At 43.6% G+C, this 288,358-nt stretch overlaps 1 protein-coding gene across 7 annotated transcripts; it reads right to left on the reverse strand.

Annotated features, from left to right (window-relative positions):
• Positions 1-86,274: 86,274 nt before the first annotated feature.
• ZNF462 (zinc finger protein 462) lies at positions 86,275-231,952 on the reverse strand. 7 transcript variants are annotated; one of them, XR_010749189.1, is made up of 14 exons: positions 228,745-229,336; positions 173,025-173,273; positions 166,465-172,067; positions 165,491-165,655; positions 163,598-163,884; positions 160,786-160,904; positions 156,506-156,697; positions 122,388-122,655; positions 119,991-120,127; positions 108,904-109,127; positions 94,677-94,809; positions 90,256-90,379; positions 88,063-89,105; positions 86,275-86,985 (listed from the first exon to the last, which is right to left on the reverse strand). XR_010749189.1 is itself a non-coding variant. In XM_066367503.1 (13 exons), exons 2-13 carry the CDS (start codon positions 173,242-173,244, stop codon positions 88,898-88,900), a joined length of 7,680 nt encoding a protein of 2,559 aa, XP_066223600.1. In that variant the 5' UTR covers positions 173,245-173,273; positions 231,886-231,952; the 3' UTR covers positions 86,275-88,897. The 7 variants fall into 7 exon arrangements, 6 of the variants coding, with proteins under 6 accessions (XP_066223600.1, XP_066223599.1, XP_066223604.1 ...); XM_066367503.1 differs by lacking the exon at positions 228,745-229,336 and adding an exon at positions 231,886-231,952 and having other exon boundaries at positions 86,275-89,105; XM_066367502.1 differs by having other exon boundaries at positions 86,275-89,105.
• Positions 231,953-288,358: the final 56,406 nt, after the last annotated feature.

Below are 288,358 nucleotides of genomic sequence, written 5' to 3' on the forward strand. Positions count from 1 at the left end.
ACTGAGTCCACAGAATGAGGAAGTGTAATCTTCTTGGGGAGGGGCAACTCCTTTGGGTGAGCAGTCAATCAGTTTACCATGAGATATTGACCTCTTAGCCACAGGGTGGGTAGACAGAGGCTGGGAGGTCAAACCCCTCTAGAGGTCATCTTTGGCCCACGTAGCTTTCCTCTCTACCCAGATGTGATGTACAAATATTATCTTTTTCTGTTCTATGGAGTAAAAACACTTGGGAATCTTGACTTTGTGTCAATTCTCATAAGAATTAGGGCGCTAAGGCACTAGTAATTCAAACCGAGTCAGTACTATCAAGGCAGAACTGGAATTCAGGGTTTTAGTCTTCAAACCCAAGGTTGTGTCGACTCCAATAAGGGCCACTGAGTAGGTCAGCAGGATCTGTGACCTAAAAAGCCGGAGCCCAGGCCTTCAGCGCGTTGACATCTGTCCTCCTCTTCCCTTGGCTTGCACTGGCTCGCTGACAGGGGCAGCGGTGACCACACAGGCTCAGGCAGAGCCAGGGAGGGTGTTGAGCACATATACGCTACACGCTGTATTTTTCCTTCTTATTAAGGCTCTGGAGACAAGAACATGACAACATTTTGGCAGCTGGGACTGTAGCCATGTGTGAGGAGAAAGTGATTTGCATGAGCAATGCAAAACCACCTGGTTTATTGCAACTGACTCTGAACAAGTTAAGTGAATCAAATTCCCAGTTGGATACCAGAAGCAGCTAACTTACGCGTGTGCACATGCATGCGTGTGCACGCACACACACACGCACACGCACACACACACACACACACACACAGCTTCTGCAAAAAAAAAAAAAAAAAGAAATAAAGAAAAAGAAAAGGGAAAAAAGGAAGCCTAATGCTGCATTCTGTACAAATAAAAATAAGGAGCCCTTGCCCTCTCGCCCTCTTGCTGTCACTCCTGGGCCTTAGATTTCCTGCTGTTTTCTGACTCCTCTTACCCTGGCCCTTGTGCCTGGCTTCCTCCCCCCTCCATGGACACTCTCCAGAAGGATGTGCAAAAGTTTTGATCCAGTCTACTGTTGTTACTCCTTACTGTGTGATGAAGGCAAGGGTCTCTTCGTCACTCACAGGCGTGTTCCTGAAGGACTGGCTGACAGTTTCTACTAACTGGCCTGGTCTGCAACTTGCAATGTCGTTCATGGAACGGTAAAGAGATAAACTTCTAACTGGTCGAAACCATGCTATTTGGGAGGGGGTGTCTCTTGACTGTAGTAGCTCAGTTGGTCCTCTCCTGGTACGTGGACCCAGCCTCATCATGTGGGGTCTCTTAGAGGCCATGATTTGGGGTCAGCCTGTTATTCTCACAGCAGTGGGAGAGTCATTAGCAGATTTTAAAAAGCAAAGCGAAATGATCTCACTTGTTCTTTAAAAAGTTCCCTCTGGTTATTCCGTGAGTCTATATTCTCTAAGTCTCAGGTTTCTAATTTGTAAAACAGAAGTCTGAGAGAGAATTTTCCACCCTGCTTATCCCTGCAAAAGGCTCTCCTTCCAGGCTAAACATTCCGGGTCCTTTCACCATCCTTCATGCAGCGTGCTGTCTTCACAAGCTTGGCTAGTCTCTGTGGAATTTGCATGTGGTCAGGGCCCCTGGAATCGGGGTACCTCTCAGACTTAGCCATACACACTCTCTCCACATTCCATCCCACTGGGGGTGGAATGGGGTTGCCAGTCCTCTTGTGAGATCATTTTTGACATAAGTTAGCAGTCATGGTTTCACTGCAGAATCTCCTTGCTGCTATCCCTGAAGGTGAATTGTATGAAATCTTTTTTTTTTTTTTTTTTTGCTACTTGAGAGCTGTCCCCCCCCCCAGCCCCTCCCATCATACTCTACCATTCACAACACCAGAACGGAAGAGACCAAGGGTCCTCACCAGACATCTCCTCTAAGATGGTCTTGTGACAAGAGATGGCCTAATTGGGATTTCAGGTGGCATCTCTGCAAGACGGGCATGTCCCTTTGAAAAGTGGCTACAACCTTTGCATTCAAAACATCGAGGACTTGAGTCTTAGCTCCAAAGAGAATCATCTGAGAAAGGTGCTACCGCAGATGGGCCTGCAGCCTCATGGGGAGTGCTCACACCAATGATCTGCTCTGTCTGGAGTTCAGAGAAAAGATCACACCAGCTATTTTAGATAGGAATGATAACTTTCCAACTGGGGTAACAGATAAGTGCTTCCAGAAACAGCTTCTTTGGGCAATGAAGCCACAGATGGCTGCCTTCAAAGGGAAGGGGTGGGGGGAAATTGTGGAAGACAGAGAAGAATTTAGGTCAGCCAGAATGCACCCCCCCCCCCACAAAAAAAGTCAAGTTCAGAAATAATTGAACAGATAGGGATTCAAAGAATATGTGGTTTGCCTGACAAATGACATTCACTTTGAAAGTGAAAATGAAATTGGAGAAAGCAAAATTGCCGCATATATTGGGTCCCGGAGATTAGAGAGGAATGATGCCAGGAGAGAAAGGAGCTGCAAAGCCTTCCTAGTTAAGCACAGCATTGGAATGAATGAATTTTGGTCCATCAAGGGTCAGGTGAAGATCGCACAGTTAATGGCTCTATCCCAAGCAGCTCCAAATGATGTTCATTAGCGGAGGATCTCAAGCCCTGACAGGCGTGCCTGACCAGACTCACGCTGCCCTCTCTCAAAACTGCTCGTTCTGGGTGGAACTCTTTAACAGAACAGGACCACTTAATTTAACAGGGAAGCCAAGGAAAGATGGAAAAAGACTTTCACCTTGAGTGCCGAAGGGCCCGAAAGAGCTGGGTGGTGTGTGGGGGAAGGGAAGGATGATGAAGGCTGACACCGGAGACACACTGTGGGGCTGGCAGAATCCCACCCTTGCAAATAATGATCCTTGGCCACCAAGCCAAAGGCCCATGGACGTCTGCCTAGGGACATCTGGGCTTTATTCCTGGTCTAATGAATGGACTCTCTGTGAGATTGCTAGGTCAGACACTTCATCTCTGTGAGACTCGTTCTATCCACTCCTGGGACAAGGATAATCGTACCTACCAAGCTCTTTCGACCTCACAGAAATAGAAGTTCACAGAGTGCTTCCATCAGCACTGACTGCTCATTGAACCCTTGCAATAATTCTACGAAGGGTGTGATTGGATCCATTTTATGGATGAGGGAACTGAGTCCCAGGAGTGTTAAATGACTTGCCCGAGGGACAGGCATAAGTGGAAGAATCAAGACCAGAATAACAAATCAGTTTTAAATATGAGGCTCTTTCTGTGACCCCATCGCCATCTGTTACACAAGAGGGAAAATTATGAGTGCTTCTTCCAGTGTGTAGTATATCGTAGTATATGCCTGGGTGTTGGAATAAGTCAACTTGGGTTCAAACTCCAGTTTTGTCATTTTCTAGCGCCTTAGCATTCTTGATTATAATATGGGAAGCAAAATGGTGCCTCAGCTATGAGATTATTGTGGATTCAACATCCACAGGGTATTCGATGTGTCACAAAGCAAGTGCTCAGTGACCGGAAACTCAGCCACAGGAGTGTTCCCAGAGAGTTTGACGGGAAAGTGATTAGGAGGGACGGCTCTGAAGTCAGAAACATGTGGGTTTAAATTCTGACTCAGCTGTTCGTTAGATGAGTGAGCTTAGGAAAATTATTTACCCCATTCTAAGCCTTAGTTTCCTAGCCTACAAAATGGGATAAATAATGGTACATGTCTCCTTTTGTGGTTGTGAGAATTCAGTGAGATACTTAAAGAATGCCTGGCACATTGTGAGTGCACCAGCATTAGTCTCCATTACCATCCTATTGTATCATGGCTATTGTTAATGAGCCAGGAAGCAGGGCAGATAGAGCCTTGTAAAAGTGAACAGTCCCAAGAAAACCAGCACCCACATCCCCATAAAGCGAATCTAGGGTGCAACATGGGGTTATCGGGACCTGAAGAGGGTTCCTTCTCTCTGTCATGCTTGGCACTGACTCCCATCTCTGCCTCCTCACTCTCGGTAAAGGCTGCTTGGGATTCTTGCCATAACCTATGGGTTTTCATTTTCAACTCAGTTCATTAGTTTTTTGACTCGTTCCCTTCCGCTCCTCCTCCATTTATTCACTTACTCATTTATCTGTTTATCCTACTATCCTGCAAGCGTTTCTTGCGTATTCCCTTGGTGTCAGGCCTTATTTATTGGGAGTTTAGCAATGAATCAGACATGGTCATGCCACTCCAGAGCCTACAGTGTACTGAAGGAGATGACACTTATATAAAGCCCAAAGTACAAGGGTCACTAGACAAAGGATGGTTAAGTTGAAGAGACATGTAGAGGCTGAGCTCACAGCTGTTTAGAAGGGGAATCATGAAGGCGGGACATTGAGCGGATGTGGGTGGTGAGAGAAGGATGGTACCAGGACAGCTAAGAGATTTACGAAGCTCAGAGGACATATGTTTCTGGGCCTCACTTGGTGGAAGGCTGGCTGCCCGAGCTCAGAGCCTTGCTGTGGGCAGCCCTGCTGAGAGAAAGAAGGGAGTAAGGAGGCAGGGAATGTAAGGAATAGAGAATGCAGAAGTCAGACAGGTAGAGGATCACATCCCAGCTTTACCTCACACTAGCTAGATGGCTTTACTGCTTGGAGCCTCAGTCTTTCCGTCAGTAATATGGGATAATTCAGACTTTCTCATGGGCGAGCTATGGGAACTAAGGCAAAATGATACAGATGGAAAAAATCCTCCTATAACACAGTTCTTGCATCTGAATGGAAGCCAGGACATCACTTGTATTGCCAACGTACACTTCTACAGGACCAGTGGGAGCAGCCCCCAGTGATGCTGCTGAAGAGCTGGCCCCCAAAGGGTCTCATCTTCCTTGTCTTGTGGATCGCTGGCCCGTCACAGCGAGTGCACACAATGGAAACTCTAAATGGTGACGTAGCTTTAGAGGTACAGTTTGATATTTTTCTTCTGTGTGTTCTCTTCTTTCCCTTCATTTAGGACAGGAGGAAGCTCTGTGCTTCCTGGCCTCAAAGGGCTTTGTGAAGGGCTAGAAAGCAGTAGTGGCCTCCAAGAGACTTCCTTTTCTGGCTTTTGTTTTCAAAAGTCTAAACCAGGGGTCCCCAAACTTTTTACACAGGGGGCCAGTTCACTGTCCCTCAGACCGTTGGAGGGCCGCCACATACAGTGCTCCTCTCACTGACCACCCATGAAAGAGGTGCCCCTTCCGGAAGTGCGGCGGGGTCCGGATAAATGGCCTCAGGGGGCCGCATGCGGCCTGCGAGCCTGTAGTTTGGGGATGCCTGGTAAACCCACAGAGGGGATTGATTATGCTTGGTGTGCTTAAGGGAGGGAGCAGAGAGATCTGTTGTCAAGGGAAACCTTGAAAGAGAGACCAAAACAGGGACCTGTGGAAGTCAGGGAGAGAGAGGTCGGAGGCCTCCGTGAGAATGGGCAGCAGCATCCTGATCCCGGTCGGCCTCAGGGAATGGCTTTGTGGTTTCCAGATTTGAAGATTACTTTGCCCCAAAGCAGCAGACCTGAAGGGACCATGTGCATTTGGACAGTGAGTGTCTCAGGCTAACAGTATAAACTGGTAAGGATTTCAGGCAGGGGAGGCTCCCACATTGAGTGGCACTGCATAAAATCCCAGTACCCGGCCCTATAGGAGAAAGCCCCAGCACACCGAGGTTGAATTCTTGGCAGCTGAGTGGGAATGAGGTAGTAAGCTGTTGATTAAAAGAAAAATTTTAAATGTGATATTGTTTATAGTCTTACACGTGTAAAACGAGAGTCATACCTCCTCTACTATCATACATACAGGTCCACACATGTTGTTCAAAGATGCACTTGGGAATATTATTTTATTTGTATAATCTATTCAACTGGATATTTGCTTAAAGCAAAGCAGAAAGTGTGTGCTCTTTTCCCCATATAGCTCTCCTACCATGACATCACAGCAGAAGTAGTCAGTCACTGCAGCCTGTGCTCTGGTCAATATGTGTCCCTGTCAGACATCCAGGTCACTTGGGCCATCAGGAAACTCAACCAATCAGATCTTCCAGAATTTAGTCACCACCCAGAGGGTGCTCTCAGAGTTCTCAACCTGGCCTGCCTTGGGAGTCGATGTGGCACTTTATATGCAACACTGGCCACTTGAAGAAGTGAATTGCCTGTGACTAGGGGGGATACTCAAACAATAATGCTATCTTCATCACTAAAATAATAATGCCATGTCAGTACTGCTCTATCTTTTACAGAAAGATCTACAATAGGACAAAGGCAGACAGTTTAGCCAGCTTTTCAAGGAGACAGAAGTGAAAACTGTAAGATTGAATTTTCTGTAGGTCTTCTTGACTCTAGTTACTTTTGATCTCCATTTACAAACATAAAGTTCTCTTAGCTTTTCACAAGTCATATCTGGTAAGTGGACAGGATTGGCGGGAGGGCGTGGAGAAGTGGACCAGGATTTGCTCTTTCCTAACCCATCCCAGAGCTCAATATACAGGCACTCAAAGTGTTTTTCCCAACTGGATAGACCCTCTTGAAAGAATGGCCTTTGATGGTGCTGGTCAATTACCTGAGCCTCCTGCTGGTTAAATGCCAGGGATCACGTCTCAACTTTTATTTCCTTCTCTCTTTAAGAACCCAAAGGTCCCTGCCTCCTAGTCAGTTTCTTAGTAACAACCCTCCCTTCTATCCCTGCCGAAAGTACCTTCTTGTTCTGGTTAAAGCTCTTTGACTCCTGAGGGTCAGCTACTTTATAGATAACTGTTACAGTAAATCCCGAGATGGACCCAGCCATTTCTCACCCAATCTCAGCGAGAGAGGAAAAAACACTAGACCAGATCGTGGCCTAGTCAATCACATGTCAGAGTCTTAGCTAGATGGATGGTGGGGCGACTAGATGAGATAGAGAATACAGGAACAGAGTCAATATGCCGGGGAAGAGACCGCACAGAGTCTTAGGTGTATGGAGGTCCTGATAAACATCCAGGTGCAGGTTTCTAGGTATAGCTAGTTGTATAGATGGGTGGGTCTGAAGCTCAAGGGAGAGGTTTGGGAGGAGAAACTGATTAGGGACTCATGATAGGAGCACAGATACAGTCAAAGCCATGTGAGTGGGCACATGACCCAAGAAGAGGATACAGAATGGGAAGAGAGGGGGCTCCAGGACACAGTCCCCAGGAACATCAGACTTTAAAGAGCGAGCAGAGGTCGAGGGAAAGCTGCCAGTGAAGGAGAGCGTAGAAGGAAGGGGAAGACCCACGTGGAGCGCTGGTTCAGAAGAAAAAGAAGAGTGTCTTAGAGGAAGGATGTGGTCAACCTTGTCAAATGCTTCGCATCAGTCAACTAAGGTAGAGAGCGAATCTTCCCTGGGTTTGACAAACAGGAAATAACTGTAGAGGTGGGGCGATAGGAGAGACAGGTTGCCGAAATGTTCACTATACATTTCAAGAAGATGATGATAGCATGCAAGAGTAGAGGGAGCATTTCTAAAAAGAAGCTTTCCTCTGTAAGGGGCCACAGGAGAGGAAATAATCATAGATAAATCTATATTCAATCTTCGAGGTGAATGGGAAGGATTCTGGGAGGTTGTGTGGTGACCTTTACTATGTGTAGGAACAGGTGACTGGGGTGAGGGGCGAAGACTTGGAGTACAGGGCTTGAGAGGAGGGCTGACGATTTGGATCAAGTTCCTGAAGAATGTGAGAGGCAAAAGGAATAAGAAATTGAGGTCAGAGTGGTGATTTTTTTTGAAATGGTCAAGATTTTCGAGGTAAATGTGGAGGGCATAGATGTGGAATGGAAGAGAAGGTGACAGAAAGAGGTTAAGCTAGACTCTGGAAGCTGAGATCCTGGAAGAAGCCTTCAACAGATCTTGAGGGCATATGAGATGGCAGCGGGGGTTGGAGGTGAAGAGTGAGGCTGTGAACCAATGCCAACATTCAGCAACTGCTGAGTATCTACTTCATGCCAGGCACTGGATGCCGTGGTAAACACAGGGGATGAGTTGGAACATAGTCAGAGTGCCAGAGGGGTGGGAGTCGGAGGCAATGGTATAGCTGGATATAATGACTCATTGAGATGAGAAGGTCTTTAAATCACTTGGGAATGGGAATTTTTATAAACAGTGGTGGCGGACTGGAAGAATACTAAGCTTCTGGTTGTGGGGCATGTGCTTTCAGGGTGTGATGGTGAGGATTGTGGGCAAGAGCAGTCTCCCCTGGGGAAGGCTGCAGAGAAGCAGATTCATTAGGGGCACACCATGTGCCTAGCCATGTGTTAACTGCTTGAATAGTGCCAGGATTTGGCCCTGCTCTGAGGATCCCTGGAACCTTTTTTGAGCATCCATCTGTGCCACCAGGCCTTGATGGGTTTACAGTTTCTCTCGGCTTTGTTGGCTAAGCCCTACTCACACAGGGATAATGAAGGTCTCATTTGCCTCCAACAATATGGTGCCTTTCTGCGTAATGTGCATGTTTCCTTCAAGGCTCAGATGCTAAGTAATGAGGTAACAGTTCTGGTGCTGGGTCTTGCTCTTGATCCGTGGAAAGCCAGGCTGTGTACCTCTAGTCTTCCGTATCTCCCAGCACACATCTGTAGTCTAGAAGGCGTCTCTCTGGCCTGGTCGTGGAATGCACCTGCGAAGGACAGAACTCGAGCTTCTCTGGAAGACTGGCTGCATCTAAGCACTAGCTCTGTGTCACTGTCACCTCCGGAAAGTCAGCTGCAGCCAGTAGGCTTATAAATATTTCTCTAAGATTGGATTCTGTTTCCACTTTGCAAGAACATTAATGACCACTTCTTGAGCACTTACTTACATGTGTCAGCCACTGTACTAAGGATTTACATGAACTTTTTTAAAAAAAGCTGTACAGCAACCAGTGAAGTAGGTGCTGTTTTTCTGTCTTTTTCTTTTTAAAGGAGGTAACTGGGGCTCAGGGCGAATCAGTGGTTCATGGACACAGCTCCTGATGGAGACGGACTCACCCCGCAGCCGCCCTCTGAGCTGCTGCCACCCCCCCCCCCCCAGGTCTTCTCTCCCCTCCCTCTCTCGGCGTCAGTGCAGGCATAGTGCCTTGGGTCTCGCACGTTCGTTCACCTGGTAGTCTCTCACTGAGCGCCAAATCTGCTCTAGCCCCCGTGGGAGGGGACCTCTGGGAGGGCAGAGTTGCTGGCGAGTAAAATAAGGCAAAGAACAGAGGTCTCTGATGCTACACATGGGGACAGGACCTGTCTCACACAGGGCTCCGTTGGCCACATCCAGGAGTTTGGACCTCATCCCACAGGTGAAGGGGAGACATTTGAGGATTTCGAGTAGTGAAGCAGACATTATGCAAGCATATATTCACTGCCCACCTCCTGGGCGTCAGATGTCCAGGAGGGCGACGATGGAGGGAATGGGGTGTGAGCCACGGCGGGTACCTAGACCTCTCAGAGCAGGTGCCTCCTCAAATTTTGTTCTCTAGCTGTCCGCCTGGCTTCACCCTGGAGGGGGCTGTGGTGGGGTGAATGGTGAGTACAACTTGGATCTCCACCCTTAAAGTGTGATGAACGATGAGGAGGAAGAGAGTGGACAGAGTTACAGTTAACCTGTAGTGCGGGGCCCAGAATGAAGGAGTGAGACTAGGAGTAGTTGACATGATCAATGTTTGTATAGAATATGAGAACCTAGCTACACCCTTGTCTTACTGAATTCATTCTCAACTGCATTCAGCATCATAGGTTCCGAACAGCAGTTTGCAAGTCTTCTCAAGTGAGTGGTGGGCTTTAATTAATTCCATTTGTTTTTTCCTGTCGACTGGGTAGCAGCCTCTGGTGCCCTAGACCTGGAAGCTGGTTGTGGAAATTCCTGCAACATAGATCCCTTTTGGGTCAGCAAGATCCATTAGGATACAAAGTCAAGCCAGCTGAGAGCTCGGCTGCATGGGATGGGAGTGGGATGCCGCGCAGCTCCTAGATGTTTCCAAGCCTTGGAGTCCAAGACTGGGGATCCTTCACACCTTCTCATTCTCTGGATTCTGACTCTGTGAGTCCAAAATCTAGTTCATCACTCTTTGTGAATGACAGTCACCTCTGCCCTAAAGAAAGAGCATCTGGCATGCCAGGCTACTTCTCCCTTCACATCTTCAGCTCCAGCTCTTCCTGATGCTCTGGCTGGCCTTGTGTTATTAATGTCTAGAGGCGATTGAATGGCTAAAGAACTCCATTAAGTTCTTAGAGGCGAGGAGACGCTGTTGGCACAACACAGGAAATGACTGTAGAGTAAAATGTGAACTACAGTCCATGCAGACCCTGCTATGTAAAGGCCGAGGCAGAGAGATGGGGAATGTTCTGCAGGTGCGAACCCCGAGAGCAGCCAAGGACCCATTCACTAGGGACTCTAGGAGAATGCAGACCCACACCAGGACCACAGATGCAGCGGGGTTGGGACTCCCGGTTTGATTGTTAACTAGATGAGGGAAAGCAGCACTGTCCAAGGGAAAGGGCATTCATCTGGGAGATGAGAGACTTGGTGCAACTCTAGCTCTGCTACCATCCCAGGACAAATAACTTGGCTTCTCTGAATTTTTCTCTACTTCACGATGGTAGATTATGCATGCTGCTTCCAGCACAGAGACTTCCCATTCTATGAATGCCCAGGAATAGAGAAAACATCCCCCTCTCTGGCTCCCACCTAGAGGATGAATGGTGGGAGGTGGTAGGGACAGATGGTAGGCAGGTGTCTGTTTCCATATTTGGGATGATGTAAGAGAAGGAGTGAAAGAAAAACAATGATATCTGAGTCAACCTATTCAGGCAGGCTGGCTTCTCACCCGGCTTCCTCACCCACTTTTCCATTTGTGTGATTTGCAATGGGACCCCTCAGCGTCTGGGGCCTGACCCAACCTCCTCAATTCCACGGGCTGTTTCCAGGATTAGTCCCCAGGGAAGGCTACATGTTTGGGGAGTCTCTGCTTTTGATGATGTTTTCAACTGTTGCTCTCACAGTTCTCAGTCCTAGAGGTCTTCATTGAAGCCAACCAAGCGTGCAACACTTCAAAAGAAATGTTGCCACATGTAAGATATTTAACACTGAACATCCCCTCTCTGAGCACAGCTTCTGGCTTTGCGAGCTTGTAGTGTGAAGTGATAAAAAGAGCAGGGCTTTGGAGTACAGTGGAGACGCGGGACCCTGGGCCGTGGCCTGGACAAGGTAACAGCATACGCCTGGACACTGGATGATAGAATTAAAAGAGAAGTCTGAGAAACACCCAAAGTCTTAGAGAGGGCATGTGGTCGCTTTCCTTTCTCCTTGTGGTGGCCACTTAGCTGAGTCCCCAACCTCTCTCTCATCCCAGGTAAGTCACTCATGGGAATTCCTGTCTTCTGCTGTGTTTGGTTTAGGCATGGGCTGATGAGACACGAGAGGAAGTCTGTGGGGGCCTCTTTCTTTTCTCCTAATAAGAGACACAAGAAAACAACAGTCCCTGTTTCCCTCTGGATAACGTGCTGCCTGAAGGTGACCTCTGTAATTCCTGTCATAGCCATTTTGCTACTGGCCAGAGGATGAAGCCAATATATAGAGACAGTCACAGCCCTCTCAGCCCTCATTTGGGGATACCTGACCTATGAACTTTTTGTTAGGTGGGTAAACTCACAAATTTTCTTGTTATTTAAACTAGCTTCTGATTTAGGGTTGATTGTCTGTTCCTTTCAGCTGAAGGCATCCAAATTGCTAAACCTCCCATTAGGGCCCCTACTCTAAATTATCAATCCTTAATGTTCTCATTGTCCATCCCAATTTCTCTCTGCTATTTCCCTTGTTTTATAATCCACTGGGGCTCCAGAGCCAGCTGTTCCAATAGTAGGACACTTCCTGACAACCCTTATGCATTGACATTTGGCCCTTTCTGCTAAACAAATCCTGCTGTTGTTCTTTTTGCCCCGGGACCCCATCTCCAGGGCTACAAAGTATTGCTGAAGAAGTGAAAAATTACGCCCGGTGGCCGTATTATACGTCCATGCTTTCTTCCTCCCTGGGCCTTGCCGCTGCTCCAGCCAATCCAGGCTCTTTTCTATTTCTACCTCCACACAATTATTCATGCTGTTCCCGCCAGCTGGTGTGCCCTCTCTCTCCCCTTCAGCTTTCTTTCCCATCCTTCCAGAACAATCCCAAATTCCCATGGTGTGATGCAAATGCCACCTCCTCAGAACCGCTATAACACCATCTTTCTCCTCCAACCCAGGCCACCCTCCTAATACAGAGGTTTGTCCATGTCTTCTCTCTTCCCTAGTAGATCCTGGTCTCCTGAGACATAACTCTGTTAAATATGAAGAGGCACACAGATACAAATTCAGAAAGAAGCACAGGATAAAGGTCAAGGGCGCAGGTTTTAAATCAGCCAGACTTGAGTTCAAAGATGGCTGCGCCATTTAATAGCTAAGGGAAATGGGGAACATTATCAAATTCTGTGCCACAATTTTTTATTTGAGGATGGAACTAATATTACCTACCTAAGGCAATTGGGAGGATTATATGAGATAATTACATAAACATGCCAGGCACATAGTAGGCCCTCAATATTACTTTTTGCCTTTCTTGTCACTGTAAGTTTAAGACGATGTGTCCTTACTTCTGTTACTCCAATCTGTGTGTGTGAGTGTGCGTGTGTATGCACACAAATTCCTTTCCCATGGACATCAAGTAACCTGGAGTATTATCAAACTAAATTCATTTTGGCGACATTCAGGCAAAAATAAAATGCTTCTATCCCCTTTGCCCATCGCATGGAGGTTGACAGAAACTCAACATTCAGGGCACACCTGTCAGCCAGCCCTGTGCTACAGGAAGTGATACATAGATCAGCTGAGCAGGGAACTAAGATTCCTCATCATGACTCCTGACCACGTGGGGCACTCACAGATAGTAAATGCTGCCACGTGGTGGACTGCCTCACACGGACGTTACACCCTCTCCCCAGCAGAGACCAGAGGGGACTGCGTCGTTTCAGGAGTTCTTCCTGTCCCGGTGCCTGCGTGGTTCTTAAACTGTATGGGAGAAAGAATGAGTTGGGGGCTTTCTGTATGAACAGATTCCTAACCACCCCCCACAGCCCCCCCCACACCCTCCCCCACACCCCCCCACACCCCACACCCTCCCCCACCCCCCCCCACCCTACACCCCCCCACACCCCCACCCCCGCCTTGGAGAGTCTGATTGGGTCTGAGTCTTTAACTAGCATCCAATCTGATCCGGACTTAGGGAGAAAGACTGAGTGCTGGGTTTTGAACAGCAGCAGGGGAGCTGCTTCTCACGGGCGTGAGCACCCTGTGATATCCCAAGCTGGCCTGGCGGACAGCTCAGAAGAGTCACTGGATCTCAGCAAACGGAGCTCAGTATGCTGCAAATAACAGGGCCACCGGGGATCTTATGCCCGCAGGAGCATTCCTGGGGAATACAAGTTTCAAGGGGAATGGGTTGAGATTAATAAGGAGAAACTTTGGCATTGGTCTAAGAAACAGGCTAAACAATCTCTGAATCTATTCTGGAGATAAGAGTGGCTGAGGAACTATCTAGAAGCGAGATGGGCAGGTAGAGCCTGGAGCCATCAAGACCTTGGACTACGGAAACCTGACAGTTTTCTCCTTCAAATAAACATTTATTTGTTCATTTCCCCTTTGATCTCCCTTAATATTTTGTATCATTCCTGCTGAAATTTTCAACTCAGTTTGGGGGAAAGATGTCAGTTACTGGACAGGTGGGAAATGAGTAATGGCCACCATTCATTTTATTGAGTGCTTCATGGGCTGGGTACTTTATACATTAATTTTCACAAGCACTTGATAAAGTAGGTGGTAATGGTCTTTGGGTTTTTTTGGATGATGTTTGGAAGTTTCAGAGAGGTTAAGTAATTTGTGTAGGACCACACAGCAGAGAAGATGAATGCCTTTGTACTCGAGGCTCTGTTGGTGCCTTCTCACGCTCAAGCACGGGAGGGCTTTATCCTTCAGGAAAGACCTCCTAGGACTCATCGATCCAGCTTTATTAGCTACCTGGCAGAGAAAGTGATTTCTGAAGCAGGAGAAAACCCAGGAAGATTGCTCAGTTCCTGTGCGTGCTGCTTCCCAGCTGGGGATGACAGCTAATCTTGAAAATCAATTCAGGGCTGGCTCTCGCTGCCGACACTCCCTGGGGCAGGCCACGGCTCCTCTCGCTGCTGTTAAACAGCGCAGAGAGTGGCTGCCAGCAGGAGGAGGTCAGAGACAACCGTGTCCTGGGCCTGGGTCATCCGTAGAGCACTTGCTGTGGGGCTCAGAGGTGGCCCCTTCAGCCTCAGGGTCAGACAGGGGATGAGTAGACGAGAAATGATTCTGGCCACTTCCTCCTGAGACGGAGCAGAGTCAGCTCACATGGGCAACGTCGGTCTCTCTCTGACAGTCGTAGCACGGGCACCTTCGGCGTGGCGGCACGGCCCTCCTGCTCTGGACACTTTCTGGACTATGACCCTGGGCCTTGTGTGGCCTCTCCCAAACAGGACAAGGCTGACCCATGGGTGATGACCCAACAGGGGCCCAGGGCCCTCTGTGTGCAGCCGAGAGGCTCCTGACATCTCAGATTCATGTCTTCAAGGCCACTGCTCCAACACTAGTGGCCTAATGCAGATGGTGTTAGTACCTACTCCCAAATTCTGAGAGGCAGGCAGGGGGCACCACTTTCCAACGAAGTCACTCTACTTTCTGAACAGGTGAGATGGAAAGCTATTGGCATCCCTAATGGGATAAGTTGCAATATTTCCTTACAGCACTGTGTGTTCATCTACAACAGGGGTCCCCAAACTTTCTACACAGGGGGCCAGTTCACTGTCCCTCAGACCATTGGAGGGCCGGACTATAAAAAAAACTATGAACAAATCCCTATGCACACTGCACATATTTTAAAGTAAAAAACAAACAAACAAAAAACAAAAAAACCGGGAACAAATACAGTATTTAAAATAAAGAACAAGTAAATTTAAATCAACAAACTGACCAGTATTTCAATGGGAACTATGGGCCTGCTTTTGGATAATGAGATGGTCAATGTGCTCTCACTGACCACCAGTGAAAGAGGTGCCCCTTCTGCAAGTGCGGCGGGGGCCAGATAAATGGCCTCCGGGGGCCGCATGTGGCCCGCGGGCCATAGTTTGGGGACCCCTGATCTACAAGGTCACAGTTCTGGGAGAAACTATTATCCTCATTTTATGGAAGAAGGAACTGATGTCCTGAGACTTGAACAACTCTCTGCACTGAACCCAGTAGAAGGCAAATCCAAACAGAGATTTTCTAATTATGAATATCTTCTTTTCACAATTACCCCCACTACATGATTATGTTTATCTGAGACTGAGTCCCTTCTCTTGGGAGGATATTGTTGGCGTGAGGTAGGGGTCATTATGATTTTGGTAACGCGTGTATCAGAGGCCTGTGAGGAGTCATGGAGACAATAGACATGAAATGGATTGTAAAGCAAAGTGCCACATGAGGGAATGCAATATTAATGTTATTCAAATTTCTGCCCTTCATCTTCTCTTCCCCTTCAAATTTACCCTAAGCCTGAAAAAGGAACCCTAATTCACTGTTGGTGGGAATGTAAATTAGTAAAACCATTATGGAAGAAAGTATGATGGTTCCTCAAAAAATTAAGAATAGAACTACCATATGACCCAGCAATCCCTCTACTAAGTATATACCCCCCAAAACAAAAACATGGGTATCTAAAGACAGATACACCCCCGTGTTCATTGCAGCATTGTTCATGGTGGCCAGGACATGGAAAAAGCCGAAATGCCCTTCAATAGAGGATTGGATAAAGAAAATGTGGTACATATATACAATGGAATACTACTCAACCATAAGAAATGATTACATAGTATCATTTATGACAACATGGATAGACCTTGATAACATTATACTGAGTGAAATAAGTAAACCAGGAAAAGCTAAGAACTGTATGATTCCATACATAGGTGGGCCACAAAATTGAGACTAATGGACATAGTTAAGAGTGCAGTGGTTGGGGGGGGGAAGGAGAAGAGGGAGGTGGGGGGAGAGGGAGGGGCTTAAAGAGAAACAAAATATAGGGTGACAGAAGATGATTTGACTTTGGGTGATGGGTATACAACATAATCAACTGTCCAAATGATGTGGAGATGTTTTCTCTAAATCTATGTACTCTGGTTGACCAATATCACCCTATTAAATTTAATAGTCTAAAAAAAAAATTACCCTCAGCTGTGCTTTTCCTTCCTGTCTCTTCCCTCCCCAACTCTATCTATCACTGGAGTGAACAGAGGGAGAACCGACACTGGGGACCATGCAATGGGGATTACTATCTCTATTTTACAGATGTGTAAACTGAGGCCCAGGGAAATGACTTTGCCACTGTGTGCAGAACCAGAGCTCTATCTGCCGCCTGCTGTGACCCAGGACAGCAGCTGAGGAAACCTGGGCTCTGGAGCACAGGGGTCGTCCCCCACGTGACCCCCACTCACTGCTCCATTTCACCTCTTTGTACTGGTGACCGCGGGGCCTCTCACATCCTTGATGTGCTAGAGAGAGTCCCGTGCACACCTGAAGTGCAGTCACACCGCACTTCTACACGCCGACGTCGCCCCAGTGGCTCTATGACAAGGAGAGCGGAGATATTCCGACCATCTAAGGCCCAGAAAGAGGGCTCTATGAGGTTGAAAGCATTCTCACAACAGAAAGGAGACTGGGTGTTCCTCATCGGGTCAGAATTTCTCTCACAAGAAACCAGTATACACAGTGTCAAAGCCCTTTCTCTCTCTTTTGATTGCTACAGCCACCCTCCAGAACAGGTATTACTAGAAGCCCTTCCACAGAGGGGGAGGCAGGCTCAGAATGATATGGTACTGCAGACTCAGGAGGTGGCGGACCTGGGATGTGAGTCTGTCTTTTGGTGACAAGTCCCTCTTTTCTTCTGGATGTACTTCCCTGGCCCCCTAACGCGAGCCTGACTGCACCATGCTGGCCTCTGCCACCACCTTGTGAAAGGTGCTTCTCTCCGTCCCTGTTATTCCAACTTTCTCCCTTATCTCCAGTGTACTCCTCTCGCTCTTTCTCTCTTCCACCTCCCCACCTCTGCTCACACCCCAACATTGGAAGCTTCATATCCAATAACCGCAGAGTAGAGGTGCCCACCGCCACAGCCATGGGGTCCATCCCTCGTGGGGGGAGCTGTAGGAGCTGCTTTGCTGCTGCCCTTCGTTGGGGGCCAGAATGACTCTGGAAGCCCTACTCCACCACGCTCTCAAACTTTTGATGAGATTTTCTCTCTTTCTTCTTTTCTATTAATTGTTTTTATTTTCATTTACACTCTTCCATGGTCCACCAACAATTTAAAGGGGCTCAGGTTTGGAGATGTTTCCCCCTAAAACCGAAGCTGACATGTCCCCCTGGGACAGCACCTCCCCGGGAAGCTGAGCCCCAGAGCAATGTGAAAGACCCCAGAGGGCCCCCCACACTCAGAGTGCTGCTTCTGCTTGAATGTGCCACCCTCTCTGTCCCAATTATGCTTTTAGCAAAAGTATCCATTTTTGAAATTATACCCCCATTATGGGCTACTTACATAGGGTAGACCAAAGTGTCCATAATGCTTGTCCATAAGGCGAGCACCTTTTTATTTCTGACGACACTTAAAGGTTACCACCTGTTTTCTGATTTGAGCTAATTCGCCATCCATTTTTATTACAGGCTGCTACTCTGCTCTCGGACCGTTACCTGCTTTCTTGGGTGGCACTGGCCTCTATTAGTTTTCTAGGTGTAGCTGGGTCACAGTCTCTCCTATGAATTCTAATTCATCAGGTTACTAAAACAGGTGAGCAAGCATGTTCTCTCATATACACACATAGAGTTTGCTCAACCTTTCACAGTCTCTGATTTGGGTGTGTTCTTATGGATTCTTCTTGCCTTTAAAAGAGAAGTCAAAATGTTGTTCTTGCTCTGGCCACATCAGCGTCTGACTAAGAAGCCCTTGGTTTCCATGGACATCAGGGCTTCTGTCTTGCATCAAAGAAACTAGAATGGAACTTGATGTGCCCTCCTCCCATTCTACAAGCACTGTTCTGTAAACCTTTCAGCTATTCAGAAATGGCCTCCAAAGGGTCCCTGTTCTTTCTCTCTCTCTCTCTCTCTCTCTCTCTCTTTTGTGTGTGTGTGTGTGTGTGTGTGTGTGTGTGTGTGTGTGTGTGTTCAGATGCACCTCTTTGGAGTCATGTTCCTTCTCAACTGTCTTCCACCTTGATCATCTTATTATATTACTCTGTTGCCCAGGGTCTTTTTTCAGGACATACCTCATAGTCCTTCATGATTCTTTTCACTTATCCCTTTCTTTGAGGGCCATAGTGCAAGGAAAAGCCAGTGTGAGGCTCTGATGGCAGGGACTTGGTGGGCATGGGTCTTTCCATCCCAGTAGCCTGATGATATGCAAAATTATAGTAAGATATTGACATTATATAGTCAAGATGTGGAATATGGCCCTGGCCAGTTGGCTCAGTGGTAGAGTGTCAGCCCGGCCTGTGGATGTCTTTGGTTTGATTTCAGGTGAGGGCATACAGGAGAAACGGCCATCTGCTTCTCCCCCCACCTCCCTCCCCACCCCCTCTCTTTCTCCTTCTCTTCTCCTCCTGCTGCCATGGCTCGATTGTTGCAAGCTCATTGGCCCCGGGTGCTGAGGATGGCTTAAAAATAGCTTGGTTGCAAGCATGTCCCCAGATGGGCAGAGCATTGGCCTCAGATGGGGGTTGCCGGGTGGATGCTTGCCAGGGCACATACAGGAGTCTGTCTTCTGTCTCCCCACCTCTCACTTGGAAGAGAAGAAAAAAAATAAGAAGTGGAATATTTCCACCACCACGTGGATCTCTTATGTTGTCTTTTATAGATACAACATACCTCCCTCTATCATCCCTGACTCCTAGAAACCACTAATCTATTCTCTGTCTCTATAATTTTGTTATTTTAAGAATGTTATATAAGTGGAATCATACCATATGTAACTTTTTAAGTTGGCTTTTTTTTTCACTTAGTATAATTGTCTGGAGACTCATTCAGGTTGTAGCATGTATCAATAGTTTGTTGTTTTAAAACAAATTTCCAAACAGTATTCTATGGTAGGAATAGACCACAATTTATTTAACCATTCACCCATTGAAGGGTGTCTGTGTTATTTCTAGTTTATAGCTTTTATGAATAAAGCTGCTATAAACATTCATGTTCAGCTTTTGTGTCAATATAAGTCTTCATTTCTCTGGGATAAATGCCCGAGAGCATAATTGCTGGATCACGTGCTAGTTGCAGGTTTCCTTGTTTTAAGGAACTGCCAAAGTTATCCACTGCGGCTCTACCACTGTCGATCCCACCAGCAATGTAGATTTCTCCACATCCTTGCCAGCATTTGGTGTTGACACTGCTTTCCTTTTTAATCATTGTGGTAGATGTGTAGTCATATTTCATTGTAGTTTTTATTTATATTTACCTAATGGCTAATGATCTGAACATTTTTTTCATGTGCTTATGTTTCAACTGTCTATCCTCTTCAGTGAAAAGTCTCTTTATGTATCTTGCAATTTTTCTAATATGATTGTTTGTTTTTCTGTTGAGTTCTGAGTATTCTTCTAGATACTAAGCTTTGGTCAAATTTGTGGTTTGCAAATATTTTTTTCACACGTCATAGCTTGTTGTTGTTGTTGTTTTTTAAAATCCTAACAGGATCTTTCACGGAGCAAATTTTTAGTTGTAATAGAATTCAACTTCTCTATATTTCCTCTTACAGAGTGTACTTCTGGCGCCGTGTCTAAGAACTTTGCTTAGCCCTAGATCAGTGATTTTGATTAAATCTCATAACACACATAAACTAATTAGTAAAATTCTGTAGCACACTAAAAATATATATACTATATATTTTTGTTGATCTGACAAAAAAATAGGTATAATTTTAATTCATTCACACCAGATGGCTACTGTTGTGTTGACTGCTACTGTTATTTACTTATGTTTTATTTGACAGTCTAAGGGAAAAGAGGTCAGTTCCCCTGACTAAATAATCTGGTATTGTGTGTTTTAAAAATACTTGCAGCATACCTGCTGAAAATTGCTGCCCTAAATCAGAAAGATTATCTTTTATTGTTTTTCTGTTTTATATATCCAAAAATCATTCCAAGGCCAAAGGCCAATGTCAAGGACTTTTTTTTTTTTTTAGCAAGTGAGAGAGATAGAGAGATAGAGAGACAGACAGACAGGAAGGGAGAGAGATGAGAAGCATCAACTCTTTGTTGCAGTACATTAGTTGTTCATTGATTGCTTTCTCATATGTGCCTTGACTGGTGAGCTACAGCCAAGCCAGTGACACCTTGCTCAAGCCTGTGACCTTGGGCTTCAAGCCAGTGATAATGAGGTCACATCTATGATTCCATGCTCAAGCTGGCAACCTCCCCTCACCTGCTCAAGCTGGTGAGCCCCTGCTCAAGCCGGTGACCTCAGGGTTTCAAACCTGGGTCCTCAGCATCCTAGGCCAACACTCTATCCACTATGCTACCACCTGGTCAGGCAAGGAGTTTATATTTTCTTCAAACATTTTTACAATTTTGGGTCTTACATTTAAATCATTAATTCATTTCATGTTAATTTTTGTGAGTGGTGTAATATAAGGGCCCAATTTTATTCTTCTGCATGTGATTATACAGTTTTTTCAAAATCATTTATTGAAAAGACTGTCACCCCCTCACCCAAATGAGTATTCTTGGTTCCCTTGTCAAATACAGGATGGGGCAAAAGTATGTTTACAGTTGTTCATATAGAAAATAATACAATAATTAATAAGAATGCAAGAATAAACTGTGTTTTACATACTCACAACTGTAAACCTCCTTTTGCCCCACCCTGTATTAGTTGATCATATATAAAAATGTTTATTTGTTGACTCTTAAGTCTATTCCATTGGCTTATGTGTCTATTTTTATGCTAGCACCATACTGTTTTAATTACTGTAGCTTTGTAGTATCGTTTGAAACCAGAAAGTGTGATGCCCCTGGTTTTGTTCTTTGGCTACTTGATGTCTTTAGTTATTCTATACAAATTGTAGGATTTTATTTTTCTATTTCTGTGAAAAATGCCTGATATTTTGATAGAGATTGCATTGAATCTATAGATGCCTTTGGGTAGTATAGATATTTTTACAATATTAATTCTTCTAATCCATGAACACAAGATATCTTTCTATTTATTTGTGTCTTTTGCAATTTCTTTTGCCAAAGTCTTACAGTTTTCAGTGTACATATCTTTTATCTCCTTGGTAAAATTTATTTCTAAATATTTTATTGTTTTTTATGCTTTTTTGTATGGAAGTCTTTTCTTTATTTCTTTTTCAGATATTTTATTGTTAATGTATAGAAACAAAACTGATTTCTATATGTAGATTTTGTATCCTGAAACTTTATTGAATTGATAATTCTAACACTTTGGTGGAGTTTTTAGAATTTTCTGTATATAAGGTCATATCATGTGCCAACAAATTTTACTTTTCCTTTCCTATGTGAATGCTATTTATTTATTTATTTATGCCTAGTTGTTCTGGCTGAGACTTTCAGTACTATGTTGAATGGGAGTGCTACAAGTGACCTTCTTGTCTTGTCCTAATCTTAGAAGAAAAGCTTTAAATTGTCACCTTTGTGGCCCTGGCCGGTTGGCTCAGTGGTAGAGCATCAGCCTGGCATGCAGGGAACCCGGGTTCGATTCCCGGCCAGGGCACCTAGGAGAAGCACCCATTTGCTTCTCCACCCCCCCCCTTCCTCTCTGTCTCTCTCTTCCCCTCCCGCAGCCGGGGCTCCATTGGAGCAAAGATGGCCCGGGCGCTGGGGATGGCTCCTTGGCCTTTGCCCCAGGCACTAGAGTGGTTCTGGTCGCGGCAGAGCGATGCCCCGGAGGGGCAGAGCATCGCCCCCTGGTGGGCAGAGCGTCACCCTGGTGGGCGTGCCGGGTGGATCCCGGTCAGGCGCATGCGGGAGTCTGTCGGACTGTCTCTCCCTGTTTCCAGCTTCAGAAAAATACAAAAAAAAAAAAAAATTGTCACCTTTGTGTACGATGTTAACTGTGGGCTTGTCATATATGGGCTTTATTAGGTTGAGGTATATTCCTTCTATACCAAATTTGTTGAGGGTTTTTATATGGAAGAATGTAGTATTTTATCAAATGCTTTTTCTGCATCTATTGAGATGATCATGTGATTTTTATCTTTTATTCTATTCATATGGTATATCACATTTATTGATTTGCTTACATTGAACCATCTTTGCATCCCAGAGATAAATCCCACTTGATCATCATGAATAAATATTTTGATGTGATATTGAATTTCGTTTGTAATATAATGTTGAGAATTTTTGCATCTGTATTCATTGGGGATATCAGTACATGTATGCAGGTTTGGCCTGTTGTGTTTCCACTTTCATTTGTTTTAAGATATTTCTTGATTTCCCTTTTGATTTCCTTTTTGACCCATTGTTTGTTTTTGGAGTATGTTGTTTAATTTTATTGATTTCTAGTTTCATGCCATCGTGTTTGGAAAGGATACTTGTATGATTTCAGTCTTCTTGAATTTGCAAAGACTTGTTTTGTGACCTATCATATGACCCTTCCTGGAGAATATGCAATTAAGAAGAATATGTATTCTACTGCTGTTGAATGGATTGTTCTATATATGTATGTTACTTTATTTGGTCTAAAGTAAATACAGTTCAAATACAACATTCCCTTATGTTTTTCTATCTGGATGATCTAGTCATTATTGAAAGTGGGATATTAATTAAGACCTATTTTTGAAGGTTGCAAAGCCAGCAAGTGGCAGATTTTGGCATTGTAGGTAGGAAGGGATGCAATTATTCTTTTGCAAGGTTAAGCCATTAATACAAGTTAAGTAAACACAAGAACAATAATCTTTTTTCTCTTACTTCTTCTCATCCTTAAAAATTGAGAAAAGTAACAAACTACTCTTGAAAGAATCAAACATTTCATCTCCAGATGACTCAGATTTGTATGGTCACAGGAGCAAGGGTTGGTTATACATTTGGCGGAACCTGAACTTGACCTTCGCCCGCAGCACTCAGCTGCCTCTTCCCCTTCTGTGTGCCTGTCAGCCACCACTCATTGAAAATAACACTCTTTCCACTGAGCATGGTCAGAAGTTAACAATTCTCTACACAGCATTTCAGGGAGCGATGGCACACTATTTCCAGTGGCGTCAACATAACAGATAAACTCGATTAGCTATCCCTGCTGGAGACTCTGAGAGGATCACACGAAGCCGCCAATTCTTAGAGTAGAGCCATTCTTGCGGTTCTCTGGTTACAAAGTCACTTCGCAGACTCCTATTAGCCCTCGCAAAGCTGCATCCCCTTCTGTTTTACACGTTTCTGGCACAGGCAGTCAGGGATGGATGGCTCTGTAAAACCTTAGAGCCATTATTTGCTAACTTTTAATAAGAACAGGAGCGCCACCAGGGAAATGCAACAATGTTCATCTGCAAAGGACATCAACCCCTGAGGACAACTGCAGCTCACAGAGGCTCGTTCTTATTTTGAAACTGATGTTTTGCTAAAATAGTATCAGCCTCGCCTTTCTGTTGTACCAGGAAAAGACAATAATAAGGACCTAAGTTTGGCATGGCAAAGCTGGGAAGGGGCCTCAGCACAGTGTTTGCCAATAAGGAAGTTGCTCATATTATGGCTCCATTTTCTAGCAAATCTTTATTTTCTTCTTGGCAACTGCTATGGTAACAGGATGGACTCAGTGCTCCTTAGCCTAGTGTGTAAGGCCCTTGGTGATCTTGTTGCAGAACTGCAGATGGTTCATGCTGGAAGGCCCAGAACTGGCACACAGGCCTTTTAGATTGCCTGATGCCCAAGAGTTCTACTGCCAATTACACGCTGAGCTAGAAAAATATCCACATCTCTACAAAGGCGGGTGCAAGGAACTGCAGACAATTAAAGGCTCAGCATTCACTCTTTCAGTCAGCCAGTCAACCAATCATTTTTTATGTTTCCTGTGTTCCTAAGGCTCCTGGGGTTACAAAGTATTGCAACTTAAGCTACTTGCAGGAATGCAAGTTCAGTGAAAAGATACAGGTGACCAAGAGAGATGTGAAGCTCATGGAAAACCATGAAAATGGTCTGGAAGCTCACTGAGAATTCAAGGTTGCAAGGATCATTGCTGTCATTCTCTACCTGGCTGAGTACACTGGGGGCAACTGATTCTCTCAGCAACTCTGTTACTCCCTGCTCTGCATGCCTCCCTCTACCATTCATTTGTTCTACTCATACCTTTGTCATATTCTCAATACCTAGGACTTCTTTCTTTAGAACATTTTAGCTTTGACAATTGGTTGACTGTCTGCATATGCTGGTTTGAACTTTTTGGACTTTGATTGGCCACTTCGTCCCTATTTTGATAGTTCTTTCAGCAACCAGTTTAACTCATAAATTGTTGACATGGAGTGGCTTCTCTCGGGTCAAGTGCTTAGAAAGAGAGGATCATAGAGGCACGAGGAAGATGATCTCTCTCTGCAACGTGAGGACAGAGCAATAACACAAGCATCTGAAAACCAGGAAGAGGGTTCTCACCAGGAACTGAGGCAGCCAGCACCTTGATCTCAGACTTCCCAGCCTTCAGAACAATGAGGAATACACTTCTCTAGTTTAAGAGAGAGAAGGGAGAGGGAGAGAGGAAGAGAGAGCACACCGGTGTGATAACATGGCTGCTTAAGGCTGAGTCCTTAGCAGGGAGGTTCAGGAACCATAAGGAGGGACTCAAGGATGTGACTGCTACTGTACTTTTCTTGTCCAGTATATCTGCTAAGCCCTGGAAATAGAGACCAACGATCCCCCAACATTAGGGAGCATAGAGTCTAGAAGATGTGGGACACTAGATCAGAATTAAGCTAGGAGAATGTTCGTGTAACTATTGCAAACCAGCTGTTTTTAATCAAGGCAAGAACATAAAAAGGCTTAGCAGAAAATTGTCCAGAGTAATTAGAAGTGGGCTGTTTATTGGAAACTAGATTAGAAACTTAAATATTAGTTGGATCAAATTGTATCTAATTGGAGAAAGTGGAGGCAATTCAAAAAAATTGCAAAGGTATGCAAAGGAAAGAGGGTAGTAAAACTGGGCTATGGTGTAGCATTAAGAACAAGGACTTCAGAGTCAGACAGCTTTGGATTCTGGTTTCATCACGAGCTAATTCAGTGACTTCGAACAAATTACTTAGGTTTCGTGAGCCTTGATTTCTTCGTCAGAAAATGGACTGATAATATTTACTTTGAGGTTTATTATGAGAATTAAATGTAATAATGTGTATAGATAGCACAGAGCTCAGAACACAGATAACAATACATATTAGCTATTATATTAGTATTATGTTAGTGATCATAAAGATACATTTATGTCCTCAAAGGCGTCCATGGTTTACAATGCCTGAGAAGTCTAGAAAAAGTCAATGTGGTTAGCCAAGAAAGAAAATTAACCTGAGCTGGTGTCCACTATGGAGACTTGTTTAGGTATGGAGAGGTGGACCATTCACTAAAGATGCTTTAAATACTTGAAGCTTTGAAGTCATATCAGGAATTTTCCCCAGACACGGACACGGAGTACCCCAAGCCACAGATGTACATAACAGCAGGAGCTCAGCCAGTGATTAGTGAGTCAGTAAGTCACACAAATCTGAGACTTGAATGAAAAAGAGATGTGCTCCTCTCCATCAGGGGAGGTGATCCCTTTCAGTCGTGACATCTGCTGAATGTATTTTTCAGGAAAGACTCTTCTGGTGGATTGGAGTGGGTGTAAAGTAAAGAGAGGAGAAGGTGCTGGCATGAGACACACTCTTTTCTCTTTTAAGTCTCCTATAGGAGTTCTCATATTTGGGATTCCTTGAGACTCTAGATTTAATTTCAGGGAAGTCATTTGCCTGCACTATTGCTGAGGACTCTTAAGAGTGTTTCACTGGTAGACTTCTTTATGTTTTCTTTTCTTTTGGCAGCAGTAATTTACATCTTAGTGACTGTTGTCACATGTCACAGACATTATCAGTAAACCCCAGAGTTTGCACAGAGCCTGGCGTATAGTAGGCACTAAGGATGTATTGGTCGAATGAATGAACAAATGAAGTGCCTTAGAGATCTGGTTCAACTTTCCTATTTTATAGGTGGGGAAACTGAGGCTTGGAGAAGAAAAATAAGTCACATAAGTTTATCAGTGAAGAGCAGGTCTACAAGCCCACTGTTTCCCCAAGAGCAGAAATTATTATAAAGCCCAAGATTTGAATACCTAAGGAGATGTAATTGTGTACCGAAGAAATTCTAATCCTGAGTAGAAAATGGCCCCTGGAAGGCGCCGGCAAACTTTCTATATAAAGGACTATATTTTAGGCACTATGGTCCATACAGTGTTTGTCATATCTCCTCAACTCTAACATCAGAGCACTAAAACAGCCATAGGCAATATGTAAATAAGTGAGCGTGGCTCTGTTCGCTCTGTTCTAACTTTGGAAACTATGTGAAGTGAAAACACTTTTATTTATAGGCATTGAAATTTGAATTTTTTATAATTTACATGCATCACAAAATATTCCTTTTCTTTTGATTCTTTTCGGCCATTTGAAAACGTAAAAAATGACTCTTAGCTCCCAGGCTAAGAAAAACAAATTGGCTGACCCCTGGTCTATGGAATTGAAAAGAAGAGAATTTTTCCGAAGTTTTGGCAGCTGCGGAGATTCCCTGAGCCCTCCTCCCGCATACGCTGCAATTAGAAAGTGTGTCATGAGCCGGGAAGGAGGGAGTTCCAAAGTTTACTTCGATCATAACGTGTTCTTTCCACTTATTTAAGGGCTGTCTTTTCAATTCAGGCTAATTTCTTTCAAAGTGGTTCTGCAGGTTTGCACAGTACTGAAAACACCAAAAGAATAAAAAATGTGGATTGGTAAAATAACTATTTCTATACCTGTACAACATAATAATAACCAGTCAAAAAAAAATGGTGATGTTGATATCTGTTGATATGGAGGAAACTGCTATTGTTTAAACTGCTATTGTTAGTGAGGAAAGGCAAGTTTTTAAGCATGATTTCTAGTTTAATCCCATCAGTGTAAATGTAATGCTATGTAATGCATAGTAAAAGTTTTAAGCAAATATACCATGTAAGTAAATATAATATAACATGTTAAGCAAATATAACATGTTTTATTCATGTTTTCTTCTTCTCTCTCTAGTCTTATTTTTCTATAATTTGTAATGGTGAATGTGTGAAAATTTAAAAATTACATGCCACAGAACCTTAAAAGAAGAAAAAAGACTGTGGTTCTAGATGAAATCTCTAGCTGTTGATCTTGAAGCCAATGGCACAAGTGACCAGATTCCACTTAATTAATGGCACTGGATGACCCAGAATCCTTTCTGCTCTATGTGATTTTCCACATATCAACCCCATTCAGAGAGGGCAGATGCAGTCGTGCACAACCATTTCTCCACTTGTGTCCTCCTCTTCTCCCTCCTCCTCTCTTTTTTCCTCCTCCTCGCCTACCTTCTCTTCTCCCTTCTTCTTGTTTATAATCTACGAACCTTTCCATTTTATAAATAAGCCTCACTTGGAGGGAAAAGCACTAATAAAGCTGTAAATGGATAAATCTATTTCAGCAGCCAAGAGAAGAACATGATTTGTCATTAGAACAAACCTTCACACCACATTGGGGGGAATTTCTATAATCTTTCCAAGCATTAGATGCAATTACTAAAAACGTTCCAGTGATATTATCTCTTTTGCTAACATATGTTCTTAAATTGGATGTGGAGGCAAAAAGGAGAGTGGCAAAGAAATGGGTATTTGTGGAGTGCCCACGAGATGCTGAGCACTTCACCTGTCTTCTCATTTCCTTCTCACAACAACCCTGTGAAGAGGTTAATCATTCCTCTTTACCAGCGAGGGATGCAAAGCTCAGAGAAGTGAGGTCATCTGCTTGGCGTGACCCAGTATGGAGAAGAGCAGGATTCAAAGTGCAATCTTACAGGGCCTCAAAGACCATGTGCTTTCAATGACACAGAGGTTATCACAAATGTAAACAGGGGCTGCATTCTGAATTAGCTCACTGACTTTGCTTTCAGGAAAAAGTTAGGGAACAGATCAGTTAGTGACCTTAAGTCTCAAAAACAAGTCAAAATTAATATTGATTAAATGTCTAAGAAACAACTTTATGTCAAATGAAAGCATGAATCCCAGGGAGTGTAACACGCGATCTGAACACTGTCCCATATCCAGAGATGTTCAGAGACAGGCGAGACCGTGGTGAGTCTGTAGTCCAACGACTTGACTTTACAGATGAGAACACTGAGGCTCCATGAGGACAAATGGCTTGTCGAGGTCCCTAGCAATCAGTCGACAGGCAACCTGGGGCTAGAACCCAGATCTCCCATCCCGTTTCCTTCCACTTGGTCACAGGGTTCCATGTTTTCTCAGTTCAGCACATTGATCAACTAGGCTCTGTGTGAAATATCCAGGAGGTTTTGAGAGTTAAAATTGGGAGAGGAGCCTGACCAGGCGGTGGCGCAGTGGATAGAGCATTAGACTGGGACACGGAGGACTCAGATTCAAAACCCCAAGGTCACCGGCTTGAGTGTGGGCTCATCTGGTTTGAGCACAGCTCAACAGCTTGAGCTTAAGGTCACTGGCTTGAGCAAGGGGTCACTCACTCTGCTGTAGCCCCCTGGTCAAGGCACATATGAGAAAGCAATCAATGAACAACTAATGTGCTGGAACGAAGAATTGATGCTTCTCATCTCTCTCCCTCCTGTCTGTCTGTTGCTATCTGTCCCTCTCTCTCTGTCTCTGTCTCTGTCACACACACACACACACACACACACACACACACACACACACACCAAAAAAAAAAATTGGGTAAGGAATCAAAGATGAGTAAGGAAAGTTCCCTGGTCTGAAAGCGCCAATAGTCTACTGCAGGAACGTCCCCGGATGTGGACAGCATGTCCAATGTTGTAATAGAAGAAGGCAGAGCTTGATAAGGAGCAGATGTCCCTGGGGACATTTGGTTCATGCCGAAGGTACTTGATATGGTCCTGTCCATTCATGCAAAGGAAACATCTCTAGGTTCCAACAGCTCGTAATGTTCATTTCTACTTTTGATTTACAGGATTAATACATAAAAAATACTATCATGTTTTATTGGCTCGATAATTGTATTGTGTCTGTGTTACCAATAACAATAACAATAGCTCAGTAGCCTAGCTGGCCATGGCCCATGGGGTTAGGTAGACGGGTCAGGGTTCGAATCTTGCAGAAGAGTAGGATTTATAGTAACTATGCACATTTTGGACAGGATCAAATTTCATGAACTTATGTTATAGGCCAAATGTCTTTAGATAAGATGTTTTAGGTAGGACCAAGTGTCTGCTAATCATGTGTCTGTGTATTTCTTAGGTGCTCTTTGAAATTCTGAATTAAATTCTGTTTTGAATAACAAAAATAAAATGTTAAGAATGTCCCAAAAATTTACTCCTTGAGATACAAAAGTTGCATTAACAGCCAGTAAGGTCTTTAGAGCTTTTGTTGAGTTCTTAGAGCAGAGGTCCCCAAACTATGGCCTGCTGGCCACATGCAGTCCCCTGAGGCCATTTATCTGGCCCCCACCGCACTTCCGGAAGGGGCACCTCTTTCACTGGCGGTCAGTGAGAGGAGCACAGGATGCAAAGTGCAGCATCACTCACGTACAGTACTACTTCTGGTGACGTGGGACGCACGTGTCACAGCTTCAGAAGCGCATCATATCACTTGTTACGGCTAGCAGTGACAAATATGGAACCGGACATTGACCATCTCATTAGCCAAAGGCAGGCCCATAGTTCCCATTGAAATATTGGTCAGTTTGTTGATTTAAATTTACTTGTTCTTTATTTTAAATATTGTATTTGTTTCCATTTTGTTTTTTTACTTTAAAATAAGATATGTGCAGTGTGCATAGGGATTTGTTCATAGTTTTTTTTTATAGTCCGGCCCTCCAATGGTCTGAGGGACAGTGAACTGGCCCCCTGTGTAAAAAGTTTGGGGACCCCTGTCCTAGAGCCTGAAGAAGCAACTTGAGTTCTTGGTGAGGGTGGGGGTCGGAGCAGACGGTTTACAGCAAAGCATTCCTCAAGCAAAATGCAAGTGTTGAGCATCGCTCTGGCTAGCCAAAGTTCTGGCAAGCGAGGAGGTTGTCAACCTGCTTGGGTCCTTGCCAGAAGCCTCCACTGCGCTGCTCCCAGCTCCGGGAGCTTAGTAAAGCCTCTCAAGGCGGAACCTGCGGGTGCCTCTCGGTGCTCCCCTCTGACAGCGTCTGAAGGTCTTTCCAAAAAAGCAGTCTTGAAACAAGGAACTGGCCTCTGCTGTGTACTTGCTGTGTAATCTTGATTATTATTTTTTCTTCTCTGGATTTTAGCGTTTCTCTCTCTAAAAGTAAAGTATAAGACTATCTCAGGGACCGCGAGTCCATGTCATTTATACCAGTGGTGTGCTGGAATGGGCTTGTACCAGCTCATGAGAGCTGTTTATTAAACTTCCAGGAATTCAGTGAACCTCTTCACAACTTATTGATTGCTTGAAATCTGCCATAGTGGGAATGCTTACACCACGTACACTGGTAAATGTGACAAATCAGGACACCACCTCCCACCCCCAGCGCCAACTCTAATAACTGGTTATTAAACATTTACCAGAACACCACAGCCTTTATGATGCTTGTATGGTGTTTTACACTCATGGCAGACATTGCTAATCAATCACAAAATTCTGGTTCAACCCAGCCTAGATATGACTTAACAGTCTTCCTTCCTTTCTTCTTTCCTTCTCCTTCCTTCCTTCCCCTTCCTCCCTCCCTTCCTTCCCCTTCCTCCCTCCCTTCCTTCTCCTTCCTCCCTCCCTCTTTCCCTCCCTTCCTTCCTTCCTTCCTTCCTTCCTTCCTTCCTTCCTTCCTTCCTTCCTTCCTTCCTTCCTTCCTTCCTTCCTTCCTTCCTTCCTTCCTTCCTTCCTTCCCTCCTTCCTCCCTTCCTTCCTTCCTTCTTTCCTTCCTTCCTTCCTTCCTTCCCTCCCTTCCTCCCTTCCTTCCTTCCAATCTGATCTTTTTATACAGCAAATAATCTGACTGCCTTCATGTGCCAGGCAGTGGGGATGGAGTAATGAACAAAATCTATAAAACTCATCTGCTCGTGAAATTTACTTTCCAGTGGAGAGAAACAGATATTAATCAAGTAAAAAAAATGAATGAAAATAATTTCATGTGGTATAAATGCTCTAAAGGAAATAAATCCAGGTGGTATGATAGTGCCTGAGGGGAAACTAGTTTAAATAGGATTATTAGATCAGATTCTGAGGATGTGGCATAGCGCTGAGACCGGAATGATAAAAAAAAAACAAACGACGGTCCTGCTCAAAGCCAGTGGAAGGGCATTCTGGGGAGCGGGAACAGCAAGTGTCAAGGCCCTGAAGGGGAAACAAACTTGCTGTATTTAAGGATCCGAAGGCTGTGTGTCTAGTGAGCGAAGTAGGCAGATCCAGATTTGAAGGATCTTATAACATGGTATTGGATTTGAAATTTGTTGCAAAAGAAATAAGAAGTTTTTGGAAGAGGAGACTTCAACTACTATTAAGTGACAGGATTTTCTAATATTTTAATTGAGGTGAAATTCATACAACATAAAATCAACCATTTTAAAGTAAGCAATCCAATAGCAACTCACTGGCACTCAGTACAACCAGCACCCCTGCTGGTTCCCAAAGATTGTTATCCCAAAGGAAACCTACTAAACTCTAAAGGACCCACCAGGGCATGAAGGCCTGAGCATCATCCTCCCTTCTCATGATTCGGAGCCAGGATTCTGAACCTCATAGCTTCTGGGTTCTTGACCTGATAACTCTGAATAAACTCATTTATGACTTCATAATTCTGGAATAATTTTTCAAACTCTCCTCCACTGCCACTGAACTTCAAGAGGATCTTTAAATTTCTGTAATTGAAGGGGTAGGGTCAATTGGCTAATATATTACTTTTGACACAATACTCAACATCAGCTACTGAGATCAAATGGAACCGATAATTATCAAAGAGCAATGTTAGGTATACTTTCCTTCTAAAGTTCAATACCTCCAGTAGCACATTTCACTGAGTTCTTACCAGAAACAAGCACATCATCTGAATTAATCGGTTCTTTCAAGTAATTCATATCCTGCTGGCTTTTTTTCTTTCAACACTAAAAAGTAATAGATGTCAAACTGATAAAATCCCACAGGCTATATAAAGACATTTTCCCCCCTCTCTGTTCTTATTAGCTACAGGTAGTTGCTAAAATTCATAGTCAAATAAAGGACCAAAAATTACCCACTCACTAGGAGACAGGTATGATAATTCTGGTTTTGGAGTATGGATATTGACCTGTTTTATTTTTCCTGTGTACCTGTTCTTGGAATGGTAGTCTATGCACATCACCCTCCTGCCCAATTTCTGATCCATGATTGCAACAGAGCATGAGGATCAGAGATTGTGCCATTCATCTTTAACGTATCTCTGAATTTCAGACAGCTTTGATTTATGTTGCTCTCTCTGCCATGTCTCATTGATGGAAAGAGAAAAACATGGAGGGATGTTAGTGCAATTTACCAAGACGAAACACCATATACACACCCACATATACTCACACATGCATACCACAGCATGGGATGGAGAGAAGATTTGGAAGTGGAAGACAGGTCACTTTTAGATATACTCAAGGAATATGCTAGTAGAACATCAATGGGAGAATGTCTGAGGACAATTAGATCTGACATTCTAAGGTTGAGGAATGAAGTCTGTGTTGATCATTTAAATGTTTGAGCCATCAGATTATATATGATCACTAAAGCCATAGCATTATAGGAGATGGTTTAGGGAGACAGTGTAAAGTGGCAATAAAAGGCAGAATATCAACCGTAAGAGTAGGCAGAGAAGGAGAAGAGACAATGTGTTGAAGAGCTTCCTGGAAAAGTATATACTATGTTGTTCTGGGCAATATACTTTTCCGAATTAGTACAACTATTCCTCAGTCTAAGAAGCTGCAGAAGCTCCAGATGTCTCTTGGAGAGGCAATATCCACCCGATGTCCTTGGCCACTCCCTGCCAACACAGAGCTCCCCTGAACTTTAGATCTTAATTTTCTGGTGCTTCCTTGATGCCCACAAGCACCCTATCTTTCCTTGCAAAGCTGATCCCCACTGAAAATATTGAAAATGTAGAATTTCAGGGAGCATGCCTGACCTGGCAGTGGTGCAGTGGATAGAATGTCGGCTTGGGATATTGAGGACCCAGGTTCAAAAGCCTGAGGTCACCAGCTTGAACGCTGGCTCATTTGGCTTGAGTGCAGGCTCACCAGCTTGAGTGCAGGGTTGCTGGCTTGAGCATGAAATCATAGACATGACCCTATGATTGCTGGCTTGAGCCCAAAGGTCGCTGGCTTGAAGCCCAAGGTTGCTGGCTTCAGCAAGGGGTCACTAGCTCGGCTGGAGCCTCCCAGTCAAAGCATGTATGAGAAAGCAATCAATGAACAACTAAGGTGCTGCAACTATGAGTGGATACTTCTCATCTTCTCATCTCTCGCCCTTCCTGTCTGCCTGTCCCTCTCTGATGCTCACTTAACAAAAAAGAATACCAGGGATCAGGGACTGACTAAATGAAGGAGTAAAGCAGAGTAAGTTGCTGACCAATGGAAGATTATACTATAATCATTATAGCATCCTTTAAAAATATTTTTAAGGATAGAAAAGCTGTAAGTAAAAAAAGAAAAGAAAAATACCAGCTATGACCTGGTGAATATCTGTTTGTGCTATGGATTTGCACTCCTCAGAGCTGGGAATGCAGTATTTGTGTCCCAGCGGTTAGAGTAGTGTCTGGCACAGATGAGAGTTATGAACAAATATTTGTAGTGTTGCTTTGAATGCATCTTTAAATGGAGCCAGTAGCACCTTCCCATGAGGATTTATCACAAACCTCCCCAATGGGGTTTTTCCTAAGCAATAATTTCACAGTCAAATGAGGGAATCAGGTCACATTCTGGGACAGGAAGTATAAAACTCTTCTCAGTTCCACCAGGCTAGTTTATTATACTTATGTATAACAAAGACTTTATCACTGGCACCATTGCTTTCACTTTTAATTAATGTGTATAAAATAAAATCAAAAGCTTGGTAGAGCAATGCAATTTAATTACTGGTCATTTGTGATAGGCTCTGTATTGAAAAGAGCCATCATGGGGTAGGGTAATGGAGAATTAGGTTTAATGGGTGCAGAGTTTTAGTTTTTCAAGATGAAAAAAAATATATATATATAATATAAATTTTATTTTGGTTTCTGCCTAAGATTTTTTGCATTGAATTTATTGGAGTGACACTGGTTAATAAAACCGCACAGGTTTCAAGTGTACAACTCAATAACACATCATCTCCACACTGTGTCATGTGCTCAACCTCCTTCACCTACTTCAACCTCTCCCACACCCCTCACCCTCTGGCAATCACCATAGTGTTGTCTATGTTTACGTGTCTGGTTTTTTTAAATCCCTTCACCTTTTCACCCAGTTCCCCAACCCCCATTCTCTCTGACAGCTGCCAGTCTGTTCTATGTATCTATGAGTCTGTTTTTATTTTGTTTGTTTGATTATTTTGTTCATTAAATTCCACATGTCTGTGAAATCGTATGGTATTTGTCTTTCTCTGACTGCCATACTTAGTACACTACATCTTTCACTTAGCATACATACTACTTCATTCATGCTGTCTCAAAAGGTAAGATTTCCTTCTTTATTTATTTTTTAACCATTGAGTAATATTTTGTTGTGTAAATGTACTACAGCTTTTTATCCACTCATCTACTGATAGGCACTTGGGCTGCTTCCAAATATTGACCGTTGTAAATAACACTGCAATGACCATTGGGGGGCATACATCCTTTTGAATTAGTGTATCGGGCTTCTTCAGGTAGAGCCCCAGAGGTGGAATCACTGGGTCATAGGCAGTTCCATTTTTAATATTTTGAAGAAACATCATCCTGCTTTCTGGAGTGCCTGCACCAATCTGCATTCTCACCAACAATGCATGAGGGTTCCCTTTTCTCCACATCCTTGCCAGTGCTTTGTTGTCTGTTGATTTATTGATAAAAAGCTATTCTGAGAGGCATGGAGTGATATCTCACTGTGGTTTTAACTTACGTTTCTATGATGATCCGTGACGTTGAGCATCTTTTAACATGTCTATTGGTCATCTGCATGTCCTCTTTAGGGAAGCAGAAGTCAGCCAGCCTGAGGAAGTCCTATTCAGGTCTTCTGTCCATTTTTTAATTGAATTGTTTGTTTTCTTGGTGTTGCATTGTGTAAGTTCTTTATAAATTTTGAAAATTAATCCCTTAGATGTAACATTGATGATGGGTTGTCTTTTGATTTTTATTGATGCTTTCCTTTGCTGTGCAAAAGCTTTTCAGTTTGATGTAGTTCCATTTGTTTATTTTTTCTTTCGTTTCCCTTGCCTGAGGAGATATATAGAAAAAAATATTGCTACAAGAAAGTTTTGACATTTTATTGCCTATGTTGTCTTCTAGGATTTTTATGGTTTCATGAGTTACATTTAAGTCTTTATATATATATGGTGTATATTAACATTTTTTAAGAATTATAGAAATATGAAGAAAAAATGTTAAATCCTTGCACTTTTTACTAAGACATTACAAAGTATTTTTAAAACCCCTCTATGAATTATAATGTGCAAGAAAGATGAGAGATTTTTGTTATGCAGGTAAATAACTGCACTTCAGGCTGTAATTGCTTTTGAATTTATGTTATTTCCCTTCTAAAAAGAAAACAGCGCCTAACTGAGTGATGGCGCAGTGGATAGAGTCGAACTGTGATGCAGAGGACCCAGGTTCGAGACCCCGAGGTTGCCAGCTTGAGCGCAGGCTCATCTGGTTTGAACAAAGCTCACTAGCTTGGACCCAAGGTCGCTGGCTTGAGCAAGGGGTTACTCAGTCTGCTGAAGGCCCGCAGTCAAGGCACATGTGAGAAAGCAATCAATGAACAACTAAGGTGTCACAATGGAAAACTGATGATTGATACTTCTCATCTCTCTTTGTTCCTGTCTGTCTGTCCCTATCTGTCTCTCTCTCTGACTCTCTCTCTCTGTCTCTGTAAAAAAAAGAAAAAAAAGGAAAAGGAAAAAGGAAGTAGTGAATCCTGTGAAACTAACAAGACATCCCAAGCACTTTCAAACGATTCCTTTTCACAAACAACTTCTGAGAAACACACTGGTGTGTGGGTGGGTGAGTCTTTCCTTCAGTCCTCTTCTTCATCTGGCCGACTGGGCAAAGTGAGCAAGAGAGGGGAAGGGCTTTCCTGAATGGGGAGGCATGCATCGTCTCTGATGAGAGCTGTCTCTGTACTTTTCTCCTCGTTGCCAAATTAGCTGAACTCTGTACATAATTTTTACAATAAGAAGACTTATCATAAAAATTAAAAATACAGAAAAGAATTGTTGCAACCTCATTTTTCTGCCACACTAAAATGGAGCAGTAAGTAGCTCTCAAAGTAAATCAAACTTCTTTGAACAATCTATGCAGGGTCTGTGTGGTTCTTCTCACATACTAATGACAAAGTTCGAAGACCTGCCAATGATCACATCACACAATATCTGCCTTTTTGTGTTTGTCTCTGTGTATTAAGTAGACATGCTATGACTCCCAAACTGGTTATGATGGCTTTATCATGTGGGTGTCTTGTGGGGCTCAGGGGTGTAGTCTTTCAGATCACCTGAGCTAGGTGCTCCAGGAATGTTTCTTGTGTGGGTTCTGTGGGCCCTCCTGTTGTAGTTCAGTCTTGAATGTAGTTGGCCCATTCATGGGTGGAGTTAACCCTCAGGCTGGCTGACTCTAAAAGTAGACCTCAATCACCATGTATGAATGACCATGCCGGGGCTGCCTCCCAAGGTGGAGTTGTTTCCTGCAGGGTCCGGTGCCTGCTGAAACCTCCCTTTGGGTATGCCACTTGTGTGGCTGGTTGGGTCAAACTCTGGTGTGGTCTGAAGTCCATTACTGGTCGTGCTGGTTTTGAGTTCACTTAGGCAGGGTTCTGGTGCAGGTCAATGTTGGATACTGTGAGTAACCAGCTTGGGCATCCTGTCTGGATCTACACACTACTAACTGTTTGTGGCTGCATTTACTGGGTCTAGGTATATATGGGAGGGGCCAAGCTCTGTACAAGGCTCAGCTTCTTGCTGCTCTGAGCTGGGGGACAGATCAATAAAAGGTCTAAGTCTCCCTGAGGTCAGTGTTCACCTGCCAGCTACTCCTCCACCCCTGTGGTTGGTCGGACTTCCTCCAGAGCCTCGAAGAAAAACTATGGAGTGGGTCCAAGCTGGTTCTGACCCACAGACTTCCACAAAGCACAAGCTAGGTAGGATGAGGTGACCAGGGTCAGAAGGATGGGGCTACTGGGCTCCCTACTTTGGGGCAGGATGGTCAGACACTGAATGGGGAGAAAGTTCCCCTACTCCAGAGCACACCACTCAGTCTCTGCTAGTTCCCAACTCTAGCTCTCCCACAGGTGCACACCCCCGGTTCAGGCTGGGTGCAGCCAGCCAGCCACACTGTAGGAGCAAGCTTAACAGGGCAGAGCCACCGGGACTCAGAAGGGCAGTTCAAAAGAGTCGCCGATTGGGTGTGCTGCTGGTCAAGCCTACAGGAGGGTTGGGGACTGACTTCCACCAGCTCCGCAGCTGCTCCCATTGGCCTGTCGCCCATCAGCGAGAGATGCACTCCGAAGTTCCCAGCTCCAAGCAGCACTCCTTCCACTCTCCAGAACTGAGCTCAGCAGGGCAGGGCCATGGGGACTTGGGAGAACAGATCAAAACAGTTTCCTACTGGGGGTGGTGCCCGCTGAGCCTGCAGGTGGAGGGCAAGTCTGGCCTGTGTTCCAAAGCCACACAGCTCCATGACTGAGTGCCGGCCTAGAGCTTCTCCAGAAAAAGAGTGTACCAAAGGTCCCTGTTGTGTGCATCTACAGACATTTCTGCAGGACGCAAGCTCAGCAGGGTGATGTCACCAGTAGTTAGAGACCCAGGCTGGTGCACACCCCAAGCTGGTGCTGTAAGGCATGCTCGACCATGGGAAGATGTCAATATTCTTGACGGTGGTGTGAGATATTGACACAGAACCAGGACCTCTGTAGCAGACCCTTTGAATCTCTCTTTGGTCCCATGCCACCCAGATCTTCTCATCATGACTCCCATATGCCCTGTGTCCCCTTCTCTCTACCAGAGCCCCAGGTGAGTGCATGGGAGTAAGATCCTGTGCATTGTCCCTTTAAGAGAGCACCTGGGTTTCCAGCAGACTGCCTCCTCTTTCAAGCAGAGTCCCCACTGATTTTCACTGCCATACGCTATGCAGGCACCTATTGCTGGCTCGGGAGCTCTGGGGTGGGGATCCTGGCATGGAGTCCCCGTGCTCCTTGGGGGGACTTTTGCAGTCAAGATACGTCTCTGGCTTCTTGGCCACCACCCGTGGGTGCAGGGGCCAGCCCTCTCCACATGTCTGCCCCTCCTACCAGTCGCTGTGTGGCTTCTGCTGTAAATCCTTGGTTATAATATTCTTGTTCAGTTGGTTATTCAGGTTGATTGCTCTAAAATTAAGCTGTAAATCCGGTTTGGCTCCAGGAGAAGGTGAGTGTAGCTTCCACCTACTCTGCAGCCATCTTGGAAAGTCTGTTTTTAATATGCCTGTGCAGTCTTTCTGAATCCAAAAGGGTGAAGAAGAATCACTGCCACCAAGAAATCTGGGCATCAAGGAGAACTTCACTGGGGAGGCAATGCTGGGTTGGTCCCAGGAAGATCAGCAGCTTCTTGCCAGCTAGACATTCAAGGGAGACCTAAAAAAAGTTCTGAAAATGGATGGCGGTGATGGTTGCATTACAAAGTGAATGTACTTAATGCCTCTGAACTGTACACTTAAAAGTAGTTAAGATGGTAAATTTTATGTTATATCTATTTTACTACAATTCAAACTAGTAATTAAAAGAATCATAGCTCAGTTGTTGTTTTTTAATGTTTCTTCTTCAAGAATTTGGGTCTTACTGTTGTCTTTGTGTTAGAGGGTAGATAGGAGGTTTAAGCTTATCTGCAGCGCCATGAACGGTGGCGCTACTCAAGTCTCTGTGAGCAGGAAGCTGTACAGGAAGGGTTTTGGATGCTATTATGGGTTGAACTGTGTACTCCTGAAATACCTGTCCAAGTTCTAACCCCCAATATTGTGACTGCAATCTTACTTGGAAATAGGGTCTTTGCAGACATAATCAAGTTAAGATGATTGACTTTAATCCAATATGACCAGTGTCATAAAAGAGAAGAGACAGGAAGAAGCTTTACAAGGAGAGCACCATGTGCAATGAAGGGTTGGAGTGATGCATCAACAAGCCAAGGAACATGAAGGCTTGCTGACAACCACCAGAAGCTATGAGGAGGCGAGGATGGATTCCTCCATAGCCTTCAGACAGAGCATGTAGACACTTCGAACTTCTGGCCCCTGAACTATGAGAAAACACATTTCTGCTGTTTTATGCCACCCAGTTTGTGGTCATTTGTCACAGGAGCCGGAGAAAATGATGAACACAGATGCCAAGGTTCTAAGGGGATCCCTCTGGTCCTCTGGATCGCAAGGCATTTGCTGGGCTGAGGGGGATGGGCTGAGGCAGAGGATCTTTACTGAGAATTCTCATCCTGCACTAGCCTCACTAAGGGTAGGGGAGTGGAGAAGGGAGAGGTCTTACCATAGTGACCCACAATCATTCTTTAAGAGGTGGCAGGAGACAGGATTAAAGGCTACCTCTATGTTAAAAAGCAGTGACAGCACCAATTCAATGCCTTCCAGTTCAAGGAGCCACTCTCCCATCAAGTGGTTTAGCTGTCCTTCCGAAGGAGAGAAGCAGGCCGGAGCAGTGGAAAGAATCTGTGTAGGTTTGCAGTCGAATGAATGAGATTTGGTTACATGTTTTTGGAAGCTTGTAGTTTTGGAAGGGTGATAAGATACAAATAATTAAATCCATTAAAAGGCAGAATGGTTCCGTATCAATCTGGGGTAGAAAATCCACCAAGAGAAGATATGATTATAGGTCTATAAGAAGCTTTCCAGAAAAGCAAGGCACTGCAGTACATTCTGGGATGTGGGGGTGGGAGCAGAGAGGCACATTTGGTTAGGGGGAAGAGAAGAAACACGAGGAAAAGAAAAGTCTAGGATTTATTCAGGGCCTCATGAAGTTTAAGGGAAACATTTATTCTGTGATGACAGGAAGCATTAAAGGCCATACCAAACACCTCCGGTCGGCTTTTCCAGGTATTAGGAAGACTTCATAGGTTTCTGAGCAGCAGAGTAATATGGTCAGAGCTAGGGTTTGGGTAGAATATCATGGTGGCTGCGTTTCATTTGAGTTGGAAAAGGAAAAGTATGGAAGCAGGGAGAGCAATTGGAAATGTACTGTTAGATCAATGATATTTTCTAGAGCGGCAACTTGCTGATTGTCATTCAATTCCCTGAAGATTTAATTATATATGAAATTCAGAATCTATAAAGAAAGCTCACATTACAAAGAAGAGTCTTCAAAACTGGAATTAGGCCTGACCTGTGGTGGCGCAGTGGATAAAGCGTCAACCTGGAATGCTGAGGTCGCCGGTTCAAAACCCTGGGCTTGCCTGGTCAAGGCACATATAGGAGTTGATGTTTCCTGCTCCTCCCCCTGTTCTCTCTCTATCTCTCCTACTCTCTCTGTCTCTAATAAAAATGAATAAATAAAATCTTAAAAAGTAAATAAATAAAAAAATTAAAAACAAACAAACAAACAAAAAAACTGGAATTAGAACAAAGAAGCAAGTCCCTTCCCATTGCCTCCATTACCTCTCTTTCTGGCACCCTAAATTATAATCAATAAATATCAGGGATGCTGGTGATTTATTTGTTTTATTATTATCCCACGGTTAACAAAATGTACGAAGCACAATTATTCCAAGGGATTTTGTTATAAGGCTCTGATTTCTAGCTAAAATATGGAATTACTAAACACTAAATGGCATTTATTGGCTACATACTACCTGCACATTCACTTTGATAAACTTTAGTCATTTTCACCATACATTAAACGAGATTGGGCTTGAAATCCCAAGTTCAGACTTCTCCCTCTTCTTCAGTTCCTGTTCTATTGCCCAACCACAAGGGGTCCTTCTTTTCTCTCCTTTTACATCAATGGAAAGGTCACCATTATTTCCCTTTCCCACAGTCCAGCTCCCCCCAGAATGCTACCTCCAGAGCACCTGAGGGTGCCCAGTGAAAGGCAAGCTGGCCAGTGAACAGACCCACCACCTTTGAAGGCAAGTGAGGAGCTCCTTGTTGCACTTGAGCTTGCCTTTTGGACTCTTGCTTCCACATAGGTAGCTTTCGCAGCATTTCCGCACCGATTCTAGCAATGCTCTATGGAAGAGAATGCCTATTTCCTACCGGGTATGGGCATGACATGTGAGTAAGACGATGGTGCTCCTCATACATCATGGATGGAAACGCACAGTGAATGCTCCAAGGGGAAGAAGGACCTGTGGAGCCATGGAGTGCAGGTTTGTGTTCTTGTCCAGGCTCAAGGTTGACTGTTTAATTAAGACCATTCATACTGGTTCATTCAGCAGCAGCTAACACAAGGAAATACTTAAAGGACTGGTTTTCTGATATTAAATATGACTCTTGAAATCCAACTTATTCTTACTATTAAGCCCGAGATCAAAGGAGAACTTAATTTGCTTTCGGAATAGAGCTGTAACCAGAAGAGGCGCTGGTGAACAAGCATGTTATCCTTCCTTGCAGATCAGCTTACACATTGTGCCTCTCTTCGTGGAGGTGGAGAAATGTAACGTATGTGGGGAGAAATATTAGCCCAATGCTCTCCAGGGAATTTGCCGATCATGCATATACATTTACATATGAAAACACATCTTTTATAACAGTTACATTACATTTCCTATTGCTTAGTCATCATTTTGAAGCCCATCTTCAATATTTTTTTCTAAGAGTCTTTTTCTCACCACCAAACATTCAAATAAATGTTCTGAAGGATCCCTTTGTAAATGAATACTGCTATATTAAGACTCTTAAATCCTTTAATAATTCTTTGGATAATTCCTAAATTACACTAAGAACTGTATCCTTGGCAATTAATCCTAAGAACAAAATGAACGTGGTTTTGTTGGAAGGGCCAGCTGAAGAAAATAGGCATCTTGAAATGCGGCAGAAAAGGGGCAAAAAGCTTTTTAGACAACCATTAGCTATCCTCACGGAGGAATAGATTAAAATGTCTAAAAGAAATAGAAATGTTAAATGCTCTAATTTTGCATCAAGTCTGTAATTTCTTTTTTTTTGTTTTGTTTTATATCCAACTGGTTGGAACCTACAAAATAATACAGCACAGATTTCTTTTTGTTGGTCCTATAATACTTCCCCTGGAACAATTATGCATGCCATTCGGGGACTGTCACAGCCAAACTGATGTCTTCCCTTGGGACCACGGGGAACAATTGCCCTTCCCCATGGGGCAGCTCTAAAAGTGGAGTCTAAAAGCTGAGCCCGTTGGCTGAATGGCAGCCACTCTCTGGAGTGCGCCACCCTTTGTGGGTGAGGCCCAGAGGCTGCACAGTTGAGTCAAAACACTTTCTCCCAAATGGTCAACTGCAAATTGTGTGGGACTGCCGCAGAGCCCTGCAGTAACCAAAGAAGAGAAATCGTGACAATTTTTTTTTTAATTAGAAAAAAAAATGTACAGGGTTATTGTTTTTTTAATCCCCTAAGGGTCTTGTCTTTTGTTTATTTTATTTTTTAGTTGTTCTGGTTTGTTTCAATCCTTTTCTAGGCTTACGTTTTGTTAAATGAACAATGCATAAACATTTTACTTGCAAAACAAGTAACACATATTTGTAAGTTCCAAACCCCGCATGATGTAATTTTAGAGTCATAACTCATGTAAAAATTAAATATTTCATTAGTTGAATTGTTCCCTAAATATCCATGTTTCTCTCCCTTCTGAATTACTGTTCCACCTCCCCCCTTTCTCTCTCTCATCCTTATAGGTTTCAGAACTTCTGGAAAAAGATCCTACTGAGTGTTGTATGAAGAAAGTATAGACCAGGGTTCCCCAAACTACGGCCCACGGGCCACATGCGGCCCCCTGAGGCCATTTATCCGGCCCCTGCCACAATTCTGGAAGGGGCACCTCTTTCATTGGTAGTCAGTGAGAGGAGCACATTGACCATCTCATTAGCCAAAAGCAGGCCCATAGTTCCCATTGAAATACTGGTCAGTTTGTTGATTTAAATTTACTTGTTCTTTATTTTAAATATTGTATTTGTTTCCGTTTTGTTTTTTTACTTTAAAATAAGATATGTGCAGTGTGCATAGGGATTTGTTCATAGTTTTTTTTATAGTCTGGCCCTCCAATGGTCTGAGGGACAGTGAACTGGCCCCCTGTGTAAAAAGTTTGGGGACCCCTGGTATAGACCTTAGAAGCAGGGGTTGAAGTCCCTGCTTGCATACTCACTGTGATTTTTGGAGAAATAATCTCTCTGAAACTCAATTTTTTATCTCTACAATGAGGCTAGTAAAGCTCTCGAGGAGCTGGGAGAATTCAATGGTGGAATGTGAAACACCGTCCTAAGCCGGCCTGTGTGGCGGAGTGACGGGCATAGGAGTCAGCAGCCTGGGTTTGACCCGCCCCTGGACCCCTTCCTCCCTGGACTAAATCCCTTCACTTCTCTGTGCCTCCGTTTCTTATATAAAATAAGACTGGAAACAGTACTGACCTTGTCTGACGGTTGGGAGGCTTAAATGACTTCAGCATATATGCAAAGTGCTTAGATGATGTCTACTGCACAGTAAACCCTTGGCAAACACTCACCATTATGGTAAATCAAGAGAACGTCCCTGCTCTCCACCTGCCTTGTCGTGTTAATGATGTGTCAGTGGTATGATCACCCCCTCCACCCCAACCAAGCTCAGGGGCACTCTCGTGAACCTGTCCAGTTCCAAAGTTCCGCTTCTTTCCTACACTAGGAGACTATGCCGTGTCCCTTGGCATTGATGCTTGTGTGAGGGTGTAGCTGGGACATACCCTCAGACAGTGACTAGATTTTTGTCTTGCAAGGTCTGGAATCACAGCTTGGTGTTGATGCAGTCATTCACAAGGAATGCAAAAATTGCAGAGCTAAGTGATGACCCCACCCAGAGAGCGGCCCCGTCTGCCTGGGCCAGTCTGTGGGGCTGTGGTCATTGCCTTCGTCCAGCAGAGCTTGTGGTTATGCCTCTTATTCATGTTATGATCCCAAGCTGAGTCACCAAGAGACACCTGACGGGGACCCAACGCTGCTCAGAGTTTGGGGTTGCACAGAGAGAGGGCACAAAAGAGCTGACCACCGAGGATGACTTTCTTACTGGGCCAAGAGAGACTCAGGCCCCTGACTGAGTTCAAAGTACGGGAGGTGAGTGGCCCAGGGAAGTCACGGTGACCCGAAGAAATAATTGATTGTTCAGAGATCTGGTTAGGAGAACTGCCCCCAGGTAGCCCAACATGGTTGAGTCTGCCCAGCAGAAGCTAAGAGCCAGTCCACAGGAGGGATCTGAGACTTTGGACACCTGCTTTGTCTGGGGATGAGAAAGATTCATGCACAGTCTCTGCTTTGGAGTTTTATTGGACTTCTACACTCTCACTTGGGCCTTCTCACAGTAAATTAGTTTCAGAATTTCCCCCTCAGTTGCTGAATTCTGGTGGAGAACCCACACACCAAACACAGCTTCTCTTCTGTAACCTAGGTGATTTTTGATGGCGGGCTAAGCCTCACATAGGGAAGCCATTGCCACCATGTACCTCCTAGTTGTTGCTCCTTGCTTCTCCCAGCCAGTGGATATGTAGGCAGGACGCTGTCAGCTCTCCCTTTGATGTGTAAACCAACACTGGTTCCCACTTTGAATCACCATGTCCAGTGACCCTCTGCACTTATTCCCCAAACTTGCAAATGATTGCTAATTTGAAGGCTGGGAACTCTGATTTGTGAGTTGGGTCTCTGGTCTCTCATACACATAGGCCTCTTCTTTCTTAGAAGGTGATGAAGGTAGAACTCTGATGAAGGGAGTCCAGGGCTCCCTTCGCCAATTATGAAAAGGTCTGGGAGGCAGGCAGTGGCGTGGGGAGATGTCTGGGTCATTGTCATTTCTGGAGCTTTCTCTGCTTAGATAGTAACCTAGTTTTAACTGGAAACCTCAAAATAGGTCACTAAGTGCTTTACAATCCAGAAATAATCCTTTACATATGTCCTCTGATACCTCCATACACCAGATCCCCGTGGTTCAGGGGAAGACTCCCCAGCTAACGTCACCTGCCACCCAAGGTCTTCGTCTTAAAGATGGGCAGGGCTCTTGGCTGCAGCAGAAAATAAATTCTCTGCAAGTTGCCAAACTAGCCAAGGGTTTGATGGGTTAAAGTGCTATAGTCTCAGTATTTTACACAGATTCCATTTTATTCCAACTCTCAATCACAACCCCCACCCCAAGATACCCATTGAAAAGTTTGATGATAGATGTTAAAATATGAGGGTCTGGACTATAAGATGCTTAGAGACCTGACTTCTTGTGACCTTTCATCTGACACAATCTGGCCATCAGAATATTAGGCAGGTTATTCTGGAGGAATTGTAGGTACTTCTCATGCTGGCTTTCTAAGGTAATTGGAAAGCTTTGGAAGTTGCCCAACCTCAAGTTCTTGGATCCATATTAGCTCAATTCCAGAAAGAATTCATAAAACCAAAAGCTCTTGCAGTAACCTCGGTCAAGTCTGACATCTGTCCTGCCTTGGTGATCCTAAGGACACCACTTACCTGAGTCAAGTACAGAGGCCTGGGAGGGGCAGAGCTGATACAGCAAAAACTCAGCATTGGAATGACTCATTTGGTCCCATTGTAGCCTAGAGCTAAGGGATTGGATCTCACACCAGCACTGAACACATTTCCTCTTCAAGGAAATTGAGTAGGAAGGTAAAACCAGAAAGACAATAGCGAGCTCGCTTGCCACCTCTCAGCTGGTCAGCAGTGTGGTTCAAGGTTGCTTTCACGGAAGGAAGTGTGTAGAGGACACAGTTAATATAGGCAGTTCTGGTGGCCTGTGTTAAGTTCATCATTCTGGAGGTGGCCTCACTGAGTCAAAACAGGCATCCAAAGGCAGGTGCCCATTTAACTCGTGTGCCAATTTGTAATATCCAGTAATTGTCCCGTCTGATTCAGCTACTAAGACCTACCCCCACCCTTGGAAAGCCTTCTGACTCAGTTGCCTCTCTTCTCCATGATCATTATGATCTTAACTTGGGCCGGTTCCTGAAGAAGATGCCAACATCTTGCTTTCATTGTCTGAGGGTGTTTTCATTAGATCTTACCCTGTCTTTGTTTTGCTGTGTGTAGAGTGTGCTGGAACACAGACCTGGCCAAGGTTACTTCCTCTTTTAGCCTGGCTTGGCTTGGCTTCTGAGTGATTTAAGACCTGTTTTGGAACTAAGTATGGGAGCTGGACTGATGTGAAAGTCAAGGTCAGATAAATAACCATTGTCATGAGGAAACCCAGGCAGAAATGGGCCTGTAGAGCCACAGGGAATGATCTTTGTGGGTCCTGCCCCATTGGTTCTAAATGACCTAATCCGTTGTCCTTGGAAGGGATGAGAAAAGTTGTCCCCTAGAAATGTTTTTCCAAACCCAAGGCCCCTACTTCATGCAAGAAGATATAAAAGATTATAGTCTTGGGGGCTATCTGGTCCAAGAATTCCTCACTTGGAAATAGAGATGGTATCAGGATCCATCTGCAATGCTTGCTTGCTGGAATCCGGAGATGGTAACTGGGAGGGTGTAGTTTTGTTTACCCAGATGAATAGAGTCCCTTCTCCATGACAACCAGCTGAGTCTATAAAACACAGCTCCTATCCACTCACTCCCATGCCTAAACCCTGGGATGGCTCACCGCTGTTAATGGAATAAAGTCCTAGACCTTCCACCTGCCATATTAGCTCTCCATGACCAGGCAACTGCTTACCCCTCCAGCCTATGCCCTCACTGTGGCCATGGTCAACTCATCATTTGTGGCAAGGGTTGGCAAACTACAACCTGGGGGCCAAATCAGGCCCTTACAGATCAGACCACAAGCTAAGAATGGTTTTTATATTTGTGAATGGTCACATATTAAATTATTATACAAGTACGAACACAATGTCTTCAGTGTTGCCCCTAGGATGCAAATCCTAAAATGTTTACTATGTTTACTATCTGGCCCTTCACAGGAGAAGTTGACCATCCGCTGCTCTCCATTATCATGATACCTTTTGCCAGACAGTATCCCCAAATACACTACAGTTGCACACCATCATGTCTTTGCACAAACTCTTCCTGCTGCCTGAAACACCTCGCTTCTGCAATTGTGAAATAGCTTCCAGGTGCCAGTGCTTGGTGTACAAAGAAAATAAGCCCCTCTGTTCCAACCTCCTACATTCTAGGAGCTCACAGCTTAGTGAGAAAGATGTGCAACTATACCAATGAGTACAGAACTGTGTGGTAAGGGCTCATTTGAGTTAAACAGTCTGTGCATGGAGATATTAGCATCAGTCTGGGGCATCAGGGAAGGCTTCCTGGAAGAGGTGGGCATCAAAGCTGAGTTTTGAAGAAAGAGCAGGCATTTGTAATATTTTTTTTTTTAAAAAAGGTCCTGGCCATTTGACTCAGTGGTAGAGCATTAGCCCAGCATGTGGAAGTCCTGGGTTCCATTCCCGGCCAGGGCACGCAGGAGAAGCGCCCATCTGCTTCTCCACCTCTTCCCCTCTCCTTTCTCTCTATCTCTCTCTTCCCCTCCCACAACAAAGGCTCCTTTGGAGCAAACTTGGCCCAGGCACTGAGGATGGCTCCATGGCCTCTGCCTCAGGTGCTAGAATGGCTCTGGTTGGAATGGAGCAACACCCCAGATGGGCAGAGCATCACCCTCTGGTGGGCATGCTGGGTGGATCCTGGTCAGGCACATGCGGGAGTTTGTCTCTCTGCCTCCCCGCTTCTCACTTCAGAAAACTACAATAAAGAAAGAAAGAAAGAAAGAAAGAAAGAAAGAAAGAAAGAAAGAAAGAAAGAAAGAAAGAAAGAAAGAAAGAAAGAAAGATAAAAAGGATTCAATTAGGGGCTTTCCAGGCAGATGAGCAGTATCTGAAGCCATAGAAGTGTCAAGACCTTTGTATCAGGAGAAAGCTGTGTGGGGTCACTATGGACTTTTTAATAAGAAATGGCAGTCATAGTTGCCCTGTATAAAGATGGTACAGGTAGAAAGGAGAGGGTGGGTCAAAATTGGGGGCAGAGAACCAGATAGGAGGTGATTTTGCTCATTCAGTTAACAACGCATGACAACTAAGGCATTGATGGAGGTGGGGGGGTGAGAGAGATTGATGAATCCTCGGTGACAGAGGGGTTGTGGGCAGCATGCAGGAAGAGGAAAGCCTTGCTCCGGCCCCCTCTTAGACGTGTCCCGCTGCAGTCACTGGGTGGACGAAGGAGACAGTACCCGGGCTAGGGAAGGTCCGGTGGGGGTGTGCGGGGAGAACAGGGCAGTGGATCTCCTGTTCACTGCCTCCTCCAGGAAGTTGTCAGGTGGAGCCAGGGTCCTCCATAGTACCCTGATGGCATCGTGCAGTTCTCTTAGGACATCTACTGAGGGACACTGAACTGATCTGGACTTTTCTGTTATTTTCCACTTTAAGTGGGATGAACTCATGGAAGGTTGGTGTAGTGTGGAATTAAGTTTTGTATCACTGGGGCCCAGCACAGTGTCCAGAGGCTAAATACACACTTACTGAGCTGAAGTGAATCAAGGTAGGGCTCTTCAAGAGAGGGTCCCATGTGGTGTGGCTGACAGAGCACAACTTTGTCCTCAAAGAGATTTGGGTTGGAATCTTTTCATTTTCTAGCTTTGTGAGCTTTGCTGTCACTTCATCTTTGTACATATATATATTTATAGAAAACACTTTTCCTGCCTCTCCTCCAGGCACTGTGAGGATCGAACGAGGCAGCGGGTAAGGAGCATGGAAGGAGCCCAGGGCAGGGGAGGTCAGAAGTCCAGGGCCCCGGTCCTGCCTCTGCGATGACTATACGACTTGAATACATTATTCCCACTCTCTGGGCCTCCGTTTCTCCACTTAGAAAAGGGAGTTGGATTAGATCATATTCCTTTCCCTTCTACCCTTTTACTGTGTTTTATGAATTGGACAAAAGATGTAGAAGGGCCGTGCAAATGATCAATCCAAACGCAACGATAAAGAAGAACCGCTTCTTAAAGTCCCAAAAAGGCTTCGGCAGTAGACCTTGTGTGCTTGAAGGGTGGCACCATCATGGCTGCTGTGATGTGCCACTCAGGTCCCTCTTCAGAACTGAGGCCTCACTGCCCAGCTCCTGGGAGTGTGACTGTCGTCTGCCAACTGTCCTGAGTGGAGGGAGCTGCCCGTCCCAGGCAGCTCCTCCTGGGGACAGCCGCCATCCAGTCCCTGGTCCAAGTGGGATGCAAAGGCCCAACCCTGTCATCTCAGTCCTGAACGTCTCTGAAGAGTCGCCTCAGCTTCAGCCCTCCCTGAGGTCCTTGGGAACTGCACCGCGGGCCAGCACCCCCGTCCCCAGCATCTGTCCAGGCCGCTACCTTCACCTCCTTCCCCAGGAAACGTCTGCACACCTTTGCAGAGTGTCTCAGGAGGACTTTCCCTTCCTGTCCTCTGGGGACTTGGATCGGACCCCCCAGCGTCCCCCATCAAAAGCCCAGGGGGAAGGCCCTGGCTCCCCTATGCTCCTACTCGATAATCAGAGAAACACAAGTTGGGACCTTGTGCTCTAGCGGTGACATCTGCTGTCTGTCCCCCTGGCCTTCAAACGGCAAACATGGTTTCTTCTCCCAGGGACACTATTCTAACATCCCAAGTCAGGGAAGATAGTCAGAGGAGGACTGGGTTCGTAAATCACCCCAAATGGCAAAAAATCAAAATAAAAAGCCTCCAGGAAAATAAAAAAATCACACTAATGCTCTATATAAATCCACACCCAGAAGAATACACCTTATTTTTCACTGGTTTTTACCCCAGCAATCTGAGACTCACAACTGGTCGAGTTTGACTCCTGACCTCTTAAAGTCTGGAACGACGAGGCCAGGGCTTCCTTCTGTTGCCCAAGTTCAGTCTCCTGCAAAGAAGCAAAGAAATGCAATGAAAAGACAGGAGAGATAAATGATTAGTTGTAACTTTGAATAACTAGATAAATATTGACTAAGAGCGCCGATGAGACAGAAGCGTTCGGATCTGCCTGGATAAACAAGCTTCCCTCCCTCCCCCCAGCTGCTCAGCAGCTCAGCAGCTCCACGCGAGACTCAGGCTCCGTTACCGTCTCTGTGGGAGCTGCCTTGGCCATGAGGCGGCGCTGAGCCTTTCCAGCGGGAGCCCCTGCCTCGGGGTGGCCCACCAGCCCTGGGAGAGTTGAGGTCTCATTTAATCTAAGTCAGAAATTTCCCAACTTGTTTCGAAGTGAAACAGATCAGTAAAAATAACAATAATAATTGTTTGACAGTGCCACTACCGCTCCCCGATCGAAAATCTAACCTTTAGAGTAGAAATTCATCCTTCTCCTTTTCCCAACAAAACTAACTTTCCACATCTCCGGTGGGCATTGCCAGCCTGAGCTGAAACATTCGCCAGCTTAGAGAGGCTTAATAGAAGTGAGCGAAAAAGGTAAGCAGCAGAATGATTTGTTTCTTTGACTTTTGGGTCCTTCTGATATAGTCACATATTGGCCATTTATATACATTTTTATAAGAGGAGTTTTATCTTTTTCATACTTTATGCCTTTAAAAATAATGGTGTCTATAACACAAACCTCCTCATTGGAGAGAAATGGTTGATACTTATCTATGTAATTTATATCATTTTTAAAAAATAGCCCTCGTGAGCTTTTATTCCATTTCTTTCATGAATCAGAGTATAATTTACACAGAGTGGAATGCACCCATCCCAAACCAGTGCTCGTTGTCTCCCTCAGCTCATGGTCTGTTGGGTCAGCTGTCCTTCCCTACCTTCTTTAATTCCCACTGAGACCAGCTCTGGCTCACTTGCCAGCCGTTCTTCCCTTGCTCCCCTGCACTGGGCCCTGGGAGACCCCCTGTCCTCCAGGGTTTCCTGGCGTGTGCCCTCCCCACTTCACCTAACCCCAGACCTGGGTGCGCCTGACCCCACTGCCTCCTGCATAACCCTCTCCCACCTCCACCTCGGGACCACCAGTGGGCTTGGGGGCCTCCCCTTCCCCCACTCACCCGTCCAGGATATTGTCTCTGTCCTTCTGGGTCCCCTCCTTCTTTAAGGCAATCCCACTATCCTTTTCCAAACCCCAGGGATATGACTCCCCAACCTGTGTGCCCCTTCCCTTCCCCCAGAGAGGAGTTCCTACCCATTCACTGACCTTCTCTCCTCCTGCGTGTCTGCCATCTTCCTCAAAGACTTAGACCAGGGGTCCCCAAACTACGGCCCGCGGGCCACATGCGGCCCCCTGAGGCCATTTATCAGGCCCCCACCGCACTTCTGGAAGGGGCACCTCTTTCATTGGTGGTCAGTGAGAGGAGCATAGTTCCCATTGAAATACTGGTCAGTTTGTTGATTTAAATTTACTTGTTCTTTATTTTAAATGTTATATTTGTTCCTGTTTTGTTTTTTTACTTTAAAATAAGATATGTGCAGTGTGCATAGGGATTTGTTCATAGTTTTTTTTATAGTCCGGCCCTCCAATGGTCTGAGGGACAGTGAACTGGCCCCCTGTGTAAAAAGTTTGGGGACCCCTGACTTTAGACGATGCCAAGATGAGCTCTTCAGCCACTTCCTTCCTTGATCCCTCCGCTTGTCCCACTGTCTGTGTGACTGTGTCCTCAATGGTTCTCTCTACCCAGAACTGTCAGCATGTGGTGTTTCCCCGCTGTCCCGGGTCTCAGAGACCTCAGCACTGAGTCCAGCTCACCAGCTGAGCAGGTGCCCGCAGGGAGCATTCCCAGCTACCAACCCATCTCCCCGCCGCCCGTGTCTCCACGGACTCGCGGCTGGTTTAACCCACACCCGAAAGTGCCGCTGCTCTTCGTCCGAAACCTCAGCTCTGTAACTCTCTTAACGCCACATTCTCACACAATGTTTCAGAATTTGGATCTTGCCGACCCAAATCATGGCAACTGACTAGCTGTTCTTTAAACTTATGGACTCTTGCTCCTGGTGCTATAGCAAAATCGTGTGTCTGGCCTTCCTCGGAGTTGCGGGGAGCACGTGACTGCACTCCAGTCCAAGGGATGTGAGTGGGGTGAGCTATGTCCACAATCGTCTCACACCTAATCCTTCATGCTAGTCTCCCTCGATGAAGAAAATGTTGATGCCCAAGGTGACCTTGAAAGTCACCTGATAGAGGAGGCAGAGCCTGTCATCTTGAGTCCCCAAATGAAACATGAGCCCCTCTGTCTTACCTGTCAGTTTAGGCTGCTATAACAAAAATACCATAGACCATTGGCTTAATCAGCAGACATTTATTTCTTACCTTTCTGGAGGCTAAGACGTCCAAGATCAAGGTGCCAATGGATTTGGTTCCTGCTAGGGGTTCACCTATTGGCTGGCAGATGGATGCCTGTGTACTGGGTCCTCACACGTTGGAGAGAGATATCTGGTGCCTCTTTTATAAGTGCACTAATCCCATTCCTGAGGGCTCCACTCTTACGACCCAATTACCTCCCAAAGACCCATCCCCTAATATCATCTCTGGGGATCAGAGCTTCAGCATGTGACTTTAGGGTGAGGGGTATGAACACTGAGTCCAATGGCACCCTCTCCCCTGTCTCCCTAACTGAAGAAAAACACACATTGCCATCCCTAAAAAAACAACAACAATCTTTCTACAGAATTAAGCCTTTGGAGTTTGTTTGTTACAGCAGTTGGCTTCATCCTAACTAATGCAAATGTATAAGAAGGAATTCTGAAATGGATCACGTTCAAATACAGTCATCGGGGACAGAAAACTGGGTTACTGTGAAGGTGGCACGCTCTGCGTGAGAGGAACACGGAGCAGGGAAGTTCTCGCTTCTTTGTGGATCCTGTCCTCTACCGTCCCACCCGCCTGGGCCCTCTCCGGAGTGCTTTGTCCATGAGACTGGAGTGTGCCCTGTGTCTGTGTGACACCAGGTAGGAATGGCGGGATGATCCAGGGAGGAGGCACTGCGCGGGGTGAGGAGTGAGTTTGACTCTCCTCACAGTGCAGCCCAGCCCTCCCACCGCCCTGGAGGTGGGCACAGGGTGCATGCTCTTCCCTGGGGTGCACTCAGGAGGGACCTGTGGCCTCAGTACACAGCTCGCTGGGAATTCAGAATTCTGCTTCCCGGTCCTCCAATGCCCTGTGCCACCCAGCACTCTGAATTAAGTTGAAAGTGGGACCGAGAGGGGTTCGAGGTGAAAGTTCGGGACCCGCCTGGGAGCCAGGCCGTGGAGCCTGGGCAGCCCGGCTGTGGGCCTGGTACGTGGCTCGGTGTGTACAAGGGTGGGTTTTCCTGGGGAAGGAGGCCACACAGGCCTGAGGTCTGGACCTACGTCCCCTAGTTGGCAAAGCGGCATTTCTTTGTGTTTACATCACAAACGGTTCTACTGTGTGCAGACGAGGGGAGTGACTTAGAGCACTCTGTCTAGCGCTCCTGCACCCCGACCTAGCGCTCCTGCACCCCGACCTAGCGCTCCTGCACCCCGACCTAGCACTCCTGCACCCCGACCTAGCGCTCCTGCACCCCGACCTAGCATTCCTGCACCCCGACCTAGCATTCCTGCACCCCGACCTAGCGCTCCTGCACCCCGACCTAGCATTCCTGCACCCCGACCTAGCATTCCTGCACCCCGACCTAGCGCTCCTGCACCCCGACCTAGCATTCCTGCACCCCGACCTAGCGCTCCTGCACCCCGACCTAGCGCTCCTGCACCCCGACCTAGCGCTCCTGCACCCCGACCTAGCGCTCCTGCACCCCGACCTAGCGTTCTTGCACCCCGACCTAGCGCTCCTGCACCCCGACCTAGCGCTCCTGCACCCCGACCTAGCATTCCTGCACCCCGACCTAGCGCTCCTGCAACCCGACCTAGCATTCCTGCACCCCGACCTAGCGCTCCTGCACCCCGACCTAGCATTCCTGCACCCCGACCTAGCGCTCCTGCACCCCGACCTAGCGCTCCTGCACCCCGACCTAGCGCTCCTGCACCCTGACCTAGCGCTCCTGCACCCCGACCTAGCACTCCTGCACCCCGACCTAGCGCTCCTGCACCCTGACCTAGCGCTCCTGCACCCCGACCTAGCGCTCCTGCACCCCGACCTAGCGCTCCTGCACCCTGACCTAGCGCTCCTGCACCCCGACCTAGCGCTCCTGCACCTGACCTAGCGCTCCTGCACCCCGACCTAGCGCTCCTGCACCCCGACCTAGCGCTCCTGCACCTGACCTAGCGCTCCTGCACCCCGACCTAGCACTCCTGCACCCGACCTAGCATTCCTGCACCCGGACCTAGCGCTCCTGCACCCCGACCTAGCGCTCCTGCACCCCGACCTAGCGCTCCTGCACCCGACCTAGCGCTCCTTCATCCCGACCTAGCGTTCCTGCACCCCGATCTAGCACTCCTGCACCCCGACCTCAGGCCCCGAGCAGGAGCTGCAGCACACTGCCTCCGGGCGAGCAGAGTGCTTTACGGATATCATCTCATCACCCCCCTCCACCTTTCCCCTCACCACCCTCTCCTGCCAGCTCACCATCCCTGCTTCTTGGGCACCAGATTCTGAATAACAAATATTGTGATTTATTGCAAGTCGTTTGGAAGGAACCGTAAATGGACCGTCGACGTCTCCGTCCATCTGAAAGACTCCATCGTAACGCATGTTCAGGAGAGATAATGACTGTGCTGACACCCACTTACCTGGGATGCCAATGATGTATGGCTATTGGGCGTGGATTCCCAGATGCCCTTTATTCCCATTGGACAAACAAGTCTCAGAATCCTTCTTCTTTCCTCGGATGTTGACATTCCTTACCTTTCCATTCCTATCACTATTCCACTGGTACACCAAGAAGCTGGCAATATTTGCTGCTCTCTAAATGTACCACTTTTCTCTTGGTCTTTCGAAGCTTTGAACAATCTGTTTCCTGGGCAGAATACTGCCCTTTGCCCCCCGATGTTGTGATCTCCTGCTCATCCTTACAAACCAGCTCAAGTCTCATCTCCTCTTTCAGACCTTCTCTGACTTTTACAGGATGAGTTCATTGCTCTCTCCTGTGATCTAATTTGCAGTTATGATTCAGAACTTCAGTTTTAGACCCTCAAATCTAACAAGTATTTATTGGGCACATACTACGTGGCAGGCTCTGAGATAGGTCCAGGGCTGGGACAGGAATAGATACGTGAATTCATGCATTCGCATGTATATGTACATGTATATATGAATAAGACATAGCCTCTGCTCTTGAGAAAGTCATCACCTAATAAGGGAGAAGTCAGATAAATCGATACATTGCATATAGGGTCATGTCTGCTATAACAGAGGTAGCCTGGACTCCAAAGCGGAGGGTGGTATACTTACTAGAGAACTCAGATAGGACTCCAGAAGGAGGAACTATTTGAGCGGAGCCTCAAAGGATGATGAATCTTTCTGAAGGTATTTCAGACAAAGGGAGCAGCATGTACAAAGGCACTGGGGCACAGGACAGGACCACAGGAAATTGCATAGTCAGGAAATTACAGGAAGCTTGCTATGGTTTCGGCATCCGAAATGAGGCAGCAGGTGCGGAATCTGAACTTGGAAAGGTAGCCCAAGATGCTCCCTATCACCTGGGAAAAGCTTATTTAGTCTGCAGCTTGTAGGCCCTGCTCAGTGCTCAGTGGAGAGTGTGGGGAGAATCTGGTGCAAATAAAGGCTCTGGCAGAGGAAGGCAAACCAGATACAGAGGTTCTCTGGGTGCCACAGATGCTTTCGGGGTCCATTGTCTTTGAAGGGAAAGTTCTACATCTACATATATATACCCACGAACACACCTGGGCCGAGGGGAGCTGGACTCCCTGTCTGTCCCCTCCCATGGTAAGATACTAAGAGAGGCGTCCTGCTCAGCTGGGGGGCCTGACAGACAGATGTGGCTGGCGGGGGTGGGGGTGGGGTGCCTTGTCCTGCAGCCGGAGTCCAGGAGCAGATGCAGACACACAGCTGCTGGGTCTTCCCCCTCATGTTAAGCTGGAACATTGTACACTTTTCTCCTCCAACCCTTTCAAAGCAAGTCATTTTCCTCCTCTGGAAGGATTCTCATTGTTCATTTGACATTAAAGATAGGTCTTCACTGTTTTCTCTTAAGGCTGCAATTGGGGAAGTGAAGCTGTATTGTGTGGACTTGTCAGAGGGTACAACATTATACAAAGGAACGATGTGAAACAAAAATTGCTCTCTCCCGCCTGCCCAGCCTCTCCCGCACACACACCGCAAGCCACTTTCTGCCCTGGTGTGTCCCTGGCAGGGCTTGGGATTGGGGTGACTGGAGAGGGAGTGGTGGGGTGTGTGGTTCTTGGCCTCCAGTCCTTCCAGCCAGGCACGGTGGGCAGGTGACAGGATGGGGCGGAGCCACGTTCGAGACCCTAAAGAGGTCAACCTTTTTCTCTTGTTAGAGATGTGGTAACTTCAGACCCTCAGACTTTGTGGGGTGGCTGGCTAGTTCTAAAGAGCTAATAATGGTCTTCTCTTCCCCAGGGTGAATTTAGAATTCATTTCACAGCGACTTTTCCTCAGAATTACACAGTTAATACTGTGACCTGAATGTGGTCCTCTATGAATTCTGAACAGAAGCTTTGGTCACTCTGCCTCCTAAAGTCACAATTCCATTATTCATTCAAGTGAGCAGGGGGCTCTGGTCTCTGCTTTGTCACTGACTAAACATGTGACCTTGGACAAGTTACTTAACATCTCCATGCCCCAATTTCCTCCTCTGTGAAATGGGAATAAGAATTAGTTACCGTCTAGGGTGATTGTGTAGTTTGAATGATACAAGGCACATACTTAGCACAGTGCCTGGCTGTCTAAGTCCTCAATAAATGTTTAGTGCATTTTGTTATTTTTATCATTATTAGTCCACAGATATTTATTAAATGCCACTGGTACCATCCTGGACCCTTGAGAGAGGAAGGTGAAGGAGACTGCATGTTCCCTGCGGGCTGGCAGGACAGACAGACCAGGCTGGGATAGTCCAGGGTTGGTGACAGGGCTTGGAAAGAGGGAAGCATGGAGTGCCATGGCGGGCGAGGGAGGGACACCTGCCCAGAGTCAGTGGTGAGAGACACTTCTGGAGGCCTTGCCACCTAGGGAGACTTGGAGGATCAACATAGAGAACAGAACGAGCAGTCTTTCTGCCAGAGAGAACAGCATGGGCAAAGATATCAGAACACTCACTATTTTCTCAGAACCGAACACAGGCCCAAGAGTGTGAGCCTTGATAGGGCTGTTTGGTGAGGAGTCTCAGGAGATGTGCCTGGACCCTCACGAAGTGCTTTGGGCAGGAGATAAAGGCTTGGGCTTTGTGCTTGAAGGTATTAAGATAAGCCTAATGCTGACCTGTGGTGGCGCAGTGGATAAAGCGTCAACCTGGAAACACTGAGGTTGCCGGTTCGAAACCCTGGGCTTGCCTGGTCAAGGCACATATGGGAGTTGATGCTTCCTGCTCCTCCCCCCTTCTCTCTCTCTCTCTCTCCTCTCTATAATGAATAAATAAAAAAATCTAAAAAAATCTTAAAAAAAAAAAAAAAAAAAAGATAAGCCTAATGGTTGTAAGTAAGGAAGCTGCATGGCCTGACTGATCAGCTTCTGGGTAGAGAGGGGATTGGGTGGGGAGAGCCCGGCCAGGAAGACACAGGAGGACGCACCAGGGCACAGAGGGAGAAAGAGCTGGGACACTGTCCCCAGAGAGGGAGAGTGCCCCCAGAGAGGGGGAGTGCCCCCCGGAGAGGGAGAGTGCCCCCCAGAGAGAGAGTGCCCCCTGGTGGGAGAGTGCCCCCAGGAGGGAGAGTGTCCCCAGAGAGGGGGAGTGCCCCCAGAGGGAGAGTGCCCCCTGGAGAGGGAGAGTGCCCCCAGAGAGGGGAGTGCCCCCAGAGAGGGGGAGTGCCCCCAGAAAGAGGAGTGCCCCCTGGTGGGAGAGTGCCCCCAGAGAGGGAGAGTGCCCCCCCAGAGGGGAGTGCCCCCCGGAGAGGGAGAGTGCCCCCAGAGAGGGGAGTGCCCCCCGGAGAGGGAGAGTGCCCCCCAGAGGGGAGTGCCCCCCCGGAGAGGGAGAGTGCCCCCAGAAAGAGGAGTTCCCCCAGAAAGCAGAGTGCCCCCAGAGGGAGAGTGCCCCCAGAGGGAGAGTGTCCCCTGGTGGGAGAGTGCCCCTAGAAAGCAAAGTGCCCCTAGAGGGAGAGTGTCCCCGGAGGGAGAGTGTCCCCAGAGAGGAGAGACCTGGGTGCTTCTGGGAGGTTTGGTAGCTGAAATCCCTCCAAATTTGGTACTAGCAGGACACCAGAGGAGCTAAGGACATAGCCCCGCCTCGCACTCCACCAGGTTTCTGCCCTGAGCGACCACGAGTGGTCCCCGCAGAGATGAGTGCCAGGGAAGCAGGTGTGGTCTAGTAAGGACGGCTGCCCTGTCTGTGGTGTCCACGGGACAGTCAGGTAGACGTGATCAGGAGGTGCCCACCACCATGTGGGGCTCTGGAGGAGCTCTGGGCAGGCGATGTGCATCATCAACCCAAGGGTGGTAACTGAGTCTGTGGGGCGGATGAGCTCATCCAGGGAGAGGAACTTGGCAAAAGCAGATGATTGAGCAAAGAATTCTGAGAATGGCAAGATTAAAGGGATAGACACCAACTGAAAGGCAAGAGCAAGAGGCCAGAGTGATGGGAGGAAAACCATGGGAAAAAAGGAGGTCATGGAGAGAGTTTCATGAAGGAGAAGTTGTCACCGGTGCTGGTTGCCACTGAGAGGTCCATCCAGGTGAGCCTAAAAGTGTCCCCTGAATTTACAATGAAGGGAAGTTGTTGGTGATGGAGGCACGGACAGCTTCAACTGTGGTGAGGATAGAAGTCGAGCATGAAAGATTGAGACCAAGGTCTTGCCAGTAGAGACCTTGACAACTACGGCTGAGGCAGAATCTTTGGGGGTGGAGGCTGAGAACCTAGTCTAGTCTGACAAAACCCCGGGGTGATGCTGCAGGAGGAATTTCCCCTGTGGGAAGCTGGAATTAGCATCACACGCTGAATTCAGCGGGCGCCCGGCAGCCCCAAGCGGGCTCTGGGTTTGACTCTAGATCTACCACTCATTATCTGTGGGACTGCCCAGGGCGTTCGCTGTTTCCTTCCCAGCCTTCCCATCTGTAAGAACCACCCAGGGTTGTTATGAGGTCCTGGTGAGCAGCCGCACATAAAAGGTTCGGCTTATTAAACGCCTTAATTGTTGCTATTACTAATGCTCTCGTTGGCTGCCTGACCTTGGACAAATTTCACAACCTTTCTGGCTTCTGGTTTTCTCATTTGTAAAACAAGAGGAGTTGTTTCTAACTCAGCAGGTACTGGAGGACCAATCTGACTATGCTCGGGGAAGTCCCTGACACACAGTAGTTGCTCAGTGAATATTCATTGTGTGCTTTGTGCTGGTCACTCTGTAGGAAGGCTATCTGCACCACCCCAGTCTGGGGCCCTCCGAGGTGGCTGGGCTGGCTGTTACCCCTTCCAGGATCCAGGGAAACCTCTGGTTTTATGGGAGACAGGTAGACCACAGGCAGGGTCCTAAATCCCTGGGGAAAAGCTGAGAGTTGAGATAGTCACACGGGCTGTAAAGAACTGGTCAAATGCCCAGGGGACAGAGGGTGCAGGACCCGCTGCCTGCTTCTGCTGCTCTGGTGACCCACAGTCACCTGGTGGCCATTCCTGGGCTGTTCTATTTACAGCTGAAGTCAGAAGGTGGGGCCCATTTGGGATCCAAGCCACGGATAAGAAAATATGACAAAAAGCAGTATTTGGTCAGCACTTTCTAGTTTGCAAAGCACTTCCCCCTCCTTGACTGGATCATTAGCTCCCTATAACCGCACAAGGCAGGGGGCTAGCAGGTGTTATGAGCCTCACTTCCTAGAGGAAAATAGTGGCTTTGAGAGATCGGCCTAAGCCTGTGTGGCAGGGTCTAGAGCCAAGTCTAAGAACCGCTGGCTCCAAAGCCAGCACCCCTTCCAGTGGCCCAGGAGTCGCTTTAAGAATGGTTGCCCTGGCGCTGGCCTGTTAGCTCAGTCGGTTAGAGTGTCGTCTGGAAATACCAAGGTTGTGGGTTCGAGCCCCGGTCAGGGCATGTATGAGAAGCAACCACGTAGTTGTTCACAACTAAGTAGAACAACAAATGACTCCTTCTCTATCTTTCTCTTTCTCTCCCTTCCTCTCTCTGTCCCTCTAAAATCAAGCAAAAAAATTAAATTTAATTTAAAAAATAAAGGTAGCCCTGGACCAAGATGCAGAGAGCTGGCCCTTTCCACAATATGGCCACTGCCTTGCTCTGTGGCCCTAGACAAGTCACTTTACTTCTCTGACAAAGTCAGAGGTTGCAATAGAACACCCGGAAGACCCCTTTCAACTGGACCAGCTGGCCGGCTTCATGCCGGAGGCACTCTAAGACACCAGATGTGCCAGAGTTAACTTAGGAGGGCTGAGTTATAGCCCTGGACCTTGGGCTCCAATCAGAAATCCAGGGAAATCAATCTGGCCAGAGAGCCCTTCACTCTTGCCTGAAAGCCCTGATGAGCTGTCTGTGAAGAAAGGAGTCTGACTTACAGGGGGGGAAATCCATAGACCTGACTGTCACCAGCAGGGCGGCTCCACCTCTCCCCAGTGCTTGCCTCTGGGCCCAGCTGCTCCCCCCACAACCCCCAGGCACTACTCCCTGGACCCTTCCTCTGTAATATCTACAGAATGTTTTAGATGGAATAGACCTCCCTTCTCCCTCTGGTTCTGGTTTGCTTGTGTGTCCCCAGGGACAGTACCAAAGCGCACACACAGTGGGAGCGCAGCGCTGTTTGTGGGATGAATCAGAAACAGAATTATTCATCTCTCTGTGGCCTTTGTGTCCACCAGGGCTCTGCTGAGTGGGGTCATCGCTTCCCAGAGGGACCCATTCTTTTCCTCCCGGCATCATTTTTTTCCCCTTGGAAAGCTAACTTTGGTTTCTGCAGTTTATAATCACAGAAAACTCAAAAGAACTTTTTTTTTTTTATTTTTTAAAGAAAAGAATAAAACCTTCCTACTCTAGAGGTCACCTGTGTACATCAGGCTCTTGGCTAGGAGGAAGGACAGAGGGAGGCTCAGGCTGACACCCTGCACTCAGGGAGAGCATGCCCGACTTCAGGCGGGGATGGGGGTCTTCCCAGCTCTGCCGAGTAGAAGGAGGCCAGGCTCCCCTGCGGTTCATACCTTGACCTAGAGATCACTTTCTTTAGTTTCTTTTGATTCCTTTGACTTTTTGGCTCAACATGCAGATGAAGGAGAGGGGCCTAGGGAACGCGGTCTCTTCAGCTGTCGCTTGGATTGTTCTGGAATGAGGCCGCTGCTGTCAATTTTATTTGGTGATCCCAGTTGGGTCTCCAAATTATACCTATAATTTGGTGCACTTCATGTACTATATTGTCTGTCAGAGAAATCCTATAATTATTTTTTTATGTGACAAAGTTTTAAGGAATAGCTAAATAAATGTAGCTAAATTTAGAACACTGTCTCTTTACAGTGAAATGTGGCAGGAGGTAGAGACATGATCAGTGGCTGGTGGAAGGAGAATTTTGTTACTATCCAAAAGGTGGCAGCAAAAATTACCTCAATTAACTTAACAAGCAGCCTGTCCTCCCGTGCCAGCCTGCCCAGGAGCCCGGGCACACAGCCTGTCCCCTGTCTGCCAACACTCCCTGCCTTCCTCACCAGGCTGTCCCCAACTCCATCTGCTGCTCCCGGCTGAGGCTGCGGCCTGTGCCCCGGTCATGTCCTGCCTTCTCCCTAGAGCCCCTGCTCCGCTCGGCATTCCAGAAGGAACAGGGTCAAGAGTTCATACCTCCAAGAGATCTCAGCACAGACCCACGCTTAACAGGGATGCCAGGGAGGGAGGCAAGGGCCTGCTCTGCCCTGTACAAAGTCTGCGGAAGGGGAGAGAGCTTTTCTACACACCCCCACAAGTAAGATGCGCAGAGAGACTCAATACGTACCTCACCTCTTTCTTTACCTGAGCCTTTTATTTTTGAGAACCTACTCTACTCTGGGCTGGGGGTCTGTGAATGACTGAGATGAATGAATGGATTGACTAAATATTTGTTTGACTCTAACTATGTAGGTGCTTCAAAGCCTTCCAGGTTCTGGGTTTGCAGCCATGAACAAAGCCGAGGTCCTTGCCTGCCTGGAGCAGGCGTGCTAATGGAGGTCGGATGGTAAACAGACAAATGGGGGAAAGCTGTGCTTGATCAGACGGTGGTGCATGCTAGGGGGAGAGATGAAATGGGATAAGTGGGTACGGGGTGACAGAGGCGCTGTCACAGTTTTCACTAGGGGCTTAGGAAGGTGAGGAAGCATCCCTGATGTCACACGGGGAGCACACATCCCAGGCAGAGGGAATGACGGGTGAAAGGGCCCCCAGGTGGGCGAGGTGGAGAGTGCTGGTGGAGAACAAGATAGATATTATGGACCCCCATCTGACAGAGTCAGGTGGTATTTGAGAAGAGAGACATTTCTGAAAAACAATTACTGTTAAAAATCCATTGTCGTATGTAGGCCAGGGGTCAGCAAACCACGTTTCTGTACAGCACGTGAGCTGAGACTGGTTGTATGTTTTTACATGGTTGGGGGAACATTTTCAAAAAGTATATTTTGTAGGCTCTGGCCAATTGGATCAGCGGTAGAGCATCGGCCCAGCATATGGAAGCCACAGGTTTGGTTCCCAGTCAGGGCACAGAGGAGAAGCACCCATCTGCTTCTCCACCCTTCGCCCTCTCCTTCCTCTCTGTCTCTCTCTTCCCCTCCTGCAGCCAAGGCTCCATTGGAGCAAAGTTGGCCACGGCACTGAGAACAGCTCCATGGCCTCCGCCTCAGGTGCTAGAATGGCTCTGGTTGTAATGGAGCAACACCCCAGATGGAAAGAGCATTGTCCCCTGGTGGGCATGCTGGGTGGATCCTGGTCAGATGTCTGGCTGCCACTCTGCTGCTAACTTCGAAAAAATACCAAAAACAAACAAACAAACAAAATAAACCCAATAAAGAGTATACTTTGTGACACATGGAAACTACATGAAATTCAAAATCAGGAGTCCATAAACAAAGCTTTAGTGCAGGCATCCCCACTACGGCCCACAGGCCGCATGCGGCCCCCTGAGGCTATTTATCCAGCCCCCTGCCACACTTCTGGAAGGGGCACCTCTTTCATTGGTGGTCAGTGAGAGGAGCACTGTATGTGGAGGCCCTTCAACGGTCTGAGGGGCAGTGAACTGGCCCCCTGTGTAAAAAGTTTGGGGACCCCTGGTTTAGTGGAACCCAACCTTGTCCAGTCACTTATGTGTGATCTGTGGCTGGCTGCTTTGACATAAATGGTGGAGCTGAACAGTTATGACAGAGAACATATGTCTGCTGAAGCCTAAAGTATTGTCTACCTGGCCCTGTACAGAAAACATGGGCCAGTCCCTGGTCTATGGAACACGGAGACTGGGTAAACCCTGGCGGTGAGGTCTGCAGTCCCTGGTTCCAGGCTTGGCACCACCACTTGGTGGTTACACCACTTTGGGCAAATGACCTACCACTTGGAAACTGTTTCCTCATTTCTAAGGTGAAGACCAAGATCCTACCCTCTTCGGATAGTTTTGAATGACATGAAATAAAGAATATAAATTCCATGGCAAGTACTCAATATTCATAATAGATACAGTGATTATTTATAATCAAGTGTGAAGGCAAAATAGAGGGATATTTTGGGTTGAATGTTTCTGTCTCCCCAGATTCATATGTTGAAGCCCTGACCCAAATGTGATGGTAGCTGTCAGTAGAGCCTTGGGAGGTGATCACGGTTAGGTGAGGTCATGAGGTTGGGGCTTCCATGATGGGATGAGTGCCCTTATAAGAAGAGACACGCAGAGAGCTTGCCCTCTCCCCGCCATGTGAGGACACGGGAAAAGGCAGGCTGCCCTCGACAAGCCAGGAAGGAAGTCCTCACCGGAGCTCGACCGTGTCGCACCTCAATCTTGAACTTCCCAGCCTCCAGAACTATGAGGACTAAATACCGGTTGTTTAAGGCCCCTCCCCCCAGTCTGTGGTATTATCCCTGGGCAGTCTGAGCTGACTAAGACAGGGAGGAGCAACTGCCTTCACCTGGGGGAGCCTGTGAGGGTGGGGAGCATTCCTGTAGGTGCAGGAGGGGGGAAGAGGCCTTCTTGGCAGGGAACAATGTGCAAAAGCAACAGCAGGATGACGGGGCGTGCAGCGTGGGGGGTGGAGAAAGTTCCTGTCCCCGGAGCCCAGACGACAGAGTGATGGAGGTGGGAGATGAAGGTAGGGTCTGGAAAGGCTGAGGCTAGAAGAGCCCGTTGGGATGGCCTGTGTCCCATTCTCAGGGTAGGCTCCGTTGTTATGTTTTCCTCATTTGATTTTTGAAGCCTTCCTCTCCCCATGCCTGACGTCATGTTGGAATAGGGCACGAAAAGCCGGCTCCCAGGAACACCTTCTATTTGTTTCCTTGTGGCTGCAGGTCAGCAGGTAGCTCCTCGCTCCTCCTCTGTGGCTGGCAGCCTGATGATCCTGGGCTGAGCCAGTGGTGAGCAAGAAAGACATGCCCTGACACCAAGGCCTATGGAGGGTTCTGAGAAATGAGGAATTATTTTAAAGAAAAAGGGAGAAAAAGTACAAGGTGCTAAGGAAAAAGCACAATCCGGTGGAACATGGTCAGCTCAGATTTTTTCCCCTGAGGACGTTGGAGAGGTTTTGAAGGGCTCCACATACAGGAGTAATGTTATCAGACTTGCATTTTAAAAAGACGGTTCTGCTCTTGTGGCCTGGAGGGAGCTCGAATGGCAGAGGGTGCTGCTGTCGTCCATGGAAGAAAAAGTGGTAGCTCGGGCCAAGGAAGTAAACATGGATTTGAGGGTGTGGCACCAATCAGAAAAAATAGTGTAGAACAGCCCTGGCTGGGTAGCTCTGTTGGTTACAGCCTCGTCCTGATAACACCAAGGTTGTGGGTTTGATCCTCGATTAGGGTACATACAGGAAGCAATCAATGAATGCATAGATAATGGAGTAACAAATCGATGTTTCTCTCTCCTCTCACTTTTTTTTCTCTTTCTCTCTCACCTTTCCTCTCTCTCTAAAATCAATCAATAATTTTTTTTGAGAGAGATAAAAAGAGAAGCATCAACTTGTTCTACTTGGTTGTGTACCCATTGATTGCTTCTCATACATGCCCTCACCAGGGCTCAAGCTGGTGACCTTGGAGTCCAGCCGGCATGCCCAGAATACAGCCGATGACCTTGATGTTCCAGGACTATGCTCTATCCACTGTGCCACTGGCCAGGGCAATACATAATTTTTTTTTTTTAATGTAGAAAGAGGAATCCATGGGGTTTGGTGATTGGGTACAGAGCATGACAGAAAGGAAGGACATGTGGACGAGCAGAGCTGGTACAACTCTGTGTGGGTGGGGATGCCGTTTGCTGAAATGAGTAACGGAAAAGGATGCAGGTGTCAGGGCAGTGAGGATACGGTGGGGATGGTAACTTCAGTGTTGCAGGTGTTGACTTAAGAGATGCCTGCAGGATATTCCGAGTGACGTCAGTGGGCTATCTCAGAGCGTTTGGCTATCTCATTCTCAAATTCCTGAGAGACGGGGCTGGAGCAAGAAATCAGGGAGTCATTAATAAATGGGTGGTAACTGAGGCCCTACCACCTGAGGCCACTGAAGGGAGACCTCTCTGCTGGGTACTGCCCCCTGTCTGGTGGAATCTCACCCAGCCTTGGGATTAAACCCTGTGTTCTATTGCCTTTTGAAAACAAACATACATACATACACACACACAAACAAACAAACAAATGCTTCAGTTCCTGATGACTCAAGTGGCATGTGTCTGGCCCTGATTATGCAGACAGTTTTACAGGAAGTTGCCAACACAATGAACCATCTGAAGTCTCTAATGAAGCAATTATAGTATGTGGAATGAACAATCAATCAACTGTGAACTCAGTGGTGAGAATTTTACAGAGATCGAGGGTAGATAACGGACTTGGTGTGGTTACATCGAAGAGGAACATGATCCCTTATTGGGGACAATATGGGAACCTTTGCCTCTTCCCTCAGCACACAGGAAGGGAAAAGTCCCTGTCCAAAGACTCCCACCACCTACCAATCAGCGCTGCTCTCAAAGTGTTGTCCAGGAATCACCAAGAAAACTGCATTTTTTAAAATTGTGGTTAATAAAATTTTTTTACCCTGGTGGGATCTCTCCAGGTAATACATCCCCCATTTGATTCTTGAACCTACAACAGCTGTGCTGAGGGAGATGTCCACGTTATGGTGATAATTATAGTGTTATATTTTCCCGTGGCTCCATGGCGGTTCTGAACACGGATTACCTCTAATTCTTACAATAAGCCTGCAGAATAGGTATTCTTAGGCTTAATTTTTAATGGGGGAGAGGAAGACTGAAAGCTTACATAATCAGATGTGGCAGAGCTGGGGGCCTGTCTGAGACCAGGGTCCCCCCACTGCCCCAGGGCCACCACCTCCCATTTGTGTCCAAACATCTCGAGTTACCTCCCGTCTGGTCAGCCCATTCTCCTGAGTGTGGGGTTAGAAGATTCTTACTGAGACCTCCATCATCATCCTTGGGCTCAATTCTTAAAGATACTCAGGTGAGAGACGTAGACTGTCTGAGGAGAGTAACCACGTCCGTCCTGTGAGTCTCCCTCCTGGAGTAAGTGCCTCCAGTTCCTACAGTCTTGACCCACGTGACACAGAGAGGCAGCCGCTGCTGACCACCTTCTAAACAGTCATTCCCCTCTTCCTCGACCGTTCTGCCGGGAGTTCACTTCCCAGTGTGGAAGTGGAAAGGGTCGAAAGGCACTCCCGCGGAGGTGAACTCTGAGAGCGGGATTAGGAGAGGGGACTGGGGGAATTGGAGAGGCAGAGAGGTAAACGTGGCGGATAGGAAGCAGCTGGACTCCTATCCAGAGGGCTCATCATTTAAATGCTCTGGGGCCTCAGTTTCCTCTTCTTTAAAATGGGGATGACCATACTTATCACAGCGGGGTTCTGAAAACAACACTGGATCCAGCATATAAGCACCCAGCATAGAGCTGGACACACAGAAGTTATATAATAAGTGCATGTTATTGTTATCACTATTATTGCCACAGGGCTGCTATTCTTCATTGAGTCTTATTTACTTTAAGGCATGAGGTTCACACATGCTTTAGGCAAAGGGCATTAATCATCATCATCATGACAGTATAAAATGCTACCCTCACAAAAAAAAACCCCCAAACTGTAATACTTGTGTATGTAGATGACTTATTCGCCGACTTCACTGGTTGGGGTCTGGGGAAAACATCATCCCAACCACAGGTGCCAGCATTTGTCTCAGGAAAGGAAGTCCCTTCTTTTAGTGAGAATTAGGAGAGCCTGCTCAGTGGTGGTAGTGTGTGTAGAGCATCGACCTGTAATGCTGAAGTCACCAGTTTGAAACCCTGGGCTTGCCTGATCAAGGCACATATGACAAGAACAACTGAAGTGAAGCAACTATGAGTTGATACTTATATCAATACTTCTCTCCCCCAACTCTCCTCTCTCTATAAAATCAATAAATAAAATCTTGAGGGGGGGGGAAGAATTATGAGATACATGAATTGTTTACCCTTTTTTTAGGAAACTTATAGTCACTGTAAAAGCCAAAATATAAGATTAAATTTTTACATTTAACAGGGTCAGTGTGATGGGTAACAGGTATGAAGGTTTTGTGATATCTGTTTTAATAAAGGAACAAAGTTGAGAGACTCTTGAGATATAAATAGTTGGGTATTTTAAGACATTTTAAAATGTACTTTTCCATTGCAGTTGACATACATATTGTATATGTTTCAGGCATACAACATAGTGATTAGACATTTATATACCTCAGGGGTCCCCAAACTACGGCCTGCAGGCCGCATGCGGCCCCAGGAGGCCATTTATCCGGCCCCCGCCGCACTTCCGGAAGGGGCACCTCTTTCATTGGTGGTCAGTGAGAGGAGCATAGTTCCCATTGAAATACTGGTCAGTTTGTTGATTTAAATTTACTTGTTCTTTATTTTAAATATTGTATTTGTTCCATTTTGTTTTTTTACTTTAAAATAAGATACGTGTAGTGTGCACAGGGATTTGTTCATAGTTTTTTTTATATTCCGGCCCTCCAATGATCTGAGGAACAGCGAACTGGCACCCTGTGTAAAAAGTTTGGGGACCCCTGATATACCTTATGAAGTGATCCCCTGATAAGTCTAGTGTCCATCTGACAAGTTAGATATTCTTTAAAGCAGAGGATCTCGACCTTGCGCATGTTTAGAATCATCTGGACTGTGTGATAAACTGCATTTTGTACCAGATGTCTCAATATCTCCAAGGCATGTGCCATTCTCTGTCTGGAGCACCCAGCCCTCCTTTAGGTGAGAAACCGAAACTCAAATGTGACTCTGTCTGAAGGACCTTATGTGACTCCTGCATTAGTTGGGACTCATTGAGCTGTATACGCCTGAAACCAAAAGCAAAACTAGCTTGGACTACAGGGAATTGCTGGACCTCAATGATGGGGGAGAGGCGGTGTTCAAACACAGTGAGGAAGGAGGGACAGGAAATACAAGGGACAGTGACTGCAATCCCTGGACATCAATGCATAGCAGGAGGCCCCCCCCCCCATTTCTCCAGAATTCTTTGAATATGCCTCTGTTATATTTTTTGCTACATTATGTTGTCTTTGTTCTCATGTTCCCCTCTCCCCACATCCCACCAAAGACAGTGGATTTCCTGACTTCAGAAACAACATCATCTCTGCCTTGGTGTCCCCAGGACCCAACAACACAGGACTTGGCCCCTTCACGGGAACTCAGTAACTGTGGAGTGACTAAACAAAGGAAAAAGGAGATTCAAGGCAAGACAGGGCCAGGATAAAGAAACAAAATTCATTTCGTCTGCCACTGGGAGATCAAACATCAAATAGTGTGGAATATATTGACATAAAACCTTGCAGGCTAGAAAAAAGAGAAAAAGAAAAAAAAAGTTTAATTCTCATTCTCTGCAGAATTCCCTTCAACAAATGCAACCAAACACCTGGGACCCAGAGACCTGCCCCTGCATCGTCCATTTGATTTCAAGGTGGAAGCACTAGACAGGCTCCCTCGCCTGTCGTCATCCAGGCGGAGCACAGACAAGTTAATATCCACAACTCATCTTGATGCCGACACTGTCCCCAGAACCCAGAGAGAGGTATTCTTCCCTTTAATCCTCTGTGGCAGGACAGATGGCACTTACAACCCAACCTGGCATCTGGGAGATGTTTTTCACGCTACCAATTAAGATGCGTTTCCTCCACTGCGTCCATCACTTGCACCTGTAGGACGACCAGGAGCCTCGCCAGGATCGTAGTCCACCTGACCGTTCCCTTGTCCTCTGGGGCATTTTGCTACAGTTCGAAAAGGGTTGCAGAGAAAGCAGGGAGCATTGCACCCGAGCTGGAAACTTCCTGATACCCTCATGGAGGTCCCAGCAAAGTTTGTGTATATTTTTTTCACGCACTTGACAATGACAGTGAACCCACTCTGTACCGTCAGAGGGAAAATGAAAGATCAGTCAGGCTCAGCCCTTGGGGAGCTCATAGTTGAGTGGGATAGATAGATTAGTCAACGATGAATTAAAATTCATTGTGAAAGTGCTTGAAGTTAGAGACAGTCCGAGGTTCTGACGAGCAGCGAAGAAGAAAGGCTCACTCAATTTTGAGAAAGGGCCAAAGTAAGGCCTCAATTATAGAGAAGCTGTGTGTGTGTGTTAGTCCACATTTACATACAAATAGAAATTCACAATGTTATAGGGCCATATGGTTTTCAAAGCATTTCTACCTAGTTAGCTCATTTTATTCCCTGCTACCATTATGTGGAAACTACTCTTCTTTCTTTGTTACAGTTTAAAAAATTAAGGCTCAGATAGGCTAAGAGATTTGCTCAGAATGACCCAAAAGCGGAAGAACAGAACTGCAGACTAGGTTTTTTGACTTCAGAGTTTATTTTGAACTTATTCTGACTGAACCAGCATTCTTAGCTATGAGCAAAACCTAATAAAACAACAAAAACAAACAAACCAAACACTCCTCTGGCACCAGGCTCGGAGGCTCTGGAGGCAGAAATCCCATCCCCACCAGGCCCAGCACTGGCCTGCCGTGGGTATTAGATACCGTAGCTCGCACACCTGGAACCACCAACATGCTTTGTGAGACATCTCTTGAACGGCTGCCCCGGGCACTTCTAGAGACTCAATGGAATTGTCCCACCCACTGTTTGGCTGATTTTCATAATCCTTAGGTTCGTAACTTCTGGTGGAGTCTGAAGCTACTGTGCTGATGGTCAAAGTCTCCACCAGGTCCCCTAAATACAGGAAAGTCCAGGAGAGGCCAGTGCCTGGCATTTTTAGTTTTGTTTGTGGCAATCGGACTCAATTTCACAAGCTTGGTAAACAGCAAGTATGACAAGAAGGTTTGGAAGCCAGGCGGCAACACTTCACAGTCCCTCACCTTCCAGGAGGGTTGATTTTCCTGCTTTAAAAACAATCATTATTCAGACTGGTCCTTTTTCTAACTCCCCGAAGTCCTTGTGAACCCAGCCTACACAAGGAAAACGTTCCTAACTGCCTCCTACGTCATGTAGTATGAACATGGCTTCATCACTCCAGAAACAGCTCTCCTGCTTATCGATCGAACCCATTCGTTTAGGTGTGTGGTTACACCCTCTTTCCTGGACAACTGGCCAAGCCGATTCTAGGCTTTCATCACTAAGGGCCAGTGACTTTCACTTCTGAGAAGTGATTGGGAAAGAAGGAACAAGGGTCCCTCTAATCTGTGAGCTGACTGTGCTCAGAAAAGGGGCTGTGTGCGGAGCAACGCGCTGGTCACTGGTCGTGTCTGTCGTTTCTTGAGGTCAGTGACTCTCAAGGGCAGTCTCCTGGACAGAAGCAGCACCTGGACACTTGTCAGACATGGACAAATTTGGGTCCCACCAAGAACTACTGAGTCAAAAGTTCTGGGGTTGGGCTGCAGCCACTGATGTTGTACAAGCCTTTCAGGGGATTCTGAAGCAGGCTAAAACTTGAGAACCACTGCTTTCTTTTATTTTCTTTTTTTAATAAATCAGGATACATATATTCAAATATAACAAGTCCAGGTTATCTTGTCGTTCAATTATGTTGCATACCCATCACCCAAAGTCAGATTGTCCTCTGTCACCTTCTATCTAGTTTTCTTTGTGCCCCTCCCCCTCCCCCCTTTCCCTCTCCCTTTCCCCCCTCCCCCTGTAACCACCACACTCTTATCAATGTCTCTTAGTTTCATTTTTATGTCCCACCTACATATGGAATAATGCAATTCCTGGTTTTTTCTGATTTACTTATTTCACTTCGTATAATGTTATCAAGATCCCACCATTTTGCTGTAAATGATCTGATGTCATCATTTCTTATGGCTGAGTAGTATTCCATAGTGTATATGTGCCACATCTTCTTTATCCAGTCATCTATTGACGGGCTTTTTGGTTGTTTCCATGTCCTGGCCACTGTGAACAATGCTGCAATGAACATGGGGCTGCATGTGTCTTTACGTATCAATGTTTCTGAGTTTTGGGGGTATATACCCAGTAGAGGGATTGCTGGGTCATAAGGTAGTTCTATTTTCAGTTTTTTGAGGAACCACCATACTTTCTTCCATAATGGTTGTACTACTTTACATTCCCACCAACAGTGTATGAGGGTTCCTTTTTCTCCACAGCCTCTCCAACATTTGCTATTACCTGTCTTGTTAATAATAGCTAATCGAACAGGTGTGAGGTGGTATCTCATTGCAGTTTTGATTTGCATTTCTCTAATAGCTAAAGAAGATGAGCATCTTTTCATATATCTGTTGGCCATTTGTATTTCTTCCTGGGAGAAGTGTCTGTTCATGTCCTCTTCCCATTTTTTTTATTGGATTGTTTGTTTGTTTGTTGTTGAGTTTTATGAGTTCTTTGTATATTTTGGATATTAGGCCCTTATCTGAGCTGCTGTTTGAAAATATCAGAGAACCACTGCTTTCGCCCCAGGAGCTGCTCCTGACTGAGTACCGTGCTTCTGTTCCCTCCTGGACGCAAGCATCTTTCTGTTTGCTCCCTGGATCTGCACGGGAACTGGAGGCATTGAAAGCAGTAAGCCTATCTCTGGTCATCCTTTTAGGGAAGCCTCCTCTTAGGGAAGATCCGCCTCAAGGAAACCTGTGATAGTCGGGCACTTCAGCAGTAGTTATGACTAACCCTTGCACTACTTCATATCCGTGATCTCATTCTGCCTACGCTAGTCCTCCAAGGGACTTTGTTTTCAAGATGAGGGAAAGACTCAGGACAGTTCATTTACTTGCCCAAGGTCACATGCTAAAGAAATGTGTCTCTTTGACTTGGTGAAATTCTCAAGAATTGTTCTTCCTTAAGGAATCTCTCTCTATAAATAGTTTCATACAAATCTCCCGTTAGCTCCGTGGCTTTGTGACAGAAATGACGTAACAGACAAGTGTGCCAGCTAAACAGTCCACCCCCGGAGGGAAAGGCCCGAAGTGTCAAAGCAGCTACCCACCCAGCTGTGTCAGATTTAGACACAAATGGAACCATTAAACCTTCAGGAGTTCTTGTGGCACGAGAGGCCGTTTTTAAGGCACTCCTCAGCCCTCTCTTTAATTTTTTTTTTTTTTTTGTATTTTTTGTATTTTTCTGAAGCTAGAAACGGGGAGAGACAGTCAGACAGACTCCCGCATGCGCCCAACCGGGATCCACCCGGCACGCCCACCAGGGGGCGACGCTCTGCCCACCAGGGGGCGACGCTCTGCCCCTCCTGGGCATCGCTTTTGCCGCGACCAGAGCCACTCTAGCGCCTGGGGCAGAGGCCAAGGAGCCATCCCCAGCGCCCGGGCCATCTTTGCTCCAATGGAGCCTCGGCTGCGGCTGCGGGAGGGGAAGAGAGAGACAGAGAGGAAGGAGAGGGGGGGGGTGGAGAAGCAGATGGGTGCCTCTCCTGTGTGCCCTGGCCGGGAATCGAACCCGGGACTTCTGCACGCCAGGCCGACGCTCTACCACTGAGCCAACCGGCCAGGGCCGCCCTCTCTTTAATTTGATCCCCGTATTTGTGGTCATCTAAATTTCCCCTCCCATTAAATCCCATCTTCTTTTTGCTCCTTTACTAACCTAGCCTGGGCATGGACTGTATTCCAACTACAGTCGACCCCCTCCTCCTCTCCACTCCCCAACACACACATACACTGCTCTCTTACTTGGGATAGATTCGCTGCTCTTTTCTTTGCTGCTGCTCCTGACCTATTGGTTGCTCCTGAACTATTGATGGCTCCCAAATTAAAGTGCTTACCCATGCTCTGGAGTGGCTTTGGTTCAGATCTGTGCATTCGCCTGCAACCAAGGCTCTCCAGCCTTCCTGCCGAGGCTCCCTTGCCTCCTCCTCCCCTTGACCCGTTCCAAAACTTTGTTCCTTTTCTCTGGCCTCCAGCTTCTCCCAATGCCACTCACTCACCATCAATAGATGGGCTCGCATGCTCAGTCACATTAATAATGGCCGCTAAATAGGAACTTCTTCAACTACCCTCCCCTCTAGCACCTGACTGGTCTAAGTCTTTACTCATTGTTATGGATGGAATGTGTCTCCCCCAAACTCGTATATTCAAGCTCTACCCCCACCCCCACCTCAGTGTGGTTGTATTTAGAGACAGGGCAATGAGGAAGTGAGTGAAGTAAATGAGGTCGCAGGGTCGGGCATCGATCCATTAGGATTTGTGTCCTTGTTCTCCTCCTCAGCTCGAACACACTGAGCAAAGACCACGTGAGGACATAGGGAGGGGTGAGCCCCTGCAAGGCAGGAAGAGAGCTCGTCACAATCTCCTCCTCGTGCCTTCTTTCCCTTCAATCAGAACTGCAAGGCAGGGCAGGGCCCTATGGGGGGATCGTGGGTGGGCAGGAAGGTGCTGGGTGAGCCTGGGCTTAGCACAGAGGCAATAAGGTGAATCGAATATTTTATGGCATGAATTAAGATGTCTGATGAATTTATTTCATAATTCAGAAGGCCTGCCCTGAAGACTTGAAGTCTATAAGCTACAACTTCCTTGTAGTTAACTAAATATTTTGCATTAACACAAGCATTTTCCATACTCTGCACAAACATACCTCCACACCTGTAACAGACCATGGGAACCTTCTGTCATTCAGACCCAGCTAGGGCAATCTAAGCTCATTGCCTCCGGGAAGGCAGGCCACAGCCAAAGAAAAGGGAAAAAAACATCAATTCTCAACCTTGAGTTTCAAAAGAGTCTCTTCAAAGTCATGGCCAAAAAAGAAAAAACCCCAAGTTGATAGAAAAGCATGGCTTTTCTTGTGCCCGAAGCCGAGTGCTATACTATTTACAGTAGCTTCGGGGAGATCGCATGGTGATGTAGTAAAAGTATATCAAATATAAAGACTTATATAAAATTCCAGAATATATTAAGATAATTTAAAGTGAACAGTCTAGTTCTGTTGAGATTTCAGCAGCTGAGCTGAGAGGCTGGAGGCAGGGTCTCGGAGAAGGGGGTGAGAGAGTTGCAGTGAGCATTCCTCAGAAGGGACCCTGAACGTGGCTGGGTGCTAGGTAAGTAGACTCTCAGAACGCAAAACGCTGATGTGGAACGAACACCTTAGGAAGAAAGGGAAAGAAAGCAAAATTGGGCAGAGGGAGGAGTAGAGTTGGGATGCAAGCCTGACAAAGCCTTGGCCAGTAGGAAATGCTGGAATAACTGTTACTCACCAAAGCTGTTCTACGTTGGGTGAATGGCTGAGCCTTCAATCCACCTTAGTCGTTGGATACACACTGCTCTGGGAAGGGCAAGGTGGCTTTCTGCATCTGGGGGAGCTGGCAGCTGGAGCCCACCTGCTGACCGCACTCGCTCCCTGCAGCTGGGCAGCAGAGCCGCGCATCTGAAGAGGGCTCTGGCATGGCTCCATGCCTCCCTGCCTTCCTCCAGGAGCTGAATCCCGGGCCAGGAGGTGATAGCACTGGGATGGTTTTGGAAAGCCTGCCGAAAGGACCTGTGCAGAACTTCCCAAGTGCAACCCAGGAGCGGCAGGACGGCGGGCCAGAAGTAGAGAAGAAATGGCAGCAGGGCCCACAGAGAGCCGAAGATAGACCTTTCTGTCTTGCACGGCCCCAGGCTGTCATGGAGGAGGGTCTGGAACCTTCCTGTGGCTCCAAACGTGTCCAGCAGTGGGGGTGGATCACTTGGACCAGTTGACAAGGGGAACTGATGGTGGGAAGGGGGGGTCTATCTCACTTGATAAAAGTGGGAGTAACCAAAGATTAATTACATAAAACATGAAGTTCTTAGTAGGTTTTCCTTGTAAACCAGAGCCTGTAAAGCCTTCCCCCACCCCACTACCTCCAAAGAGCAACCCAGGTCATAAGCAGAAGGAAGGGACACGGAAAATCCATACTGACCGCGTTTAAACTTGAGGAGACAGAAAAAAAAACCCTAAGTGATTGGGTGTATCCAGAATTCGATAGATTGAATTTTCTGCCACCAGACAGTATGGTGGTTCTGGACAAGTGCAAAGTTTTATTATGAGAAAAAAAATAATTTTAAAAGTTACACTTTTGATTCCCATGTGTCATGGGTTGAACATTCTTACTGCTATATAAATATGAAATGATTCGAGGGGTAGTCATTGCTTCATTCAGTAGCAGAGGTGGAAAGCTGAATGAAGAGATCCCAGCATGCTCTTGGTCAAGAGCGTGGTACAACTGGGGGTGCTAGGTGAAAACCCGGACACTCAGACCCTGCTGGTCTAATTGATGATAGAAGCTGATTTCTGAAACTCTCCTTGAATATATTGTTTTCACAATCCAAGTTTTAGGTCTCAATCTTAAGAAAACAACTCTATCATCCTGACTCCTGTACAGAGGACAGAGAAAGCAGGGACATGGGGCTAGGGGACTGGTCTTACAAAATTCTAAGCAACAAATATTGGCCTCTTGTGCTTGGGTGATGGCCGTAGAGGATGGAAGATGTGTAGAGAATTGGGATGTCTTTTGAAGGCAGAGTTAAGATTGGCTGATGAACAAAATGTGTGTGAAGGTTAGGGTCTGCCTTCTAGTTTTTGGCTTAAGCAACTGGGTATTGTGGTGACATTTAATAAAAGGGGAAAGACCAGAGGAGAAAATGGTTTTGCGGGGAGAGGGTGGAAAGCAAGAGATTTATTGTGGCCAAATTGAGTTTCCGATGCTATTAAGTATCCACAAGACTCTGTCTCTTGACATCTAGTCGGGAGCGGGGTGAAGAGGATGGGGCCAGAGATATTAATCTGAGAATCCTGAGCACAAAGACAGCATTTAAAGCCACAGGACTGGATGAGATCATTTACTGAGTGAGCGACTGAACGTAGAAAGAGCGAGCCCAATGGGCAACAGGACCGAGCGTGTGACAAGATCATTACAGATTTCTATTCTCCTTCTTTATTGTTTTCTATGTTTTCCACTGTGTTCGCAAGGAAAAATATATTACTTTTAAAATCAAGAAACAAGTCAAGTCCTAATATATCTGCTGGTGCCACTTGAAAACCCACATACACAACTTGCATGCTTTTTTTTGTTTCCTCAGAAAAAGCATGTCACCTAGGATGGACTTTAAAAATATTAATGTATTCATTTAATTGTGAATTTCAGCGACAGCGTGTGCCTGAAAATCAAACATCCCCACCTCTTCGGCAGTGCAAATGAGCCACTCATCCGCGGAGCTCTCTCCCAACCTGCCTCTCGCTCCTGATTGAACCTGTGCCTAATTACGTGTCGCTCCTTGAGCTCTGGAGTGTGTAATAGCAATGTTTATTTGCCAAGGTTGACAGTGATGACTAAGTCATTTTCCCCGTCCTTCCACTAACACGGCGAGTCTAGGGGGTTGTCTCTGGTTAGTGAGAGCCGGGGCAGAAATCCAGGCATCTCAGGGTATTTGTCAGAAGTCCTAGTGGGAGAGAGTTGCCATAAGTCATTCGGAATGGTTTTCAGGCAATGGTAAAACAGCGCCTTGGCCTGAACATTTATTCATTCGATTAACATTCCCTCTGTCTGCTCAGTGCTCCTGGCCCTACTGTGAGCGGAGGCAGAGGTAAATACAGCCCTCTGTGGGCGCTCGAGGAATGCGGAGTCTGGAATTCCGCTGGAGTTCTGTCGGCCAAGACCCGTGGTGAGGGAAGTGTGGCGCAGTGTGGGGAGTGCGGTTCGGGGTCAGGGCTGCCTGGAAAGGACGGTGAGAGCTAACGCTGATCAAACAGCCAGGCTTCCCATGGCTTCACTCATTCATTCCTCCAACAACCAATGAGGTAAGGACCATTGCTGTGCTCATTCTATGGGCTAAAAAACTGAGGCACAGAGAGGTTACATCTGAGCTGAATATTGAAGGACAAAGAGGAGCTAGCTGGGTTGGGGGGAGGGAAATGTTCGCAGCACTTGGGAAGCACGTGGAAAGGAACGGAGAAGCAGCGGTAGTCAACCTTTTTATACCTAACGCCCACTTTTGTATCTGTTAGTAGTAAAATTTTCTAACCGCCCACCGGTTCCATAGTAATGGTGATTTATAAAGTAGGGAAGTAACTTTACTTTATAAAATGTATAAAGCAGAGTTACAGAAAGTTAAAGCATATAATAATAATTACTTCCAAGTACTTTATGTCGGATTTTCGCTAAGTTTGGCAGGATAAATCTTTATAAAACAACTTACTGTAGTTAAATCTATCTTTTTATTTATACTTTGGTTGCTTCGCTACTGCCCACCATGAAAGCGGGAACGCCCACTAGTGGGCGGTAGGGACCAGGTTGACCAGCACTGCAATAGAGCATCATTGATGAAGAATAATTGGGGAGCTGCAGAGTGTGCTTCACGGCAGGAGGAGGTTTGAGGTGGGGGTCTGGGCAGATGGAGTTAGAGGGTCCAAAAGGTTTTAAGAAAAGGGGGCAACAGAATCAGATTTGCCTCCATCCTGGCTGCCTCATGTGATCTGGCTGGGCTGGAGGAAACCAGATAGGAAGTGGCTGTGGAGGTCTCGATGAGTAATGAAGGCTAAGGTATAGCACCTGGGTGAGTATGAACAGAGGCAGCCGGGTTCATGGGTGTTAGGAGCGGACCAGTGGACCTAGGGACTGGTTGAAGGTGAGGGGCCGGTGTGAGGAAGCAGTCAGCGCCTGTGCCCAGGTCTCTCCTTGGCTGACTGGGTGGTTGGCAATGTTGCCCTGAGACTGGGAGCCCCAGGGGAGGAGCAGGCTAGTGTAGACAGATGGTGCACAGGATTTGCTCTGTGAGGTGCCCTGAGCCTGGGTCTCTGGAGAGCAGGAGAAAACAATGCCCCAGCAAACGAACAGAAAGACAAGGACAATGTAGATGGGGACTTGAACCGGAGAGCAAACAGACCAACCCACAAACTCTGGTTTCTCTCCCTCTGACCGACAGTCTGAATTTTCAGCATTTCCCTTTAAACTGAAGGGAGCAGAGATGTTGAAATATTCTTACAAGCCAGAGATGGTAAATAGAAATTTGTTGGCTAGCACTTGCTATTAGTGTTTTAACATGTGTTAAATGGCACTGACATTTTGTGTCTTTTTTTTTGTTTTACTCTATTTTAGGAAAAATGGAAAATATATATTCATGAGACCTCTCACAGGTTTTCTACTGATGTTGCCTCGTCCTTCCCCCAATTTCTCTATAAGGTCTTAATTTCCCAAAATCCAAATTCTCCTACTCTGGCAGCTATCCAAAGCCCCTTCTTTGAGGAAAGGAAGACAGTGCTTTATTTATGAACATGCTGTTTCAGAGACAAAGAAGACTCAGTGAGGGTGAGTGATTTTTCTGTCCTACTGAGAGTCACTAGTGGGGCTGGTGTTGTAAGACAGACCCATCAGTTCCCAAAGGCCCGTCGTACCATCTGCCCTCACCACCTCCCTGGGAAGTGAGGCGGGTTCATTAGAGGATACAGGCTTGGGAGGAAGGGCCCTAATTCTTTAACTGTCTCCAATGAGAGACTCTGGTTCTTGAAAATGAATGAGCGCAGACGAGACTGGGTCAGAAGGCAGACAAGAGCAGTAGGTCTGCTAAGCACCTCTCTGCAGTCAAGGAGGTTTCTGAGCTGGGGAGACAGACACTGCCTGCAAAACTCTTGAGACGCTTGTACGCGGCTGGAGAAGATTACCATCCTCCTTTCTGAGCAAGAGGACTGCCGAGGTCAGAAGCAGCAGGTTGGAAAGGACCCAGTTGTGTCCAGGTCTGTGAGAGGCTCCTGAGGCCAAGGACCTTTTAGTGTCAGGAGAGCCATCCCAGGAGACCCAGTCCCAACCCCCCTCCCATTTTATTGGCAGACTTCCCTATTGGAACAACTCCTAGGAGCGCCGGGCCACACACTCGCTTTTATTATATCATTCACCGAATAATTATTCAGCACCTACATCAGGGGTTTTGCTGGTTGTGTAGCCAACATCTAGCCTCTATTTCCTTCTTCCTAATTCAACCCAGATTTCTCCCCATCCCATTCCTAGTCCAGATGGAAATCATGATTAGTCTAAGACACTCAGATGATGGTGATCACCTGGCAGAGGTCCAGGGCTGTATGTGTGGGCCAACCTACGTTGACCCAATCGGATTACAAGGAAGGTTTCACGGACTCACTTTAGGGGAAAGGGTTCTTCTGCTTCTCTTCTAGATGGAACAATGAAGCACTGGGCATGGAGGCACCGAAACAGGTCAAGCACTGAGCCCAGTGCCTCTCCCGTGGTTTGTGCTCAACGGATATTAGCTGGCATCGTCGTCCTCATCGCTGCAGTTCTTTAAATTCTTCAAATCATCGTTTTGGTTCATTTAATACTTTAATGACTTGGAAACTTGGTTTCAGAGATCCTCTAACCATGATGCCAAAGCCAATTAGGGTCTTCCCGCATCTTTGCCAATCATAAGCAAGAGTCCTGTAGTGCTTATGTTTAAACCAGGGCAGTGACTATATTCCTGTTTCTGGCCAAACTTAATAGAATAATTAATAGAAACAAGACGTCTGTTCCTGCTGCTTCCGCCAAAGCAGAGCCATCTATGGCGTGGGAGGGGGGCGGGATCGAGGGTGACTGGCTGGAACTTTAAAAGGTGCTTCCTGAATCCCTGCAGAGACACTTTTTGCAGAGCAATACTTTTGATTCTAGAAAATAATTGTACTAAAAAAAAATCGTAAGTAAAGACTCATCTACCAGTGATACCTGCTCATCTGCTACTGAGGGCTGTGAGTATGTGAGCATCAACTTGACCCAGCAAGCTACTGGGCCACGCCTCCTTTCAGAAATTGACACCTTTGCGCTGTTGTGTGCCTGCCTCACCTCCCAGCCAGCCAGTCAGGCTGCAGATACTCGCTGTGCACCGTACTAGGCATGCTCATAGGTGTAGGGGCCGTCAGGGGAAGCCCCAGTCTTCAAGCAGTATTCGTTTCACACTCTGTGGCCCTCCTCTGGGCCAATTTCTGCTTTATGTCTTCTCATTTTCACAGTAGATACGATTATTCTCCATTTTATAAAGAAAGCCAAGGCAGAGAAAAATAAATAAATAGCCTGTCCAAGGTTTTAAAGTGGATGGGAAGAGGACTGGACGCTCAAACTGAGTTCTCCTTGAGCCCAGAACCCACCCTGTGAGCTAAATATCTTCTGTTGCTGCACATTTTATCTGAAGAAACCACACCCTTTATATTTTTGCAGGGTCCAGCAAGAGAAAAATCAGTAGGTGTAGATTCAGTGGCCACATATCAAGTACCTACGATGGTCCAAACACGTCACATGCTCTCTAATCTATTTTCATCCGAAGCCACCTTAAGAGAAAGCCCCCACTGTCTCTTCTCCACAGATGGGAAACAAAGGTTCCAAGTCCTTAAAGAGTTAACTGCCATGAGAGGATGACCTTGGACTCTATCAGCCGGGCACAGACTATGAGAGAGGCACTGTGCTAAGCTCTTTACATATTTAATCCTCATAACATGCATGACTAGGCACTTTTATCCTCGGTGACACAGATGGGAAAACTGAGATGTAGGAAGGTTATGTTAATTGCCCAAGGCCACACAGTCCGTGGAGGAGTCAGGATTCGAACTGAGGCAGCTTGGCTGCAGACTCCACTCGTAACCAGCTGCGCTGCATCTATGTGCCATCTGCACTTAGGTAATGAAGTGGAAATTCAGTCTTGTTATTCAAATTCCAAGTTCCATGACCTTCCTCCTGCCCCACAATGCCTCAGACATTTTTGGCATCTCAGTTGGCATCAGAAAGCCCATTGGGGTACAGTCTCTTCCCTGACCCAAACCTGAAAAGGCAGTAAGTGACCATAGACCTGGATCCACATGATTTCCATAAGGTTTTCCTCTTTTGCCCTTTGATGTCCCCTTCTCCCTCTTTTGGTCTCGATGACCATTCCTCAAGCAGTATCTGTCTCCCCTTCCAAAATGCCCAGCAGCCTTCAGGCTGGTGCCCTGTCAGGGACAGAAGGACACTCAGAGGCAGGGCCACCCAGCGCCAGAGTCCCAGGAATGGGGACGGGCCCAGGCCTGCAGCTGCAGTCTTCTGGGAGTCGGGCCTCTCAGCTTCAGGGAAAGGTCAGAATTGCAATCCCGTGTTTTCACACATCTTAAATGGATTTCGGAGGCGCTGGGCTGCCCCTGCTCCTCTCTTTAAACAATGTGGTTAAGCTGCTGTAGCATAGCTGGAGGCTGCATTCCTCCCGCATTGTGATGTGGTTTCTGGAAGCCATGCGTGCAGTTGGCTGAACCAAACTGAGCTGCTTCATTAATGGGAGCAAACTCGGGAGAGGAGCTGTGAATAGAAACAAGGCAAGTTTGCTTTCCATCCCTGATTCCAAAGGCCAGATAATTAAGTAGGCGGTGAGAGGAAGTGTCCCTTCTGATTCTAAGAGCTGACTTTTTCTTTCCATTTTCTCCTCTTTTATTAGGCGGTGTCAGAGTGTGTGTGTGTGTGTGTGCGCGGGGCGGGGCTGGGGGGTTATGAGGGAGGGTATTGGAGGGAAGTCCTAGCAGAGGATTATTGAATCAGTTATTATGTCATATGGAGACCATAATGCTTACTGATTGCTCTCAGCTCTGCTCAGGTTCCCTGTGTCCTCCAGTCTCCTTCTACAGGGCCTGCAGCAGCAGCTCCAAGTCTTACCCTCTACGGACTCTTCCCCGCCTCTCACTTTGGATTTCACCTCAAAGGTAAGCTTCACCTGCAAGAACTCCAATCACCCCAGGCATCCTCCACCTGGAAATACTCAGGGATAGCACGTTCCCTTTCCCCCTCCCCTGGGGGGAAAGGTGGAGGAGAAAGGGGCTCTCCACATCTGCACCGCCCATTGCTCTGTTGTGCCCTGGGTCCCAGTATGAGTTTGCTTGTCGGTTGCCCTGCTGCTGCCCACGGGAGGCTCCTTTCCTCCCGTGTAACAAACGTGTCCAAATCACTCCATGCTCAGTCTTTCCCTCCACCCTCCCTCTCAACCTACCATCCCCCACTCTTTGCCTGCTTGGTTCTGCCTCTTGCCACAGGCATCACACCCAGCTCGTCACAGCCACACATCTCCACCTCCATCATGGCCAATTCTGGCTTCTGCTCCCCCCACTCTGCAGCTGGTCACCGCTGAGGTCCAGCGTTAAGACCCAGTGGCCCTCCCTATCCATTTCCTAGTCACCTCTAAGCAAGAGAGGAGGAGGGTGGCCAAAGTGACCTCTTGAGGGGGAGTGGTGGCGTTCAGTTCTCTGACATTTCTTCAGAGACAGCCTCGAGTTTCAAAGACATTTTTCATCTACCCAGCTGCATCTTTTTACTTAGATACTTAAAAAAGCAATCTCAAGCTCCCAAAGAAAATGTAGCACTGATGCCAAATCAGATCACTAACACTTGGTATCAACAGGAATATATTTGAATTTAAAAAGGCTAAGCTGCATCTGATGGCAATGTGTCTCAGCTACTTCAAGTCTGAGCAGGACTGGGGGAGGGGAAGAGGAGTTTTCAGTAAATGTTTATGCAGACAGGGCACCGGTGATAAGTCAGTAACCATCCCTGTCATGTGAAAGGAAGTCAGGGAAGGAAGGCTTCACATTAAAGTTCTATTGAGGCTGAGTCTTCAAGGGCAGGTAACTTGCAGTGAAGAAGAAATTCAAGACCGAGGCAGAGGGAATAACATGTGCAGGGAAGGGCGTTTGGAAAAGAACAGACATTTATAGGAAATGTGAGCACGCTACTTTGGAACGTCTTATGGTTTCCTATGATCAAGTGCTGTCCCCTTGCACACCCCTGGCCCTGAACTATGGGCAGCTTCAAGGAGAGGAGCATATCTTAGAGTCATTTCTGTTAAGCTAAGGGCTAAAGGCTCACCCTGTGTTTGAGGAACCAATTTCTCACATGCCTCCCTAGTTCAAATGTGTGCTTTCAGATGGGCAGAAAAAAATGTGTTCACAATCAAGGTCACCTCTCTCCAGGGTTGTCAGCACTGGCACAGAGGTGGGGGCAGAGCCTCACATCGGGAAGCCAAGGGTCCAGCCAGTCCCAGCATCTCCAGGGGTCATCATTTCTCCCAGGGTGCATCTCTATCCTCACTATTCGTCAGCTGTCGAAGCCAAGTCCCAAGTCTCATTTGTTGTTATAGAGTGGTAAGCACCAAATAGTTGCTCAGAAATATTGGTTAAACATCATCCCATTAGGCCAAGGTTGTGAGTTCAATACCCGGTCTAGTCACATACAAGAATCAATCAGTGAATGCATAAATAAGTGGATCAACAAACCGATGTTTCTCTTTCTCTCTCTAAAATCAGTAAATTAAAAATTAAAAATATATATTGGTTAAGTACACAGGTAATGGGACCAGCATCTTCTATTTTCTGAAGAACAGAGGATTTCTATCTCCCCTACTGTTTCCAAAGGAATATTTCTGTAAGTTCCTGATTCTGGTAGATGTTGCCAGTTCATGTGTTCTTTCCCGGGCACATTGGTAGTAAGACCACACACTTTCCAGCCCTCTTGTGGGTAGATGCTGCTGTGACCAGGTCTAACCCAGGATGCAAGACTCAGGTGATGTGCTACTTCCTAGGTGAGGCATTTGAGTGGGCAGACCACCTCCAAGATTATGGCAATGACCCTGGGATTCATTTGTTGAGATGGTAGCATCTTTGGATAGATGGAGGAGCTTGGATCCCTGAATCACCAGATGAAAGAACACCCCCCCCCCCCACTGACCCTCACTGTGAATAGATGAGAATTAAGCATCTATCTGAGGCGATGCTTTCTTGCAGCCCTACCATGACTAATATATCAGTAAATTCCACGTCCTCTCCATAAGACAGTGTGGGAGTGTGGATTAGACATGACCTTAATAACAACGTTGCTTATTAAATATTTGATGGAGGCCTTGAGAGAATAGCTATGCTTTACAATAGATAAGTCCGTTATGTTGCGTTCTCTTCTTTAGAAAAATATACAGAACTTCTCAACCTGCAGTTCCAGAAAAGGTGGGTGTATCTTTTGAGCATTTGATAATAAAGCTACTAACATTGTGATTCACAATTGATATCTTGCTGTGCTAACCAGGAAGCTCAGAGGCAAATACGGCCTCATGGAAGGCATTCTGCCAATCCCCTATTATTATTACTTAGTGCTACTCAGTCCTCATTTTCTCTTGGGTCCCGATTTATCTTGCTTTTTCTGATTGTATTTTATGTACTTTTGTAAACAGGACCTTCCTTTGTGAAGGGGATAAAGGAGAGGAAGGCTGAGAACCAAATCTTTAGAATGAGCTCAGAACAAGGGATCCATGAGCCAGTCAACTAACACCAGAGGCAGGCAGTGTCATTCAGCTGAGGCCAACAATTGATGCTGTTGATTTTGAATTACATACTCTTCTCCTGGGTTTCATGACTATTAATTTTTCCTTTGCTTTATAACATAGTAGCTCAAAGAGTAAATTAATGATGATAATTACTGGTGCAGGATGCACAGGAAGGTGGTTTATGGCAGTGGCTGTAACTTGCAGTTAGTTTTAAAATAACTGTGCTCATGGATTCAGGGTCCCTAAATGATATCGATCACCAGCACTTCCTTCTTCTGAACTTTCCTATACCACTTTGAGTCACTTTTTTTTTTTTTTTTTTTACAGAGACAGTCAGAGAGAGGGACAGACAGACAGGAACGGAGAGAGATGAGAAGCATCAATCACCAGTTTTTCGTTGTGACACCTTAGCTGTTCATTGATTGCTTTCTCATATGTGCCTTGACCATGGGCCTTCAGCAGACTGAGTAACCCCTTGCTCAAGCCAGTGACCTTGGGTCCAAGCTGGTGAGCTTTGCTCAAACCAGATGAGCCTGCGCTCAAGCTGGCGACCTCGGGGTCTCAAACCTGGGTCCTCTGCATCCCAGTCCAACGCTCTATCCACTGTGCCACCGCCTGGTCAGGCTGATTCACATTTTTTGATGGAAAACATTCCCTCCATAAAATTCCCCCAGTTGGTGATAAATACCTGATGCAGAAATAAGAACATTTTAAAATCCCAGCTCACACCTTCCTTTAATTTTACCTTTGCTTTCCATACCGGTACAGATCCTGTGGCTTGAAATACCTCCCGTGTCCGTGCCTTGAAAGGCAATGCTGCATTACTTCTGCATTGATCTATAGTTATAGCTACAAATGATCTACAACAGATGCACATAGACAGATGTGAAAAAAATTCTTTATTAATTTCTCACATTTTATTACAAAATGTATGTTGCAAACAACTTGAATAACCTACTTGTGTGTTTCTTTCTTTCTTTTTTTTTTTTAAACCCTTGGCTTCAAGAACTCAGGTTTTCCCTATCTTTTATCAAGTATTGGGAAACGCTGATTATTGGAGTCAACAGGTTATCATTTTGCTATTTATTTTCTTCTCTCAAGCTCTGAAAAAAAATGTCCTCTGTATAAATTAAACAAACAAAAAAATGTTGTAAATTCTATGTCATTACAGTCAACAGAATTATAATAATGCATCCAAAATGTGCGGCAACAAAATATCAGGTATATGTTTGAAAAAAGAAAAAAAATGACATTCTAGCCTTGTTAAAAGGATAATGGTCCCATATTTTTATTAACAGGTTAGCAAAACAAAACCCAATGGATTACAATATTTACATGTTATTTGAAAAATAAAGTAGTGATAAAAGCATGTCACAATTATTTTCTTTTTTTTTTTTCCTTTTTCTTTCTTTCCTTTTTTTTTTTTCCTTTTTCTCTTTTTGTTTGTTTTTGGTAACCATTATAAACACCCAATCCAGGTATGAAACTGTTTAAATACATTTGAAATGAGGCCAATTAAAAACAAATATGGACACAAAATGAATCTCTGTTTAGATAGTTCACACTTTCCCCATTTGTCTGGTTTCCACATGATGGCCCTCATCCCTAAAAAAAAAAAAGATTAAATTAAAATAAATGCCCTACAAATAAAAAGTTTGTAACAGCAAGAAAATAAAAGAAGAACATGCTTTTCAAGTAAGCACTTATTCCACAAATGCGGTATCTTTCCATGGATTTTATTTGAAGCTATGTGGGACACTGTCATCTCAGCAATCCCCCTTCCCACTCTCCCTCCCCCTCCCCTGACCCTTCCAAGTAAAAAACAAAAACAAAAACAAAAACAAAACAAAACATGAAAGCCAAAAGACTCACACCCCCACACACACCCACACACGAGGACACACACATCCAAGCGCTGCAAGCACACAGGCTTCTAAAACCTAGGCTTCAAGGAAAGTTCTTGTCTACTTTTTGGAACGAAAACTCTCTGTTCACAATCAGAACATAGTATAAATGTAGACTTAAGATCAGTCTAAGCTGCTCCCTCCTGAAAAAGCTAAGATGGGGAAACAGAGCAGCTGGCAGCTAGATTTAAACAAACAAAAAAGTAGTTCTCCAGGCTCCTCGTAGGATGTAAGTATTTCTTGTCCCTTCTCACCAAAGGGATGGGATCCCCTTATCCCCAAATTAAATGAGAATCCCCCCCAAAACACAATGCAAACAAAAATAAAACACAGATTTTAAATCACACACAAAAGCCAGCCCATCCGAACAGAAATTATTTGTGTGAGACGGATAATGTGTTATTTTGACAAGCAACAAAAGGGTGAAGAGGACTTCCTCGTCTGGCCCGCAAGCTGCATAGCTGTGCCGAAAAATTTGGTTCTTTAGTTAAATTAAAAAAAAAAAAAGTTAACTTCTTTGTTATTTCCATGTTTAAAATAAAAACATTCCTATTCACAAAAAACCCCCTAAATCTCCCCTGCCCCCAAATTAGAACAATAACAACACACACGCAAAAAAAGAACAATTTATATGAAAAACTGAATTGTGCTGTGTTTGTAACACTCAAATTGATAGAAAATGAACATGTGGCAAACAAAACTCCACAGTCACCTTAAAATTAGCTCATATGAATCTACCAAATTCTAAATTATAGTTGAACACTAATAAACAGCTTACCTGGAATAAAGGATGACAATTCACAAACAGTTATCTAATAATTAAAGTCTGTTTCTTTTTTTTGTTTTGTTTTTTACTAAAATAATTAAAAAAATCACAGTATTTTAAGAAATAAAACCCACGTGGGGATTTTAAGCACAATTTGTGTTCCTTTCTTTAAAACTCTTTTTTTTTCTCCATTCACCATCTTGCCCAGCAGTTCTCTCTACATTTAACCACAGCGACGACGACGACAGGTAGTACTGACAAATGCAGAGATTTCCCTTGGTTAAGTTTGAGGTACTAGGAAACAGGTGACTGTTTTATTATGCAAAGCAGTTTTCTTTTGTTTTCTGTTTTTGATTTTTTTTTTTTTTAATGTTTTTTTTTTTCCCAAAGCGGCTGCAGTTAGGTCTTGAAAAAGCTTAAGGTATTAAAACTAGAAAAACGCACTGAAAGTTGTGCGTCAAAAAGTTGTTCCCCTAAGAAGTCTTCTACGGGTCATGGAGCTTGTTCCACATACTGTCCAAGACCACCCCAGGGCGCACCGTGTGCGTGGGAGGTGCCTCCACGGTCCGCAACAAACGAAACTTCCATGATGAAGATCCGGAAGAAAAGATGTAGTGATGGAAAAGGAGCCACATATTCCAACCATTTAAATAACTTTAATTTACATACTCACTCACACAGGTACCAGTGCTTTGAAAATAGATTGTTCAGTCCTAAAAAGCAGCTTTGTTCTGTCTTCTCTTTTCTGTCTCCCACCCCGCCCCTCCCCCACTTCTCAGCCCAAGCTGGCCCTCCCACTTTTTCATCATGGTTCAAGTAAGGTGTGATTAAGAATTTCACCAAACGCTTATTCCTTTTTGGCCTCTGCGTTCTCCAGGAGAGATTTATCGGCAGCTACTACACAGATGGCTACTGTCTCATTCTTTAGGGAAAAGTCTATCCCGATTGCCTCATCATCTTCCTTTTCTTCTATAGAGGGCATCTTAATACTGTCCTGCACACTCTCCTTTAGGTGGATTTCTTCTTTGCTCACCTGCTTGGTGTCATTCAATGCCCTGGAGAAACAGGGATAGTAGAGAAAGATGAGTATGTACTTTTTTTCTAATTAAACAAACAAACAAAGACATCCTCATTTCCCTGGTCCTAAAACATCCTTGGGGTTTCCTTGGAACAAATGCCATGAATGTGTGACTAAATTTGGAGTGATTTGTTCTTGCTACATGTTTTGCATAGGTCAGTATTTCTAGTATCCGAACTTACAAAAATACCCATTATTATACAATGTTTTGACTACATCGTGCTTTGTTTCTGGATTGATTGTTTTATGTTCCCTCCTATAGTGGGAACAGTGTGAAGTTGTAAGTGGTAAAAGCAAGTATTGTTTATGCTCAAACTCATCAGAGGAGCCCAGAAGCTAGGAGATTGGCTACGTTTATTAAGACTAAAAGAGCAACCCCAGTATTAAAAATTTCATAGACAGGTCCAGAAACAAATCATTAAAATAAACAAAAAGCAAACACCTGAAGCTGGAACACATGCCTCGGGAAAATAAGTTATATTTTCTGAAATTTAGACGCTTCAAATTTCAGGGCTATTTTCTGCTAAAAAGACCAACATGTATGCTTGTGCCTAGCGCTTAAGAGTGTCTTATGCAAAAGATCAAGGATTTTACGTTCAAGGATCTTATAAGTGTTTTACAGGTACGCTCCCACCTACCTGGGAGGCAGGCAGAAGCTGGCTCTGTCCCCGAGGCAGAGCACTGAAGGCACCAAGAGGTGCGTGGGAATGTTCAAGGCCACTCAGGGAATGAGTCATCAGAGGCAGGAACAGAAGCCAGATCTTTGACCCCGGTCCACGCTCTATCAGAGAATGTCATGCTAATGAAAGCTGAAGGGACACTGGCTGGAGAAGGCATAAAACTTCTACGCGAGGGCTTGAGCGGGATTTGTCCCTGCTCAAGGGATGATTTTTTCATTTGACTTGTGTCTGGGTGATCATTTTAAAAACCAACAGAAAAGGGACAGCCTAGTTCCTGACATCTGTCTCTCCTCCCATGCCCAGAAATGTGACAACAGGGGTCTGGGTGTCATCAGGGGAACCAAACAACAACAACAACGACAACAAAAGGTAAAGAAGATAAAAGAACCCAGTCTCACTACTACCTCACACTCTGGGCAAAGGCATTCTCGGGATGGTTCAACTTACATGCCGTGTCTCAGCACGTGCCGTTCCCATTCAGAGCCCTGTGAAAACGCCCGTCCGCAAAATTCACACGGAAAACGCTTCTGAGTGTTAATAGCAGCCCCGTGGTCCGAGAATCGCATCAGGTCTATAAAGAGAAAGGGGAACCGATATTACCATGTGCAGTGGGCAGAGGCGGGAGACATAAGCCAACATTTACAAGGAAACCTCCTCTCCTTCCTTCTTTTGTAAAGCCATTTGTGAAAGCGATTTCCAGATTCCTTATCCTTTCTCCTGCCTGGCTGTTCACCTACGGTGTTTCTAGAACAGCTCTCCAGAACTGCTCCTGGTGCCCAGGCCCCAGACGCCTCCTTGCCTCACCTCTCCACCTCTGCTTCTCTCACGAATAACCTGGCTCATCCCAAGGGCATCATCTCAGCATCCTCCCCTCCCCGCCCAACAAGTCTCTGCTTTCTGTGATGGTGTCACAGTTTAGCACCTATTCATTTTCTATTTGACACAAGTGTATCCTTGCTCGCTAAAAAGAATATAGGCTCCTGAAAGCACCAGACCAGGTTATGCGTGGACTGCAAGGCGTTTGACCGCTTCCAAGTGAGAATTCCTTCCCGACTCATGACTTGCGGTCATCTGCCATGGATATCATAATCAACGCCTCACAGGGCGGCTACGAGCGCCCTGGATGAGTGTGGCGAGCAGAGAAACGAGCACAGACGTGAATCCCGGACAACAGGGAGGCCAGTGTGCAAGAGAAAGTGCATGCTTGGCTAACGAGGGGTCCTGGCCAGCTGCCCGCTGTCTCTTCCTCAGTTGGTGAAATCCACGAAGGTGGGGGTATACAGACATTTCCAGACAGGTCTGCTGTAAACATCAACCATGGACTGTCATCATTTCGGTCTCCTCCACGGCGCTGGGCACTTATTAGAGGTCTGATAAACGTGGGTTGGGTGGCTAATTGATGAGAGCTTTATATGGCCTTTGTGTGATCCTGAGCCCCAAGCCCATATGTCTTTCATTACACCGCAGCGGGCCGAATTTTCCCGTGCGTTATAAACCGCAGGACCTAGACAGTTCTGTGGCCACGCTGCAGTGCGAGGGCAGTGCGCAGGGCAAGGGTGATCATCTGCCTGTATTTGATCACTCCGTGCTGTACATACAAGATGTTACAGGAAGATGTCTCCTGGATGAAATCCTCCAGCTAAAAACATCAGGATGACGCGAACGGGACAGGTATCTCCGTGCCGCCTTCATCTTTGGCACAAAAAAGCTCCGTGAATGGGGCCAGTTTTAACAAAAGATGAAACATTTTTCTCACAAATTAAGAAGATCACCACACCAGCCATTAAAAATAATTGCACAGACTATCTTCCTTGGTTCTTTTCATTGGAAATGAGACAGCACCATCTGCTCTGTGCATTAATTTCTTAGCAGGGATTATCTTGGGCAAGAAATCAACAGAATGCCTTCCTGACTCCTCCCCACTGCATAATGAGAGGGGGTGGGGGAGAGCGCGCTTGGGTTAATTTTGATTTCCTCATGCCTGGTTTCTTCTCTTTCAAATTCCCTCCGAGCTTTCTAGGCAGCACCTGCAGTGTGGCCAGGCCGTCCTCTCTTCAGTGCCAGTGTTGGAAAGGACGCTGGGAATGGGGTAACTACAAGGACACGAGCCCCTGAACTGAGTGTGCCACACTGATGACAGTCTACCCTGCCAACGAGGGGCATGCTCCTGGCACATGGCTCCTTACCCTTAGGAAACATGAACCCAGCCATCTATTCTTTCCAATGGCTCATGCTGTTTCCGCCTCAGAGGAGGGGGCCAGTCATTACCTGTCACACATCAAATAGCTCTCCATCAGCCCCCAGAGATGCACTAAGCCACCTCCCACTCTCTGCTCCTAGAAGACAGACTGGCTGGCAAAAACACCCCGAGGCTATTGTGTGTCGTTTGTTTCTTCTGGTTGGCAAGAATCTACCTAGATGGTAGAAAATGGATTCAAAGGCGATGAGACAAAGAGGGCTGTTCTTTCAAGGATGGGGAGGGGACGGGATGGTTGAGGCTGATGATTCCCATTAACGTTACTAGGAGTTACTCATGTGAATCCTCCACCCAGTGAGAGAGAAATGCATGCTTCTCCACCCTGAGATTTCTTCTTCCCGTGTGATTAAGGCTCATGAACGTAAGGCCACCTTCCAGCGAGAAGTGGTCCGATGTGACGAGGCTCTTTCGCAGCAAACCGCGCAGGCCTGCAGCCACGGTGCTCATGTGGACGGGGCAGCCAGGACGGGCAAGCGAGGAAATTTGCCTGGTGCCCCACGCAGCTCACTGCCATCATTTTTTTCTCCTAGTTTTCGGTGCTTCTATTTTGGAGTCACACGGGAGGACTGGCTAAAAGGAGTTCTTACCTCTGCATACTTATAACCTTTAAAATCATGGATGTTTAGTTCAAAGACCCCAAAGCCAAGGGTCCAAAGAGGAGTCATTGATTTCCAGAAGAGGAATGGCGGGGCACTGGGCGCCAGGGAGCAAGAGGAGCCTCCTACCCTCTGTCAAAGGGACCCCCCTTCCGAGAACTCCGGTAACGGTGCACAGATGCTAAAGAACTCACCACCAAGAACATAATTGGGGAATGTTAAAATAAAAAAGAAAAGCCACGCTTCTCAGATCATAGCCATTTTCCATGTCAGAAATGAGGAGTATGGCCCCTACTGATAAACGCTGTAACTTTACAAAGGCAATCAGCCTACACGGTGAAGCTGTTTCCTTTGTCCACTTATTGTTTTCAGGTTGACCATGGACATGCTGGCATGTTTGGCTGGCAGTGCCTGCTGTCATCTTAGCAGGAGATTCTAGGGCCAAAGTGGACCCCCACCTTGCAAATCTTTGGATTTCTGCTGTGGCATTGGGGTAGGGGTGAGAGAAGGAGCAGTTCAGGAGAAAGAATGGGGAGAACCTTGGAGGGAAATGGTCACCACATACATACTCTTTCTTAGGTTTGCAGACTGACTAAGGAGGAAAATGAAGCTATTTTGCAAACGTGAACGTTAGAGCAAGCGCCGACATGCCCCAGAACTGACAGAATTCAGGATCAAGCTCCCTTCAATGAGTACTCCACTGTGCACAGGGTTGAGAAGATGCTATGCAGTGTAAAAGGGATCTTGCCTTTGAAGCCAAAAGGCTAAATTCAACCTCTAGTGTTTTGTTTTGTTTTTAAAACTTTGAACGAGCTCTTAAACTTTCTGGGCCTTTATTTCCCCATTTGTAAAATGCCAGTCATGCCACCTACACTGCAGGGTTATTATTAGTTGGGGACTGTGTTTCAGGAATGGGTTTATGTCTTGTGTGTTATCTCATTTAAACTGTATACAACTACAGGAGGTAGGTGATATCATTACTACTGATGATGAATGCACAGGGAGTTAAAAGAATTTATCCAAAGTCATCAAAATAGCAGCCGAACCGTGAGCCAAATGCAGGCAGGCCAACTGTAGAGCCCTCTCCATTACATAAGATTAATGGAAAAAAGGCATAGAAACCACCAACCCTGGCCTGGCCCATAAGGATGCTCAACAGTGGTAACTAATGCCATTCTTCCCATCACTGGATGACATCTATAATGTTGAGTTCTCATGCTTATGCTATCCGTGTGCTTTTGATAATCTGCAGTAACTAAGGTAACATATTTCAACCTGTATGCGTATATGCACTATCTTGAGATTTCCACCATATTCTGTATTGAACAACCTAAAGAACCAACTCTTGATCACACACATGTGTGTCTATAGCTACACATACTTTTGAAGAACTTCATTTTGAAGATAATTATAGATGAAAAGGAAGTGGGAAAAACAATACCAAAATTCCATGACATCTTCCCCTGTGTCTCCTATAAATGCAGATTAAATGAAAGGTATTGGTTTCCTTATCCCTCTTCACAAAGCAAAATCAGCAACAGGGAGGTGAAGGACAGGGCCATGCTGAGGACGCAGAGAGAGGGCTCAGGATTCCAGTCCCCCGCGGCCTCCCCCATGACCTCAGCAACGCATATCTTACTTCAGTGTGCCACTGGAAGTTCATTTACATTCCTTTATAGCGCTACAGTGTCATCTGTCTTGTCGTCCGCCAGTTCTCATTCTAAAGATTCCCAAGACACCAGTTTTCCTTATTAAAAACCAATCGCCGCTATGTATTTTTAATAAACAAACAGACTACAGTGAGAGAGAAAATGCCTGCTTCCCTGAGAGTTTCTCTAGCTGGTAACAGTTTGCAAGAACATGGCCCCTGACATGTTTCCGAAGACAGTCTCTGCTACTTAACGAAGAAGGATTGCTCCTTCTGTTGTTCCTACAACAACCTCTGGCTCCCTTCTGTCTCCCCCGTGGACGTGCTGGCTGCCATCTGGGACTCGGAGGGCAGGGCTGAGACTAACCTCTGTCGTCAGCCTTGCTGTTCATCTCTTCTTCCTTGTCCTCGTCGTCGCTGCTGGAGCTCTCCAGCTTCTCCTTCATCTGCTCCAGCTGGTCCAAGTTCACCCGCCCAACCAGCTCAAAGTTGCGGCTCACCTGAAACAGGCCCAAACAAAGGATGGAAGCATGAACCACAGACTGAATGGGGCTCGCTCTGGGGGAGCGATCGTTCCAACGTCCCTTTCCCGTCACTGTTCCGAACCAGGACCCAACAACACCAGTGCCCAACAAGTCCCTGTCGTCACTCGAACGTGGTTTGAGGTGGATGCTCTGACACTCCACCCTAGTCACCAGGACTGTCAGCCCCGGACCTTCCTCACCAAATTTAGTAAGAAACGTGAGCTCCCGTCAGCCAGAAATCAAAAGTTGCATGAAGCTTGGGGAGTAGAAGAGGTGTCTAATAAACAGTTTCTGAGTTGAATTCAAAGAAGTAACTTCTGTAAACTGCCCAAGTTTCAAATACTTGCGGAGGCAAAGAGGCTCTGTAAGTACCCTGGAAACTGGCAGGAAGAGTCCCAGCCTTTCCCACCGTGATCTTATCGGCCTGGAGGGCTGTGGGCGGTCCCAGTGTAGCCCAGATGACATCAGTTCAATTCCAGACTCCAGTTCGAATGGAAGACAGTGTTGTTACTGTTAGTGTTACTGCTGTTTTTGAAGCTGACCACAGCCTTATTTGTCAAGGCTGAAATTACCTGAGAAAAATCTAGATGAGCAAACCCTAAAAATTCATTCAAGTGTTCACTAGGGCTGATTTGGGTTTATATAAAATGTAGTTAGAATAATATGGAAACCCAGACTTTCTTCAAAATATCATCCAAGGAAGATAAAGATCCACATTAAGAAAACTCAGTAGTGATGTTCTGTTTGGGGTTCTCCTAATCAATGGGAGCACAAAAATTTACCTCCCCCCCGAGTCTGCTCTCAGAACCTCTTCGGTGCCATGCAAACAATTACCGGGAATGACAGGTGAGCAAAGGACTCAAGTCAACAAAATGACACACAGGGATGGGCGCCCCCTCTGTGGTAGGCGCCGTGCTCCCCCTGTGGAGGGAGGGACAGGGGAGGGACCCACAAAGATGAATGAGAACCGGTTCAGGCCTCTGGAGGCTCACAGTATGGTTGAGGAGAGAAGACAGACATCACTAATTAGATTCCAAGACAGATTCCTATAGCTACTACTGGTAGAGATAGAGTGTAATGAGGGCACAGGAGAGGAAAGGGAGAATTTACAAGACAATTCGAAAATATTCTCTGGGACCAGACTGGAACAAAGATTTGCTGAGCACCACCGACTCCATATGCCTGGCAGATGGGAACATCACTATCAACTGTGACAAATGTTAGAGACTCAGAGTATCAGGGCCAACAGACAGTCCTCCAAAAAGGCTTAATATTGTCCCAACCGCATCACGGAAGAGGTAGCATTTCATAGGAGGAATAAAACTCAGGATAAAAGCTCCCTTAAAACAAGAGAAACAAAACACTGATCTAACTATAATAATGAAACCCAGGAAACCAAGTTACTTTGAAAACAACACAACATGAGGGTGGGAGAGATGTCTGTGTCAATCTCAACGCTAAACACTCAGGAACAGAGAGTTCTTCTGCTCATTAGAAACAAGTTGTAAAAATGAATAGACTAAAGTGAGAAGGAGGAGGAGGAAGTCGGGTTCAGAATCTTCATTTTTCTCTCCAGTCCTTTTAGAGTAACAGTCCCCAGAGCACTTCTGTTCATAGCACCTTCCTAACCAGAGATTTATCGACTCTGCCTCACTAACAGACCTAGATGCATTAGTTCTTCCTCATTTTTATAACACCAGGTAAAAAAGGGCAACGGGTAACACGAGGAGCGAGAGCTCTGAAGTCAGACCTACATTCAAGCTCGGGGTAGGCCGATACCCCGACTCTGAGCAAGTTATTCCACATAATGTCCTCATTTGAAAGAGGGGGGCTCAGCCCAGGACCTGAAACACAACAGTCCCCCCTCCAAATGTCGTTGCCTTCCTCTTTCTGGGAATGTGGCCTTTTCCGATTCTGGCTTTTAGAAAGGCGCATGATAAGCATTGAAAATGTATATTTATGAAGTTATGTTCAGCCACAAAGCCTATAGTTTAACCAAATAGCATTAATGACAAATATTTGAATAAAAGTTTTCTGGGTGGCCAAGTTTTTAAGGAAAAGGGGGCAAGATTCTCATTTGCCTAATTTTGAAATCTGTATAAAGAAGCATCTTTTAAATGACCAGTACTTAGAAGGCAGCCTTTTCTGGCCACCGCCTCCCATGGCACCTGCAGGTGCGTGTAAGGGGCATCCGGAGTGGGCAGATGCCAGGAAACAGAAATAATGAAACCAAGAATGTCATAAAAGGAATCCCCACATTGCTTCCTCCGGTTAAATTTTCGTTCATTCATTCATTCAACAAGGAATTCCTGAGGACCTACTACTGTGTGTCAGACCCTGGGCTAAGCATTAGAGTCCCCTGCTTCTCATGGAGCTGATGGTGACAGAAGACCTATCTATCACCAAACTAATTTTTTTTTTCCTTCCTTCCTTTCTCTTTCCATCAATGGAAAAGTGTTACCATTTTGGTTTCTGCACAATGTAAAAAAAGTACAAGACATTTTCATAGTCTGATGAATTCATCTGAGGCTGACCCAGGATTTAGCTATCTTGAAGATTTTTAAAATCTTTGCTATGCAATTAAAAGATTAAAAACAAAAACAAAAACAAACAACTAACACTTTTGCTATGTAATTAGAAGATTTTCAAATAAAAACTACAGTGCTGGGTGCTGGGTTCTTGCTCTACTTTGAATCCCAGATCAGCAATCCAGTATCAATCTTAATCCAGTATCAATCTTAATACAAAAGACTCCGTGCTGCTCTTCTGAGCCAGCGTCTCCTCCCTGGATCACGCACCTCCTCTCCTTGCTGGTTCCCGTCCTGTCAGTCTCTGCCTGCCCTGAGGATAACTCCTCACTGCTTGCTGAGGTTCACATGGCCAGCGATCACCCTGGCCCCCCCTTCTCCGGACAGACTCCCCTTTGCTCCCACCACACTGCCTTTTCTGAGCTTCCTGGAGCCTGTCACACTGTCGACTTTGTGCTTCTCTCTGTACACAGGCGGATTCCTCTGAATTCTTTCAAGCCTGCCTCCTTCACGCGGTGACTTCTGTCTCCCAGCCTCGCTCCAATGTCACAGGGGGGGCTTTCTCTAAACGCCTCTGTAGCTAAATATCCTCGCTCTGTGCTTCCACGACACCTTCCACTCCCCTTTTGTAACTCATCCTACTCAGTAATTAACTGTATATGACCTGCATGCCTCTGTCCCTCCCAAACTGCAAAGTCCAGGCAGACACTTGCATCTGATTCCCAGTTGGGTCCCCACTGGGTGCAGACCAGTGTGGGTGCTGTTCTCCTGGCTACTGCATGTCTTCTTTGTCATTCAATATATTTTTCTTTCCCATAAACTTTCACTTGGCAAACAAACAAAAACACAAATTTAAAATCCAACAACATACACATAATAACAAGTTATTGTAGTTCTGCCTGCCTGTTTTCTATGCATAGATTATTGACATTGATATAATTATATTAAGACATATGCGAGTGTTTCCTGGTTTTTCTATGCCTGGTATGGCATAAATATTCTCTGTACCAGTGTCATTTTTAATCGCTATATAATGTTTCACCACAGGGATATATTACAGGTTACTGTTTCCGTATGAGTTTACCTTTCGGCTATTTCTGGCTTTTCACTATTAAAAATGCAGTAATACACCTTAGTGCATATAATCCTTTCTTTCGTGTTTAATTTTAATTTTATAGGCTAAATTTGCAGATGTGAAATTAGAGTCAAAAATCGAATAGTACGGACTTTACTGAAATTTCAGTATATTCCTAATTGGTTTCCGGAAAGATCTGAATAGCACCTTTCTGGACCTAGCGATTGGTGGGTATCTGACCAACTTTTTAATGGTGCAAAGGACAAATGAAGGGAAATTCACCTTTTCCTCTGGAGATAAGAAGTAATTTATTACCTTGTTTCCCAAAAGGCCATGAATGAGGGAGGAAAAATAAGTGGAAGAAGCTTAAGAGTTAGAACCTGGCTCCTTAAAGCTTTCTGAAGACAGAAAAAGCAACATGCATAGTGTTGAACGGTGGATTATTCAAATACTCTAAAGCTATATGCAGATCCCCTATATTCTGTAAAAATTCTTTATGAATGTCCAGCACCCCAAGGTGTCCTGTGAAGACTAACAACTCAGAGTGGTGGGGACGTCTGCTGTCCAATAGGAATGGAAATCAAGAGCCGTTGACCAGCAAATGCTTTACCCTAAGGTTAACCTTGAAGCGATGACCCTGTTGACCTGTGCTCACACTTAATGTTCAAGCTTCAAACTTACATGTGTCTTTTTTGTTGTTTGTTTTTAGCTATTCAGCAGATGGTTCAGATCTGGCCCTAACATATGAAAGAATTTGTTCTTGAGGCTTAATTCTTAGGGAGAAGCGTTATATAATGTATAAATATTACCAAGTTCAACATTCACACTCATATTGTCCTAGACGGGCAAACCCAATCTTACAGGAAAGATTGATTGCTTATGGATGAAAAAACTACGATTGGATACCTTGGTCTTCGGATTACTTAGCAGACGTTAAGTGGGAGAGACAGCGATGAGGAAAAATCCACTTCATATTTCCAGAATTCCTCCTCCTATTTAATGTAACATTTGTACCTTCAAAAAGGGACACCCAATCAAGATGTTCACATTACCTAACATTCCATGTCTGTGTTAAAAAGGCCAAAGTGAACTTTTTATTTCTAGAAAAGGTGACACCAGAGAACATGGGGAAACTGCCTCTTACATCAGAAATGTTCATTTCGGTCACAAATTGAGAATGTGTCACGCAGCGAAGATTTTAAAGGTCTACAGAACAGACTGGCCAAGTTTTTCAGTAAAGGGCTAGGTGGGCACATATTTTAGGTTTTCTGGACCCTCCAATCTCTGTCACAACTACCCAACTCCCATGACAGCTTGGAAGTAGCTACAGACAATATAGATATGGATGAGTTGGGCTGTGTCTTAAGGAAACCATATTCGCCCAAAATATAAATTCTTATATATATAAAATTCAAATTTTATACATATAGCTCCCCAAAATTAAGTGATATTTTAGTACTTCATATTCATTTTGAAATATCCCCTAATTTTTGTGAGCAGTGTAATTTTATATGTCACAAAATATTACTTTTCTGATTTTTTTCAGCCATTTAAACATGTTAAAACTATTCTTAGTTGGCGGACCACATAAAAACAGGTGGTAGGTATAGGATTGTCCACAGTGGCCAAGACATGGAAACAACAAAAGCATCCTTCAGAGGATTGGATAAAGAAGATGTGGTACATATATACAATGAAATACTACTCAGCCATAAGAAATGATGACATATTGCCATTTACAACAACATGGATGGGTCTTAAGAACATTATGCTAAGAGAAAAAAGTAAATTGGAAAAAGCTAAGAACTATATGATCTCACACATAGGTGGGATTCAAAACTGAGCCCCATGGACAGAGACAAAAGTGAAGTGGTTACCAAAAGGAGGGGTTGGGGGAATGGAGTAAAGAGAGACAGATATATGGTGATGGAAAATGATTTGACTTTGGGTGATGGGCACACAACGCAATCAACAGTTCAAATGCTATAGAGATGTTTACCTGAAACCTATATAATCTTATTGACCAATGTCATCCCACGAAATTTAATTTCTAAATAAAAATAAATAAATAAATAAAATGCTTAATTAAAAAAAAAAGTGGTCGGCTGAATTTGGTCCATGGGTCACAGCTTGCCAACTGCTGACTTACCACAACCAGTGGCTGACCCAGAAGGTCTTCTTTGCTTGTCCTTGAAAGACAGAATGGGAACAAGGGAAAGAATGCAGTGGGAGAAAGCTTCAGCAAGGCAGTGCCTCTACAGTTTCTTACAAGAAGATGGTCAAAGGGGCAGGTCAAAATCTTAACTTCTCAGATAAGAATACTATTTCAGTCAGTGTTCTTGTCAAGGCTTCAAGAAAGGCTATTCAGCTAAGTGTGTTAAAGTTCTATGCAAGAAGAGCTGTGACACCATGTTTGCTCTGTTTTCTTCAGTCCCCCTATTTTATAGATACACTTAACATGCTGGGCTGTGGTTCTTTGTTTAAGCTTGTCTTGACTACTTTCTTATCAACTCCTCCAGGGCAGCAACCATTTCTTAATTTACCTTTACATGCTCAGTGCAGAGTACAAAGTCAGTCATGTTGACACACCATAAAGGTTACTTGGATTTACCAGTCACATAAAAATTCATGGTAGCCCTGCCATGGCTGGTTGGCTCAGTGGTAGAGCATCAGCCCAGTGTATAGATGTCCTGGGTTCGATTCCCAGTCAGAGCACACAGGAGAAGCAACCATCTACTTCTTCATCCCTCCCCCTTCTCTTCTTTTCCTCCCACAGCCATGGCTTAATTGGTTTGAGCATTTCGGTCCTAGATGCTGAGGATAGTTCTGTGGAGCCTCCACCTCAGGTGCTAAAAGTAGCTTGGTTGCAAGCATGACCCCAGATGAGCAGAGCATCAGCCTCAGACAGGGTTTGTTGAGTGGATCCCAGTCTGGGAACATGTGAGCGTCTGTCCCTCTATCTCCCCTCCTCTCACTTGGAAAAGAAGAAAGAAGAAAAAAACACGGTTGATTAGAAAATAAAAAGAAAACCATAATATTCTGTTTAGATTTGCATCCCATGCTTTAAATTTGCTTGCTAATGAGAGAATAAAATCAGACATTTCCTGAAAGATTTTGATTCAGCCCTGGCCAGAGAGCTCAGTTGGTTATAGCATCTCTCCGAAGCGCAGAGGTTGCTGGTTTGATTGTCGTCAGGGCACATACAGGAGCAAGCCAATGTTCCTGTCTCTCTCTCTCCCCCTTTCTCTCTCTCTAAAATAAATAAACAAAAATTAAAAAATAAAAATATTTTGATTCAATTCCTACCAAACATCTATTGTATACTAAAAGTTACTCCAGTATTTTTTCTGTGTATCGTTGAACTCTCATAACCCCATTTTGCAAGGTATGCTTTGTCTTCCATATTTGTAGATGAAGAAAACTGAACACCAGTTAAGTAAGTACTATGGCCAGGTAAGAACTCACAGGTTCAGGTGACATAGCTCCTGGTTCCCCCATTATAATGCAAATCATCTGCAGCAATGTGAAATTATTTACCAGCTAGTAAACATGACCTGTGGTATTGGCTGAATACAAGAAGGAAGAAAAAAGAATTGTGACAATAATATTCTGTTGCCAAACTGGATGGGATAGAGAAAGACAATCTTTTGAGAATTTTTCTTCAGAAGACAAAACTTTCTAAGAACAGTAAGAGTAAAATATCGTGAAGCTTCCGGAAGGGTATATGGCGCACAAAAGTCAAGAAGGGCAATAGTTTTCTTTTGCAATCACTGGGTCTGAATAAGAAAAAATGTTTTCCTTCCAGACCTATCTTGGCAAAACTGACATCAACTCACTCTGAGAATAACTCAGCATAACTCCAGTCACAAGTACTCAAGAAAGCCAAGTGCAAGGCATCACTAAGATAGTCAGAGAACTTTGTCCTTGGCCAGTTGAGCCATTGCCAGTCTCCTGGCCTGGAAGTCCAGAGGCAAAGATGCTGCTGCCATATTTTGCTTATTTGAACAAACAGGATACTTAGAATTTCCTGCTTGAAGAGTGATTTCATTTATTGATTTACTTAACCAACAGCTCCTGGAGGCTTTATTGTATGCAGGGCCCTAGATCAGATTTTGGAAGAAAAGAGAGGTAAACAACGTGGTTTCCGTTTAAGAACAGTGCATCCAATGGCAAGCCGGGGACTCATTACAAGTTAAGTGCAAGTTCAGGGAGTATGAACTGAGTGACTTTACAGAGGAAGAAGGAAAGTCTTAAGGAAGTCTGAGCAGAAGCCAGTAGTTTTGACCAGAGAGTTTAGTGGACAGTTTCAAAGGTGACCAGCCCAGAGCATGTTCAAGTGTCTATTTGGGAAATCAGCTCAGGTTCTGCCAGGAAGGTCGCTCTAAAAGAGGGTCACACCTCTTGTTCATCTACCTTTGATTTCTGTCTTCCAGATGGCACGAAGAAACAGGTCTGTGGTTGACAAATCAAAAGCAAGATTCACATGAGGAAAAACAAAGTTGAAATGACATAATTTTCTAGAGAAACCTTCAGCTTGCAGAAATCCTTGGAGTTGATCAAGCTAACGCTACTAGTCATCCAAAAAAGAATGTGACCAAAGGCGTGTTTTTGATCTGGTGTAGGGGAAGGTTCTTCTTTTGTTTTGTTTCTTCTCATTTCCTTTGCTGGAAGGAAATGTTCTATGTGACTTCTTTTTTCCCCCTACTGTGGATTTCCCTAGTCCAGAAAGCTGAACAATTTTATTGGAATAACTAAAATGTTGGTGATTCCTCCTGAGCTTAATGTTCCGCTGCTTTCCCCAAACTGGCGAAAAGAAACAGACACAAGTTCTTTAGAGTTCAGCCGCCAGAGGCTCCATTTGTATAAAAAAATTAAACGCATTTCAAAGTAAATCAAATTAGTGAATGTGTATCGCCTGAATAGACTATCCTTCTAAATTTAATATACCGAACATGACAATTTTACGAGCAAACTAAGTTAGAGATAATATATTTTTATGTTCCTTAAACTAGCAAAGAGACTTCAGGACCATAAAGAACACTAACAAGGTATTGAATATATTTAAACTTTCTTTTAAAAACATGTGTGTGTGTGTGTTTTTTAAATGTGAGTGCAAGGTTTGTTTGTATTTTTTTCTCATAACTTCAAGGTTCCTAGAAATGTTAAGTCGTAACTTTCCCCAGTATTGCTAATAAATAGCACTATGGATGTATAATTTTGTTGTGTGTGTGTGTGTGTGGGGGGAGGGTATATAGAAGGAGGGAGAATGGTGGGATTGAAATAATATAAGAAGTCCTCGGGTTACAACAGTGTTGACATATGTCATTATCCCTGTACTATGGACAATGTGGGAGAACTAGTTTGGTTGTGCACGACAGAAGAATATGCAATACAGGGCATGCTATATTATATTTCTGTCCTTTTCCTTTTTCTGTGGCTTACTTGTGTTTTTATGTTCTAGATTGTGATTTTACAACTGTGTTAGGATAGGTAAGTGAGTTAGCCTAGGGTATGTTTTGACTTACACCAAAATTTGGGTTACGTCATTGTCGTAGGAAGAGAACTGTGTTGTAACCTGAGGACCCTTTGTAGTGTATCTTTTAGAAAATCTAGTGAGATCAAAAAATGACAGGAAGTGGAAGGATGAAAAAGGCTTTTTTAAAGAACCTGCACTGTTTAGATTCCAGGAGATTACAAGAGTTTCTTTGTCCACCAGCACAAAGATCAGGGTCCTGGAAGACACGATTCTATGTCTGCTAAAGAGGAGAGTGCTGCCTGTCATCTCTTTTCTACTTCACCTTGGTTTCTGAGGATAAACATGACTGTGTAAATCCAGCGCATTGAGAATTGGATTCTTAAAAGAAATGCTATATTTGACGCCAAGAACCCTTCCTGCTGTTACCAGTATTTGGTTCCATAAATGAGATCATCTTGACATCTTTAGAGACATTCCTGAGTGCATAAGCATTGCGGACAGAATTGAAAAGTCCAGTTTTCAAGGTCCTGTTCTGTTTAATAAAATCCTTTGACTGAAAATACATCCCTTTAGTTTCTTCTATAGATTCTTTCAATCACACAAAAATCAACGAAATCGATTCATGGAAGAATGTAATAAATGAGCAAAGCATTCAGCACAGAGTGTGGGGGGGGGGGGAGTAAACCTTAACTCAGAACCAGTTGCTAAGTCTAGCACACATTTTATTTTTGGCAGTTTGTCCATTCCTCAAGATCTCGAGCATCTTGTGGATCTATCAGTTCCCAGCATCAACTTTATTAAAAGACTGCAGGAAATTAACATTTATTGAAGATCTATTATATGTCAGGTCCTGGGAAACTTGCATCTTTCAGGTCTTCCTTTCTATAAAGTGAATCTATTTCATTTTTAATTTTTAAAATAATGTATCTATTTTAAGTGAACAGTCCAATGAGTTTTAGTAAGTTTAGCCTTTGTGCAGCCTTCAACACAATCTGGTTTCAGAACCCTTCTCTCGGGAAGTTCCCTCAGACCCTCTGCAATCAAGCCCTGCTCCCAGTCTCCAGCCCCAGCCACCCTGATCTGCTTGGCTCCACAGTTTTGCCTTTCCTAGGGATTTCATCTAAGTGGGATCATACACTCTGTAATCTTTTGCATCTGGCTTCTGTCTACTTCACATGATGTTTTTAAGATATATCTATGTTGTTACATGTATCAGTAGCTCATTTCTTTTTATTGATAGTCAGTAAATTCCACTGTAGGGCTATATATAGCACATCGTGTTTATTAGTCAACTTTATGTGGGAGTAGGCTTGCGGATCAGATGGTAAGTGCATGTTTAACTTTTAAACAAATGACTAAAATGCTCCAAGGAGGATATGCCATTTTATATTCCAACCAGCACTGTGCAAGATTGTCTTTGCCTTTTGTACAGGCATGGGTAAAGTGTCTATTTAAATCTTTTTTATCATCTTAATTGAATTGTTTACCTTCTTATTATTGAGTTGTAAAGGTTCTTTATATATTTTAAAGTCCTTTGTTAGGTAATTACCCTGCAAATATTTGCTTCCCATCTGTTGTTTGCCTTTTCATTTTCTTAATGGTGCCTTCTGAAGAGCAAAAAATTAATTCTGATGACATTTAATTTATTGATTTTTTTTTCCTTTTATTGCCCATAGCTTTCATATTGCATCTAAGAAAAATTTCCCTGACCTGAGGTAAATTTTCTACTATTTTTCCAAATGTTTTACGCTTTTAGTTCATCCATTGAAGTTTACATTCCATTTGGACTTAATTTTTTTGTTGGGAGTGACAGAAGGGTCCATGCTCATTGTTTTGTATATGGAAGTCCAATTGTTGCAGCACTATTTGTTGAAAAACTATCCTTCCCGTATTGCCTCAGCACCTGTGATGAAAATCAACTGACCACATAGCTGGGGGTTTATTCCTGAACTTTTTCTTTTACACCACTGATCCAGGCACCTATTCTTATACCAATACCACATGCTTTTGATAAGTGTAGCTTTATTCAAAATGGTAAGTTTTGAAATCAGTACAAGTGAATCCTCCGATTCTGTTCTTTTCCACACTGTTTAGGCTATTCTAAGTCCTTCGCATTTCCACATACATGTAGTATCAGCTTGTCAATGTCTACCAAAGGACAGAGATGACATTGAATCTGTAGATCAATTTGGGAAGGATTACCAATACCGAGTCCAATCCATGTCTATGGTATCCATTGTATTAACTTGCTTCTTTCCCTTCTCGTAACAATATTTTGTAGCTTTCACACCTCTTGTGTTAAAATCTATTCTTTTTGATATATTATAAATGAAACTGACCTATTTAAAATTTTATTTTCAGATTTTCCATACAGAAATATATTTAATTTTTTTATATTGACCTTATCTCTTGCAACTTTGCTAAACTCACTAATATTCTAGTGGCTTTCCCAGTAGATTACTTATGATTTTCTAACTACAATGTTCACATCATGAACAAAAACCATTTCATTTCTTTCTTTCCAATTTTTAATGCCTTTAATTTCTTGTTCTTGTCTTACGGTCCCTGACTTTTGTATTTGAATTATGAACAAACTTCTCTTCATTACATTGTATGTAGAGATTCCTACACCCCTTTCATGAAGGCTGAAATTTTCTATAGCCTTCACGTTGATGATTTCACCATTTTTAATAGTACATACTGTCTCTTCCTGGCAGTCAAAATTTCAGTTTCAGCAGCACTGCTATCTTTGTTTATAAATTAGTGCTTGGATAAGTACTTCAAAAATTTAACTGCATTGTGTACTCATTTAGAAAACAAGGAATAGAAATGGGAAAAAGATAGTGCTGTTATCAGTGATAAGCACGAGTCTCAAACTTAACCACAATCGAGACAAAGATAAAAATTGTTAGCCATGTGAAAGTGGCAATTCCACAGCCTTAATTAGGTGCTCATCGGACCTAATAAGCTGGCCAACCATGAGGAGTGCAATTAAAGAACAACTTGACAGTGAAAATATAACATCAAAGACGTGTCCAAAATGCAAGGTGTAATTAGTGACTTTATAATATTTTTGGTTTTCGGGAACGGAACTGCTTTAGATAGGTACAACTGTTGTTATCTGTGACTGAACACAAATCAATCCACAAATGGACTTGAGGAGCACAGTGGATCTCAAAATGTGGGATATACCAGGACTTCATCTAATCTTCTAAGACTTCTGAGAAAGAGGTAACGATACCCATTTAGAAATCAGAAAACAGACACAGAAGTGTAAGTAACTCGCTGAAGTTGTTTAGTCAATAGTAGAGACAAGATTCGAATGCAGGTCTGTTAGGCTCCAAAAGCTCTAAGTTGGGCCCCTGTTTTACTGAGTAAACCAGTTCCCCCGACACATATCCCCCAGCCTCAGCCTTGCATGCTTGCTCAGGAAACCTCTGGATCCACATCCCTCCTGGCTTCTAACCTCCTCTGGACTTCCCCGGTGACTCACAGGCTACCCTGTAACAACTGGAGAAGAATTTATCTTCCTGGTTTGCTCTGTCCCAAAATTACCAGCCTGAAGGTCTGAACAGGATAATAAATACCAAGATCTGAGATGGTTACATAAATAGGATACATGTACATATATTTGCGATCTTGGTTTGAAATACATGAGAGATTTTTCCATTGAGTTTAGAGGCAGAAATGCCCAGGAAGTTTGAATAAGAAAGAACCTAAAATGTTTCAGTGAGGTAATTCAGGCTTCCCTTCTCTGCTTTCATTTTTCGGCAGACACACTTAGAAATGAATGTGTTCCAAAGCGGAAAGTTACCATAAAATCATTAAATTGAGGATGGGTGATAGAGTTCAGCCTGCTCTCTCACCACCCCGCCAGAAGAATTCTAACCCTTGGGTGCAGGTGTTTCAAATTAAAATCCTTATTATAACCTAGTTTTGAAAAGGGGTCCTGGCCTGTATTTCCACTGTGAGGACAGAGAGCAAGGAAAAAGGAAGCAATATCACAAGAGAGTCTCACTGGGCTCTAAGTGAACGCTCACTAGACGGTTAGATTTCACGGTTAAGTATTTCAGTAGGCTCTTTTCATGAAACAAATATAAATCCCAGCACCCCCTGCACTTGGCAATGCAAGAAACCAGGAAACAATCGTCTCTATTCCTGATGTGACAAAAATATGCCCTATGAGAAATGAGGAAGCTGATCACCCTCTGATCAGCAACCCTTTTAAAATATATATGTGTCTTGCCACAAAACTTCTATTTTACTTTCTGTATGAACTTGTTCTTCAATCCCACTACCCAAATAAAACACATATTTTAAGGTCGGTCAAGTGTTTAAACGTGAATAGTGATGCCTTAGAAAATCTTCTTAGTTAGCAAAATAGTAGAAACAACCTACACAATTGAGGCACACGGTGGCATGACCATGAGGCAGAATAGGAGCCGGCAACTATGGGTCCACAGCCTGTCGCCTGTTTGTAAATAAAGTTTTATTAGAACACAACTACACCCATTCATTTATGTCTTGTCTACGGTAGCTTTCTTGCTACAAGGGCAGAGCTGAGCAGGTGCCATTGCTACCGAGACTATACATTTGGCCCACACAGTCTAAAATATTTACTATCTGATCCTTTACAGAAAAAGTTGGTCAACCCTTGTGATAATACATTTAAAATAATATAAGGAAATAGTAAAAAAAAAGGGGGGGGGAGGGGAGATTTACTATGTAAACCAAAGGAAAGTGGGCATAAAATGTTAAAAGGTCAAATTAGGGTGGTGCTGTTATGGGCAATTTTTCTTATCCCTATCTATATATTCCAATTTTCTAAAATGACCTTATATTTCTTTAATAATAGAAAAAAAATGAACCTCATGTTAAACATTTCAGTTCATGTCTGTCTTGGACATGACTAAATTTCGCTCTCCTGCCCTGTTCGGGTCCTTTCCACAGGTGTGCTGGGGGAGGCGGGGCAGGAAGTCTCAGGCAAGTACCTTATGCTCGTCCCGCAGGTGGCTGTCCAGTTCCTCCGTGTGCTTGGTCTCATAGTAGCAGAGCTGGCACTTGTAAGGTTTCAGTTCATTGTGCTTTTCTATGTGTTGCTGGAGGCTCTCATCACTGGAGCAGGTGAAGGTACACTTATCACAGCGGAAAACTACTCCCTGCAAGTATTTTGACAGTTTGGAACGGCACACTTCAATGGGGACAACTCGCTCTTCTGTGGAGACAATTGAATGGAAAGATGGGAATTTTTACTGATGGCAAGCAGACGTTCTTGCTTTGGAATATAAGAAGAAACTCACCCATTCAATTTTGCTACTTCTTATGAGTTTGGGTCCATGAACTGCACACCCACACAATACCCTCCTTCCATCCTCCAAAATAACACATTCTTCCAAACAAGTAGGTGGTTTTAACCCTTTGAGCAGTACGAAAGTTCATGTACACCCTCATGCCTCCTGACCATCCAGAGTATGATTGATTTATTTTAAAAATGTGTAAGGCAACATTAAAAAAAAGGCAAATGTATGTTCTTCTTGTTTCCATAAATTGGTTATCAAACAAACATGATTTTAAGTTAATAAAACTGGAACTGGAACTAATTTCATTTTTTGAAAAAAAAAACCAAAAAAACAAAAACAACAACTCACTCCCAGGGGTCAACGAGCATGAAAAAAAACTCACTACTTGAAGGGTTAATACCAAAAGCTCTTTGTGTAATTAATACCCAGAATGATCTGTAAGTGGGGGTGGGGGGGGCTGAAAGGCTTATCCGGCCCCCACCACACTTCCAGAAGGGGCACCTCTTTCATTGGTCGTCAGTGAGAGGAGCATAGTTCCCATTGAAATATTGGTCAGTTTGTTGATTTAAATTTACTTGTTCTTTATTTTAAATATTGTATTTGTTCCCATTTTGTTTTTTTTTACTTTAAAATAAGATATGTGCAGTGTGCATAGGAATTTGTTCATAGTTTTTTTTATAGTCCGGCCCTCCAATGGTGTGAGAGACAGTGAACTGGCCCCCTGTGTAAAAAGTTTGGGGACCCCTGTTCTAAGGAGGCGGCAGCAAAATGACACTCCCCGAGCACCTACGCTGCGCCACCACTGTGCGCCTTCCTAGCAGCTCGTGGAGGCCGGAGTTGTCCCCCTTCTTTACAGATTAGTAAAGTGAGGAACAGAGAGCTCCTAAGAAACACTTCAAAACTCTGAGACATTGACCCTGGCCACACAGAGGTCTGTATCCCTCATTTGTCGAACTACAAATCCACGGTGTCCCATCGTTCCCATGTCCCTTCCTGTTCCCCCTTCCAGGATGTTCTCACGGAGGCAGCATTCCCTTTCCTGAAACCAAGGGGATCGCCTGTCCGATTCTGCAAACAAGGACAGCCGGGGCACTTGCATTCACTCCAACTCCAACCCAAACTGTGAAGAGCTCACACCTGAAATGGCTGCAGGTAACCTTCAGGGGGCGCTGGGGGTGGTGTGAGCGATATGGAGGACTTGTGCCTTCGCAGTCCTTAATCTGATTGTCACAAGGGGAAAAAAACAAATAAAAGAGGGAGGCTTTGGGTGCTTTCCCGGTGAACACACCACGCGCTGCAGGGCTGGAAATGCGCGTGTGCCTGTTTATTTTGCACTCTCTCACCCTCGTGTTTAACTGCTCAAATTAAATTTCACACCAGTCTGCCCAGAGTATCGGCGCATGCGCCAGATACCCATAACTGGGATAAAATTAAAATCTGTGCTATTTATGCAAGGACCCAATATAGCGTGTGTTTTCACGCTGTGTCTGGATTTCAGAGGACTCTCTGGAAGTTTACAAATGGACGCACACAACATACACTTATACTATTGAGGAGCAGCAATGTATGATTAATTCAGGCAAGCGTGATTTATTCGCAGAATCCCTGAGTGGCAACGTTCCTCGAGCCGTCGGTATTCTGCACGCTGGCAGGACTCACCGGGCGAACCCGCCCTTGGTTGTCGGCCTGTGTTGGGCCCTTGGGGAAGGTTACCCACCCAATGTCATGCCTGAGTCTCAACCATCACATTCTCACTGCAGGGCGACCACTGCCTTGGGAGTCCTTGAATGCAGTGATTAATTGGCCCACAAAAAAAAAACTGGGCAGAGAAAGCGTGGAAGGTGGTGTCTGCAGCCCACTCCCTGAAGCTCTAATGCATATGTTATTTTCCCTATACAAAAAGCCAGTCGCTTATTTAGAAATATAAATATTTTTAAACCGAAGTATAGCAGACAGCTATAAGAAACACATGATTATAATGTGATCCACACATTTTCTTAGAATAGCACACGTTTAATAGTCATCTAAACATTCAGTTCCAGGTCTGGTGCAGAGGATGGAGAAAATGCTTTGGCGTAAACCAGCGAGCCTTAAGCAAGCCCATCCTACGATATCTGCTCCACTAACCCAGGCTGGGTTTCTCAAGAGAAGCACTACTGACATTTGTGGCCAGATAATTTCTTGTTGTAGGATGCTGTCCTGTGCATCACAGGATGCTTATCAGCGGTTCCTGGCCTCAACTCTAACAGTAGCACCCCGAACCTCCCCAATTATGACACCAAAAATCCCTCCAGACAAATGCTCCCCCAGGAAGCAAATGGACCCTGGTTGAGAACCACTGCTCTAAGCACAGTGCCAAGCTTTAACTCCAGCTGCTCTGGGTAAGACACGTGGGAACCTGAACCACGAGCAAGCTGGAGCCCACAGCCAGACACGGGGGTACAGGCTGAGCCAGGGGCACCGGCACACTGAAGGTCTGCTTTTCCACTGAGGGTCACGGGAAATGTTGGCATGGACTTTCCTGGCACCTTCCTCGGGATTGCACCCCCTTGCACTCTCCATGTTTGTTCCTAACTTATATTTTATCCCTTCTCCCACTTTTATTCTTTGGCTCTGGCCTGTGCCATGTGCCCTGGTTCCGTCAGCCTCAGTGGCCATGGAGAACAGCTGGGTATAATTTCCCGTCTACCGATGACTCCAACACACTGAAGACAGTCGTTCGAGCACCCTCCAGTCTTCACTTCTCCCCCGTAATTAACAAGTTCTTTCAAACTTATCTTAGGTAGGTCCCCTTTTCAATTCTTCTACTACTTTGGTTAGTTTTCTTTGCAGTTTCTTATTTCCCTATTTGTGTCTATACGCAGCTCTGAGCACTCAGAATAATGCCTTGGAGTTTAAATAACCATAATTACCGGGAACAGCTGCCACAACTTATTAAGTGCTCACTCCATTTCGAGCGCTCTCAGGTGCTCTACCCTCACAGCTCCTTCTTAGTCCCCTAACACTCTGCAAAGTCAGTTTAGTTATCGCTGGTTTATTAATGTGGAAACTCAGCACTGATCTGTTCAGCTACTTCCTCCAAGTCCCTTCCCTGGTTCAGCACAGAGTGTTGACCTGGAAGCACAAGGTCTCTTGCCCTTGGTGGGCACCGCCTCCTTCACCCCGGAGAAGAACAGGGAACATCCGTTCTGCGTGCAGCGTCCTGATAAGCCCTTCATGTCTCATCATTCAGAAAGGCAAAAGCCGTAGCTGTCTAAGGCAACTACTTCTACTTAAATTTTTCAACTGTCCTCTGGATATAATTGAAGGTAATTTCCCCTGCTTATTTACTCTGAAATGTAAGACTTCCCATTTCCAAACTAAGGCATTACCAACAACCCAAGTCGCTTAGTTATAAGGATTTTTACTAATATTAATTTTAGAAAAATGGTCACTTTCTCTTTCTAAAAACATAGTTAACACGACCAAGATTTTTTTTAAAAAAAAAAGAAAAAAGAAAAAACAAGACAGACTTTGAAAGACGGGCAAATGACCGACAGTGTTTTCTGAATGAGGTTATTCATTACCGAGGCAAGCGAAGGGCATAAAGCTAGAGACTGGAACGTTTCCAGGTATGGACTGAGCCCCGTCTTGGCTGCAGAAGCTCAGGGCTCAGGGCTTTTTTCAACGGGGGCAGCGACAACTGTGGGTCTTTCTTGATTTCACACCTCTCCAAATTACCTTGGGTAAGAAATCAGGGCTTGAATCACACTCATTGTGACTCAGCTTCCAGCACTGGCTGCAAAAATATTATGACTTCAGCAGTTCAACTACAAGATAGATGTGTCTTGCATCTCCTACTCAAAAGATGCTTGGTGCTGCAGCTGGACCCAAAACCCAAGAGCTGGGCGTCGTAGCGCCACCACGCTGAAGCGCGTGGGAGGTAAGGCGCGGCGAGAGCTGAGCAGTGCGCGCTGTCAAGCTCCCGCGGTGCCCTGTGGAAAAATCGGCACCACTGCACCTACCACTTGGGGCCGCTGTGCTCACCACAGCGCGCTGTGCGAAAGCCACATTCCTGTGGGGTCTAGCATCACCACGGAAAAATTCTTCCTGAAAGGCAGACCACAACACGCATGGGCTCCCTCCTATAATGTGCCAAGTCCAGATGAAGCAGGGAGAGACTGGGAAATCGTTCACCCTAACAAACTTTATATACAAATGATCACGTTAGAGCACCCAGCCCCGCTTCGGGCCAAACCAAAGACCTCTCCCATTTCCCACCTCAATCGTTAAACAAGTGACAAGAAGTAAGCACCAGAAAACCATTAAGAATTTAACAACATAATCAACAGTTCAAATGCTATAGAAGAGATTACCTGAAATCTATGTACTCCTGTTGACCAACATCACCCTATTAAATTTAATTTCTACATATAAAAAGAAAAATAAATAAAAGGCAAAAAAAGGATATGAAAAAGGGAAAAAAACTATAACAATAGTTTCTTTAAAAAAAATTCCCAAACACAGCCATAATGAGACACTGATACACATAAGCACAACAGCTCCTGGGAAGAAGTTACTGAGTTTTGATGTGAGCCAGGTTACCACCCTCAAGCCAGAGAGCGCTGGGAACCGCACCTCTAACTCAAACAGACAAACATATTTGATGGGGATGGAACGGAACGTGTAATCTCTGAATAAAATGTAAAGATTGGCCATCTCACTGTAGGTTCTTTTTTCCCCCTCAAGAAAAATGATAGCTATCAGATAAATTAGGGGAGGTTAGTTCTGGTCCTAAAAGGCACCCACATGCAGGTTTCAGTTAAAGCTGGTGTTTGTCTAAGTGTTGGGGTTACAGGCTGGGAAACAAACTTTACGTTCTGATGCCAACTGGATTCCAGGATCAGTGAATTACACAGCTTCATAATTGTAATGTAAATATTTGGCAAAACTGCGTTTCATCCTGTAATTCAATCTGTAACCGATTTTTCAGGTTCACCACAGATGCCCAAGGTACATATAGGCAAAGCTGTGCCTGAGATATCCTGCTTCCAGTGGCAATACAGTCAACTGAAATAGACGCATGCAACCATTCCTTTGTTCTCTGTCGCTCTTCCCATTCAAGTTCAAGTTCCTTCTGTGCACAAACCTTGCCTGACTCCGTTAGCTTTTCCCTAAGGGCTTAAAACAATGCAGGCACACAATGGGTGTTCAATAAACCTTTGTTGCTGAATGAAAACCCACCAAGGTCCTACTACCAACTCTTTCCTTGAAACAAAAGCCTCCGGAGCTTGATATTTCCCCTTCAGGGCTAACCTTGTCAAAGTGTTGATCTGACCTAAGTTCACAGTTCCTCAGAGATGGGTCCACCAATCTCCTGCTCCAGTCTTTGCTAAACTAGCATTCAGCACGTGTCTCATCAGTCCCCTGCCTTCCTTCCCATCTGCCTACCGAGTCCAGCGCAGACGCCCATGTTGGTACCCAAGCCCTCCATCATTTGGCCAGAACATACTTCCCCAGCCTTGCCTCTTATTCCCTTCAGGCCACACTCAGAGCAGTCGAATACCCTTCTGTAAACTCCTCTTGCTTCCACTCACCTGAGTGGTTCGTTAAATAAATTCTTCCTTCCCCCTATGTAGTGAGTCGAATACTGTCGCTCAGAAATGTATGTCCACACGGAACCTCAGAACAGGACCTCATTGGGATGTAGGGTCTCTACAGAGGTGATTAGTCAAGATGACGTCACACTGAATTAGGGTAGGCTTTCCGTCCAATGATGAATGTCCATTTTTTTCTTTTTCCAATTCCAATTTATTTTCAACATTATTTTTGTATTGGTTTCAGGTGCACAGCAGAGTGGTTAGACAATCATAAACTCTATAAAGTGGGCTCCCCTCCCCCCGGTATTTCAAGTTCCCATCTGGCACTGTAGCTAGTTATTACAACACTACTGACTGTATTCCCTAAGTTGTGCTTTACATCCCCATGACTATTCTGTAACTACCATTTTGTACTTCTTAATCCTTTAACCTGTTCACCCAGCTCCCCAACCCCTCTCCCCCTGGCAACCATCAGTCTGATCTCTGTGTCTATGAGTCTGTTTCTACTTTGTTTGTTTATTTTGCTCTTTAGGTTCCACATGTAAGTGAAACTATATGGTATCTGTCTTTACCTGACCTATTTCACTAGCATAATACCCTCTAGGTCCACTCATGGGGTCACAAATGGTAAGATTTCAGTCTTTGTTATGGGCCAAGTAGTATTCCATTATATATTTGGGTTTCTTCAGATATATTCCCAGAAGTGGAATTGCTGGGTCATAAGGCTGTTCCATTTTCTAATTTTTTGAGGGCATACTCTATACTGTTTACCGTAGTGGCTGCACCAGTCTGTATTCCCACCAACAGTGCACAAGGGTTCCCTTTTCTCCACATCCTCACCAGCACCTGTTTGTTGATTTATTGACGACAGTTATCTGACAGGTGTGAGGCGACATCTCCTTGTGGTTTTAATGTGCATTTCTCTGATGATTAGTGACAATGAGCATCTTTTAATATGACTAGCGGCCATCTGTGTGTCCTCTTTGGAGAAGTGAATGCCCGGTGTTCTCGTTGGAAGAGGAGAGGACGGAGAGACCCACACTGGGTAGAGGGCCTGGGCAGACAGAGGCAGAGACCGCACTGATGCAGCCATAAGGCACAAGTGCCAGGAGCCACCAGGAGCCAGATAGAGCCAAGGAAGAATTCTTCTGTAGAGCCTTCTGGGAGAGCACAGCCCTGAACCTCGATTTCAGATTTCTAAGCTCCAGAATGGTGAGAGAATATATCTTTCTTGTTTTAAGCCACCCAGAAAACTAACGTACCTCACCATATGTCTTCTTTGCCTGTGGAAATGTTAACACACCTCTTTGAAAGCCACCCCCCCTCCACCTTTCTTGGTCCCGAACAGAAGTATATCTGCCGCCGTGAATCTCTTAGGATACTTGTCACTCACTCTCTTATAATACTTATGCATCCTTCGTCTAGAGGAAAGTAGGTACCGGCTCTTCCATACCCCGTCTTACCCAGCACAGCATGGCGTGCAATGCAACAAGCACGAATGCGAAATGCATGAATGAGCAGTAAGCTCTCCTCTGCCATGGCCAGCATGAATCTGTAGGTATTTCTCTCTCATTCAGATTTCCCATGAGTGAAACAGATTCTCTTTGCCTTTTCTCCCCATTTACATTCATCCATTTGTTGGGACAAAAAGCAAGAGACTCTATCCTGGCAAGCAGCAGTTCAGTCTTGGGACCAGTTCAGTCGTTTTTCTTGCCTTTCATCGCAAGTATCATAATTAACTAAGGCCTCAGAAAGACGTCTTGCTACAGGCCCTAGAGACTGGAGATGTTTATTCATCCACAGAGCAAGGAGGGCACAGGTGCAGAGAGAGCCACAGCTTGTTCCTTGGAAATCAGCCCCAACTCGAAATTGTAAGGCCGAGGCTTACCCCTGTCTCTTGACTTGTCTAGACCAGCTTCCCATGGAGCTGCCCTTCTGAGCTGGGACGGACCCCAAAGCCAGGCCAGGACACCGATGGCAGACACGGCTGTCCTAGAGCACCCTGCCATCTGCGGTTCAGTGGGCCTTGTCCCTGACCAGTGGGCCTTGTCCCTGACCTCCAGCCCCACAGACAACCCCATCCCCAGGCCCAGCTGCCCCAGACACTAGCCGGCTCGACAGAGGAACACCAACCACCTTCCCAAGGGAGAGAAAGAGGTGGCTGGTGGTTAAAGGCAAGGGCTGTGGGTCAGACAAGCTTGGCTTCAGATCCTGTCAATTTATTAGCCTTTTCATCTGAAGATGTTCGGTCTTTCTGAACCTGGTTTTACCCTCGTTAGCAGGGGCAACCATAATACCCACCACATAGGGCAACGTGAGAATTCCATAGAGTAACATTTGGAGAGCACTTGGTAAAGCACCTGCTACATACTCAGCACTCAGTAACAGTAACCATCGTCATTATTGTTAATGTTGCCATTTTTTACTACCCATCCTCCAATTCTCGTGTTCATTCCAGATTGTGCGCTTTCTAGCCCCCAAAAGGACGATATTTACACACTCAGCTACCTGTTTTAACATACATTATCTATACAAATAAACAGTGACAGGCAACATGATGGATGGGTCAGGGGGTCATAGGATGGAGGTTGATTCATAGCTTCTTGCTTACAGGCTGGGTGCCTTGGGTTGAACCTTCTCAGCTGTCATGGACCTGATGGGAATTACCACTGCACTTATGGAGGGGACGACACGCACTGTATCATACATACACGGCCCCCTTCAGGAGAATCCACTGGAGAAACTCCTTTCCCTTGTTGGTATCTACGATTCCAAAGTTTCCTGAACAAAAAGTCTAACCACGTCTAAATCCAACTGATTCTGTTTTCTTCTCTCCCACAGTAGGCAGGAATCTCTGGGCCAAATCCGCAGCCCATTGTGAACAAGTGCCCAGCTCTCCCGGCACACACTGAGCGCCCGAACTTCAGGGGAGCCGTCTGCTGGCTTCTCCTCAGTCTGCAGTAGCCCCAACTTCCTCATTTGTTATTAATCCTATAGTTCTGCAGGAATATCTTAAAGATGCCTTAAACCCTTTGTGCAATGACAGCAAATAAGTACACGAAATTAAAGAACAAGTCGTCTTTCTCAGAGCCTCAAGTTGCCCACATGTCAAACAGGATGATATATGTCACAGTACTGTCCTCTACGTGTTGTTGGAAGATGAAGTGACACCGTGTGTATAAGAAGCACTTTGTCAAGTGTCACGCGGTAAGGGCGAGTTCATGGCCATTAGCATTTCATCTCCCTTTGCCTCCCTTCCCCGTCTTCAATCCTCAGCTCAGGGAAGGAGAGTCATAGAGCTCATTAGGCATCAAAGCTCTGATCCTGTCAGGCAGCAATATGGGGAAAGAGGGGGATCAGCCACAGAAGTGAGGTCTCACTGTTTGTTTGCTCAGCAGCACTACTCACAGCCCTTCATGAAGCTCTGTTGGGGCACAGAGCCACCACGACACATGGGCCCGGGGACCAGAAGCCAGGTGACTGAGGCAGAACACCGGGTGGGACCACTTAGACCAAGAATTCCTGCCTAAATGTTCCTACGCTGCTTATCCCCACTTCCAGGTGGTGGACTTCCTAGTCCAGGGGTCTCAAACTCAACTCAGCATGTAGGCCGTAGAGCAAGATCACAGCCATTCGGCGGGCCGCACTAGGTCTACAAAAGGCAACTGTTACGCAACACTTTTCTCACTGCAGTTGAAAACAAAAAAAAATCAGTACAACAAGCACAATCGTACATGCAGTTTACTCAGTGTCACAAACGACCAGAAACTGTAGTTTGCATCACAACTGCTGTTAACTAAGCTAATATCTAGCTAGGATGCTAGAGAAATGAAAAATACAAGTAGGCCCCTAGGCTTACTTAATTTTATCCAAAATATTTTGAACTTCGTGGATTAGTCTACGGGCCGCACAAAATTGTTCGGCGGGCCGCGAGTTTGAGACCCTTGTCCTAGTCAGCAACTATCTCCCATCATTAGAGTGCGGTGGGGCGGAGGGACATCTGAGAATGCTAAGGGTCAGCCTTCCACGGGGTTTGCTGCAGAGATGGGTCAAATGTCACAAAAAAGTGCAGGTCAAAGTCAGTCAATGGCTCTGGAAAAATACCAGAAGCTTTAGAAGTACCCCAAAATAGCTACCAATTCCTGGTGAGCAACATCTCAGCAGGTCAATGGAAGACAACTGTTGCTTTTGAGGTGGATTGGTGAAGGCCGAGCGGCTTTCCAAGGTCAGAGGCAAAGGGAAGAAGATGGGAGGAAGAGGGAAAAGGTGGGAGGGAAGGAACAGAAGGTGGACGGGAAGATCCGTCGGTGGAAACAGCACGAGAGACAGGCCACGGGCGATCTGGTCACCTTTCCCAGCCACCGCCAGCTTGCGTCTTTTCAGGACAAAGTGGTTTTTAGACAAGCACGTTTTTCCTTCCAATGCAGAAGAAGCCTGATGTTTAACGGTGTCTTAATTGGCCAAGAGTCAACTCAACTCAAAGAAAAACCCAAGAGAAGTTAAAAGACAGGGCCCTGGTTATAAACAGGAACCAATATTTATGGAACACCCAGGAGTGCACCCCTTTGGGCACATGCCAGGCATTTTGCACGTTACCTCACAGGCATGACCGTCGTCTCTCTCTGCAGATGAGAGAGAGGTGCAACCCAGGAGGCTTTAAAACCAAAATTGAAATCCAAAGCCTAGTATCTACCCGGCTGCTTTGATGCTTCAGAATTCTCTCTCTCTAGCCGTATCGAGGGAAATTCCACATTCTGCTTTGGAAATCATCGTTTTGGCCTTCCTCCAAAGAACTGCTACGACAGCTAGCTCTTCACATTACAGAACGAGCCTTCAGCCACCCGTCCTCTTTCTCGTGCAGGCCTGCTGAAGCCAGGCTGTGAGAGCTGAGGACTCGGACTAGGGCACTCCCGCATGGGTGGAGCCCTGCACACGCGCGCTCACCGCAGAATCCATCCCCTCTGCCTCCCTCCAGGTGCAGGAAATCCTCCCCGTAGGAAGGTTGGTTTGTACCCTGCTGACTGTCACCGTGGTGATCCCCGTGATTTCTTGCCTGGAGAGAAGGTGAGGAACCAGGGACCAGGGCCAAGGTGCCCACTGCCACCTTGAGAGCGCATTCCTAGAATGCCATTGGGCCACCCTCTTACCCCACCCCACCCCCACCCTCGTACCCCAAGAAAATGGAGTTAGGAAGGTTACCTCGGTGCAGCACGATGTGGTCGATCATGTTGCGTTTGTATTTGGTGTGATAGAGGCAGAGAGGACAGCGCAGGTCTTTGGGGCCCTCCTCTGGAACAGCCGAGTGACCAGCTTCCACGTGCATAGTAAACGCAGATCTGAGACAGAGGTGGGGAGAGGGGTGTGAGTGTGACCGGGGTACACTCCCCCTGCCGGCAACCTTACTACACAGAGCTTCCAGGGGGACACCCTGGCTGGAGGGCCCATAGCCGTTCATCACGCTGCAGACCACGAATTCCTTGCTCATCCAGTAACTGAACACTGTCATGCCATGGTCACACCGTTTTGGAAATCTGGCGGCTTGCCTGGGTTCAGCGCTTAGTATAACAAGAAATGGATTCCCCTAAATACTTCCTTCTTTTTTTTAAAAGTCTAGTTGGCATAACATGTATTCGTTATGTTAGTTTTCAGTGTATCATATAGTAATTCGACATTTTTATACCTTAGATTGTGACAACCCCCCCAACTCCAGCACACATCTGCCGCCATGCGAACTTAACACAAGATTATTGACTGCATTCCTCTTCCCCTTTTCACCCATCCCCCACCCCACCAATTCGGTTTCCGTTCCCAGGAACCTACCAAACACTCTATTCTTGAAAAATAAGAAACTGCCTATTAAAAACATGACAACAAAAATCCCCTACAAGAACATATTTCTCATGCTCGGAAGGAGGGAGAGTATCTTAAAGCTGGTTGATTTACCAGCTGCCTCCTGATTCCTCACAGGTAAGCGGGGAGGGAGGCAAGTTGGTTAGGGAGTCATGACACTTGACGATTGAGGTCAACTAAACTCAAGTCTCCTGTAGCTCGAAGGCAGAAGGGGCCTGTTGCCTCCCCCTCCATTCCGTTCAGGACTTCCTAATTTAGAGAGCTTTAAATGTCTCATAAAAATGGATGAAACCAAGAGCCAAATGGGCGAGGTCCTCTTCTCATTAACCCAAGCGCTTTTCTCCGGGGAAACATGCACACCTGTCGGTGGGCCCTCGTTATCCAGGCCCTGGTAGCCTCTCTGTTCTAAGGTCACATACATATTTATGGGAAAAACAACTGAACCAAGTTAAGAGTCAGAGAGACAACACATCTCCCAGCAAACCCAAGCTACTATACGATGTTGCTAGAAAAGAGACTAGCTGTTCTTCCAATTCATGGTTTTCCCTGGGCATGGCTTCGATTATACTAGAGCGGATAAAGGCTCAGGTCCTGATTGCAATAGGAGCAGATAATAGTAGCTTTATATCTGCTTTATAACATAGCATTGAATGTTACCATTTTGGGCTTTTTATCTATAACATTTATTAGGGTTTAACTTTGTGCCAGGCACTATCCTAAGCACTTTAGATACATTGGTTCATTTACCCCTCCCTCACAAGAGCTCTGTGAGATAGGTACTATTATTATCTTTATTTTACAGGGAAGGAACTAAAGAAACGGGCTTAGTGACTTGTGCAAAGTCACACAGCCAATAAGGAGCAAAGCTGGGATTCAAACCCAGGCAGGCAAGCAGGCTTCACATTCTACATTCATAACCACTAGCCTAAATGATATCTCACAGTTTGAGATTCCATCACAGGGGTTTAGATGAAATGACCAGAAGCAGCACTCCATTCTCTGAGTTGACTGATGCTGTCACACCAGGAGCTTTAGATGACCTTCTCCTAGGTTGGAACTATCCTTCTATGACTGCTCAAGTTCAGACTTCACGGTGCTGGAGTGTTGATTCTCTGGGTTTTCTAAATACTATGATCTTAAGAAATAAGACTCTCCTACAGGGTAGCGGGGAAGTCACTATTGCGGATTCTTCTCCCTTGACTTTGACTTTCAAGAACATATTTTTCTCCAGAGACAAATAAAAGGAGAGGGAGATAGTCCTGCTGCTGCACAGGAAACACTGCTTCCTGCACTCTGCCAGGACCTCACACTGCTTGGGTGCCCGTGTGCTTTGTCTTTTATTCCTTATTGAATTTATTGGGGTGACACTAGTTAACATAACTATACGGTTTTCAGGTGCCCCACTCTACAACACATCTCGGTACACCACATTGTGTGCTCACCCCCACCCCCGCCACGTGAGTCATCCATCCACATCCCATCAAGCACCTCCCCCCCAGCCCCCAACATTCACTCCACTGTTGTCCGTGAGTTGTTTTTATTCTTTTTCTTCCCCTCTCCACAAACCCCAAAGTAGTCTTCTGGAACTAGCCTTTTTTTTTTGTAAAAACTGGACCCCACCCTTGCATCATCCAATGGGCAGGGTCTCCCTTGAGCTCCAGGTGGGAGAATATAAGAAGGAGTGTGGTGAGGGGTGGAGCAGGCGCAGCCACCTCATTTTTCGAGGCTCTTCTCCATGCCACTTACTTAAAGCCTGTGTAAAAGGAGCAGTCTTTGCACTTGAAGAGCTTCTTCCCCCCATGCTTGTCCCTGTAATGGCGCCTGATGCTCTGGATGTAGCCAGAGGAGAATTCACAGAATTCGCAGTGAAGAACAGCTTCGGTTTTCTGCTCGGCGGCCCCAGCTGCTCCTGATAGAGGCACAGGGCTGACACGGCTGTTGTTCCTGGCCAGAGCCGCGGACTGATAGTGGTTCAACTGCTGCTGGACATCGGGAGGCTCTGAGTAGGACGAATCTATGGACAGATGGGGGGGAAATGACACCGGACACAGAGAACACAGTGCAAGTTTGACGCCCCAAACCCCTGACACTCCTTTTTAGTGCTTCTTTTTTTTTTTTTTTTTTTTTTTTAAGAGGATGGCTACAAGCCCACCTCCCATCTTCACTCTGTTCTATGACACTTATCCGGGGGACGGCAGGAAGGGAGGGAGTGTCACTTCTTTTCATCTGACTTGGAAGGTTCACACCATTTAAAAATAAAATTCTGAGGTTAAAGGTTTCAAAGTGAAGGAAGAAAGTAAACTGTTGTTTTTCTTTTTTAAAGGAAATTGCAGCGTGGCAACAGGCTACCACAGAATACCCATCCTTGCAGATGAGATAAATAAACCCGCATAATACACCCAGGTCTCAGACAGGAGAAAGGCAACTAGATGATGCAAGATCTCCCCCCTTTGCAGCCCACAATTATTCAAGCCAACGCCCCCGCCACCAGAAAGAAGTCTTTAACAGAAATACTCAAGCACACGGCACTCACACATGTAAAAATGTTTTTATGCCTTCCCAGTCAAGTGATTTAAATTTTAAAATATAAAAATCCAATAGTGCTGCTCCCCTGGAATGGAGGTTTAAAGCTTAGTCAGCATTAAGATGGAGATTTATTCATAAATCCCATTAAAATGAAATTTCCAAACAAGTTTCCCTGCAAGGTATTTTCAAGTTTGCCCATCTGGAGGAAACTGTCGGAAATGACAGGCACAAATCACAACCCCGAAGAGCTCCGATGGCACGGTGTATAGAGATCAGAGCTAAGTGGGAGGGACAAATCTGAGTCTCTTCTTTAAATAAATAAATAAACAAACAAATAAACAAATAAAATTTTTTTAAAGAGAAAGTAAAAGAAAGGTCTTGAACCTTTTCCCAACATGATGCTTTGAATGTTGAGGTGGAAAACTCAACACCACGGTCCCCCGTGTAACCGACAGCGGCCTCTGAATGACACAGACGAAGTCCATGAATACCACACGGATGAATTTCAGTGTAACTTTCCTTGACAAGAAAACAAAGGGCTCTTTTCTGAAGCCTTTCAAGAAGGGGCGGGGGGGGGGAAGGGGAGATGGGGATAAGAACTGTACCCGCCTCCTTCCGATTTGATAGACACTTAATTTTCCAAAGCACGATTCCCCCAGGCAAGACACGGAAGAATTCTGGAAAACCCGTATTTGATGAAACTATGTAGTACCATCCATCCCATTGGCCTCTTTGAAAAGAAAAACAAAATTGGAGCAGCCTTCCTTATTGGGGTGGGGTCGGGGGGCACCTCCTGCCTTCAAAATACTAAAATCCCTTCTTCCCTTCTTGTCCTCCTCCCTCCCTCCATTTGTATTCCTCCGGATTCAGAAAAACCCCCTTGGAAATTGTAAACAAACCTGCCACACACAGAAAATAAAACAAAAAGGAAACTTGCACAATACCTCTGAGCCTCCCTGGGTTCATCACCAGGTGTAAAGTGAAGACAAAGGAAGAAAGGAAGGACCCAACTGAATTCATTCTACCCGATTCTTTTCTCTCTCCCTTTTCTTCATTCCTCGACCTTGCTGATGAACCCACTCAGGATCACAATAATGCAATTGTCAACTGCTTATTCTTTCTTTCAATAGCAGGTTTGTTTACCATTTCATAGACTGTGCAGAGATGTTTTCTATGTAAACCCTCAAGACTAGTTTCTACTTAAAACACTCGCACAGTGAAGCCCAAAACGCACCCGCCTCTCCTGTTAATGCAGGCTCGAGCTGCGGGCTCGGGCATTGTCACCTCAGTGTCCCCAACAAGCCCCTGTCCTGTCCCTGGGCAGTGCTCATCCTGGTTTCCTCTTAGCTGCTCAGCATAGAAATTCTGTGACCAGCAAGGCCAAAGCTGGGTCCTTCTGCCTGTGGTGTTGTCCACTTACCTGTAAATCTACTCGGAGACCAAAAAATAAAAAAATAAATGTCCCCAGGAGCGGTCCCTTGCTCCTTCTCCATCAGCAGCTACAACTCCCTGCAGGACACAGCCCCCACTGAGTGAGGCCCTTCGGCTAGTGCGGACGCAGGCAGTCATCTTAGACACCAGGCACCTGGCAGCTTGCACCCTGTTATAGCAACGTTATAAAGGGGCTCCTGCTCAGATGATAAGCCACGCACCAGCCTTTTAGGTTACTGGTCAGCAAACTGCGGCTCGCGAGCCACATGCGACTCAATCAGATTGAGGACATTTTTAGCAAAGGCCAGCTTAGGAGAGTACCCTAATTAAGTTAATAACAATGTACTACCTATATAGTTTAAGTTTAAAAAATTTGGCTCTCAAAAGAAATTTCAATCTTTGTACTGTTGATATTTGGCTCCGCTGACTAATGAGTTTGCCGACCACTGTTGATCCTTCCAAGGGAAGGAGTCTCCTTTGACTTGACACATTTTTCTTGTTTCTAAGGTTGATTTAGTCCATTTATCTCCAAAAAAAAATTGAATTCTACATTTTAACTTAGGTATGTCTACATTATATGAAACCTGAAGAAAGAAACATGCACGAAGTGGTGGGGGAAGCATCCCAGGAGAGGGAGGCTGCTCGCCCTTCTGAACCGGCAGCACCACAGGACAGTCCTATGTAGCCACGTTATAAACTCCCTTCTATCCTGGTTAAGTCACACGGACAGGTTTATTTACAAAAATAAGCAAACCCCGCCACTTAACGATATGTTTGCGACAATGCCCAGGTTACAGGGTTGGGGGTCTTCTTAGAGCCTTACTTTCTTCTCTGTGCCAAGACACACACGTGCTCTCTCTCTCTCTCTGCCTCCCCCCCCCCCCCCCGAGTTCGAGAATAATGTACAACTTTGGCATTAAAATGACAAAGACATGAGCATGTAAGGTTCCACCCATCTTTTTTTTTTCCATTTTTCTGAAGCTGGAAACAGGGAGAGACAGTCAGACAGACTCCCGCATGCGCCCGACCGGGATCCACCCAGCACGCCCACCATGGGGCAATGCTCTGCCCACCAGGGGGGCGATGCTCTGCCCATCCTGGGCGTCGCCATATTGCAACCAGAGCCACTCTAGCGCCTGAGGCAGAGGCCACAGAGCCATCCCCAGCGCCTGGGCCATCTTTGCTCCAATGGAGCCTTGGCTGCGGGAGGGGAAGAGAGAGACAGAGAGGAAAGCGCGGCGGAGGGGTGGAGAAGCAAATGGGCACTTCTCCTGTGTGCCCTGGCCGGTAATCGAACCCGGGTCCTCCGCACGCTAGGCCGACGCTCTACCGCTGAGCCAACCGGCCAGGGCTTTCCACCCATCTTTTAAAAGCCCACTTGCAAAGCTACAAAAGTTCTGGTTTGCTCATCAAGCATGGGCTGAAGAGCTAGAACGGGCTCATTTTGCACCCAGGTTAGAAGGCAAGCGGACTGTGGACAGCGAAGGGCATATCACTTAAGTCAAACATCATTGTGAAGACTCTTTTCTTTCATTCTGAGAGTAAGGACAGGGAAGGGAAAACGGTCCGTGCTTGGAGCCGAGCTTGTGGCAAGGAGGCGACGCAGCCACGGAAGCACGGGAGTGTGAATCCAGTGGGAAGCTGTCTCTGGCTGCAGTCACACACGTCACATCTGTATCACCTGTACAGCAGGCAGATCATCGCTACAGAGTAACCAACAACAAAGATGATGGTCCTTCCAGACATTCCCAGCCGGGACCTGAGACATGCAGTCTCAGAAGAGACTTTAATTCTGATATGTGACTTTATATGATATGTGATTATGTATGATCAGAAAATAATCATATTATGTAAAATCAGAATCAAACTAGAATTTTACCGTGGATGGTCTCTGCCTATCAGCATAGGTTTGGAAAGTTGCCGAGCAGCCAGCAAGTAATTCTCTCACCTATGGTGTGCAGTGTGGGTTCTCATCCCAGTTTTACTGATGAGGTAGCCTAATGACTGGTCACACAGCGACTAAGGGGCAGAGGCAGAATTTGAACAAAGATCTGTCTGACCCTGAAGTCCGCACCTTGTTCATTAGGCACCTGTACCCAACGGTGACCCCTGGGGTCCCGTGACACAAGTCAGAAGAACAAGAAAGAACTTCTGATTATTCTACCAGCAATAAACACACGGCAGAGAACGGAGTGAAAAGGTGGTAGAAAGGCTGAAATAGGTGAAAAGATAACATTAGGGTAGACAGACATGATAAGAGAACAGATAAAAAAAAAATAACATTAAACAGAATACGAAAGAAAACACTGAAGAAGGTGTTTTCCAGCACATGGGAAAAAATAAAGTAAGAGTCATGGGAAAGAAAAATATTCAAAATTTCAAAATGTTTTATATTAAAAAAGAATAAGAAGGGGTATGTGTGTGTGTGGGGAAGGACTCGGAGGGAACTACACAAAAGACATTTCTACAAGCATGCCGCACAGGGGGGCACGGGAAGAACGAGAACTGGGAATCTGCCCACACAGACGGCGTGTTCTAGTGAGATGTGGGGAAGCAGCCCGAAAAAACCCCACGCTCTGAAATTCCTCAGGTGGGACCCGGCTGGGACAGGCAAGGGACCGGAATGCAAATGGGAGATGGCTGCTTGTAGGCGGTTCTTGGACAGCCCAGCATTTAATCCAGCGGAAGGGCTGAGTTCCAGCCCAGGCGGCCCGTCCCTCTCGCTTAGTCATGTTACCAGAGAAATGAGAAATTTCCTGCTCTAATTCCAGCTCCCCAGAATACCAGCCAAAGCCAGGTAAGGATCAGTCTGAAGGTTTTTTCTTCCTTTTTTTTTTTTTCTCCAGAAATTAGCTAGCACAAAACCAATCCTAGGAAAATTGATTTTATAAAAGCAAATGAAAACACAAGTGAACTCTGGAAAAATAGTAAGTGTGACAGAATGAGGCTTTCCTGAATATTCTGATTCTATAAACATTTAGTCAACACCCTCTTGGCGCCATGGGCTGGCTCTACCAAGTTCAAAGTCAAAGAAAACACGAAGGGTGCCTTCGAAGAACACAGACCTACCAGGAGAGAGCAGAGCAGTTGCTGTTATGAAAATATAGGGCTAGTCTGACCTGTGGTGGCACAGTGGATAAAGCATTTGATTGACCTGGAATGCTGAGTTCGCTGGTTCAAAACCCTGGGTTTGCCTGGTCAAGGCACATATGGGAGTTGATGCTTCCTGCTTCTCCCCTGTGCTCGCTCTCTCTCTCTCTCTCTCTCTCTCTCTCTCTGCCTCTCTCTTCTCTCTCTCTAAAAATGAATAAATAAAATCTAAAAAAAATTATTAAAAAAGAAAATATAGGGCTACTTCACGTCTAACAAACTTACTCCAGTGACTGAAGGAATAAAAGGGACACAGAAGACAAATGAACATTAACAGGACAGTTTCACTCTTGCATGATTAAGGAAGGCACAAGGAAGAGTAAGACTCACTGGGGCAGTGAGCTGTGGGAGCTGCAGAGGGCAGCCCCCATAATGCACTGAGCGATCCAAACAGGAAGCCGTGCTGGAGGATCAATTCTCAATTTCCTGCAGCCGCATAGAGGGTGTGAGTGAAGGTGAAGGGTAGCAGGAGTGCTTGGTGCCAGCAACCGCATTTAATTTTCCCTGAGCTAGATTTCATGTGTGTGCAGACTTGGGAGAGAGGCTCTTTGGTCAGCGTGACTTAAGTACCAGGAGAAAAATAAAAGACAAAGGATTTTAGGTAAGCACATTTTAGAGGTGGCCAGGGGGCCAGGGATTTCAATCACATCCATTCATTCAGCAAATATTTACTGAGCATCCCAGTCGATGGGAGACCATGTGCTGAGACAGCTGAACTTGATCTCGAACTTCAAGAACCTCCCTGCCGCAGACAGATATGTAAATAACGGATTGGTGATACGATGCAAAAACAAAAAACATACAAAAAAACCCTCAATAAAGACATCCATAAAGAGCTAATGGAGAAGGCAGAAGAGTCAGCAACACTAGGTGACCTGATGAAGTGTGTGCCTGAGAGAGACAAAAGGACAATGTCAAGAGAACCTTGAATGTCCATTGATAAAGTTACCAGTATGAGTCAGCATGCTAATTAATGAAACAGACACTGGACCTAAAGATCCTGACAAGTTCAATTCACCACCTCCATCTTAAGTTATAAATAGATATTGAAACAACTACATTCTTATCACGATGAAAAACTCATGACTTTATTCCTATATGGAAAGGAAACAAAGATCAGGGGATGAATATGAACAACAAATATGTGCACAGAGGGTGCCGCAGATTGCAGAAGGGACAACTTCAAATCTTCGAGTTCTAAAATAGCATAAAAGTTCCAAATAATGCATAGATTGTAATAGTCTTCAGAAAAGCAGGTGATTTGGCAACTAACTAAAGGTTGATATTAAAAGGAATCAGAAATACAGTATCAGTCCTGGCCAGCTGGCTCAGTGGTAGAACGTCAATCAATCATGTGGATATCTCAGGTTTGATTCCTGGTTAGAGCACACAGGAAAAGCGACCATCTGATTCTACCCCTTTCCCTCCCCCCTTTTTTTTTCTCTCTCTCTTCCCCACTATAGCCATGGCTTAATTGGTTTGAGTGCATCGGCCCCAGGCGCTGAGGATGGCTCTGTGGAGCCTCTGCCTCAGGTGTTAAAAATAGCTTGGTTGGGAGCATGGCCCCAGATGGGGGTTGCTGGGTGAATCCTGATTGTGGCACATGCAGGATTCTGTCTATCTCCCCTCCTCCCACTTAAAAAGTTTAAAAAAATTTTTAAAAAAGAAATAGAGTATTACTTGTGGATAATTTAACCACAAATACTGTAAATAGCCAAAGTATGGCGTGGGGGTGGGAGTGAGAATCAAATACGCTGGAAATACAGTCCAGTTTCTAGTAGAGAAATAACAGACAATTGGAGACTAGCACACTGACAATGACAAGAGAGCAGTTAAAGACATACTCCAGTTATTAGCCAAGAGAATTTTGGAATGTCATGTAACTTCTATCGTGCCACTGCTAATCAACTTAGGCATAGGACAGAAATAGTCTAAGCATTTTCATGTATGTGCTAGTGACCCAGGTATCTGTAGTGACAAGACAGACTCCCACTACGATGGGGAACCGGTGAGCTGTGCGATGATCTGAGTCTGCATCTAAGGATGAAACTCTTGCGAGCTTTATGTCTGATGGACTCCTTAAACTCAACATGCTGAAAACTGACACCATCTCTGCCCACACATCTCCTTTTGTGTTCTGAATGTCAGCGAATGGCTCATCACTTCATTTAGGCTCAAATGGTAAGGTTCTTCCTTCCGATTGTCACACAGTTCCTATAGCAGCACACTTAACCAGGTACCTCGTTCTGGAGACATCTGTCATGACCCATCTGCCATCATTTCCTCTCCAGTCCCCTGCCTCCCCATCCCTCTGTTCATTCAGGTCCTCCTATCTCAGATGAGCACCTCTGAGAGCCTCTTACCAGGTCTTCCTTCCTCTGAGACCTGTTCTAGTTTGGCCAGTATACACATCACAGACATAACACATACCACGTACGATATGATTACACCTGAAGTCTCTTTTTCTGATTTCAGTTTACACAGCTTTTCAGTCTGGTCCTAGTCCGCATGTCCAGCTTCATGATTCTCACTAATTCCTTATTCCTTGCACATTCTACTTACGTCATCACTGGAAGTCCTTGATCAGGGTTACCTGGGGCTCTGATCAAGGTAACCTTCCTCTTCTTTTTGTCTGGCAAATTCCTACCCACCCTTCAAAACGCAGATGAAATGTCACTTCCTCTGTGGAGGTTTTTCTCCAATAATCCAGACAGAACTTTGCTCTCCTCTGTGCTTGGCCAACACCTACATCCTGTGATTCTCACTGTAATCTCATTGTACCTCACATTACACTGACATTTTCTCTTAAGCAACTGCCACCACAATGGCCTTCAACATCCTGGCCAAAGAAGACCATGGTGACAGTGTCTGGGCTGGCATTGTGGGTCACTCTGGAGCAGAACCATCCATTTCTGGTTCCAGCAGTTGAAGTTAATGTCATCAAGAATCAGTTTCACTTGCTCCTAAACTTCCTTGTACCAGTTATATGTATTTGTTACTGAGCTTCTCCAATATAATTAATATTATCTATAATGATGAAATGTAGGTATAAAAAATATCATTTCTATGAAAGCTATGTTGCATGCTTTGAAAAGTCAAGTTGCTAAAAAAAAAAGTACTGTCAAACGATGTTTTGGCAAGACCAACTATGAGAGACTGAGAACACAGAAGTCTAGAGCAGCAATTTTCCAATGGTGCGCCACAAGAACTTTTAAAACATGCAATCAATACCTGACTATGTAGACAAGGGCACTGACCTATTCCCCCTTAAATTGTCAAATAAAAAACTGACAATGGCTAACACAACAACAGCTGTCTGATGTGAATGAATCAAAATTATACCAATTTTTTTGTCAGATAGAAAAATAAAAACCTATTTTTTGGTGTGCCACAGAATTTAGCAATTAGCTTAAGTGTGCCATGAGATGAAGAATGTGAAAAATCGCTAGTCTAGAAGGACTCTGTTTTAAGACTGTTCCACAAATGTCTAAATTATTCCACTTTAAAAATATGAAACTGCAAGAGAGTAAAGGGGAAATCCAGTCCAAGGACCCAGAGTCCAACACACAGACTCAACCCTACATCACAAAGACTGGTGAATAAACATATTTACATTTTCAATGAAAATAAAAATGCTTAAAGGCATTTTTTAAAAAAGATTCCCTGCATTCAGAAACTTTCAATACAACTGAGAAACTCTAGGTATCTTCAAATAAGAGAGTTTCTACTGTATCTATCTGTATGTTTGTACCCCCCTTTTATATTAATTCAGAAAATATTTATTGCAAGACTTTCTATATGCCAGGCAGTTCTAAGCACTTTGGATATATCAGTGAAAAAACCGGCAAGTGCCCTCGCCATGTGGAGCTTACATTTTAGATCAACAGGAGCAGGACTTCATGTGTTTACATAACCCCAGAGAATCATGGTCCTTTCATCAAGGTACAGAAGAGTATGTTTGCTGGATTGAATTTATCGACAACTTTCTAACCTCCAGTCGCACCTCTGTCCATCCATCCATCCATCCATCCATCCATCCATCCATCCATCCACCCGTCTGTCTGTCTATCTATCTATCTATCTATCTATCTATCTATCTATCTATCTATCTATCTATCTATCTATCTATCTATCATCCATCCATTTTAGGTTATGAAAACAGTATGTGGCATAGAGCTGTCAAGATGATTCACAGACTCAAGTAGTTTACTTACTGAAAAAGATTTCTTAAGTTCTATCTGAATTCCTTTGAAACTCGACTGAACTCCCTTTCCCTCAAGATACCTGGTGTTTACTCTGTGCTGTTAACGCAGAGCAGAATCTGGCATGCAGAAGATAGCCACCAGATATAGATCACCAATGCAACTTTCCAAGTATTTCCTTCAAAGAGTCTCAAAATGTTCTCTGCAGGCCATTCCAAAAGAAAACTTATATTAGAAATGAAGCTGTGGAACACTAAGCCATGTCGACCCCTCCTGGACAGCATCTAAAGGGAGCATACATTTCTAGAGGCAGCCACGTTATTTGATTTCCTTCTTTTGATTATGCCTTGAAATTCTCCAGGCCAAGGACTCTGGCCCCTCCTCGTCTTCTATCATCAGTGGAGTCCTCTGGCCTGGATGCACAAGATTATGATACAATGGCCAGAGGGACAATGGACACTGGATGACTATATATAGGAATTCTGGGCTTGGTTGTCATGGAAGCAAATGGGAAAACAAACACCTAATCCTGAAAATAAGGCTGAGGCCAACTTGAAGGAAACACACACTAAAAACTTCCTGTCACTCTGACAAGTAAAAACAAAACCTTGAAATATGATCAGGGAATAAGATGAGGAAAAAAAAAACACCAAAGGAAAAATTAGTCTTCAAAAATGACAAAAACACAGAGAAAAAAAAGGCAAAAATTTCTGTTTTTGAGATTATTGTCCCATCATATGTTAAGTTTATGCAAAGGATCTCTCAAAAGCCTATTTTATGAAATGTCCTGATCTCACTCTCTCTGTATTTTGGGGGAAGGCAGGCAAGTCTGACCTAAGGCAAAGAGGATTCCTGGACCTGCAATTCTACAAGAACAAAGCCTTGACTCGTTGCTCTTGTCCTACACGGTTGATGGGTGAAAGCCCTGTCGGTTCAACCTCCTGAAAAGCTCTCACTCTAATCCTCACTCTGTTCCATCCACTACTGCTCTTGTTCAGAAACTCGTGGTTGCTTGTGTGAACGTCCACTGCACGTTCTTAACCGGCTTTCTATTTCAAGTTTCTTCTTCCCTGAGATTCCTCCCTTTTCTAAAAGCAAAGATGATTGTGGTACTCACCCATCCTTACAGATAAAAGCTCAAGCTGAACCCTGGTGCTCTGGCTCTCTGTCCTCCTAGACCCACACCCACACTCTGCCCAAGCACGCCGACTGCCAGCCACAGGGAAGTTCCGAGCATTCACTCTGGGGGCTTCTTTATGCTGCATCTTTGCATATTTGTGAAATGGATTTCTTCTATTTTTCAGCCTGGCAAACTCTTAGCATCTTTCAAAACTGAGCTCAGTCCAAATGCACCACCACTAGGCAGATCTTCCTGGAACTCTCTAGATACACTTACTCGATTCTCCTTGAGCTCTCCCACTAGTTCTCATGCTGCACTGGCGTTCATTTATCTCGTGTCCACCAGACTAGGACCTCTTTGTAAGCAGAACATCCATCTATCCACGCATAACTTTTCAAAGGTTCATATCCCCCCAGAACTTAGCTCAGGGTCTCGCCCAAAGCATGTGCTCAATAAACATATTACACAAACCCAAAAAGAGTTCAAACAGGAAAAAGGGCTCTGGAAAACACAGATTTAAAAGGAAACCCCAACTAGCCAAATGTCCCTTGCTCTTTGGACAGTGAAGTTCATAGAGCCTTTCCATTGTGACATGGACCCATTTTACCACAACGCGCCAGGGCCTAGAACGGCTTCTAGAAGAGTGGAGAATCTGAAGGGAACCAACTTCATAAATCCGTGGCCCTCCAGATACTGAGCACTGCATTCTCACTGTATCAAATGTTGGACCAAGTTTCCCTCCATCGGAATGCACTCTCATCCCGATATCTTGGGTACAGACTATCCATTCTGCAGAAAGGCCCATGGCCGCTCAGAAAAGCAGAGATGGCTTCATGTCATCCAGCCAGTCAATGGAGAAATAGGGACAAAACCGGGGCAACTGCGTGCCCCAGTTTTGAAAACATGCTCTTTTTCTGCCATAGTCATTAGCAAACATTGTAGGTATTCCTTTTGCGCTAAACAGTATTTGGACCTCAAAGGGCATGTTCTTAAAAAAATTCTCCTTGAAACAGGTTGGAGATTTGTAGGGAAATACATGAATTGTCTGATAAAGGAGACTTTTTCTAATACTTATTTTTTCATAGGAGGCACTGGGTGGCGCCTGCTATTGTTAATTGAGAAGCTCCTACAATGCCAAGTGCTTAATTCACCTGTGACTCCTTTGAATTGTGTGATGAGGAAGTAAGGTTTCCTGCTGTTCATTTAGATCGTATAGATCAGTGGTCCCAACCCCTGGGCTGCGGACCGGTACCGGTCCGTGGGCCATTTGGTACTGGTCCACAGAGAAAGAATAAATAACTTACATTATTTCCGTTTTATTTATATTTAAGTCTGAATGATGTTTTATTTTTAAAAAATGACCAGATTCCCTCTGTTACATCCGTCTAAGACTCACTCTTGACACTTGTCTCGGTCACGTGATACATTTATCCATCCCACCCTAAAGGCCGGTCCGTGAAAATATTTTCTGACATTAAACCGGTCCGTGGCCCAAAAAAGGTTGGGGACCACTGGTATAGATATCTTTACTACACTGAAAATCCAGTGAAAAATGTTGAATACAAAAACTTCTTTATATCAGTGGCCCGGCCTCAACCAGAGAGTTTGCTAGCAACTTCAGGGGATATTTGCAGCCCAGAGGCCATGGGTAAGGCCACAATGCTTCCTCCTCAAGACCTGACTGGTGGGGAAAGGCCTACAGACTTCAAGGAGCCAGTCACAATGTACGGCTCACTATACACACTGCAGTGAGGGAGGGCCCAGACAGGGAAGCACTGTGGGGATTTCTTAAAGATTAGACCATGAGGAGGAAAGAACACATATGAATGTTAGCATATACAATGTATTTAGATACGTGGAGAGCTCTAAGAGATAACGTGGCAATCAGGTGCAAAAAGGCAATGGTCGATCAGGGTCGAGAACGACCAGCCACACTTCAGAGTTACTCTGTAATTGTCCCCCAGCAGTGGGAGTCCCTGAACCAACAAACTCAGAGGGTTTTGTACCCTCTTCTCTTTCCTTTTCACCTATTTTCATGCAATGTTAAGAAAATCCTGGCTCTGGGTTGAGCTGTATTTTTAATCACCATCAGGGTACCAGGCTCTTCCTTTAGGACAGCTCTTCCTCCAAACCCACCCCCAGGACTACCGCTCAGGGACGCTGGGCCCAGGTGGAGGCCGGAGTCCTCCACAAAGCTGGCGAGATCACGAAGTGAGATCCAGGTTCACCTCGTGCTGTCTCAGCCAGGTTCACGTCTAGCAATTGCCAGGAGCTTTTTACAAGGTCAGACTCTGTTCTTCACCCTGACCCTATGAAATGGTTAGTATGACTTCTCACTGTACAGATGGGGGAACCAAGGGGACACCTGGCAAACAGGTGATTTCTCAGCTATCGGGAGCATGCACAGACCTCTGGGTCCTCGTGTGCAAAACGGAGACAGGAACACTAGCAACCTCACGGTGCTAGGGAAAGTGCAGGAGACCAGGGTGTGACGCACGATGCCTGGCACACAGGGAGTCCCCCAGGGTCTCAGTCCCCCAGTTGTTAAAGCCTACATCATGGAATCTTGCACTGGATTATAAATTGCCTTTTGGTGTTTGTGTTTCCTACAGATGAAAAAACGTGGTCTCCTTAGTGGGCAGCAGGGTAGAGAGGCACGGCGTCTCTTACCCGCTGCTCCAAACAGATGTAGCGAACGTTCCTCGCGGCTCCAGGCACGCGGTAGGCGCTCGGCAGCTACGTTTTGATTGACTGATTCTGGGCAAAGCCAACTGCACTGATGCTTCTGGCAACAACTCACCAGCTCCTTCCGTAAGTGGAGATGGCAGCAAAGGAGAGGGACTGATGTGGGACCTGGATTCCGCTCAAAGGCAGGGCTCGGCCTGAATAACACTACGGGTGCCGTGACTCACCCCCATTTCATTGGCTAACAATGCAACACAGCATGGTCACAAGTCAACTTGCTGCAGAAAGGCTGGTCAGAGCAAATTCCATGCCCGCAAACTACAGGCTTTCTTGGCAACCAACCTAGCATCTATTTCCTTTTACATTTTCTTCAAGATCACCTCCAGTTTTTGAGCAGGGTCTTTGGTTATCTAACTGGTAGGTGTGTCAATCATCCCCATCATCAGAACCTCTCCCAAAACACCCCACCTGACATTGCCTCCTCTTTCCCTTGTCCTCTTCCTCTTGAGAGCACTTCTTGCCACCTGAGCTGATATGTACTGGCCGATTGTCTGCTTCTCCTCACTACGTATGGGGGACTTTGTCTCACACGTCTCAGCTTGCATGGATTGTTGGATTTTAGTTCATGACTGATAAGGACATTTAAACTCAGCTGAGCATGAAGCACTTCCCCAATGCTCAGCAGGAGAAACCTGAGGCTTTATGCCTCAGGGCTGCATTGTAAGTCTGTACATGTCTTGCCTTTTGAGTGCCCGTGGCCAGTGCGTGGCACCGTAAACCTCAACGCTTAAGACTAGATTCATTCACCCAAATAACTTGCTTGACTGCCCATGGCGTGCAAGGTAACCTGGCATGCTCTGTGGACCCCAAAATAAAATGATGGCCTCTGCCTTCAAGACTGATGGTCTCGGGGGAGATGGAAAGACCGACAGTTACAACAGAGTACGATCGGCCCTATGATCCTACAGAGAGCTCAGAGATCTGTAGGAGCAAAAAAGAGGTCCCTCAGCCAGACGTGAAGAGTCAGGGAGGCTTCTGGAGGAGAGTCAAGTTTTCAAGGACAAGGAGTGAATGAAGTAGTGAGGAGGGTGAAAATAGTAAGAAGGGTGGTCCAAGGCCAGGACAGCGGGACTCCGTGGAGATGGCATCGGCACAGCTGCAGCTCGGTACATGGAGGGAAGAAGGGCGAGGCAGGATCCCAGAGAGAAACGTGGGTCCAGACAACAGTTTTCCATGTGGAGCTTGGAATTTATTTCGAAGGTAAAGTAGTCAGCCATGGGAAGGTTGAAAGCAGGATCTCACATTTTTATCTTTTCCATGTCTATAAATTGCACCCATAGCTTTGACCAACTCTCTCTCTCTGACAGGGAAGGCCGCTTGGTCTAAATAAATTTCCACCGTAAGAAAAACCAACCAGCAGAACGTTGCCCATTGATGACGGAATAGCCGTAGCTTAGGATTCTCTGCTTCCTTTTGTTAAACAGAAAACACCAACGTGGTTTCTTTTTTGCCCTGGATTTCAGTATCAGGTTGGAATTGTCCATTTGATATTCAGTTCCTACTGTTTCTACTGAACACACTACTCTTACATCTGGAATAGACGACGGCCCTACCCAGGGGAAGGAAAGATGGGAGCTCAGTAGGCTACCTTGTCTGTTCCCTACGTTCACATGCAAAAACCATTACAAGGGAGCACAGAAACCAAGCGGAATGTCCACGTGCTGGTAAACACCAAACATATATGGGCATCAGCCAAGATCCTGTGGTCTGTTTTCCCAAATACAGGGACTCAGCAACATCCAAAATGTTTCCAGCTCTGTATCCAGTCCTTAGCTTTCATATCCATGTGTCAACCCAAGGACACTTAACACATATTTCTGGGGCTCAATTAGGCTCTACTCAATGGTCAAAATGTTATTTTGTAAAGCGATTCAATATCCCTCTGGCTTCATTAGCTTTTTATAAATGGTTTGTTTAATCATCACCAGTGTTTTATCTACTGTGTGTTAGGTAGTTGACAGATACAAAGATCATCAGGGCTCCTATTTCAAGAGCTCTCAGGTTGTCTGGCAAGAGATGACTATACCACATACTAAAATAACTGCTCAAAGAAAAGAGCAAATGCCCACGGGCATCTTTGTCTGTGGTGAGTAGAGTGGCCAGAAGACAATGAGGGAGGAAAAGAAATTCAAAGCCTGATTTACTGCTTTAAACTTTAGGACACAACTCGACCTCACTGCTCAGCTTAAGCCCCAGACCCTTGTAGGACATCCACTCTAGGCAGGAAGTGGCCCTGTGCCAGGTGTTTAGAATAGAGAGAAGAGCAAGACCATAACCCTAAACCTAATCAGCTTCCTTTCTGGTATTAATATGGAGCTGGCAGAGTGGACCACACATCCCCAAGAAAGGTGAGGCACAGCAACATGGCATTTTAGAGGGAGAGCTGACTCACATCAGGGGACATTATGAGAAACGTCATGGAAGTGAAGGACTGTGGACGTGGCTCTGAAGGACACGTAGGGTCTGGGGGTGTGGAAACAGAGGGAAGGAGGGGACCCTGGGGGGGATGGGCGTGGGGAACGCTGAGTGGGAATTCTTTTTAATGCAGCGCTATTAAAGACTCTTGAGTAGGAGAATGGTATGACTCTTACCCTTGCTGAGAGGCTGGTGAAGAAGGGAGGTGTCTGCAGGTGGTGTGGGTATGATAACGACTCAGGTAGGAGATGGGGACGGGAAGGAGCAAGACGAAGGTGAGTGGAAGTGAGGAGACGGAAACAACGGGACTGAGCAGGCAACTGACCGGCTGATGGAACAAGAGCCCAAGGAGACCTGAAGACACAGAGGACTCCAGCTGGGCACCATGCCCCAGCGGGGGAAGTCTGGGAGGAGGTTACCAAGTTCCACTTAGGAACCTCTGAGGTAAATAAAGGCTGAGTGAGACTTCTAGTTTGAAAGTGAGGAGCAAGATAGGGAAAAGAGGGTCTGGGGCTTAAGCTGAGCAGTTAGGTCGAGACTTTGGCATCATGAGAAGAGTGAGTTGACTCCACGGGTATGTGAAGGGGGAGAGGTGAGCTGAGACCCTGACCACAGCCGGTATGACGGCGGCTGGAGGACGCGCGCTGGGAACGAGGTAGAGAGAAGGCGTTACCACCGCAGGCCCGAGGAGAGCCCAAAACACACACAAAGGCCCCAAACCAGGGGAGAACTCCCCTGGCAGGAAGGTCAACAATTTTAAATGTCACGGACAAAAACTAAAAATTAAAAAGGGAGGATGCGGGAGCAGAGGCCATGGACTGGTTTGTCTGCAGTCGCTGTCAACCCTTGTGAACGCCACTGCGTGAAAGTGCTAGGGACCGGAGTCACACTGCGAGGGACTCAGGAGAAGAGGGAAGAGGAGGCGGCAGCGAGGGTGAGTCCTTCCAGAGAAAATGCCACTGGAGTTCGCCCGGGGAGGCCACTTCATCAGCGTGGTTTCAACACAATGCGGAAGGCAGAACACAGATCCTGGCCGTTTAAGGAAAGAACAAATGGCAAGGAAGTAAGACCCTGGGATACTGGTCCCTTTCAAGAGATTTGGAGGCTAAGGCCGCAGTTGCAGCAACACAACTACAGAAGATTCTATCTAAAAATAGTTCTAATATTTAAAACACAGAGCACTTTCCTGGGGCTCATATAGCTCCATTATTTTTAGACTTTCCAAGGGAAAAATAACCCCTCTACAAACTGAGGTTTAGGGATGAGGTATGACACAATATACTGAGTTTTGGAGCTGGCTGATGGGCACTGTAACGCCAACATGGCCAGGTGTAAATGGGACCCTTCTTAAGCCTATTTTCTTCTTGTGCCTTGCAGAACATTTGGTCCTGTCCAAAACGTCCACTGAGACTCCCGGTCCATGCCGAAAGGTCCTTGATATTTGGGCCTATCCAAAACATCCGTGGACACATTTGGTCCATGTCAAAATGCTCTTGATATGTAAATCCTGCTCTTCTTGAAGATTTGAACTGTGACCCACATACCCAACCGCATGTGCCACGGCCAGTTAGGCTACCGAGGCAGGAAGGATTGTTAATGGCACAACCACAACACAATTATTGGACCAATAAAACATAATCGTTTTATTATTATTATCATTATTATTATTATTAACCTTATAAACCAAAAGTAAAAATAAGTGCTATGGGCTATTTGGACCCAGAAATGTTTTTTAAGGATGGATATTTTGGACAGGATCAAATGTCCACTAATCATTTCCCCACTACTGAAATTGTAGGGAGCTAGGAATAGAAGCTCTTGACTTCTGGGATTTCTTTTTTAATCATCAGTTTAATTTAGCTAATTAATTAATGAGGGAGCCAATAAGATGTGACAACTGGTCAAAAGAGATTTAAAAGAAACTCATGTTTGTATGAGGTAAAGGAAGTCTTATACAAGTTACGTACAAATAGACGCAAAAACTTCTCTACCCACAGACAATAATCGACTGCATTTTAACAGATAACAAATTTGTAATATGGAGAAAATTATTGGCATTAATATCAGTTGTATACAACTTTAAAGGGTTGTCAAATAGCTCAAAGACAATGAAAAGGAAAGATATTCATGGGTGAGTTAGTCTAGACACCAACAAATAAATAGATAGATATATGTCCGTTTAAAATTTCTTTTTTTTTTTTTACACTATTTCCTAACAGAGCTGTTAAAGACAACAGGCTAAAAAGTGGAGCCACTTATGATAAGGCTCGCATCACCATGTCAGTTTCAGCTCTCCCAGAAATAAAACCTTAAACTACCCAATCAGGGACGTCCTAATCAGACCTAGTTAGGAAATCTGCCACCCAATAGGAAGTAACTTTGCAATGATCAACCCACTTTTTTTTTAATTTTTTGCCTCCTGTGACTTCCTCATTCCCGCTCCCTTCTGTCTATACGCCTTTCATTTTGTACCGCTCCTCAGAGAGGTACAATCTATCTGCTAGATTGAATGCTGCCCAATTTGTCAATCATTGAATAGAGCCAGTAAGACCTTTAAAATTTATTGTTTGAAGTTTGTTTTTTCAACAGAGTTACAAAGTAGTTTAAGCCAATAACTAATTCGTTATTCGATCAATGCTAAGTACTTTCTATGTGTTTATGGGACAGACTGGGATAGGAAAAGTGAAGTATATCACCCACACATCTGAACATCAAGGCGCTTCAATTTTGGCTATGCAGCTATGGGAAGTGAACGAGTCATAGACAATTCTGCCTTCCTGTTCTTCTACCTTCAATGGCTTTTCCCCACCCTAAGAATGCTCTGGTCCACCAATTCAGAGCCCCCTAATGCCCTTACTTAAGGAAGGCTGTCTGTAGCCATCAAACATGAATAGCAAGCAGCCTGCAGGGGTCCTAGCAATTTCCAAAGAGTTTTTTGAAGCTCTTCTTAAAGATTCCCTATGAATGGTCCCATAGTTGTTTGTAAGACAGTTCAGTGCCAGGGGAGGTCAGAACAAAGATCCAGGAGCACACCCTCCCTTTGAGCAGCTCCACGCCAGGTTTGATAGGAACAGGGGAAGCAGGAGAAAGCGGCGAGGGGGGAACTGGTAAGCCCCTAGTTTTCAGTGGGAAAAGAAACAATCTTTATCTCCACCACCACCACCACCATCATTACCAGCAGCCTCGACAGTAGCAAATTCACAGACGGAAAACCTTTAGAAAGCTTGACACAGCTATGAAAATGGTGGAATAGTTTTGAATCTACTTATTTCAGACATTCTATGGGGAGTAAATGGGATCAGTCAGAACATTTTAAATGTATATAGCTGGACCATCTCTAGTCATCTTCAAACAAGCTTTTTTTTTTTTTTAAGTTCTAATAAAGCAAACCAAATGACCATACACTTTATAAAAATGTGATATCCGTAGCTTAAAAAATGCGTTTAGTAAGATTAAAAACATACTTTTACTGTTTCCAATGATTTTACTCATTTGTTGTTGTATGTCTTATAATACATATGGGCGCTCATTAGCTCTGATTTAAGCCCAGTATTTGGTCTAGAATTTAATCTCTTAAATTACAACATAGTTCTAAGGGGGGAAATAGGGACGTGCTTTACATTAGGGCATTTTATTACAAGTCTTCCCAGAATTCCCTGTGTCAAAAGTGGAGTTTTCATACAGAAAAAGAGACCACTGATTCTTAGACTGGGAAATAACTAAGTGGCTTCTGAAGCTGAAAGTGACTTTTCAATATTACAAAATACTCATCAGATTATTCTGCCGGTGCTGAGTTTTATACAGGTTGTTGACTGGCTTCATGGAATTGTTGTGTGTATTAAATGAAATGAGACAATGTTCCTAATTCAGTCAGAAGGTAAGCAACAACTGATAGTTAATTTTAAATGAGTAGTGTTTAATGCCAATAATAACAATACTAATGATGTCTGACCCTTGACCTTATCAATGCCTTACACCCATCAGGATATCAAATGCTAAGGAGTTTATTATGTAGGTAGTTTCAAATTCACCCCGAAGATAAAAAAAAAATGAGATGAACAGGGCTCCAGATTAAGTATCACTCTCCAAATATTGAAGTATTTTAGACTCCTAAGAAACAGCTCATGATGTAAAGAGATTTGATTTAGCTTTCAAGGCAAGATTGAAATTTTCTTCTTTTTCATTAAAAAATAAACACCCTCATCAACCACTGGTTGATGACAAATTATCATAAACTAACAAGAAATCGCTTCTACTATACTATTTTAATAATATCTAATTTTTCTACAGTAATTTAGAATATGAAAACACTACCATATGTCATTTCATTGGACTCTGGAAATAAGCACATAAAGTAGACATTATTTTACACAGCAGAAAGTGAGGCTCGGCAAAGGTATGTGATTTGTCTTAGCACACACACACATGTGACATGGACATTGTCAGGACCCCGGCATAAGGCCGCCCGGACTGGTGGCGCATGGCTGACAACGTGGGTGGTATTTGCTGGATCTGGGCTCGCAGCAGCTCTCAAGCCAAACTTCAGAGGCAGGGGTACAACGCCCTCTGGGCACACCCTTAAGGAAAGATGATCTACACAAAGAACTGGTTCTGAAAAGATCACTTGCCCCCCCCTTTCCACTAGCTCCACTTGGGGGAAAACAGTTCTTTCTGGCACCGGCTCAACGGCCATGAACCCAATGATCCACAGGAAGTCACGCTCGATGCCAGCATTGCAGCATGACTCCGAAATTCCACTGGCGGGAAAGCAAAGGTTACGGGCTGTGGAAGTGGTTCCATGGAACACTTGGATGCTTCCCCTGAAGTGGGGGTGCCTGAGGAACTCCACTGCCACCGGAGTCCCTGCGGCAGAACTCAGAAGGGGCTTGCCATGTCATCCAAGGTTGCAGCCCCACTGCTGTCCACTGCCCTCACTACCCTTCCGGAAGCCCAGGGGCACAGGGAGCTTCCCCACCTGCAAGGACAGTGGCGCGGTGGGGCAGGACTGGCCTCAGCACTTCTTAACTTCCTGTGGCTTTAGGTGGTCAGCTCAAGTAGTCCTCTCCTTTCACAGACACGGGGACGATTAGTATAGAAAAACCACCATCAATTTGCTCAGTAGATGACAGTTTTAAAACTTCTCACATATTGTTTTTTGCCATCTTTCAATTGTGGAAATGGTAAATAAATAAATAATGAGTACACAAACAAGTAAAATAAACCTTCAGCTTGCACTCGACTCACACAGGACCACCATCCCTCCACCCTACAGTTCTCAAACTCTCTCCTGCTCTGGCAACACATAAAGGGGGGGGGGTCATCTATGTACTCCACATCATTCCCTCGGCATGCTGTGACTTAGAAAATATCCCAGAAAACCAGGGAAATATGGTGAATAGTACTGTAAACTTTTTGTATGAAAAAAAAAATGACAGGGGTTAGAGAAACATAATAATGAAGCCATTGGGAAAAAACATCACTTCAAGAAAAATAAATAAATCTTTTATTTAAATATTGAACTTTAATTTTTTTAAGAGTTGCTTTTTTCCAGTCTTCCATTATGTATATAACATAACCAATATGCAGCAGTATACTGTTGGATGTATTAGCAGAAATGATCTTATTTTATTGCTAACGTAAGAAAATACAGAATTTACCAATTTTAATGCGTTAGTTGGGAATTTTACTTACACTTTACTGCCTGCCTTTGATTTAGTTATCACAATTACTGTTTTTTTTATAACAGACATGTTGGTGGCTTTATTCCTGCTTGTATGCAAGGTAAGCATGAATTCCTTCATCTTTCTTTCTCTATACTCCTAATTAAAAACTTACCCATGGGCAAAATTTTAAAATACTGTAAAATTGGAGTAACAGTGAAATCGCAAACTCACAAGTACAATAATTTGTGATTGCCACAGCCATTAACCATGTAGCTCCTCACTCCATTTCTTCACTATTAGCTTTGGGGAAGGCAGCACAGGGTGAAGCCATTTGCAAATTCTAGCACATCAGTTGTGACTCCATTTCTGTGTCTTTCACTCAAGAAGGTACCTTAGAATACTTACAGGTTTAAGCTGGACATTATAGAGGGATACATCAAAATAAGCTCAAATTTGTTTTTAAAGCAAATCAGATTTGTGATTAACAAAGATAACCCTGACAGCAGATTGAAAAAACTTGACATTAGAGTCAGAGAGACCGGCTAAAGTCAGAAGTGTGGAGAGAGGGTTGTTCATGGTTGGGGTCTGGCAAGTTGTAAAACAGAGAACAAGAGAGACACAGGGATGCCGGAGAAAGCCCCTCTGAAACAGCTGCTTCCAGGGTCAGGGTTGGGGTGAGGGGGGTTGGGTAGTGGTCAGGGAGAATTTAAGAGTTTGAGATACTAGAGGCGGAGTGGTCATGATGAATTTAGCCACAGATGAATAGTGGTCAGTGTAGAGTTAGGAAGGAGGTAAATCTCTAGCTGAAGAGACCAGTGCAGTCAACCCTCAGTACCTGTGGGGGTTTGCTCCAAGGCTGTGGAAGATGCCAAAATCCACAGATGCTCAAGTCCCTTATATACAGCGGCGTAGAACAATGCATATGGCCAACCTTCCACATTCACGGATTCCCAACCATGACGGAAAATAGTTTCCATCCACAGGTGGCTGAATCCATGGGTGCGACTATGTATTTACTGAAAAAATAAAATCCATGAATAAATGGACCCGCACAGTCCAAACCCATATCATTCAAGGGTCAACTTGTATTTGTTGGGTCATTATCACCAAATCCAGTATTGGAATTCCAGAGCATGATGGACATGGTTGGAGTAAAAAAGCAGGCTGTGAGCCTTGTACTGAGTTCACTGAGAAAGGCCAAAGAGCATTCCAGAAAATAAGGAAAAGGAAATAAACAGAGAGCAAGCATTTGAAAAGGGACCACTCAGTGAGGCAGAAAGTAATGAATGCATTCCCCCTCTTCTTGGCTGCTTGGAAGGAAGGGATCATTGGTCACTTTGGCTGCAGAAAATTGAAAGGGATATGGTGTTGCCATTGGGGTGGGGAAGGTCAAAGTTAACTGGAGGAGGAAAGTGTGATCAATGAAATATACAACAGTGATGGACAGCACATCATGGCATTCACACAGCCCAATTCCACTGGCTTTTCCGGAGGAAACATTGTGACACACCTGAGCTAGCAGTCACTGAAATTCCTAGGCTTTATTACATATAAACTATTGTTTTCTCAGTTCTTCTTCAGTGCGGTTCACACTGCTGCCCTAATTCAAATCAAGAAATATTTATTGAATGGCCTGCCGAGTGCCAGGGCTCTGAAACAGCCCTTGACCTCAGATAGCACACAGGTTAGCCGGGGAGACAGATATGGTAACTGCCAATTATAAGACTATTTGGCAAGTCTAGTAATGGAAGTGAACAGAGTTAGAAGCCACCCAGCCTATTTCGTCTCTATCCCCTTGCAAAATCTCATTTTCAGCTCATTACTCTGCACAGTCTAGACAGTCTGTAATCTTGATTTTGTCATTTAACTTATGGACCATTTGCCAGTATTTCAAATGCATTAAGTCTGAAGTAGTAGCAAAAGACACTTGAGTAATTTTTTAGGAGATGAATGAGCCTTAAAATTAAATAGATGAGTGAATTTTCACCTTAAACACATATATCACATACACAAAAATACTTGCAGCTTTTAAGGGCTCAATATTTATTCATTGAAGGGGAGTCGGTTTTTTTTTTTGTTTTGAGGTATGGACCCTCATGTTTTAAAACTACAATGAGTCAAATAGTGAGAGAACATTTCAAAGAGAGCTAAAACATGGAAAAAATTACTTTGTATATTATGGTCCCAGCTGCAAAATAAATAAATAAATAAATAAAACGACAAAATAGAACCTGTTTGTACATGCATAGAAAAATCTAGGTGACTCTAGAAAACTGTCAATAAAAATTATTTTGGGTGCTCAAAGAGAGGCTGGCATTATGGGTGACCCTTACATTTGATTATGTATTGCCATAAAGCTGTTCTTTAATCATGAATAGCTATTACTTTTCTAATCAGAAGGAAAATCTATGCAGGCACCTTAAAAAGGGTAACTACCACCCATGAGTATTTTTAATGCACATTCATTCCTGACGACCTGTAGATATTAGGCTTAATGCACCTATAGTTCAAAAGCACCCTCCGATTTTCAATGGGGAGAGGGAACTTGCTGCTGGTCTTCCTTGTTCAGTCTGCTTCCTACCCAATTCAAAGACCTCTAACTGGTACCAAACAGCCGTGTAGCCTGCCTCTACCTCTCCTTACCTCCAACTGTCCTCCCACTAACATCCCTGCACACTCACCATGCTAGCCAGACTGGCATTCTTGAAGGATCCCTTCTTCTGTAAGTCTGCTCACTTCTGAAACTCCTTCCACCTGGAAAGGAGTTCCCTCAGCTCCTATAAAAATCCTCCTCATATGCCAAGGCTCAGCCAGAGCTCCACCTCTTCCAAGCAGCCCTCCAGGACTCATCAACTCCTTCTTTTCTCCAAGGCTACAGCTATTAAAATCCAAATGCACAATTTTTCACTTCCTTCTAGTCTGCTTTTTCATTTTGACACTATCTATAGATCGATTAACTTAAGCTCTAAAAATCAATCTACAGTAAAAACAACCTGGCTTTAGTTTCTTATGGAAAATTCTGGGATCCCCAAACATAAACGATGAGGTTGTGCCCAGCCACCCTGAATCATTCACGGGTGTGTGTTTTTGCTGAGGGTCTTCAAGGAGGGGGCACAAAGGCTAATAACACGGGCTTTAGACACACACATACACATTTCATGACTTCTGGACTCATCATTCCATTCCTCAGGGTCTCAGTTTCCTTATTAAATCAAACAAATAACTTGTACCTTCAATTTATTAGACTTGTTAATTCAGATGACAAATTTAAGGCAATCAGCAGAATTTAAAAAAGAGCGATTGACTTTATCACTTAGGAATTTAAGAGATGAGCAGCATCTTTATAATAAACCAGAATGGATGGGTTTCACACTGGTCAAAGGGGAAAAAATAACTAGCAATGCTAAAAAAACAAAAGCAAGGACCAGATTAAGGGTGTGGCAGGCCCTACATTGCTTGGTGTGACTACCACTACTGTTGGAGAGCGCACGGTACCTGAAAATAAAAGATGACCTAAGGAGTGTGGCTCGCACAAGTCATCTAAGAATATTTTGTGCCCCTGAGGAAGAGAAGAACCTAGCCCTAGGATGACTTCTCAAAGAGCAGTGGACGGCAAATAAAACCTTAGCTGCACCATGCACGCTCAGCCAAACACGCCCTTTGGGCTGAGCTGGATGAGTCGGAAATTGCTTGCAAAGTAGAAAAGCCCTTACCTCTCTCTTTATAAACAGCAAGGGACTGAATCCAGCAAAACACAAGCGGATCCCCCTACCTGGACTTTTTCACATCCCTTTGGCCATTCTTTTCATCTCCGCTATTTTTATTTAACCACCACCGGTGGGATTTTTCCATAGGATACGATTTAAGATTATGAACGAGTGAACAAGACAATGTGTACATCATTTGGACGTGCTTTTTCTGGCCATACCATCAAATCTCATGTATTTAAAAGAAGGTATAATCGTTATTTCTAAAATGTTATCTCTGGCATCCTCTCATCTCAGCACTTTTTAAAACGTTCTTTCTTGCACAGCTACGCTGCCCAGGACATCCCCTCTTCCGCAGCAAGGCTGTCCCAGGACCTGAACCCTCGGTGACAGCTCTCTCACTCTTGCTCTCCCGAGTCCAGTACTCTGCTTGCTGCTTGTGTAGAACCCTCCAACGCAGAACAGTATTTGAAAGCGAGAGGACCTGGGAGTCCTAAGAAGTCTCAAGAAAATTCGAGGAATTTTTATAACAAATATAACTGGGCTAAAAGATGTAGCTCCAGTTCCAGGGAAAGGAAATCCACAGCAGGGGGTGCAATGAGAAGATGAGGGAAAATTCTTTCTTTCAAAGAAGAAGCAAGATTAGTCATTTCAGATTATTTGAGTAACAACTAACTACATGTTCTGCTAAAGAATAGATTTCTTCTCCCTTTTAGCTACTTCCCGTAACTGAGGTTCTGGAGGACTGAAGGAACCCTCCCCAACCAATAGATGCAAAAGCCAGACGTGGAATTATGAAGCAAACTCTGGTGTTGCTAGAAACGAGCTCCGAATGAGTCGAACAGTATATGCTTATATTTCTGATGCACAAATGTTTTTCTTGGCATGGGAAGAGGGAGATGGTTAGTTGACTAAGTTCCCAGGGCATGGAAAGCTTCCACTTGAAATGTTTTTTAATCCTTGGCACATGAAACTGTGGCTAATTAAAAAAAAAAATCTCAGAAATCTCAGGCAGGTGGGTTTCTTGGGAAGGATATATAACGTGATATTCAATGTCAGGGTGGTGATGATTTGGAGGCTTTCTATTTGACATTGAGGCCAAGTTATAACAATTTAACTTCTGAAGACTTCTCGATGTCTGATAGAGAACGCAGAGTCACCTGACCCCTTTGCACCTCTGGAGTTCCAAATCTCTAAGTTTTTCTAGTAGAAATGCCATTCTTCATAATAATCCTGAAAATAAACTCCAGATCACACTTTCATGTAGAAATTCTGATATCAAAAAGGGAAGGTTAGTCTTCTCTGGTCAGATAATTTTGAGACCAGGAGAACCCATTAAACATTATAGTCAAGCCATAAAAATTATGCCTTGTATCCCCACCTGCTATCAATGATGTAAATCTTTGTACTTCACAACTATTCACCCGAGAGTCTCCATTTCATTACTGTCATTTTTAAAGAAGCCGCCTCTTCTTCCTTTCACCCTGAGAGAAATCTAACTGCAATTGGAACTGTGTGGAAGGTCTGACACCCTAGCAACTAATTGGATCCTCTTAAAGGTTGAATTTTATGTTTGACCTATTTAGAAATCTGCAAAGCCTCTCATTGAAAAGCTGGCATCTCAGATCTTAATTTCTCAGCATCAAGTATTGCCGAGGTCAAGGTTAGATGAGTTGATAGTTTGGCGCTAGACGCATCGTAATTCTTGAAGAACATTTTCTCTTGAGCTTAAATGCAATTCACAGGCTATTGTTTTTAAAGCTCTATCTAACACCCTCTCTATATAAAATAAATAGATTCAGGTCAAGTTCCATCTTAAGTGACATCTAGGAGTAGTCCATATGTTAAATATAAAGGTCTATAATGATATCTACTAAAGAGTAGACTAATTTCATAGCAGTTACTGTAATTTTTCCCTCCAATCATCCATGGAAAAGGTTAGTGACATACTGCACATGGGCTGCATCTGGCCCCCCGCTTTGCTTCTGTACATAAAGTTTTATTGGAACTCCGCCCTGCCCATTTGCTTACATGCTGTTTGTGGCAGCCTTTGTATTACAATCACAGCCGAGCGGTTGTAAAACAGACTGTGAGGCCACACAGCTGAAAATATTTTATATCTGGCCTTTTACAGAAAATGTTTTCCAGTCCTTGATTTATGGTTTATAGAAACTGACAGGCATAAACCTCATCAACAGGTCTCTTCTAACCAATTTATTATGTTAAAATCCTGGTGGGTAAAATTTTCAGGTCCAATAGAAAATATTCTGAATCTATTGGTTCTGTTGTTCAGTTTCACACGATAGCTTCCCTGCATGTGGATTTCATTGCAACCCAACACTGTATGTTTTTTGACAAAGACGGAGAACAGGAGAGCCCACTCCAGGGTCAATGACTGTGTTCATTTGCTCCCAGAAGGAGCTCTGCTACCAGGTGACCACACTGGCAATGCCACCTCTCCAGCCCCATTCCACTTTCTGTGTCCTTCTGAGAGTTGGAGAGACTCACAGCCTGTCTCAACCTTTAATTTCCCATCTCCACGGAAGGCCTCATTCTGCACGGAGCAGCGACAAATGTCTAAAATGTTCTTTGTCACAGAAATTCTTTTCCTCTTGGCAGAATAGTGTGTCAGGAAATTTCTATGAGAACAGTCCCTCAGGTTCCCTCATAGGGTTGGTTATCTTCGAACTTGCGTCTGACATGGAAATGAGGTAAACTTACTTTGGAGCAATTTGGTTCTGTGGCTGTAGGAAGGTTAGGAGGCTCACTTCAAAGAACTGTATTCAAAATTGTGATGTCTCCAAGAAATCACTGGTCAGTCAAAAGAAGTCAGTATAAATAAGTATCTCCCTAACTGCCCCCACTGGAAAGTCAGGGGACAGGAACCATGGCGTAACCACAAGTACAAAGAGAACACTGAAACCAGCAATGAAAAATGTCATCAGAGTAGGGTTGGGACCAGTAAAAGTTGTTCTTGACAGAAAGTGAAAGTCAGAGCCTCATGGAGGGACGCAGGCGGGAGCAACTTCTCCCACCCTCCCAGCAGGGCTGTTTCAAAGGCACCGGAGAAGGAACAAAACAGCTGATGCTGGCAGCAGCAAGTCAAGAGATGCCGGGAAACAGCAGTATATGTTAGCGGGGCCACCACGGAACAGGGGAATTGTGACTAAATGATGAAGCTCTCAATGTCAATGAAGAAGACTTTGACATTGACATGACAATACAAACTGCCCCTGGTTCCTTGATGAGATGTGTCTTTTATTTTATTTTATTTTATTTATTCATTTTAGAGAGGAGAGAGAGGGGGGAGAGAGAGAGAGACAGAGAGAGAGAGAGAGAGGAGAGAGAGACAGGGGAGAGGAGCTGGAAGCATCAACTCCCAAATGTGCCTTGACCAGGCAAGCCCAGGGTTTCAAATCGGCGACCTCAGCATTTCCAGGTCGACGCTTTATCCACTGTGCCACCACAGGTCAGGCGAGATGTGTCTTGATAAACACAGCGTTTGTAGCAAATATTATGCTCAAGTTTAGGCTAGAAAAGCCGACTGAGAAGTAATAAAAGAAAATATTTCACAGACACAAAAACAAAAAAATTACAAAGCTCCTTACAACCTTTTTCTGTTAATTCAAAATAGCAAAGACTTCTCCACTGGCTGGACAATACTAAGAAAGATACTAAAGGGGGCAGCATCACAAGCAGGTGTTTTCATGTGTTCCCTGGGCTGCTAACCAGGGCATGAATGAAAACACTATGTTGCTCTCATTCACCCGATTTATTTTGCACCTGGTTTTAGTGTCTCGTTTTTGTTTTAAACACATGGCAGTACCTACTTCCCAACGTAGACAATTCCATACAGCGTAACTGGATAGAAGAAATAAAATAATCTGGCCCTGGCCGGTTGGCTCAGTGGTAGAGCGTCGGCCTGGTGTGCAGGGGTCCCGGGTTCGATTCCCAGCCAGGGCACACAGGAGAAGCGCCCATCTGCTTCTCCACCCCTCCCCCTCTCCTTCCTCTCTGTCTCTCTCTTTCCCTTCCGCAGCGAGGCTCCATTGGAGCAAGGATGGCCCTGGCACTGGGGATGGCTCCTTGGCCTCTGCCCCAGGCGCTAGAGTGGCTCTGGTCACAACAGAGCTACGCCCCGGAGGGGCAGAGCATCGCCCCCTGGTGGGCAGAGCGTTGCCCCCTGGTGGGCGTGCCGGGTGGATCCCGGTCCCGGTTGGGCGCATGCGGGAGTCTGTCTGACTGTCTCTCCCCGTTTCCAGCTTCAGAAAAATAAAAATAAAATAAAATAAAATAAAGAAATAAAATAATCTATTCTTTGGGGGAGGGGGATTCCAGGGAGTAAAAAGATGGAATGTCACCACGGCCTGACTTCTTATAAATGATATAGCTGAATACTCAATTATTTATCTATTGTTCATGCACTGTGTAGCTTCTCAGACCTGAACAATCCTCCTAACTAAACCACGCTGGTCTAGTTTGTGTTTTTATAGGTGTGTGTGTGTGTGTGGATTTATCTGTACTGAAAGCAGAGACATGGAAAAAGCCTGATAAAACCCAGTCCTGTAGTTTATATGGTAGGACAAGGAGCCCAGTCAGCACAAACAGAGCAGAGCACTTCCTTTACCCAACAACCTCACAATTTCCCCTCAATGCATTGTTTAGAATAGCAATTACGTATCATTTCCCATTATCCTACACACAGAACCAATACCAAGCAGCCGTGGCTTTTCTTTCCAACAACCGATCGAGAAGACTACGTGGCAGATTCACGTGCGGATGAAACCTACCAAGGCTGACGGCGCAGAGCCTAAGAGCTCCGTTTCTGCACAGAGCAGGTGTGTGTGTGTGTGTGTGTGTGTGTGTGTGTGTGTGTGAGTGTGTGGCCAGGCCACGGGGATGAAACTTCCCCCTCCACCTTCTTCCCCTTTGGGCCCTTCTCAGTTTCCGGTCCTTGCAGGCTGCCCTCTGGGTTGGGACAGAGAACCTTCTTTCTCAGGCTGTTTCCTTCTGCCAGGGAAGACTGGCTCGCTCTCAAGACGGCAAGCATTTGACAACTGCACAGAGCAGTGAGCATGTCCGCCCGTTTTATTCACATCCCTCACCGGGGAATTAGAGAGCCAAGGACACACTGGTGATTTCCCTGGTTTTATGGATCTCTACTCCCCCCAGGCCTGCAACACATTTTTGGTTCTTGTGTTCACAGTGTCCTGGCATCTGTAGTGTGGGAAACCTCAGCTGAGAGCCAATGGCCCCACAGCTTCTCCCTATTAAAATGTACAATTGGATTTCACATGCGTGTTTCAAACACCATTCAAGGCGTGATTTACAGGGTACTGTCTAGCCTCACAGCTGTTTTTTCATCCTCCAGACTTAGCCGTTTATAGAAATCCACCACTCGGCTCCCCGGGACACAGTCTCCTCCTTCCCCACCTCCTCCAGCATTCTTGGGCATCCAGACTACGTAAGGCCTAGTGTAAGGATTCAAGAGAATAGTTATTGAACAAATAAACTAGTAATTGTTCTTTCCATGGAATTATTCATTCATAAGAATAGCTCATTTGATGCCTTCTGTTTACCCCACCCACTAATCAAGTTTTCTTTTCTCCATCAAGTTAACTGAATCACTTCTGGCCCATTGATATTAGTTGTTTATTACATATCTTAAAAACAGCATAGGCCTCCATACACAGTTGCCACCCTGGGCTTTCACAGTCACTATACTCTTTCCTTAGAAGAAGAGGAAGAAAAAACTTTTATATATTGCAAATTACCTTCCTGATTGATTAAAGACAGACTATCTGTGACACAGAGGGTTACTCAAATATCACATCATCATGACTCTTGACCAACCTCCCCAAGGTCCTAACCTAGTCTAGCTTCCAAGAATCTGAAATCACCCCCCAAAAGTTTAAGTCTCAGCCTTAAGGCTGTGATTGGTTCAGCTGTAGGTGTTGATTCTACCTTTTAACTAGTTGATTTTAAGCTACTGGAGCAATAGAATGGTACTGGCACTCTATTCATTTCTAATTCTTCTACGCCCAGTATAGCTCTTGGTATAGAGCAGGGGTCGGGAACCTATGGCTCGTGAGCCAAATGTGGCTCTTTTGATGGCTGCATCTGGCTCGCAGACAAATCTTTAATAAAAAAATAATGTTAAAAATATAAAACATTCTCATGTATTACAATCCACTCATTTCCTACCACTCATGTTCATGGTTGTGGGTGGCTGGAGACAATCACAGCTGTCCTCCAGGACAACACCAAATTTTTATTGGATAATGCATAACGTACACACGTCGTTGTATGGCTCTCACGGAATTACATTTTAAAATATGTGGCGTTCATGGCTCTCTCAGCCAAAAAGGTTCCCAACCCCTGGTATAGAGTGTGGACTCAGAAAGGTGACTAAACTTAATTCTTCGTAGCCTATGGAGAGGAAGATAATCCACGCAGTGAGTGGTCTGTGGGGTTCCTTTCTCCTGGGACTGAGACCCACCTTTCAAGTGGGAAGGACAAAGGACAAGGAAAGTATGACACTGAGAGAAATGTCTCAGGTAAAGTCTTTGCTGGAAATGGTGTTTGGATGGATCAATTTCCCCCAAATGGCTCCAAAGGTGTAAGCTTCCATTTCTCATGAGAGCAATTCATTAAAAATCACGCTGGTCAAGATCTTAAAATTCACGGCAAATTATATTTTGCCGTTTGTCACAACCTATCAATCTTTGCCGATGCACAGACTCTCAAGGTACAAAGGGGACATTTTCTGTGCCCTTTCATATATATTCTCCCCTGCCTCTGGCTTGGAGACCATCAGCTTTCCCTGGAAAACAACAACACAGGCTTCCTCCTACATGTTACACTGTTACACAACACTTGAGGAGATAGTATGCTCACTTGGTGACAAGCCATAGTCATAGTAACAAACTCTTTTTTGTTGTTGTTATTAAACAGAAGTCTTTTAAGACACGAATATCAGTAAGACGCAATTGACTGTAACACGGTGTTTAATGATTTGCGAAGGAAAAGACCACTACGTTCTACCACTCAATAAAGGCAGCTGTTCGTCTCAGGCCCTGCTTTTTCCTTTTCCGCCTACATTTGTCTTCTTATAGACCTCATGAATAAAGATCGCTCATTTGCTCCCTGGATAATCTGATAATTAGACCATGCTGACACGGTGGGTTGTCGGACCTTCAGGTTACCTGACGAGTCAATATTTTTAAACCCTTCCATTAAAAATAATCCAAAACTCATGTTTCTTATAAAAGGTCCCGAAGGCCAGGATTTCAATCGAAAGATGAGAATCATAGGAACAAAATAAACACTTGTTAAATACATACCCATGTGACAGATGTTGTATTAGGCATTTCACCTAATCCTCATTAGTGTACCTTTTCTCAATCATCTCTTCAGGTAAACAGTTATCTTTATCTAATTTTACACATGAGTACAGGAAGCTAAAACTGCCCAGGAAAACACAACTGGCATTAAGAGAGCTGAGGTCCAAAGCCAAGTCTTTGTTCCAAAAGCCCATGACCTTTCTTTCTAGTCCACTCAGCTCCTCCCAAGAACGTAATAGCAGACCTTGGGAAACAGCCTGTTCCCTGACCTGGGAAGTATTCGAGCTGGTGGTAGATAACTGGTTACTAGAGAAGGGATCTGCTCATTACAGGGATGCGGAGGGCCTGCTGTAAGACCTTCTCCATCTCTCAGAATCTACACACTTCCTTCCTCCTCTCCAAGTACCTGATTCTGCACTCACCTGAGTGCAGGGAGCTGAGTAATAAAAACATTTCCATTTCTTGGTCTGGTCAAAACAATAAATGATCCCTTTGCTAAGCCACACCTGTAATGATCTCTCTCTCCCTCCCTCTCCCCACTCCCCACTGCCCTACAGCTTTGGTTATACTGCCAATGAGGAGTCATCAACCATGGCTTCTTGTATTTCTTCTGAGGCTCCAAAGCTGGGCAGTTAAACCCTCCTCCCAAATGATGCTTGCTCAACATCCTTCAGCTATAGGAAAAAAAAAAATCACCACATTACCCCTAAATGGTCTTGTTACCCAATCAGACATATTTGCCCACCCATTCATCTTGTCCATTCCTACTTTGAATTGTGTGGTTAACGTATATATCTCGCACCCCAAGCACTTCAAAGCACTTGTTTTCTTCTTTAGAACAAAACAGGATAAGTAAACAAAGAAATAGTCATCCTTCATCATTTCGTGGTTCACTTTACACAGTCTTACTGTATCATGGTTTTTAAAATTGTATACAATATATCTAATTTTGTATCATGGATTTTTCACTATATTGGGCGATTTTGCAGTGCTTAGGTATATTTATATATTTATTATTTTAATTATTTTTGCAGCAAAATAAGTGTGGGAAAAGTTTATAAGAGTGTGGGGAGAGTTTATAAAGCCTTAAAAATATATAAATAGTAAAATAAATATAAGGTCGCTATTTCCTGAATTTTTGCCTGTTGTGGGGCGGGGGGGGGGGGGGTGGCGCTGGGGGGGGGGGGGATTCTGGAACCTAACCCCATGATAGGCGAGGGACCACTGTACATCTGTCTGGTATTTCAATCTTCTTTCTTGCTCACAACGACCATGGAGGAACCCAACACTAACCCGTCCCAGACGTCGCAGTCCTTCCACAAGCAATGCTCACACATGTCAGCAACAAACACACACTCCTTGAATTCCAACACCTCCCAATTCCAATTTCTATACCATTTTCCAACCTTTTCACATTTCTTCCTTCACTTAAACCACCATGGTTTGTGTGTGTGTGTGTGTGTGTGTGTGTGTAAGATTTTCTTCTAGGAAGAACGATTGGCTATTAATCCCAGCCCGCCTCAACCCGAACGGGTTAATCCTGGCCGGGCAGCCCATTTTACCATTGGAGTCTTCCACTTCTTCAGCCGCAGAAGCTTTCTGGGAGGACTGGTGGTTATGTGAGGAGAGAAGACTGACAATGCGTGGCCTGGGGAGGGTCAGGGCTTTTCCGTGGACCTTGAGGGAGTGTTCCTTTAACTGGCTGATTGTCATGGTGGAGAATGAGCACCAAGAACACTTGTAGGCATGTTCACCTGTTAGAAGAAGGGGCAAGGCACAAAAGGACAAAGAGGAGAGGAGGGCATAAGGGGGTGGAGGTGGGGAACAAAAGGACATGGTCAACTCACTCGACAGAAGAGCTTCTCAAGTGTCAGGGTCTAAGAGCCTCCCAGACCAGCCTGCCCCCCAGCCCCACAGCCACAGGGCACTCCGCAGGGATGGAGACTCTGCGAGGAGCTGGCTCCACAGTCAAGTGGCCTGGTTCCTTCTCCTTTCACGCCCTACTTACGTGGAGGAGCCGAGGGGCTGTTCCTCCACAGGGGGTGAGACCAAATGTCTATGATACTCCACCAGAAAGGCTTCCCACTCGCGCTCCCTCCCTCTCTGTACTAGAAACAGCCATGTCTGTGTTCCTTCAAGGTTGCCTTCACACCGTCAGCAGAAAACAACACGCTTAATTCTTATCCCAGGGGCCTCTCCGTGGCTGCCCGCACAAAGTCACTTGGTACGACTCTGCTGTGTTCTTCTCCTTCTTCCCTTCCTTGCTGACTACACACCTCCTCATTTCCACACATCCTCTAGTGCTTTCTTCTTTTGTACCAGTTCACCAACCTCAGCACAAAATTCCATTTCCTTATGTAATCGATAATACAGACATGGGTAAAAATAAGTCATTTAAAAAAATAAACTGAGAGAGGTATGTGTGTTCAATAAATAGGATATTTCAGTTAAAATAAGCCTTTTTCCTTTAATTATTTTTATACCACTAAAATACAGCACAACTTACTATGACTAAGTTAAATTAGAGTATGATTTACCTTTGCCCTAAGCCAGTTTTTTTCAATTAATTGCATTTTAAGGAGCGAGAGTGTGAAATGGGCATGCTTACTCTGTTATGTTACCCTGGGACAATCAACTCAGAAAGCAATTTTTCTTTTTATAACAATAGGCTTAGGATGGTCATGCCTGCAACGCAGTAATTCTACTTCTGAAAGTTTATATTAAGGCAATATCCTTTAATACAGAGAAAGCTTTATTTAGAAATACACATTTATTTATACTTGAAAAAGGTATGAAACAATCTAAATTTCCAACCATAGGGAAATGATTAAGTCAATGGTGAGCTTACCTTCTTGATGAATTGTCATTTTCTTAAAGGAGTTTATAGTAACATAGAACAATAAAATACTCAGAAAAATACATAGGAACATGTAAAATATCTTAGATTAAATTATAATCACAATTGTTATAAAGAACTATAGAGGAAATGGTGGAAAGACTCAAGTGTTAACAACAGTGGTCTTTAGATAATAAAATTGTGGATGATTGACTACAGCTCTTTCGTTTTCAAATTTTCTCTAATCAACATGTATTTTTAAAATTTCTTTTTAAGGTTAAATTTTAAAAGCAGAGGCGAGGAAAGAGAAGGATGTAGAAGAATAAAAGATACAGGCTCTCCCATCACGGAAGTTCTGCGGGCCAGTGAGATGGGCTGAGGCAGAGCCGACGGTCTCCAGTGGACTGAGTGGGGCAGGAACTGGCAGGTATACCGCTGCCCTCGCTTCTCCCAGCTGAGACCGTGACCTCCTGGCCAGTAGGTGATTTCACAGGGCAGGTGGCCCCAGCATCCCAGGTTCTGTATGAATGCTCCTTCTCACCACTGATAACCCTCAGAGCTTGCATTTCCAAGAAAGACTTGAAACTAACCTTGATTTATGCAACATGTTACAGCCCAAGGCAGAATGGAAACGCAGAGAAACCCAAGGATCCAAACAGAACACCCGCCAGTTGTTACTCCAACTAGGAGTTACAGGACAAGGCTGGTCCAAGGCCAATGGGATTTATTAACATTATGTATACTAGTTATATATATGTATATAGATACATAAATTATATCTATACAGGGTAGGGCAAAAGTAGGTTAACAGTTGAGAGTACATGAAACAGCTTATTCTTGTACTATTAATTATTGTTATTTTCCATATGAACGACTGCAAATCTACTTGGCTCCATCCTATATATACATAATACTATATATAATACCACTGCTCTCCTGATTCCATTTTTCAATTTTTCAAACCCAAGCCTGCTGTATGAACTTTGTTTAGTGGTTGTAAGTTGCCCAACTTGAGAGAGAATTCAAATCCGGGTTATTTGGTTGGTCTACAAGACGTTTTATCCTTTAAAATAAAATAACTCATCTACAACAGACAAGATAGGTCAAGAGAAGAGGCTTGACCTGTGGTGGCACAGTGGATAAAGCATCAACCTGGAATGCTAACGTCACTGGTTCAAAACCCCAGGCGTGCCTGGTCTAGACACATATGAGAAGCAACTACGAGGTGATGATTCCTACTTCTCCCCCACCCCTTTTCTTTCTCTCTCTCTTCTCTCTCTAAAATCAATAAAAATAAAAAAGGAATAGGGAAAGAGTCCTTTGGAAAATGCACTGGCTTTCTCCAATACAAGCCACTGTTGGCGGCTAAGGGCCAAGCATGGACCGAGGTTCCCAGGTACAGAGAGCTGATCGCACTGCTCCCACCCTCTCTCTCTGGGTGCATCCTTCTCTGCAGCCAGTGAGCACAGAGGGCCCGTCTGCCTGGCCCGCTTCAAGAGCACACACTTCAGCTCAGTGCCCCAGAGCCAGCGTGCAGCCTCTGGCATGCTTTCAAAGCCCTTCCCACAGGCCAAATCACTTACCCAACTCCCACTGCGCAAAGGCTTTTGACAGGGCTGAGCCGTGTAGGGAAAACACCAGGATGGTGTCCCAGCTGAATCATTTACAATGTACAGTTAGAAAAGTGTGGCTTCAACCCCAAAGCCTCTTACTCCATGAACTTTAGTGGCATTTTCCTGGTGATATAAAAATACTAACAGACAGAGAAAGGCCCACTTGGCTCATCTCCTTGCCCCACCCCCAACCCCAGTGGGGCCCAGGGCATCTGGGGAAGGTCAGTAGTTTCATTCTATGAAGCCAGTTCAACAGGACCCGGCACCTAGGACACTGAGGAGACAGCGAAAAGACAAGGTCGGGTGAGATGGAGAAAGTGCAGGAAGGACTCAGGTTCTAGGTGGTTTTTATAACAACACAAGGGAAGCTGATAAATGAGAAGGACTCTAGCTGTCTGCAAGTTTTCAAACAAAGATCTAAACACCTTAGCTGGAGAAAACTTCGGGAGGAGATTTGACTTGTACAGGGATCTAGGTATCGTGAGACCTCACTTCCCCAATTTCCCTGTCGGTGCTTCTAAAGTTGTCACACCACTGAGAGGCTCCACTGGCTGCTGCCGAGTTGGGATTTTGAGAGTGACTGAGAAGGTCACAGAGAAGCCCCCAGAGCTTTCGCCATGGCCTTTCCTACAACATGGCTCTTTTCTCTCTTGGCTGAGTTCTGATTATTATACCCCTGTGGGCCTCCTCTATTATACACAAAGTAGTGAAGAGCAGAAAAGAGAGAAGCATGTTAGTGACAAGGGTGTGTGTGTTCTGAAGTCAAAGTCTCAGTTGATGAACTTGTGGCTTTGATCAGGTCCTGTTGTTCAGAGTCTCTGTGTCCTTACCTGAAACTGAGGGTGACAGCACCCCCTACCCTTTAAGGTTGTCATGAGGACTAAATAAGATGACTAGAACAAGCTCAATGCAGAAGAACTGTGTGGGTAAGGACTGCTCCCAAGGCAAGCCCATGCAACGGGATGGTCGAGTGACAGAGACCAGAAGAGCTGTATCTAAGGCATCTCGTGAGAAATTGTACTATGCATCTTGAGTTCTCTTGGCTCCTTTGATCTTCTTCAAGAGTATAACATTATTTCAGTTGGGGATTATCTTTAGGAGATGTAATAATATTGGCGTGTCCATTAGGCCAGGGGATTTAGAAATTACCCTTAACAAACAAAAGTTGTGGGTAGCATGAATCAACTAGGACATGGGTGACATAAGCTTGGTGTTATTTTGGCTTTGGGCAGTTCCTTAATTTTTCTTTATTAGACTAAAACAGAACTAAACAAGCAACCATCTTAACAGTAACTTATTCCCATGTGTGGGCCAAGAGACTTAAAATTTCACTCAGTGAAAATTACTGGATTTCAAACTCGGAAAACTTGTGTTATGATGAGTACCAACTCACCAGCATGAGCTTTGAGTATATGTGTTTTCAGCCGGCTGTTATAGGAGGACTTGAAGGAGCAGAGTTTGCATCGGAATGGTTTATGGTGTCCGTGGTGGGTTTGCATATGGCGATCCAAACTTGATGGGAAAAAAAAAAGAAAAAAGAAAATGACAAGATTAAAAATTGCATACAACCTCTTCTCATGGCCCTTTTCTAGAAATCTCATTTCTAAGCTGTTCAAAGTCGTTTTGCTACTTTCCAATGATGGTGCTTCCCAAAACAAAACAAAATTAAACAAGAAAATGAAAAAGGGCAAGAGTTGTATCTACTCTAAATGGAGGGGAAGCTACAAGGAAGAGGTAACATTTTGACCCTGGAAGGGAGGTTCCTAAGTGGTTGAACTACTTGCACTGGGCTGTTTCCAGTCTTTGTACACATGCAGGTGTATTTACAGGAAGTCACGTGGTCCAAAGGCTGGTCATCCTTCTGATAAACACAACGGTGTTTGCTGTACATCAGTCTTCCAGAAACAACTTATAAGGATATTATGTAATGATAATGCACTCCCAGTATTTCATAATTACTACTCTAAAAAATAATAATAAATCTACTAAACAAGGTGTGGGAAGAAGTTCCAATTTGTACCCCTACCCCAGAGAACTAGAGTCCATTTTGAATGACTCATTTGGGAATGGTACCGCTTACCAGTTAAACATACTCTGTTCTCCTGACTTCCAGGGAAGCACTTTCAATTGGCTCTGGACACCTCCCTCTGGATGCCCTTTAGCTATCTTAAACTAACCAAACCTATCAGTATTTTTTCCCCCAAAAAACAAATTCTCTTTTTCATGTCCTTATTTCTATAAAGGGCACTACTGTTCTTTCCGCCAACCAGAGTGAAAACCTGGAAGCCATTTGTACTCTCTTCTGTCCCTTCTCCCTTATATTAAGTCAGTGTTTCCAAGTTAGTCAGATCCCAGGTCCCGCAACCATTCCCAACATCCTGTCCTCACTCCTGGATCAGCTACCATCCACGACCTCCTAATTGGTCTCCCCCATCTTTTTTTTGGTTCAACTCAAGAGCATGAGCCATGAAGTCAGATTGCCTGGGATCAAATCCCAGCTAGAACTTTGTGAGCAGTGTGGCCTTGAGTAAGTTATATAAGCTCTCTGTACTAAAAGGCCTCAACTTAAATGGAGATAATAATAGGACCGTACCTCATCGGCCTTTTCTGAGAATAAAATGAGATCATACATCAAAGTTCTTAGTACAGAGTGAGGCTCAATAACTGTTAGCACTTATGGCGACTTCGCTCATCTGAGTCTTCCTTTACCAGCAATGTAAATTATGAAGTGCTAAGTCCGCATTCAAGGATGCCTAATATGGTCTCTGCTCAAGTGTGCAGACTTTATTTTCCAGTATTCCTTTATGTATAACTTACAGATCAGTCAACGTAGACTAACAGCTGGGCCCCCGGGGGCCTCACATATGCTCTCCTCTCTTCCTCCAGATTATATGACCTTTCCAAATGATTCAAGTCTTATCTTCTCACTTTAAGACTTGACTCAAATGCTCTCGACTCCAAAACCTTCCTCATTCTTCCAAAGCGATATAACATCTCCCCTCTTTGAAACTTTATGGCTTTTTATTGTTGTTTTTTTTAAAGACATGTGCCTTCTTATGCCAAGTCATTTGTGTGCCTGCTTTATTTATCACCCAACTTAGACCCTAAATTCCCTTAGAACTTTGGCCATGCCTTATTCATCTATATATTTCCCCAAAGCCTCCAGCATACTGCCTAGCACAAGGGCATACTTATTTATTAACAATGATTTATTAAGGTTCTACTGAGTGTCAGAAAACCTGATAGATGCTGTCAATAAGTAAAAAAAAATACGTCTTGAATTGCTGAGAACTGCATAAGTACGGCAGTGCCTGGGTCTGATGGCAAAGATTCGATACTAGCCTGTGAAGAATAATAATAGTTTGGGACCCACCCTAACCTCTGCAGAAGCATTGCTTCTCCCCCGCCTTTCAACATCCACTAACTAGCAACTTGATCTTTTCAAAGAAGCAAACAGCCCATCGTTTATTTTCAATTATAAAAATAAACAGCTTGTCCGTTTTCTAATTTGTCACCTTTATCCAAGATCATAGCACACATCATCAGACACTTGTCTCTCTTATACATTTGACAGAGGAAGGCAGCAACAAGTTGCTTCTTCTCAGAACCACCCCTTTTTCTCATCACCCTGAAAAGCCTTCCATAAAACCCCAAATTTACCATTTCCAAGCTGTCGTGAACGTGACGCTCCCTCTCCTCAACCACTTTGAACAACTCTTTGGTATCCATCACCTTATCTACCTTTCAAGGTCTTTTTGAAAATATCAAGCAATGATTCTTTGGTCACACGTGTTAACAGTCTTACTGTGGCCTTCTAGCCACTCAATTTCCCAAATGGAACTTACTCCTCTAATGATGATTAGGCTCTGAATGAATGTCTGACAGATGTACCAGTAAACTGATCAACTCTCTGGTCTTTCTTTGTGTAAATCATAGCAATACTTCCCAAACTGTCATTAAAAAAGAAAAAAAAATGCCTACATTAGTCAAATCTAATAGCAAACCAAGCCATCTCCTGTTCTTAGCCCCCATTTGACAGAGGAGGTAACTGAGGCTCAAGGTAACAGCCAAAGAAACAGCAGGCGTGAACCACGAGCGGCGCCCGCTGACTCCTCCAAGCTTCCCCTGCTCTCACTCAGCTGCCCTCTGCTATGACACCTCCCTCCCCAACCAGGTACCACTCACAACGCCTGGAGAGCACTTACTTGTGCCTGAAAGCAGAAACAAAGGAGCAGTACTGGCAGCTGTACTTGTCCTCGCGGGTAAACATGGCCAGGGCCAGATGGCTCCTCTCGTGAGAACGCAGCCCCTGCATGGACATCAGGACTCGGTCACATTGACTACAATGGTATCCCCCCGGCCGGGTTTCATCCTCCAACATTCCATCAAGCAAGCAGTGTTCACCATCCACCCGGTCCACCAGGGCGCCGGTGGCATCTTTGGCGGCTTCCAATCCATCCAGGAACAAGTGAGAAGGGTCTTCAGCCTCCTGCTAAGAGAACCACACACACACACATCCCCCACCAACAAAATAAATATCCATCATCATGTGCCTCAGCTTTCCTCCTTTCCCTTCATTCTCCCACACTCATCAGCACTTTCTGACCGAGCTTACTTCCCCGCCTCTCCGGCTCCCCCTAGAGGGCGGGCAAACCCGACGGCCGGGCACGGGCGTTCGTCATGCAGCAGTGGTGCTTTTAGGGCAACATATCCGGACACAGGGTGCTACCGCCTGGGAAATGTTGGGGGGGTGGGGGTCTCCCACTTTGAAGACGCTTCACTCACTTATCTCCCATCTTAAAAAAAGAAAATTCAAATTGCAATCCCACCTGAACTGACATAAAGCAGGGTTACAGTTAGGGTTATGGCTCAGAGGAGGAAAAACAAAGTAAGGAAGGGAAACAAGCCGAGTAGTTTGGGCATCCTTAGGAAATAAAGGAAAGTAAAAGATCCTGCCCTCTGCACCCACCCCCCCTGCCCCAAGGCTCACCCCAGCCCCATAGACGATGATTTCCCCCCTTGCCTGCAGGATGCTGTATAATCACTTCAAAAATTAAGAAGCAGCCTGGTTTTAAGTCACTCGTGTGGCTCCTTGGAGTACTGATTACAGGAGGAGCCGCTCTGTCTCCCTTGAGTGAGTCCAAGGTTGGGACACACCACGGTGGCGGGGAAGAAGCTGACCACCGCTGCCCCTGGGCACCACTGCTCTGCCGAGAGCCAGAAGGCTTCATTCAGTCTTCAAAGGAGGAAAGCAGAAGCTTGACCTCCCGCCACACCGGCCACAAAGGATGAGATCAAGCAGGGCTGATGACAAAAATACCTTCGTGGATCCCGAGAGCAAGAGCCGAGCCCTGAGCTCACTCCTCTGCTCAGAAACGACAAGCGCTCAGACTTAGCCCGGAAGGCGGGGATGGCGGCGTGGTTACTGAGACAGCGGCTCTTATTAGGATGGTCATGTTCAAAACCGGCGGGCTCTAATAGGTCGGGGGAGGAGAGGAGGCACCCATCAGTAATAGACGGGGAACGGGGAGAGGGGGGCAAACCAGGTCAACAGGCTCTTGGGACCAACGGTGACTTAAGGCTTTTTGTTTTAGATTCCGCTCCTCAGAGGACCCAGGCTAAGAAAAGAAAGATGGATTCTCCTTGGGCTTTCTGCATCGCTAGCCCGATGAGAAAGAACGGTAAGAAGTCAGGCACTGGGAGGAGCCCAAGAAGATGGGAACAGAACCCACTTGATTCATTCATTCATCTCAAGAGCTCAGGCCACTTGGAAGAGCAAAACACCCTAAGGGCACTAAATGCAGCATAGAAGGGCAACCCAAAGCCTCCTGTACCCCAGAGGCCCGGATCTTCCGTTTTCCACCAAACTATCCACGTGGAAGGCAACCAGATCAAAACGCGACCGGGTCGAAACACGAGAGAGACGAAGGAGGTCCAACCTGCAAAGAAATCAAAACAAGCCAGACCGATCTGAGCAGGACTCAGGAATGCGCGCACGCTGGGGCGCCCTTGCCCGAGCTGCTCCGAGCAACAGGGTTAATGAGTAACTCGAATGGCTCCCACATAAGAACGCTCCTCCAGACCTTCCCAGTTCTCACCTTCACGGCGGCGGACACGGCGGGGACGCTGCCGTACTGGACGTGCTTGCGCAGGTGGTTGCAGATGGCTCGGAGCGTCGGATGCACTTCCACACAGAATTTACACTTGTAGCCCACCACTTTCCTCTCCTTGATCTTTGGCACCTCTTCTAAGTGACCAAAAGGCTGGTAAAATACAGTGGTAGCCGTCAGTACTCCGAGCCCTCCCTCAACGGCCGGCATTTATGCTTGCAGCTGACTAGCAGGCTTTTTTTTTTTATCGTAAAGCAGATTAGCAGGTTAAAAACCAAGGGAGAGATACACGTGGGCATTTTTTACATAACGGATTCGCCACGCTCGTGGCACACTGCCCACGACGCAGTCTCTGGAAGCCGAGCACCGTTACAGACTTGTGAGAAGATTTCTGTGCCGCAGCCCTCATTCATCGTCACGGCCACCAAGTGCATCTGGCTTGCAAAACACCAACTTTTGACAACGCGGGCGAAACGTTGCAGAGCTACGCCATTAGTGAGCGTCGTGACACACACATATACACACACACACAAAGTCTACTCCTGGAGATGTTAGGTTCCTGTTCCAACACTGCAGACCGAGACACGGCTGAGAAGAACTAAGGAGACCGAGAGACAGCCCACAACGGCCTTGGGGAAGCAAGCGAGCGTTGTCGTGGGCCTCGGCCTCAGATAAGGCAACTTGGCAGAAAGAAATACGGAGAAAACCACCCCAAAACCCTCCCCCCCCCCCGGGGGGGAAGTTTGGGGAGGAGTGACAGGGAGGGGCACAGGACCGTGGAGAAGGGTGAGCACCACAGAATGGGGATAATCAAGCTCGAAATGTTTAATTGACTTATTGAGCTCTCTGGCAGGCTAAGTCACTAGGAAGCCTGTAGCAGTTTGGCTGGCAACGAAGAAGTGCATGTGGGCACCAGTGCTGAGAGGCCTCCTGGGGGAAGGGAAATCAAAACATATCCTTACCCTCTCTTGTTTGAAATCTGCAAAAGCACCATCTGCATATTTCTGCTTGCTCAAAAGCTGTTTCCTCCTCTCCTGACGTTTGGCACGCTTCTGGAATTCCTCATTGTGAACGTTCAAGTGTGAGGTCAGCTCCGCTGTGCTTTGCAGCTTGCTATCACAGTGCTTACACTGGTAGGCGGGGTTCTGCAAGCGGGGGCCGTTGCCCAGGATGACGAAGTCCCTCTTGAGGTCTCGGCTGTGGTGGTCGGTGTAATGCATGCACAGCAGCTCGGCCGTGCTGAAGGAGAGCTTGAAGCATTTGATGCAGCGGAACGGGAGCCACTCCATCTCCGGGGCTTCGCCTCCCTCCACCTCGGCCTTCTCAAAGCTGCCTCTCTCTTCCTCCTCCAGCAGCACCGGCTTCTCGTGCTGCTCATCGGCGTAGACGGCGGTGAAGTAGCCCCCCAGCTTGCTGGCGTGCTGCTTCTTGGGGAACACCCCCGGGTGGCGCTTCATGTAATGGGACACGATACCCTTCTTGCTGAAGGACTGGAAGGAGCACAGGGAGCACTTCTTCTTCTCCACTGCCCGCCGGAGTTCCTCGCTGAGCTGCGGGGAGTCGTCCTTGGGCGGGGACGGGATGATGACCTTGTTGGGCTTATCGCTGATGGTCCTGGAGGCTGCCAGGCAGTGGGTGTAATATGCATCGATATCATGGCGCTTCTGGTAGTGGGCAGCCAGCCCTTTGCGGATGGGGTTGGTGTAGGCACACAGGGCACACTTGAAGAGGTTGTTCTTGCCCTCGGGCTGGGCTCGGACGTTGTTGTGCTTGATGCGGTAGTGCCTGGCAATGCCCTTCCTCGTGGAGCAGAAGTACTTGCAGAGCTGACACCGGAACACAGTGTGGGAGACCAGGTGCGAGGTAGAGAAGTGAGAAGTGGACACGGGCTCCTCTCCCAACTCCTCCTCAGTGATGGAGACTTGGGAGGGACTCACTTCAGTGGTTATCTCGGGCTCGAGGGAGACAGGCAGCTTCGGGGGCGACTGGGAAAAGACATCAAATTCGGGCTGATTGTGATACTTCTCATAGTGGATTTTGAGCTTCTCCAGAGTGCCGTGTGTGTACGGACACAGTTTGCAGCGGTAGGCGCCGTACCCTTGCTTGAAGATCCTGCTCGTCTCTTCCACGTCATTCTGGGTGATGTCGGCAGATTGCTCCACGTCGTGCACAAAGTCCTCGGCGGTCACCTTGATGGACGGGTGTCGCTTCTGGTAGTGGGTCAGGACGCCATGGATGCGCGTGTTGATGTAAGGGCAGTGCCTGCACTTGTAGACGGCGCCTGGGTTGATGTCGATGTCCTGGGCAAAGTCGGCGGCCTTCACCTTCATGCCGGGGTGCTTCTTCCCATAATGGGTCAGAAGGCCATGCAGGTTGTTATACTCAGACTGGCACACTGTGCACTGGTACGGGGTGGAGGAGATGGCAGGGTTGGCCGAGGAGAGCTGGATGCTTTTCTCTGGGGAAAGCCTTACATCCTCGGGGCACTCAGCTTCCTGCTCCGGGAGTGGGGTGGGCATACTGTTTTCACAATTCATGGGGCCCACTAACTCTTCGGCTGAAAGGATGGGGTTCTCAACAGCATCTTTCTCCTTGATGATGTCCAGCAGCACCGACTCATCACCATTCATAGCCCAGGGGTGGAATGCTTGGTAATGATTGGTGATGTCCCAGATAGAGACGGCTTCAAAAACACAGTCTCGGCATCGGTACGTTTTGGCTTCAGCTGGCATCATGAGGGAGGGAGAGGATGGGTCTGGCCCAGCCCAGAGTTTGGTAGCCATGTAAGTATAGTCAACATAATGCTCTGGGTGCCTCCTTTGGTAATGCAGGAGCAAACCACTGGGCTCCGGGTGGGAATAGATGCACCACTCACAGTGGTAGCCAGCTTCTATCGAGCCATCCAGATAGGCCCACCGCATGATGGATGTGACCGTGGCCTTCAGGGCGGGGTGATCTTTCTTGGTGTGCTTCCTCAGTGCATAGAAGTAAGGGGAGGTATACGAGCACTGCCTACATTTGAGCGCTCGTAGTTTTGTCTTGTCCCGCTCCATGTTAGAGGGGGTGACAAGCATGCAACCGGCGGGCTTCTTCTGGTTACGGTCACAGAGACTTCGGATAGTGGCTGTGTGCTGCCGGATCACGTCTGCATTGGCCTTGAAGTCTCGGTGCTTCTTCTGATAATGAATGAGTACCCCTTTGACCGTCCGGTTCCCATAATCACAGTGCTGGCAAAAGAACATCTCGTTCTCCACAGGGGGGCCATCTCTCTCCGAGCTGCTTCGGTTCAGCGGTGGCATGGGGGTGGGTGGCAGAGGGGAGCCATGGGGCCCCTCGGGCCCTCTCATCACTGCAGCTGTGGGAGGGGCCTGTCTGATATATTTGGCAGTAACCTTTATTTCTGGGTGTCTTTTCTGGTAGTGGACAAGCACTCCCACAACTGACCGATTGCTGTAAGAACAGTGTTTGCAGTAGTAAAGCTCAGTACTGAGGTCTGGTGGCGGGGGTTGTGGGGGGGGTGGGGAACCCATGTTGGACATTTTGGGAGACATTGGAGCACCCACCTCAAATGATAATTGAGCAAGGGCAGAGCCCCTGTCCACAGACACCATTCGCATGGTTTTCTGGATCCTAAAGTAGGAAGCCTTTTCTTCAGGGTGTTTCTTCTGGTAATGGACCAAAACAGAATGCATGTTGGGGCTGGCGAATGAGCAAACGTCACAGTCGTAAACGACCACGGTGTTAACAGAGGGGTCCCTTTGATTTTCACATTCTGGAGTAAAGGTCTTTGAAGGAGTGTTTTTATTAAACACTGCCGGCATACCACCACCACGAGCCATGGGAGTGGACGTTGCCATGTTCTTGGGTGCCGAATTCAGAATCTCCCTCAGCGTCTGGGATTCCGTGCTCAGCCCTTCCTGCTGCTCCACAACGTAGCTGGAAAATATCATCGCATTGTTGATCTTCACCGTGGGATGCATTCTTTGGTAGTGCGGCATCAGGCTTCTGACATTTGGGCTCGTGTAGGAACAAAACCGACACCGGTAGATCAGGTCCGAATGGTCAAAGTTGAGGACATTCATGGCTTCTGGGTGGTGTTCACCGTAATGGTGCTGCAGATCTTCAAAGTTGGTGTAATCAATGTAGCATTCTAGGCACCTGTATACCGCACTGTGATCGTTGGGGTCCAAGATGTACCTAAAGCTGAATTTAATGTATGGGTGCATTCGCTGATAGTGGGTGCTGACACTCCGGGCAGATTTGTTGTTAAAGTCACAGTGTTTGCAATAGTAAAGCCTTCCAGAGTCACCAAAGTCTGCATTTTCATTATTGTGCTCGGTACTGTAGATAGGAGCCTGGGTGTTCAGCAGAGCAGTGTTGGAAACTTGGTGATCTTTCAAGTTTGTTGAGGAGCCGTAATAATCCTCTTCATCTTCAGAAAGGGTGAGCTCAATCTCAGCCCCATTGGTGGTGTTGTAATCGTGGGTGACATTTCTGAAGTTGGGCTCCTTCTGGGGCTCACCGGCATCTCTCACCCAAATCTGTTGGGCTGAAAAGGGAGTAGGCACCTCCAGGATTGGCTCTGGTGGCTCTTCTTCCCGGTCCAACTCAACCTCTATTTCCACTTCATTGTCTTCCTCTTCCTCCTCATCATCCTCAACGTTGATCACCGCATCTTCTTGCTGTTTGGTTTGGTTAATTTTGCTCTGCAAGTTGCTTGCGATCTCGTCAATCCTAGTCCTCTTCTTCACGGGCGATAAATCAAGAGGGAAGTCACTAGCGAGCTTCCTAGAGGCCTTAGCTACAAAATTGTTCTTGGAGGACAACCCAAGAATTGAGGTCTGGCTTTTCTTCACAGTGTTGCTGGAAGAGGGGTGGCTGTCTGTCTCACTTTCCAATGGTAGGCTGGAGGGCTGCCCCTCGAATTTTGGCAAGTTGTCGCAGAATGAGTGTTTGTGCTGCTGATGGACTCTTAGCCCTTTCAGAGTCGTGGTGGAGTAACTACACATGGTGCATTTGTAAGGGTGGAGAGGTGGGGCTTGCACAGGGGGCTGTGGCGGCTGCGTCGGTGGGGGCTGGGGCTGCGGTGGCACCTGATGTGGTGGCTGCAGCTGTGGTGGCTGAGGCTGTGATGGAGGTGGCGGTGGCGGCGGTGGCGGCGGCTGCTGCTGCAAGGGATCCAGCATAACTCCTGACTTCCTCCCGTTGATGCCTGAACTCTCGTAAGACACTACACCTTCATTCAGTGAGGAAGAAATGCTTTCACTCTGGGAATTCACAGCATCCCAATCTGACGTGGTACCCGTGTGACACTGTTTGTGAGCCCCAAGTTTTAATGAGCTCTTGCAAGTAAACGGACATTCATCACATTTGTAGACAGCGGTCTTTCCAGATAAGTGAATGTTTTCTATGTGACGGGAGATGCTACGTCGATGCATGGTGAGGAAAGGACAGAAGGGGCACTGAAACCTGTTCATAAACCTCCTAAAGGGAATCCCCTTGGTCTCCAATAACTTGTTGCCATCTGAGCCCATCAGCTGCTCTGCAGATAGGCCAGACGTCTGGTGATCCATAGCACTTAAACCATTCTCGCTGTCTATTTCATTCAGCTCTTCATCGGAACTAGAGTCATTCAGCATGCTGTTAGTTTCCAGGTCGGCAGAAGAATTGGTCATGTCAGCCATTCCGTAACGGGATCTCTCTGCCAAGTTAACAAGGCCAGAATTGTGAGGTGACTTCGGCTTCATCTGAGGATAAGACATGGGTGAAAACTTGGAAGCTGAAGAAGAATTGGGTCTCATGATGGAGTTGCTGATGGAGCCCCGGTAGTTGGAGATGTTCGTGTTGGGTAGCTCCCGGCTTGCAGCATTCATGGACAGATAGGTGGAGTTGGAAGTGGGGCTGGGGGCGTTCTTGTTCGGCACGTCAGGTAAGTTTGTCCCTTCCTGCTGCTGTCTGAGACTGGACAGGATCTTGACCATACTGCGGTGTTTCTTCATCATGTGGTCACACCAGCGTTCTCGGCGGGGGGTCTGGTAGCTGCACCACTCACAGCAAAAGTTGCCTCGAGACTTGGTCAAAGGCTTGACCATAGATTCTAAGATGCTGCGCTCCACGACCTCTGCAGGCAGTTCCTTGCAGGGGTCCTGCAGGGACACGGGCGGGACCACAGGGTCTGGCATGGGAGCAGGGGCAGGAGGGGGAGCAGTGATCTCCTTCAAATTGTTCTTGTGATACATCTTCTGATGCTTCATGATTCTCGCCCTTCTTGGTGATTTGTATGTGCAAAACTGGCAAGAGAAGACCTTCCCAAATCCCTCATGCAGCATGATGTTATAATTTAAGGATCCTGGAATAGGGGATCCTGCTGAACTCCCTTCAGCCTGAGCCCCATGGACCTTCCTAGTGTGTTCAATGAGGAGGTTTTTTGACCTGAAGTAGCGTACGCAGAACTTGCATTGAAAAAACTTGTTTGTTGGTTTGGGATTAGGGCTAACATGCTGACCATAATATCCTGGACTGTGGCCATAGTAACTTCCGGTTCCCAATGCAGTTGCACTTTGACCTAAAGAGAAAGCATAAAGTAAGCAGGACAAGCAAAGCCAAGCAAAAGAGATTTAAGAAATTCAATCAGGCCCTGGCCGGCTGGCTCAGCGATAGAGCGTCAGCCTGGCGTGCGGGGGACCCGGGTTCGATTCCCGGCCAGGGCACATAGGAGAAGTGCCCATTTGCTTCTCCACCCCCCCCCTCCTTCCTCTCTGTCTCTCTCTTCCCCTCCCGCAGCCAAGGCTCCATTGGAGCAAAGATGGCCCGGGCGCTGGGGATGGCTCCTTGGCCTCTGCCCCAGGTGCTAGAGTGGCTCTGGTCGCGGCAGAGTGACGTCCCGGAGGGGCAGAGCATCGTCCCTGGTGGGCAGAGCATCGCCCCTGGTGGGCGTGCCGAGTGGATCCCGGTCGGGCGCATGCGGGAATCTGTCTGACTGTCTCTCCCCGTTTCCAGCTTCAGAAAAATACCAAAAAAAAAAAAAAAAGAAATTTAATCATGCAAATCAATTTTCCTTTTCAATTTTTTTCATTCATAAACATCATACTTAAAAGGCCTAACAGCTCATGATAAGGCCCTGAAGAAAATTAATGAAGCACTAATGAACATACACATATCAAGTCTCACCGACATAAGATGCGGATGTTCAACTCTAGTCACAATTCTCATATCATCTTCAATAACATGCCATGTAGCTGTAAAAGGCAATGTTTCACCAACTGCAATGTCCATTCTAGAACTTTTAGAAGTAATGTGTTGTTTTCCAAATGGAAAGGAAACTAAGAGTCATAAGGATGCCGAGAGGACAATAACCTAGGACACCCAAGAAGAGAAACGACGCCCAAACCACAAACATGGCTCAAGGCTCAAGAAACTCTGCGGTGTAGAAGCCAAGTGTATCAAGAACCATGGCCTCTGGCTCAGAATAGATGAGAGCCATGAAATCTATCAGGACATGCTGAGTTTAGTCTAGATTTACCTGAAAAATCCTCTGCAATCGCAAATTCATCCTTTATAGAAGAAAACTCCACCTCGGTCTGATTGCTGGCATTCATGGACCCGGATCGTGGCTCATTAATATTGTCTTCAGCGACATCAGTTGGCTGCAGAAACGCCGTGTGGACATCCTGAATGTGAGCCTTGAGATCTTCGTAAGACGGGGCTCTGAAGTCACAGCCATCACACTGAAGCACCTCCATGACCTGGTCTACCCTCTCACATTAGGGACCTGTGGCAGAAGTCAGAACAAACCATCTTAGGGAAGGCAATAGATGCATACTCCTAGTAGATGGCGCTGGAAGCCATGAATGCAAAAAACTCTAATATCGGCAGATATCTCTTACTAGACTCGACCAGTTGGGACACTGACTGAAGGAAGCCAACCAGATATAAAAATCAAGATGATGTCCCTGACTTCATAACTTCAAAGAAGGAGAAAGAAAAGAAAAGAACCAAACAAATAACTTTTATTGGCTTGACATAATTATGTCTTCAAATGCCATTTGTCAAGGAAACGTCCCAAGTTTTAGTCGTTTCTGAACTTCTTCATTAAATTCAAATTTCTTGGTAAGTTAATTCTGACTTTGGTTCTGGCTTAGCCCCATTTTCTTTTTTGAATCAGAACCTTCTCAAAAGTACAGAGGATGTCCATCCAGAAGAAAGGAAAAATTCCAATCTTCATTTGCCATTTTAATATTATAACACTGATTCTTTCTTACTAAACTGTGAAACAGTATTCAATCTCAGAGTGGTGGTAGAGAGAGCTTTTATTGTACCTTTTATTATTTTAATCTTAGTAATTTTAAGAAATAAAATTTCAAAAATAATTTTATTATTTTAATTTAATATCTTAACTGGTATGGGGATACACCTCTTTCCTCCCTTCCCTAAACACTTCTGTTGGCTTTTTTTCCTTCTTCTTCATGAGCTAAATGGTTATTTGCTTTTTACTACCCACCAATTATAACCTAACAGCTTCTCCAATCTAATTAGGTCATAAAATATTTCTCATGAGGTTCTCAAACAACCAACTTGAAATGACAATCCCATTTCTTGTTTAAAGTTGCACCTTGGTACCTCAATTTACACGAAGGCAACTGAAGCTTACAGTCTTGAAGAGGGGCTTCAAAGCCATGACGTTACCTCTTCCTATTTCTCTCCTCTATAAATGAGAAGTGTGTACTTGGACAAAAAAAAAAAAAAAAAAAAAAAGCTGGGACCTTGATGTAGAATAAAAACTTTCCTAGCTACCTTCATTCTATTTACTATGGGATAGAATTACATGTGTAGATAGCTTCACACTAACTCAGTGGAGAGTCCCACCATTAAGAAGTTAAAAACGTAGAAGGCACCGTCCTCCCTCCTATCTTAATATAGATTCTGAGTGGAGATACCCAGTTGTTATCTTAATGAGTGAGTTACTTCATTGAGCTCACTCACCACAAACTCGACTGAGTCACTGTAATCTAGAACCAGGCGTCCGAGAACTAAAGCGGTCGCCAAATCTTCCCATACTTTTCTTGTGCTGCAACTCTCTCTACGTCCCTTGGAAAAGATAAATTATCCTTGCAGGAGCACAAAGTCTAGTAATAGGTCCATGTAGTGAAAGGGGCCATGGCCGGAGGATTTTCTATGAAAGGGCACTCCTGCTGATAGCCTACTAAAATAACTCCTGGCAAGTCTGGCTCTGGAAAGACAGAGCTTACAGAGTGAGATGCAGATAGGCACCTCTTCTTCTTCCCCCCAGCAATTCGTCCTTTTTCAATCAACACTGAACTATGTGTACCAGAGTCTTTCAGAGCCTTTTCAGCTAACTGAGTCTCAATATTCCAGATACACAAGCTCTCTTATGTCTAAGCACCAACCCAAATTGTGTGGAAGAGGTTGCTATCAGCTCTGGATCGAATTACAGCAGTCACCCAGGCCCCACCCAACTTCTTTCGCACAGTCCATTAGACCTGAAAACAAATTTTTCCATGGTGCAGACGACTCCTGCATTTAGAACACTTCACAGAAGGGGGAAAAAAAAAAGAAGCAGATCATCCAGTGTGTGCACTCCCCATCCCCCCAAGCTTAGTCCTTTCATCTCAGCCAAACAAGCCACAGCTCTGCTGAATGTGTTTATCACACTTTCAAGAGATATGAGCTCCTGCGTCACTGAAGCTCTGAGACTCACTGAGCTGCCCCAGTCCTCGGAGCTTTAGGGGCAGCCATTTTAGCTAAGGGTTTCTCTGTGCACACGACATGGCTTCTCTGGGATTCTGCTAGGCTGACGATCAGTCATGAACACTCAGAGAGCAGGCTGGGCTCTTCCTAGCCTCTTCTCCTCCCAACAAAGAACGGACTGTTTGCCTTTCCTTCCGAAAAGCTGCACCTTTCTCTTCCTCAAATGTCATGCACCAAGATCTCCGAAGGTTCTATTATCCCATGATTGATATGCTTGTCCGTTAGTCCCAGCAGAGCACTGGTTATTACAAGACGGCCCTGGACCAGACCCTGTAATGACAGCAGGACTTGGGGGTGGGGTGGGGGAACCTCCAGAATGCCTTGGCTTCTTGGGAGTCGTCCTTCCACACACAGAAGACATACCATCTGACTCTGCTTGCCAGATTCCAAAGTCTAATGACCTTTGTTAATCACCAGCCAGTCTGTCTGCATCAGCAGACCCTGCCAACAGACACACCCTTCAACACAAAGGCTGTAGCTATTCCTTTTAAAAGAGGTTCTCTGAAAGCTCCATTGTGTAGCCCAGAGGAAAACAAAATCTCTTCCCTTCGAAACTTCAAGCCTTTAGAAATAATGCAACAAAAGCCTTTCTGCTGTGTGTCTTTTGGAAAGTTGGAGCCTGGTTTGCACAACACCAACAAAAACGACGGTTCTGCACAAGGGAAGCGGGCCACCTCCAGCATTAGCCATCCACCAGGGACGAGATTCACCTCTCTCTGCAGTCCTCGAATACCTGGGCATCTTCAGGAGCTCTTAAGGATTCGAACGTCGTGGGATGCAAACACAAACCAACAGCCTCCTTGTTCTGATACAAAGGAGATTAAAGGGTTAGGGGATCAGGAAAAAAAAAAGCCACTGATTTGGCAAAAGAAGAGATGATGAAAGTGATTTCCTAATGGGTTCTAGCTTTAATGTTGTTGCAGCCTCTACCTCAAAAATAGCTCAGAGCCTTAGAAGAGGTTAATCTCCAGGCTGCTGAGAGAACCAGCATCAGGTAGAGCTGAGTGGCCTTCAATTTGATGTCTGCACCAAGTACAGAAATGAGGATGTCGCCTCCTTTGAAAGCCATTTTGTCTTTGTGTACACATTTCTCCGAAGAGGCTGACTGGAGAAGACGACAGAAATTGCCAGCCTGGCCCTAAACACTCAAGGAAACAGAAACTCGATGTGTTTATGAGACTGAGGATGTGCCCATGGGCCAGAAGTAAGAGGAGGAGGAGAAGAGAGTAGGGGAGGGGAGAGACAGTGAAGACAGACGGGACCAGAGGATGACCCACCCATCCACCAGAGCACGTTTGTGGTGGTGGTGGGTGTTGTTTGCAGCAGCTGGTAATCCTCTGAGAAACCAACAACGAGGGAAGAAAAAGATGAGAAAAAGCTCTGCATAACTGACTGCTCCATCAACCCATAAAGAGCAGCAGCTCTGAAAGGTGAAACTAGACTGATCTGCTGCAAGATTATGATTTAAAATCTAAAGCCTTGATCTCACATCTACTTCATTTTAAAAATAGTGTGATAATGAGATTAGCAATATTTTTCTCCCTCACTGACCAAATCAGCAAAATCAAAAGCAGAAGAAGCTTCTGAACTAATTGAAAAGAAATGCTATTTCAAAAGGTCATGAGATGAAATCTACAAATCAAACAAGCACCCCCCCCTACCCCCACCTCCTATCCCCAATACGGTATTTCCATCGGGTGACTAGATGCTAACCACCACCCCTGACACAGGCTAGGTGAACATAGATTCATTCTCAAATAAACGCACACCTAATGTGATTAGTCCTCCTAACCTGAAACCCGTAGACCATTCTAATTCCGTATTTCTCTTCAGTTCTACTCATGATCAGTTTGTTCAGTTTACATTTATAGTTTTTGGGATTTTGAAATGTAGGGTTTTAATGTTCCGTATTTGACAACCTGTTGAAGTCCTATTTTTTAAATAATCCAAAGGTTTTGTTACAGATTTGGCATAGACACATGAGAATGGGAACTGGGGAGTTACAAAAAAGGAAGTTACAAGCTGCTCTTTCTCCACCTTAAGAACATCAACTTGACTATATACCAGCGCCCACACACTTTCTGTGCTCAGAATTCCTGGGACCCATCAGGCCTCCATCTTCTACCCAGGAAGGTGAAACGAGACAACCCACAGCTCCACAGTGAGCCCTCCCAACTCACTGCCCCAAAGTAGCTGGAGGAGGGGGAGATGCCCTTGATGTTCCACGGCGCTCTCCCGACCCATGCCATCCCGTGTCAGCTTGGGGAGACGTCCTTGATGTTCCACAGCGCTCTCCCGACCCATGCCATCCCGTGTCAGCTTGGGGAGACGCTCTTGATGTTCCACGGCGCTCTCCCGACCCATGCCATCCCGTGTCAGCTTGGGGAGACGCTCTTGATGTTCCACGGCGCTCTCCCGACCCATGCCATCCCGTGTCAGCTTGGGGAGACGCCCTTGATGTTCCACGGCGCTCTCCCGACCCATGCCATCCCGTGTCAGCTTGGGGAGACGCTCTTGATGTTCCACGGCGCTCTCCCGACCCATGCCATCCCGTGTCAGCTTGGGGAGACGCTCTTGATGTTCCACGGCGCTCTCCCGACCCATGCCATCCCGTGTCAGCTTGGGGAGACGCTCTTGATGTTCCACGGCGCTCTCCCGACCCATGCCATCCCGTGTCAGCTTGGCGAGCACTACTCTTTAAGTTTGCATGGTCCAGGAGTAGAAACATGGTCTTCAAGTCAAAATCCCAACTGTTTCCAGGGAGGGTCCAAATTAAACATGCAAGCCTTGCCTGGATCTAACCTGCTCTCCGACTGCAGGACTGCCGACCAGAAATAAAGCTGTGAAGCACTCTAGCCCCGGGACTCAGCAACAACTAATTATAACCTTCAAAGCCTTTGAGAAACAGAAGCAGACACACCGTCAGGTGCTTTTTTTCTCTGCCCACTCCAGAAACCTAGTTTCATTTATAAGACCCTGAGCTCTCCCCAGTTCTCCTGAATCACAATTCTAACAAAAGGTTTTAATTAGCACCTGTTGTTTGTGCCTTTTTTACTTTCCTATGAGGAGGAAAACCAATTATCCAAGGACAGGTAGTGAAAGGCAAACTTTGGGATGGTTCAGCTAGAAAAAGAGAAAAACCAGGAGCTTAAAGATCATTCTACAAATGTGTCTGCAGATGGGAAACTGTTAATGAGGTCAAAGAATTGTGGGCTGGGCTGGGAGGTCAACTTGTCGATTTGTAAGACCCAGGACTGTGGTTTGGAGGGAAGTTTCATGCTTAGGATGAAAAATGGGGGAAGTGGGAATCATTAATTAATCCACTGGTGAATGTTGAGTTGCTACTCTTAGCAACAAAGGGTGTTCTATACCACTACTTATCATCTACTCCCATCACGGTCAAAGTGGAAGTTCTCATCATTTAAAATGCAAATATAGTATCTCTATCTCTCTCTCCTATTTTTAAAATTTAATTTGAACTCAGATATTAGCATGTACACTCCAAATTAATAGGTCTGTTGGCAAAATAAAGCAACAAAGAACATCCAAAACAAGCTACCTCCATCGATCCTACAGCATTTGGTACTACTATAGACCCTGGCTCACCATGTGCTGTCTTCAAATGTCCTATCAAATGTTTATACTGTTTGCTACATGATCTAAGCCATTCTGTGTACTCTTGGCAATTCACCACACTAATGAAAGGTTTAACATATCAGGGAGGATAAATAATTAAGGAATTCAGAAGGGAGACACAGCTGTTCTTCAAAACCAAATTTTCAGAAGAGAAAGAATTAATTTGCAATCACATATGTAACCCCCAATGTGAGGCTGAATTTAAACAGTAGCAGAGAAATACCGTGAGACCTCGAATCCTGCCAATGCGTGTGGCCTCTGCTCTACATGGTCAGCCCGGTCCATCTGTGGAACCTTGTACATAAGGGTAAAGTCTGAAGCAGGCAATCTGCAGATTAATAACCTGGTCACCTTCTGGCCAAGAATGCTGGTCTTCAGGTTATCGGTTTTAGCTTTGTTCTCCTGCATAAAGTTATCAAGTTTTATAGAGCATGTTGGAATAATATTTCCTAAGATACCTTAGGGATCATCATTAAAATAACATGACAGATTAGGGATGCATTCCAAGTGACTATGGATATGTCAGGTATGTAAATAAGAAGCGATTCGGGCTGAGTGACCTGTTATAAAAGCAGGTAGTGAGTGTCTAATACAGAAAGACAGTACATACCTTCAGGAGAATTCATGCATTCCTTTGCAATGATATAAGGCTAATTGAGGCCAACAAGCCAATAGGCAGTCTGCCAGCTCCCCTGTCCTTAGAAAAGGAAGCGTGTGATTTGAACAAGTAGATAAAAGAGGAGAGAAGGGACTGGAAAAGAAAGGGAGGAAGCATGCTGGTATCTCAGTAGCTTCAGACTTCATTGTCTGCAAAGGGGAACCTTCAGTTCACTAGATAACTCTAATTCTGAGAAGCATCCTGATGAAGTTCTCCTCGAGAAACAAAACAAAACGCCTCCGCACATGAAAATCTCCAAAGACAACCATGACAAATGAGATCCCAGCTCATCTTGTTCTTTCAAATGACGGAAAACCATGCCTGGTGTTGACTGAATTCTCTAAAATGTCATGGTCCCATCAGGACGGTCCTTGGAAATTTTGAAACCACTCTCACGCTGGCATTTAGAACAAGAGAGAACTGATTTTCTCTCCTCTAGAGCCAAACCTCACCCAAACGGCAGAGACAGAAAATCACGGTGTTCCTTTGTAGACTCTTCAGAATGCTGGCTGGGTTTCTACAGACACTTTTCACACTACAAGAACTCTCATTATAAAAATTGTGAAATTAAAGGGAAGTTGCAGATATGCTGCTGGGTCTTCATTACAGAACTGATTAAGACGCAGACTAAGCAGAAGCTGTGGTAAAAGTCATTTTCTACATCATGAAAGACCAAACGGGGGCACCAAGTCCCTCCTAGGCGGGTCTGAAAGCTCCACTGACCTCAAGCCGTGGGCGTGTCTTCATGGCCATAACTGCTCCTGGCACAGAAGGTCCAGCCAATCCCACAAGGTTTAAATTCTACATTTCCAGTGAACGAACCCAGAAACCGTTTTTACAACATACCTTGCTCACAATCATCATTTGGGGGATGGGGACGGGGGGGGGGGGAGACTCTAAAAAATTGGCATGTGAACAGTATAAGAAAGTTCTGCTATGACTTCTTTTATCTGGGGAAAAGCCCACAGATATCCCATCCTAATTCCCCTTGAGATTTTGCCCATCCCCTTGTGTGCTTTCAGTTTGCTCAGAAACTTCAGACGAGTCACTCCCTTCAGATGAGAACTGGCCCGTATCTGCCTATATCAGTGGCATACCAGGCCCCGATGCAAGCAATGCAATGACCTTTCCTAATTTTTTTTTCTTATATCTGACAAAACTGATTATACAAACCTGGCACCTGGATCTGTCTGTCTGTCCCTCTCCAAACCATGGCTCTCAATCTAGCTCCCCTGCCAGGATAAAGCCCTAGGCAGACTGGAATGGCTGGGAATGTGTAGATAATGACCACTTTCATTCTTCCTATCCAAGGAAATTGTGACTTTTTTTCTCCCTCCTTTTCTGCTTCCACCTATAGAAGAAGCCATTAGAGTATCCTTCCACCTAATTAAACTAACCAACTGGCCCATTCAGATCCATTAGTTGTCCCATCCCTGTTCCAACAAATTACTAGAATCTTAACAATACAAAAAAACACAGTATACATTTATGTATGCGGCTGGCAGATACCCAAGAATTAGAATTTCTTTTATAAGTAGCTAAGGAATTTCTCTCCCCTTCACAAACCTCAATCTACCTTCAGCTAATAAATTTCCTCCTGGAAATCACTGCACCCCAAAAACTTCTAAGCAGAAAGTTAAAACATTTGTCTGTCAACACAACAGTAGACTTTATCACCATATAAAAACACTAGAGTTCTCAAGTACTCGGTCAAGGCCACATTCCATGAATCCTTAATGATAAATCTCATTTTTGCCCAACAAACTGAAGTTTTTCAGCTTATTCACTATTGGCCTTGAGGTATGTGACAAGGATACAGCAATGCCTGTCCAGCCAGTAAAAGAATGTGTTCCCAGCAGGTTGAAGACTGCATGCCATCTTCACCTTGGGCAAGTCTTTGGAGCCTTTATTTGGATGATTTTGCTGCATGAAGAGATTAGATTATGAAGCTCAACTTTTTGGTACAAAGGGTGTATCTTACAAGATTTCCTTCTCAGATTTTGAAAGCTTGCTTTTTTCAATTTAGCCCATTTCCTTATTTTTTTAATATTATTCAGAGACAAGTGCCCAGTTTTACATAGCTGACTCTTCATCATTCTAGTCTGGGCTTCCAGGTTCTACCCAAAGAGTTTTCCCTGACAACTCCATCTAACACTAGCCCACCCTCCCCACCCCATGAAATCTAGTCCCCTATCCACAGCCCTGACCACACCCACTTTTAAGCACTTTGCTGCTTTACTTGCTTCACTGTTGGCATGATGTAGATTTGTTTCTGACTATGCCTATTGACATTGGAATCTTCAGTTCTGGGGACACTTCACACCAATGGGTACTCAGCAAATGTGTTGAGTAAGTGAACAAAATGAATGAATTACAGGAGTCTAATCAAACATAAAAAGATTTATCATGAGAGTCAGATTCTTCTACTAATCCTATCTTATCACAGAGCAGGCATCTCAACCAGTGGCAATTTTGCACCCTCTCTGTTCCCCCCACCCCACATCAGGGCTATCAGGTAGTATGTAGAGACATTTTTGGTTCTCACAACTGAGAGAGGGTGCTATTGGCATCTAGTGGGTGGAGGCCAGGGATTCTGCTAAATATTATACAATTCACAAGATGGTCCCCAACAACAAAGAGTGATCTGGTCCAAAATGTCACCATAGTATAGAGGTTGGAAACCCTGTCAGGAGCAATCTCTCTAGGTAGAATATTTTCGGTCTCAGCATATAACCCACCTGCCCTCATAAGCCTTTCTTGAGGTCCTGGCTAGGGAATCTCTAGACTAGATCATCAGCTAGTTTTCTCTTAATGCAAAGAGTTTAGGGTTCTATGTTTCAAAATTACCTTAGGGGCCTTCATGTCATATGGTACCATGAGCTTTTAGTTTTATTTTTCTGAAGTGGGTATTTCAGAAAACTTTTCAAGATTATTTTTTTAGCGATAAGGCCCTCACACTGTTAATAATCTTGTAGGCTTTGTGGGTAAAGGGTCAATGTTATTAAACATGGTCAAGTTCTACACTCAGTATGTGGCTTTCAACTACAACTTCTGTGCAAAACACACTGCACATTTTCTTCCGTTCAACATGCAAAATTATCTTCTTCCAAGCTGATGGGCCTCAGGCTACTCAAAATCACTTCTGGTTCTTATGTCCCCAGGGCTAGCCCAGGTCTGGCCCTGATGAGACTTGTGGTATGAATAAGTGTTTGCATGCCTGCTTTCTAGGAGAAAATTAGCTAATGGTACCAATGCAAACTTAACACCTAGGAATGCAAGTAATTCCAGACAGGTTCTATGACCAGAAAATCAAAACAAAACTTTGACACCCCCCACTGCGCCCAATGAAACTCATGAAGCCACATCACAACGATGAGCTGACTACTACTAGGAGACTAAGAACTCTCATTTTCAGCCCCCACTTGTCCTTGATATTCGAGTAAGTGGCCATCTTCCTTTTCCTCGTCGTCATCCATAAGGAAGATATTCTGGCTGCCATCATCCCACTCACATATTTATAACTCTGCTAAGCCACCCTGAACTGTTGTGACACTTGGAATCATCACCTGTGACTACACTTGAGGCCATGTGGTTGCCTTCCCTCCACAGAAACCTTTTAATTCTTGTTTGGAAGGACTCTGCAAAACCTGGGGAACAATTCTCCCTTATAGCTCAACATATTTTGAAAACATTTTCAGTGGAGGGAAGTAAAATGAAATTAGGCAGGAGCGAAGTTTCTCTCCTTGGCTTCCTTGAAATGTACCAACACAATATACGACTTATGCTCTCCTTAAATCAAATGGAAGACTTCATTCTAAAAGTTAATTCTCTATAGGCTCACAGTGTCCATTAGGGAGGAGATTGAAAAGATCAGGTAGTCCAACCTGATCCAGTCTTTTCTTTTTTTCAGATAATGAAACTGAGGTCTCAGGAAAAATAACCCAAGGCTCTGGAACACAAACTCTTTGAAGCCAGAAAAAGAAAAATCTTTTGAATTCCATAACTTGAGAATTGAAATCAGCAGTCAAGATACTCTATAAACGTTACTCGGTTCATGAGCGGCTATTCCCTCTTAAAGCTCATGCCCGTATATCCTCACTACCACTAGTCTTTCTTCCCTGGGGAGGCGGATTCCAGTTATAACCTCCAAGATCTCCTCTGCTCTGAATTCTGCACTAGGGAGAGTAACTGAAAAGGTGCAAAATTCATCGCCTGCCGTTCGACTGTTCAAAGATCTCCTTAGGCATGCAAGCCGTGTGCACATACTTTGGAAAGGCATGTGTAAGACTGAAAGTTGCTGACAAAGGTATACACAGAAGAACAAGAGCTATAACACTGAATTATCTTTCTTCAGAATCCAACCTCAACGAATCAGAGCAAGGTTATGTAGTAGCTTAATGCCTGCCAAATCTACCCCAGGAGGAACATCGCCATGTTTCTTATGGAAAATGCGTACTGCCAACAAAGTCGCTGAAGGGGCTGGCTGTGTGAGCCTTAGGAGTGTCTGCAAATAGCAGGGTCAGTTCATTTAAAATGGAAAGGAGCCTGACCTGTGGTGGCGCAGTGGATAAAGCGTCGACCTGGAAATGCTGAGGTCGCCGGTTCGAAACCCTGGGCTTGCCTGGTCAAGGCACATATGGGAGTTGATGCTTCCAGCTCCTCCCCCCTTCTTTCTCTCAGTCTCTCTCTCTCCTCTCTCTCTCTCTCTCTCTCTGTCTCTCTCTCTCTCTCCTCTCTAAAAATAAATAAATAAAATAAAAATGAAAAAAAAAATAGTTAAAAAAAAAGAAATTTAAAACAGAAAGGAGAGGAGCAGTCAGTCCCTCAAATGCCTGGCAAAGAAGCACGTCTTCTCATGACACAGCCAGTGGGAGACTCAGCCCAGGAATTTCAGAACGTTGTTGGCACTGGGTTTCACGATGACTTAGATACTGTGGTGTTCTGAAACCAACCACAAGTTGAAGCATTTGATTACATTTACAAATATATGTATGTATTTATTTTTTTATCTATATTCTTTCCATATTTGTTCATTGAACAGAGAAAAGCAAAATGTATCAGAAATACTCTCCATAGGGGTCTCCTATAAAAGAGTCTCTTATCATAATAAAGAGAATGGCTTGGAAATCAAGGAGAAGCTGAGATTCGCACAGTTGGTCATGTTTTGTCCTCCCTATAGGAAGACTAGTTTTTTTACCTCTACTTTGAAAGTGTAAGGAATGTCCATCCTTCAGAACAACGGTTCTCAAAGAGGGGTCCTTGCACAAGCAGAGTCAGCACCACCCAAGAATTCACTACAGATAACACACTCTCACCTTCCTCTCCAGACTTAATGAATCAGAAACTCTGGGGTAGGGCCCAGCAATCTATATTCTAACAAACACTCAGGGTGATTTGGATGCTCACTCAAGTTTTAAACCTTTCTCCTTGTATTAAACAGTCCCTGAGACCACCAACGAGAATGGTAAGTCCTCTTCGCCATGGCCCTGGGTACCCTACTGACAAACGGGATTGATGGAATAGGATAATAGCTATGAAGTTTTTAAAGAGCCTAGGAAAGGGATATTAATATTTACAAATATTTCACTTTTTAGCCATGAGTGGGGAAATACCAAGTTGTAGAATCCAACTTCAGAAGCTAGTAAGAGCTCATGCTCAAAAGTCATAGTTATTATCTTTGCAAGAGTGAAAAGTGTGCACAATGCAATAATGCTACTCTAATATTCATCTCCCACAAAAACTTCAGAATAGTTCATAACATGGTGTCTTTGATACTTCTAAAGTGAGACGTGATAATCCACAAGGAAAAAGTCAGAATATTTTATCCAGAAAATAGTAAGAGTTTGGGTAAATGCTTCAGGATACAAGCCTCTCCTGCGATAAGAGACTCTCATGAGGAACAAAAACCTATTAGAAAACACCTCTACACCTGAAGTGGTTATTTGATTATTGTGCTAACGATACAGAGAAGAAGTCAATCCACAGTGAAGCTCAACATCTAAAAACAGAGATGTGTTTGTTGGACATCCCTAAAAAAAAAAAAGAAAAAAAAAAAAAGATATACATGTGCTTTAAGGTTACCAAAGGACTTCAAAAAAAGTAAAATGGTGGCTAGTTGTCTGAAAATGCAAAGTCTTGGATGAATGAAAGAAAAAAGAGGAAAACATACCAGAAAGAAAACAAAAGTTTGGCCACACCAATCCAACAGACCAATGGGCCCCTCAAATCCCAAGCAGGACTTAAACAACTTAAAACGACAGAGTTCAGAGATGTAAATTCATCAACTGATCATACCCAGGAACCTAATTATGACTTTGTAGACTACCAAAGGGGCTACAAAGGATTAAATTAAAAAAGATATTATCATTATTATTTGGGGACCAAGAGAAAGTTCTGATAATTATGTCCCAATGGAAGATAAGTTGGAAAAAATATGAACTGAGAGAGAAAAAAAGGGTGATAGAATGAAAAAGGGCACAAAAAGAAGACCAATGAATTATCTATTTTGAAAGAACAGGGCACCGAAGAAAATTGTATGTAACAATTAACAGAGGTACTAGAAAAGGCGATCAAAGATAAGATGATAAGACATCAGACTGAGATGAAAGGAGGGCTGGCAGTTGAAGAAAGAAACTGATGACAATAATAATATCGCGGAACCAATAAATATATTAAAGTAATAAGAGGTAAAACCCACAGACCAAAAACAAAGTTGATGATGCGGAAAACAATTTTCAGGAAACTGACAAAATGCAGAGGAGAAGGACAGGAGATGAAAGCAAGTGGAGGAGATGACAGATAGGGCTTGAAAACAGAAATGCAACATACAGATAAAAGGCATTCTAGAGCAGACAGCAAAACAAAACAGAGCACAACATCCACTCCAGTCCTCCAGCACAAATAACTTCGCTGAAATGAAGGACTATCCGATGTCCCAGGAAAAAGTTGCAGAGAATCATCAAAATTGAGACATCTTGGTCAAGTAATAGAATTTGAAAGATAAACATGGAATTCTATAAAATCAAGTTCTTTAAAAATTAGTCGATTACAGGGGGAAAGGTCAGGGAGCCTCTGACTTTTTCACCATGATGTTCAATGATAGAAAGCAGTGAAGGTTTGATATAGAGCGAGCAGGAGACCTGAGGCTTCACTTCCCAGCTAAGCTCACAACAGGTATATAATAAGTACGGTAATAATAACGGATTTTCCATTCAGCACCGTCAGGGATCGCAGCTCTTATTAGTAACTCTTCTTCAAAATCTACTCAGTGATGCAATGTCATCCAACCAAGAGGAGATTCAAAATCAATCAAGATTTCAAGAACAGGACACTTAGAGGTAAGCAGAGGATGTGAGCACTGACTGAGTCCACTTATATTTAGAACTAAGATCGAACAATTAATAATAATTGCAAAGCCAACTGATAGTTCCCTAAATGTATTAACTAGAGCAGGGGTCAGGAACCTTTTTGGCTGAGAGAGCCATGAACGCCACATATTTTAAAATGTAATTCTGTGAGAGCCACAACGACCCGTGTACGTTACACATTATCCAATAAAAACTTGGTGTTGTCCCAGAGGACAGCTGTGATTGGCTCCAGCCACCCACAACCATGAACATGAGCAGTAGGAAATGAATGGATTATAATACATGAGAATGCTTTATATTTTTAACATTATTTTTTTTATTAAAGATTTGTCCGTGAGCCAGATGCAACCATCAAAAGAGCCACATCTGGCTCGTGAGCCATAGGTTCCTGACCCCTGAACTAGAGTAACAATAAAGTATCTCATATAATAATAATAATAATAATAATAATAGTAAAGTTATATAAAAGTGGGGAAAGTCCCTAAGCATAATAACAGAAATAAAGCAGTAGAGGCATTAAAGGATAATTCTAAGTGGGAAAATATTCTCACCTTTCATAGCAGCACATAAATAAGTACATGATGTTATTTCTTTCTGAAGTAAAAAATTAATCTCCAAATAGAGGTATAAAGCACATAAATTAAAGTTTAAAATTTAATTAGCTATAAAAATAATAACCAACTATATAGCTTTTAATATTTTAATCCACGTAAACACAAACCATGTAGTAAAAGACAGAGGACAAAACATATTGTACAGAAATATGCAAGTGAGTGCAGAAAATTAATTAGAATTAAGTATATATATATATATTATATCAATAAATGTGAATTAGCAACTTCTCCTGTGGAAACTATCCCCAGAGTAGATTCGTAAACAAATTTTAATTCCACTTATTTACAAGAGACCTAAATAAACAAAATGACAGAAAAAGTGTGAAAGTAATAATATGATCAAAGATATATCAAGAAAAGATAAGTAAGGATTATGATAAATACTATCATGGTTAAATACAAGATAAAAATGCTTGTAAGTTTATCCTTAACTTTTACCAAAATAATAATAATAATAATAATAATAATAAAGACAAGAAGCAGAAAATGTCTACAGGTATAAAGAAAAATTAATTATAATTTTAAAAGTTTAAAGGTGAATACTTAAAGTTAAAATGTACAATTCACAATGAAGATTTATCATGACAGTATGGCCCCCCCACCACCAACTAGATCAAGAAAAAGAGGGTAATAGAGACAAGAAGAAACAGACATAAATACTTAATAGATTAAATGGAGAAAGACAACTAAGAATAGAAGTAATAGAATTAAGAGGCACATTTCATATTACATATCCTCAAAACAGAAAATACACTTTCATTTCAAGCTACTGTGGGATATTTACCAAGTTTTTCAAATGCCCATGGAGGTTTACAAGAGTCCAGAATGCCAGAATTAAGAAATAATAAATTAGAAAAAAAATAGTCCATCATTTCTACTTACAAGTCAACAGAACTTGGGGGAAGCAGGAAACAAAACATTCCAAACACTTGGGAAAAAATTTTTTTTTAACATTCTTCTAAAAAATTTCTGAGATAACTGGAAATAAATGGCAGAAGGTGACTTAAAATATTCTGTATTAAAAGATGAAATGTGGCTAAAAGCTGTATTTAGAGGAAATTTCATAGCTTTATAAAAATTAGAAATCAAGAAATAGTAATAATAAATGAATTAAACATTTTAAGTAAGAAAGAAAAAGAAGAAAAGTGAAAGAAAGGATTTAATTAGGATTTAAAAAAAAACAACAAGGAATCAAAAAATGAAAAAGCAATAAAACTAAGCAAATGATCACTCAGTTTTTAAAAAATATATAATAGTGTATAAAATTAAATAAAAACCATTATCTAGCCCAGGGGTCCCCAAACTACGGCCCACGGGCCACATGCGGCCCCCTGAGGCCATTTATCGACCCCCGCTGCACTTCCGGAAGGGGCACCTCTTTCATTGGTGGTCAGTGAGAGCACATTGACCATCTCATTAGCCAAAAGCAGGCCCATAGTTCCCATTGAAATACTGGTCAGTTTCTTGATTTAAATTTACTTGTTTTTTATTTTAAATATTGTATTTGTTCCCGTTTTGTTTTTTTACTTTAAAATAAGATATGTGCAGTGTGCATAGGGATTTGTTCATAGTTTTTTTTATAGTCCGGCCCTCCAACGGTCTGAGGGACAGTGAACTGGCCCCCTGTGTAAAAAGTCTGGGGACCCCTGATCTAGCCTTTAAGGAAAAGGGAGGGGACACAAAATACAAATATAGAAAATTAAGGAAAAGAGGCAAAGTATTCACAGATGTACAGGAAAATAGGTTATCATTTAAAAATGACTATGTACAACTCATGATAATATTTGTAAACCTAAACATAATAGATTGACTAGAAACCATCTAAAAAAAATCTCAACCTTTGATCTGTGTAAGTCAGTGTTTCCTCCCAACTTCTCCGCCTGGCCTCAGATTGGTGTTCTCCATAACCACAGTTTCAGTTCTACCCAGCTGTCTGATGTTGACCTGTCTTCAGGTCTTTTCTGTGTCTACTTGAGAAGAGGAAGAGGTTTCCAACTTCTGTCTGCCTTCCCCTCCCTCATCTCCAGGGGTACCCGCCCTTTCCCCCATCCTCATCTCCAGGGGTGCCCGCCCTTTCCCCCATCCTCATCTCCAGGGGTGCCCGCCCTTTCCCCCATCCTCATCTCCAGGGGTGCCCGCCCTTTCCCCCATCCTCATCTCCATGGGTACCCGTCCTTTCCCCCATCCTCATCTCCAGGGGTGCCCGCCCTTTCCCCCATCCTCATCTCCAGGGGTGCCCACCCTTTCCCCCATCCTCATCTCCAGGGGTACCCGCCCTTTCCCCCATCCTCATCTCCAGGGGTGCCCGCCCTTTCCCCCATCCTCATCTCCAGGGGTGCCCGCCCTTTCCCCCATCCTCATCTCCAGGGGTGCCCGCCCTTTCCCCCATCCTCATCTCCAGGGGTGCCCGCCCTTTCCCCCATTCTCATCTCCAGGGGTGCCCGTCCTTTCCCCCATCCTCATCTCCAGGGGTGCCCGCCCTTTCCCCCATCCTCATCTCCAGGGGTACCCGCCCTTTCCCCCATCCTCTGCCACAATGGAATGTGGTCACCCACTCCCCATCACCTAAGGCCAATTCCTCAACTTGGACTTTTGATCCAACTCCCGCCTCATTTGGGAGCCCACCTGATCTGTATTTTCAGTCTTCTCTCTGATGCCCCCGTACCCCTCATCCACACACACTGATAAGCACACCAATTCATCCCATGTCCCTCTGGCCTATTTTCTTCCCTGGAAAACTGGAGAAACAATAGAGGTACAGTTAGAGCCATATAAGGTCGAATCCCAACTCCATGATTTATGAGCTGTGTGAATCCTTGACAAACTAAATTCCCTAAGCCTCTATTTCCTCATCCATACAAAAGAATCCTTATTTCACAGGGTTGTTATGTGGAATAATCTGGATAATGAACATAAAGCACTTGGCAGAATTTCTGGCATATAGGAAGACTTCATTATAATTGCTGTTATTACCATTAATCCTCCTTTTCACAGACAAACTACTCCCATGCTCCTTACTTCAATCCTCTACATCTGGCGTTGCTAACTACCATTCTGCTAAAACAAGTTCACCATGGGCAGGAATGTCCTTCTAGGGTTCAATGAAAGGCTACTTTTACTATCTAATTTACCTCCGCACCATTCTCCACCATAGGCCACACTCTCCCCAAACCCTATGACCATCTCCAACCTGACCCCCTCCTCCAACACCACCAGTTCGCTTCCGACCTTCAGTCTCAATTTAGGCCCGTGTTTCTCAACCTTAGCATTGCCAACATTTGGGTCCAGATCCTTGTTTGTTGTGGGGGAAGCTGTCCTGGACCTGGACACTGGAGAACGTTTAGCAGTATCCCAACCTGTACCCAACCCACTAGATGCCAGTAGCAACAACCAGAGTGTTTCTACTGGTCTCACTGAAGACCCTGGGGGTTGGGAATCATCCCCAGTGGAGAACCGCTTCCTCTAGAAAGGCCTGCCTGGCACCCCAGGGCTGGGTTGAGGCCCTTCTTAGGTGTTCCTGAACCACCCAAACATTTTTCACAGCGCCATCTGCCGAATTGCCTGTCTGCCCACCCTGACCTGTGAGGTCCTTGAAAGCAGGGACTGTATGCTGCTCAACTCCAGCACTGGCTAGGGTTGGGGACCTACACACTGTTCTTCCGCCACCTGGAAATACATTTAGGCCCTGGCTGATTGGCTCAGTGGTAGAGCATCCGCCTGGCATGTAGATATCTTGAATTCGATTTCTGGTCAGGGCACACAGAGAAGCGCCTATCTGCTTCTCCACCCCCTCCACTTCTCTCTCTCTCTCTCTCTCTCTCTCTCTGTCTCTCTCTCTCTCTCTTTCTTCCTCTCTTATAGCCATGGCACGATTGAAACAAGCTGGCCCTGACTGCTGAGGATGGCTCCATGACCTCCACCTCAGGTGCTAAGAAGAGCTTGGTTGCTGAGCAACTAAGCAATGCCCCAGATGGGCAGAGCATGGCCCCCTAGTGGGCTTGCCGGGTGGATCCGGTCAGAACACATGTGGGAGTCTGTCTCTGCCTCCCCTCCTCTCACTGAATAAAAAAGAAAAAAAAAAGGAAACTCATTTATATAAGACATCTCTTAACACGGATGTTCAAGAAAAGAAAACACAGGCACACCAAACATGAAGTCTGACTGTAATATGTATCTCTCTTTTTTGTTGTTAGGTTTTTTTTGTATTTTTCTGAAGTTGGAAACGGGGAGGCAGTCAGACAGACTCCCGCATGCGCCTGACCGGGATCCACCCGGCACGTCCACCAGGGGGTGATGCTCTTCCCATCTGGGGCATTGCTCTGTTGCAACCAGAGCCATTCTAGCACCTGAGGCAGAGGCCATACAGCTATCCTCAGTGCCTGGGCCAACTTTGCTCCAATGGAGCCTTGGCTGTGGGAGGGGAAGAGAGAGACAGAGAGGAAGGAGAGGGGGAGGGGTGGAGAAGCAGATGGGCGCTTCTCCTGTGTGCCCTGGCCGGGCATCGAACCTGGGACTCCTGCATGCCAGGCCAATGTTCTACCACTGAGCCAACCAGCCAGGGCATCTCTCTCTTTTTTTTAAAGAAAAGAAAGTAAGTGTGTCTTAGTGCCCAAAAAATAAAGGGTAGGTTAAACTTATGGGTTGAATGTGTTTGTGTAGGGGAAGGAGGAGGGGTAGGGGATGCTGGTGGAGGAGCTGAAGATCAGAATTAGAGAACAGCTTTAGCTCCTGTCCCAAAACGCCAGGAGTTAGGGGTCTGGCTTGTGGCTAGAGGATATTCAAAGGTAGATCACCACAACCCTCTGCTGGCCTCTTTTTCACTGTATTCGCAAACATAACTCATCTCCTTCCCTAATCTCAACACTATCTTTGTCTTAAGACTTTTCCTAGCCGATTCAGGATTTCTGAATGTAATGATATACTTCTACCTTCATCCTCCTTTTCTCATACCCTTGTTCACATGACTATGCTCCTTATACTGTTGCTGCCTCTGGCAATGAAATTTCAGACACAGAAGATTGTCCTCACAAAATACCGCTTTCGCTCATAAAGCAGTACAGCATTCCAGAAGGCTGGTCTATTTGAGAGATGAGAAATGTCAGGATTGAAAAGGACGAACTGGTCTCCAAATGGAATTACTCAAAAAAAAGAGAAAGTCTCTAAAGAACCACATACGAAAGCAGAATGAGGTCACCTATGGCCAAGGTTCAGCACAGCACAGGCAAAGCTCTGGTCACCAAGGCTAAGGACCCCAGACATCCAGTTTCTTTAGCTGCATTACAAAATCTGTGCTTCCCTTAAGGAATTCTTAAGACAGAGTAAAAAAATAAGTTGTAAAACAGAATGCAAAATCTGTTGCTATTTAAATAATGATGGTAATAATAACATGTTAGTATGTAGGTATAGGAATACAATCAGAAGACACATTTCTCCAAACCCTTAAAAATGAAGTTCTCTTTGGGAGTAGAATGAAAAGACTTTCACTTTCTCTGAATTCCAACTTCTATCATGTTTGTATATTTTTTATTAGCATGTTGGTTTTATAAGCTGGAAATTATGTTTAAAGTTGAAGAGTGTTTAGAGAAATAAGTAAACAAGCTCAAGAGTCTCTCTTTTAAAAAAAAAAATCCCCAGGTCCAACAGGTCAGCCTACATTTTAGGGAATTTGTGGGTGTGTGATCACTTTGGTGTTTAAATACTTAATATGTGTCCACACAATACTGTGGCCACGTGAGCAAGAGGCAAAGCCAAGACTGACCACAGGACACGAACTGCGTGTTAGCAAATAGACCAACTGTCAATGTTGTGCTAGCTGTCTTTATACACTTCAGACAGGAGCAGGTGTGTCCTGTACTATGGGAGAAAGCGAGGCTTAGCAGGAACACGTACTAGAACATAAACTTTCATCAATCAGCGGACCCTACAGGCTGACCATTCCATCCAGTGATCAGTTTTATTCCATGAAGCCCAATGGAAGGCAAAGCTCTGACCTCAAGGGACAGTCCACTTTGCTTTGTACCTCAAAACCCATAAAAATTTTTAAATGTCTCTCCAGGATCAATTAGAAGCAATATTACCCATGACCCCCTGGGGATATATGGGATGCCAGTCATGACCACCTTACCCCACAACTGAGATAAGGTAGGAAATCTGAGACTCAATGAGGTACAGTCTGGCTTAGAAGTGTGTTATCATTGCCAAGGTCCATTTCATCACACATCTAGACTGGTGAAGAGGGAGTCATTGACCTAGCGCTTTCTGCCTCATTTAAAAGAAAAATCATTTTCAGTTAAGCCAAAAGCATATTTATTGATCATCTACTACACCATCCATTGATTAAACATCTGAGTGCCTACTAGGTAACTGGTATGGTCCTAGAAGTGAGGGAAAAACAAGAAACTCAAGGGGACAAAGGGCAGGTACATAAGGCGTGCCCTTTCTCGTGCAAGTTCAGATATAGTTGGGACAAGACTAACAAAAAATTAGAGAATGAAGAATTCCTAATACTCCATAAGGAACTGTGGATTGTTATGGTACAGTTTTCAAGTACAAAGATAATGAGGACAGCTGGGAAGCAAAGGACACGGCGGGTCCATGGGTTTGATAGTGAATGTTCTTGAAAGCTAGGCAACCAGCCTGGGTCAGTGGAACTAGCAGAAGTTTTAGCAAGAAAAAAGATCCTAGGACCTCACCCTGGAAGTTAGAACTTAACCTGACCTCGGGCAAGAAGCAAAATTGCTTTCTCACCTGTATAATGGGACTAAAAATATCCACCTGACAGGGATTAAATAAGATAACATCTCTGGAGTCTCAAATGTCAGATCCTTCCCTCCCTTTCTCCATTGGGGGCTCTTATCGCCCTTAATCAGAGGAATGTGATATAATGAAGGCTGTGTCCTTTCAAGATTATTTTGGCACCACTCTGAAGAACTTCTGGGGGCTGGGGAGGGGGGGTAATGAATGGTGGGGCACAAGCTGCTGAGCACTAGCTAGGAGGGAGAGAGACAGAGGTTAATCCTTTCTGTGAACTCCACCTAATAACCAGGTCACCACTTTCTCTGACCCATCAAGACCAACTAGCGAGATATGGTCCAAGCTTGGGTTTGTTTGTTCTTTTAACAAACATCAAGAACAGTTAGTTCTTCAGTGATAGATAAAAAGCACATAAATACTTTTAACTGCATTTTTACAAGATGTGTGCCAACAAAGTTGTAGAATACCTGAGAACTTGAAGAAGCAACAGTCCTTAGGTTGGAACCTTTAACCAAAGGGTCCTCCAGAGATAGATTGTTGGGCAGATAAAATATATTATGCTCACTTTGTTAAAGATGGCACTGCCCACATGGAAGCCAGTCTCCCTGGTGATGATATTAGTTGCCCTTATGCTTGGAATGGACGTATTTATTTTAATGTGGGTTGGGGGCCGGCTGTGGGCAGGCAGGATCCTTGTAGCCTGTGGCTTGGTTTTAGGACTAGGCCTTTCCCACCCTTTTTGATGTGGGATGGTGCAATCCCATCATGCCTCAGATAAGTGACTTTGTATTAGAGACTTCCCTATTTTGTATATTGGATTAAAAGTTTTGATTTCTGCACTATAAAGTGGGGCAGACTGGGAGCTTGCTTTCTCAGTTCCTGAGATTAGTATTAGAGAGGAGAGCAGAGAAAGGGACACATGGAGGAGGCCAAGAGAAGCAGCCAAGACGGTGGAGTGCTGAGTGAAAAGCCAGTTTGTGCAGAGTTTGTGCAGGGAGAAGGAAGGAGATGGGGCATAGAGGTGAATAAGTCTGGTGAGCTAGGAACCTTTGATTCTAGGAAACTCAGATAAGTCAGTAACTTTGTGAGCACTGAATGAGTGGGTTTTGGAGCCCAGTGTGTGTGTGTTTTTACTTGCCCGCTGGGTACAAGCTAGGATTAAAGGTAATGGCCCACCAGTTTTTGACTCCATTGCTTCATTACCGTCTGTCCGAATTGAATGCAAACCTGCATGGGCCAGGCAGCTGTGATGGAGGCCGCAGCAACTGGCTTTACATAGATAATACATCAACCTATGATGATGGTATTCTTATATATTTTCTGTTGAACCAGATATCAAAGAAATTACCTCAAGCAGCATTGTCCAAAAGGAATATAATATAAACTATAGATGCAATTTTGAGTGTTTTAGCAGGCAGAATCAGGTGTAATTAACTTTAATAGTAGTCCATTTTAGCCCAATGTATTCAAAATATTATTTCAACATGTAATCAATATAAATACATTTTTACATTCTTTTGTTTTCTTACTAAGTCTCAAAATTCAGTATATTTTGGACTTACAACATCTCCATTCTGACCAAGTATATTTCAAATACTCAGTAGCCATATGTGGCTCAGGACCACTGTCTTAGACACTGTAAAAATAGAAAATTTTCAAAGATCCCTTTGAACAAAGTATTGATTCAGTAGAGTTTTTCACTGGAATCCACCTTGAGGTAGTCTGCAGCTGAACACGTGAAGTGAGAAATATAAAATGCTAATCTAATCCCATCTGTTCCCTGACTTCCAGCCAGCCCTACAATATCATTACTTTTCCTTAAGATAAAGACTAACCAATTAGGGATCCCTCCCATTCAAAAGCAAGAGTCTACCACTGTAAGTTTTATGGATTCTTGAAATATTTTGGCCGTGGCCAGTGGATAGAGCATCTGCCCAGGTATAGATATCCCTGTTCAATTTCCCTTCAGGGCACACACGAGAAGCGACACATCTGCTTCTCCCCCACCTCCCTCTCCTCCTTCTCTCCCTTTTCCCCTCCTGCAGCCCGTGGCTTGAAATCAAGCATGGCTTTGGGCACTGAGGATAGCTTTGTTGGTTTAAGTGTGTCAACCTCAGGCATTAAAAATAGCTTAGTACTTGAGCATTGATCCCAGGTGGGGTTGCCTGGTGAATTCCGGTTAGGGTGCATGCAGGGGGTCTGCCTCACTATCTTACCTCCTCTCATCTAAAAAAAAAGAAAGAGGCCCTGGCTGGTTGGCTCAGCGGTAGAGCATTGGCCTGGCATGTAGAAGTCTGGGGTTCAATTCCCGGCCAGGGCACACAAGAGAAGCACCCATCTGTTTCTCCACCTCTTCCCCTCTTCTTCCTCTCTTATCTCTCTCTTCCCCTCCTACAGCCAAGGCTCCATTGGAGCAAAGTTGGCCGGAAAGGATGGCTCCAGCCGGAACGGAGCAGTACTCCAGATGGGCAGAGCATCGCCCCCTGGTGGGCATGCCGGGTGGATCCCAGTTGGGCACATGTAGAAAGTCTGTCTGACTGCCTCCCCACTTCTAACTTCAGAAAAATACAAAATAATAATAATAATAATAAAAATTTTAAAAAAGAAAGGAAAAGAAAAATAAATAATACCTTGATATCTTACCTCTGCAATAACAGTGATACGAAGACCTTCCTCAAAGCACATTCTCTCTACCCACACTGTGAAACTGGTCGTTTTCTTAATGCACCAACCCCAGAGCTGACCCAGCTGAAAAACACCTTTGACCAACAAGGGCTCTTTTGAACTTCGGAGTCGGCCTGCCTAGTGCGAGCAGCACCCAGCATGGTAGTTAAGAACATGGGCTTGGAGCCCACTTGCCTGTGTTTGAATCCAGTTACTAATTAATTGTCTGAGCTTGCTAAATTGTATAGCCTCTCTATGCCTCCATTTCCTCACCTGCAAAAAGTGGTAAGGAGGAAAAAAAGGTAGTACTGTTTCACAGGATGATAGTAAGGATTAAATGAAGTGTTACCGAAGTCTGTCGCCAATAACCCTTAGCCATTATTCTCACGGACTTCTCTAGTCCTCCAGAAAGGCCAGGAGGACACGTCTCAGCAGCCTCAAAGAAGGTTGTAAGCAATATTGCACAACACAAAGAGCATAGCTGACCTGTGTTCACATCACCTCACTGACACCTGACATGGATGTGACCGCATGCAAATTACTTCCCTGCCTGAGCCTGTTTTTTCACATGCTAAATAGGAATACAGTAACAATAGAAGTGCATCCACCGTGCAATAACACAGTGAAGATTAAATTTGTCAACAAAGTAGATCATCCATCCTTTGGAACAAAATATAGTGCCTGCCTACTCTTGCATACCATTAGTATCTCCCCGTACCCTTCTCCCATCAGAGCCTACCGCTCTGAACACATTAGTTTGGGGGTGAGTTGGGGTATTTATCTTCTGAAGTAAAGACAAAGGAAAACTATTATGACAGGACTGTTTACTATTTCAGTGGACATCTGTTTTCTTACCAGATCTTTACCATGTCCTTAATCATCACTAAAATCCATCCTACAGAGCAAGCGTCTTGGTTGCTGGCTCTTGAGCACTCTTCTATGGAGAGCATGGCAATTTCCTTCCATGATGATACATCCTCACAAGTTTAGAGGATGTCTCCTGAATATCCTCAACTTCCTTTAAAAGACTACAGAGCGTTTGTCATTCACGGGTGAGTCACCCACGGAATACTGGAAAGGGCTGGTCAGAAGACAAGATTTGGGACTTGTCCTGGCTTTCAATCAGCTGGGATTTGGGGAAGTCACTTGACCTCTGTGGGTTACAAAGAGCAAATCTGTTTCATGAAGTTGTTGTGGAGAACAAATTGACCTAATGTATACTGAGTCCTTGGTCTAATTTATGAGGAGCTTCGCACATCAATGGAAGGCAGGGATTCATTACCTAAACCCGACTTGCACACTTTTGTGTATTGGTAGTATATTTTGGGAATCTGTTCTGAAATATTGAAGGGAACTCTATGACCTGTGACATCTCCTATCTTCTTTTCCAGTTCTAAAGGCAGAAGTGGGGATCCAGACCTCTGACCTAATGTATACTGAGTCCTTGGTCTAATTTATGAAGAGCTTTGCACATCAGTGGAAGGCAGGGATTCATTACCCAAACCCAACTTGCACACTTTTGTGTATTGGTAGTATATTTTGGGAATTTGCTCTGAAATATCAAAGGGAACTCTATGACCTGTGACATCTCCTACCTTCTTTCCCAGTTCTAAAGGCAGAAGTGGGGATCCAGACCTCTGACTTTGAGAACAGGAATAGAAAGAGGCAAAGGCAGGGAGCCCGGGGCCAGAGTGAGTCACGGTTGTGGAATTCATTCCCGGGTGAAATGGTCTCTGCATTTCTCTTCCATGTCAAGTCTCTGGGTTAGCAAGGCCCACGTCTGACAGATGGAAGAGAAAAGTATATTTCTTTCCAGACCACATATTATTTTTAATGCATACGTACCTGCATACGTGTGTCTGTGTATGCCTCCGGATACAAATGCAAAGATGTAAGCAAATCATTTCTCTCTTAGGTTGTATAAAACAGAAACCAGCTTAATGTTTTGAGAGAAAGGTGTTTTAGAAGTATGGCTTCTTTCTTCCAGTTGTCTTTTCCCCCACTGCCTCAAAATTTGGCAAATTAAACCCCATAAATTCTTTGATATGATTAAATTTTTAATAAGAAATTTAAGGAAAGAGCAACAGAACTCTTTAGGTAAGCCATCAGAATTCTCAAACGTTGTAAGACTCTGAAGCTGTGATGTCATTGGATAGAACCTAGGGATGTGCAGATTGTATGAGAAGCTTAGTAATTCTAGAATTTTTAAAAAATTAAACTAATAAAAAAGAGGGGCAAAATACCCTCAAGCAAATGAAGCCTGTATTACACATTCAGGTATAGAGCTATGGAATCTTGTGTCTAAGTGGCACATTCATTAAATGGGAGCCAGGATTATTCTAATCTAGCACAGTAGGAAAGGACCTCAAAGGGGACATTCCAAACACCTTGTGCTTGGATTTTCTCACACAGCTGTACTTATACAACTCCATTAAACCAGCTGCTAGTAATTTTCAAATGGTCCATTAGTTCTACCAGTGACCGTGGGCCACCACCAATTTCACACCTCATCTTCACATCTTAATCAACAGCCTCAAATGGAATCCCTTCCTCTTTTAATAGAGAAATGTTTCGAAGAAAGATTGTTGATCACATAACTTCTTTGTCATTAAGGATTTTGTATAATGTGGAATTTAACTTGCAATCCCCAATCTTCCTGAGAGGAAAAAGGGTCCCAATGAAACTTTTTCTTTATCCTTGTTGAACAGAACAGGATACATAGATGGGTCTCTCAGGGCTTTGGAAAACTCTCTTGAATGTTCTTGATCAACAGTGGGAACTCATCCAGAGCGAAAAACACCAGGAAATAGATCCCAAGCTACTTCAGATAAATCGGAGAAAACGTCACTTTCTCTATAACCGAGGGTGTGGAGAGGAAAAGAACTTACAAAAGTGATTTCATTTTCAGATGTGATTTATTAATGGGACTGAAGATGACTCTGAGAGAAATCAAAACCATGCAAACAAGAGTGCCAAAACTAAAAGGAATGTCCTTTTCTTAGGCTTGGAACCGAGAATATCTTTCTCTCTCGTGACCATCTTAACTTCAAAAGCAGAAGCAAGGAATGTCAATCCGTATGGAGCTCCGCTGGCTGCTTACTGTGTTTCCATTCTTTCCACAGAGGAGGAGAAAGGCAGCCCATTGTGTATCTCCGCCAACAGAGATGTGGGGGAAAAAAAAGATCATTTGTTTTTAAACTTTTCGAAGACATAGATAACTCAGGGAGAATGAAAATACAGAGATGAACAAAGACTATTTTGGAATTAAATGTTAGGTTGTTTTAAAAAACATCAAGAAAAGTTGGAGATTCGAGAAATGTCAGAGCTCTCAGTAACAAAGAGCCCGGGCTTTGTCTGTGTGCTGGGGAAATGTAGACTGTTTGTTTTGGGGGGGGGGGGGGGGGGTCTTCTGTCTCCTTTTGTTATTTCTTCAGGACTTTCATTCCAGGAAGACCTTTTCTTCACTACTGTGAAAATATCACAGAGTCTCCCATTTCCTAGAAATTGATCATCTCTTTTCCTGCCAGTGTAGGTCTCTGTTCCATCTTTGACTTTGCACTAATTCTCACCAATGTAGCTCAAAACCTTGATTTCCTGTACAAGTCACAGTCTTTGTACAAAAAGAAAAAGAAAAAAAAAAAGCTTGCCTTATTTCTTTATGTAACCAGTTAACCAGAATGGTTACAGAAGCAACCATCAGATATTAAGAATGCCATTTACTCTTCAAGAATAAAGGTGAGAAAGTGGCTCCAGGCATCTCTTTGTTCACAATTGCTGGCAAGCATCCAAGCAAAAAATATTCGGTAATCTCAAGATAATTAGACAACACAGTCTATTATGCACTCCCTATGATGCAATATTGTTTCATGTCACAGCATGATGTAAGTGACATGAGCCTTGGACCACAGGACAAAGATAGGGAACGACCTCTGGAATCCCGTCAAAGCATTTGCCCTCTGACCTTGACATACTTGGCTAACCTGAGACACTCACCCAGACTGGTGACTGGGTAAGTCTCAAGTATTTCTCATCACAAACGGTATTCAGCCTAATTGCATAATAAGACAAATGTATAACCATAGTTATGGCTATAGAGAAAGAACTGCAGAAGGTAGTGAATGATACTTGGTTGAGTGGCTTCCTGTGCCAGGTAGTGTGCTAGCTCTTTATATGCCTGAAAAGAGACTAAAGAAATGGATGAAAGGCCCTGGTCGGTTGGCTCAGTGGTAGAGCGTCGGCCTAGCGTGCGGAGGACCCGGGTTCGATTCCCGGCCAGGGCACACAGGAGAAGCGCCCATTTGCTTCTCCACCCCTCCACCGCACTTTCCTCTCTGTCTCTCTCTTCCCCTCCCGCAGCCAAGGCTCCATTGGAGCAAAAATGGCCCGGGCGCTGGGGATGGCTCTGTGGCCTCTGCCTCAGGCACTAGAGTGGCTCCGGTCGCAACATGGCGACGCCCAGGATGGGCAGAGCATCGCCCCCTGGTGGGCAGAGCGTCGCCCCTGGTGGGCGTGCCGGGTGATCCCGGTCGGGCGCATGCGGGAGTCTGTCAGACTGTCTCTCCCTGTTTCCAGCTTCAGAAAAAAAAAAAAAAAAAAAAAAAAAAAAAAAAAAAAAAAAAAAAAAATTAAAAAAAAAAAAAAGAAATGGATGAAAATATTTCGCTAAAGAGTTATGTTTGGGAAACGTCCAAGGCAAGTGACTAGAAGATCACCAGTATTCCTGGAAGAGGTGCTTTAGGTGTTACTGCGTTGATAATTGGGTTTCTGAAGAACATGCATGCAAGAGATAGTGGAACATAGACTAATAACAGATATGAAGAGGAAAAACATCATAGCCTAGTCAAAGCCAGGAAAGCCTTAGAGTATATAGTTGATTTTGCCTAAAGAGCTAAACGTACCACCAGAATTTATAAATTTTTAGCAGAATGATATCCAATGACTCAAAGGTCAACCAGGGCAGAAAAAGCTTAATCTAAGCATCCTGGAGGCATTTTGGAAGGATGGCAGCTGGAATGAGACCAATGTGGAATGTAGGGCATAAAGCACTCAGAGATAGAGTTACGACCATTAGTTGGTATGAAGATACATATACATCAATGCTACTGGCAGCCTCTTAAGGAGTGATCCTGCATCCTAATCACCTAGGCACCCCAACATGTCTGCAAGAATGGGTGACAAGAAAGACATACAGATAGCTTTATTTGGGAGGGTTGATCTTGGGCAATTAGAGAGAGCACAGTAGCCCAAGAAAATGCATTACAATGCACCATTTCAAGTGGGGCGATGTGTTAGACCTGATGACTATTGAAGATGTAAACACTAGATTGGGAGCTTCTGGAAGACAGGGTCTGAGCCTTTTTGTTTCTGTTATCTCCAACATTTAGCACAACGTTTGCCAAGTAGTCAAATGCTCAATAAGTGGTCAATGAACGATCAAATGAAGGAAGCAGAGTGAAAGACAAGTAAGCCTGGTGCCCGGCATTCAAAAACAGGGAAACAGGCTTCTCCCAACTTCCCGAGAAGAGTCTGAGCAGGGAAAGGCTGTCCCACACCAATGGCAGCAGCAAATCAAAGGGCAGGGCAGGGGATGCACAGTCTGACAAAGAGAGTTCGCCAGCCCCGTTCCTTTTTAACCACATGCCCCCCTACGTGTACCACATCCCATCACTGGCATTACTTTCAAATCCAAAAGACAGCAGCAGTGACAGCAACAACCGGAGCTCGTTAACGATCACAACAGGGGAGCAAAGAGACAGGAAAGTTTTACAAGATAAATGGAGAGGCAGCAATTGCTGAGGCCTCCGTTTTAAAAGGGGTGGGGAGGAAGGGTGTGTTCATAGGGAGTGGAAGTACTGACTTCCACCTAGATGCCCCATTAGGCCAATATTTTGCAAAACCAGGTGTGTGCAATTTGCTTATTAAAGTTCTCACCCTGGGGCAACTGACAAGACTCATCAGTCCTGGAAGACATGTGCTATGACCCCAAGGCAAGTTAAAGCATATCCGGAATATTTTAAGCGAGAAAGAGAATCTTTTTGTTAAAGTGAAAGGGGATCATTTTGCTGAGACAACTGACTTGGAGGAAAAGGCATTAGAGTGGTTTGTTCCCAGTTTTATGTAGAAATTACACCATTACGCTCCAAAACAAAGGCTCAAGGTTAGATTGAGTTTCCAAGAGCAAGGGAAATATTTTTATTGATGATTCTGTCGTATATTCAAAAGAAAATGTTCTAGCAGAGGGCAAAAGCTCCAAGATGGGCTGCCTTGCCTGCTTGCTCAGAGGTCCATGAGTCAACACTCTCCAACACCAAGACCTCTTAGAAATCTAGACAACTTTCTCATTGGCTAATAGGGTGGGGGCAGGAAGAGATGTGGAGTGGCCAATGAGAACAGGCGGTAGTGGCATTGCTTAAGAAGAGCTGTCTGCTACTGAGGATGCTAAGGAAAACGTAGGAGAGCCTCCATTCTGTTTTCCAGACCGGCCAAGAGGGGCACAGGAATGCACCTGCATAGGAAATGACAGGCCCTGTTCTGTGTTGATAGCCACGGCATTCATCTCAGATTAAATGTTAACAGATCGCTCTCCCTCCAAAATGTCCTGCCAAACACTACTCCTATTGAAGGCGAAGTATACATATTATCAGACATATACTCTCCCTCCCCCTTCCTGCCAAACACTACTCCTACTGAGGGCGAAGTATACATATTATCAGACATATACTCTCCTTCCCCCTTCCTGCCAAACACTACTCCTACTGAGGGCGAAGTATACATATTATCAGACATATACTCTCCCTCCCCCCTTCCTGCCAAACACTACTCCTACTGAGGGCGAAGTATACATATTATCAGACATATATTCTCCTTCCCCCTTCCTGCCAAACACTACTCCTACTGAGGGCGAAGTATACATATTATCAGACATATACTCTCCCTCCCCCCTTCCTGCCAAACACTACTCCTACTGAGGGCGAAGTATACATATTATCAGACATATACTCTCCTTCCCCCTTCCTGCCAAACACTATTCCTACTGAGGGCGAAGTATACATATTATCAGACATATACTCTCCCTCCCCCCTTCCTGCCAAACACTACTCCTACTGAGGGCGAAGTATACATATTATCAGACATATACTCTCCCTCCCCCCTTCCTGCCAAACACTACTCCTACTGAGGGCGAAGTATACATATTATCAGACATATACTCTCCCTCCCCCCTTCCTGCCAAACACTACTCCTACTGAGGGTGAAGTATACATATTATCAGACATATACTCTCCTTCCCCCTTCCTGACAAACACTACTCCTACTGAGGGCGAAGTATACATATTATCAGACATATACTCTCCCTCCCCCCTTCCTGCCAAACACTACTCCTATTGAAGGCGAAGTATACATATTATCAGACATATACTCTCCCTCCCCCCTTCCTGCCAAACACTACTCCTACTGAGGGCGAAGTATACATATTATCAGACATATTTTGTACATACATCCAGAGGATAACCATGGCAGAGCGCTGGTGGTAGGTGCCCCATGCCCTGCAGATAAAGTCAGATTTACCTAACAACTCTCATGTGCCCAGCACTGTGCCAGACAATCACAGCACTGTGTAGACTGCCAGACACATGTGTACCCTACATGGGTCCTCTCAATGGCTTCTCTTTAGAACCAGAAAGTGTTCCAAAATTATACTTAACGCCTTGTGAGGATCACGTTACAAGAAAATTTATAATCAAATTTTTTTTTCTAAATTCACTACATTAGAATATTCCAAAAAGTCCTCTTTAATCAGTTTCATCAACCTATATGGCACTATAGCTCTCAATAGGTTACAAGGCAATCATGCCCCCTGTTCATTTTTCTCATTAAAATAAAAATTTTAAAAAGATACAGCAAAAAATTTAAAAAAGGTATGCTGTGGGTTTGGCTTTGTACCTCAAGCTCTAGAGGGTTTTTGTGCTACTTAACAACATAGTTACCTTGGGCAAGTCCTTTAACTGTTCTTGCATTCAATTTCTCCGGCCATAAAATGAGATTAAAGAAATAACATCCATGGTTCCTTATGGTTTCAAAGTCACATGTGTTATACCAGGTAGGAAACCTTTAAGGAAATGTCTTGAACAGTGATGATCAGGGTAACCAGGGGTCTAGCAAGGCTTCCTTCTGTAACTTAGCTGTGTGATACTGGACAAGTTTAGGACCTTTCTGAACCATCTACAAAGGAAAGGATTCGGTAGATAGAGGGTCCATGAGGTCCCACAAAGCATGCAGGCAACGAAAGGCAAACTGCGGACAACATGTGGACCAGGTAAGAAGGTGACGGTGAAATAGGGAGCTGGGTGACCCCTCACTAATATCAAGGTTAGACTATTAGAATGACATAGAAAGAGAGCTCTTCAGGCAAGATGACAGAAATCACGGTGAAAACCCCTGACTGTTGGTTCAAATGGCTGCTCAACAACTGAGTTACCTTGGGTAAGTCACTTGGATAGCCGTTCTGAATGAGAGCTTCCTTCTGACTAAATACCCTCTTCTTGGGTTTAAAACATTTGGAACTAGGATGTCTGTGTGAACACCAAGTGAGAATGTGTTCTGGTTGGGAGTAAGGCTGTGATTTTAAAACATAATTGTAAGGGACATCAACTACGGGGAAGTGCCACCGCTAACCATTCACCCTCTCCCACCCGCTGCAGGCGCCTCGGCTTGATCCCCACGTTCTTTCCCAACAAGCCTCGACAAGGCACAGGATCCTCAAAGCAGAGCTTCAGGCAGTCTCCACCAATCAATCACAACTGGCACAAGAAATAGAAGCTATTTGCCAACACTGTTGTAGTGGAATAAGCGTAGATGGCCAGGGCAGGAAACTGAAATTCCATTCCAGGCCTCCCTAGCTAACGTCTTACACTGTGGACTTTGGACATACCACTTTAGCCTCTCCAGAGCACAAAATGAAGGGGTTGGGCAGGATGATTTCATAGGTTCACTCTAGCCTGGGATTTCGTTTCTTTGAACATAGCTAGTGACTTGACATTTTCCCTTTGGGACCCGACCTCCTTCAGTTCTTTGTAGCTCAGACTGCTGTGTACCCATGCGTCAAGATTCAGAATGTGCTCACACACTATGTGTGGATCCTCAAGGCTGCACCCCAGCATTTTATTTATAAAAGTGGGATCCAGTATTATTGCCAAACATGCAGTGGCTTGAATTCTGAGAGCTGGATACCCTTGAGTCATTATCAACTTTTGAAATAGACAGCACATTCCCTCAGTTGAACAGAAAGACATTTCAAGCTTTAGAATAATTTTGGATTTACATAAACATAGTGGAGTCATGAAAAGACAGAGAAAGCTGAAAGAGTGGTCTGGTGAGGTAACAATCTCAACCCCCTTCTTACCATCCCGCCCCATTTTTCTTTTGTACTAAATTAGTAACATTCAGTGATTCACCATGCAGTTACCACCTCTCTTGCTAAGGCCAGCAAACCAGCTTCTTGGGTATGAGTTACCTCTTGATTATGATTTAGTAAAACACATACTATTCAAGTCTGTTACTTTGTTTAAAATAGGCATCACACATCTTTTAAGCTACCTGGAGCACACTTTACCTTTTCCTGGGGAAAGCAAAAGCCTCCGTCTATCTAGATGAAGAAATGTCCAAAGAGCAGGTCATCATGAGAACTCATGACTCTTTCTGATATCCTCCCCTCCTCTTCGAGTGGTTTATGATGCAAGAGGAGAGGTAAGTGTGGAGGTAGGAACTGGAAATGCTTAGGAATCAGATGGGTCCAAAACACCAAGCAGTCCATGTGCAGGATAGCCAGTTCAAGCTGTCCTTGTTCTAAAGTCTTGATGATAGCATGAGCTCTGAACCATATGCCTAAAGAGTGACCTAATGCTACTGCTGCTGGGGCAGCTGGAACAGCACAGGATCATTTGCCACAGTGATCTGAGTCACTTCTCAGCAGCATCTCAGGGTGAACAAGATCACATGTTCAGCTGCTACTTAAAGCCTTTGGAGGCACTTCAACCTCTTAACTTGGGTAAGCATTCGAAGCCTAGTAGGTAGAGTCCAACTCCTCAAAATAACTTGAAGAGACTATCTTCCATTCTTGGAGCTTCTAAGCATGCCAAGGACATGACCATGAGTTCTTAGGCCATGACCACTATTTTCTGTTACTAACAAATTACTGTCAATAGACATTTCCTCAACTTCCTTCTTTCCACTCAGTTGTTTCTTCTCTTCTCCTTCTAAAACAACATTCTTCTCACTCCCTGAGACCTTTAAAGTTTGGAAGTAGAATAGAGAAAGAACAGCAAATATCCTTAACAATATTTGTTCGGCAGCCCCCTCTCTTTAATGCAGGCAGGATTTTTTTTTTTTTTTTTTTTTTTGGTGGGACCAGTGGTGATAGTTGTTTTGGGGATAGACAACGCATAGAGAAAATAAATAATTTCTCTGCATTTCTTAGGAAGCCAAAGTGTCTGATCTGTCAGATTTTGAAACCGGGTCATTTTCCATTTTGTTGTGATGAGTGCAGAAAGCATCCTAAAAAGGTTATGTTGACCACACACGTTGCTTTGAAGCATCATTTTCTTTCCAAGTTACTTCATCTCCTTTGAGGCAATGTTTACTTAGCTGGTTCAGTCATTCATTCATCCACTAACTGAACATCAACTCTTTATCAGGAACACTATGAGACCCCAGATAGGGTACTTCTGTTGTCAAGGTCATTCTGATTCACACATGGGTCAGCTAGCTGTGGCCCAATATTAGAGACTACAGCTTCAAACCTAGCCAGGCAGGCAACCATATGGAAGAAGTCCTCGGTCAACAAGTGCATCTCTTAAAAGAACAAAACAAAAAACAAAACAAAACAAAAAACCCACCCAGAAGCTAGTTGATGGATCAGTAGTAACTTCTTTGTATACAGAACTCAGTGTAATTTCCCTTTGTTTCTGCCAAAGGTATTACTGTGAAAACCTGCATCCAATTTAATTGATGAATAGCAGATACTCCTCTAACACTGTCTCCGTGGAAGGAGGGAGGTGACAGGGCAATGGGGGAGCATGGGGGTGGTGGAGCATAGTAAGTAACCTGCCACTAAGATGACATTTCCCAAACCTCAATCACTTGGTATACAGTACCCTTAAGGTGCCTCGGAGGTACTGAATTCCTGGGGAAGAAAAGACGAAAGCCTATCCCATAGCTCAAATTATTAGCAGCTACAAAGATCGAGTTCTGACAGCCTCTCTTTTCCTTTTCCTATTCCTGCGTGTGAGACATCAGAGCACAGTGGCTGCTTCTTCCTCTCTTGCCAGCCTAATGATACTGAATTCCCAAGAGCTGTGGTTCCTAAATCTGGCTTCTAGGGTCCCCACCCTAGACCTACTGAATCCCTCTCTTGTGGTAGAACCTAAAAATCTATTTTTAATAACCTCCTTTTTTGTTTCCAAGTTCTCAGACTGATCCTGAAGATCAGCCTGGTTTAGGAATCACTGACCCATCCCACAATTATGACAATTTAAAAAACAAGAAACAAATTTAAAAGGAACTGTCCACCCTATCTCCCCCCACCCACTGCGCACAACTATGGTTCCTCCAGCATTTTCTGTATAAGCAGTGAAGGGAACAGAACAGCTTCCTCCACTACACCCAAATGCCCAGCAATTATCAGACTAGACCCACAGATTCTTCGCATTCTGAAGCTGTTAAAACAAACATGTGTCTGGCGCAAAGTTTGCTCAGCAGTCCCCATGATTGTGTGGGCTCCCCTATCCATCTAAATGAACGCGCCAAGGCTGCGGATTCCAGGTAAAGTGACAAATTCATCCAAGAAGCCTCAGTCTTCGCCTCTGGATGCCATCCACACTTCAGATAAAAAGATTTACTAATCCCCTGTTGGCAATATAAAATTAATAATACAAAAACAAAATCACCTGCCATTAGCCAACTCTAATGTAAGCATTCCTTGCTGTAATAATTTTACTCAGGGTTCTTCAACCTCAGCCTTGGCCTAGCGTGCATAAGAAAGGAACCCATGAGGCAGGTCATATGTACAAGGGGCTCTGGAGAGAATGGGTTGGGATGAAATGTGGGGATTCAAATCAGAATTAGCAAACAGGACTGTGAAGAGAGGTCTTTTCAGTTTCTCTCCACATACTGTTCTGCCCTCACTGGGCCTGCATTAATGGGGTCTCAGCTTCAGAAAGGCTTTGACTTTCCTGCTATTATCCTAGTCTTGCTTTAACACATAACTTTATATTAGAATGCGTTCCAGGAAGCATATGGCAATAGAACTAGGTCAACCATTAACCAAATAACAGGAAACTGCTCTGCAGCGCACACCCTTCAAAAGCTTGCTTATTGAGCTGGCTCTTCAGAATATGTCCTTCAGTGAGGTTGGAACTGGCCAGACCCATGGGTTTCTTTAACGCTGCAAGGTCACCTTATACCTAGAAGGCTTCTGCACATACTAGACTTTCAAAGGTCTGAACCATTCCATTGAAACATTCAAGAACTGACGTCAAAGAAGAAGCACGTTTTCCTGAACCTGCTTGACCATCTGACCATCTTCAAAGAACATGACTCTGCTCCTGGTTCTACTGCTTCATTCTCTCAATTCTGTTACATTGGTTGAGAAACACTATATACTCATCTTTTCTTTCTCTAACATTTCCCCCCCTATATTCCTTGCCACCAATTTACCCCATGAAATGCATGCCACTATCCATTTAGACTTAACAGGTCAATTAAAGTCTTGGAAACAGTTCTGTCTTCCTTTTCAAACTTACAGATGAGTTTCTTCCAGAACCATCGGCCTTGACTCGCTGAGTATTCCTGAGTTGGAATATTTCCTCTCCAAAGTTTCAGACTCAGTTCTACAAGATCTAACTTTACAAGGCCTTGAAGAGTCATTCAGGATCATACTAGTAAACAACCAACAGTCACACTCCCCTTGGCTTCTGTAACCTAGATGACAAACCTGACTTTCTTCCTTCCAAAATAGACTTCATACAGATTGTAGAGTTGGGCAGCATCCCTTGATGAAGAACTTACATTAAGTCTCATTTTTAAATTAAAATATCAGAGCCAAACCTCCACTTACTGAAGTTGAATGTTGAATGTCGAGTGATGTTTGGAGTAGCAATCATCGCTTAGGAGACACAGAGAGATAACGTTCGGTTTCGGAAATCAAGGTGTATTTAGGGAAGATACATAGGACCACTATGACCTTTGTAGAAGTGCTGGATCTGGTTTACTGACTCAACACACCCTTATTGACTATGGACAGCTGCCTTGGGTACTCAGCAAGGCACCAACAATACAGGTGAACAAGACAAACCCTAGGCCTGCCTTTCTGTAGCTTCTAGTCGAGTCCCCTACAGTAATCAATCATGAGACAAACCAGTGGTTGGCCTTCAAAGCTGACTTGGCTAAATTTTAACTAAGGTATTTTTCCCTGAACACAATCAACAAGGCTTTATTGAGCACCAACATAAGGAATGGCACATTGGACTGGAGGGTCAAATGGAAGAGGCCTGTCAGAGTCATGGACATTGTGCAGTCTTTGGGATGCGGGACACCTAGATTATCTCCCATCCATGCTACTCTCAGGAACTGTCAGGTTTCTCTCTTTTAAAAGCGAGTTGTATAACCATGGTCAAAACAAAAACCCAGAACGTCACCCAAGGAATTTAATAAATAATCTATTACAGAATGTTCAAGATAGTGCAAACGGAGAGTAAGGTACTTTTCTTCCCCCTTACCAGATTCCAGAGTCAAGTTTCATTGAGGAGCACACTAGCTTTTCAAAGTTACCATACAATAGAAGATATTGCTCAGCCCCTAAAAACCAAGAACTTCCATGTTTATCAACCCCACCAGCATAAGCTTCAAGGAGCCACTCACAGGGATTTCACATGGACTCCAATGTATTCTGACTTGTAATCACATAGTCCCTGTTTAATAGTGCCCTGTCTCTAAGTGTTCTTATAAAAACTTAAGGCTGGAAGAAAGGAGAATTAGTATTTTTATGTGCCCACTCCATGTCAGGCTCCGCACCAGAGATTGACGTTCATGGTCTCCTTTATTCCCCACAAGAAGCTTACAGGGTGGATTTTTTTTTTTTCCCAGATAAGGAAAGTAAAGATCAGAGATTATTGGCTCAGAATCACACAGCAACTCTCTGACTCTGAAGTCCATGTTCTTTCCACTACATCCCATGGCCTTCACTGTCCAGGTCTTCACAGGACTCCCAACAATAACAGCAGAGGGTTCCCATATAGGTGGTTGTTGGGCCAGAGTCGAATGTTTCTTCTGAGTATGAGAGTACGCAGCTCCCAACGCAATCTCCAGGTCCCCTGAGAGATGGTCCTGTATCTCTCAGAGTGCCCGAACACTGAGGATGGAACAAGGTCAGGCCAGTTCCTAAGATACAAAGCAAGATGAACTCAGCGGGCCGTCCTGCCAATTGCCCTTGTCCTCACTCATCTGCAGGAGCATGCCAAGGCTTGCCTGGAATGACGCAGGCAAGGGTCACCATGGGTGATCCTATACCCCTCTCCAGATCGTTACAAAATAAAAAGCTCAGTGCTCAGACAAGCTGGCTCCTTGAAAACCCACCACCATTATTTCATAGGAGTCAAACTTCTCAAAGAAACCATTTACATCCGTCAATCTCTGCGTTAGGTAAAAAGTTTCGGAATCTGTGGATCCAACCCACCTGGGAAGTTGAAGAAGTCCTATATTTCTGTCTGGCCATTCATTTTAAATTTGCAGAAGAGCCAAAATGCTTTGTTTTTCCCTTTTACTCAAGTTCTGACTATAAACACATTTAAATAGAGAAATACAGATGAATATCAGTTATGAGAGGCCCAACTTATGCCATTAATAAAATGTATCCCGACAATCACTCTACTCTTACCAGACCAACTCCAGAAAGGCAGGACTGCTGAAATGTAGAGCTATTTAACATAAACAAACATAAAGGCCACACTTGGGTTAGGTCTAGATGCAGCTAATTTTAGATGACTGTTTCGCATCTGACGAAATGGAGCCTGGACTCCTCACCGGTTTCATGCAACCCTTGCGCCTCCCTTTAACCAACTCCACCTCAAATTTTTCTCAGCTATGGAAAAACAAGTGGTAAGGCAACTGAAAGAAGGAATTCATTCCTGCGCTGTGAGGTCTTTGCAAAACTGTCCAGTCTGCTCCATGGGTTGATGCTGAGGGGAACTCAGCTTTTAGGAACAGATGCTAGCGGGGCGTTACATCTGAGAGTATTCACTGAGTAGAGACTGTGACAATCCTTTTGAGCAAGCAGCAGAAGTCCAGAGGGCTCTTGGTGATCAAGTGCCACTCCGTTGGTTCCATTTCTGGGAAAGCTCTGGAATACTCCATGCCTTGAGTGCACACAGAATGTAGTCACAGCTCTTCGAAACAAGTCAGATGCCATGTTCAACGAACACAAGAATCCACTTTTCCAAGAGTCAGTGACTTGCTCTCTTGCTCTCCCCTGAACACAGCTGTGAAGTCCCCTGGTTGTCCAGCCAAGTGTACTTGTGAATTTCCTCCCCTCTCATGGCAATGAGAGGACCCGCTTCCAGCCTGGTGGTTTGATGTACTGGCTCATCAATTTTCAGGTTTCACAAGGGAAAGCAATCTACCCTTCAAGTTTGGAAAAGCTTTCTTTCCAGAAGAACCAGATAATCCCGATGGCTCTCTCCAGTTACACAGCAATTATGTAACTGCTAAGCTTCTGCAGAATCACTGGAACCACCACTCTGCAGCCTTCCACTGAGTCCAGCCGCAGCACAATGTTCCGAGATGACTGCCACCTCGGAACTGATGGCTGGTCTCAGCCCGGAGCACAAAGGGGTGTACAATGGCTTCCATCTCAAGCATAAAGATGCTCCTGCCTCACGGAGCCCTTTCTTCTCCTCCCAGGCTGTGCAGCTAACTCTTGCCTTTGCCTGTTCCTCCACGTGTGCAGAGTGCAGTTCGCTCCATTTATGCAGACAGGTTCCAACAGAGGCCAAAATGTAGCAGAAGTGCTGCCATGGACCATGCACAAGGCGATCCTTTAACACGTAACACGGGCGCTTCCAGAAGAGGACGAGATGCAAGCAAGGGGGGACAGGAGGCATCTCTCTAGGCTTCCTGCACTGGCATGGAATGAGTGCTTCCCTTCCTCCTGCCAGCTCCCATCCTTCATGTTGACATTACACATCCTGTACGGGAGATCCACCCCCATGCTGCCGCTTGCCCAGCTGAATTCTCTCCTGCGTCACAGCAGTGGTAACAGAACTGCTGGCTCGGCAGACCTGAACGCACCATTTCAAAGCTCCCTGCACTCAGCAACTGGACACGTTACCAGGGCGTCGGGGCTGGGCTGTGGCCCTCTCAGCAGCCAAGCAGTACTCGACCTAACCTTCTGCTAACCAGATGGTCACTCGCCTCTTGGGACCAAACCATGAAACTTTACTTTATTAAATTCTATCAGAATGTGGGGACAGTTTACAGCAGTGTGTCTGGTTCATCTCCAACAGGGTTGCTAAGATGAAAATGACCTAAAAATAACTGGAAACTCGACTACTTCACACCAACAGAGAACAAGATATTTTGAAGTAAATATTTAAATGAATGATCTGCCAGATTATGTACCCTAGCAGCACTGACTACATGGTTAGCAAATTATATCGTAAATACATACAAACAAAGATAACAGAAATATATGCATTTAAAGAAGGATCCATTGCCCACTGCCTTCAGCTGAGGTTCACCACCTCCCAGCCCCAAGCTATTTAAATGTCACTAAGGGGCCCATCGCTATCATAATCACCCTAATTACCAAAACAAAGAGCCTAACACAACTGACAGATTCCTCATCTCCTAGGTTCAACCACCTAGGGGCACTGCAGGCCTGCTAGGTGCTCAATAAATGTTTTGATGAACACATGAATGGGCACACATCTCTTAAATATAACAATCCTATAAAGCACGTTCTTTCCAACCCTACCATCATCCCCCAACTGCTAACTAGGCATGCAAAGCCAGGCAGCAGATGAATGAATGGCAAGAAGCAAGCCATCTGCACCAGAGGCACTGGGTGGCCACTAATTGATCACACTGCAAATGAATTGCAGAGGTGGCCCTTGACTGGGTACCTGGCGGGGTGCTGGGTGCTTTACATACATTATGCCCATTCGCTTTCACTGGAGAGCATTCCATTTTAAAGATAAATTGGAGGCTAGGAGCAAATCAGGAGCTTGACCTAAATTAAGCCAATCACTTTTCTACTACCTTATAGCCACAAGTAAGTACGAATCCTACAATTTGTAGTAAAGAACTGAACATTTGTGATGGTAGGTAGCACTCCCAAATATATCCCCCTAAGTCCCAAGGAAAATGGGGGAAAAAAAATCTTTACACTCCCAGAGCTTTGCAGACATCCTAAGAAGACCTAGTTTCGGTTCCTACTGCATCTCCCACATTTCTTATTCTGTTGAGGGCCTTCTTCTGTATTATTACAACCATGGCCACTCCCAATGTTACTCCTCCACACCTTTAGTTTGGGGGTCCACCCTTTGAGGCCCCCAAACCTCTCGTTTGAAATATCCTAGAGATCTGAACCCCGCTAAATAAATGAATGATCTCTTTCTTTTTCTCTCTTCCTCAAATACCTCTGGCCTATAAAGTTCCTTATAAATTAAAAAAAAAAAATTCCACTGACACCTTTGTCTCTGGAAATTTTCAAAATGTAAAAATGAACGTACATAACTTTTCTTGGGTGAGCCACTTTTCAAGGAGAAAACGTCACGATACTGTTTCACCAAAGACTCACATGGCCTTTCTCTCTGCCACTAACACCACCACCACCACTACCACCACATGCCACCACTGGGGAGGCCACCAATGTCCTTCTGACTTGGAGCAAGCCAGGTTAGGTAAGTCCTGGTAGGCCCTATCAACACCACTCCACATTTTGAAATATCATCTATCCTTAAGGCATTCTAAAATTAGTCTCCTGACCCCTGAGATCTCAAAGCATCTGATATTACAGTACATTAGTAAGACCAAGTGGACATGGACTATTAAAATAAACATTTGCACAGAGAAGACCAAAGCAACCCTAAGCAAGGCCACAGGACCGTCCTCCAACTGGCTCAAAGCTATCTAAATAAGGGAAGCCACAAAGAGGCACCCAACCTTTTTATAAGACAGCAGAGCCAGTATCTCCATGGCAATAAATACAATTTCCTTAGACAAGTCATTTTTGCCGGGATGATGCCAGACAAAAGGAACAGTAGTAATATCTTTCTTCCAAAAAGCTCACGGAAAAAGTTCACACAGATTAAAAAACTGTTCCCCCACAAGACTCCAGAAAGATCATTCTGCAAGGTAGGGATGAGCTTGCTGCCACGTCCCAGAGGACATGGCATCACCCTTCGGGTGTTCACAAATATCCCCAGCGAACCCACACATGTCAGATGCGGAGTTCTGGGGGTCTACGGACAAGCAGGCAATCTGGAAGAGTCTACCTGGAATGAGCAGCAGCAGTGAGCACCACCCATCAGTTCAGGCAGACACGGCCTTCATCAGGGGGGATTCAAAACACCAAGTTCAAGAGCAGGGATGAAATAATTCACATTTGGCAAAGCCCTGGAAGAAGATTTTGACCTCATATCAGCAAAGAAGAAAGAAAACATCATTTTTTTTTTTTTTGGAGTACCCATTATGAACCAGGACTCTTATTCACGTAGTACTTTTTAGTTCCAAGTCAATTGTACAGCTTCTCATTATTATCATCCCCTTTTGATTGGCTAGGTCTAGGCCATCATAGGTCCAGACTTATTCAAGGTCACACAGTGAGGAAGGGGCAGGGCCAAATTTCAGCCGGTGCTTGTGTAGTGCCAAAGGGCGTGTGCTCCACCCAGCACGCGTTACTGTCTTAATGAAGACCTCCGCACTAAGACTATCTGTTCACCCAGAAACACCGAGAACTCTGTGCTCCTGATGTCTCCGCAAAAACAAAGCACCTCTCCCGGACAGAATATACGTAGATTGAGCCTTGAAAAGGAGGGCAGGCAACTACCTTCACAGTCAAAAAGCTGTATATAACTTAACTCAACCCTCAACTTACAGATTCCCAACCACAGATGAAAAAAAAATAGACATATATTTAAATATTTATATGCACACACACACACACATACACCCATATATCAATATATGGTAGCCAAGTGCCTAGTTGTTCTGCAGACAATTCAGCTGCCCTGAAGCTTTGCCACGGTATGCAAATTTAAAGTGCATTATTTTCTCACATAATGTGCATGTCAGAAAAGGAAGGCTGCCAAGTGACAATCTGGCCCAGTGATTCACTCTGTCACACTAACATGCCCACTTCTGATACAGGTTGTTTATATTTCCTAGAAATCACTGTCTTCATTTGGGAGGTAAACAGTAAACAGTGTCCCCATCAATGACGTGTCCTTTCTCTGCAAGAATACACTGGCAGCAAGTGTCATGATTTTGGGGGAAAGGAGGGTCGTATCAAGGGAGAAGCTCTCACTCTGTCTTCTTCAGACTTAATGATCACAGGAGAAGCTGGTATCTTAAACACAGAGGACTCTCGCGTTTTAAGACTATGCCTTATAAAGTAAAAGATCTATTCAAATAAATCATTATATCTACTGAGCAGGTTTCGTGTGCTGAGGAGAAAACACAATCTAGCCAATTTTGGATTCTCAGGGTTGAAGATTCCCATTTGCTAACTTATGAACGTTTTTCAGTCATATTTGACTCCCAGAAACTTAAGAACTTATTTTTCTGTAGACAATAAGCTATACAGTATGTGTATGTTCATAGACAAAATAATATTGCCACTGTCCTTTCCTCTAGAGTGGAGAAAAGATAAGAGAGGTGTCAAGAAGGGAAAGGGGACAGCAAGGACAGCAGGAACATACTGGGGACCTTGGAAATTCACCACCGTTCAGAAGCTGCGTCAAAAGAGATCGCTAATCCTCACCTGTGCTGGGGTCAATTTCGGTAATTGTAGTTGACGTCTAGAAACAGGGTTATGAATATAATTATCATGAAGCAGCAACGGGCAATCACAACCTAATTAATCCCACTGACTAGATATTCTTGTTTTTCTCCTAATAATCACATAACATTTAACACTTGCTAGTTCCAGGACCTACAGGTGATGTTCATTCATAATAACAAGCTACAGCCACTGGTCAGAAAAAGAATGGGTGAGGTACTCAGACACTCGAATCCACCAAGGGGGAGGGATGAATTTCAGGGACAGCTGACATGTCCTTCGATAATACCTCTTCTGCTTCTCTGCCACCTCACCCCCACCCCAAACATTTCTAATTGGAGGCAAAACCATGGGAGAAGAATGAATGATGAGAACTTCCACACAAGTTTTGGATACAATTCTGCTTTCCTAAACACATGCTATCTTAATGTGATCGATACAATTTGCTATTTCATATTACAATGGAATCTGTCTTTGAAGAGCTGATTTTCTTTTCTTTTCAGTAGAATGGAGTATTCCTCCACTGGTCCTAAGTATATAAACTTGATACATTTACCTCATTGAACACGCTCTGAGGTTTCCTCTCCTACCCCACCTCTGATATTGAGAGGCTTCTCAAAGTCAGTGTCCTATTCCCAATTGGATATCACTGCAGGTACAAAGATATAAGATCCAATTGACTTTCATTTTTCCACAAAGACCCTGAGGGTAGCCAGGGTAGATTTCTCTTCCAAGAAGTAAAAGGAAAGGTTGAAGAAGCACATTAAGGACTGCTCTTTGAGACAGACCGGTCTGAGGGGGTATCTTAGATGGCGAGGCACTGCTGACTAGGGTCTGCCTAAGACTGAGCGGAGTACCTAATTGCTCTTAAATGAGAAATTCCATTTGGAGAACTGCATGCTTCCATATAGTTCATTTTTACTCTCTTCGACTGTGGGGTTATTTTTTCTGAACCTTTCTCTACATCTAAGAGAACAATGGTTTTTATAAGTTTGGTAGATAATGTGACGGGTGAGTGAAGATGGGTGACTCTGTGGCCCCCTCTGGTACTCTTTACAAGACACAGGCTTATCCTCCTACAAAGACCTGGGTATGAGTCTGTATGAGGACAGGAGACCACCTGAACAGTTCCATAACAAAAGGAAGACTTGGTAAAACCACCACTAGTTGCTTCCAGGTTAAAGAGTCTAGTCGACAATTAATGCCCAATTCCCTGTCTTACAGAAAAGCTACTGTCCTGAACATCACAGGGATAGTTGGACCTGTTCCATCCTCCTTAGTACAGCTTGTTACTCTATTAAGGGCATTTGTGGTCATCCATGAACAGCAGCTTCCTTACTGTACTGTGATGTTTCGGGGAGAGGCACATAAAACCAAAACATTCATCATGTCTCCATGATCTAAACAGAGCACATGGCGATCGCTACAGGGTGTGGGGGTGACTTGCACCCAGCCTTGGAAGAGGATCTGCACTCTTTTCCCCAAATGACCATTAGATAGTGGAACTAATTTTCAAACACGTCTGTGTGGCTTTTGAAAACTTTTCTTGTGTTTGCAGTCACCAGAGTCAATATAGAGCATTGAGATTTTCAAAAGGGGCCCTAAGGAGGCAAAAAGAAGATACATTTCTACTTAAAAAAAAAAAAAAGTCTGACAGCCTATCTTTCTGCCATAAAATACAGGTGCTCTTTTTAAATATCCATGCATGTAATTACTTTCCACTACTGGGCTTGATACAGTACAATTTAAAAATATTTATTCTTTAAATTTCTTCCTCCATGGTCTCTTGTTCCCCCACCACCACCATCTCCTCTATAACTCAGAAGAACACAAAGAGGGTCCTCTTCAGTTAAACACACTTTGTCAAGCTGTTACAGTAAGTTATACCTCTCATATTAACTAATATATTACAATTAATTTTCCATTATGCTCAGATTTCCTTCCAGAACACCAGGATATATTCCTGGCATCAGCAACTGGAAGAGATAAACCATCAGGAACATAAGCTATTAGCATACTAAGTAATAACCAAGGCCAGTTCCCACTAGCCAAGAGCCAGGAGGTACTCCCTCACCCCCTCCCCATGTGAATTCTGGCTCCCCCATTTTGTAGCTCCATGACCTTGGATGAATGACCTCCCCAAACCCCAGTTTGTGTCTACCATATGAAGAATCCCTGGTTCACATTATGCGTCAAAAGAAAACATTACCTGGCATTAGTATGACCTATGAATCACTCCAGGAGGGGAAAGAGTATTTTGTTGAAGAACTATGTGGTAATCTCATTCTACAGAGAAATCCAGACTTTTTTGACGAAGCAATCATATTTATTCTCTTAACAAGCGGCATTCTTGCCCAACAGATGAAGAGACAGTACTCAGCTGACAGCAGCAAGAGGCGAGGTTCTTGCAGCTGAGCTCTGGCGTTCAAATGAAAATGGTGTCTCTCCCATGCAGAGCTCCTTTGCAATGATCATTACTAAACAATAATTAACAGTCTTCTGAGAAGATCATTTAAGAGAGAAATCACTGAAGAAAAGTTTCTGGATGATAAATACTTGTTCTTGAAATCTCTACATAACTGTAGCTGGTATCTATTTGTGGCCATCTTCCGTCTATCATCCAGCGTTCAAAATGTTTTACCCCACACAAAGGACCCCTAGATCAGGTCTAATTTGGGCTGAGTTACTGATGCTCAATTGCTGACTAATTGGTCACAACACAGAGGGATGATGTAATTAGGGATTAGCGTGGCTAAACATTCTGGACCACAGAGGCCTTATTTTGGATTTTAAAAAGCCAGAATTGGATTGACAGACCAGCTTGTGACACTGGGCTGAAGCAAATGACTTCTTCCCAAGCTGGACACCAGGTAGCTGATGCAGTCCACTCCTTTCCCGTCTGAAATAAGCACGTCTTGGTTCATTTCTTGTAACACCCGGAGCACAGGTCGAGAAGCTCCATGGATAACTTTAGAGAGGACTATCACATTTTCTGCCCATTAATAATGCAGCTATTTACTGCTGTGTTCTAGTCTCTACTTTGTTCATTTTCCAGGAAAATCTCCACCTAAGCCTACTTACCCCATTCCTTCAAGTTTCCATCTGGCCTTTATCAGAAAAGCTGGATCTGTAGCCTCAAAGTCACATAAATTGTCTTCCCAGCCCAATTCTATTTTTCACAATAAGAACAAACCAAAGAATGTGGCTCCGAGCACTGGTCTTCATATTTCACATGCAATAGGTACCAAATTACAAGGTCTTTTTTCCACCGGCTTTATTGTTTTCTTCAAAGCAATGCCGTTTCTTCCTCCTGGAGGCCCTTCCCAGTGGACAGACCTCTTCTATTTTGACCTGTCAATCACTCCCCTGCCTCTCTTCTTTTCCTTCTCCCATCCAAGCCGACTCTCCTCCCCAGCAAATTTCCACCACTTAATTATGGCGATGCTTCAGCCTAGTTTTCTGTAAGCTTCACAACCCTGTCTATTTTCTACTTGTGCTGATGCTACTGTTTGCTTTTCTGACAAGCTAATCCGTGTATCCTTTCAAGGCCTAACTTTCCCTACCATGATAGCAGCTGGAGCTCTAATTCACAGGTGCCTTGCAAAGCTTTTCATTAGCAATAGAAATGAGATGGTTTAGAAGCCCGTTTCTTAATCTGCAGGTGAGTACTGGAACCTTTGTGCAGCAAACATCTTTCAAGGATCCCACTTGGTGCCACTGCACAATTATTTTCTGAGTAATAAGTACCATGTTATAGGCACATTTGCGGTGTTAAAGGGAGAATGTTTCCTCTGAGGGAATCAGCCCCGGCATTTCCCAGCTCAAGAGAAGGAGCACTCTGCTGACACGAGCAAAACAGAAGAATAAGGACTTGACTCTCTTAAATCTGACCAGGGAAGAGAAGAATTCCAAAATTTGAAGGCCTTAGTTCATGTTCTGGTTCAACTGGCCAGACAAGGGCTTAGGGAGTGAGGATGGCCTTCCCCAGCTGGGCTCTGTGGCAGCTAAGCCTCTCCACAAATCCTGGGCTTAATTACTTCTGACACAGTTGTCTTGCCTGGGCCTCCAGCTCCTTTTGTGCTCGAACGAATCTGAATTCAGCATCTGAATTCAACGGTAAGTCCTTGCTTGCTCACCTTGGTCAAACGCTTCATTTCCTACTAAGTGATCCTAAAACATTTAAATCAGGATCCATTGATTCCTAATAGAATTTTCCTAATAGATTCTTCCTTGCACAACCTTTGTTAAAAGTCTACTCAAAAGCCTGGCAAATAACTCTCTGAATTCATCAGTCTTCATGTCAAGAATTTATTTTTGAACAAACAAGTAAGTACCAACCTTCCCTTCACCCCCCCCCCCCAGAGCAAGCTCTGCTCTTTGAATGAAATTTGGGGTTACAATGTGGACAAGCATCACAGAAGTATTTTATTAATATCCAGAAGCAACATGCAATGAACTAAACAAGCAAACACATGAAAGCAAGAAAATCAATACCAAAATACCCATGACCTGGCACCAAAAGGAACCTTCCATCCAAGAATAACTCGAGAAAAAATGTCTCCAGCTAGGAATTAGGCAAGAATGCTTTGAAAACACCAAGTAATCTGCTCACCAGAAGTAAAAGACAATGCAGCCCCAGCCCAGTAGTTCAACTGGTGAGAGCATTGTCCTGATGTGCCCAGGTGGCGGGTTTGATCCCTGGTCAGGGCACATACAAGAACCAACCAATGAAACAAATAGAACAACAAATCGATGTTTCTCTCTCTGTCTTTCTCTTCCTTCCTCTCTTTCAAAAAATCAAGAGAAAAATAAAAAGAAAGATTTTGAAAGCAATGCATTTGCAGTTGACCATTCTGGTAACCTCTTGCACCACACCCACTCTAGCCACCTCTTGTCTTTCTAAACCCTGAAAATAACCAACTTTGTGTTGGAGCCACACAAAGACTAAAAATCTTATGTATGTTTCAACTGCTGAGGACAAGAGCACTTAGAAAGTAGATACATGTTATGATAGTATTTCCAAGCAGAAAATGTAAATCCAAAGCTCTTCTCATTCACTTTCTACTTATCAGTGTGTTGCCGTTCTCAAGATACAAAGTTCAAGAGGACAAAAAATTCAAAAGAGCTTCCTAGTCAACTGCAAACACAATTTAAATTTGTAAAAACCCACTTTCCCTTACTTGGAAACTTCTCCTCTTAGGTCTTATGAATCCAGGAGATAGTTCAATTTAGGAGTATCTTCTCTCCAATGACACCCCCCCACCACCAAGTTTTTTTCCCCCTTTAGTACTGGCATGCAAACCATGCTGTTTTAACTTCTTTCCTGTTCTCCCAGTTCTTCTGGAACATTTTATTTTCGACAGTCAACTCATTTGGAGGAGTGCCACACTGAGGTTCAACTGTTTATAGCGTTAACTGTGTTCCTGCCAGAAGCCCACATCCAGCACCTTCTCCAGACTGCCTCCTGGATTAAGAATTTATGCTTTAGTTTGGAAGAAGCTTAGAAAATGTGGAAACTTCCAAACATCACTCTTCAAGACAGAATTACTTTCACTTGTCCAAGAGGAATCAGAAGTGGAAACCCATGTCACCCTTCCTAAAGTACTGACCCATCTCTCGCATGGTTAAATATGGCTCATATTGTTAAAAATGTCACTTGAAGGGTGACCGCATGGATATTGGGGAATGGGAAATAGCTAGCCATTGGTCTGTGAGAAAGACTTGGGCTCCTGGAAGATACGTAGAGGACACATTTTTGGATGAGTTCAGAACACTGGAAAAGCACCAGGAATTGTTTTAGACTGGATTTCACACTCTTGGACATTCATCAGTATTACAAAATGGCATCTCTGAAAGAAGCCAGTTTAAATCTGTACCATGTTGCAAAACAGCTCCTTAGAGTCCAATTGTGGGCACTTTTGTAAGTTGCAATTGACCCAGACAAACTTCCAAAGAAGGGCATTTGCAAAGGACTCCCAAGCCCTGGGTGACAGAACTATAGGAGAGGACAGTGAAAAGCACAGCTACAAACCCAATAGCTAAAACTTGACTGACAGTCACACGAATGAAACTGGCCTCTGGAGTGTTACTTCTATAAATGAAACCACGCTCAGCCCAAGGTTCCCCAACACGTTAAATTCAATTAACACCAATTCCACTGCCCCACTCATGTATGACTAGAGTGTCTTGAGCTGGTGTTTCACAAACCACTACAATCACGTGCACTGGAGCAGCAGAAAGGGTACTGGGTTGGGAGTCAGCCGACCTGAGTTCTAGGCATGGCTTTGTTACAGCTGAACTTTCTGACCTTGGGCAAGTCACTTCAAGCCTTGATGCCAGTTTCCTCTTCAGTAAAATGCAGGGGGAGGGGGAGATTTGAAGTCAATGATCTCTAAGGCACAAACAACTAGTTTCTCAATTAGAAATTCTGAGTGGTGAAGATTAAATACTTCATACTCATCATTTATAGTGTACCTCTTCATCAACTTTGGAATTATTTTTTTTATGTTAATAACTACTTGGGAAATAATATTTGTGTCTATCACCCTAAAACCTCAGTTTCATCTTAGTGTTCCCAGGAGTTCTTTCATATTATAATAAATGTTTCCTTTCTTTTCCTTTCTTATTTTTTTAAGCAACCTTCCCCAAACTAAGACTTGTGACTTGTGCTATTAAAAGAGCTTAGAACTTCCCATTTCCTTGCTAGGGCTAAAATTAAACTGTCCATTCCTTAGGGCCCAACATAACATCTGCCAGATGTCTTGGCATATCACACAAGAGAAGGAATTCTTCTAGCACTATCTCCTCTCTTCTCTATTTTCTCATAATCAATTAATTGGTCACCAGCTCGTGTTTCTCTCCAATCCACGAACTTCAGAAGTATGAGAACCTCACCAAGATATTTGCTTCACACACACACACACTGATAGAGGCCAGTTGGGTCCCCCCCCACACACACACACACCAGTGCATTAAATTTTTAGCATTAAACCCTGGAATTATTTCCCCCTGCTTCTCTTGAATTTCCTCAGTTCCCATGTACCAATCATCTGATTATATACTCCTGTCAGATCCTCTGCGATTTGAGTTCATTATTTATATATCTCCTAGTTTATGAGTGTGCATTGTGAAATAGCATCTCTGTTCTCTGATCATCGACTTGAAACATTCAATACAGTTTGTCAATGCTCTGTCCCACGAGGCACTGAGCTATAGGTCTGATAAAGGCACACACCACAAGAAGGCAAGTAAGGGTACTTTAACCAGAAAAAAAAACCAACATCAAGAAAAGAATTCAAGATAGACTAGACCTTATTAAACTCCATCACACAGAAAACAGAACTCTTTCCCAAGGCAACTTTACCTTTCTTCACTTTCAGGAAAAGTGACCACAAGTACTCTAAAGTCCATTAGCAGAATTGGATTTCTTTTCACCTACTGTCTTCTGGAAGACTCATTAGATTTTATATATTTATATATAAAAAGTTTATTTATTTATTTTGCATCTAAAAGTTGTCTTTAACTCCAAGGGCAGGGGGCAGAAACAAGTCCTCAGGGACTGTGTGATCAATGGATTAGATGGCCATAAACCCAAAGAGATATTATGGACCATGCAGTTCCAACAGGAATCTTTTTTAAATGACAGTGTGCATCATAGCTCACATATATTTCTCCATAATGCCTTCTCTTGGTGATATATTAGAGCTCTGACAAAAATTTGCATAGGGAGCCTCATCAACTTGATGCCTCAAAACCAAAAAGGATCTCTGAGCTTTGAGATCATATGAGAATGTTCAATTTGACATTTTTTATTTCTGTCGTCATGGTTTATCTAAGATACTTGTCCCATTTCAAATGTATGTGTCTAGAAAAACACAAGAAACCACATGTTTAATATTATGGTACTTCCCATCTTGGTGAAGGGGATCAGAGATGGCATTGGCCTCTTAAGTAACCAGTTAGAACAAATTCTAAACTCCAAAATGCCTCTTAGCTACTTAGTTCTTTCCCTCCAGAAAGCTCAACTCTATTAACACTGTCTATAAAAGACACCACAACATTTGGTTACATAGCAAAAAATTGTGGTGTGTCAAACTGCTGGACTGGCAACCAGTTTATCATATTTTTCCCTCATTAAAATAAGTAATTAAGTGGTGGTCTTGGTATCAACAACAAAAATATATATTATGAAAGTTTGCTTCAAGATCAAATGCATTTACGTTTACATAAGCATATCTGGTAAATTAGAGGCAAAATTATCCAGTAATTACTTCCCCAAATAACTCCTTATTTTATTGCATTTGAACTTCTGAGTTTGAACATGTAGCATCTTTCTATGTATTAACAAATTTAAATAAAACACTGATGACATTCCACTTCAGGGCAAAAGTAACGGGCATCAAAAGATAGCATTCAAAAATGAATAATAAAAGGTATGATTCCAAGTAAGATTTTAAAAGTGCTCTTGGAGAGGCCTAGGTTTTGAATAAAGAAGCAGAGATCTGAAGAGAAGTATTTCTAAATGAGCACACACATCAACTGAAAATCTTGAAAACCATACATCTTCATCTGCAAAAACAATGTTTTACTTCATTGACCAGGGACAATTATCAGCTAAAGAACCATGTGGTTCCCCTTCTCCTTTCACACCCCTCAGAAGAACAATAACCCTCAATTAATGACACAACAGTTTGGTTTGAAAAATGTGATGTTGTCACATACAGCACTGTGCATTTACTGAATGACACTGCTACCAGCTACTTAACAGAATATAACTGCATCTGGAATCTAAAACCATTTCAATATGCACAAAAATACTGTAGACATAAGGAACCTCACACACACACACATCTGACCATAATGAGAAAGCAAAGCAACAAAAAAGCTGGTATAAGTCGCTCACCACTGTGTTCCTTGTTTCTGTTGAAGCTAGTCCCTTTCTGTATTTCTCCTTAGTTGACAACAAGGTCTAATCAGCCTCCTTACATTATATTAATTCGTTCTGAATCTCCTCCAAGTATTTATCACCGTGGAGCCCTCCTCACCTAGCTTCAATAGTCCATCTAAAATTCTTCCAAAATCTCCCCTTATCCTCAAGATGGCTACCTCACCTAATGGAAAAGCAACCTCTTCATGGTTGGCTTTTATAAAATCTTCAAGCATTTCAGGATTTAGTTCTTTACTTGGATCGATTACAGGCATTCTCTAGAACTAATCTGCGAAGAACTCCAATCAATGTGTGTGGACTGAGGTAGGACTGGGTCCTTTCTTCAAATCATCCTCACAAAATGTCTTCCTATAAGACTAATAAATTCCTCCCAATTAAAAAGGTGAAGATACCTGGACATAGGTTTTCTCAACTGACATAGTATTTTTATAATTTTGTTTCCATAGTGACATTGTTAAGAAGACATGTGATATTTGTGAAGACTTACAGTACTTGAGAACACAGGAAAAACAGCAGAATGGAAAGGAAGGGGGAAAACAAAGGAACTCAAAGAAGGCCTGACACACAAATGGAACAACCTGAAGAGAAATGTTGACCCTGGAGAAACTGGTGTCAGAGTTCCTCTGAGATCTTGTAGGATTTGTTGTTAGTTTTGGGTTTTTTTTTTTCCCAGAGACCAACCCAAACCAGACAATAAAGTCCTGCAGTTAATCTACACATGATGATAACCCAGCCCCAGAACTCCAGAATTTCAGCTCAGGGCCACCACCGTCTTCACAATGAGGAAATAACATTTCCTGGTGACTTTCAGGAGACCTGGAAGATCTTAAAGTTGTGTGAAGGCCTCAGTGGAAAATGTTTAAGGCTTTGCCTTGCCTTTCCTGAGAGAGGTCAAAACCCTTCAGGTCCACTCAAAAGGAAAAAAAAAAAAAATCCAAAAGTTTACTTTAAAATGGAAACAAACATCTCAGTAACTTGTGAAAGCACTCCTTTGGTGGGAGAAAAATCTGAGCAGCCCTTAAAAGCCCCTCATTTCCTTGCATAATGAATAGACAGTGAGGAACCACCACAAGATTTCCCCAGGAAAGGGAGAAGGAGTAGGCAGGCAAGCTTCCTCCTCCAGCCATCACCAACAGAGCTTCAAAATGGAGACATCCATAATTTTATAAACACTTCTCATCTCAGCTTTGTCTCCTGGAAAGCCGCTCTCCTCCATTTTCTGGTGGAGTTACATACAACATGACAGGGCTTACCTGACTCAGTTCCCAGCCCTCAACCAAACTAGCCACTTCCTCCAAAACCTGCAAGCCACCTCCAGAAACAAAACCAAAGCAAACCAAAGAGCCAACACAGACACTCAGACACAGCCCCCCTGGACCCTGGGAGAAAGCCCCAACTGGTTGGTCTTTTCCCATCCCAGGCGCGTGCTTAAAAATGAAACTTTTTTCTTTTTTTTTTTTTTTTGGTAGGGGAGGAATATAAAAGAAACTCCAGGCAGCCTCCCTCCCTCTCTGTAGGTTAGAAGCTACAATGAAAAGAAAATGAGGGTTCCTTCAGGAATGGTGAAAAGCCTGGAGAATGAACGTGAGAAGGAGCTTTGTGTTTTGGAGTCTGGACTGGAACCAAAGCAGACAGCTTGCAAATGGAGGACCGGGAGATAAAGAAAGGGAAAGAGAGGGGCTGCTCCAATGGGGGGCGGCTGCGGCTTCCCCTCGTGCCTGGAAAGAGGGCAGACCCCTGGGAACTGCACCAGGAGTGAGACGACCCCCAAGGTCCCTGCCGTCTTTTCTCCCTGTCTCAGAGGAGAGCCAAGCGTGTGTAATGGCTTCTCCTCTCCAGAAACCGTTGTCCTCCTCCACCAGACGCTTCTGAACCCCCAGCCTGGAGACAGCTCCTCAGCTGCTCCTGGACCTGCGCCCCCCACCCCCACCCCGGCCGTGCCCCCCTCCGCCCCGCTCCTCGCCTCTGTCCTCACCAGCAGCACCACCAGCAGCAGCAGCAGCAGCCACCCCGACACATCCCGACCCCGCATCCCAACTTCGGAGAGAGAAGAGAGAGAGAGAGAGAGAGAGAGAGAGAGAGCCAAATACCTGAGGAAGAGGGGGGTGCCAATCCGCACGGCTTTGCCATCGGGCTGGGGACAGGCAGACAGAGAGGGGTGAAGGAAGGAGAGGGACAGAGAAAGAAAGAGGTCAACCGGCTCGGGTCGGGGCGGCTCGGAGCGCTCCCTCCTCGGCCCCTCGCTCGCTCGCTCGCTCCCTCTGGCTCCGCGTTGAGGTCTCCGCGCCTCCCGCCCTCCGCCCCCCTCTCTGTCCCTACTCCTGTCCCCACTCTCGGAGCATCCGTCCTAAGCCTCCAGCTCTCTTCTCTCACTCATCTTTCATTTTCTCTCTCCTCTCCACAGAACTACACGAAATTAATTAAGCCACCGCGTTCCGCTCCCCCCAGCAGAAGGAGCAGCCAGCAGGAAAAGCACAGCCACCTCACTGCCACCAGCACCACCACCACCTTCTCCACCTCTTCCTCCTCCTCTTCCTCCCCGGCTTCTCCTCCTCCTCCTCTCCCTCCTCCCCCTCCCGCTCTCCCTCCTCCCCCTCCTCCTCCTCCTCTTCTCGCTCGCTGCTTCTCTCCCCACAGCCAGTCCAGGCAGGGGACTTCCTCTCCTCCCGCTCCGCCAACCCTCCTCGGCCGAATGAATGAGCGCGTTTGTGCGTCCGCCGCCCCGCGCTCTCCTCCCCGGCGCACCCGGACCACCCCGAGGTGGCTGTTCATTGCAGTAACTTACAGAAGAAGCGTCCCGGCGCCGGGAGGTGTTTCGGGTTCTCCAGCCCCACCGCCTCCTGAGCCTCTTTCTCTTTCTCCTCTTCCTGCTCGGGTTATTGTTGTGGAAGTTGTTTGGGAGTCTCATGTGCTTCTGCCGGGTCTCAGCAATGGAGGATCGCCATCTTCCCTGCCTTCCTCGGCTCCTCAGACTCGCTGCAGCTGCAGATGACCTGAGATATCCGTCTCTCTCTCTCCCTCTCCCTCTCCCTCTCTCCCTCCCTCCCTCTCCCTCTCTCTCTCTCTCTCTCCTCTTCTCTTCTCTCTCCTCTCCTCCCTCTCCCTCGCGCGCGCTCTCTCTCTCTCCCTCCCTCTGTGTCTCTCTCTGAATAATGAGCAACCAGAGGGAGAGAGAAAGCAAGACAGAAAGAGAGAAGGAAGACAATCTTCTCCTGCCACACAAAACGCCGGAGCACCAGGGGGTGCGCGAAGCCTTTCTAATAACAACAACGTGCAGGAGAGAGGAAGAAAAAAGAAAGAAAGAGATGAGGAAAGGGCTTGGGGGGGATAAAAGGGAAGAATTGTCCAAGAACAGGAGAAGCGCAGAAGAAGCTGGAGGAGATGCTGAAGCTCCGGCTGCTGTCCCCCCCCCTCACCCCCCCCCTCCCCCCGCTGAACCCCAGAAGGAGGCAAGGTGGTTGCAAAGTTAAGGCTGGGACATTGTCTTTGTCACTCAGAGCAACAGAGCCAGGCCAGGGAGATTCAAGAAGAGGAGGTGGCGGCGGCGGAGAGGAGGAGGTGGTGGTGGTAGAGGAGGAAGAGGAGGAGAAGGAGGCAAAAGAGGAGAAGGGGAAGAGGGAGACGAGATGAATAAAGACCTGCGGAGAAGGCGGTGCGAGGAGAGGAGCGCGGCGGCCGGCTGAGGCGTGAGCGCTCGCGTCCCGGAGGCGCCCGGCTGCCCCGGCCGGCAGAGAAACCCCCCAGTGAGGACCCTGCCCCGCGGCTCATAGCGCTCCCACCGTCAGCCCTGCCCCGGGCGCCCAGCCCCAGCCCCGGAGAGTCCCTCACACGCATCCATCTAGAGGCCAATCTTTGCAAAGAACAGACATGGGGAACTAGAGGTTGCAAGTCTAAATCCAGATCAACCACGTGGGGCTTTTTAATCCGTTTCCAGCTTGCGGTGTGAGTATCTCCAGTGAAAAGCTCAAATTGTCCATTACTGGCACGTATTTTGAAGTCTTCTCCCTTGAAATAAAGGCTCGTTGTGCATTTTATTTCTTTTCTGATATGGAAAGGGGGGGTGGGGGGGAGGGAGAGAACCCATCATTCCGAGCCTCGGAACCACCACTTTCTTTTCCTAACTTGTGAAATGTTTTGACGGCGCACCAGAGGGAAAAAGAAAAAGAAAAAAGCCTACCTAAATAACTTCACACCCTCCAGCCCCGCGTTCTTTGCACTTTCTGGCTGATCATCTAAAGGCTCGGAAAGTAAGCGCTCCTAAATGATAAGGTGTCACGGTGTTGAAGACAAGAGAGCCGAGATGACGCTTTCACACCTTGAATTTTTATTTAGTATCATTTCCCCCCCAAATCGTTCTGACCTATCCCTTTTTGCAAAGGGGTAGGTTCTCCCACCTCTCACCGGGTCGAACATCTCCTAAGGCTTTCCTTTGACAGGGGGCGGGGGTGCCTACAGTATAAAAATCAATACAGCAAGTCGGGAGCAATTGAAGTTCAAGGGCATGGGCTGGTAGCACCATTTCTATTTCTCGCATCCTCGAGTTGAACATCAACAGCCTCAGGAGAGAAGAGACACGGAGCGAGCAAGCGGGGCAGAGACCTTAATTAAAGTTTCTTTTGTCCGCGTCTGAATTGGGGGATGTTGCCGGATTCCTTTGCATTTGGGGAGCGCGCATCCGGTGGAGAAGGCGCGGTGTGGAGGACCCAGGGCAAGATTGCCCTCTTTCATACTAAGTCCCTCTCCTTCTAAACAACAGACCGGGAAGATGCGCCCACAAACCCATACAATAATACAGGGGGAGGAGGAGACGCGCGCGGAGTTGGTTTCCCTCGGATAGCGGGGGCTGCGTAAACAGATCTGAATCCTTATTCTCCAAGTAGAGCCCCACTCGTTTATTCTGGGGCAGAATCTCTCATCACCCAGAGACACGATGTCACCCCCCCCTCCGAGTCCACACTTCCTGCCCTTTTCTCCTCCCACTCACATTGAAAAGCCAGGAGGAGCCCTAAAAGGGTGTTGATGGTGGGGGTGATAAATAAATAAATAAATGACACTCTACGCGTGCGGCGGGGAAGAAAGGAGGGGGAGAGGGAGAGGGCGAGGAGAGGGAAGAGAAAAGTAGGGAGAGGAGAACAAGGAGGAGAGAGCGCAGAGGCGGGAGGGAGACGCGAGTCCGAGAGAAGAGAAGAAAGGAGAGTGGCGGACGGGAAGGCTCTTCAGGGCTGAATGATCCTGGCTTTGTGCAGAACTGGGAGGACTCCCCCTCCCAGGTGCCCGGGGGGACTTGGGGAAGTCCTTCGGCCCCGAGCTCCTCCCCCACGGGACCCCGGGGGTGTCAGCGCCGGCCGCCGCTCCCCCCGTACGTTCCTCGTGGCCACCGGAGGAAACGCTCCCGGACTCCGCGTCCCTCTCAGTGCCCCGACTGATAATTTACCTCTTTGTCTTTAATAAAAAAAAGCTGACTTTTTCTGTCAAGCTCTCTGCACCGGGAAAATAACCATCGTATTTCAGGTTGAAAGCTCCTATTACGGACGGCTGGGGTTTGGAGGTTGTGATAAAAATCTTCATCGACGTGGAGGTACCTTCTGGGTTGGCTTGGGTCGGAAACCAGAAGATGGGGGCCGCCCTTCCCCCCGGGGGGGGGGAGGGACAGGGGCGCAGGGAACCAGGCCGTGAGGAGGGAGGAAGAGGCGACCAGGTCAGAGGAAACCCCCAAGGCTCCCGGGGCACCAGCGGGCTGCCCGCAGTCGGGGAACGAGCCCCGGGGAGGAGCCTTCCGCGAGAACGTGAGCGCGCCCCAACGCGCCTCCGACCTCGTAAAAACCCTCTTGGCCAAGACCCGGGAAGCGGCCGCCGACCGAGTGCGCTGAACTCCAGAAATTAACCTGCGCTACAATTAAACGGGCTGCCGCCCTTGCACACTCACCTCGAGCGACCGAGATAGGGAGCTCCCGAACCCGCCGCGGGGGGACCTGGCTCCTCCCTCCCGTCCCAGGAGGAGAGGACAAAAAGGGGAGATGGACTTGGAGGTGGCCCCGCCCTTCCAACGCTCCAATCCTTGGAAACCAAACCTCCTCTCCAAGCCTCCACGTCTAGAAGGGACAAAGGCAGCCAGGAGAGATCCAGAGACCGATGGGGGAGATAGGTGGCTTTCGGGCTTCTCAAGTGGGTGCGTTGTGGGAAAAGTACAACCGCTAAGTTTCCATCCCAAATACTAGATCGTCTTGAGAAGACCACCTTCTGGTTTAGAAGCACATTCATTTCCCAAAGCCATGATGCAAACTACTGCAAAACTCCCACATAGTCCTGCTTTTTTGAACGTGGGGAAGGTTAAAATTTCTATTACTGATCCCATACGTATTTTTTCTCGGCTTTTTTTTTGGGGGGGGGGGGGGTGGGGAAGGTCAGAAGTGTCTTTGATTGTCCAACTAAAATAATTGAAAGAAATTAAACGTGGTTGGGGAGTGAGCTTTTTGTTTGTTTGCTTGTTTTTATTGGGGGACAATTTTCTTTCAAATGATAGCAAAGCAATTGAATAAATAAAAGCTAGGTCAGTCAGGGAAAGCGCTGTGGTTGAAGGTTTTAGTGAAAATCTTGATAAACTTGGCACTTAAGGAACTGTAATTATGGTTTGCCATTAGCAGACCATTAAGATAAACAGAAAAAAAGTTCACACCTCCTGCTGTTTCATTCCCTAAGAATATTCACAAAGATAATACAAGCCCAGTTTGTGGGTTAATTTTTAAATTAAAATGGAAAAGCTTATGTTTTTGTAAAAGCCAACAATGTGAAGGAAGTCTCATGGGGACATGTTGACTCTGAAATTTACCTTCTGTTACTGTACTCTATACCATTATCCCCCGAAGTCATATGGGATTTCAAGACTTTATTAATGATCCAGGAAAAATGAATATGTTGGAAATCTGGATTTTCTTCTCCCTTATCATGGGTGAGTGGCATACCGATCCCTCATAAAGGGAAATTATGGCTCATCAAAAGAGTGACTTTATGAGCATTAATAGAATAATAAATCTTGCCATTTTAGTTCAAGAAACAGTGCAGTCCTATAATCAGAATGACCCATGCAAAGATGATCCACTAACTCGCCCAACTCTAGCAGGATAAGGATAGTCTATAAATCATTTTTATTTTTAGAGGTTTAGGAAAGGAAGACACCCAAATCCTTTAAAGAAAAGTGTTTATGGGAGGGAAGGGGACTGCTATCACCTGCAGGAAGGAATTGTGGAAAGAGGGAAGAGTTGGTCCAGAGGCTATGTTAAAAAGACAGAACTTGAACTGAAACAAGAGTGTATAGGTGTTCCAATGTCATTGTTTCCATTTATACAACCTATCCATATAAAAAGGAAAAATTCTCCTACTTCCTGAAAACTATACCAAAAAAAAAAGTCCAGTTTATAACCCCAAGCCCTAAATCCCAGCGGAAAACTGCTCAAACTGATGATTTTAGCAAAACAAAGAGCATTTGAATAGAGAGTATGGTTTTCTCAGTAGTCTTAATCATTTCATCCCTAAACAGTAGCCCATATTGTGACACGCCTCTTGGACTTGGTGTTTTATAGGCAGGAGCCTATAAAAACTCCTTTTCTTTGCAATTCAATAGAATCTTTTTAAAATTTGAGTTTGTCATACATTTAAAAAAAATTTCTTTTGAATTCTTGAGACCTTTTACTCATGTTGGAAATTACTCAATCTTTGAAATCTCTTTTTTTTTTAAAAAAAACTCCAAATTGGATAATTATGGACTCTCCAAATATCAAGAAAGTGAAGTCATTAGCACACCTTCTTTCGAATCCCTTACAGAAAAATCAATATATTCTCATAACCCATATTCAAACATATGTAACTAGTGGACTACTGTCCATGCTTAGGGAGAAATGACTAAAAGAAGACAAAGGTGGATGATTCATAATTCTGAACAGCCCTCAAAGAAAGAGAAACTGCAATAACTTATCCCAAACTTACTCTGTATGAATCTTTGTATATATACCTTTGGATACCGAAGAAGATGTTTCAATAGCAAGGTCCTAAAATATTTTTTTAAGTTTCCCATAGGTAGAAGTTAAATTTACAGTTCTATTAAACTAGTTACTGTGACACCGAACATTCATTCATGTGGAACGTCACCCAACCATTCAGTATTTGTCTAGCATCAGTATGACATACTCTGAGCTGAATACTAAGATTAAAAAGATGAACTACTAACTTTAAAGTCATAGCACTGGGTTAGAGAACTTTAGATTTTTTACTTACTAAAAAGCAATACAGGAGTTTGGCCAATGAGGAGATTGATTAATTTGAAATTTTCTGCTTCTCACCCTGGCCGGATATCTCAGTTAGTTAGAGCGTCCTTCCAAAGCACAGAGGTTGCGGGTTTGATTCCTGGTCAGGGCGTATATAGAAACAGCTTGATGTTCTTGCCCCCTTCTCTAAAATAATAAAATAAACATTTACAGAAGTTGTGGGGGGGGGGGTATTTTCTGTTTCTTTTATGGAGTTATTGAGAAGTAATATTTTAAGATAAAATTTTGGGATTTCTTTCTATTTCTTTTATTTTAAGTGAGAGAAAGGAAGATAGTGAGACAGACTCCTGCATGCTTCCAACCAGGATCCACCCAGCAACCCCAGTCTGGAACCAGGGCTTGAGTAGTGAAATATTTTTAGTGCTTGAGGCCAACGTGCTCAGACCTACCAGCCAGCTATCCTCAGCTGCCTGGGCGGACATCGAACCAATCGAACTGCTGGCTGTGGGAGGGGAAGAGGGAGACCAGTAGGAGAAGGAAAGGGAGAGAAGCAGATGGTCACTCTGTGCCTTGACTGGGAATGGAACCCGGAATGTCCATAGGCCAGACGGGAACTCTATCCACCGAGCCAACCAGCCAGGGTCGGGTTTCATTTTTAAAGCCAATGTCTTCCCTTAACTTATAATTTAACATGAAATTCTTACTAGAGAGTTTTTTATTTTTTTAAGGAAAGAGAGCAAGCTTAAATCAACTATGATTGGATTAAGAGAAAAAATCAGAAGAAAAGGATGCAACTGAAGGACTGCCATTCATTAAAGGCATCCCTTATAGCAGAAAGACTGGTATTTTCGGATGTCTGCTACTTGCACTCAAAGCCCGGAGAAGGGGTGTGACTTGGTCAATAACAGAGCTTGTGGGGGGCAACCAGCTTTAGAAGCTGTGCCTCTATGGCAGTTTCCTAAAGTTATTCTCATATCCCCTTCAAGACTGTTTTTTACATATTTCCATACCAACTGTACTTTTATTTACTTAACATATATTATTTTTAAATCAGCTTTAAAATGTTTAGCCTCATCAGAAGCAATAATACTCATAAAATTACAGGTCCAATGGGCTATTTACATATACAGTTTCAATATGCATCAAAACAAACTTACTATTGTTAAAATTAAAATAATAAAAACATTTTTGAGTTAAAAAAAAGTTTGATAGTATACTTCCCAAATAGTTAATAGTAAGGAGTAAGAGAGGTGGGGGGGGGAGAGAAGTGTTTTTAAATTGTTGTGTTTACAAATATGAATCACTTAAAATTTTTAAAAATGAGAAAAAGATTATGTGGTCCAGTGATGGCTTGTATGTCCCTAATTAAGCCCTCTTTTATTAAATATTCTTAATAGAAATGAAATATTGTACAGTCATCTTCGCACAATTTAATGGTATATATTTAAAGCCTTAAAATGCTGTCACTTTTTGTTCCCTTAATTGCTCCTCTTAGACTCTGCCCTAAGGAAATCAAAATGTAGAAAAGATTTATACAAAAAAATATACAGATAAAGTAAGTAATTGAAAATACTGTGGTTAAGAGAAGAGAAATGGTTAAGTAAGAAACAATATGTCCTCATGATGACATATTAGGCAGTTTTAAATTGTTTATGAAGATTTTGTAATTAAATAGAAAAATGGCCTCACACTAAGTAAAAGACCTAGATATAAAATTGTAACAACTGGTTATTTTTTATAATGCATGCACACACACACACAAAATACCTTGAAAGGAAATGCTTTGTGTCAACAGTAAATTCACATACTATAAAAAATGTAGGAAATGTGGAACTTATATATAATCTATATATAATATAATTATATACAGTGTGGGGCAAAAAGTAGGTTTATAGTTGTGAGTACACAAAACATAGTTAATTCTTGTATTATTATTTACTGTTGTATTATTTTCCATATGAACAACTATAAACCTACTTTTGTACTACCCTGTATATACCATATATATGTATACTCACCCATATACACTATGGAGTTTGCTTTGTTTAAACTGAATTGTCAATTATCTGTTTAATTATTTTAAGACATTTAAAGTTAAACAATAGAATCTACTTTCATGTGTCTGGTAATTATAATGTGTTTCAAAAAGCTTACTAATACTGCTTATAAAATAATGGTACAATAACTTTTTTAACAAAGATAATTTATTTGATTTTCACAGGAACAATAGAGAGATTCAAGTGAGCATTCTGAGTACATTTTATATACAAAAAAAATTTAAGACCAACGAGATCGAATGATTTACCCTAAGGTCTTCCAATGCTTATAGTATAAAGAAGACTAAAATCCAGGTCCCCTAAATTCTACTGTTATATTTTGAAATCCTGAATTCCACTATAATCTTTAAAATATTACCATATATTAGCAAAATAAAATTACTAATGGCCAATATGAAAAACATTCAACTTCACCAGTTATGCAAATGAAAGCTATGGTACTCTTTTTCATTGAAAAGCTGGCAGAAATATATATTTATGAGTACATACATATATATGTATGTGTATATACATATATGTTTATAGTTATCAGTTGTTAAGAGGATACAATTCCCAGTTGCTGAAGATATGAAAAAATAGACCATCTAGTTCTCTTTTAATGGGACTATGAAAAGTTTCAATTACTCTAGATATATTAAAAGTCTTAACCTAGAAATTTAACTTTTAGAAATTATCTTAAGGAAATACTTGGGACTATCATCAAAAATTAATGCACAAGGAGGTTCATTGTGGCATTAACACCTAACAAGTGATTAAAGAACTTATGTTCATCTATGTAATAGAAAGCTATATAGCTGTCAAATTCTTTAAGAAATATTAGATATTTCAATATTTATGTGATTTTTGATAAGAGAAAATGTCAAAACAATAAACAGGGTCCTCAAGTTATGACAGTCTCGACATACGACGTTTCGAGTTTACGACACTTACTCTTATAAAAGCTTTAAAAAAAAATTGAGATGTGAGTGTTTTGGCTGTTATGGATGCCTCGCAATGCTCTAGGCAGATTTGGAAGGGAAGAAGTCATCAACCTTCCAGACTAGCCTGGAACAATTCTTTAAGAAGGTAGAAAGGCCTACAACAGATCCTGTTCCCTCTACATCAGCTGCTTCTCGAGATGAAACACCTGTAGTACAGGTAGAATCATCTCCAGTGTCTCCTGCATGTTCCTTAGGCAATCCTGATTCACCTGACCCAGTATCTCCAGCACCTTCTGTAGGTTCTCCTGCCTCTCGAACTTCCTCCTTCCAATAGGTCACTCTCTCCCACCTTGCAATGCCCCTTCCAGCATGCAAGCCAGCCACAGTAAATGTAAGGAACTTTTTTTACTCATTTTTTTGTCATTTTTTCTATTACTATAGTACAGTGTACAATACATTTATGTCCTTTTCCTTTTTCTGTGGCTTAGTTTTGTTTTTATGTTTGAGATTATGATTTTATAACTGTGTTAGGTAGGTAAATGACATAGGCTAGGGCGTGTTTCAACTTACACCAAAATTCGGGTTACATCACTGTCATAGGAACAGAACCATATCATAACCCGAGGACCCCCTGTATATAGCATTATCTCATAATATGTGTGTATGTATCTACGCATTGAAAATTATTAGACTGACCAGGCGGTGGCGCAGTGGATAGAGCATAAGACTGGGATGCGAAAGGACTCAGGTTCGAGACCCAAGGTCGCCAGCTTGAGCACAGGCTCATCTGGCTTGAGCAAAAAGGCTCACCAGCTTGGACTCAAGGTCGCTGGCTCGAGCAAGGGGTTACTCGGTCTGCTGAAGGCCCACGGTCAAGGCACATATGAGAAAGCAATTAATGAACAACTAAGGTGTCGCAATGAAAAACTGATGATTGATGCTCTCATCTCTCTCTGTTCCTGTCTGTCTGTCCCTATCTATCCCTCTCTCTGACTCTCTCTCTGTTCCTGTAAAAAAAAATAAAATAAAAAAAAAATAAAAAATCTTTGGCCTGACTTGTGGTGGTGCAGTGTATAAAGCGTCGACCTGGAAATGCTGAGGTCGCCGGTTCGAAACCCTGGGCTTGCCTGGTCAAGGCACATATGGGAGTTGATGCTTCCAGCTCCTCCCCCTCTTCTCTCTCTCTGTCTCTCCTCTCTCTCTCTCTCTCTCTCTTTCTCTCTGTCTCTCCCTCTCCTCTCTAAAATGAATAAAAAAAAACTAAGCTAAAAAAAAAAGAAAATTATTAGAAAAGCATAATCAAAGTGTTCCTAGTAGTTTCTTCCAGGTGATCTAATTTTTCCTGGGTGATGTAATTATGGGTATGTATTTTTTTTTCACTGGGCTTCTCAGATTTTAAAAACATTTCTACAATGGATATATATTTTTTGCAATTAAAAAGCTTTAAATTTTACAAATAAATTTTGCCAGCACAAAATTTCTCTTATTATATCATAAAGTTTGACCAAACCAAATGTTTGCTCAAAATATAAAACAAATTTATTAATCATTATTTTTAAACAAATACACCTCGATCCTTGCATATATTCATTTAATTTCCCAGACAAGCTTTTATTCAGAGTTCAGTGCACCGAGAATGGAATTTGAGTAATAACTGCCAGCACCAAGTAAACTTGGCTTGGCATCCGCTAGTCACCAGCCATGACTGACCCCTGGTAGGTTTCATGTTCGCCACCCTTTCACCATAATACGGAATTCACACATACTCCTTCCTGTCGCCTGGGTTTGGGTTTGATCTCCCAGAAAGTTGCTAAGAGCAGTGTTTCTCAAAAGTTATTCACTGAGTACAAGTTAATTTCTTAGTATCTCTCTGATGTTTATCCTGAAAAATCTTCCCATTCCAAGAAGTAGGTGTTGAGTATTTATTGATTTAATGTTTAGAATAAAGACAAAACCAAATCTAGCAATCAACATCTACTCACTAGTTTGCAGCTTCTGCTCTTGTTAGCGACCACCACTGGGCTTCATGTATCAGGGTCCAAGTCTATCAAAGAAGAAGAATTAAATACTTGTAGGATTGTTATAAGGATTTTTAAAATGCATATAGGGAACATGGGAGTCCATAACTGTAAGCTTTATTGAGAGGCAGCATAGATAAAGGACAAGCTCTAAGTTTGGAGTCAAGACACAATCTAGGTCAGGAGATCAAAACCAAAATATCGTACATCCCATGACAAAACACAATCTGTTACTATCTAAACAATTTTTAAAATTCAACAACAATAATTAAAAATTTAAAAAAACCTAAGCATGATTAACTAATTTCCCATATTACTATTTATTTGCTGCTTCTTAGTTCCCTTTGTCGTGTGCTAAATAAAACTCAGCTACCAAACATGTGGCAATAGGGTCAAAGATTGTTTAAAGTGTAAAAGAAAACCTTAAAATCAAGAAAACGTTGTTTATTGCTATCTCAACTCGAAGAAACCATTATATATGCTCAGAAAAATTCATTCAGTGCAGGGATTGTTATAATAACTATTATATAAATAACTAAACTATAGCAAAGGGGGACCATTTTACTTCATTCCGATTTTCTGTGACTTGTATAGAGACCAGCACTGTTCGCTCATCTAGCTTCGGGAGTAGCAGTGTTCTATGGAACTACAATTTGAAAACCACTGAATGTATTCAGGATGAGAAAATGATCTCAAGAAAAAGTGATTTGCCCGGGATTATGTACCATGTTATTGAAGATCCAGAAAATACTCAATCCTCCTGCATGGCAATTTCCACAACATCTAATTTATTTGCCTATCCTAGCAAAAGAGATTTCCTTGAGCTGCTACTGAACCAAAAACTGTTATCTTCTTTTCTTTCTCCCTCCTTCTCTTCCTTCCTTCCTAAAGTTTCCCAGAAATGAGATCCTGTACTTTATATGATTAACAGTAATTAACAGCTTAGTCAACCAGTAAATAGTATTATGCTTTCTCTAAATTATTTTGATGACTTTCTGTTCATTTCACCTTTTTTTTTCTAACCTCAGAGGATTAGCAGAGGAGCTAACTGTGTTTTCTGTATAGCAGCATCTTCTGTTCCTTGGAAATGTTTAGGGTTTTTATCCATCTTTATCTTCTCGTTTTTCAATATAAAATAGTTTTTATAAGCTTAGGATGAGAAAAATAGAAGACAAGGGGATTATATGGCTTTTCACCTAGAAAATTATAATTCTGCTTTTGTTTCACATATAGATATAAATGGAGACACACAGCACTTTTCTCATATCAGGGATCATATGGAAAGGTGATTGCTCTGGTCCTTTGACGTTCACTCTATTGGCTGGTGCTCTCATTTGACTTATAACAGAGCACTGAATTTGAAATTAGTAGGGACTCTTGAAATGTCATAAACATGGAATTACAGTGTCAATTTAGTAATCAAATTAACACCATAGATACCAGAACTGAACGCAATTTATGACTTGAAGGTTATTTTTTCAATTTTATATTTGGAAAAACCAAGACTCAAAGTAGGTGAGTGACCTATCCAAGGTCATTCAACAAAAACTGACACTTGAACTCAAGACTTCTGATTTCAGACAGTACCAACTTTTTCATTGTCAAGTATTAAACTCACAATATAAAATAGTAATATTTTTCCATCTCTCTCTCTCTCTCTCTCTATATATATATATATATATATATGTATGTGTGTATTTATTTGTGTACATATATATACATATTTCCTGATTGCAAAAGTAATATATATTGTAGCAAAGAGCAAATACTTAAAAGCTTAAAAATATAAAAATAATATCGTTTCAAAACACAGAACTACTATTATTCTCTGTATTTCTCCCTTTGTGATTTGATAGCTTATTGTCCTTTGTTTATATTTTATTGTATGACTGTCGTTTTATAGAATAAAGATATTAAGCCCTTATAAGTATATAATAAAATTCTTTGTGGTTTATTTGCTTTTTTTTTTTTTTTTGTATTTTTCTGAAGCTAGAAGCGGGGAGAGACAGCCAGACAGACTCCCTCATGCGCCCGACCGGGATCCACCCGGCACGCCCACCAGGGGGCGACACTCTTCCCACCAGGGGGCGATGCTCTGCCCCTCTGGTCGTCGCTCTGTTGCGACCAGAGCCACTCTAGCGCCTGGGGCAGAGGCCAAGGAGCCATCCCCAGCGCCTGGGCCATCTTTGCTCCAATGGAGCCTCGCTGCAGGAGGGGAAGAGAGAGACAGAGAGGAAGGAGAAGGGGAGGGGTGGAGAAGCAAATGGGCGCTTCTCCTGTGTGCCCTGGCAGGGAATCGAACCTGGGACTTCTGCACGCCAGGCCGACGCTCTACCACTGAGCCAACCGGCCAGGGCCTGTTTATTTGCTTTTAACATTAATAATAAGGCTTTGTGGCATACAGAAGTTAAAATTTTTGTGTTTATATTTATTAGTAGTTTTATTTATGCTAAGATTAGTATACTGTCAGAAAGTCATTTAAAACTCACAAGGATAACTGTTCATTAAAATGTTCTTTTTTTTCTAATTCCAAGATGTTTATTTTTACATATAACTCTATCTTCTATGTGGAATTTATTTTAATAAGTGATATGAGGTAAAGATCAAACATTGTCTTTCACATCATTAGTTAATTGTCACAGCATTGTTAAATAAAAGCATCCTTCTTTACCACTTAATTGAAATGCTACCTTTATTACACACTACAATTTTGTAGGTAGTAAAGTAAGTTTCTAAACTATCCCTTTTTTTTCCATTACCTGTGTACTTTAGCAAGTATGTGTGTTGATTTTATTCTTGGTTCTTGTTTATTCTTTTATTATTATGTTTATCCTTTTAAACTGAAAAAAAGATCAGAAAATTGTTTAGATTTTATTAAATATTTGAGCCAATTTTTCATAGAGATATAAGAATACAAATATACAAATTAACTCAGTCTATAATCCTTCAAAAAGTACGCAGGTTATTGTTTTGCCTATTTTTTAAGTGGCGGCTTTATTATTTCACAGAATTACAGATACATTATTGGAGGAGTGTTAACAACACGATAGTCTAAGCAACAGAAAATGCCAATAGTTATTTAAATAGGTCATATATAAAAGTAAGATTTTGGAAATGAAGAAGAGTAGCCAAAAATCAGGTAAGTACTATTAAAAAGAAAGTATAAATATAGTAATATTAGACCAAAAAAAATCAAGGTTAAAAATATTAAAATAAAAAAATATTTTAGTTGATGAAAGGAATAATTCACCATTTTTGTACTTAATAACGTAACTTTTAAATATGTGAAGTGCAATCTGTTATATCTGCAAGAAATTTATAAAACTATAAAGATAATTATAGATTTTTGACATTGCTCATCAGAAAATGACAAATTAGGTGGCCCTCAAATACAAAAGGATAAGAAAAATTTACTAACATTCATTAAACTTGAATATAGAGATATGTATTTGCGTAATATTTTCTCCAATATCCATGGAATATTTATAAACATTGGCCATTCAGCTACAAAAGTAAAAGTGGCATGAACTCAATAAATATTGAAGGTGGAATACAGATCACAGTGCAATAAAACTATAAATTAACTGCCAAGAACAGAAACACACACACACACACACACACACACACACACACACACACACACAATCACAGAACTATATACTGAAAACTTTAAAATACCTTTCATAATAACCTTTGGATAAAGAGAAAACCAACTGGAATTACAAACTATTTAAATATAAACAACAGTGGGAACAGTACATATAAAAACTTATCCAACAAAAATGAATATCCTTTAATGTATTAGTTAGAAAACAGAAACTATTTAAAATGCACAAATACTTTCAATGGAAGGACCTAAAGGTTGTTTTTTTTTTTTTTTTTTTAACAAGAAACTATTGAGTGTTAAAGACAGAATTCTATGAGCCTTGGCCAGACAGTTCAGCTGGCTAGTGTGCTGTCCCAATAAATCAAGATCGCAAGTTTGATCACAGGTCAGGGCACATACAAGAATCAACCAATGAATGCATAAATAAGTGAAAAAACAAACTGATGTTTCTCTCTCTTTCTCTCTCTCTCTCTTTTTCTCTCTTTCCCTTCCTCTTACTCTCAAAAATCAATAAATAAAAATAAAAACAAAACATTTACAAAAACAGAATTCTCTGAAAATTAAGTAAATGTTATTATTAATTTAATTATCAACTGAAATAATCAGATAAGTCTGATTTAAAAAAGAAAACAGAAATACAGGAGTGGGTTAACGTAGGTTTACAGTTGTTCATATGAAAAATAATACAATGGTTAATAAATAATAATACAAGAATAAACTTTTGTGAGTAAAAGTAGGTTTACTCACAACAGTAAACCTACTTTTGCCCTCTCCTATATATAACATTAAGATAGGGAAAGAGACATAATTACAGACATAGGAGACTAAAAAGTTATGAGAATATTATATTGATAAAATTGAAATTTTTAGGTGAAAAAGATAATTTTCCAAAAATCTATATATTAACAAAAATTGACACAAGAAGAAGAAGAAAAGAAAAATAAATCAATTACTACAGGAAAAGAGACAACCATAGCTAAATCTTTAACCCCACACTGGAAGTATTAAGTAAATTCTAGTATACCTTATAGAAATGGATAATTCCTGTTTATAAAATATATGTATATATTTATCTTTAATAAATTTACTTATTATTATATTACTTATTATAAAGTAATAAGTTCATAGAAATATTTAAAGAATACAGGGAGTTTTAAAAGTCTTATTTAAATATTTTAGTCACCCCACAATCCAACAAAGAAAACCACATATACAGTAAACAAAGCTTTAAATCAATATTTATTATAAATATATGCAAAACTCTTCTATAAGATATTTCATATAAAATCCAACAGTGTATGAAAGAAATGATCCACCATGCATAAATAAGGTTATCCCAGAAAAGCAAGGATGCTCAAAACCAGAAAATCTATTCATGTAGCTCATTATGTTAACTGAACACAGTAGAATTACCATGCGATCATTTTTTTTTCATCAGTGGATTCAATTTAATAACTCCCTTTGGAACACTCTATACATACTATGTGATCATCTTGATAGTTGCCAAAAGTAGTTGATATAATTTAATATCCATTTCTAATTAAAATAAAACAAAATTCAACTTTTAGCAATTCACAACTCAAAGGATACTTTGTTTCATTATCAGGATTACCAGAAAATTATAGCACAATCTTACTACTGAAATGTTAGAAGCTTCCCGTTAAGGTCAGGAATTGAAAAGGAAATATCTGAAATCCACTGACACAATTCAATATTTCACTGAGGTCTCAGCCTTTAAGATAATTCAAAAAATAGTAAGAATTAATATTAGAAAAATTCAGACCAAACTGTCATTATTTGCAAATGCAAATTAGAATCTCTCAAACAATCCTCTTAAAAATTAATAGAGCTCAGAGTTCAGTAAGGGAACTGAGAAGAAGGAAAACATACAAATTTCAGTAATTTTCCCATATGCCAGTCATATCTAAATAGGTTTGGAAGGATTCAGCTTCAGTTAGAGAATGCTAAATTAATCAAGGTCTGAACCTTGTTTACTTGGAAGGAAATCTGGAAGAAGTTAGTTCATTGGTATGTTCAGTGGCTCAATGACGTTTTTGAGGACCTAGGCACTTTTTACCTTTCTGCCCTCTTATCTCCATTTGCTGCCCTTTTGTCTTCCTATTTGTGGCCTCGTGGTCATGTTATAGCTATTTCAACCAGGCGTCAAGCCTGCTCATCAACACTGAAAGTTGGAAGAGTGCATGGGGCAGGAGCGAAGGAGATGAAATGTATCAAGGAGTAAAAATTAGCAGAATTTCCCTAATTACACATGTGTTATACTAGGGACTATGCACAGCCTTGGTGGCAAGGGAGTGAGGGAAAGTGAGCATGTAACAAAAGCCAAAATCATCGGTATTGCCCTGAATGGCTTGGACCAATCATGATTCATCTTCTGCAAATAAGTACACTGTTGTCCTCTAAATAAAATTAGGATTCCGTTAGCAAGGCAGTGGTTGTAAGCTTATGTGGTAGATGACTCACAGTGTATGTCACTATACCAATTTGAAAATACAATAGGGCTAGAGGACCCCAATCACTCAGTGACATTTTTAAAAATCTGTAAGACTAAATAAACAATGAAATGCACAAAACTTATATGATGGTATATAGAAATTTCACTGAAATACTCTATAGGGCATGAAAAAATGAAGAGACAGAGCATGTTTTTCTATGAAAAGTCTCAATATGGTAAATGTTGATTCTCTACGTAATAATCCACAAATTCATAGTAGTCCCAATGAAAATGGCCTTTTCTTTTTTTACCCTGATAACTGATTCTAAAGTTTATCTATAAGTGGAAATTCTGATTTACAAAAATAAGACTAATATGAAGAGTACCTCTTCATCACAGATCATAGCATTTATTATTCAGATACAGTGACAAAAAAATGTGGTATTGGCACAAAAATAGACTACAAATAACAGAATGGAACAAAGTAAAGAATTGGAAGTCCAAAAGCAACCCTTATAAAGATTAGTATACAACAAATATAGGTTTCAAATCAGTTGGAAATAATTGATTATTTTAGATTTAGTTTTTAAAAAATGTGTCCATTTAGGAAGAAGTTGTTATTTTATTTTCTCACACCATGTACAAAAATCAATTCCAGATGGATGAGAATTATACACATGCAAAAACAAAACTCTAATGTACTGGGAGTCATGGGGGACTATTTTTATTGTCGTGGGTGTGAAAAGATCTTCTAAAATGACACAGATTGCCTGGCTACTCTACATAATAAACTCTGTAGATAAAGAAAGAGAACAGACAAATGAAAGACCTGGAAAAGATATTTACAACATATATAACAAAGGCTAAATATTATTTGCAAAGAGTTTCAATGATTCAATAAGAAAGAGACAATCTACACTTTTTAAATGGGTATAGGATCTCATCAAGCAATTCACAGAATGCATACAAAATGAGCAAACTCTATTAAAAAGACAGTATACCTCTAATAATCACAGAAGTCAAAATCATAATAATGATTAAATAATTTCATTCATCAGATTGTCAAAAATATATATTTTTACATCGGTACTATTCAGTGTTGATCTTGATGTACAAGTACTGAATTTGTGGAAATGTGAATCTGTACAGTGACTTGGGGGACAATGGAGTGATAGCTATCAAAGTTTAAAATATTCAGAGCTTTTTAACTCAAAAATTATACTGCTGAAAATCCATCCTCTAAAAATATTTGCATACGTGCACAAAAGTGTTAATTTCAGTATTCATTTATTTATTTATTATTTTTATCTTATTTTCTTATTTTTCTTAAGTGAGCAGAGGGGAGGCAGAGAGACAAACTCACTCATGTGCGCCAACCGGGATCCACCTGGCAAGCCCACTAGGGGGTGATGCTCTGCCCATCTGGGGCCGTTGCTCCACTGCTTGGCAACAGAGCCATTTAGCTCTTGAGGTGAGGCCATGGAGCCATCCTCAGTGCCCCAGGCCAACTTATCCTCAGTGCCCTAAGCCAGCTTGCTCCAATCGTGCCATGGCTGTGGGAGAGGAAGAGAGAGATAGCAAGAGAGAAAAAAGAAGGGAAGGGGTGGAGAACCAGATGGTCACTTCTCCTGTGTGCCCTGACCAGGAATCAATCCCAGGGCATCCAGATGCTGGGTTGACGCTCTACTGCTGAGCAAACTGGCCAGGGCTCATCCAGTATTTTTCTAATAGGAGAAAATCTAAAGCTACTTAAGTGCTTAAGAAGAGTGGAATTATTTTATAAACTACTGCGTATAAATTTACAGTATTACAAATTTTTATGTTTTCATGGGGGAGAAAAAAAACTAGAAGGGGTTTTAATATTCTAGTCTGTGTTTTACTAATTTCAAGTTTTTTAAAATAAACATGTATTATGTTGCTTGTGCAGTTAAACATATTGAAAAAAGAACAACTTAGCATTTGGATTAAACCCTGCATTTATAGCCTAATATATATCACACCTAACTGTATGACTTGGCTATTTTTAAGTTCTCAGAGATTCAATTTCTTTATCTACAAATTAGATAAAATAATAGTTACTTCATAGATGCATTAACACATCAACTGAGATTATGTTTGAAAAACCCCTGGCCCATAGTAGGTGCTCAATAAATAAATGTTAGGTTTTTTTTTTTTAATGGACTGAGGCTACAAAGAAGTAAATTATCATCTTTACCATTTGCTTTTCTTATTTGGACTTGAAGTATGGTTTATTCAAGCAGATATGATCAAACATTTATACTTGAAATCTTCTTTGAAGGGTGGTAGATAAGCAGCATAGGGAATATAGTCAATAGTACTGTGATAACTACGTACAGAGCCAGGCAGGCACTGGAAATATCAGGGGGACACGTGGCAAAGTATATGATTATGTAACCACTATGCTGAACACCTGAAACTAATACAAAATAGTATTGAATGTAAATGGTTGTTGATAAAAAACATTTTAAAAAAGAAAGATGATAGATACATATGGCCTACATTTTGATAGTAACTATTTAATTGGTTGATTATTCTTTTATTAATTAGTGAAGATAGTATCACATACTATATGTCAGTCAGTGTGCTGGGTACTTAGAGGTGCAATGGTGAGCAAAACCCAGCCTTCTCTGTTGAGGAGCTTGAGGTTTGCTGTAATTTAATCCTTGCAGTTTAGTGAGATAAATATAATTCTAGCCCTGTCCGGTTGGCTCAGTGGTAGAGCGTTGGCCTGGCATGCAGGAGTCCTGGGTTCGATTCCTGGCCAGGGCACACATCTGCTTCTCCATCCCTCCTCCTCTCCTTCCTCTCTGTCTCTCTCTTCCCCTCCTGCAGCCAGGGCTCCACTGGAGCAAAGTTGGCCGGGGCGCTGAGGATGGCTCCATGGCCTTTGCCTCAGGCGCTAGAATGGCTCTGGTTGCAACAGAGCGACGCCCCAGATGGGCAGAGCATTGCCCCCTGGTGGGCATGCCAGGTGGATCCCGGTCAGGCGCATGTGGGAGTCTGTCTGACTGCCTCCCCGTTTCCAACTTCAGAAAAATACAAAAATAAAAATTAAAAAAAATAATAAATTAATATATAATTCTAGAGACACTTAAATTACGCTAAAGATAAAGAAAAGAATAGTGCTGAGAAATCACAGAATCCGAGAATTTTTGAATTAGCAAGACCAAGAGATCATTTATTTGATTTCCTAACCAATGCAAGAATCCCTTCCATAACATTCTTGGAAACATGAAAAATAGTTTCTGCCAGGAAAATAATTATGATTTATTGAATGTTTACTATTGTCTTGGACACCATTCTCAGTCTTCAAAAACATTGTCTCCACTTAAACATTACAACAAAATTGAAAATGAGTTATCATCATACGTGATTTACTTACAGTAACTGAGACCTGAAAGGTTAAATACTTTGTCTGAGGTCACAGAGCTGAAATTTGAACCCAGGCCGGCCTTATCCCAGAGTCCACGTTCTCAATTTAAACTACTATGCCTTACTCTTAAAAAAGAAAATTAACTTAAATTTATTGGGGGTGACACTGGTTAATAAAATTACATAGTTTTCAAGTGTACAATTCTATAATATATCATATGTATATTGCATTGTGTGCTTGCCACCCAAAGTCAGGTCTCCTTCCATCCCTGTATTAATATATCCCACTCTTTTCACAGCTGGGAAATGTCCAATGATAAGAAACTCAATATATTGAAGGCTATTGTTTCACTTCTTTTACAGTATTTCTTCTTATAGCGCTGGAATCTACTTATAACATCAATTCCATACCTCCATGAGCATCAAATAACACCTCCAGTGTAACTGGACTTGCCAGGAATATAAAAATGCTTCAGACTGGGTTTCTACCCTCAAACAGTTCATAATCTTCCTTTTTTTTTATAATCTTGCCTTTTCTGTTTGGATGTTTGGAGGATTACAGAATGTCTGCTCTCTTCCACTGGAGAACCCTCCAAAGGTCTGAAAACAAATCCATCTGCCACCCCCTCCAAATAAAAAACACTCTACCTCTGACTGAATTTTTTGGTTGTTGTTACACATTTAGCTATCTAGCTTTCCAGAGCCTCTCCATCTCAGTTTTCTTTTTCCAGATGCCTACCTAATACTGGTTGGTTGGTTTTTTTCTTTTTTCTTTTTCTTTTCCAAATGAAAGGAGAAGAGATAGAGAGACAGACCCCTGCATGTGCCCTGACCAGGATCTACCTGGTACCCCCATGTGAGGCTGATGATCTGGGGCCATGCTTGCAACATAGTTATTTTTTAGTACCTGAGGTGGAGCCTCCACAAAGCCATCCTCAGCGCCTGGGGCTGATGTGCTCAAACCAACAGAGCCATAGTTGTAGGGAGGGAAGAGACAGAAAGAGAGAGAAGGGGAAGGGGAGGAGTAGAGAAGCAGATGGTTGTTTCTCCTGTGCTCCCTGACCCAGAATTGAACCTGAGACAGCCACACAGTGGGCCAATGCTCTACCACTGAGCCAACCAGCCAGGGCCCCTGATACTCTTCTTAAAAGACAGGGGTTTGGACCAAAATAATGTAATTTTATGGTAGTACAGAGAAAGTTTGATAGCAATAATGTTATTTACTTATATTAAGTCAACTTAATACCACTTAGTTCCTTACCCCACATCCCTCCCTCCCCCCTTTAACAAGTATTAGTTCATCCTGGTCTTGGTTTTCTCCTTTCACTTTGAACTTGTGGAATAGAATTTTAATTCTTTTTTAATATTTTCTTTTCTTTTTTTTTTAATTTTTCTGAAGCTGGAAACGGGGAAGCAGTCAGACAGACTCCCACATGCACCCGACCGGGATCCACCCGGCACGCCCACCAGGGGGCGATGCTCTGCCCATCCGGGGCGTCGCTCTGTCGAGACCAGAGCCACTCTAGCGCCTGGGGCAGAGGCCAAGGAGTCATCCCCAGCGCCCGGGTCATCTTTTTGCTCCAATGGACCCTTGGCTGCGGGAGGGGAAGAGAGAGACAGAGAGGAAGGAGAGGGGGAGGAGTGGAGAAGCAGATGGGCGCTTCTCCTGTGTGCCCTGGCCGGGAATCGAACCTGGGACTTCCACATGCCAGGCCGACGCTCTACCACTTTTTTTTGTTGTTGTTTATTTTAGAGAAGAGAGAGAAAGGGAAAGAGAGAGAGACAGAGGAGAGAGAGACAGAGAGAGAAGGTGGGGAGGAGCTGGAAGCATCAACTCCCATATGTGCCTTGACCAGGCAAGCCCAGGGTTTCGAACCGGCGACCTCAGCATTTCCAGGTCGACGCTTTATCCACTGCGCCACCACAGGTCAGGCCCTAATTTTAATTCTTAAATCAAGACTTTGGTGCTATCCCTGTTAAGTCAGTCTTTTTTTGTTTTTTTTAAATTTGGGTCTATCATTTCAGACTGCCAAACTATTTTTCAGTCCTTATGTTGTTTTCCACTTTATTAGCCATCTCTCCTAGTTTTACAAAATCCTCAATCCCCAAGCCCAGTGCTTTTGTGATCTCTTTGAAGGATTCAGACAGAAGAGGGAGTTTTGAGTTGTGTCGCGAATCACCTCTCTCCATTTGGAATACGTTCATTAATCAATCCTCCTTTATTACCATTGTCTAGTCAGGGATGACTTCACCTAGCTAAATTAGTATCTGATCAACTGTATTGTGAGGAACAGATTAATGTGTATGCTTAAGTTAGCATACAGAAATGCACAGCATAGACACCTACAAGTCTGTCTGTCTAGGTCCGAATAGGTAAGACACATCAGTAGTGATATAACGTACAGGCAAACCAAGATTTGATGGTTCAGTTTTTATTTTTATTTATTTTTTATTTTTTTATTTTTCTGAAGCTGGAAACGGGGAGAGACAGTCAGACAGACTCCAGCATGCGCCCTACCGGGATCCACCCGGTACGCCTACCAGGGGGCGATGCTCTGCCCCTCCGGGCGTCGCTCTGTTGCGACCAGAGCCACTCTAGCGCCTGGGGCAGAGGCCAAGGAGCCATCCCCAGCGCCCGGGCCATCTTTGCTCCAATGGAGCCTCGCTGCGGGAGGGGAAGAGAGAGACAGAGAGGAAGGAGAGGGGAAGGGGTGGAGAGGCAGATGGGCGCCTCTCCTGTGTGCCCTGGCCGGGAATCGAACCCGGGACTTCTGCACGCCAGGCCAACGCTTTACCACTGAGCCAACTGGCCAGGGCCATTTTTTATTTTTTAAACACTTAACAGAGCTACCTCTGTGGATTCATTTGTGGCTCCTTGATAGGCCAGTGGAATAACATGAAATCTTGATTGTTTGAGACTTATTCTACAAAAGCCAGAGTAATTCTGTCTTCATGGGTCTGACTTCATCCAGTACAACCCAGAGAACCTTGGGGCAAGGATATACTGTCTATGCTTCAGGCCATCCTCTGCTCCTGTCACTGCTTGCAATCATGTTTTTTATTTGTTTGGAATAGCTGAGCTCTCTAATGAGAACCTGGAGTTCAGGTGGTCTGCGTAGCCAATTAAAGTCATATATATCTGTGTGTATAATTTTCCAGAAGAAGGTTAAGACACCTTACTAAGACATATATCTATCATCTATTTAATAAAGACCCATTGGTTACTAGGGGAGAAGTATAACTTCTTGAGATAATGGCAATAGTTTACTGGATGCACTTACAAATAATTTCATTTTAATGAGATATTCACATAGACATGTGCACCACTAAAATACATACAAAGTTTTAGTATTTATTTTAGCTAGATAAACTCTTTTTTGGTACTAGGTGAATCTAAATAATAAATTTTAAAATAAAAAGAAGCAAAGCATTCCATTTTAATACTATTTCAATAATTTTCTTTCTTGTTTTCTCTACACAGCGGAACTTGAAGATATTCCAGATACTTCTAGATACAAAAATTTGGGCAGAATGTTATACTTTCTTGTATTAATCAAGCCATATTTTATTACTTAAAAGACATGACATAAATTAAAAATAAAAAAAGACATGACAAAGATTGTTGAAAAATAATGTTACCTAATGTCTGTTTTCCTCCAATCAAGCAAGTTCTTAAAAATACTACTTGATCATTTGCCTAAAAGGTTTAGTTAATGGTCCAAGAATAAACAAAGTTCAGACAATCTGTTAGCCAGTGGTGTGAGCCAGTGCTATTATGGCCAGATTCGTATCGTCCTCAATAGCAGCTGCCCATATTCACTGAGCCTGCCGCTGGAGTCACCTGCACCTGTGATAGACATTCCTTGAGCATGCAGATAGCTTCCTGCCTTAAGCAACCATGTTTCTCTGTTTACCTGTCTAGGGACTTTTGCTAGCCCCATAGGACACGCACAAGGCAACCTGGGAGACACTAAGTATTTAATCCCCCCCTCCCCATGGGCAACTCCCAACCAATGAGTCCTGTCTGACCCTCCTGACAATGCTGAAGTGTGTTCTCTGCATGCTTCCTCAGAGGGTTCCCATGAAACCCAGCCAAGAACCCATCACATTAACATGATCACATCTTCTAGTGGCCTCTCTCAGTTCCTTGTCTCAGGATCTACTTTTGGGAAAACACAAACTAATATGGTCTCGTTTACCATGTCTATTGACATTTCAGTGAACTTGATTGTACGTTACAGCTCCCCAGAGTAAGAAGAGGAGCCTTATCTGTAGCTTAGGCAAGGTAACAGTGGATGGAATAGGGATGAGAGTGTTATGGGGAAAGCATAAAATTTAGAATCAGAAAACCTAATTTATGACCTCTAGTCAAATCTCAGCCTTCATCAGACTTTCTCTTTGTCTCAGCCAATTGCTTTCTCCTTGAACATACTCTTCAATTGACCTCTGAGACTGCTTTCTTGATTCTCCCCCATCAGTCTCACAAGCCATATACTCTCAGTCTTCTTTGCTGCACCATCCTTATTTTTCCAGCTCTATTTGTTAGAGAGGTAGAAACTGAGTCCCCAGGTTCGCTCCCTTGGTTATCTAAATCCACTCCCAATGTGATGTCTTCCAGCCATGTGTTTTAAGACCTGTAAATATATTCTTTTTTTTTATTTTTTTATTTTTATTTTTCTGAAGCTGGAAACGGGGAGGCAGTCAGACAGACTCCTGCATGCGCCCGACCGGGATCCACCCGGCAATTCTCTGCCCATCCGGGGCGTGGCTCTGTCGAGACCAGAGCCACTCTAGCGCCTGGGGCAGAGGCCAACAGAGCCATCCCCAGCGCCCCGGGCCATCTTTTGCTCCAATGGAGCCTTGGCTGCGGGAGGGGAAGAGACAGAGAGGAAGGAGAGGGGGAGGGGTGGAGAAACAGATGGGCGCCTCTCCTGTGTGCCCTGGCCGGGAATCGAACCCGGGACTTCTGCACGCCAGGCCGATGCTCTACCACTGAGCCAACTGGCCAGAGCCAGTAAATATATTCTAAAATTTACATCTTCAGCCCAAATCTCTCTCTTGCACTCCAGAACCCTGAGCCTCAGTGCAGTCTTAACATCTCTGCTTGGATGTCTAATAACACCAATCTTGCCATATTCAGAATTGAATCCTTAATTTCTACTTTCCCCAGTCTTCTCTGACAGCAAATGGCAGTTCATTTTCCCAAAAACCTCAGTCTTCTTTAACTCATCACTGTCTCAAATTCAACATTCAATCAATCCATCATCAAATCCTACCTACCCTTCCACTTCAGAATACATCCTGATTTCAACAGCCTTCTGACTCTGCTTCTACCCTTGACCCTTTAATGTTTATTCTAAGTAGCCCTTTTTAAAACAATCAAATCAACTGATTGTTACGGTATTCCAACCTCATCCAAAATAAAATACAAAGTATATTGGATTATCTCAGGCCTAACAGGCTCCACTACCCTTTGGTTTGTAAATTTTGTCTTCCTACTTTCCTTTGTTTTACTAATCTCCTTCTTCTTGCTCAGACCGCTTCAGCCACATTGGTCTCTTTTCTCTTCCTTGATTCTTTGCATTTGCTGTTTCCTGTCCCTGGAATTCTCTGCAACGGGATATCATCAGGGTCACACTCTATTCACCATAATCTCTACTCTTATGTCACCTATTGTGATGCCTCCCTCACCATTCTATATCATCCACCTCACACACAAATACACACATGCACATGCAAGGGCACACATACAACACACTGTTCGTCTCTGTTAGCACCATCTGACATTTTGTACATCCCTTTATTTGTATATTATCCTTCTCCCAACTAGAATCTGAGTTCTCTGAGATCAAGGATTCTTGTGTGTTCCCTGCTATATCCCTAGCACCTGTCATCGCTTCTGGCACAAACCAGGCACCCAGCACATTAAGTATTGTGAATGAACTAATAAATCAGCTGTAAATCAGGGGAGGTTGGCTTACAAGATCTCTAATCTCCCTCTCACTCAAATACGACATGATCTTAGTTGACTATGAATGCATATAAGATGTGTTGTAACTTGTTTAATCAGACAAAAGACTTGTTTTTCATTATCATTATTAATCTCTAAAAGTTGCCTGTCAACTCACAGTTCTTTCATTTGGTGAAATATCTATTAGAATGTTTATGCTAAATTGATATTATAAGTTTACATACACATCTAGAAGAACTTTGGGGCAACATGGTTTGTGGGTTTTTTTGTTTGTTTTGTTTTCCCATATTTTTTTACCTACCCTTTTTCTATATGGATTCTAAGTTTCCCTGGGTACATTATATTCCCAGTAGGATTTGAATTTAGAAGAAAAATGGAGTCAGAATTCCCCTTTCAATCATGAACAGACCCTCCTTCTTAAACATTTTTATCCACCCACACTGTACTTTTAGAAAATTAAAAGAAAAAGCAGAAAAAAAAATAATACCAATTTTTTATTCTCCCTAGCAGTGTAGGAATACTTATTTCTCCATATTTGCTCCAACATGGATGTTTTAATTAAGATTTCTTTTTTTTTTTTTAGGTGAGAGGAGGGAAAATAATGAGGCAGACTCCCACATGCACCCAAATCAGGATCCCACCAGCAACTCCATCGGGCCAATGCTCAAGTACCGAGCTATTTTTAATGCCTGTGGCTCATGCGCTCCAACAGAGCTGTCCTCAGTGCCTGGGGCCACGCCAGAACCAATTGAACCACTGGCTAAGGGAGGGGAAGGGGAAGAGGGAGGTGGAGGAGAAGCAGATTGTCGTTTCTTTTCTGTGCCCTGACTGGGAATTGAACCCCGGACAACCCTATGTTGGGCGGATACTCTATCCACTGAGCCACTGGCCAGGACTTAATTAAGAAATTAGTATTGCCAATCTTGAAGGTAAAATAGATTCTTATTTTTATTTTTCTATAACAATATGCAATTTTCTTTTTCAAAATTAGTAGCTATTTGTATTTCTTTGCCAAAATGTCTATTGAGGTAATACTTTTACTTACTGTGTTTTAAGGATTTTTTTACATAGTAAAGCTCCCGTACCCTTTTTAATGGGATTTAAAACATTCTGTCATTTCAGTTTGTATTACCGTTTTGCTCACTTTTAACTTAGATTTTTTTTTTTCTAAAACTTTAGAAAATAATTACTCAATATAATTAAATCAGATTGCATTTTTGCAACTTTAGGCATGTGTAAAACTTGCAGACTTTGGTTATTTACTGGGTTTTTAATTATTCTAGAATTAGAATTTAATAGGTAATTGAATATTATATTTGTAATAATAATCTAGAAGCCAGTGGAGTGCTGGTAAATGTTTAACAACTAGGTCTCCAGGTAGAATTTATTGCTTTCTGTTGTATAAATATTCCTATCATGGCTGATTGTGAGATATCAGTGTGAACTTGTATAATGGACCCTTGAAAATTGGTATTGAAGCAGTGCAGGATTCTAAAATACCGTTTGAATCGTCGGAGTGGTTAAATTTATAGAACTCAGTTTTATTGTTAGATATATTTCAAACTTTTGAATATTAATATATACAGAATGTGTGATTAATCAGAAAATCCTATTTACCAAGTTTTTCAGCCAAATGGAATTTCCTTGTAATCTTTTAATTTAAATCAACACATTGTGGAAAATTCTAGGAATCTTTGAATTAACACTAGGACATAACAAAACAGTCTAATTCAAAGTTATTTTCTTTTTCTTTTCTTTTTTCTGAAGCTGGAAACGGGGAAGCAGTCAGACAGACTCCTGCATGCGCCCAACTGGGATCCACCTGGCACGCCCAATAGGGGGCGATGCTCTGCCCCTCCGGGGCGTCGCTCTGTCGCGACCAGAGCCACTCTAGCGCCTGGGGCAGAGGCCAAGGAGCCATCCCCAGTGCCCGGGCCATCTTTTGCTCCAATAGAGCCTCAGCTGTGGGAGGGGAAGAGAGAGACAGAGAGGAAGGAGAGGGGGAGGGGTGGAGAAGCAGATGGCCGCCTCTCCTGTGTGCCCTGGCCGGGAATCGAACCAAGGACTTCCGCACACCAGGCCGACGCTCTACCACTGAGCGAACCGGCCAGGGCCAAAGTTATTTTCTAACATAACAAATAAGACTCAAGGCAGGGCAGGGGGAACGAGAAGCAAGACCTTCCTTGGATTAATTCATCCAGAAAAGAAGAGGTTAAGGATTGTATTAATAATTATCTTCAAATCCCCGAGTGATGTGGGTTAAATAAGAATAAAACCATCACTGCCACCACACCACCATCTCTCTCTCTCTCTATTTCTTTATTTCATAGAGGTAGTAACAAGAGAAAATAAACTCTAAAAGAGGTGGATTTAGTTTGAAGGAAAAAGATTTACCTGGTTGTAAAGATTATTAAGGATTAGTGAGTTATGTAATCTCCTTTTTTCTATATATCTATTGAAATAATATAGTTCTTTTTGAGATCATTCTGGTGTTATCTTGTTATAGTAGATCTAATAAATTTTATACACTGAATATCCTACTTTTTTTTTTTAGTACAGAGAAAGAGAATGTATTGAGCAAAAGCAACTTAACATATTAAGCAACATGGAGTTCTTGAAATTCAGAAGTTGAGGGTGACATGGAGCTTATGAATGATTGCCCTGGTAAGGAGGAGAACTCAGTGACTCAGGGAGGAAAGCCTCAAGGTGGGGGGGATAGTGACTGGAAAATCCATTCGGTTGCTTTAAAAGATCAGCTTAACTCTGGCTCAAGATTCACATTTCCCACTTGTGTCTTGTCTTCAAAAATAAAAAAGAGGAAACCACCAATGAGAACATGTGGTGTTATAAATCATCCTGACTGTTGTTAGAAAAATGAGAAAGGGTTCTAAACAGTTTCAAAAAGGTCTCGACTAGCCCTTTCCACTCACCTTGAGAAGAACCATAAAAGTAAGGATATAAAAGGAATTCTTTTTCTTTCCATACACCAGTCATCAGCAGTGTTCTCTTTGGGTTCCTGGCATCTGGGCCCAGTTGCTGGGTTACAGGCAAATATAATCAAAACAAACACTAAAAGGTACTCTTTTGGCTCCTAACACACTGGAAAGGTCTTCTGCCTTCCATCCTCCGTGCTAGCCAATTCTCTATGCAGAAGTGACTTTCTCATTTATCGTCCTTTCCTTTTCTTCCTGCAAGACGACTCCTGATTATAAGCTTGTGGGATAGAAGAAGCCCTTAATTACAAGGCCATTAGACCTTTAGACCTTTTCTTCAACTTCCCGTTGAATGGCTCCAGGAATTTAACCTCTTTCCAGTCACTATCACCCTGCCCTGTCCTGAGACCTGCGAGGCTGTAGAGGCTCTTCCTTGCAACATTAACCCTTTACTATGCCGCTGTCTGGTTACCGAGGATCGATTGTCAAGGAAACAAATGATATTTTCCACTCGGGACTGTGGTGCCAGATTCAGTGATGGACTTCCTGCTTCTCAGCACTTGTGATGTGTTATACTATATTTGAACTTGGACAGGAAAGCTCCAGGCATGTTTAGAAGTTTGGGAAATAAGATCTATGGCAAAAGTCAACCCATTAGCCATTTTGTCTAGCGTATTTTATTAAGGTCCATGGGGTGCCAAGCACTTTAATAGAATGAAGGTATTCCAGCCTGCTCTGTAGAGGTGGAAGACACTAAGATCATTTGTCCTATAGAAGAGAAGAATGAGAGGAAGCTGTTATAAATCCTTCAATATTTAAAGAGGTATTATTCAGAGGGTGGCGAACAATTGTACTTCAACTCTGCTAAGACGAGAACATAGGAAATACACTTGAAACCTAAACATTCTGTTTATTTTTAAGGAAGAATTTTCCAACAGTGTAAATTGCTAAGTCCTTTTCTGGGCACCCTAAAAGATGAGGGTCAAATTTTCTTTCTGAAAACCTAGACCAAAACGGCTAAACTCTTATCTGTCTGAAATGATTGGGCTTTGTATGCATGATTAGGAGTACAATTATGTTTATCTGAAGACAAAAACCAGACTGACTACTAATATACAGAACTTCTAACGTGACGGATCTTTGAAAAGCAGATATTCAACTATGCTCCTGGAGAGGCCAGAGGTGTTTTGCAAAATTTGAGTCAAAGAAGACAAAAATGTCTTTCCCAGGGTTATCCTAAATATGTTAAGAGCAAACACATATTTTGCAAGTATCCATACTGTGTTCTGGTAAAAGATTAAAACCTCCAGTAAGAATTTTTCCCTAGTGACCTAAAAAGAAAAATTACCTCATCTTTCCAAAGCTGGCATACAGTGGTATTTTTTTCCTTCCTTCCATTTCATCATCAGAGCTACTACATTGACCTTCTGCTATGTCAATCATTGAACTCAGAGCCTTCTAAACATTTTCATCTCTGTTAATCCTTACATCCATTATGTAAGGTGGGTATTATTTTTATTTACCAGACAATAAAACTGAGGCTCAGGTAAATTCTGCTACAACTTGTCTAATTGTAGTCACCAAACTGGAAGGTGGTTGCATCAGAATTAAAATACTGGGCTCTCTGAATCCAAAGTTTTTATCCACTGCACTGGTCTACTGGGGAAAATCTGACTCAATTGTTCTATGTCAAAAACATTAAGATAGTTGTGAATAGGTCCTGGCTGGGTGGTTCAGGATAGAATATCATCCCTACTGGTTGAGGTTCGATCCCTGATCAGGGCACATGTGAGAAGCCACCAATGAGTGCGCTAGATGGAATGGGTTGATGCTTTTCTCTTTCTCTCTCCATCCTTTCTCTCTCTGTCTCTCTCCCTCCTTTCTCTCTCTCTCTCTCTCTCTCTCTCTCTTTCTCTCTCAAAGCAATGGAAACATTTAAAACAATAATAATTTTTAACAAAAACATAACTCATATTAACCTTACTGAAACTGCTAAACGGTATATGATTTATATCAATTAGCACACTTAACAATGGTTGAAACCCTTTTATCTGCCTAAGGATATACAACAGAGTGGTCGAAACAGAAAACATCTTAATTCCCTTACTATCCTTCCTGAAATGATTGTTCTGTGTGGTTGCAAAGCTGTGAGATTGATTTCATTGGGGCTGTATTTCATAACATAACTAGCATCAAATTATGGAAATGTTTTCTACTGGCCTGGATTTTATATTCAATAATTTGATCCTATCTTCAAAGCTGAGGAAGGCACGTCTTTTACTCCTGGCTTCTGGAATATTCCACATTCCTTTTAGAGATGATTCTTCTACTTGGGACTTTTCTGCTGGTGCTTTCCCCTCTCTTCTTATGATCAAATTTATTGGCTTGCTGTTTAATAAGGGGCTGCCATGGTAGAAGTTCAAGAACTAGATGTGATGTGTCAGGCTTTTCATCCATAAACTGGAAGTAATGGCCCCTGTATTTCCCAGTTGTTGTGAGGTTTGTTATGAGAAGACAAATAAAAAGGTCCACGAGAAAACGGGGTCCGAGGTACGGGTGTACCCTTGGCATGCCAACGTACCTGAGCTCACTCTAAATCCAGAAATTTGAAATAACAAATTGATGTATTATTTGGTTCAGCTGCCCTTCTTCGTCTGTCTTCTCCCCTAAGAAATAGAAACACTTCAAGAAGAATATAACAGCTTTGTCCTTTTGCTTGGAATGTTCTCTGATATGGGTCTCTACCGAAACACAGCTTGTTATTTTCTCCATCACACCTGTTCCTCTTTCCATATTCCTGTCCTCGTTCTGAAGCCACAACACACTCAGTTTTAATCCCAACCTCCCGGACTGAAAATCTTGCAGCTCCTCCCCACCACCTTCGCCACGTCTCTCGCTGTATTTCTCCCCTGCCCCATCCCACCAGGCTTCAGCTCCAGTCGATTCCACCACAAACACATTTATTAAAGTATCTTCCCCCAGCCGTCCCTGGATCATGTCTCACTGGGACTGCTGAATCCTTTCCTATCAGGATAGATGGAAGCACGACTTCCATCCACAGCCCCTGTCCACGAATCTGTGTCTAGAGGAAACTTATACCAAGAGCAGCCTGCCAATTTACCATATTTTTCTGTTGGCTTGGGCTTCTGTTCCAAATGCCTATATTAGGAATTAGGTTGGATGACATGCCTGCTGAAAGGATGGCTTATGTCTGGGGTGGATGCTCCTCTGCTTCGGGCTCCTTTCTTCTGGGCTAACCTCTGTTTTCCGGTGGCTTTCTGAGGGTGGATAGGTTAGCAGAGGGTGAGAACAAGGCCTACACCGACTTATCTCACTGGCCATAGGGGAGGTGAGTTGCGTGATGGTGAAGTATTCTAAGAAAGGGAGACGAAGGGAGCAAGATCCCTGCCACGTCTTCACTCACCCCCCAACCACAGTCCGGCCCAGATATTTCTCTACATGGGATCAAAAGTTGTTTCCCTCTTGGCTCCTTCTCCAGAAAGCTCCAGCTCCTATCATGGCCGAACTCTGGGATGTTGTTCTTAACCCATTGCTGGCGCTCAGTCTGCCTCTCAGGAGTGGAGCTGGGAGAGGAGAGGGGGGCTGCGATTTCCCGTGGTGTTGGGACATTATGAGTCATGAAATCATTTTTGTGGGTTGTGACCAGCATTTAAAAAAAATAAAATATGATGTTATAGTGTGGAAAGGAATAAGACACACCAGAATAGAAAGTAGATTTCATAAGGTAAGGGTGTGACTTTTTCATAAACCTTTGCTTCAGTCATATGCAGTGGTGTGTGTGTGTGTGTGTGTGTGTGTGTGTGTGTGTGTGTGTGTTGGATCACAGCATAAAACATACTTTTTACTGTGTGGTATGGCCTAAAATGTTTGGAAGCTGCTGCTAGGTTATAGTGTATTGACAACAATCTTTCTGTTTCTAGTTTTCCTACAATCAGTCACTTTATTCAGGGTCTCCACAATATAAAGGACTAATTCCTGAGCATGACATCCAATATTTTCAGTAATCCGATTTCAGCTATTTTTCCAGTTGCATTTACTGCTACCTTTTTCTTATTGGTCTATGCTCCCTTTCCCAAAATGCTTTTCACATTTGTCTTTTTGTCCTTACATATTGTTCTTTGGCCTAAAGTGTCATTTTTGCCTTCCCACTTGTCATTTCTTTAAATCCAATTCATTGAAACAGCATTATTTTTCTGATTAAAAAATTAGAATATTGCAGAGGTTACTAAGTATAAAATAAAATGATATAATCCCATGATCCAGAAATAGTATTATATCTATCTTTGTATATATTTTCTAGTTTTTACTTCAGAGCACATATGCACATTATAGTCTATATAAATATATATGATTTAGAACCCTTCTTTCTATGTAATGTATAATGAAAGATTTTCAATGTCATTAAATATTCTTCTAAAATACATGTAATAGATGCCTCATAATTTATTATATACATATTGTTGAACATTTAGTTTCAAATACTTTATTTTTATAAAAAATGTCTTCATATATGTCTTTATGAGTCTTTCTGATTTTTTCCTCTTTGACTAGAATATTAGATTTGTGTTTACTGGCCCGGCCAATGGTGGCGCAGTGGACAAAGCATCGACCTGGAATGCTGAAGTTGCAAGTTTGAAACCCCGGGCTTAAGGCACATATGGGAGTTGATGCTTCCTGCTCCTCCTCCCTTCTCTCTCTCTCTTTCTCTTTCCTCTCTAAAATGAATAGATAAAATCTTTTAAAAATATATTTGGATTTAATGAATAAAATAGTATTAACATTTTTAAAGGCTTTGAAATATATTTTATGATCTTTCATAAAAACTACATGAAATATTCCTACTTGTGTCAATCTTGAATATTGTCACTTACAAAATGTTTGCCACTTCGATAGATGAAAAATAATTTGCATTATTTCATTTTCATTTTTTTGAAGGTTAATAAGATTGATTTTTTGTCTATGTTGATTGGTCATTTATATTACATTGTGGAGGAAACTTCTTGTCCATAGGCATTGTTTATATTTTTTGAGGAGGTTGTGTTTTTCCCCTTTATGATAAATTCTGCTTATTTTTCAAAGGTCAGTTTAAAACACACTCTCAACAGGCTGTTCTTTCATTTCTTCACTTGATTCTTTGTTTTTCCATAGTACATTATTCGTATCTACTTAGTGATCAGTTTACTTTGTCATGATGAGTGTTATTTTCTCCACTTAATTCCATGATATTTGGGAGCAGAAACCTCTTCATATTTGTTTTTGTACCTCTCTCCAATAAAAGGCACAGATTAGGTATTTAGTATCCTGTTGATATTTTCTGCCAAGCTAGAGAGCAGAGCTTTCTTTTTTCAATTGGAAATGTAATAGGTGATTTTTTTCTGTATGCTTTTAGACTATTCTATCGGAGGCTGCGCTCACATATGTTTCGGAAGATCAATGAGCCCGGACTGAACTCTGGGGAGAGGCAGAGAGCAGTCCCCTCTCTGAAGTCGGCTGAGCTCTGCTTCCTAGTTCCATTTAAAATAACTCCACCAGCATTTAGAGGTTTTCCACTCTGGAGGATATGAAGTTTCTCCGTGCCCCCCTCCTTTCGCTCGACATTGTACTCTTCTGCCGTGATGCACTTACAGGCCAGCTGAGATCACTTCGATTGCTTTAGCAAATTGGTCACAAGTTAGAACCATAATATGTCATTGCTAGGTTGACCCTCAGAGATCACCTAGTCCCAGACCTGGTACCAGCTTCTGCTCCACAGACTTCCCTACTTGAGATAACCTTGGACTCTCCAAACAAGTAAAACGGAAGCCTAGGTCAGGAGCTTTCCCCTTCCCACGCTTCCTCCCGAGGGCCCGCCCCTCTGAGCACCCTCCCTGGAGAAGGCATGGCTTTGACTCCTCGGTAAACCCGGGCCAGCAGCAGGTGCCACTCCAGACTGCCACAGGCTCACCCTCGGCCTGCCTCCTCACTTTTGTTCTCCAGCAGTGGCATAGCCACTCCACACCTGTGTTTTCTGTCCACTTCTGATTGATCCAATTGTTGACCTCATTTTAACGGCATGTTCTCTGAAGGAATCTGATCTGTAGTGAGCCTCTTCTATGCCACCCTGTTCTGGGAACTTTGCAGAAAGTGAACTGTTATTTTTTTTTTTAGTTGTTCCCATTTAACAGTTGAAGAATTGAGGCTCACAGTAGTTAACCCATTGAAGTCCCACAGCCAGGGTCTAGCGGAGTGAGGACGTGAGCCCAGGTTTACTTCACCTGAGCGTGTGTTCCTTTTACTACCCCAGGGCCAGTGCCGAGAAGAGTGGTTTGGTTTTACTGAAACCATGTGTGTATATCCCTGGGAGGCTGCCTTCCTCTGAATTTGGGGGATGGGGAGAAGACTTACTTTAAGATACATTTATTTTGAAGAGTCTGAATTAATGTTTATAGGGGGATGACATGAAAAATAAGAAACATAGTAGGTGATCAAAACTATTTATCAAATAAAAGAGAATTATATGCTTATTTTAATCAGGAATATGTTTAATTTAATGGGAAAGTGAGGCTTGGTGCCATGATACCAAGAGACATTGCTGCAGAGTAGTTACAACCACAGATCTTGGAGTCAATCAGGACTGGATTTCAATCTTAGTTTTGCCGTGAACGCTTCACCTCTTAGTACCTAAGTTTATTTGTCTGTAAAGATAGGCAATCATAGCTACTTCTTAGGCATTTAATGAGAGAATAGATTCATTTATTTATGTAGTTTCTTTTCTGACAAAAGTTGTTTTTGAATATATATATACACGTGTGTGTATATGTACACATACATATATATATATATATATATATATATATATATATATATATATATATTTAGGTGAGAGTGAGGCCGACTCCCACATGCCCCCAGACTGGGATCCACTCAGCACCCTCCATCAGACTGATGCTCGAGTACTGAGCTATCCTCAGTGCCTGAGGCTGATGTGCTCAGATCAACTGAGCTATCATCAGAGTTTGGGGCCAAGCTCGAATGAATAGAACTACTGATGGAGGGAGGGGAAGAGGAAGAGAAGGGGGAGAGGGAAGGGGGAAGAAGCAGATGGTCACTCTCCTGTGTACCCTGACTGGGAATCGAACCCAGGACATCCATAGGCTGGGCTGACAGTCTATCCACTGAGCCACTGGCCAGGGTCTGCTTTTGAATATTTAGAATTTGCATGACACTGGCTATGCAGCCATGAACAAGACAAACATGGTTCCTGCTCTGAGAATTGACAGTCTGTTGGTTAAATGCAAAGCGTTCATCATGGTGCCAAGCATATGCTAAACACTAATAAGTGGTAGATGTTACTGTTATTATATTACTATTATCATTATTATTATGAGTGTGCATTTCTACAACTGCTTGTAATTTTGACATCTCTTACATTTGATAATAGGTGCGAAACCTGGTTAACATTTTCCTGTATTGGCATTTCTAATTAAAGGATAGTGTCATAAGGTAACAAGCAATTATTGTGAACAAAGGAAGTACTGTATAATCAGAGCCTTGCTTCAAGAATGTAGGATCTCTTCTCTCCTCCTTATTTGACTGTTATTCTGTCTTTAGCCACATGAAACACTCGGAACAGCATCTGGCACATTGAATGATTATTAGTCAAAAAAAGAACAGATGAATGAATGACGGCTGTACAAACTCTAAACACAGGACATGGCCGGAGCCTACAAAAGAGGATGCTATCTGATGATAAAGTGTACGATGATAGTCTCCATGTAATAAGCGCCCCAGGACATTTTTTCCTTCATAAACTCAGGCACCTTGAGGGAAAATCCAAGGTAGAAGACTCTAAGCAAGGAAGTTATTTTTAATGCCACTAGACTACAATGGAGGAAGAAGTGAAAAGGCTGAATATGCAATAATCATCTGCAAATAAAGGTTTCCCTTCTGAGGGAATTAAATGTTGACATAGTTGCTCAGGTATTTTTCCATGCACCCACATATTTTACGATGAGTCCCTTTAAATGGAACAGTTTTTGTTCGTATTTTATAATAATTCACTACATTTGGAGATTCTGAGAGAATTTAATGCCTAGTCAATGGAAATAACTTTTACATGCACTTAGAATATATCCTGGGAAGTGGTTAGTAATGGAAAGAACATGTGGCAGAGAAATTTGAAAGGGCTTCTGCCATATCAGATTCGCATCCATAAAGATACATTTGTTTATGTGGGTCAGGTTCCATTTCAACAAATACTGGTTTGCAAAAGATAAAAAAGCCCCAGGTAACAATCTCTTCATTTCCATCATTAGATATGTTTACTTAATATTATATTCATCTACTCATGTAGTATCATAAAAAAGTAATATAACAAAAAAAATACTTTGATGGAAGTTAAGATCATGGAATCCAACCCATAGCTAGTACTTCACTGGCGTAATTTCTAGATCATCTGGAGAAACCTGTTCTTAATAACCTTTGCAAGAACATTAGTGGTTGTTTAGTTTCAGCATTTTTACATCGTCATACAAACTCATTACTGCCATAAGGATATTAATGTGATCAGTCTGAGCAAATTTTTACCTTTTCAGTTTTAATCATAATTGTTTTAATAGGTAGGCCAAGTGGTGTTGATAAGGAAATCTGAAGGAAGTTATAGCTTTCTCTGCCGGCTAGATTCTTTCTCCCAACACACACTATCATTTTTGATAAACACGGCAACTTACAAGTCTAATACTCATTTACTGAAATATTCAGAGAATTAATATTTGACCCATAAATTCCAAACAACATCAGCCACTGTCTTTTTTCCTTTCCATTCTAAAAGAAATATGCTTCCGTTCTTAACGTATTGAATGTAAATCAGAGAAGCAATGCATCAGGGATGAACATTACCTTTCAAAATCTCTCTACACACAAATGCTCGTGTATCTCAAGCCATAATTGCATGCATGTGTGCACAATGATTACACATAGTGTGGAACAACGTTGCTATGGCGGGTGAGCACTTAGGAAAATAAAAATCAGCCCTGGTTTCAGCCAGACATAGTGTGGGTAGGTAATATAAAAGCTTCTTTCTGCAGACCTCCTCAGTTGGCTGTGGCATCCCAATTCTGAGCTAAAACCTTCATTGCTATTCTAGTCATAGAATTCAAAGATGGAAAACACCTATTAGGTTACTTAGTTTATCCCTCTAGGGCCAGCACTGAAGATTACTCCGATAGCATATTTTATTCCTCCTTCTACTTCTTCAGTATTTTGGTCCACCCTCATTCTAAAATGTCTGTGCTGACAGGCTTTTCAGCTTGTTTCTTTGGGTAACTATGTTCTCTTGGATTTCTTTACATTTCTTCAGCATTTTGGTACATTTTATAGTATGCTAATACTGTTATGTGCTTGTAGTCAGATCTAGGTAAATGATGTTCTCCCTTTGTAATATTAATCAGCTGCTCAAGGATTATAATCTCAAAGCAATGTGGGGTTAATAATAACAGCTTTGATGCATTTTTTTGCTTCTTTGTATATATGTATATATATGTATGTACCTCATTGGCCACCAATTTCTTCCCCAGATTGCTCATCAAGAGAGGTTGAAGAAAAGACAAGCAGATCAGCTGAGTTATGTAAAACTCTGCATGCTGAATGAGCCACAAAATAGGATTGCTCCAGATCTCATTATTAGAGCAAATAGGGTATGCAAGGAGACCTTGATTTAGTTCAGCTGAAGATATCTGGACCTTGAGAATAAATTTAAGTGGCTGGTACTTCTCAAGTCCAGGAATTCTAATTGGAGATACCAAAGTGAATGATGAGAAGCTCAAGATGTAGCAGGAATTTTCCTAAGCACTTTCCACATTTAAACTCACGCCTTCTAACAGCTTTTGGGAATAGGTTCTAACTAACTCATTTTACTGAAGCACAGGTTCACTTGCCTTCTATCATAGGATAAAGTTAGGGTCCAGTAATCTGTTATCAGAGTCCAAGTTCATAACCACTATACCAATTAGAGTGAACGAAGGAAATGAGTAAGCATGTACTTTGGTGTCAGATGGACCTTGTTTTGAGTATTGGCTCTGTCACAGCTTTGTACAAGTTAGTTGTCCCCATTGAATCTCAGTTCCTTTGTCTGGATAGTGAGGTTAACAATAGCCTCCTCTTAGGACTTATAAATAGGAAAATGCATGTCTAGTCCTTGTTACAGTTTCTGGCATATGACTGATGTTCAACAAAGGTTAGCTTCCTTCTTTTAAAGCTCTCCCTAATGTCATGGAGAAAGGCTGGCTGTCTTACTTTTTTCTCAGCCACTCATAAACCATTCAAAAAGTACATTCCTTTCTAAGTGATTGGCCTTTGTTCTCTACATGAAGGCACAGGTTGGTACTCAAGAGTGTTACAGATTTTGTGGTATGAAAGAATGTCCTTGTGGAATCAAGTTGAGACAAAGTCTGACCAATGCCTTTATTTCATATGTCATGTTTACTTGGTATATATTGTATAGAGATAGCTCTCACCTTAAAAATAGATTTTGTTCCAAAAGTTTGCTGCAATTTGGAACTTGAAGCTTTTTTTTTTTTTAAAAAATCTAAATTTATGTTAAGAATGGTACTTAGATTATTAGGTTAGTTCACACTATGTCTTTTAGCCAATAAGATGTCCAAGCTGTATTAAAAGTTGGTAGCAAAGATAATAGTTGACATGCTTATTATTGTTAAATTCTCTTTCTAGCTTAATGCATTTCACTCGATGCCCTGAGAGAGCCAGAATTAAGTACTACAAGATTTATTGGTCTCTGAAAATTTGAGGAATTTTAAAGAACTTATAAATCTATTAGCTGGCCAGTGGTCAATCAGATGCATTCCCTAGAATTTGAAACAAGTCACAAAAGCTGTAGTCTACCTCTGTGTTGGACACTAAGACGCTATGCTCATGAAGAGTTGGAGACAGAATACATTCATTAACCATTATTCATTATGGATGGGGCAAAAATGACCAAGCTGTTGTGCAGAAAGAGGAGAATGATATAGATACATCACTGAGAAAGAAACCATGTGGCTCAGAGAGCAAGATGGAGTGAGTGGGTGTCTGATGACCTTCTAGATCATGTGAAGACTAGTTGTCGTATTCTACAATTATATCTAACAGGATCATCCTACATTATTTCAATAAACCCTTCTCTACTTAAACTAGTTTGAATGGATTTCTATTATAAACAACAAAATGATTCCCGGCAAAGTTAAAATTCTAAGATCAGAGCCCTTCTGAACTCTACTCTTTGGTCATCTGGATGACAGTCTAGATATGTCTGGGTAAGGGTTCTGATAGCTGGATCTGATAGTATTAAGATAGGGCTCTGGGTTGGAGAAAAGAGCAAATAGGAGAGCTGGCCTTAGCAATAGTCTAATTTTGTTATATCTCAATCCAGAAGGCATTACTATCATTGCCTTAAGGTCTTCCTGGCCATACACAATTCATAGCACTCCTGATTAAAATTGTTCATATCTTGAATGCCCTTTTGTTCCTCTCTACTTATACAAAGTTTATTCCACATTCATTGTACTTCAAGATGAGTCATGAGTGTTATAGAGTTTTATGGCAGGAAGAGGACCAAGCCATCTAGTTCAAAAGCTCAAAGAGGTTGTCCAAGGTCACTCAACTAGAAAGTAGTGCTGCCAGGACTTGAACTTAGGCTCTGACTTCAGATGTTTTCCACTGGACCACTCTACCTACAGCCCACAAGATCTTATCCTCTGCTAGTACATCACAGTGTCCTCCTCACCATGCAGTATTTAATTTTATCTTAATTATATCTTTGTGTTATTTATATTTATTTTAACAGGCTAGGAACTTGTTGAGAGCAGAAAGAGTAAACTTTCTTTTAATTAGTAGTTCCTCTTGGCACTTCACACAATGCTTGGCATATAAGTGATCAATACATTTCGGCATATTGCTTAAGTGATTGAAAATATCATGCAGGAATGAATGAATAACCTCAGAGGTTTCCAGAGATGACATCAAAAGATGAAGAACATTCTCAACACAGATAAGTTCCATGAAAATAGTTTTATTTTACATCCTCTAGTGCTAAGAAATTTTAGCTATAAAGTATAGGGATTGGACCCTGTACTCAAAATGAGTGGGAGCCAGATCCTGAGGCCAGAAGTTTTAGTAACTATGGAAATTAGGTGATGTTTTATGGTGGCACAAACCCAAAGAGGTAGCAGTTGTCTCCATCCAGGCAGGATGGAGGGTGTGTTTTTCCATTTGGGGTAGTTGAGATGATTAACTTATTTATTTCAAGTGATGATCATATACTTTTCAGTAAACATTCTTGGGTGATCCCATTTTTAGAATTTTTTTCTGATCCTAAGAATGTCTTCCTGGTTTCTAAGTTCTCTACTGACCACTATCATAGTGCCAACAACAATCTTCATAGTCCCCGATTTTATTGTTCACACTTTTATCTTAACACATTATGACTGTATGCTTGTGGTAATATAGACATACAATCGAATTTACATTATGGAGACCAGCAAGTGGTAGTTATGCCTTTGGGTCTTAGATTTGTGAAGTGAATATATCCTTATTGGAAACACAAAGCTGTGACTATAGACCTATTAGTCCATGGGTCAAAATGACTTCTTTATCATTCATTCACTTTGATATATCCAATTGGAATTTCTAGGTTTGAGAAGGACCAATAACTTAGACCTACTCTCAGTGTTCAGATATCTTCAGTTGAACTGAGTCAAGGTCTCCTTGCTATACTCTATTTGTTACATAAGAGACTTGGCTCCTTTAATACGACATGTTTTAGATAATTCAGATAGTATGCTTGTTTCTATTCCACCTCCGTGGATAGGTAATCTGAGAAAGAAACTGCTGACCCGTGAGGTTCATATGCACACATACATACATAGAAAAATGCATGATGATATTAACAGCTAATTGGATTAAATTGAGCTTGTCACTTTATTTATTTATTTATTGATTGATTGCTTGATTGATTGTAGTTTTCTGAAGTGAGAAGTGGGGAGGCAGAGAGACAGACTCCCGCATGCGCTCTACTGAGATCCACCCGGCATGCCCACCAGGGGGCGATGCTCTGCCCATCTGGGGCATTGCTTTGTTGCAGCCAGAGCCATTCTAGCACCTGAAATGGAGGCCATGGAGCCAGCCTCAGTGCCTGGGCCAACTTTTTCCAATGTAGCCTTGGCTGCGGGAGGGGAAGAGAGAGACAGAGAGGAGGGAGAGGGGGAGGGGTGGAGATGCAGATGGGCGCTTCTATTGTGTGCCCTGACAGGGAATCGACCCTGGGATTTCCACATGCCAGGCCAATGCTCTAATGCTGAGACAACCAACCAGGGCTGAACATTTTATAGTCAAGAAAAATAATACACGAAATATAAAGAACAATTTTTAAATTTAGAGAAATATCCTCATTTACACTTTACTTACACTCACAATTTTCTAATTTTTGTTTTTAAGTTAGAAAAACCCAGTTTTGGAGGAAACAAGCTAGAATAGGCAAGATAAAAGTACTATCCCAATTCCTTGGTTTACTCAGTAACTGTACTATATTCATTGGCATCAATGTAAATATGCATGTTAATTTCCCCATGACCTTTAGTTTATGAGATGCCCAAGGGGAGATGCTAGATCTCTGACAGAAAGAGTATTTTACTTAAAATTAAAGCTAAATATTTTCTGTGATTATCATCAATCTTTCTGAAATTAGGTTTCCTCATCAGTAGAGTGTAAATAGTAATAATAGTTATAAATGCAAACTTAGATAATTCATGTAATATTTCTTTTAAGCTGTGGGGTGTTTTATATATATATATATATATATATATATATATATGACTAATATTATTTCTATTTTAAAGTTAATAGATATCCTTATAAAGCTCTCTTCTCCTCATTGTTGGGCATGAACTGACTGAGACTTTCCTAGTACAGGTGATACCCAGCTTCATTGGTCAGTCCTCTCTTCTGCGACTACAAGAGGAAGCATCAAGTCACCATGACTTTACTCATGCCATTTCCTGTTCCTGGCACCCTCTCTCCCACATTCTTCTAAGTTTGCCTTCTCAGATAGACATAATCCTACTCATCTTTCAAAGTTCAGCTCAAAAATCCCCACCTCTGTGAAGCCTTCTCTGCTAACCCATTAGGAAGGATTCGTTGTTTCATCCTCTGTTTATTATCCTTTCTAGAATTCCCTTAGACTATATTGTAATTAGTTGTTCACAAAGCTGTCTCTTTACCCAGTCTGTGTTTCTTGACTGTTGTGTCAGGGTTGACAGATGTATCATGAACCTTTCCCTAGTGTACTAGCAACATTTGATTCAAGTGTAAGGTTTATTTTTGCTGTAACTGAGTACACACATTTATTACAGTGACTTCTGTCAGAAGGTACGATGAGGTGAGCAAGTTGTGCAATGTGGTATAAAGCAGGGTGTCATTTGCTGCAAAGAAAGGTAAGAATTGTCAGGCCAGGAATGAATAAAGATCAGAAATTTATGTCAAGCCAGTTTGCAGATCCAACCCAACAGTGAGAGGTGCTTTGTGATTGACAGAGGAAACTTAATCCCTTCAAAACCACACCCAAATTTCTAGTATTTAAAAATGTATTGCAAACACAGAAAGAATCAAGAACTACTGTATTCAGTGTTGAGTTCCTTGAAGGTGTACATCTGGACTTGAATGACAAAGATTAACATATAGTATTAGTGTTGGTAAGACTCAAAAAGTAATTGGTCAAATATATATATATATTTCATAACCATTCAGTCTGGCTCTTTTCTAACATAAGATAGAGAGATTCAGTAACCAAAAATTTTTGAAAACTTAATGAAATGGGTCTAATTAATTTTGTGCTTGAGGTCACGGGCACTGAAGTCAGATGAATCCATGCTCAAATCTTGGCTTTGCTACTTACTACCTATGTAATTTGGTTGCTTAATGTCTCCAAGACTTATTTGTGTATGTGTGTGTCTTTAAGTGAGGTTAATAAAATATATCAATTGGGTTGATTTTGACTATAAGTAACAGACATTTTGACAAAAACATAATTGGTTATTTCACATTGCAAAAAACTCAAAGACAGTAGAGTGCAGGGTTGTGAGATTCAATGACTCAGTGATGCTATTTCCATCTTTTAGCATTAACACTGTCAGTTTTCACTACTTTCAGAGGAAAAACAGAGGCCACATTTCCCAGTTTCTCTTGCTTAAGAGTGAGGACAATTTTACCTGATGACCACTGGGTGAGCGATTTTTCCCAAAGTAATGACCGGTCACAAAGATGACATCAGTATGACTGGCACAGACCAGCCATCTCTGTGTGAACGAATGCTGACAAGTCAACCACAACCTAGCTCTTTGTTTGGAACATGATAGGTATAGGGTAGCTCTTTTTATCCATCACTCACTCATTCAGACCTAAAATGCCCCCTTTCCATTTCTGATTTGTTGCACCTTTCTTCTTTCTCTTACTTGAAAATTCTTTTTTCACCTAAATCCTTCCTCTCACTTCTGGTCAAGACTTTTGAGGTCTGTGTCTCACATACAGTGGACCTAACAGTATCTTAATGCGTTGATGTGTCTTTGCTTACCTGTCACTAATATTTAGGTATTGTATGTTGAAAATCTCTTTTGGCCCAAGAAGTATGGATTTTGTTGTCGATGTGGTCTTGAGGAAGGAAGGAAGGAAGTAATTCCCAGGATCAAGAGTTCTGCCCTGGGTTAGGTGCATTCATATATGATTTGGCTGAAGGAAATCTGGGCTACCCTCTCTCTCCCACTCATTAGCTAGGTAACCTTGTAAACTACCCTTTTTCCCTCCTTTGTGCATCGCAGTTGCGTTTTCAGGTGATTAAGGAGATAAGGGTTAGAAAGACTTCTTTGACAGTTTAACTCTATGAAGATATTGGTCAATTTTCCTCTACTTGGTATCTTTTTGTATAGCATATAAATCTGAGAGCCAAATGGGCATAGCCTACTCAAGGGGAAGGTGCAAAACAAACAAAACAGATGACTTGATCTGGGTGCTACTTCCTATGTTTAAAGAAAAAGAAAGCTTGTTTCTTCTTGTTCTCCTGCAGGAACTTCCCACCCTTGAAATTCCTAGTGACTTCAGTGGCGTCTCCCAGTGTTCAGAAAATGTCTGGCTAAACAGGAACAAGGTGGATTGGTCTGTGTGGTATATGCATCTGTGTGAAGAGTTCTCCGTTTTACCAATGAAAAGTGAAGTCATCTGCTGTTCTGCGGGATGATGGACAAAGTGTGACAAACATCTACATATTTGGTAAATCAATAAAATGCACTCAAGGGTGAGTGTCATTTCCTATAGTATTCTTTTCTGGGGTTCAAGACTCAACCAGTCAGAATTGTCTTTCAAAGAATGATAACTACTATTCCTTGGGAAGTAGCATCTAATAAAGTGACTTCTAAGCATATTCCTTGGCCTAATCTAAAACTGAAACAGACACTGCATGTGGCTTTATTTAGGAGCCTGGAAGTTGAACATGGAAGAAGTTCTTAGCTCAACATTCTTTCAGATTGTCAAAACGGGTTGATATTTCCTGACAAGGCCTTTTGCCAGCCTAACCTCTCCTAGTTATGCTATTTTAACTCTGCTCTTAAACTGATATATCTCCTAGCAACACATCTTCTCCTAAATAAAAAACAGATCTCCCAGATGGTCTTGTTCACCCTTTCCTTCTATTGACCAACTTCGTTACCCATTCTCATCACTTTCTCAGTCTTAGCCATTACATTTTTCTCTTCGTTCTTCTAAGATGATGTAGCTTAGCACTATCCAATGTGAAAGCCATTAGCTACATGTGCTTATTTTAATTTAAATTAATTAGAATTTTAAAGAAAATTGTTTCATTTTAGCTGCATTAACCACACTTCAAATACTTAAAAAGTACATGTGGCCAGTGGCCACCATATTGACTGGATAGTACAGACATATAAAATTTCCATCATCACAGAAAGCCCAACAGATAGTGCTCACCTAGGTATTTAATATTTCTACTGTTTTAAGGGCTTACCCCCCACTTCAGTTAGTTTCTACCAAATTTTTATCCTTATTCCTGTAAAAATGTCAACGATATTCATTTGAAACAAAGAAATATCTTAAATTGTTCACATAGTTGAAACATATGTTCTTTTCCTTGGGCATAGCCATTTCATAGTTTTCTGTAATCTTTTCAGCAGATTAAGTTGAAGAACAGAGACTTCTTTAGAACTTTTGTTCTCAAAAACGGAATTTCATATAAGCTATGTAATTCCTCATCCTTTGAGGTGGCCACCAACACAATTCAGTGGAGTAGAGACTTTGTCATCAATAGATGCTGATCCCTTTCTTCACACTCAGAACACCTTTTATTTGAAAAAAAACAACAACAACAAATGTGGACAGAAAGAACTCTTGTTCCCTGTTGGCGAGTGTGTAAATTGGTACAACCACTATAGAAAAAGAGTATGGAGGTTCCTCAAAAATCTAAAAATAGAACTATCGTAGGATCCAGCAATCCCACTCCTGAGTATATACACAAAGGAATTGAAATCAGGAACCCAGAGAGATAATTGTACTTCCATGTTCATTACAGCATTGTTCACAATGTCCTAGACATGGAAACAACTTAAATGTCCACAGAAGGATAAATGAATAAAGAAAATGTGACACATACACACACTCACACGCAATGGAATATTATTCAATCTTAAGAAGGAAATCCTGTCATTTGCCATAATGTAGATGAACCTGTAGGATAACACGATAAGTAAAGTAAGGCAAATACAAAAAAATAAATACTACATGATACACTTATATGATAAATTTAAGAGTCAAACTTATAGAAGCAGAGAATGGAATATAATTACAGGGGCTTGGGGAGGGGAGCTGGGATGAAATGAGGAGGTATCAAAGGGTACAAAGTGTGGTTCCACAAGATGAGTCAGTCCTGGAGATCTGTTGGGCAGCATAGCATTAACAATACTGTGTTGTACATGTAAAAATCTGCTAACAGGATAGATCTTATGTTAGGTGTTCTTATCACAAAATAATAATAATAGTAATAAGAAGGCAGAAGGAAATTTGGAGGTAAAGGATTAGTTTATGGCATAGATTGTGGTGATAGCTTCACCAAAACATATTTACCTACAAACACATTAAGTTACATATATTAATTATGTACAGATTTTTGTATGTCAAAAATTTTTATTTTTTAATGCTAATCTCAGCAGACAATTGTCAGTACAATGTAGCCTAGACCTAACTTCCAAATTTTCTTTCCCTAACTTTTCGCCTTTCAGCCCCTGCCAGCTCTGATCTTGACTTATCCCTCAAGTTGATTCTTGCCCTTTGTTTTTTGTCAACCCTTTGATTAGGGTTGTCAGCTTTTTCATTGGAATAAGATCCCGGTCTCAGCCTGTTCTCTGTTTTGTTTCTATGCTCCTCTTGCCTAGTCTGATGACTCATCTGCATTGTTGCCAATATCTAATCTTTCCCTGAACCCACATTTTGCTTTGTCCTTCAGAATTTGAGGGTGCACTTGAAGCTTGAGAACATTCTGTCTGTCCCTCCATTAACAAGCATGGGAGTCGAATTCTTCCATTGACCTTGCACGTACTCAGCTTGGAGAGCTTGAAAAGAAGAATAAGAATTTTCTGCCTTCAAGAAGTTTACATATTTGTTGGAGATAGGAGAGACAGTTAAGAAATAAGACCAGCTGATTTGCAAAGAGCTCAATGAATGCTGTAGACACCAGAATTATTAGAATTAAGGGTTTAGGATATTTCTAGAGAAGTCTGGGCATGAGTTGGACTGGATAGGGGAGGGCATCACAGCTGGTAGACTGGGGCAGATAGCATGAGGCAAGAATCACTTAGGACTGTCTTTTTCTCCACCATGTTTGCTCTCTTCATTCATTTTCTGTTGACAGTCGTGTTCACAATGGGGCCGTGGGTGTCACCATTTTTCATTCTGACTCTCTCTTATTTGTAGTGTTGCTTGGCTGTCTGGAGATAGTGACTGTTACAGGGAGCTTAAGTTTTATTTACTTTTTGTTTTTATTGTTTGACCACCTATTAAGAAATTTTAGATACTTCACTGCTGCTAATAATAGTCATTAGTCTAAGAGCTGAGTGTTGTCTATGGTTAACTCTGCCCACATCTTCCACAAAGATCAGAAAAGAAAAATTGCTTGTCCCTCCCGCCCTCAGGAACTTCTGAGATCTTAATTATTTGAAGCATTTCCATAGGGCTCATATTTTTCATGTATTATTCTTGCATATATACAGGTATCAAGAATTTACAAACCTTTGTTGTTCAAACAGGAAATCTGAATTTTACGATGGGAATCGATGAGCTCAGGACGCGAGCTCCTCTTGGGGTTGGAGCTGTGCTCTTCTTTGTCTCCCCAGTGCCCTTTGTTGTTCTTGGAACATATCAAGTTCCCAGTAAATGTGTTCTGGGTGAATATTCAATGAATGTCTCAGAAAAAAACTAACAACAGTAATTCAGGGTATGAGCAGAGCTCAGCTAAGCTGAGTGTGCCAAACTTCATCCTTTTGCAATGATTTCGAGTTGTTGTTCAAAAGTGTCCGATGTTTAAGATTATGTCCCTTCTAAAGTTTTGCATGACAGCTACTCGTGTCTGTTATGCACTTATTCATTGTGATTTCATAGCACTTTTATCCTTGTAAGTTCCAAACACAAAATATTTTATAACCTCTTCATATGTCTGTTTCTTACTCTAGCTGTTGAACATGTTCAGAAAGCCATTTCTTTTTTTTTTTTTTTTTAATAATTTTATTTTTTTAATGGGGTGGCATCAATAAATCAGGGTACATATATTCAAAGATAACAAGTCCAGGTTATCTTGTCGTTCAATTATGTTGCATACCCATCACCCAAAGTCAGATTGTCCTCTGTCACCTTCTATCTTGTTTTCTTTGTGCCCCTCCCCCTCCCCCTTTCCCTCTCCCATTCCCCCCTCCCCCCCGTAACCACCACACTCTTATCAATGTCTCTTAGTTTCACTTTTATGTCCCACCTATGTATGGAATAATGCAGTTCCTGGTTTTTTCTGATTTACTTATTTCGCTTCGTATCATGTTATCAAGATCCCACCATTTTGCTGTAAATGTTCCGATGTCATCATTTCTTATGGCTGAGTAGTATTCCATAGTGTATATGTGCCACATCTTCTTTATCCAGTCATCTATTGACGGGCTTTTTGGTTTTTTCCATGTCCTGGCCACTGTGAACAATGCTGCAATAAACATGGGGCTGCATGTGTCTTTACGTATCAATGAGAAAGCCATTTCTTATTCATTTGTCTAAATCCAGCATTTGGCCCAGCATGTGGCACATAGTGAGCCCTAAGTGATTACTCGGTGAATAAAGAATCATGTGATCATAGTGGATGTTGTGGCTGCTCCACACAGTTCCCCTTAGATACCATCCCTTGGCTCCTGGACGTTGTGCTCTTAATAGCTCAGAACCATCAACCTTCTCGAGAGAACTATCCTTGGGCCATTGGGCACTCTTTGTCCAGACTGTCCAAGAGCAAAAAGTCCTTGGTCATTTACATTCCTCAGAGGCATTCTGGAGCTGGCTGTTTACTGGTTCAGGAGTCTGAAATTCCAGCTCCCATGCCTCCAAGAGGTACACACTCTGCAGCATTATTTATCCTCCCGAGCTCCTGCAGGTTCAGACTGGGGTTGGAGCCTCACCTGGGCTGACACAGGGCTTGGCTTCTTTCCCTTTGGTCTCCTGATCTCCCCACCCTCACCGATTTCTCCTGAGAACACTTCCTCAATAAATCTCCTCCGCGAGAGTCTTCATCTCAGGTTTTGCTTCTGGGAAACCCAGACTAAAATCTAGGTTGATTCTGAATTTTGGAATCACCTACACAAGTTTCTTGGCAATTTTTAATGATAATAATAAAAATGTTACAACCACCAGGTAACCTCAGTGAGTATTAGAGATAGAGCTCCTATGGGATTTTCCAGTCCCATACCTTTTATGGGGAAGCATATCTGTGGATAAATATGTGTTTTAGGAAATCACTTCTTGTTTAAAAAGAGGTGTGTGTTTCTAAGAAATAAAGAAAGAAAAAAACCAGGAAGACAGCCCTGATGTGAAATCAGACCACTCACGTGTTGAAGCTGTAGAGATGAGACCCCAATGTCTGAGTTACAGAGAAAACACAGCTGGAATGAAGCAAGACATTCCAGCACATTCAGGAATGTCAGTAATTCATTTCTGAATACTTGGGAAAATGTAGTCCTCTGAGTAACACATACCTCTCTGTTTGCTGTTTCCCATTTCACCTCTTTCTCCATTTCTAAAGCTCTACAGACCTGTTTCTCTCACTGTCTCAAAATAGCTGGTCAAATTTCCTTTCATTTTCTGGTGACTGTAACCGCAGTAGGACCCGAGGTGCCAGTGGAAAGAGCAATGACTGCAAAATGTGCCTTTCTTACAGTTGTATATATTTTCCGAGAAGAGTAGATCACTGGCATTTTAAAGGGATCATAAATATGCCATTAATGAAACTGGAAGCCATCGTTTCAGCCACCAGATTAGTGTCAGGAGCTGACACTGTTCCTAGAGGAAAGAGAAAGCACGAAAATAAAATTACCCAAGTCCAAATATTTCCACATTGCACAGGCGTTGGGTGAATGACACTTGGGAAAACATGTGCATCAATATCTTTTAAGTGCAAACTGTCCCTTCTTAAACCCTTGGGCTAGTGACAACTTGACATACAGAAGACGTAGCTCTGCATAGGCTATTTAACCAAGGAAAGATGATTGTCAGTTTTCTCCTGCATTCTTTTGTTAATAGCCTATAAACACGGATGTCCCTATCAGGTGCAACTCCAGTTCTTTATTTGCAATTGCCATTAAATTACTTACCCAAAATACTGCAGAAAAACCTGAGACCTCACTGAACAGAAACTATATAAGCTCTTTCCATCCCCCCTCCCTTGGGTCTTCTTCTGCTGAGCTCCCCCTCACTCCCCACTCCCCACTCCAACTGTGTAATCAGCCCCTTCTCCTGGGGAGCACCATCAGGAAAATGGCAGCTTTCACTGAGAGACAGCAGAGCCATCCACAGTCGTGGAGCTATTGAAACATTGACAGATATGACAGACATTTCCAAAGCTGTGCAAAGCATTAATTTTAATGTGTGCTGTGTGTCCTTACTTAGTAAATATTTATTTGACTGGGAAAGATAGGAGAGGTAATCACTGCTTGCCTTCCAATATGGTTGCTCTATCCCCTTTTCCCCTTTTTCTTGGGGGAATTCAGGACTCAGTTGTGGAGTTTGGAAGTGGAGCACAGGACAAGAAAAGATGGAAAAGACCAGATCTTTATTCTAGAGTCAAACTTTAACAATCTTCTGTGTTTTGTCCAAAGTGTTTGCTTTGGTCACATGGACATAGCATAACCCTGTTGGTTCAGTAACCAACAACAATCATGTTTAGCTAGAAAATGATTTCTAGGTCTGGATTGCCAATGAGATCTTAGCCAACACTGTCTTCCACTGTACTCTTCCCACTGAATCTCCTATTATGGTTTTCTCCACTAACCTCTACTGTCACTGACTCTCTGATATACTCAGAGGGTCTGTCTGGGGTTACCATCTTTTCAGGTCTATAGAAGACCATTTTTCTCTTTGAACTGAATGAATGGAGAAGTTGGAAGGCAGTAGGTTGGGTCACAAGAATAATCATTGGTTGAATACCTACCTGCAAAGGTGTAGTTACTTTCACATGTACTGTCTCAGTTAACGAAACATCTCCCGTGCGGGCATTTCACAGAGGAGAAAACCGAGGCATAATGAGGACAGAATACTTTCTTTCAATGTCACATAATGACAGAATTGGGATTTAAACTTGAAACTTTCCAATTGCAGTCTGGTGCTCTGTCTACCACACCACGACAGAGAGCATCGCATACATAAAAGGATTCTGTAAACTTTAAATCTTTATGAAAATGTTAGTTGCTGCTATTGTGGATGGTTAGAAAAATGTGCTTGTTAGTTTTGTCTGGCTGGTCAGCCATCCAGGGCTTTTCTAATGAGGCAATGAACCCAACAGGGGTGAGGGGATGAGCTGCCAAGCCTTTCACATCAACTTTGTGTGCACTAATTAAACATCATGCCTGGATAAATGGCCCAGGATGACAAAGTCCACAGCTTCTCACAGATGGTTCCAGGAAGTCGCATGGTTGGCTGGAGAGGATTTGGTCATGAATAAGATGCAACCTCAAACCTCCTCCACTAGCTCTGTGTGACCAGGTACATTAATCTTTCTTTGTATCAGCAGCAAGCTGTGAGGTGAATGGTAGGTGGGCTCCAGAAATCGATTTCCCATTGGTGAGTATCTGCTAAATATGTGCTTATCTCATTATAATATATATGGACAGTGACATATACTGAGCTATGAGATCAACCTCTAAAATATTAATTCATTATAAGGCTTTTTTTTTTTCCTTTGAACCTATGCTGTTTATCTTGGCAAGCGCCCTTAAATATCCTTTGACCTTTTACAAGCTGGTTTATTTGCTAAGTTTGCTCTCTTCAGTCCTTTGTATTTAGTGGAACTTCTGTGGAATTTTCCTCTTAGAAAATTTTACACTGGGGAAGAAAATATACAGTCAAATTCCCCAGAGGATAGAAGTAGGTTTGCAAATTGTGCAAGTTATTGGTCATGTATGCTCTGTTACAACATAAGACAACTCTAGTTTAGAGACTTAGAAGCAGCAAGTTTTCTACACACTTTACTTAATCTGGGGAATTTCTCTCTCTTCTGTCTCATGCTCTACAAGTGTAGAAAAACTTTTTTTTTTTTTTCACTTCAGCTGTTGTGTGGCCAGCTGATTATAGCATTTTTATGTGGTGGTAAAGGTATTTCCTCTTGTGGAGTGTCTGAAATACTACAATCAGAAGATCAATCACTTCTTAAAAGTCTTGAATATAAGATAGAAATATGTTCACTGACAATTATTGTAATGATGAGTCATCTCAACTCTCCAGCTACTGTGGCTCAAGATCTGTGACCCCAATAGTTTCACCTCACTGACTAAGTCATTAGAACGAAGACTCAACCCCTATTATAAGCAGACTATGATCTTATTTAGATTTTAAGCTCCTGTCCAGATCCAGTATTGCTATTTGAGACATCTTTATTTATTTGGCATCATGCTAAGTGTTTTTACTTATATCATTCTGTTAATATTTTTAAAAACCCTGTAAGGGTGGTACAATTTTCAGTGTTTTACATATAGAGACACTGACCCCATCAAAAATTTAATTTGCTCAAGGTAGAAGCTTGAATGAAAACTGGGGCTTTCAAATGTAGATATTTATGTCATTTCATTGGTGATTTGGTATAACTGACTCCTCTTGTTAAGAAGACATGAGATGTTGAGCAATGAAGAAACCACCAAACCACTGTGATTAATCTTGCTCATTCATTAGTCAGCTTGTGGGCACTCTTGGTAGTCTGTACCTTTTTTTGCCCAACATTTAGATTGAGGGTGATGAGGCATAAGGGTTCTTTAATAATGGCCCTGCCCATAAGTTCTTCACATTCAACCATAGTAACTGGTAAACTATTTTTAAATGTTAGCGATTGGTCATTTGTTGCAAATAACTGACTTAGGGCTAGTTTAAGGTGGAATTAGGATCATTACAGGTCCTTTTAGAGACATCTTCTACAATCAAAATTTCTTGTCCTAGTAGAGTCATACAAAGTCATTATGGATCTTGAAAACAATCAAGAGTTTAGACTTATCTGTCAAGAATTCCTTCTCCCTACAAAGACTTGAGAGGAAGATGAAGGGTAAGAGGGTATAAGGGTCTTTGAGCCATAATTTCTGTAATAAAAAGATGGGCTTCTTGGTCAATATGCATGCAGTTATTTCCTGAAGATAAATTTGTTTCTGCTTTATAAAAAAAATGAGCAATTCAGTTCTCCAACATCTTGTGGCTGAGCAAAGTGGAGTTAAATTATGTGTAATAAGAGGCCATGGTTTCTGTCCATCATCAAGAGTTAATAAAGGCCCCACAGTACAAGCAACATGTTTCTTTTGATTAATTCAATGCCATACGACACTTCCTCTGCATTATAAAGGGAGGTGACTTAACCATGGTTGCATTTTGTAGAATAAAAATGTGGTGAAAGTTGGATAGCTCTAAGATGGCTTGAGGACCTTATTTTTGGAGACCATGTGACATGGATTAATCTTCACTTCATTTCAGAAGAGTGAATACCAGAGAAACTAATGCAATAGACTAAGAAGATAGCATGTTGAACTCCTCTTCCTGGAATCATTCCCAGAACTTTTACTGCTCACTATTCTCTGATGACTCCCAAATTTATATCGTTAGCTCAGAGCTTTGCAATGAACTCTAGGCCGAACTTTCAATTGCCTGTTCAACACTTCCACTACCATGTCTTGCATAAACATACTACTTATCTGACCAACTAAATCTGCTGTGCCACTTCCTTCCTGTTTTCCTAGTTCTAGCTAGTATTATTCTAGACTCTTTCTTCTCTCTTGTTCCCCATATTTGATCTATCTTTATGCCATGTGAATCATATCTTGGAAATATCCCTCAATATCTAGTAATTCTCCCACTCATTCCTACCGCCTTGGATTTTTCTTGCCAGAATTATTGCAAACATTTCCCACTGGTATCCTTGCCTTCAATTCTCTTCTCCCCAATCTCTCATATACTCTGCTGCCAGATTTTTCTACCTAAAAAATAAAAAAAATATACCATAATGTAGCTTTCCTGTTTAAAGACCTCCATTGCCTTCTCCTTGCCAGTGGGATAAAGTTCAAACTCTTTTGTTCATATGGTTTATAAGATCTTTCACAATCTGGACCCAACTTATCTTTCCAGTCTCATCACCTGCCATTCACCTCAACCACACACTCTACACAATCACCAAATTGAACTATCTTGTTTCCTTAACATATAGTATGCTTTCTTCATTCCATTTGTTTGCATAAACTTTTCCTTCTGCTTAGAAATCCCCCCTCTTTTTCCCAAAGAGCTTCTAGTCATCCTTAAAAACAGCAGTGACCAATAACAGGTATATTTATTGATCCCTTTTTCTGTTTTATGCACTATGCTAGCTAAATACTATACTTTGTATTTATCATCTTAATTTTTTAAAATCTCAAAATGTTAGCACTAGCACATTTAAAAGAGATGTTCACTGAGATGTATAGAGCTTGGGTGATTACCAGGTTTACACGGGTATCCAGGCTGAGGAACTCCAGAGCTTATACTCATCTCTCCAGCATAGAGCTTGAAAAATTAAGTGAGGGAATGAATAAAGAATAAACAAGTATACTAGGAAGAAGTGAGCTTTGCTTTTGGGGAAATCATAGCATTAAATATATGTTCCTTGCTTTTAGAGTGGAAGCCACCAGCTCCCTTTTTGCATAAATTCATCATCCATGAACTTCTTCTCCAAGGAGTTTGCGATTACTGACATAACCCATCCCAGGCAAGGTTAATAAGGCCTCCCATCAGGTTCCCATAAACTCATGCCTACACTCCTGTTGGTAGATTGAATTATCAGTATTGGCTCAAGTGTCTGTTGCTCCCTCACCAGAAAATGAGGTTCTAGAGAATGAAGAATATGTCTTGTTCCTCTATGTAATTGTTGTAGTAGCCAACATAATCTTTGGTACAGAGTGATCATATAGTATATATTTCTGGAATAAATGAATGAATACTCTAAACACTCTTGCTTTGGTCTAGGAGTAGATATGTCATAGGTATTACAATGCAGAGCTATTTCTTAACAGAAATATTTCCACTCAATTAGCTTCTACAATGGAATGAATGTGAGTTGGAAGCTATGATTCCAGTGTTTCAGGTGTCTCAAGTCGCTGTGTGCCTTTTCTAGTGGGAGCATCTTGCCATGCAGATTCTGTGTCAAGAGACTAATTTTCTCTGGTGCTCAATTAAAGTGTTGGCAATTCATTCTAATTCTAGAGAAAAAAAATGTTTTTTGGGGGAAGGGACTTGGAGAATTTTTGAAGAATTGTAGTATATAAAACTTTATGAATAGTTTAAAGGATTTTGAAAGTAATTTTTTTCCACTATATTGAATGTTTTTTCCTAAAACTAATACTGTATACTAACCAATAAGATGAAACTTTATGCTGATTGAGTGGTGGATAGATTATTGATAGAATAGCTTAAGAGGATGATATTGAAGTTCCAACTTGACTCCTAGATTTCACCCTCTGATTTATAATGATATATGGCAACCAAAGTGTTTTCATAAGTTTGTCTTCCCTCAGTTGTGTGAATGGTATGTTATCTCTGCTGCATATTCAGATGCTAGCTGCATGGGCTAAGAGAAAACTACTGAGCCAAATGCTAACCATTGGGGAGGCCTGGCAATGCTAGGAGAGTGTGCGTAGGGTAGATAGGATAGCAAAGCTCATGTATCAGGAGCTAAAGAGAGATTCTAGATTTCCCAAGTGACACTCATAACCTTGGGGTTGGCATTAAAACAAAAGAGAAGAAAGTTGATAGGAACATACTGGCATAAAAATTCTACAAGCTTTGTTTGAAGGCCCAGTCACTTCACAGTGGTTTTCTTGGAAAACAGGTACATAACTAAAATACAAATGAATCACCTTAGACCTGCTCCTGCCAGGTGACATAAAACAGCACAGTAAGTACAATTTACTGCCACCATCCCACGCCAAATCACTACAAATTTAACTCTAAAGGACTAGAAAACAATGTGAATCTTTACTATCTCCTCTTGAAAGGCTACTCCAGAAGTTTACACATTATATCATGAGCAAAATATATTGACATTTTCCTTCACTCATCATCTATCCAAAGACATGAAAAAAATTTCCCCTCTTTCTGTTTCTATTTCAATCTCTGTCTCTCTCCCAAGCTCCAACCCTTTTCCTGTGTTCCTTGCCCTTCCATTTCTCTTTCCCCCATCACGACAATGCTCCTCTTCTTATTTTGGAAATATTTCTTCTACTTCCTGGCCCAGAGCAAGATTCTGGTGAATAAAATTCTCTATCTCCTTGTAGATATCTATAGCAGTACTCCTTTTTGAAGACTCAGTAAAGCCTTGGCTTTATCTCTTTTAAGATCCATTTCTTCAAACCTATCTAGGCACTGGAAAATTTTATGGAGAAAAGAATTTACAAAGGGCAAGCCTGTAACCTGAAATGGCCTTTCACAAGGAATGGTTGCTTCATCAAGGATCAGCTGTTGGCCAACTTGGCCAACGGTAGGCTTTGCAAAGTCCCCACCACTGGCAAGAACATCCAGACCCAGATTGCCCAAAGATACTGTGTATGGTGCTACTGCAAAGTTTGTGGTTGCAGCTGCATTGTCTACAGTGCCCAGTTATTGGGCAATAGAGGAGTGAAGGGCACGGCTAAGGGCAGTGCTGGCTTGAGGTTACTGATTGTCTATTAAAAGTTGTCCATTTTTTTTCTTTGGAGCCAAAGATGATTTCTAGCACACAAATGAACTGGTGCAAAGAATTCAGAATGAATGGCACTGGCTCATATAGGTTTTCAGAGAATACTTTGGGAGGCTTTCTGTCAATTTGTTGAAGTTGGGATATTAAAATGCTGTGAATGATATTACAAGTGAGAACTCCATATGTTTATAAAAGTAGTCTGAATATATCTACTAAGAATCCTAAAAATGATCATTAATTTTGAGTGTCTATCCAATGAAATAGCCTAAGTATTAAATAAAAATAAAAACTAAGCATAAAGATGACCATTGCACTGTTCTTTAGAATTAAGATCAATTAGTAAATGTTTAAAGGACTATTTTGTTGAGAAAAATACTATACAAATCATGATAACCATGTTCAATAGATAAGTAAGCAGCCATTAACCTGGCAGCTGTATGCCCATGTTATAATGTTTAATGTAAAAGATACATTGAAAACTAAGACCTGAAGTTATATATTCAGTATGGTGAAAATTTTATAAAATGTATATAAGACTATACATATGCATATATATGCATACAAATATATAAAATGAAAACAAACTCTTAGTTGTAGTTTACTTGGGATGGGTATTTCCTCATCTTTTTCTACTTTTAAAATATCTATTAATTTAGTTAGCATTTTATTTAGTTTTTAAATGTTTATTTGTTGACTTTAGTGAGACGGAGAGAAAGAGAGAGAGAGACAGGGACGTTAATCTGTTCCTGTATGTGCCCTGACCGGGGATCAAATTGGCAACCTCTGTGCTTCAGGACGATGCTCTAACCAACTGAGCTATCTGACCAAGGCTACATTTTTTATATTCAATAATTTTATAAAGACCATGCACTTCTTTTATAATAATAATAATAATAATAATTGTAAAGTTTTGTAAAATATTTAAATGCAACTCCAAATGGAGTAGCAGCCTTGGGCACTGAAGTCTATTGCTATAACTAGATTTTCTTTCTTTCTTTTTTTGGTTTTATTTCCCCCATAATGACACCTCACAACGCAATTTCCAGCATCATCAGCTGTGAGATTGTTGTAATCTTAAGGAATGCATGCTGGTCTTAACAACCATGGCAACAGACTTTGAAAAAAGTTAAATGGAATGTGTCTTTTTAAAGATCTACCACAACTCAGTTCAATTTGAATCTCACTCTTCCATTAATGATGGAGTTCTGTTGCTAATTCTCAGGCAGATACACATGGTGGTACTACTGGAAGAGAATTGCTACTTAATTCCTGCATAACCTTTAGTTGTCACCTATTTTCTTGAACCTTAGTTTCCCACTCTTTAAAACAAGGATATAATACCAACATCAGAGAGCTGTTGACTAGAGCCATTGAGGCAATTAATATACAGAAAAGCACTGTGCACACATTGGGGAGGAAGTTCAGTATGTAGGGAAATCATCTTACTTGGTGTTAAGCAAAACTTACTTTCTCTGGCTCAGCTTCTGTCCTAGGCTGTCAGAAGGTGACCTAACACTCTTGATCTCTCCTTTTTTCATTTGTAAAATGAGGATAATGGTACTCACCTTGAAAGTTATTATAAGGGTTAGAAATAATGTTGGTTTAAAAATGCCTCATATGAAGCCTTTAGAATTAGTAACCACTATTTTTAAGTATTTATCAAAAGTAACTTGACCTATATTCTTTGAATGTGCTCCAACCCTTGGCATTCATTATTTTTGAATAATCAAGAACTCTTGATGACAGGTTATGGGCACTGTTCACAATGTTTCTGGATTCCAGTCTAATGGGTGCCGAAGTACATGCTCGGCTAACTTGATCCTTCCTTTTGGAGAACTTGCACTTCACATTGTTAAATTTGTGAGTGGAGTTTTAATGTTAGTCTCTGCAGCTTGATTGGGTTTGCTATATCTGAAATTAACTGTAGAGATTCTGGGATGGGTACTTTTTTTGCTCTGGTAAGTTAGTTATTTAACAATTTTTGTTTTTGCTTTGTAGAAAGTACTTCTTGTGGAAGCTCTTGCCTTGGTTTCTGAGAGATTTAATCATGCAGACTTGAGATTTTTCCTGGGCCATGAAAAATGTCTGTACTGTTTCAATTTCCAGTTGGTTCACTGTGGTCTTTGCAAAGGAGGCAATCTTAAATTATGTATATTAACAAATTCCTAACTCTGCAGTCTCAAGGCAGAAGGGAGACCTCTGTGATGCAAATAGTTATGCCCTCAGCAGGGTGTTGATTTTACTTGTAAAATACCCATCTTTAAATGA

The sequence above is a fragment of the Saccopteryx leptura genome, chromosome 2, assembly GCF_036850995.1.
Source record: "Saccopteryx leptura isolate mSacLep1 chromosome 2, mSacLep1_pri_phased_curated, whole genome shotgun sequence".
Lineage (NCBI taxonomy): Eukaryota > Metazoa > Chordata > Mammalia > Chiroptera > Emballonuridae > Saccopteryx > Saccopteryx leptura.

Excerpts from the sequence above, each read along its gene's own strand:
- ZNF462 (XM_066367503.1), bottom strand. The coding sequence starts at position 173,244 with ATGGAGGTGCTTCAGTGTGATGGCTGTGACTTCAGAGCCCCGTCTTAC. Across the intron at positions 172,068-173,024 it reads GATTGCAGAGGATTTTTCAG|GTCAAAGTGCAACTGCATTG; the intron begins GTAAATCTAGAC and ends CTTTCTCTTTAG. Across the intron at positions 90,380-94,676 it reads CAGCAAGGCTGACGACAGAG|ACCTGATGCGATTCTCGGAC; the intron begins GTTAGTCTCAGC and ends TTCTCTTTATAG.